The sequence below is a fragment of the Epinephelus fuscoguttatus genome, linkage group LG13 (genome assembly GCF_011397635.1).
Source record: "Epinephelus fuscoguttatus linkage group LG13, E.fuscoguttatus.final_Chr_v1".
NCBI lineage: Eukaryota > Metazoa > Chordata > Actinopteri > Perciformes > Serranidae > Epinephelus > Epinephelus fuscoguttatus.
The window spans coordinates 11,878,062-12,166,419 of record NC_064764.1 but is presented as its reverse complement, the minus strand read 5'-3'; the positions used below and the strand labels follow the sequence as shown (position 1 = coordinate 12,166,419).

At 40.6% G+C, this 288,358-nt stretch overlaps 6 protein-coding genes and 1 long non-coding RNA gene across 14 annotated transcripts in view; 3 read left to right on the top strand and 4 right to left on the bottom strand.

Annotated features, from left to right (window-relative positions):
- Window positions 1-23,549, top strand: part of LOC125899765 (neuropilin-2-like) — a 119,759-nt gene extending 96,210 nt beyond the window's left edge. The window contains exons 14-18 of one of the 3 annotated variants that reach the window (XM_049594282.1): window positions 1,439-1,707; window positions 2,684-2,780; window positions 5,767-5,799; window positions 16,713-16,775; window positions 19,301-23,549. In XM_049594282.1, coding sequence (XP_049450239.1) covers window positions 1,439-1,707; window positions 2,684-2,780; window positions 5,767-5,799; window positions 16,713-16,775; window positions 19,301-19,629 — 791 coding nt within the window. In that variant the 3' untranslated portion in view covers window positions 19,630-23,549. Of the gene's footprint in view, window positions 1-1,438; window positions 1,708-2,683; window positions 2,781-5,766; window positions 5,800-10,592; window positions 16,488-16,712; window positions 16,776-19,300 lie in introns of those variants that run through there. The other 2 variants (XM_049594284.1, XM_049594283.1) reach the window with 2 other exon arrangements.
- Window positions 23,550-82,837: 59,288 nt separating this feature from the next.
- On the bottom strand, window positions 82,838-127,325 carry epb41l5 (erythrocyte membrane protein band 4.1 like 5). 4 transcript variants are annotated; one of them, XM_049594286.1, is made up of 26 exons: window positions 127,132-127,325; window positions 123,913-124,124; window positions 116,566-116,670; window positions 115,465-115,507; window positions 115,089-115,167; window positions 114,868-114,912; window positions 113,223-113,275; window positions 109,968-110,088; window positions 109,602-109,689; window positions 109,364-109,452; window positions 109,162-109,231; window positions 105,989-106,158; window positions 104,593-104,699; window positions 104,328-104,346; window positions 103,356-103,395; window positions 102,906-103,024; window positions 93,211-93,404; window positions 92,952-93,049; window positions 92,624-92,758; window positions 91,869-91,936; window positions 90,828-90,941; window positions 89,298-89,379; window positions 88,751-88,831; window positions 87,815-87,877; window positions 87,400-87,539; window positions 82,838-86,811 (listed from the first exon to the last, which is right to left on the bottom strand). In XM_049594286.1, the coding sequence occupies exons 2-26, from the start codon at window positions 124,090-124,092 to the stop codon at window positions 86,742-86,744; spliced, it is 2,373 nt and encodes a 790-aa protein (XP_049450243.1). In that variant the 5' UTR covers window positions 124,093-124,124; window positions 127,132-127,325; the 3' UTR covers window positions 82,838-86,741. The 4 variants fall into 4 exon arrangements, with proteins under 4 accessions (XP_049450243.1, XP_049450245.1, XP_049450246.1 ...); XM_049594288.1 differs by having other exon boundaries at window positions 87,400-87,466; XM_049594287.1 differs by having other exon boundaries at window positions 82,839-86,811; window positions 93,253-93,404.
- A 4,864-nt stretch (window positions 127,326-132,189) lies between these two features.
- On the bottom strand, window positions 132,190-217,702 carry ptpn4a (protein tyrosine phosphatase non-receptor type 4a). 2 transcript variants are annotated; one of them, XM_049594281.1, is made up of 28 exons: window positions 217,165-217,702; window positions 208,819-208,900; window positions 184,446-184,600; window positions 172,107-172,214; window positions 170,127-170,169; window positions 169,339-169,417; window positions 167,042-167,086; window positions 165,559-165,611; window positions 161,974-162,094; window positions 161,412-161,499; window positions 159,872-159,960; window positions 150,048-150,111; window positions 149,190-149,362; window positions 148,213-148,281; window positions 147,956-148,090; window positions 147,029-147,193; window positions 141,117-141,276; window positions 140,388-140,471; window positions 140,037-140,093; window positions 139,674-139,830; window positions 137,862-138,028; window positions 137,619-137,709; window positions 137,334-137,395; window positions 135,936-136,082; window positions 135,151-135,279; window positions 133,594-133,742; window positions 133,316-133,451; window positions 132,190-133,228 (listed from the first exon to the last, which is right to left on the bottom strand). In XM_049594281.1, the coding sequence occupies exons 3-28, from the start codon at window positions 184,581-184,583 to the stop codon at window positions 132,761-132,763; spliced, it is 3,177 nt and encodes a 1,058-aa protein (XP_049450238.1). In that variant the 5' UTR covers window positions 184,584-184,600; window positions 208,819-208,900; window positions 217,165-217,702; the 3' UTR covers window positions 132,190-132,760. The 2 variants fall into 2 exon arrangements, with proteins under 2 accessions (XP_049450238.1, XP_049450237.1); XM_049594280.1 differs by lacking the exon at window positions 208,819-208,900.
- On the top strand, window positions 212,933-215,233 carry LOC125899768 (uncharacterized). Its single transcript, XR_007450770.1, has 3 exons — window positions 212,933-213,393; window positions 213,567-213,735; window positions 214,740-215,233. It is a non-coding gene; the product is annotated as an uncharacterized LOC125899768 (long non-coding RNA).
- Window positions 217,703-221,752: 4,050 nt separating the features above from the next.
- tmem177 (transmembrane protein 177) lies at window positions 221,753-225,508 on the bottom strand. The gene is made up of 3 exons (XM_049594796.1): window positions 225,397-225,508; window positions 223,133-223,390; window positions 221,753-222,890 (listed from the first exon to the last, which is right to left on the bottom strand). The coding sequence occupies exons 2-3, from the start codon at window positions 223,331-223,333 to the stop codon at window positions 222,159-222,161; spliced, it is 933 nt and encodes a 310-aa protein (XP_049450753.1). The 5' UTR covers window positions 223,334-223,390; window positions 225,397-225,508; the 3' UTR covers window positions 221,753-222,158.
- A 174-nt stretch (window positions 225,509-225,682) lies between these two features.
- Window positions 225,683-228,439, bottom strand: LOC125900148 (zinc-binding protein A33-like). The gene has a single exon (XM_049594951.1). It carries the CDS (start codon window positions 228,275-228,277, stop codon window positions 226,883-226,885), a length of 1,395 nt encoding a protein of 464 aa, XP_049450908.1. The 5' UTR covers window positions 228,278-228,439; the 3' UTR covers window positions 225,683-226,882.
- Window positions 228,440-251,358: 22,919 nt separating this feature from the next.
- On the top strand, window positions 251,359-275,225 carry mrasa (muscle RAS oncogene homolog a). Of its 2 annotated transcripts, none has more exons than XM_049593892.1 (6): window positions 251,359-251,522; window positions 263,462-263,714; window positions 265,130-265,283; window positions 266,672-266,771; window positions 268,649-268,728; window positions 271,249-275,225. In XM_049593892.1, exons 2-6 carry the CDS (start codon window positions 263,522-263,524, stop codon window positions 271,346-271,348), a joined length of 627 nt encoding a protein of 208 aa, XP_049449849.1. In that variant the 5' UTR covers window positions 251,359-251,522; window positions 263,462-263,521; the 3' UTR covers window positions 271,349-275,225. The 2 variants fall into 2 exon arrangements, with proteins under 2 accessions (XP_049449849.1, XP_049449848.1); XM_049593891.1 differs by having other exon boundaries at window positions 263,458-263,714.
- The last annotated feature ends 13,133 nt before the right edge of the window (window positions 275,226-288,358 follow it).

Here is a 288,358-nt window from a genome sequence, read left to right as displayed (position 1 = left end):
TACCCCCTCCCCACACACACACACACACTCACACACACTGACTGACAGATGAACTCACACACACATGCATGCAGATTCAAACATAAACAAAGTTACCCGCAAAGACTCATGCAAACAGACACCAGCAGCACACGCTCATACACACATCTCCCTCCCTCCCTCCCTCAGAGCCAATTCTACATCCCTGCCTTTCCCTCCCATGGAGAGTTGTTAATTAATTCCCTCCCTTTGTACATTCACCAAGATCAAACGAGGAGAAACAGAAAAACACTGCAACTTTCTCTAACTGTACTTAATGAGCAACGGTAATTGAGGTCCCCTTTTTCACTGCCTCCGAGTGAAGAAACAGAGTTACCTCAACCCAAATCCATTATTCATTAAGTGTGATGCGCTGCAAAATCTGCCGAATGTTTTTAGCTCAGGGAGGAAGAACAGAGGTGAGGATAGATAGATAGATAGATAGATAGATAGATAGATAGATAGATAGATAGATAGATAGATAGAAAGAATATTCTTTTGTCTCGTCTCTCCTCTTCCTTCTCTTTTCACTCCTCATGAGGTGTCACACACAGCGTCTGGCTGTCGATAAAAAGACTATTTGCAGCTTTAGCAAAGCTTTTACTCTCCGGCCATAATAGACAAACTAGACAAACAGCAAAACACAGCAGCAGGCTAATGATTATGGCCCTGTTTGGGGTGGGCAAAACATTGCGGCACTGCCTTTCTCTCCCTCACTCACGCGCCCCCTTCCTTCCTTTTACCATCTTTACCCATCAATTCTTTGAGCTGCGTGGAGAGAAGGGAAGTGAATTAGATTTAAAAAACTGATAGAGTGAGTGGGTGTAGGGGAAGCACACATGTACACACACACACAGATGCGCATAAGCATTGTGTCTGTATTGGTATGATGGCTGTGCTGACTAAGTAGCAAAAAACGGGGCGAGCAACAGAACGAGGTGTCAGCATTCAGAGTGATTAGGGCTGTTTAGCACGGTTGTGTGTGTGCGTGTGTTTGTGTATGCATGCATGTGTGTTCATTTGTATCCATAGCCATTAGCGACCATGATGAAATGGCAGCCTCATTTGCGGTTTAAGCCTCATACCACAGAATGATGGTGGTAATGCCTTAAATGCTAAGCAACCACATTCCATTGCATTACTACATCATGCTTGTGCGTCGGGCCTGTTTCACCACACTGTCACAAATCACAGAATTCATTAAAATGGAATCCATTAAGTGAATAATATGCAAATAGCACCCAGAAAACCACATATGTGGCTTATTTACACCCCTATGCTAAAAGGAGTGGTGATGAGTCAGTTTAAAGGCCACTAATTTATCATTTGCTACAAGTCATTAATCTGAAATACATCACTGGTCCCACAGTAATACAATAATGAAGCATCTGCCAACTCTCTGTCTGCTTCTTTTCTCCAGATTTCTCAGGGAACTACCTCCACCTGGATGCAGGCGCCCACACCCAGCGAAAGCGAGCCCGGCTGCTGAGCCCTGAGGTGGGGCCGGAGCGAGGCCCGCTCTGCCTCCTCTTTTACTACCAGCTCCAGGGGGAGGCACAGGGGAGTCTGAGGGTCCTGCTGAGGGATAGCGATCAGGAGGAGACGCTGTTATGGGCTCTAAAAGGAGACCAGGGCCCTCACTGGAGGGAGGGCCGCACCATCCTGCCCCAAAGCCCCAAGGAGTATCAGGTTAGTGATGTTATTTAACTAAAAAACAACCATTTGCTGCTTCTGTGCTCATAGCAGATGAATCATCTTAGCTGCACATTACCAGGCACAGAGGAGTTTGTAGTTAAGGCAATGTAAAGTATATGATCAAGGGACACTGTTAACGGCAAAGTGAAAGATGAACATTTCTACTACAGAAGGAGTATGTACGATTTAGGGGGATTTAGTGGCATCTAGTGGTGAGAATTGCAGATTACAACAAGATAAATCTTCTCCTGGTTAGAATTATGTCACTGTTAATTGTTCAGGAGATTTTTACCAGGAGCCGAATTATCAGTAGAGGTCTCCTCCTCCCTAAAACAAACTGGCCCTGTGATTTAAATGGGTTAAAACACTAAATAAAGCGGTTTCACGTTATAAATCAGTGATTTTCTACACTGTTTGGCACGTACCAGATGGGCCCCTAGTCCAGCACCTGCAAATGTGAACTCACCTTTTTCCTTCAATAGCTTAAGATCCAGACTTTCAGGAGGTTTTTAACCAGGAGCTGAAATATCTTCAGAGGTGTCTTTCTCTCCAAAACAAATGGACCAGGTGATTAAAACTTGTAAAAACACTGAATAAAGCAGTTTCACTTTTTAAAAAAAATGGTGTTTTTTGATGCTATTGTCCACTATGGGCTACTGTGACTACCAATATGGTGACCTCCCTATGTAGATATAAATGGCTCATTCTAACATAATGAAAAAACACATTGATTCTCATTTTATGGTGATTATAGACTAAAGAACATATATTTATTATATTGTACTCCATTTCCACCAATAGATGCCCCTAAATCTTTCACACTGGACCTTTAAAATCTTGCAGCTTTATGCCTATTGGTGGTTGTAACATCATCATCACCTCCTGGGGGTTTACCCACTTTTTATAATGGCTATTGTATTATAACTACTCATTAACCACCATTTAATATCTCTCTTCTTCTATCATCTAGGTGGTGTTTGAGGGCTTCTTTGATCACCCGACCAGAGGCCACATCAGGATAGATAACATCCACATGAGCAACAGCATCGAGCTGGAGCAGTGCACACGTAAGTCCCATAACCTGTCCCCCTAAGATGTCAGTGTAGGCTTCATTTAGTCAGTCAGTCTGTCTGTCTGATTCCTTCACTCCTTCACACCAGAGCGCTTACACTATGTTTTCACCAGAGACTGGTTGAGCAAGAGAGAAGGGAAAAAACTCATAATGTTTCTCGTTTACACACATAGACACACGTACACACACATACGCACACACACATAAAAATATATATATAAAAAAAAAAAAAGAAAGTAGGCCACAAACGGCCGTCGGGCATGGATTCTAATCTATCTTTCATATCTCCCTCTCTCTATCTCCTTCAGTCTTTTCCTATACAACCCCACCCCAACGCTTTATGATTCTTCTCATGCTTTCTCTCTGTCTCTCTCTCATTCTCTCTCCATCCCTAGCCTTGTCTTTAAGTCAGTCTGAGCCATCGCTGGGCCATAGAGGACCAAAAAAAAACAAACAAAAAAAAAAACACTGGCTTTCCCATATAGTTATTCTGTGTTAAATGCTTGAGAAACTGTCTGTCTGTCTGTCTGTCTGTCAGACACAACCTGGCCAGTGAGACTACCGTTAATGACTGACTTTAATTATGGAGACTTCGATATAACTGTAGCAAAAAAACGCAGACTTACCTGAAACACACCGACTAGACACTGGATTAGGTTTTAAATCCTTCACATTTCCTTGTTTGACAAACATCATTTCCACCAACACACACACACACACACACACACACACACACACACACACACACATACACACACACACACACACACACACAGTCTGTCCTTCCTGTCATGGTAAGTAATGGGAATATTGTTATCATTTAATGCAGTGAAGCGGCGCTTCACTCAGCACAGCACGACAGCAGCAGTTAGCCTGATGTAAGCACACATATTGGCACACACATACGCATATACACACTAATGTATAATGCGTGTATAAAGTCTGTCTCATCTCCATCCAATGTCCTTTTCATTTAAATTCTATATCCATACAATAAAATAACGGTGAGGTCTCCAGTTGCTATTTTGGTCACGTCAGGAGCTGATGGCATGTCTTAATGGGTAAATTTGTGCAGATTTCTGCCAACGGCAAACTAGCATATACGTTCTGCTCCTGTGTGAAAGGAAATAATTTTCCATACCATCAGGCGGTGGTAGTCTGCATTTGTCAATCAGAGAGGGAAACTGGAAGACCGACAGGACGGATTCAAGACACTGGTTAGCCATTTAGCACATAAGCAGCACAACCCGATGTTGAAAGAACAAGGGTATTGACCATGTGCTAGTGAACAACAACACAAACAATTACAAACTGTTTCTACTACAGAGCTCAATGGCTAAAAATATCCTATCTTGTATAACGAGTTTGCCTCGGTCACTCCCTCTTGACTTTAGCCTTTTGTTTACTTTCCTCACTACCATTTATCGTCTCGTGCACTGAACTGAATCACCAATCAGGGTAATTTCATTCACTGACAGGCTCTGCCGTCTCCAAAGCCAATTAATCATGATGAACAGGCCAAAAAGCAAGTAAGGACTGACTAGTACCAACAGTGTGAGACACACCACAAGAACTAAAGCAACAGAAGCTCACGGTCGGCCCAACACTGGCCATCAGTTGACCTTTAGCTTGGTGTGTCAGGGCCCTAATTGAAGATGCTATCGAGTAGCATTATGGGAATAGTAGGATTCAGCTTTTTCTAGCTGACTCAGTCTAGACACTAAAAGTCAGAATATGTGGACCTGTGCTGCTTTGATTTTAATTTTTACAAGTCTCCTGACTTTAAGGAAGTTCAGTACTAACTTGCTACAGTATCCCTTTAATAATCCTGTTTAGAAATTACACTGATCAGTATAGGACTCTTATTTAAAGAGTGGGAGAGGGCTTTTATTAGGGACAACATTTTTCCTCTGACCCCCTTCACTTTTCCCGCCAATTTGTTTCCACTATTCTCTTTTCAAGTTTTTTCATTATTCCATCAGCCACTCCCATGTGCCTGATCTATTTTTTTTGTCCATCTTCTCTCAACGCACTGCTGCAACTTCTTACTTGTGCTGCCATTTTCTCCTGTTCTTCCCTCTGTGTTCCTCCCCTTTTTTCATCTTCTCTCTCCCTCTCACTTTCATAATAGATGTCGTATCCTCCGGCAAATAATAAACAGCAGTAAATTTCACTCCCAGTTCCCATGACCCTTTAACTTACCTCCACCCTTCCTTCCCATTCGTCTGTTTCCCTTCTTTTCACCCTTGCCACACTCTTTTAACCTCCATCTTCCATCCACCCTTTCTTTCTCTTTCTCTACCCGACATGCCTGCTGCCATTAACACCTTGTGTGTCACCTCAGAAAAGAGAGTAAGAGAGAAACCACAGGAAGACGAGACGCAGAATGAGAAAGCAAGAAGTAGAAAGTGAGAGCAAGTCAGAAATAACAGACACACAGAGAGACAGAGACATTCAGGGTGGACACACTTCCCGTCTTCTAACCCTATCAGCCCATTCTTTTGTCTTCCTCTCTTTATTTTCTCTACATTTTGTAGAAATGACTGCCATCCAAGAAGATTTATGGGCCTTTAGACTCCTATATCATCTCAGATCCTCGACAAATCTTTACTGATTTCCTCAAAAAAGGAGTAACAAGCGCCTTTGCAAAATTGCAGTCTTACAGTTTTTTGCAGTAACCACAACATTAAGGATAAAAAAAATCTACCTTAAAGCCAGCAGTTGAAAAGTTAAAGAGTACCTATTGCACTCATTTTCATGTCCGTAACTGTATTAAAGGTTTTGACTAGAACAATAGCAGCTCCAGTACAGAGAGGAACAAATCTGTGAACTCACTGCGAGTATGAGTCATCTGAACCTTAATCATCAAATGAGACTTACATCACAGTGGTTCAGAGTGGTCCTTATCCCTTTATTGCTTTATCACTAAGATCAGCTACTAAACATCATCAGTAACATTTCTATTTTCCTCTCTTTTCCAGAGCCTTTCCCTGCCTTAACTCCAGGCATAACCAGTAAGTCCTACTTCCTGTTCCATTTTAATACTTCCTGTGCCAACTGTCTGTGCTTTCTGCTCGTTGCTAAGCTCAGCTTGCAGCACTGCACTGGCCCTGAGTAACCTTGTTAGTGCATAACATACTGTATGTTGCATACAGCTAAGTATATAAACCAAAGTTATGTTGTATAAGAAAAAATATACCTTTGAGCCTTTTGTTTCTTACATTAAAAGTTCCTTAAATGTGTAAGAGTTTGTCAGGATATATACTTAATCAATTGATTTTGGACACATGAAAGTAAATGATGGTGGCAACGTTGCAACTTGATGGAATGGATCCACTGCATTGTTCCAGCATGACTCCCTGCATGCTGGGCTGACACTCTTGGTTATGTAGTTTGGTATGTTCCTCGGTGAGAAAATGACTATTTGCCACTCCATAAACAAATAGTTACATATGATTATTTACTTCAGCAGCAACACTGGCAGACTGAGTACCATCAGGGTGTGTTTGCACATCCCACAGACTGATATGTTTTCAAGCCTTGAATGGTATGCACCATGTTGTGTGTGATCTGTCACTGGTATACATGTAGGCAACACAGCAAGCGTGCACAGACCCACAGCGAATTACAGAAAGTGTTCATTTTCTATTGCTTGTGTGGTAAGCGACTTAAAATGTGACTCAGACAGGTTTAAATCATGAGGTCATGGGTGAACCGCTCAGACAAATTGAAACCGTCTCCATCTGGTCTTTTTCTGTGGTTACCAGTGAAACTAAAAGAACTAAGCAGAACATGCTTCTCCTGTCCTTAACTCAGTCCACCTGTAACCACTTCCTAAATGCACAAAACAGCACACTTGCTCCTCATTTATTCCTCCTTCCTGATTTGCTTCTTCATTCAGTGCCATAAAAGGAGCCTCTTACCTTCCATCTCTTAACTTCGTATTCCCCTCTTCTGCCCTTTTTTATATTTTGCTCCTCCCTCCTCTTTGCTTCTCTACTTTCATCTCAGCTATTCCCTTTTTATTCCTTTCCTGGCCTTTGTTTTCAGTTTTTCTTCCATTTTTTCTCCTCTCCTCTGATCACTTTATAACTCTGCCTAGCAAGCTGTTGATCCCACCTGAATGAAATGCAGAGCGGTTCACTTCCTTTTTTTCCTTTCCTCTCCTTCATCCTTAAATAGGCCAGTCTGAGAGCAGATAAAGAAGGCTTAGGCAGATTATGCTACTGGATCGCTTGTTTTCAAAGTCTGGGTTGGGACCTAAAAAGCTACACTGCCTTTGTTTAGAGACCCATAAAGTATGAGCAGTGGTATTTTTTAAAGAGCCTCAGTGACACTGAACTTAAAGCTGGACCTTTACCACTCATTAGCAAGACCTTTATGCTTTGTCGATGTTTTTGCATTTGGTGATTAGTGTACACTTCGATTATGAATGGTAGAGACCACATGTATTTCTTTAATTAAGTTTTACCACTGTAGATGCAACGACTTGTGTTTTTTTAGCTATGGGCCAAAGCACAAAAATAACTGCCGACCATTCAGTTGGTTTGTGTCCATATTACCATTGCCCTGTGCTTAAATTAGTCAGTTCGGGTGTGTGTGTGTGTGTGTGTGTGTGTGTGTGTGTGTGTACCCGTGTTCCTACTGTGTGAATAGATCAAAAACATTCCTTAAATGCTGTCAGAAACTCGAGCAGCACTTGGTTTTGTTCAACAAAAACAAAAATACCATTCCCAAAAATAGTAAAAGCCATTAGCCGAACTGAGAATACTCTAGTCACCTGACTCATACGCTAAGTATTTGACCTAATGCTTATGGGTTTCTTTGACTATTAGATCCTGGGCAGGTATCATATGACTCAAAACAGTGTCAGTTCTAGCATACGTGTGTTTTCATGAGACTGAGGTCAGTTGAGAAGAATTTGATTTCTCCTTTGGGACGCCTGTTGAAAAGTGAGCTAAAAACTTAAGTGTTTCTCTTTGGGTGAGTGGATGTACTTAACTCTATTCAAGACTAAAGACTTTAAGGCAGCAGGTGTCAGTGGTGTCTGCCAACATCCTGCAGGTGAAAGGGAGGTTGAAACTGAATTTTGAGTGATAAAGACAGTTTGAATCGGAAAAGAATTTCAGTTGAATTAATTTGAATCAAAAAGTCAGATTGAGATCATCCTTAGCGAGGATGTGTGAGAGGAATACAGTGTGAAGAGAGATGTCCTTGGGGGATCAGGGACCAGGACAATTGATAGATTCTGATTGTATTGTTACAATCTTCTTCTATAGAATAAATAAATGAATAAATAAATAATCTGTTGACCCAAAATCACATTAAGGGAAAAACGTTGATTGAACTGGAGGTAAAATTAAAAAGTAAAGTGTAATTATAGCCTGATAACATGATCCTCAGTTCACAGTATAATGGCAGCTTCATTGTGGTGTGACATGAGCCAGTGTGCACACTGTTGGGTTTTTGTATCCATGGCAACCAAGGAGGCATTTGGCTTCTGGAAAGAGAGGGTTGGTGGCGTAATGACCGATCATGCTACACACACACACACACACACACACACACACACAGAAAAGAAGCTGGCTTCAGTTTGACTGTAGAGAGACTTAATAAATTCCACTTTCATTCAAATAAGGCTGTATTGTTAATGTGTCAAGTGTAAGACCTTGAAAGATAGATTCAGAATCTCTAGTAACCAAGGTTCCTTGAAAGCCACACTTTTCAGCTCACTTTATAAGTGGTGCTCTTGAGAATCTTTCCCCTTTGTTCCCCTTTGATGAAAAAAGCAAAAAAAAAAAAAAAAAAGCAAAGTAACGGTCAATTTTTGCAGCCCTACAAATCATCTGTGTCTTAATCCACTGGTGGGAAGGCTCTCTGTGCAGGCTACTTAAAGCGCAGCTTTACAATCAAAGCCAATTTTAAACCCTTAAAGAGTACGTCTGAACTTTAGAGAAAAAAAAAAAAAAAGACAAAATTAAGCTCGCTGGTTTCCTTAAGGTTCTGTTTTTCTCTGCACCTCTCCTTCCTCTGTCCTTTCATTATTTCTCTCTTCTCTTTCGTCTCCATCTAGTTCTTTCTTGCCCTGGCTCTATTTCCTCTTTTTTTTCATCCTTTCTTTTCTCTTTCACGTTCTTTCTTTCTTTCTTTCTTTCTTTCATTCTCTTTCTCTGTCTCTCTTTCTTCCACCACCTCTCTCTCAGCGGGTTTCTTTCACAGTGAGTTGACAGAGTATTGAAGTTTCAGACAAACCCTCTAATGCAGGATTAAAGATATCATGGCAGGATTAGCTCGCTCCCTTCGCTGCCCCTCCCTCCCAGCCTCTCCCCTCACTTTCTACAACCCCTCTCTTTTTCACTCCATTCTTTCCTCCAATAATGCCTCTCTCTCTCTTATCCTTTCTCTACCCCTGTAATTTCTCTCTGATTTCCCCCTTTCCCTCTCCACCTCTTTCTCCCTCCACTCGACTCCCTTCAATGTGATCTTGCCCTGATAAAAGCAGCTGCGTCCTACCAAATACAACCACTTAACACTCCCCACCCTTTGTTCAAATCAGCCAGTCACTGCATAATCAAGGCTTTGCATTCTCTGATCGAGTCGGAACGCATGGCATGAGCCTCTGCGTGTCAATGTTCAGCTAATGCTTGTGACATTTGCATCAACCAAAACTACTAAGAGTGAACGCAGCACAATGGAAACATATATGCATCGGCATTTTTTGAAGAATGATGACTGACTTAGAGTTTGCCATTGGATGTGAAAACATTGTAAAGAGAGCTTAATTTGGCAGTGGACAGTTTGTTTTTTGCCTGCTGTAGAGCATACCTTTCATGTTCAGTTAAATACCAGTGAGACAAAATAATTGCAGCTCATTGCTGCAAAAATTGACCATTCCCTAAGTCCCACCTTGCCCTTAGTTACTATTACTAAGCCTGTCAAGCTTTCCATTCTCGCATGGCATATAGTCCTATGCAATTTACACTGATAAGAAGGGCAGAAACAGTAGATTCTTTATTTTAGATAGCTGAAGACAAAAGCAGGTCTCTCATTTCCAGTGGGCTTTCATCACTTTTGCTGGCAGAAATGGTTAGGTTTTATCAGCAGTTGCTAGATAGCTAATTAAGCTAATGTTAGCTTCATGAGCTGATTGAAAACACCGTCCTCAGCTGACTTATTTCAACATGAGAACACTAGGGACTCTGACTGGTTCTTAGACATGCCCTTGATGGCTACATAGGCCTACATAATATTTTGCTAAAAAAAAAAAAAAAAATTAAAATAGCATGTTTTTTTAGCATCCAAAGCAAAAAGTCCTCGTATGATAGCCTAAGGATAAAAGTAAGGTTGCACATTCTAATATAGTCGTCTCTGGCTGCTAAGTTCCTGTACTTGTTTGTATTTTCAAACAGTTTGAAACCCCCCAAACTAAGCTAGCATTTTAGTTTAAGGTAGCTAGTTAATGACGAGGTTCTTGGCCTTGAAAGCAATGCTTGTTGCTACTGTGTTAGTAAGCTAGTTAGCCGGACATGCTAACAATTGCATCCTACGATAGAGCCGATAAATGCTTTGTTTAAATGCTGAGTTTTGCTGTTAGCCTACTACAGCCCCACGCACACAATTCAGCATGTGTAGAAATCCAAGCTTGACAGACCTGCCACACCTGTCACTAAGCTGTGATTTGACAATCACTGTTTGGGGGAGGGGTTTAGTGAATGGTCAATTAGACATTCAACAGCTTCAATGCGGCCTGCATGCCTGCCTTCATCGTCCATAGTGCCAAGCAGTAATGTGTCCTCCTGCCCTCCAGGGGATGCCATGTCTGGAATGGAGCCCACTGTAGACACAGTGGCGATGAAGCCTGTCCCTGCCTACTGGTACTATGTGTTGGCAGGAGGCGTTGCCCTCTTGCTGCTGGTCGCTGTAACCGTGGTGGTGACACTGTGCTGCCATCGGTACCACTGGGCGCCCAAGAAGACCAGCAGCAGTCATCATCATTCAGTGATGTACCACAACAACCAGTATCCAATTCAGCAAGATCACCAAAACTGCTACCAGAACCAAAACCTGAGCTATAATCTGATCCAGAGCCCCAACCAAAACTACCTGTACCCAGGTACTGGGCTGAGTTCTGACCCCATGCTCACTATCAGACTGGAGAAAGAGGACAGCTGTGATTCCCAGTGTTGAAAACAACTGGACTACACATGAATGATATAATATTACTAGAATGCTTTGTTAAATTAAAGCAATCAAAGGGTGTGAAAACTCCCTGATATTCAGCATAATCGCCACTCTTCACTGACGAGAATCTACATGGAAGAGACACTGCAGTTCCTGTTGCTGATCACTGATCTAATTAACGGATCAGCATGCACCTTTGCTAAACTACCTTGTGGGCTGGCACTGGCAGAACCAACTCCTGACGTTAAACTTAACCATCACTGGGGAGAGTAGCTGAAAGAACTTCAGCTGTTCTATCTGTCTGATGGCTGATGAGGGCCTGAGTGCCATTTTTTTTTATGTACCTAAGAGCATACTGGCTTCTACAGCTGCACCCCAACCTGAAAATGTAATGGATTGTGATCAGAATAACAAGAAAATGACAGAGTGACAGACTGTTGATGAAACACATGTACATGCAGCGTACACTGTCAGTGTTGTAACAGCACATTTTCCTCTTCTACAAATGTCAGAGTAGGATATGTCTGTCTGCCTCGCTCTGATCTGCAGCTTGGACACTGCCTGCCTCCAAATATCCTGTCGGACAGAGAAGGGATTTACACACAGGTACAGGGAGATTGAAGTCAGAATGTGTGCTGTATAAAGAAAGGAGGTTATTTCTCTGGGTCTGAATGAAGCTGCTGTTTATTTGTCGACTAGCCTTTGAGAGACCGAGAGTGACAGAGACAGATTAAGAACAGAGAAGGAAGAGGTATGGGGAGAATTAGTGCTGTCCGTCCAGCCGTGACAGATAGACGGCTACACATCCACCGTGGGTGGCTCCTTTGGTCTGTGAACGAGGAATCAGTGTTGTGCTGTTCTCTGTCTGGTTTACACAGAGGGGGAGAGATAGGATGAGACAGCTTACACCGCATCCTGCAGACCTAGAACGCTCTCTCAGCATCAAAACACACAAAGGCTCAAAGGTCCCAAACACATATGCACGGACACTTCAAAAGTTTGCAGCGGCTGATGATTGAGTATCGCGTGTTACCTTGAGTGCATTTTTCATTACATCGTGATATGCCTTTCTTAAAATGTGCTTTAAAACTATTACCTCTTCACCTCCGGAACGAGGTAGTGCCTCAGTGTCAAATCAGAGTACGAATGGACTGTATACAGTTTTGCCTTGATCTCATAGATAATCCAATGCCTGTGTCTGTTAATGTTCAAAGTAAACATGGTTGTATGTCCTGCACACATTAGACTGGGTGAATGAAATCCAAAATCATATGTATTGACTATCTCAAGATACTTTTCTTCGAAGTCTGTGCAAGTTGAACTCTTTACATCCGTTTTATTTGTGTGCCATCCAATAAGAAAAGAAATGAGTAATATGAGGAAATCAGAGTGTTTTGCTTATTAGCCCAGTGATCCACTTGGCAGTTTTGTTTCTATTCAACAGGTGAGACCAAACATATGCTGTGAGAAAGAGCTTCTTACTTATGAAGCCTTTTTAGATAAACCACTGATCCAGGATCACTCCTCAGTTCCTTTGCTTATTTCATTTACCATGATCTGTCAAATCAGATTCCAGTGCTGCACTACTGTCACAGCCCACACACAGATTTCTTGATGTTTTCTTAAAAATCTGTCTGACTTTACGTGTGTTAGCATTATTTTTTTTTTCATATTTCCTTATGTCGACACAGTTGAGTTTGCATAAAAATGTGTGCGCCATGATGCATTTTTAAAGTTGGGTTACACGTTACTTTTGCAATGTTTAGCACTTTTCTGCTTTTTGGTCACGATTTATTGAAGATTTTGATGATTTATGACAATGTATGACATTTACTGTGAATCTTAATATAAAAAAATAAGTTGATTAATGTATTGGTTGTGAATTAAATACAATTTCTTCCTTTGTAATCATGTTTTAGTACGCCTACATGTACTTCTGATGTATAATAGTTGTACAATGTTTATTTTTTATACTCACTGACTTGTTTTATGTTGATTGTATTCACTGAGATGATCTTAACGACTTTTCTTGACTTTCATTTGATGTCAGATCTTCAAGTTGAAGCCATTTGGCAACACAAATGTTTGTCCTTCATTTGAGGCATTTAGCTTCAAGTTGAAATCATATAGGGACATGAAACGAAAGCATTCAGTATGTTATGTGAACATTATTCAGATGATCTTTAAATATGTATTAATTTGCTTGGTTTTGGTTTGAGAAGCCCAGTATCAACTTCTAGTCAGATCCACATCTGTGAAATTGGGCACACCACTGTGGTACTTATTTTCTGGAATTCTCAGCAGCTCGCCATCTTATGTTGTGTGTGCTAAACCCCCCCCCCCATCATTTTGTTCATGCTCAAATCCCCCAGCCTTTTTATCAAAACCCGCTTGTTCCTATTCTACTCCTTACCTTCATCGCAAATCCTCCCAGTAAAAAACACAGGAGGGAAAATGAGAGGCAGAAATGGAGGAGAGCAAAATCTCTGAGGAGAAGGGCCCATTAAGTGAGCCCCCTCTCCCTCCAAAGAATGCGCCCAGAGATGGAGGAAGATGAAAGAAGTAAAAAAAAAAAAAAAAAAAAAACCTGCTCTCTCTATACTTTCTAAAGATAGATTTTTCTTTTACTCTGAGAAGAAGACTAACGGGGAGGCAGGTTGGGGTTTGGATTGAAGGAGGGAGAGAATTGAAGGAGGAGGGCAGGTTGTTTCAAACACAAAAGCAGATGAAAGAAGTCTTTTGGCAGAATAGACAGTGTGATGGAGACGCACATTATGCTTGCTGTGCGCACGCCGCCGCACACAATCGAACAAACACAAACCTGCGTTAGCAAAGAATCCCAACAAATACAGTCATTTAAATGCATTGTTGCATGCATGTTCAGACAGCGTATCCCCTCTGCGGCTCTCCATATTGACTTATTCCATCAGATTGTGTCTCATAAAATGTGGTTTTGTGCTTTAGTCAACAAGTATTTCCCTTATTTTATGCTTGCATATCCATCCCCTCTGCCTTCCATTTCAATCGACTTGTGTATGATTTACACATTATATGACTCACTCTAGCAGCCCTGTGCTGTAACCCAATCAATGTGGGTCCGAAATTCAAACAGAGGAATGATATATGACTGTATTTATGTTGTGCTACCCGTGCACTTTTCGCCTCCATTCTCCCTCTCTCTGTCAAACTTTTTGCAAGATTTGGAAAATGTGCTGGCGTCTTTTCATGCGGCGCTTTTAAATCAACGTTCCCTCACTCCCCTCTCCCTTCTCCATCACAGACTACTTTGAAGCCCTTTAATATTTCTAATTAGTTAATGGAGCTGATTGCATTCATAAAACCCTGCGGTAAGCATTTCTAGCCCTCAGGCCATTTCTTTTTTTTTTTCCTTTCTGCCTCCTCCTCCTCCTCCTCCTCTGTTTCCTGGAGAAATATTACGAGTGAAAGCACTCTAACAGGTCCGCAGGCCCCCACTGGAACAGTGTATAGTGCCAAAGAGCCATCCATGTCTTTTCCTAAGTTAAAAAAAAAGGCCCCCTTTTTTTTATTCTTCTCTTTGCTAATTGGAGAGTGGAGATAAAATGGGGCTACAGGGAGTTTTAATCTCCTTTCAGATCCGTGTGATGATTCTTCTCAGGATCCTAGCCTGAGGGCTTTAAGCCAGGATCATTAGAAAGTGTTCAACAGTCGTCCAAAGAGTGTCCAAGCATCCCTCTCTGTTTTTTTATCTTGCTTCTTTTGCTATCTCTGCGTAAGTGATTTAATGTTTTTATTCCTGTGGTGATTTCAGTTGACTGTGAGAAAGGAGAGACTGTACATTTACACTATCAGAAGACAAGAGAGAAGACTGATCGAATGCTTTTATGTGCATGTACTAAGAATAGTCTTACATGGAGAGTACATTTCAGTGAGACCTCCAGAACATTATAATTTACAGCTTGTCTCCTGGGATCAGCCATATTTAGCTTAGCAGGTATCCATAGTTTCAGGGCTAACTGCCTACTCGGCATAGTAACTGCATTTCTTTATCCATTGAATACCATGACAGTATTATTTTATTTAGTAGGATGGTTCTGCCAACATTACTTAAAGTCATGTTTTTAATCTGCAGACCACTCTGGAGTTTTCTGAGCTTGCATGCTTTGAGATATCTGTCTGGTTGGTCAGATATTTTTTCGCTCACTCACTTTTCGACCTCAATTTCAGTGATATGACATCATATTTTGGGGGGTAAAGTGAAACCACATGTTGAGTTTTTGGAAAATCCACCTTGATGATGTCATTTTTATCAAATGAATTAACAGCATTGTGATTATTCTTTCAATTCTTGATCTGTAATTGAGGGGTTTTTTTATTCTTGTTGATCAGAAAGACTTTTCTTGATGTTAACTTGTTGGAAGCAGCAAAGACTGATCATTTTGAACTAGTTTTAACTCAAACTGTGACTAGTTTAGACTCAAGCTGAATAAATTCAGCCTTGACTTGATAAACTGCTTCATCCCTGGCTGCAGCCACATCACTGTTATATTTACTCCTGTGCACTTTCTCAGCCTCTGTGAAGGAAAGACCTCAACTTTATGACTGTCTTGTTTGACTTGTGCTGGATTTCACTGTCTTGCACTTCAAGCAAATTAAATATTGAACTACAGAGAAACATACGAAGCCAAAAGGCACACACATACAGGCAATCAAATAATTAAATAATTAAATTCTCCAACATATCGGAGAATGAACACACTCCATTTAGCATAGGATTTCTTGGTTGCTGTAATATTTGAATTGAAATTAAATTGAGTCACTTTCTTTTGTTTATTCTCTAAATGGGTTTGGAAGTCAATTTTGGGTCAATTTTAAACAATTAAAGATGTGATTGAGTTGCATCTTTAATTTCAAGGAAATTACCTCATATTTAATACATGAGCAAATATCTTCATTTCACAGATAGCAAGTCTCATTTAAAATCATTCATCTCTTACTATTATTTACAGACTGAAGAGTATTAGAAGTTGTTAAAGGCTGTTTATAGAAGGTATAGTCTGGATGCCACGTTAAAATTGTCTCACAGGAAAAAATGACCTTATCTAACTGAGGAAATGAGGCCCCATATCTTTTTTTCATATCTACTAAATTAGTTTTTCACCTCTTGTCTTTTGAATATCTATTACAGGTTTCACTTCATAATAAGTTTTTGGTTCCTCTGCCCCAGCAATAAATGATTATCAGCTGCCCAGATATTGCTCCATTTTTTCTTCCTGGGGATTGTAATATCAATTTCCTTGAATAAAACTGAATTGAAGCAGAATTGAGCTTCCAAACCCTTCAAAGCCTTGCACTTCGGCCTGCCTCAGAAATATAATGTGGTATTTTAGCTTGTTGAATTTCATGGTCTTGGAATAAAAAGAAAATGTATTGTGGGGAATGTGAAGGTAATAAAAGTGATATTTTTGTATGAAACGGTTTTGTGTGTCTTTCTTTTAACGGTTCAGTCTCCCCTTCTCTCTCTTGCTCTCTAAATAAAGGGGGTTTATAGGAGATCTCTTGTGTGATATCTTTAGGAAGTTTAAATAAGATCACTCACTCTCTGAGCTGTTTGTGGAGTTCGATTTCTATCTACAAACGTAGCTTGTGTGCTGACAACAGAAGAAATGAAGTGATGTTATCACAACATGTTGTGGACTTCTGAATAGTTCTGGCTTGACTGGATGGTTGAGATTAATACTGTTATTCTGTCGTTCTTTTTTAACAGATCCCAGACCTATGGATTTCGGAAAAGATCCTGTTTTCAACCACAAGCCCCCCATCAACGGAGGTGAGGCTTGGAGTCATGCTCTCCTCTCCTCTCCTCTCCTCTCCTCTCCTCCTCCTCTCCTCTCCTCTCCTCTCTTCTCCTCTCCTCTCCTCTCCTCTCCTCTCCTCTCCGCCTGAGGCTATACTGGCTGTTTTACAAGTCTCACCCGAAGAAAAGTGAAATAGCTCTTTAAGCAGAGGCATGCCTGTGGCTCTTCGTTTTACTTATGATTCCACAAGAAAAAAGCCTGTGGCAACAGTGACAGACAATCTCCGAGGTGTGTGTGCGTGAGAGGGTATAGAGAGGGGAAGAGTGTGAGAGAGCATCCAAAAGTCTGTGTGTGTCTGCGTGTGCGCATGTGGGCACGCTAGCGTGTGTTTCCTCTCCTCCTCTTTCATGTTCCGCGGCAGACAAAGTGAGACAGACAGCTTCCTCCTGGGCACCTAGAAAACATCTGTCTGTAACAATCACGGTTTACTTCCTGTGTGTGTGTGAAATGTGTGTGTGTGTGTGTTATTATCCCGTGTTTCTTCCAGCCCCGTGACAGATACAAGAGGAGTACTCAGCCTTTACCTCGCTAAACAAGTCTGTTTACTGCTTTCCTCTGTGTGTGTCTCCCTCTCTCTGTGTGTATCACTGTGTTCTGCCATAAATCACTCTAAATGCAGTACTTAATTGCGGATTGGCTTGTTCATGTGTATACATTCATTAAGTGGATTAGCATGATTGCTTACGCCAACTAGATGTGCACACTTCGGCACACACAACACACACCGAAGAGCACCTTTACAGTAATTAATTTCATTATGTTTCCAAACTTATGAAGTCAGTAACAACTGGGTTAACAGAATTAGCTGTCCTTGAATGAATCAGCTATGAGGTGGGACATTTGCCTCTGTTACAGTTATGTTAATTTCTTTAAAGTGAGACTGTGTAACTCATTAAAGGAGAGATGCCACATTTCCTCCTTCACACATTAAAATATGTAATCACCAAGCAGTAAAATTTGCTCATTTCAATCCACTCTAGGGTTTTGCTGTTAAAGCTTTACTTGGTCTGGGATGACACCCTGTGTGAATGTTATCATGTAATTAAATGAGCGTTATTAGTGGTTATCAGCCTCATAAATATTGCTCCTGGTCCTGCTACACCAAGTGGTAGGTTCAGAATACTACTTATTTTAAGTTAAACCATGACATGTTTTTTCTAAAGCTAACCACATAGTATTGGTGCCTAAACCTAATGAAAGTGAAAGTGAAACCTAACCAAACTGTCAAAGGAGTAACATATTTTCAGTTGGGTTTCCTTTTTTCTTACACATAAATTTGTACACGATGCAACGTACTAGTCGATGTAGCAGGACCCTTCTAACCCATATCTTACACTGATAACCACTGATAACGGCCATTCAATTGATCGATAACATCCAGAATGGGAGGTTATGAACAGTAGCTTATTGTGGCTGATGTTAGTTAACTTTAGATGGATACTCTTTTGTAAATGACATTGCTTACTCAGTTTTGACTTGATGACACTTCTCAGTTTGCACTATGATTACAGATCTTGACATTTATTACTATCTTGTAATTGGCACTGATGGGCTACAGCAGCACTGTGTTACATAGTTTCACTTTTCACTCAACCAAACACACAAGTTTGAACACTAGAATATTTTGTGTTGACTCGCATCATACGTAAGAATAACTTGAGTCATACGTACATGATATTGATCTGCCAGTATGTCCTCTGTGTCATACGTCCCCAGAGGATCTCAATGCTGATTGGCTGTCACAGTGCAAATTGCACACTGAAGTTCAAGTTTTTCAACTATTTACTATTTACATGAATATGTGTAAATCGCCCATATGGCTTCCTTTGTGCCATTTAATTTGCATCATTTGTGTCACAATGTTCATTGGGTCCATTGTGCCGCCTGGTGGGAATTTGCATCTAATCGCGTCTTTACGTTGACTTTACATATAATTCACTCTCGTGAATTGGTTTATTTGTGCCAGATGCTAACACAACATAAAGGATTATTCCACCGTTTCAGCTCTTGAGTTTCAAGTCATTTATATGTTTGTTTTTTTTTATCATTTTTTAGTACATGCGGTATAGTTTTAGCGTTCTTGTTGCAGTTGTGTAGTCCATCGAGATGAACATCAAGTCTGTTTTTTTGTTACATTATGGTTGTAACTGTCAGTGAACTTTTCAAATCAATCTGTACCGTAACTGTAGTGTCAAACAAAAGAAATCCAACTGGCAAGACTTATGCAGATGTCTACTGTGATGGATTTCATGTCTCCAGCTACTTTCAAAAGCCTGCCATTTGATTCTCATACAGTGGTTGCCTGAAATAATAGGAAAAATACATCCACAAACCTCAATTACATCAGTGTAGTTTGTGTATTAAGTATAGGTGAGTTTGTAGTAAATAGGCTGACACATGCAGAAGCACTGGTATTGTACTTTTTTTTTTAACTTTTTTAAAAACATGTTTTCATTATATTTATAGTCTTTTCTAAAGTTTCCTGTTTTCTCTCCAGACTATGTCTTCCCAGGGTGGCCGTCCTCCTTCTCCACCCCCTCCTCCTCTGACGTGGACCCCTCCTCTGTCACCCTGGTATCAGAGAAGGACAAGGACAACGCCTGGCTGTACACGCTGGACCCCATTCTCCTCACCATCATCGTGATGAGCTCCCTAGGCGTGCTGCTGGGCGCGGTTTGCGCCGGACTGCTCCTCTACTGCACATGCTCCTACAGCGGGCTTTCCTCGCGCTCCTCCACAACACTGGAGAATTACAACTTTGAGCTGTATGATGGGATTAAGCATAAAGTAAAGATAAACCAGCAGAGGTGCTGCTCAGAGGCATGAAGAAGAGGAGGAGAACTCTGGAGAAAGATGGGGAAAGGCACGTCCCCTGCAGAAGTAATTTTGTTCTCGGTTTGGACAAAGAAAACACGAAAAGGAAGCACTATCTGTTATTTCAATCCCCAGTGTCCCCTACCTAATATCCTGCTCTGATGTCTAAAGGGGAAACATTCAGCCCAGAGTCTCCCAACCAGTGGGAACTTGTGACCTTGATCTCCCCTACATGCTATGAGGCCTAAACTGGGGGAACACCTGACCCAGTCTCCCCTACCCACAGTACCACATCTCCTCCGCCTGCAGGAGAGAGCCTGCTCGATTCTAAAAGCCTGTGAATGAATGAAGGAATGAATAAATGAATATGAATGACAGATCTACCATAGAATATAACCCACCAGCCACTGGAATGAAGCTAGGAAGGAAATGGACTTACAGCACCCATGACAATCTGGACATTTGGACCACAAATGACAGCGCAGTCTGGTGTGTTTGGTTAAAATGTCAGTAATGGGATTCTTAATGAAGACGAGAATTTCATTAACATGTACCCATGACTGGTACTTTGCAGAAGGGCAAAGTCTATTTGTCCTCATCGGCTTGAATGTGGCCAAAAGAGACGGCATGCAGAAATCAAAAAGCTCCAGCTTCTGACTGTTGGTGAAGAATTCAGCGCCAGTGGACCATTAATGTGGGTACTTTAGACTGAAATCAACACATATCAAGCGAATGCCTATCCCCCTAAAGAAGTTTAAAAGATATCAAACCACACTACTCAAATTAATCTAGATTTCTAAAGGCGAAGAAGGAAAAGAGGATGAAAAAGGAAATTTTCTTTTTGTTTGTTTCTGAAAGTTTTTAGATATGAGTTCTGGGAGTTTTCAAACGTCCATTAGCCTGCCGTATGGCGCTCGCTCGCTCCTTTGTCTGCCCTCGGTCTGCGCTTTGTGAAACCAGTGGCATAGAAGAGTAATGGTGACTGTTTTTGTTATGTTTTAGACTTGTGTCTGTTTGGAAAAAAAAGGTAAAGAAAAGCCAGCTTCAGTTCGTAGCCGCCCTGTAGAGCTCTTACGCCATTTTTAGACTTTCTTTAGCATTGTGTTGGACTCCATGGTCTTAACTGTTACTTCAGTCTTTTTCTATTTTCACACATTTCCCATTACAGATTTATCAGTCTTTACAAAGAGTAGAGGAAAGGTAAAGGAAGATGGAAGACAGAAAATCAGAGGTTTATCTAAATCTAACATGCTGTTATGGAGTCGTGCTTTAGATTCAGTATTCTAGGGTTTGTCTTTGGTATATATCTATATTTTTTTGCTTTTCAGACTGTATGATGCCCAAATGATGGACAGACACTGTGTGGACAAAATGTCAGTGATTGTTTTATTGCAACCTATGGATTGCCAAAGAGCTGTGTATGTGCACAGGGGGGTCTGAGCAAGTGTTAAAAGAGGCCGGGTGGAGAACGGACTGAGAGTGATAAATCATCCTGCCTTTTATCCACCGCTCTTAGCGTCACCCCCCCCCCCGAATGAAGGACACTCAAAAAAGATGAAAATAAAAAAAAAACAAAGGAGAAAGAATGACTAAAGGAGGAGAGGTGGAAATCGTACCGTCGACTTTCTTGGACACACAATCGAGCCTTAAGCTAACTACAGTATACGCTGTATCGGAGGACAGCCATCGAGGAGTGCCAGTGCTGCTGGAGAGACTGATGAACAGGAGGACACACACATACACGCACTCACATATACCCACAGAGAAAGATAGACAGACAGGAATAAAGAGAGAGAGAAAGGTTATGTTTACATGCAGGAGAATTCTCATTATCAATCAAAGTATTTTTATACTCAGATTATCAAAAACCTGGTGAGCCTGGACCTACAACAATATTCAGGTTGCTTGTGAACGTGTTTGGCTGGCATCATGCAGCTGTTTCTCCCCACAGTTACATCCGTATGCCATTATTGGCTTCAGTGAGATGCATTTTGGGCAAACTTAAAGGTACCCTGTGGAGTTTTTGACCACCAGTGGCACTGTGGAGCAATGTTTATATCTCATGCATGCACATAAGCATGCAGCAACATGGTTTCACATTTCCACTGACTGGTTGCAAGCTAGCAAGGATTTTAAATTATTTGGGAGAAAATAATCACTTTGCAAAAGGACAAAAACAAATTTATTAGGCCTCAAAAATACATACAATGTGTATATATATATAACTTTGTATGTTTACAAGAAAACTCCACAGGTTACCAGAATGCTTTTTTCTAATTAACGTATCAACAAAATGCCTATGTTTAACATATCTCCAACATTTACATGTTTTTTCTTCACATCTGACAACTAAAGCATTATTTGAGTTTTTCTATTTATTTGTAAACAACCAAATAATTTTTTTCAGTTTTCGGAAAAGTTGTAGTAATACATAGAAAAGTCAACACTGACTTGAAGTACAATCTTAAATTTGGTGTAATACTCAAGCACTTTGTACGTCCATCCTTACCTCCATGCCCTTACTATTGCCTGTGCTTTATGAATGCTACGCTACCTTAGTAGCATTGATGTTGTTAGTTATCACACAGCAGAGGACTATTGTAAACTAGCTGCAAATTAAGTTGAATAATGTGAGCTTGTTGCATTATGGCTACATTTTTAATAACAACACATGGCAGCAGACCTTGCATTTGCAGGAAACTGTCTGCAATTATGGATGTCATTTTTTTTGGCTTGCAGACTGTTCAAGCTTTGGTCGGTAACATTTGATTAACTTGTCAACATAGTCAATTTGAGTCTATGAAAAATTCATATTCATCAAAACAGTTGGCGTAGGGCTGGTGGGCAGGTGATTCTCTGCATGGAAACATATCCTGTGAGATGTTCGGCTGACAGATGGAGAGGACAGACAGCCAATAAGATAAACAAGGATAAAGTGAGACTGTCTGCAGGACAGGTGGAGGGTGAGAGAGACACACACAATCATGACACAGAGTGGACGACACACAAAGACACAACAAAAGGGAAAGTCAATGATCCAGACAGAAATCTTTAAAAATGTAACTGGAGGACCAGACGCTGTCCTCTCCCTGTCTTCATAGTGTTTTGCTTTCTTACCCTGCTCAGCCACAGCAGATGAAGGTCAAGACCAGAAAGTCATTTTTGTGTTTTCTGATCCTGTGAAGTTGCTCCCCTCTGGGGGGCAAAGTGAAAGAGCAAAAGAGAGGAAGGAAAGGGGAGGAAAAGAGTTAAATGTGTTACACTTGTTATTGCCCCCGGTCTCTCTTTTTGCCTTTCTCTCTCATCTCTCCCTGTTTGGGGGCATGCATGGATATAACCAGGACAGTTGAGAGGATATAAACAAAGAAAATAGGGGGGTTATTAAAAGGTGTTGAAAGATCATAGGAGAGATGAAGAGAGGGAACAATGGAGAGAGAGATGGAGGTTTCTGTCCATCTAACTGCATTTTCATTGGACTGTTTTCCAAGTGCCTTGGAGCTCTCTCATTATACTCTCTATCTCTCTCTTCCTCTCTCTTCTGCTATCTTACGCTCACTCCTTTCCTTTCTCTCGCGTGCAAACACACATTAAGCAGCGAGTACATTGTGAGACTTTGTGTGCCAGTGGCTACACGTGAACACACACCCGTACAGAAACACACACGACTCACCTGTCACCTGTCATCTGTCTCTCTCTTCTGCTCGACTTTAACTCTTTCCTTCTGGAAGTCCAGATAGTATTACCTCTTCTGTCTCGATGGATACACACGCACACGCTGACGTACACACACAGACAGATGCACTCTACATTATGACATACACACACCTACGGCACTGGCCAGATAACTCAAACTGTTGTTTGTAGACTTTGTACAGAAAAATTTCTTTTTTAATGTTATTATTATTATTTAATAAAGGCTAAATAACAAGTGATTTGGTTCTGGGTGTTTGTATTGCTTGTGTGTGTTTTAAGTGTGTGTTTATTTGCATAACTGCCTCAAGTGTTGGTGATAAATAAGTACGACTAACTAACCTCCAAACAGGCCCTCAGCACATCACAGTCCTCCAAAGCATTTGAGGAACTTAATTTAGGGGGTTTTAAACTAAATTTCATAAAAAGGGTCACAAAAAGGGTTAAAACCAACAGATCACATTTTGACATTCGGTCAAAATGTGTCTTTCCACGTCCAGACACAACGTGAAAGGTACCCTGGGTGCGTTGGTTGTTGACGTTCTGGGACACCATGTCAAGTTCTGCCTGTTACATGCATTGTCGTCTTTCAAGGTACACTTCTGTTTTCACAGGAAATTTACCGTTTACATACTGTCTCTTTCAAAATAAATCCTACTAATGTACTATGTTGGCGTTGACGTTTTTTCCTTCAACAGCTAACACATGTGGTTGGATTTAAGCAACAAAGACACAAGGTTAGGTTTAGGAAAAACAGAACAGGGTTTGGCTTTATAATCTCACAGGATGAAAGTTGGTGTTTGTTGAAACCATACTTCACCCCTCCCACCCGCCCTACTAGGACTTTTGGTGCCTTAACTTTCCTTCTTGTCCCACCGCGTTTCCCTGACGATGCCAAACGCTGTGAAACTATAACGACAACCAACCATGTATCATGCAGACGTTAAAGGATGACTTTTTCGTTATTGTATGATGCCGCAAGTCACTGTCCATTTCAACAACTTCGGAGTGAGACGGGTATTAAAACAGGTCTATACTTAGATTTTACACCCTCACACATACAACAGTTGTTTTGTTTCGTACTGACAGAAGACACTGATCACAATAGTTTACAAGAAACAAGATCTTCCTGTAACATTGACAGTTCATTGTGCCGTCAATTCATTATATATAAAGTTGAGTGTTGCATTTTAAACAACATTTTTCACATCTTTTTTAATGCCCATGTGCTGGCAACAGCCGTAGCTGGAGTCATTATGTTTTTGGGTTGTCCATTCGTCCATAAGTCTTTCCATCTCTTCGTTCTTGCATCTATCCCATTCTTGTGATTGCAATATTTCAAGAAGAAGAAATTTTCTTCAAATTCAGCACAAAAGCCAACTTGGATTCAACGATAAACTGATCAGAAGTTGGTAGTCAGAGGTCACTGTGAGCTCACAAAACATGTTTTTGGCCATAATTCAAAAAATGTATCTTTGACACAAATGTCTAGTAGGATAAAATGATGGAAATGATATTTTATATCAAAAAGGTCAAAGGTCATCCTGACTTTGACATCATGATGTTCTGCAAAAACACTGTTCTGGCCAATATATTACACCATGACTCAGGAACATTTGGTCTGATATTGAACTGGTGACACTAATCTTGGATGTCCACCTTAAAACTGTGCTGACTGGTGACCCTTGCTCTCATTTAACTTGCCTTGGCCTGTCCTTCATTCCTGCTATCTTTCCTACTGCCCTTCCTTGTAGCTCTCACCTTCTCTCTCACATTCACGCCATCTCTCTTTGTGTCTCTCCCTCTCTGCCTTTCTCTCTGTCTCGGGTGTTCTAGTGTTTGTACCCACGAAAGGCCAAAGCATGAAGGATCAAAGACTCTCTTCATTTAATCGAGCTGTGAAAGCTTGCTCCTAATTAACACGTACCCATGAAAACACACAAACCAAAGCACCCGGCCTGGTGCAGATTAGCTGCAAGATCACAATAGGAAATTTGTCGCCCACTCAACTCGTTTATTTTAAAAGTACAAAAGTGAGAGTAATGATGGAACAAAAATGATGACATTCTGGGATAACTGGCGCACAGTTGCTCATGACACAGATTGCGTGACATTATGAGTATTTGTGTTTGTGTGTACGCTATGGAATCAACACATTGAAGAAGTAGCCAGGAACGTGGTAGAATTCAAATCTAAAGACATGTTTTTTTTCTTTCTGTTTTTCTTTCTTTCTAAGGTCCAAATAACTTCACTGCAGACTGTCCCACATCCCTGACCATCTGGCCCACTTTACAATTCTCCCTAATTGGCTGTAACTGTATACAGTATAATGCTACTCCTGTTGTAGCCCTCTAATTAGCTTACAGAGCCCTTATCACTGATTTCTCTGCATCAGCGTTTCTTCACCTCTTTCTTCTTGTTTTTCTCATCGCTTCTGCCCTCATTTATACATTGCTTCTTCATCTCACCATTACTGTTCTCCTCAGGAGACCGACCCCGTTCTCACGCCTCTCCTGACATAAAACACACAGTTGTGCACACAGATGTGGATGCACACAAGAACAGAAGCATCAGCAATGTGGTTTAAAGGTGAAAACGATCCTCACATTAGCCAACCTAAAGCTCAAACCAGTGCCTCGACAGATAGATAGACAAAGATTAATTCCCTCAGTGTATAAATTCGGAAGTTTTCTCTGCCTAACAGTGTCCCCTCCCCTAGGGGATCAGAACATGTTTCAGTACCCAAGAATTTCAGGGTAGAGGCCGATCCATGATTTGCATTCTCATAATGACGTGCTCCAGATCTCATCTTTCCAAATCCTGATTGCAGTTCAACACAAGCTCACACACAGTCGCACGCGCCAGCAAGAATGTTCATCTGTAGATGCAAACACACACTTCAGACAGGTCTCTTGTGGTCGGCCTTTGCTGAGAGTGTAACCTACTAACACAGATATTAACTCTCTGCTTCGCAGCACGAATCACTGATCACACGCGCACACACACACACACACACACACACACACACACACACACACACACACACTTTTTTGTATCATGTTTATGTTAAGAAAAAGAGAAAATAAAGCATTCTAAAATATTACAAATGTACAATTTGTTACACAGATAAACCTTAGTTATGATTTAATACATAAATAAGTTAAAGTCTCACTTGTTTTTTGGGTTGATTTTTCTTTTCAGCTGCTAACTAAAAGACCAGTTCAACATTTTGAGAAACATTGATTTGCTTCATTTCTGAGACATAATGAGAGTATTGCAGTCATGTTGATACGTTTTCAGTGCACTTAGTCCCCTGGGGAATTAAGTAGGTCTCCAATAAAATTGTGTTGTTTAAAAAACTTTAGTGTTAAACTTGTGTTTGCTGTCATATATATAATTCATAGTTTGTCATGGTATTGATGCTAACTGTTAATCAGTTAACCACCAATTAAATTTTCGACAGGTTACACAGGTTAATTTTTCTGCTCTGCTCAGTTTACTGCACATCACGATGATCTGGTGGGAGACAGACAGATGGCTAGCTGCGTTAACATGCCACAACATTGTACCTACTGCCCACCCTCTGGTCTCCACTGGTTAACTAAAGCATGCTAAAGCTCACTTAGTCAATGGAGTACCAGAATAAAAGGAAGGGCCTCTTGTATTTCATCCATCTTCGTAACCGCTTATCCTCTTGAATGTCGTGTGGGGGCTGGAGCCTATCCCAGCTGACATCGGGCAAGAGGCAGGGTACACCCTGGACAGGTCGCCAGACTATTGCAGGGCTGACACATAGAGACAGACAACCATTCACGCTCACATTCACACCTACGGACAATTTAGAGTCACCAATTAACCTGTATGCCTTTGGACTGTGGGAGGAAGCCGGAGTACCTGGAGAAAACCCACGCTGACACAGGGAGAATATGCAAACTCCACACGGAAGGGCTCCCTCCTGGGGTCAACCCAGAAACCCTCTTGCTGTGAGGCGACAGTGCTTACCACCACACCACTGTGCTGGCCCTCTTGTATTTCACTTCATTTTATTTATTTTTTTTTTCAATGAACAGGTTAGTTGGTGGTTAATAGGTGTCAGGCTATTGATAGCAGAATTTACCAAAACTGATATCTCTAGTGCAAAATACTTTACAGTATGTTATAGAAAGAACAGACGCCCTCTTTTCCATGGACAGTACCTGTTTTTGGTGGCCTGTCCCCGGCAGGAGCTGTCCCAGGAAATGTCCCCGTTTTAACTGCAGGGCTGCCAACTCTCACACACCGACTGTGAGACTCATATAGGCCTAAGAGACACTCAACATGTGGCAGATTCCCATCATGCTGGGTTTAAAAACTTTTTGCATTAAATATACCAAGCCTGGTATGCACTGCCTTATACCAGTTTAGCAATGCCGCAATCTCTTGTTTGAATAGCTGTTGAATTTGCACTTGCCCATGTCGTCCTGGGTGCAATGACAGCTAGCTGGCAGACAGTGGATCCTCTGCTCTGAGCATCCTGGCTGATATAAAACATGGGTGTTGTTGCTTCTACTATAATCGAGACACATGCTGTAAATTACTTTTTAAAGACCTGTGAAAGATCAATTTCAGACATTTAAATACAAATTAGGGCCTTTTTTTTGTTACAGAAAAATGAATTTAGTGCCTTATTATGCTCATTTTCAGGTTCATACTTGTATTTTGGATTTCTACTAGAACACAGTTACATGTTTTAATGTTCAAAAAACACTTTATTTTAATTATACTGTCTGCATGAATGTACCTGTATTCACCTGTCTGAGTCACTCCTCTTTAAAAGCCCCCCTCATGCAAAATCTCAGTCGGTCCCTCTCTGATTGGTCAGTGTTTCCGGGTTTTTCACATTCTGCACTCTCCGTGTCTCTGCTCCATCATTGCAGCCGCAGGATGACTATAACAGCACTGTTTTGGCAGACTGTACCTTTATATACCTTTTCACTTAAATAGCATTGCTGGGCAACAGCTTGGGTCCATGTTTACTTTCTGTCAGCTGATGTAATTCACATACACCGCAAAATACTCCAACAGGAAATAGCAATGGACCCATTAAATATGTTTATGTTGAAGTATAGTTGTGACATCAGAGTTCGACATAAATCCTGATGACTCTTTTAAAGGCGTAGTTTCTGAACACAGACGTCTCTTTAGACTGATGGATTTGATATTTTCACATTATGTATATAGCACATTTACCTGCTTTATATTAAAAAAGACATGGAAATCAGACTTTTCACAATATGCGACCTTAGAAAATCTGCAGGAACCCTGTAATTATTTTGAACCAATTAATTGTAGATGAATTAGCAATTTAGACAAGATATTTTTAGAAATAACATTTTTTTAATTACAGTATAAAGCATAATTATAATGGCCATGTTTAGCTTTGATAAGGTGCAATTTATAACTTATAAGGGTGAATGCCCTGCAAACATTACTCAGCTGTTGTAATACTCCTCCTCTCTCAGCCCCCCCCCCCCCCCCCTTCACTTATACCTTTTCCATTCCTGCCTCTCTGTCTTTTATAATGCACACAACCAGATGCACACAGCTCTCACATAAACCAACAGGCAGTCCTTTATAAATGTGGTCAGCCTGGTACTTATTAGAACGCAGTTATACTCAGCAGCAGCACTGACAGCTAGGTGAACAAATTCAGTGCTGCACAAAGCTGCAGCTGTGAAAGGGACTTATATGTGTGTTTGTGCTCTATTATGAATCCATACCTGCCTAGGGTCAAAAATGCAAATGGGAGAGAGGCAGCTAGAGCTCAGAGGCCCCAGAAAGTCAATGGATACAGGGCCCTTCTCGCTGTCAGGCAATAACATTAACCAATGAACTACTCTATTATGAGCCATTACTTCTAATATAATGTCAATTACGAATACAAATTTGCATAACGGGTGTCACCACACCAACAACAGTACAACAATATGCAAAATCTAATGAGTTAAAACTCAAGATTTGCATGATATATTTCAACATTTGGCCTCACTGACACTCATTGGTGTGAGCAAAGCCACACTGTTAGTTTTTCAGAGCAACAGTTGATTTGATTATCTGCATTATCTCCATCTTGTTGGCAATGCAGATAAAATACACTGCCTTCAGCTGAGACAGAAACTAGTAACTGGAACCAAATTGATGCAACGGTGCAATTTCTTCTTTCTCTATTTCCTTCCTTCCTCCGCTGCCGTGCTTGTTTGCAACTTTTCCCCTCACACTTGCAGCCCTCCAGATTATTGTATCATTTACTGTAATCATTGTTTGTGTAACATTCAATATTTGTTTCATTCTTCCCCTTTTCTGCCTTCTCTCTCTCCATCATTGCACCTGTTCCACATTTGCTTTCTGTGCTCCCAGCTAATTCCCTCACATTGATAAACTTTAATTATTTGAATATCATCTGGAGCGAACAGAGCAGCACTGATATTGGCAAAGAGGCGACTGGACTGAAAAGCATTTCTAAAACAATGAGCTACAAATTTAATTTGCATGCCATGTGGCCTCTTATTGAATCTTATTTTTCAATTTGTAGAAAAATAAAGTAAGCTAAGTGCAAAATGTCTCCTTTATAGACTGTATAAAATCCATTACATGTTTTTTATTTATTTATTTATTTATTCTTTTTATCTTCCCCCACCTGGGTGGGCGTCTGGGTGAGAGCTGTTCATGGTCTTGGCAGCTTCCAGCACCCTGCTCTCCTAATGTCCCGAACTCACTGGCTGCATGCTGCTAAATCAAATTACATTTCATCAGACAAAAGCTTTTTTTTCTCACTACACCAGTACAAATATGATTGTTGTAAATCTAATCACAGTATAAGGCTTATTGCTTTCTCATTTCTGTGTTTTCATTTGTTTGGCTGTTTGCCAGGTGCTGGCAACTGTCCCTGAATTTTTGCCAAATTAAAAAGTTACTCTAAAGCTGCATGGCTCACCTGTAAAACTAGTTTGTTTTATATAATTAACTTTTTATTTGCATGTTTAAAACCCCTGTCTCTGTTTTTATTCATTCTGACTATACTTTTTTATTATGTATTGTCCTCCCTCCTGTTTTTATTCTCTCCTCTCTTCCTTTCCTCCATTAATCCCTAAATTTATACAATATTTCTTCTACTTCATGCTTCCCTCTTACTGTGAATAATCTAAAAAATCTCATTTTCCTTCCCTCAGTCCTTCATTGCTCGCTTCTCTTATGAAACATTTTATCATCAGTGTCTCCCTTGCCTGGTTCTTTCTTCTTTTTTTCATCAGTCACCATTACAGCGCGCACATTCTGTTATGATGATATCAGTCTTTCCGTTCGGTAGCCTTTGGCTTATCTGAAACGGCTGCTCAGCCACAAACACTTGTGCTTTTAAAGGTAGTTGTTGACATTAAGACTCTTAAACTATCCAAGGCTGCGGTTTCTCCCCCCTCACTGGATTGTGAGTGTGTGTGTGTGTGTGTGTGTGTGTGTGTGTGTGTGTGTGTGTGTGTGTGTGTGTGTGGGTTATGCATATCCAGGAACAGTGTGATTATAGCAAGTCTTATTGAAAATCTTCAAATAGGTGCAGCACTTGTACACACGTTCTCGTCAGATATCGAACATGAGTAAACACCTGCGAATATATGTGCGTGCATGTGTGTGTGTGTGTGTGTGTGTGTGTGTGTGTGGCAGAAACAGTAACAACATACTGTACAGTACACATTGGCATGCCTCCTGCTGACTCCTTATCCTGTAAATAGCAACAATAACCCTCAACAGGGCCTCTAAGGGAGCCACAGAGTGGCCTGCCACAGAGCCAACGCTTTCATCTGGGTAGGTGGCGTGCATGTGTGTGTGTGTGTGTGTGTGTGTGTGTTGCAACGGGTGCTACTGGCACCAGCAGCAGAATGCCTGTGTTTGTACTCCCTGTCCTCACCCACACAACCAACTTTACCTCACTGCAAAGGCTCATGCCCACACATACCTGTCGATATGTGTTGGATCAAACCCGACCTGCCCACTGAGAAACTTCTCACTCTGTATGCTGTTCAGTGTTAGGTGAAGTCATACCTTAATGTTAGGTTTTAAAAAAAGATTTACATCATCAACAGTATATCCAAGGCCAACATACAGTAGCTGCAGTGCCTGGCATCATTTGCACAAATCTGGCCACCGGACCATTTGTGCTGTCTGTGTTTATTTGACCCAAACTGCACAAACATTAGCTGTAAGCGAGTTAGAAAAAGATGCACGACCAGCATCTGACTGAACTCAGAACTCACCAGAAACTCCTGTTCTTTCTGTAATTTCCCTACGGTCTCTCTCCATTTTCCTCTCATATATGCACAAGTTTTGCTCAAGCAGAACATTTTGACCTTGTGTCTTTCCGTTGAATGCAATTCCCTGCCTCTTAGATTCACCTCAGGTTCTGACTGAGCACACAGTTCATTTCAAAACAGGAACATCAGCTTAGGATCAGGACAACATGTGGGGTCCATACATGCAAACAGTGCTGATTTCTTTTTGTCATTTATTAAACATATGAATAGAATTGTGCTTTTATGTTCTATAATCCGGATTGAAAATTCAACTTGACATCAGTTAATTTTAAGATCTGTGATAACCTTTTCTTAGTGAAAAGGTCAGAAACACTATTGGTTGCCTGATACATATTCAGAACCTAAAAATGAGAAGAGCAGCACATCTTATTTTTCACTGACAACTTCATCCAGATACTGAAGATCCTGGTGCAAAACTATCAAGTTAATGAAGCAAACATGATTGATGATATGAATGAATGAAAGTGGGAGATTGTGATGTGATGTGACCAGAGAGATCAATTCACTAAAGAGGACTTATTTCTCTCTCTCTACTCTTACAGATGATCTTTGGCCAGGTACAGACAGCAGCCAAGTTTCATTTTGGCAAGTTACCTTTAAAATTGTCATTAAGTTGCTTCAGCTAATATAACCTGTGACATATTTGTCATTTGAACTGGTAAAAGCAATAATCAGAAAATCAAAAGTGAAAAACCTGCTTACTCTGTTAGTGTTTTGTCCATTATTCTTCGATATAAAAAGTGCATGGACCGATAAAATTACTAATACCTAGAGCTGAAATGTAACTGCTATCGGGGCTGTACCCTATATATAACATAGTTTCAGTTTCTCTTACATTATTTTGGACTTTATTAGGCCTACATGCATGAACTAGAAAGAAACAACAGTAACTCCAGTTTAGGTGAGTTTAACATCCACATGATCTGAGAGCGTTCTACCGCATTTTGACTTGCAATCTTTCTTTTTTTCATTTTTAGGAAGGTTTTGTGGATTTCAAGCTAAACACTGTGTCTGGGTCATGTGTACTAAAGCAACACTCACCCTTCTGGAAATTTTACACTTTTCTTTGTTTAGGTTAAAATGCTATTAATAAGCCGATGGCACAAAATGTAAGTGAATTCCACCAGAAATAAAAACTCGTAAATGTACCATTCTCATATGGTTCTAAGAAAACTCTGGCCAATTATTGCATTGATTGGGTTAGCTCTTAGCTAAGAGCTAACCCAATCAAACCAGCTGTTCCAAGCGTCCTTCTGGCAAACGTCTGCTCGCTGGACACAAAAATGGATTACATCCGACTGTGGAGAGCCACTCACCAAGGAGTGAGGCACTGCTGTGTCCTTGTGTTCACTGAGACATGGGTGAATGGTAACATCAGACTCTGGTGTTGAGCTAACGGGGCTAACACTACACAGACGGGGAGACTGCATCATCTGGTAAGCTCCAGCAATATACACAAACAATTTATGGTGTTGTGATGTGAAGAGGATCTCAGGATGTTGAGTTTTTGACTGTGAATGTCGACCCTTTTCATCTTACTATTGCACTATATGTTCTTTCTTATATGTTGCACAAATTGTTTTTAAATGTTTTGTTTCTGTTTGCTTGGGGTATGCAAAATGTCATTTCGTTTTATGTGCTGCGCATAAAAATGACAAATAAAGAAGTTCAGTTCAGTTCATAACGTGATATATGGCAACACAGCATCCAGTTGCTAATGGCTAACGTTAGCCTACTGTAACGTAGCCTCTGAAATATTAGCATTATCTTCCTTGTGCGTTTCCACCTACTAGTAACATTAACGCTACTATCTAACGTTAGCACTGTAACCTTATTCTAAAACTCATCAGTCATCACTAACTTCGGTTGAGTTTTAAAACTCCGGGGTTGCGTTTGCTGTTTTAGTTGTAAGGTTACACTCGCTCTCCTCTTACGTGTATCTAACGTCACCATGCCAACGCCTACGTCTATCATAGACGTAGTGAGGACGTAATGGAGGAGGAGGGAGAAGGCCTTTGGAGGGAGGTGGAGTTGCAGGAGGAGCGGGGCGGGATTTTGGAGGGAGGCGAGAGTTGTGGATATTCAAATCTTTAAAACTGTTGTGTGAAATGCAAGAAAGGTAAGAGCTGATTTAATGATACTCCTTACCTGGACATGTTGGAAGGAGATAAATGTTTCTTTCAAAACATCCCAAAAACAAAAACAAAAAAACCTGAAAAATGTAGCTAGGTAGGTAGCTACTGAAGGCTTAGCCCTCTGAATGTTTTATGACTGTAACAGCACATGAAGACCTGCCCTGCTCTACAGGAACCAGTGAAGGGAAACAAGGAAACTCTGCGATGTTCAACCATCTGTGTGCCATCACAGTGTGAGCAGATGAACGGAGTTTGGCTTCCCGTGGAGCTCCCCGCACATCCACTAGCGGATGCCCAGGCTCTGGTTGCATGGGGTAAAGTCAGACACATCTGCACACAATGTGATGACACATAGCTGGTTCAAAATTGATGAAGTTTCCCTTTATATTCATTGTCCTCTGTCTCAACTCCAGTGATGTGGTGGTTCACTTTTACACTGTATCTATAGTCTATAGTTAAGCTTTAGCTTCCTACTATCTTCATCTTCTTTCACCTGTTGGTGTTGCTGCTGAGTGAGTTTTGACATCTTGGATATCCTTTAAACACAGACTGTAGACACCCCTGTCTGCTTCTCTCTGATATGGCTTTTTCTTTTTTAAAAAATGTGAAATATTTCTTCAGGGAGTGCAGTTAGTTACAATGTGGGTTCCATGTCAGCTCGGACAACTTGATGGACCATTGCAAAGGGGCAGGGCTTCGCAAAGGGTCAGTTGAGAAACTCTAAATATACTATCAGAAGAATTCAGAGCAGAGGACTTGAGTCGGGCTGGACATTTTTTTGATAACCAACTGCATGAACCCATCATGATTGTGCATCATGATCAATCTGCACTTTTCCGACTGAAAAAGAGGCTTCTGATGGTCTGTGGTATTTTGTTTTAAAGGTGTCACATAATGAATATAATAAAACCAAAGAAAAAGTAAGTAATGATGCAAGCCAAGTCTTTCATCATGAGTTTTCTAATAATGACTCTCTTTTCCTCTGTGTGTGTGTGTGTGTGTGTGTGTGTGTCTTTCTGTTTGTCAGTTTGTGTGTTTGTGAGTATGTGTGTGTGTGTGTGTGTGTGTGTGTGTGTGTTGCACTCTTTTACCTCTCTAAGGGATGAAAGTCCTCTATCATTAATTTTCTAATAATGCGCCCATGGCTTCACATGTGAACAGAGCTCCAACACATCAATCACAGCACAGTGTGTGTGTGTGTGTGTGTGTGTGTGTTGTTATTTGTGGTTATTTGTGTGGTTTCCCGACTGTGCCTGGGAGTGTGTTTCTGTGTTTCACCATGTCGTGCATTTACCGGCGGCTCGGGGCAATGTGTGCTTATTGGCTCGGTGACAGACTGGTGTATTATTTATCACCTGATGGAGAGTGACAGATGACTCCCTTTATGAGTCCATGCATGTGAATCGACATGCTCATTTTAACAAGTGATAAAGAGAGGGTGGTGCGGATGTGTTTTGATGGTCTTACATCTAAGTGTCTCTTTGTGTCATTGTTTACTTTGTGTGTATAAGAAACAGGTAGGAAGAGGTGTAGAAAGTCTCTATCAATCAAAACAGAGTAAAAGAAGCCAAGAAGAGGAGGAGGAGGGTACGGTTATGTTTCTTGTCTGTGCATATGTATCAGTGGTAAACAAAGGCATTTACTCAAATACTGAACTGAACTGAAAGTTTGTGGTACTTGTACTTATTTCTATGTTATGCTGCTTTATACTTATACTCCATTATGATTCAGAGGCAAACACTGTTCCTTTTACTTCACCAGGTTTATGCCACATAATATGCTCAATATAACATTAATATATTAATGTTTTCAGAGTTGAGAAACCTCTGAGAAACCTATGAGCACAGCAAAAGTACACGTGTTGATTTATTATTTTTCACCTTATTTCTCCTAAGGTGATACATTTTAGTAATCTTCAAATAAGAAGCTAGTTTATTTCTGGTAAGACTACTGTAAGCAGTTAAGTTTTCCTGTGGGAGCTCCTAAAAAATCACATTCTACTAATTTCCAACAGCAAACATGTTTCCTATGAAACATCATGTTCTTGCCTGTTTTCACAAAATGCTGATAGTGAATATATTAGCAAAATGTTCACAGACAAAATACTTCATCGATTTTCCCTCTTAAGTCTGCTCATCTTGACTTATACATAATTAACATTCTTGCGGTTATATTAAGACACTCGTCTGGCTTAAATACCCCAGTGTCACTTTATTAACATTTGATCAAAACCATGATCTTTCCCTAAAATTAACCAAAGTGCTTTTGTTGATTAAACCTAACCACAGGACTCAAGATGTGAACCCCCTGAAGTTCTGCACTAAAAAGTACTTTTACTACCGATACTAAAGTATAATTTGAATGCAGACCATTAACTTTTAATATTTTTTGTTTGTTTGTTTTTTTAAAAAAAGACTAAAGGATCTAAATAGTTTGTTTAAGCAGCTCGTGGTCGGTGGTAAGCAGTATGCAAGAACTGCAAGACAGAAGGAAGCGAGAAACACGTGAACACTAGTATATCACCAAGTGAAATACATGCAACTGCAAATCGACACAGTACAGACCTATCTGACAATATCCATTAAAAATCTTCAAAGTTCCTACCAAATTTATAGCACTGAACCCAATACAGCTTGTAGTGAGCACAAGACTGAAAAAAGAGAGTCGCAAAGGTTCTTCCATTTCCCGCTGAGTTAAGAGAAGGTTGCTGGACCCCGAACACCTCCAGCACAGCATGGTGCGTGCGTGTGTGTGTGTGTGTGTGTGTGTGTGTGTGTGTGTGTCCGTCCTTCTCTGGTCTCCTCTCAGCATGTAGTAGTGAGTGACAGCTGGTGATTTTGAGCAACAACTGTTCAGACCTGAGGAACCCCAGTGTGCAGCTTTAAATAAAGACTCATTCTGATTTAAACATCGGCTTTCAATCAATCTGGCCCCTGTGCCTTATGTCCCGCCCACTACACATAGACCAAACATTAAAGAGACAACGTTAGGGACTAGCTGGTGAACATAAATAAAGCATTTAGCAGCCAAAACGCCACTTTATTAGGTGCACCTGTTCAACTGCTTGCCAACCCAAATAGCTAATTAGCCAATCATTTGACAGCAACTCAATGCATTTAGGCATGTAGACATGGTCAAGACAATCTGCTGATGTTCAATCCAAGCATCAGAATACAGAAGAAAGGTGATTTAAGTGACTTTGAACATGGCATGGTTGTTGGTCGCAGACGGGCTGGATGGTCAGAGGATGGTCCGAAAATGAGAAAATATCCAATGAGCAGCAGTTCTCTGAGCAAAAAGTAGATGGGCTACAGCACCACACCAGGTGCCACTCCTGTCAGCTAAGAACAGGAAACTGAGGCTAAATTCACACAGGCTCACCGAAATTGAACGATAGAAGATTAGAAAAACATTGCATCATTTAAACACCACAGCCTGCCTGAGTATTGTTGCTGACCATGTCTATTCCTTTATGACCACAGTGTACCCATCTTCGGATTGGGCTATTTCCAGCACAAGGTATCATGTCACGAAGCACCAGTCATCTCAAACTGGTCTCTTGAACATGACAATGAGTTCACTGTACTCCAGTGGCCTCCACAGTCACCAGATCTCAGTCCTGTAGAGCACCTTGGGTATGTGGTGGAACGGGAGATTCGCATAATGGATGTGCAGCCGACAAATCTGCAGCAACTGTGTGATGCTATCATGTCAATATGGACCAAAATCTCTAAGGAATGTCTCCACCACCTTGTTGAATCTATGCCACGAAGAATTAATGCAGTTCTGAAGGCAAAAAGGGGTCCAACCTCGTACTGGCAAGGTGTGCCTAATAAAGTGGCTGGGGAGTGTAGTTCCCTCAGGTATTGGTGGAGACCAAAAAGAGAGCTAAAAGAGAGTAAATACTGGAGTTACAGTCATCAGTTGGACAGAAACATGACTCCAAATGAATGCTAATGTCGCTCCATGTCTGCTGGATGTGCATAAAAAAATTGCAACCAGCTGGTAACTGTGACAGTGTGTGTTTTACTGTAAATTAATTCAGCTTTAAAGTGTTCTGTAAACTCTTACCTTCTTTCAGTGATATTGGTGTTGATAGTTTATTTACATACACACACATACACAGTATAATTACAACAGGGAAGCCAGTCCAAAACTGCAGCAGTGTACCTGGAGAGTTGTTGGCTCATTATGCCGCACCTGACTACAATTAGACTGGATACATCCAGCAGACACACCACCTGAGGCTGAGACACACTCACACACGCATTACTGCATGTACACCTAACTACCAACAGGTCAAAAATGCAAACACAAGCACAGAACCTTCACACTGTGCTACAAAAACAGAAAGGAAAATGGTGACTAAACAAATCATTCAAGGTGGAATAAAGAAGGTGAAGTCTGGACATGGTGCCAGAGACGGGGAGTTGGTGTAAAGAACACAGAGAAACTCTTTATTTGCCTTCATTATGTGTTTGTGGCCAGCACCAATACTTGATAAGTTGCTCAATGATTTTAAGTACAAATAACTGTTTCCACTGAAAGACTCAGAAACAGCAGCAGGAAGTATTGAGCTTACATGCCGCTGTGCTTTCTGACAACTGTACCTGGTGTCCTGCTATTACTATTCAGCTGCACTGCACTGTGATGTGTGATGCTTAGTTTATTAAGCTTGTTGTATAAAGGCTTTGCCTTGGAGGGCTCTGTCTGTGTTCACTGAACTTGAATTATAGGACATAATTAGCAATTTCTGGCCCCTTTTCAGTGGTGTGATGTAGCACTCTTCAGCAGGAAGTAATAATGACTGAGTCTGTCCTAAGCCATTCTGTGATATTGCCTTTAATTGATTGGCTAACACTGACAACAGTTATCTTTTTAGAAATTTCATCCTACAGTTTTTGTAGTTTGGATTTTTGGTCTACTACTACAGTTCTGTTCTTAAAGTTATCTAGGAGATGACAGTCTCAAAGTTTTCTCTCTCTTGCTGCTAAAGCTGTAAACCCAAAGACGCCCAACCATGTATTTTTCCTTAACCAAACCTATGTAACTTTACTTTCCATGAACTTGAATTGCCTAAACCTAACCTACGTAACTTACCTTGCCTCAGTCTGATTTATGTTAATTTACTTGCCTAAATCCAAAGATGTCAAACCATGGGTTTTTTCTTAACCTAACTTACGTAAATTTAGTTGCTTAAACCTAACCTACATGACATTACTTTCCATGTAATTTTAATTGCCTAAACCTAACCTACGTAACTTACCTTGCCTCAGTCTGACCTATGTAAATTTACCTGCCTAAAACCAAAGACGCCCAACCATGTTTTTTTAACTAACCCAACCTACATAACCACTTTCCACGTAACTTAAATTGCCTATAATATGTAACTTAACTTGTCTGAACGCTAAATATTTACCTTTGTTACTATGATTGATTTTTTGTTTGTTGTTTTTTGTTTTTCTTGTATGACTGATTACCTTATTGATCACCTACATTTTGTTCTATTTTATCTATGTTCGAAATAAAGATAAAAAAAAAGCCTAATATGTGTAGATTTATTTGCCTAAATCCAAAGACCCTGAAACATTTTTTTGCTTAACCTAACCTACGTAACTTTACTTGCCTAAACCCATAGACGCCCAACCATGTTTTTTTCCTTAACCTAACCTATGAAACTTAAATTGTCTAAACCTAACCTACGCAACTTCACTTTCCACATAACTTTAATTGCCTACACCTAACCTACGTAAGACAACTTGCCTCAGTCTAACCTATGTAAATTTACTTTCCTAAATCCAAAGATGCCGAAACATGTTTCTTTTTCTAAACCCAACCTACGTAACTTTGCTTGCTTATCCTTAACTCTGGCCCTAACCGCCTTAGTTGCCTAACCCTAACCTATGTAACTTTACTTGCCTAATCTTAACTTGTGTAACTTAAATTGTCTAAACTAAAGAAACCCAACCATTTTCTTTTCCTAAACCAAAGTAAATTTACGATAAGGTCTTCGCACCATTTGTGGGGTGCTAATTGACCTATGGCTAAGCCGCGCCCCCCTCCACTCACTCGGACAAACTATCAACATTCAGTGACCGTCGTTATGGCAGGTGTCACAGTACACGGCATTTTGCAGGAGGCAATTGATGTTTTTGGGGACATAATGATCAGATGTCATTGAGGAGTAACCAAAAGGGCTAAAACTACGCATTGGAGGGATATATTCATCATTTTATTGTTGAGAAGGTCAATGAAAAGCTTAAATTACAAGCCAAAAGTTACAGGTCACAGTGTAAGCATGACAAACTGCATCTCGTTGCTGTCGCCATCAAAGACAATAAGATAAAGTATGGGGTGCCGTTTGTAAAGTGTCTCACGCTGAAAATAACATCAACATTTTGCCACATTTAGCTTCAAACAATGTTTAAAAAAGTATTGTGATTTTTTTAATGTCACCTTTTACCACATTTACAGCAATATTTGTTAACTTAGAAATATATTAAATAGTTAAATCTAAATATTAAATGTGGCACCTAAATGTTAAATGTTAAATCTAAATATTAAATCTAAATCTAAATCTAAATGTTAAATCTAAATGTTTTGGGTGAAACTAAATATTTAGCTAATATGCAAATTCACACTGCCGGTCACCGGAAGTACCAAAATAAAAGCTTGAGATGGTCAGACTGTTTATAGAATCAAATAACGAATTAAAACCAACTTATCGGGGGAAATGGACACTTGAACATCCATTAGCGTGATAATAACTACCTAAAATAACAAGAAACGTGTTTGGAGAAATTTTATTTGATGTGTGAAGCTAAATGTGGCAAAATGTTGATGTTATTTTCGGCGTGAGACACTTTACAAATGGCACCCCATAATAAAGTGCCACTGAAGTTAAGGTTTTTGGCTCAGAATATGAGAAAAGGATAACAGCCTTTTTACCATCTTTACCAAGAGTGTCTCTCCATTAGTTTGGTGTTACAGTATTTACACTGAATCAATAACAACGTCTCAACCTCAAGACATCACCTCTCAGAAAAACATAAACATGAGTCATATTAAATATTTGAACATTGCTGTCATTTTTATGGTGAGGACAGCCTGTTTTGCTTACACGTTTGTGAGTGTGTGTACATTCTTGGTAGTCCAAATGCTCTCACATGAGTGTGGATGCTTGTGTGTGTGTGTGTGTGTGTGTGCAGTGTCATTATCCCTAATAGAGAACCACAGGTGGCTCTATTAATCAGTCTAAACACTGCAGCAAACAGTGTGACACAGACTGGCAGCACTTGCGCCTCCCCTCCCCCTGTATGCAGTACAGTATATCCTCCTCCAAACTTCTATTCTCGTCCTCAGAGATTTAACAGAAGACACTGTTCTGTGCACTTCCAGTTGGGTGATGAATTCTGCCTCAGATCAGACCTTACGGGCCGTAACTCTCCTTTTAGTTTGCCTCCTTTTCTCTTTGCTCACCAGAGGAATAAGATTCTTAGGGTCTTTGTAGAATAGTGTCTTGATGGAAACATTTGTTTTTTTTATGTTATTTACATAGATATGACCATTTTTATATTGGGTATCATAATGTTTTGCTGACCTATGGCAATGCAGGGAGTTTACAGAGCGTTTTGAATGTACTGTTGTCTCACGTTTCTTTCACTGTATAACGATATGCTGCTAATCCACCACTAAATATATATATATATATATATATATATATATATATATATATATATATATATATATTTATATATATATATATTTATATATATACGGTCATGACTGTCTCATTTAGGTCAAGACAAAGAGGTCCACACAGTCGTGATCATAAATTAAGGACAACTCAAATAAGATGGAATTATTGGGTGTATTAGTATTAATAAAGGAGAAACCACCCAAAGTTATTGGTTATTACACATACATTGTAAACCCTGATTAAGTGTCCTGACTCATAATCTGTATTTCTTTTATTTTGAAGTATTCAGGTGGGTAGTCTTGCACAAATGAATAGACACATTGTCAGAATTTAAAAGTGAATTTGTCAGCCTAATCAAAATCACAAGGATTCCTCGTCATCTGTTTGTTGCACGCTGGTTTTAAGCATGTGAAATATCAGGTTCACATATGAATGGCTTTTGGATCCAAGCCTTTATATTTTAATTTTGGAAAATGTTTGTTAATAATGGTTAAAAAAAGGTTGTTAATGTTTTCATATTGCTTTTTAATTCAAGATGTAATATTTTTGCTATTCCTATATGTATGTATTATCATTTTACATTGTAGTAAAAATAAATTGGCAGACCATTTCTTATTTGCCTAAACGCCTTAATTATTAATGGTTTCAAACCTACCACTATGCCTTATTTTTTTCCACTCACCCTTACTTTACCCCTTTCCCTGGCTCTGTATAAATTCTCTATTTCTGCTTGTCTTTGCCGTCCCTTTTTCTTCTTCACACACACTTCTGTCCTCTCTCTCCTCTCTGTCTTTCCCTCCCTACAGGCAATGGAGGCCCTTTTCTTATGAGAACCCTAGATCTCAGTTGCAGCTTTACAATGGCTCAATATTGTATCATCTATCACTCTGCATAGAGCTGCGGGCCGCATCAGCCTCCACGGACAGGAAACAAGATTTATTACAGAGGACGACGCCCTGCATGTGTGGTGGAAGGAGAGACAGAGGGAGATGGAGATGCAGTTGGAAAGAAATGAAGACTGAAATGTGGCAGAGAGACAGAAAAACAGACAGAGAGGGAGCAAAGATGGAGACCTGTCAACAGAAAGAATCAAAAAGATAGAAAAAGGTGTTTTTTGGCAGGAGGAAAAGATGGATGTGGAGAAATGAATGTAAGAGGAAGAGAAATAAGCAGAGAGGAAGATAGATGAAGTGAAAGAGAAGGCTAATGAGCTTGAGTGATTGAGAGTATAATGTGCATGTGTGTGTGTGTGTGTGTGTGTGTGTGTGTGTGTGTGTGTGTGTGTGTGAGTGTACATGATAGACGTAGTGCTTAAAGGCCAAAGCCTGGCTGTGTGTCCATTAGGTGTTTAGTAATGACAGGTTGTGTGTGTGTGTGTGTGTGTGTGTGTGTGTGTGTGTGTGTGTGCGCACGGAGGTCTTCAGTAATCATCTGTGTCAGTGTTATTGATGACCGACTACAGTCGCTGTTTAAACATTTAAAATCTTTCAGGACAGGGGAGCAGGGAGGAGAGGAAGAGAGTGATGGTGAGAAGAAGTGAAAAGAAAGATGGAGAGTGCAGAGGGTCTTAATGATCAAATTTACGCCTACGTAAGCAGAAATCCACATCAACACCATCGCTGTCGAGCCTCTCTTTTCAACCGCAGTTCACACTCCTTACCAGTGAAGAAATGTAAGTCCCACATGTAACAATACAACCTGACTTTGCTTTTAAAGTGCTATATTTTGCTTATGACTCACCACATTACGAAGTAGGAAAGTCTCTGATCAAAGCCAATTTAAGCCATTTAGAATGCGTGGAAATTAAACCTGCTCCTGCTGCCACAGATTTATGAGTCATTTAGTGCAACTGGGAAGTCAGAGAGAAATATAACATTGTTCTTTATAGTACTGTCAAGATTTCAGTCCTGTTGTAATCAAATGGTCTAGGATATAACTGGGTAAATTTAGCATGGAATCCAGTCCATGAAAGCAGCCCTGTCTTAGAAGGGTAGATGGTTTTCTGAAGGCAAGGAAGCAGCTTTAAAAAAGAATTGTTCAGCATTTGAGGAATTATGCAAGTACATATATTTCCTTTCTTTCTCGAGAGTGAGAGGAGAAGATTGATAATCTCTTGTATGTGCATGAAACTAATCAACTGTGCTTATTCTAAAAGTAATCTATTATTAGAATGACTTTGTTTCTGGCTTTGGAACATACATCTGTCTATACCCTAACTGCAGCCCATTCTCATTTCTAGGGCTTTACATACTGATGCTTTATCCAGCCCAGTCTCACTCCAAAGTTGTCAAATACTGGAGCTTGCACAGTGCATCGGGGGAAATGCAGCGGGGCAACAACGTAAGTTAAGTGGGCGAAAGTCCAAGTAGGGTTGGCGGGAGGGATGTTGAATGGGTCCAACAACCGACGACACCACTTCACCTGGGAGGCAATATTTTTTATTTTTTATATATCCAGCAATATTTGACGCTCAGAGCAACTGATGTAGACTGAAGAGTGACAAATTCAGCACAGGATGGACGAAAGGAGAGGTGGATGTGTCAAATGAAACTGGACTTTCATCCAGGTGACTGCTGTTTGTGTCCCTCAACTCAACTTTATTTATAAAGCGCTTTATAAATACATCTCAAGTGAAACCAAAAGTCATTGTTGTTTTAATGTTATGTTACGCAGTTTACATACAGTAGTCACAAATTGATGTCACTTACATGATGCATTTATGTCACGTTATGTAACAAACATACTTATTCTCACCAAAAACATTATCTTTTTTTCTAAACCTAACGAGATAGTTTTGTTGCCTAAACCTAACCGCAACTGCTTCACAACATTAACAATGTGTTACAATGTGTTTCAGCTGTGGGTCACATAGATGCACTAAAGGCTGCCTTCTGTATCACTATCAAATACCAAGGGGTGTGACAAAGCCTCAGTATATGATCATTTTGGATCATTTGACACTGTTGCATGTTAACCTGTGATGTGTAAATCATCCCAGGCAGAAAGGTCACATGAAATGAATGAGTGGATTTACTTTAAGTGTTGAAAACACAGGCTCATTGCTCAGAATTTGATAAATAGCCTCCCACATCAGATCGAGTCAATTATATTTAAAAATCTCAAAATCACAAATTTGCTTCAGTGGGCTTCACATTATGACCCACTCTGTCCATGACTCACTCTGTGACCCACTCAAACATCAGGATGGCATTGTGGATGGCTGCCTCAGTGTGTTGGTGCTACACATATTTATTACTTATCTTCACACACCCTGGACAATAATTCAGTCAAATCAAATTACAATATAGAGAAGGAGAATGAAAATATTAGGTTGATAAGTATATGCATCCGGTAAGACATTGAGCAGGCAGGACTTGAGACACAACCTCCCCTCTACCATGGCCTTGCAGATAAATTAGCTGTTAGAGCTTAAAGAGTCAGTTTGCCTATAAAAAAATCACTCCTAATAGTATTGCCATGTTGACAGTTTCAGTCTACTCTGTCCAGTTATTGAGATTTATGCATTTGATATTTTTGCTGCCAACACAGTACAATGTAGGTTATTGGCCTTCTGAAAGTGTCACAGTGACATGTTTTTCCAGGAACAACATTTCAGTGACACTCAATAATCGTAAAACTCTACTTTCTCCAGTTTTTCTTGGAAAAACTTGTTTTGTAGAAAGTAAGAAGACAAATGTATATTGTTTTGTTTTTATGATTTGGGTGAACTGCACTGAAAAACAAACTGCTGGCAGCCCTGTGAGACATTTGTAACAGTAAACATCATTTATTTTAAATAGTGGAGTTTTGGGTTACTTGGCTGACACAAAACTGTTTTTATGCACTGCGAGGGAGGTGAAACGGTTTTGGCGAGAGAAATGTGATCATTCAGTGTTTCAGCCGATGCTGGTGTAAAATGTTGGACGTTACACAGAAAGCTAACAGGTGTGGGACATGGAGGTGGAAACAGTGGGAGGATTGGAGAGAGAGAAGAGAAGTCACAAATAAAGAAAGAATAAAGGAAGTAAAAGTTGGCGTGGATGACAGATGGGTTCGAAAAAAATAAGTGTTTCAGAAAGAAAAGGCATGAAGGACAGAGGCGTGGAGAGGGGGAAATGGAAAGAGGAAAAGGAGACAGACACGCAGATTGTGTGTGTCCGTGTGTGTGTGTGTGTGTGTGTGTGTTCGTACCAGCCTCAGACAGACAGTCACTCCACTCCAACAGTCTGGATGCTCGAATGTTCTCGGGCTTTCCAATATAATTCACCCGTTCCGCTATGTCAAGTTCCCCAACGCGGCCCTGTAGGGCCCGCCACGCCTCCCTTTCTCCTCGCTTCCATATATGGGCGTCCTGTCCCCCCGTGGTGCTCAAAGGGATTATTATGTTTATGTCCGCGCTGCTCCAGTGACCCTGTGACAGAAAAGAAGAGAGATTGTTCATGCTATTTCCACCCTGCTTTCTGTGATGGCAAACCGTCTCCGGGACTTCAGTGTCGGACAGATATGTGTGTTTGTGTGTGTGTGTGGACACAGAGATGATGGAAAGATTAAAACATCAAATACAGATAAGCACGGATACTTAAATGAATATTTCAGCGGTGAAACATACAACCACTCAAGTACTGTACTTAAATACAATTTTGAGGCACATGTACTTTTTTTGAATGTTTAATTTTATGCTAATTTTTACTTCTACTCCATTAAATGTCGGAGCGAAATATTGTACTACATTATATTTATTTGACAGCTTTAGTTACAAGTTACTCTAAAGATTCAGATTAATAATACAGAATATAAATCAAGTAATAAATCATGATTTAATATTACTGTATAGGTTAAGCTACTCAGCATTATATGAAGTAATTAAAATGAACTCCACCTTTACCAGCTACAACATTAATGTAATGTACACATGACTGCATCAATAATCCAATAATATAATGTAGAATACTCTGAATAATAATTTTACTTTACTTTACTTTACTCTAATAATTTTACTTTGAAGCATATTTGATGCTTGTATTGTTGAGTAAGACTTTGCAGTACTTTTACTTGTAACACAGAATTTAAAACTTCAGTATTGAAAGTCTTACTTAGTAAGAAATCTGCGTACTTTTTCCATCACTGTCACTGGTCAACATTTTGGGAAATATGCTAATATGCTAATTTGCTAATTTGCAGAGATTTAGCTAACCTATAAAGTTACTGCGCCTAACCAAGAAATACCAAATGGTAAAAGCAGCTGCTCTTGTATCGCACCTTTCTAGTCCTCCAACCACTCAAAGCACTTTTACACTACTTGTCACATTCACCCATTCACAGACATTCATAAGTGCTATACAGTAGGCAGCTGGACTTGCTTGCGTTCCTTGAAGACGTTTCGCCTCTCATCCAAGAAGCTTCCTCAGTTCAGTCTTCAAGAAACGCAAGCATGTCCAGTTGCCTACGATACAGCACTTATGATTACCATGACCTGGATGACTGAGAATCTTCACCAACAACATTCACAGACATTCTTACACTGGTGGTCAAGGCTACCAAACAAGGTGCCACCTGCCACTGGGAGTAATATAGGGCTCAATATCTTACCCAAGGATATTTGGACATGTGGACTGGAGCAGCCGGGGATCAAACTGCTGATCTTCTGATAATTACCTCCTGAGCCATGGCAAGTCAGGTGTGCATAAACCTCTGTAAAAAAGCCAGTATCCCGAATCAAACAAACATGTATAACTTGTTAAGTAGTGAGCTTTAGAGGTGCTGGTAGGTGGATTTTGCTACCATTAAACAAATCCAGGCTAGCTGCCCCCCCATTTTTAAGTGAGGCTAAGCTAAGCTAACCACCTGCTGGCTGCAGCCTTTTTCACTAGACATGTACAAGACGGTGTCAATCTTATCATCTTACTGTGCAAGAAAGTTAATAATTATTTGCCAAAATGTCAGACTATTGCTTTATATGTCCTTAGGCTTTCAAGCAGCTTGTTTAATGTGAGATGTGAACACATATCCAAGTGTTTAAACAAAGCTGTTAGCGGCTGATACAAATGTTGGTGACCATGTACTATTCTGTGTTTTCCAACCACATTATACGCTGTGTTGATGTGGTTTAATTGTGTAAAAGTTCAGTTTTGCAAAACAGTTTAGAGTGTTTTTTTGTGATGTACAGTCATGCCAGTACGTTGAATTGAATCTGCAAGAAAAAGAGCAAGAAATTGAGACAAAGAGCAAAGAAAGAGGACACTTATAAAGAGAAAGAGGAGAAGACTGAGGGAGGAAAAAAACAGGGTCTTTAAATGAGTGTGTAGAAAAGCGGCCTGGCATCGGAGCAGACACGCCCCATCACACAACAGTCGAGACATTAACTTCTCGACTCTCTCTGTTTTCCCCCTTGCCATCATTCTTTCTCTCCCTCCCTCTTTCCTTCCCTCCATCTGCTCTGCCACTGCACCTGGCCTCTTCACGTTCTCTCACTCCATTTCCTCTCTTTTACTCCTTTCTTCCCCTTCTCTCATCATTTCTCTTTCTTCTCTGTTCATGCCATCCTACCCTCCTCCTCTTCCTCTCTTCCTCTTTTGCAACTGAATGGTTCTTTCTCCTCTGTATGTCTTCCTCAATCTGTCTCTTCTCTCCATCTGACAGTGTCTCCATCTCCACCACTGGTGCTTTTTGACATCCGTGTCTCCTCCCTCTCTTTCCGTCTGACTTTTCCTTTTATGGCATCAAACATAATTTCTAAATCTTTCGTCTCTAACCCATATTCTTCATTTCCCATCTCTCCAAATGTTCAAATTTCTTTCTTTCCTTTACAGACCACTCTTTTTTTTCTATATCACCCCCCTTCTCCCTCTAGCATCCGGGGGGCTCACTGTCTCTCTGTCTTGGCCCAGCATGAGTGGGCCACGTCTGGGCACAGAGAGTAAGGACCACAGGGTGACTCTCCACAAAACCCTGGAGGGGTCTGACACAGTGGCCATATGGCACAGCATTGAGCGAACGGCTCCACACACTCAGACAGGGAGACACAACACAGTCTCCGACAGACGCCTTGTGTGAAGGAATGGATTGTGTCCCCTGTGGCCGGTGGGCATGTCCACCACTCATTAGTTTCCCATGGAGAATTGATATTATTCACAAAGCTGCTTGGCTCGCCTCGGATCACAACCCCGACTGCATGAATAGGTGGAAGGCATGTGTGTGGTATGGGAGTGCACAAGTTAAGATGAGTTAAGAGGGGGATTTAGTGAACCATTTCAAATTTGATGTCAGTCTCTTAAAAACACATTAGTATACAACCAGGCTAAAACTGCATTATTACACCTCTAATAAAGCAAGCTGGGAATAAAATTAGAGTTTATTTTGTACAATTGCGAAACATGTTAAAATCATATAAGAAAATGAGAGAAAGAGTCTACAGCCACACTAGTTGCTCTGTGAGATTGAATTTAGACACAGCAGTGCTTTCAGCCAAATAATGATAATCGTAACATGCTGATGTTTAGCAAGTTTAGGATTTACCATGATAACCATCTTAGTTAGTGTGTTGGCATGCGAACATGTTATATTCATTCCTTTAACAGGTATTTGGTCAGGCCAGAGTCATCACATTACAGACCCCTGGGCACAAATGTTTAATGGGCCTCAAGCCAACTTGGTATGGTGGACAGGCTTTTTTTCTTTTTTTAATATATCAGACATAGCTCACAGGGCATGTACGGCATGGTTCTAATTCATTACGGAAAATTAAAAGTAAGCAGTGGTGATGTTAAAGGTAATTCAAACTCTTACACGTAAAAAGTATTAGCATCAAAATATATTCAAAGTACCAAAAGTAAAAGTGGGCTACTTGCATAATGGTCGATTTTAATCATTCCTTTAATAATATATATATATATATATATATATATATGTATATATTATATTATTGGATTATAATAATTGATGCATTAATGTGTTCATTATTTATTGCTGCAGCTGGTAAAGGTGGAGCTCATGTTAATTACTTCATACAGCCTACTGCTGGGTAACTCATAACCTAGAATTTTAAATCATAATTTATTTGCTAATTTATATTTTGTACTTATGATCTGAATCTGTAAAAGAATTAAAGTTATCAGATAAATATAGTGGAGCAAAAAGAACAATATTTGCCCGAGATGTAGTGGAGTAGAAGTATGAAGAAGCATAAAATAGAAGTACCTCAAAATTGTACTTAAGTACAGTACTGTAAATAAAGTACTTTGTTTCATTCCACCACTGAAACTAGGCCTAACCATTACAATACAACTTGACTCCATTAAATGGAAAATAAAGCAGCCACAGGTATTTTGTTTAATGTAAGTTGTCCCCTCTCTTTCTCTCTCTCTCTCTCTCACACACACACACACACACACACATACTTGTTGCTGTCTCTTTTCTGTCTGTCTCCTGTTCTCTTCACCTGCTCTCTAGGGGCTGTCTCTGTGTCTGTCTGTCTGTCTGTCTGTCTGTCTGTCTGATATTGGTGATATGTGTTTTTGTTTTTTTTTTTTTGTTTTTGTTTGTTTTGTTTATTTTTGTATTGCTTACATGGGCGGAACAAGTGGCATGGCCTTTGCCCAGAGTGCCCATTGGATAATCTGATCCAGTATTTGGTCATAAATTAAAGTATGGAACAAATTGAATTTTTTTTTTTTTTTAAATTTTGACCTGATTATGGAGCTAGAGGATAAATCACCAAAATAATTAGGATTCATCCACAGAGGACCACAAATTTCCATCTAATAGTTGTTGAGACATTTCAGCTATCACAATGACATTCCTATCTGTGCAGTCTTGCCACCAGGCAGTCGGCTTTGCAGCGAGGGAAGAGAAACCCAAAATACCTTATTCTTGGCCTCAATCTAAATACAGCTGTAAACAACAACATTCAACATGCAACAAACACAACATTCTGATGGACTTTTTTTGGTATCACTTTGGGCGAGGTTAAAACACTGCAGACAACCGACTGGTAGTATTGGGTCTTCACTTGCGCAACATGGTGTATCTTCTTCAAACCCACCATTTTAAACAGCAAAGCTACTGTCACTAGTTACTATCTGCACTGGAAACCGAAATTGAGAAAAAATACCTGATACAGAAAGTGAGCCGAGCTGAGCCAAACCATGCAGTGGAAATTCAGCATTACATATCAACCAAGTTGTAAAGTTCAGTTTAAATTTACTCATGATTGAAATGTCTCGAGTTACATCTTATCAGGCTTTGCCAAACTACAACAGTTGATCCATACTGTCTTACGAGATTCTGTTGTGAGTTCTGTTGGGTTTTGACAGATACAGAGTTTCACTGTGTTATTGCAAGAGAGAAAAAGTGTTGTCTTTGCATATGGAAAGATGAAACAGGAATACTGCCAGGGTAAATGGGGACAGACTTCCCTTTCCAAACAATTTTATGACTACTTAATGATAACGCTGGTGTACAGTCGAGTGTACAAAAGCATATTGTCCTTAGTTCATTTGAATTGTATTGGATTTATGTGTTCTTGTATCAGTGAACAGAGTTTTTAGTCACCTATTTTGTCCTCTTGCACGTTACTAATCAGATTCTTTGTGTTTTCTTTTCATGTTATGTTTTTGTTTCATGTAGTCTGATAACAGGTTTGAACAAAGCTGGCATTTTTTGTCATAGAGAAACATCATATGTGCACACATGTGTATGTGTATGCAAAAGTAATAAGCTTTGAATGTCACTGAAATATCATGCATTACTATATCACAGTAGGGCGTTGGTGGAAATGCAGTGATTGGCCTTACATTGGCTTTTATTCTAATAAGACAATCATTTTTATTCATGCCACCGGTTCTGCCCTATTCAGTGTGTTCCTCGTCATTACACACACACTGACTAAATTAAAAAGATTATTCACTTTTGACAATTTCAGTGCTCCTTTTTACGGCTGGCCCATCACAGTCAGAGTTCATGTGGGAAGATAATGCCTGCATCCAACAAAAAAGCTTGTTTATCTTGGTGTATTTGGCTATTATTGGATTATCTTTGTTTTACTGTGATTGACAGTCAGCCCAGTCTCCCTCATTACACATAAAACATAAATCTGTGATGAAACGAAGGGTCAACTGACTTTAAAACACTTACAGTATAGTCTTGTTACCTTTCATATGAAAGTGTACTTTTAAACCAGATGAAATGAAAATTGTGTTTAAAATGTATCAGAAGTCTGGTTGGTTGGCTGGTTGTGACACCCAGAGTTAGTTGCAAGTGATGGTGGGGTCGGGGCACCTTGTGACACAGGTTACCGTACATCAATGTAATTGAATTGCGTTCTACGGTTTCTATGTACTATGATGCCATTTGATTTTTTGGTGATAAAATTACAGTTAGGCTACATGCCAATCTAATCTTTTTTTGTTAAATATTTTTTCTGTAGCATTGTATGCTTTTCAATAAGAGTTGAGAGTACAGATGAAACAAAATGAAGGCCCCAGCTGGACACAAACTGGGAATGCTGGGATTCACAGTTAACACTTTAAAGCACCATACATCACCAGGGCATGGTGGCCATGTGAAAACTGAATTTATTTTTCTTTATAATATTCCAATTTATTGAGCCTCCATGTATGTAGGATTGGCAGGGCTCAGATGCTTGAAAAGTGTTGACATTTGTTATGAATGTATGCCATGCAGAGGAAAAAAATACTATAAAATGTAAGCTGTTTCCAGGTCAGAGTCATCTGACTGGCAACAATACTGACAAGCAGTCGTCTTGTGAAGCATACAGAAAACATGTGTTCCGTAAAATGGTGAAAATGCCTAAATCACTGCTAAAGAGCACAGACAAATTACCAACCAGCACTGTGCAGCAGTCAAACAGTTACAAATGACGACAGGTCAGGTTGTGCAGTGGAGGAAATGCTGCTCGTATCTACTGAAGAATCACAGTTAAGTCGATGGTAGGAAGTAGTGCAACAGTGACTGTCAGCTGTAACTACATGCAGCATCTCTCCAAACTCCTCTACATGTATTGCCCTTGGTGATTAAACTAACTCTGAAATCCCTGACTAACGCTGTGTATGCAATTTGCATATGTAAAATCTGTGTGTATGAGTGTTGTTTTGAGACTTGTGCAAGCTCATATTAGTTTGAGGAACAAAGCGTTGAGTTTTAACTGGGGCATCGAAACACAAAAACAAACACATGACAAGGACAACAACGCTGTCTTTACAAAAACAAACTCCACACATCCACTTCCTCTTTGTGCTGAACCATCAAAGCACAAAACTTCTATTTCCTCAGTACAAACTCACACACACACACACACACACACACACACACACACAGTGAAATAAGTATAAACCAGAGTTCACGCTGAGTCATCCTCCATCAGTCTGTATTTCTCTTTGTGGATCTAATGATTAATATCCTCTGCTGCTCTGAAGAGTTTCAATGAAATGCAACATAAATGTTTAGCAATAATGTGAATGTGTGTGTATAGAGTGTGTATGTGTGTGTGTGTGTGTGTGTGTGTGTGTGTGTGTGTGTGTGTGTGTGTGTGTGTGTGTGAGTAAGGGTGAGTGGACAATTACCTTTTGGAAGACCTTCTATTTCCTGTTTGACTACACGCTTGTCAGTCTCTCTTAAAGTCAGTGTCTCACAAAAGTACATTTTCATGCACTCATACTTGGTTTGCTTTTCCATTGCAAATGATGTTCTGGAGCCATTTTGCACACCCACACAGGTGTCACTTATTGGGATTGATGAGACCTCTGCTCAAATTGGGTGGAGCTGTGATGGAAATTACATGAGGTCACCAAAATCCATTCACGAACGGTAAAGATGCAAGGTGTAAGACAACCCCATGTGCGTCAAGAGGAGAGGAGGTGTCAGTCAAGCAACAGCTATACACACCCACACTGTCATGAGCAGAGGTTTAACCAGGCACAACAAGTGAAAACACCTGTGTGAGTGGACCTAACTCTAGGTGTGTACGTTCTTTAGACATGCTGCGATGTTGGTGGTAAGTGTAAAACTATTTCATTGCCTGTAATAATTGGCTAAAGTACTGACCTTTTTTAAAACTGCAATTACTCAACAGCTGTGATTATGCTACCACAGAGCCAGTATTGCCGGCCACATTGGTAGTTTCTGAATGATGATACAAGCAGCTTGTAACAACATAATATAAGGAGCTGGAAGTCCCTATGGGCGGGAAGGGAGGTGGATAGGTCCAACAAACCCTGGACTTCCATCTGGGAGTCTGCAGTTCACTTTCCGTGCAATGTTGATCCAAACCATGATGTTTTTTTTTTCTAAACCAACCATGTGCTTTGTTGCCCAAGGGGCTGTACACATGCTGTGCATTTAACCACCTGGAAAATGTGAGGTCAGGTGCTGGGTGAACTCTTGTGCCTATTCTGTGCTAACTTTCAGAAGTGCAGAGTCAGGTTCCATCTAAAGTTGCTAAGTAACTACAACAAGCACTGTATGAGGGCTAGGGGGGAGTGATATGGCCTTAAAATAATATCACAATATTTTAGAGTATTTTTGCGATAATTATATTTTTGACAATATGACAAATTAGTAAAAACAAATATTTTATCATTAATTTAAGAAAACGGTAACAAAATAAGTAGTATAGTTTTACAGTTTGCTGTCAAATATTCAGTAAAAACAAAACAAAAATTATCTCCTATTCCTTTAGTTTGTAAACAACAACAGTAACTCACAATGACTGTTCAATAAAATAAAAACTGCCATATTCTAACAGCTCTCAAATGCAAACCATGTATCCTGGGTACTCTGTTTATCTAGAGACATAGCCAACATGTCCTGAAAAATAGGTGCTCATGCATAGTGACAGCATTGTTCTGGCATTTGAGCTCACCTAGTGTGCATCTTCATTAACAACAATGGATTTGAGGGCACATAAAACGCTACGGCCCCTTAAACCAACCATTGGCTTTTGTTGCACACAGAAATTAACATAAATTATACCATGGTCATACTCTTTTCTTATTGGTCGGTAGGTATGCGTTAAAACCCTTTAATGCACACGTAGTTCGGCTAAACTTTATAACTGTCTAAATTCATCCGCTAACCAGCCTGTAACCATAGCAACATTAACGAGCGCAGCTGTCAAACTGTCAACTGCCAAGGGAAGAAAAACCCACTGCAGCTGTCAAATAACTTCCGAGGGAAAAAACAAACAGAAATGGCTGATTTTAACATTTCTTTTAACTTATTTGGAGAGTACAAGGATTTTGAGGAATGGGATGCCGCAGAAGAAAAAGAAATGGAGAAGGAAAGAAAAAAAATCAAGCGAAAAAGGGCACAAGGAACTGACACCTGAAGAGCTTCAAATGATAGAGGAGGAGAAAGATGAGATAAATACAAAAAAGACAACAAAATGGGCAGTTAAGATACTGACGGACTTTCTCTGCCAAAAACAAAAGAACATGGATTTGAGTACATACTCGGCAGTCATGCTTAATGACATTTTATGCAAGTTTTATGCCTCGGTTCAGTCCACTAAGCCTGGCGGTGAGTACAGTGTGGCTAGCTTAACGAGTATCAGAGCTGGTATTAACCGCCACGTATCACATTTCAACATAATAAGTGATAAGTTCAAATCCAGCAATGCTGTTTTTAAAGCAATGCTGAAACGGTATAAAGAGTGTTGGGAATAGAATGATTTTATGTGTTTTACTATCAGTTGTGTTTCACTATATAAGTTTTAGATATGTGAACAATGAGAATACTGAGATGATTTCAGCTGATCTGAATGTGTTTGCTTTGCAGAAGTGGAGAAGTACAGGAGAGGAAGAGACATGAAGTCTGAGGAGCACATATCACAATGCTTAGATAATTAGTTTCATATATGGTAAAAAGAATAGAAAGTGATGTACAGATAGTAAGGTACAGCACGTGTAGGGAGTTGTGTTGTTCTCTTGTCTTTCAAAACAGGAACCACGCCCCCACCGCCAGCGGGAAGGAGTCAGATTAACACGAGGCAGGGGCGTGGTGTGGTGAAGGAGGAAGTGGAACTGCCAATGAGAAGAGGACAACGCCTTGCGTGCACAATGACACTCTGTTACGCTCAAATATACTGGGTCAGGGAAAGGACAGGAGGTCAGACTTCGTGAACTGACACACCTTTGTTGTTCGTCAGGGACGTGAAGTTGAGACCCAGAGCTCTGTAATTTTATTCCTTTACTGCTTAATAAACTACATTAACTCAGACCGAATATCTTCTCCTATTGCTTCATTAAAGAACACGCAGGACTGAGCTCACACATAGCACATTAGAGAGTAGGATGAGACTCTTAGTCCAACAAGAGCGGCAAAGACTCAAGTGTCCATCATCCTCGGATAACCGAGTCTGACCTGCAGATAATCCGAAATTCAGAAATTTTTTGTCTGATTATTCTAAATTGTTACTAATAGCCTACTGTAGTTTATTTTGTGTGTGCTGGTTTAAGGCACGAATTGTTTCAAATTGTTAGCCTATTAAGCCTATTTATTTATATCTTTATTTATTTATTTATTTATTTATTCATTTATTCATTTATTTATTTATTGGTGGCTGAAGGCTAAACCTGTTCCAAATTGTTCATAGACTACTTATTTATTGCCTGTCGAAGGGTTAAATTACACTTACATTTTGTTATCTTTTATAGCCTACTTTATTTGAAATAGAAATGAACCAATTAAATTGATATTTATTGCTTGTTACATTTTCTTATCTGCTTTATTTGAAATAGAAATGAACCAATTAAATTGATGAATTAACAAACCAATAAATGATCACCTATTTAATAGCTGTGTCTCTTATTTAACCTAATCAATTTAGCAAATGTCTATCATTGCCTGGTAATCTGATGGCCTATCTGCACACTGGGTCACGACTCACTACTTGGTCCAATCATTTTATAAACAAAAACCACACTGTGGAATAATTTTGACCTAAATCAAGCTTAATTTTAATTTTTAATAGGCTACTTTTGGCTTTGTTAAAGCGACTGAGCCTCATCCCGTCCTACTATGACTACTGTAACTGGCGTGGTTGTAAAAGGGACTAGTTTATTCCTTGTCATGACCATGGTAAGCTCTTGCTTCAAAAACTTTAGATTTTGAGTACAAAACTTTAACCAAAAGTTGTCAAATCCTTTTATTCCTATATTCTTGGCAAATGACCATGGTATAAGTGGGTTAATCCACTAGAAGGTGTGTTCCAAACGGTTTTAATGCACTTCACGGAGGCAACTACGCTGCGCATCGGGTAGTTCTTCGCCCCCACGTCGTGCATTAAAACCATTTGGAACACACCTACTAGTGGATTAACCCTTACATATTAGGTGCTTTATCAGCATTCTAAGTTTATTTTGAAAAACACTGAATGCATCTAATGAGCCAAAACCAGACCAAATGAAGCCAACATGGAGGTGCCCAAAACTGCAGTTCTTTGAATGACCACTTGAGGCTGGCTCCAGACGCCAGTCAGTCCCCATAGACCTAACACATGTTAAAACGTCCAACTTTACAGCAGAAATATGAAATGTTTACAGCCTACCAGAAACAATTTTGGAGGGAATTACAAATACTTCCGGGTAGAAAACCAGCAGAGTTTAGCTATATGTATATCTATCTATCTATCTCTCTATATATATATATATATATATATATATATATATATATATATATATATATCACATTTTTCACGTCACTATATCACCGTTTAGACTAATCTGATGTTTGTAGTCTATAAACACAATGATTTAACAAACATTACTATTTCTGTGTGCATGCTTTGTCATTAATAACATGGTTATCGTAGATTAGCTGGGCTAACCGTTAGATGTTAGCTGTTAGCTGTTAGTGGTGTCTGTAATAACTCAGTAACTCAGTAACTCCGTGAAAAAATTATTTTTTTCCAGTGGATGTCTTAGTTACAACATTTATTATTATTTGTAAACAACAAGGCGATTCCCTGTATAGCTAATTCCAACATTCATGACAACTGAATTTTTTTATAACTCACCTGTTTATATTTTATGAAGGCTTAAAGTTACACATAATTGAGGGCGGGCCACTTTAAGTGACAGGCTGTCTACCAATAGTGTCTGCAGCTTCTCAGTCAGATCCTACCAGGGATGGACTGGCCATCGGGCGTACCGGGCAATGCCCGGTGGGCCGACGCCATGGCCGACGCACGTCTGTGGGCCGGCCCAGGTCTGTCATAATATATTTTTAAAAAGTATATAGTTTTTATTGACCGCGATGGTAACGAAGACACAAATTGGCCCATTGGTTGATTTTCTTGAAGGACATTGGACTAGTCCAATGAAATCTCTCAGCTCTCGTTGGCCCGCCCCTCCCCTCCTTCCTGACTAAAGTTTGACTGACTTTGCCATTTGCAGGACCGGAGGAGTTAGAGGGAGTGTGATGACTGTGGACCCCAAAAAATGGACAAAAAAACACACAAACGAAAGGGAGGAGCAGAAAAGCTCAGAGACAAAAGGCAAAGAAATTTAAAAGTGGACGCTGCAAAATGCGCAAAAATCACCGATATGTTTGCAACCGCCAGCTGGGGGGGGGCGGGGGGGGGAGGCGTGTGTAGCAGTCCCGGGGCCGTCGAGTGCACAGGTGGTTGTTGGAGGAGAAGAAGCGGAGGAGGAGGGGGAGAAGGAGGAGGAGGAAGACGTGACCCAGCAGCAGGGACAGATTGAGGTCAGAATAGCTACTGCCACTGTGGCCATCTCCCCCAAGAAGGTCTTTGTGAGTAGTGAAAGAGTGTATCAATTTTTTTTTAACATGGTTACTCTCTTCCATGTAGGCCACTGCACTTTATTTTAATTTTTGAAACTTCACAATGTGCACATACATCCTTTGGTATGGCATGTGCTTCCGCATATCGCATAAATAACCATGGTGGGCCGCCGGGGATCAAAAATGCCAGGGCCATTTTTTGGTCCCAGTCCAGCCCTGGATCCTACCCTTGCACTTCCACAGCCTCAGCCTCTCTCTTCTGGCTCCAAATAACCACTATGGCGATTGCCAAGATACAGGAGTCCACAAACCAATGGGTGACATCACAGTAGCTATGTCCATTATTTTTACAGTCTATATTGAAAACGGTCAAAGTGTCAACAACAGATGCAGGAGGATACCTAGCATGTCCTATGTAGACGTGAAAGTCCACTAACAAAACTGCGATATTTGACAAGTTGGGATACGTACAGTTGAATGAGTTCTATACAGTGTGTATTGCGCATCATCAAATTCAGATTTGAACCTAATGATGGTGATAAAACTTATCTTGTGGGGAACCTGAATATCTGCACCTAATTTAATTGCATAACTTAGCCATAAAAATAGAAAAAAACCCACACTGAAACTTCTTGGTAAATACATGCTTAAAATTAGCAGAACTTGGAGAGAGCCATTAATGTCTTATGAAGCTTACACACCTGCAAGAGTCACCTCCTCTTTTTTTTTCTCATGGTCATTCACATTCATTTTCACACTTCATAATTACGCTTTTATCTGAACCACTGCTCTCTGAACAAATGCTTGAATGTCTTAATGAGCTGTTGCTGCACGATAAACCCTCATGCCCTGTTTCCGTATTATTGTTATTTTTAAAGATAAAACCGAGTCAAAAAATATAAATATATTTTGCTGTTGTCTCGGCAGATGGTGTCTCTATGACACATTCAGAGAGAGACCCTTCTGTATTTAGGCCTGCAGACTGACAGAATTACACTTCGCTAATTAACTTGAATAAGGCAGCTTGACACTCAGAAAGCAATGCACTGCTATCAGTGTGTGTGTGTGTGTGTGTGTGTGTGTGCGCGCGCGCACACGATGGAGATGAAACAACATGGTAATGAGTAACTAATCATTACTTTCAGTTTGAATCAGTGGAATAATAACATCTCCAGTTAAGCAAATGTGACCCATTCTGTCATTGAGATATCTATGTGTGTGTGTCTCTGCAACATTTGCATGGACAGTATGTGTGTCCATAGGCTTGTGCTTCTTTCCCTTTTGAGTTAATTGACACTCTGCACAGACTGCAGTTGCCTGTCTCAATAATGGTTGTTATGGAAACGATGTTTGGTGTGACAGATGCGTTTGTGGCAGATCAGGATGCGGCAAACCCCGAGAGACACACATGGATTTGGATGAAGCGGCAGGCAAATAGATGGCTGTACAATACAAAGAATAAGAACACAATACAAAATCGTCACAATGGACACAGCGGATGAACACATTCATGAAATAAAAAGGGATTACTAAATGCCAACAAACTGGTATGAATATTTCAATCTGCATTATTATTCCACCTGATTAAAGACAGACTTAAATAAGGGTAAATATTGTGAATTACACTATTCCCAAGCATGATTTTAAAAAGTTTGCTTGAGATGTGTAAATATAAACAGCTCTAAACTATGCCTTTATTAGTAAATGTGGCTAAATGGAAGTCTAATGGCATTTTTACTCATTGATATCAATTGTTCTCTTAGAAATTCAACGGCCCTTTCTTGGGCCCTCATAATGTTTTAATTGATGATTATGATATGTAAACAAGTGCTGTGCTTGCTGTTGTTTAAATGGTTTACTTATATAACCTATCGTTAGAAAGAGATGTTGCTTTCGGTTTGATTGATGCAGACCGTTTCAAGATACAACCAGCACAGCAGGTTCTGTTGAGGCTTCCGTCAGAAAAACAAGCAAACAAACAGTAACGTTACTCACCTATTACACCTTATCATAATCCACAGATCCATCTAATGCCAACAAAAACACTGGTGACACAGCATGCACTCCAAAATGATTGAAATCCAGTCAAATATTTAGTCCAAACACATTATGACATCCATAGATATCCATTAACTTCTTTTGAATTGTTTCAGACGTCAAACATCAGAAGAGGTGCTGGTGTCAATGCCGCTGTTCTGACAAATGGAGCTACCCGCTCAGAATGACCTACTAGTAGTGAAATAATCTATCAGAATGGACTACAAGTTCTATAAATGTAGGTAAAAGTAGAGCAGCTCATTCTGTCAGGTAGAAATAGCTATCACAATGTGGTTAAAAGTAGAGTAGGCCATTATATAGGGTAGGAATTATCCATCAGAATATGCTCGTACTCGTACTCATCGTCCTCCGGGTCCGGGTCGCGGGGGCAGCAGCCTCAGCAAAGAAGCCCAGACAGTCCTCTCCCCCGCCACTTCCGTCAGCTCCTCCGCGGGAACCCCGAGGCGTTCCCAGGCCAGCCGGGTGATGTAATCCCTCCAGCATGTTCTGGGGCAGCCCCGAGGTCTCCTCCCGGTTGGACATGCCCGAAACACCTCCCAAGGGAGGCGTCTGGAAGGCATCCTTACCAGATGCCCGAACCACCTCAACTGGCTCCTCTCGATGTGGAGGAGCAGCGGCTCTACTCCGAGTCCCTCCCGGATATCTGAGCTCCTCACCCTATCCCTAAGGCTGAGCCCAGCCACCCTGCGGAGGAAACTCATTTCGGCCGCTTGTATTTGCGATCTCATTCTTTCGGTCACTACCCAGAGCTTGTGACCATAGGTGAGGGTTGGAACGTAGATTGACCGGTAAATCGAGAGCTTCGCTTTCTGGCTAAGCTCCCTCTTCACCACAACGGACCGGTTAAGCGCCTGCATCACTGCTGACGCTGCCCCAATCCGCCCGTCAGTCTCCCGCTCCATCCTACCCTCACTCGTGAACAAGACCCCGAGATACTTAAACTCCTCCACCTGAGGAAGGACCTCCCCTCAGGTCAAATGATACGACTACAAAGTCGATCATTGACCTGTGACCTAGGCTGTCCTGGTGCCACGTGCACCGATGGACATCCTTATGTTTGAACATGGTGTTAGTTATGGCCAAACTGCGACCCGCACAGAAGTCCAATAACTGAACACCACTCGGGTTCAGATCGGGCAGGCCGTTCCTCCCAATCACGCCCCTCCAGGTCCCGCTGTCATTGCCCACGTGAGCGTTGAAGTCCCCCAGCAGAACAATGGAGTCCCCGGTTGGGGCACTGTCCAGCACCCGTCCCAGGGACTCCAAAAAGGGTGGGTACTCTGAACTGTTGTTCGGTGCATAAGCACAGACAACAGTCAGGACCCGTTCCCCGACCCGAAGGCGCAGGGAAGCAACCCTTTCGTCCACCGGGGTAAACCCCAACGTACAGGCAGAGAGTCTGGGGGCTATCAGAAAGCCCACCCCGGCCCTCCGCCTCTCACCCAGAATATGCTACTACCTCTATAAATGTGGTTAAAAGTATGGTTTTGTCATCTGGTATGGTTGTGGTGAGTTTTTTTTTCATCACTTAAACGCATCATGAATGAGCAGTTTGTGTCAGTAGGTCATTCTGAGTGGTAGCTCTATTTGTCAGAACACCGGCCCTAGTGCGTTTATAGTGTAAAGCGACTGAGTTGTATCTCTTGGACTGTAGAAAAGGAGGAGAAAGTAGAGTTGTGGAGTGAACAGGAGTGCCTCTTTGACATGTCCTCCCATTTGTGCCATAACAGAGTGGAGAAGGAAAAATGTGGACAAAATTTGCTGCAGGCCTCAAAAAACCCCCAGTAAATATGCTATAGCTAGTACGCTAACCACCATAGAAGCCATTTCCAAGCTAACGTTAGACACTGGAATGTTTGCTACAAGCCCACGACCTATGTTGCAATTAAAGATAGCTAGCTTCAAAAATCACATCATGTAACCACTTTGTGAGTGAAGATAGAAATCTTAAGATGAAATGGGTCGTTCTATGAAAATGGTGGCTTTCCTGTCCCCTCCTTATTCCCCAGGAAAAACACCCAAAAGTCTCAGAAAATTACACAAAATATACATGCTTTGTTTTAATGTAAGTGTTTCATTGTTAATAAATGACAAATAAGACAGATGTATTGCAAATCTTTTTTTATTATATTGTTGAATATTGTCAGTGCCATTAAATTTGCTTGTCCCTAGGGTAAGGAGTCATGATTTAATGACATTTTTAGAATTAAAATACATGATTTTCTCCCATTTAAATGTCATAATACAAAAGAAATATGTTATAGTTAGTCAGCAGACTACTTTAAAAATCTAAAAAAAAGTATTAATATTATAAATAATTTACAATAAATAGCCGTCCCTTGATTTCATGTCACTGGTGTTACCGTATTTAAAAACCACCACCTTGGAAAAACTACAACTTCCTTTCCAACTTCTTCCTGGTTCAAAGATTCATTGGAGGAGTGGCCATCTTTCAGGTGCAAGGTGAGTCTTCAGTTCCTCTTCACATTTTAACAATTTTGTGCTTTAGGCAGTTATTTTATGTGAGGACTTAAGATCCGTCACTGGTGTTATACAGTTACAGGGGAAAGGAAATTTGATTACAATAACTGATGAAATTGCATGATTATGTGATTTATTTACAATTTAAGAAATGTGATTTGACCTTGAGTGGCCACCATGTTAGATACGCCATCTTGTCTGCAGATTTGTCACTGGTGTTACTGTCACTGGTGTTACTGTTTCAGTTAGTAACACCAGTGACATGAGGGTAACACCAGTGACAATACAGAACACTGTACTCACTTTTTTCCTTCCAAAAGTAAGGTTCAAAGCATTTTATTGTTGTTTCAATATTGTAACCACATGGCTTTCCTTTTTATAGATATGACAAAAAAACTGCCAGTGACGAAAAGATCTTTTGGAATTTGCCACGGTATCTGGAAGTACTTGGAGGAGCACCTGACTGTGTGGCACAAGCACACACACATCACACATACTCATACCACTATGAAGTCCTATCCATGTCAAAATAAGCAGACTCATGCACAGCAAGGTGTGTGTGCATGCATGATTAACATAGTAAATTTTGGTACACGTGCGTGTGCACATGCGTTATTATGTGCGGATTGTATTTCACGCCTAACAAGAAAATGCGTATTGTACTTAAAGCGTGTGCACGTCACTGTTGGAGAAATTGTGTTCACACACAAGCATGTTCACATTTTTTGATACTACGCAACCGGTAGTTTATCTGCATCGCGCACACCAGTCCACGTGCATGAACGCCTCACGTAGTTTCCTTTCCATTTCATTCTATTTCTGTGTTCCATTTTCATCCAGTAGATGGTGCCATTGAGCCAATAATACACTCTATATAGACATATATAATTATAGTTTTTTAAAAAAAAAAGTATTATTAGATGTAATTGGAAAAACACGGACACAAAGTTAGTAGCCTAAATACAGTTTTTTTTAGTATTGTGGAAGAAAGTATTTGCATGAAATATTTGTTGTACCATTACCACAGAGAGCAGAGTTAGCTCACTGGGTAGGGTGCTAGGATTACAGTCTAAACATTATGCAGTCTGATAGCTGGTCTCCCCACAATGCAATGATCCCCTGGTCAACTATAGTTTGATGATTTTTCAATCACCTTTCCCGGTCAACTATAATTAAATGACTATATAATAAAATGAAAAAGGAAACTACGTGAGGCGTTCATGCATGTGGACTGGTGTGCGCGATGCAGATAAACTGCGGTTGCATTGAATCAACAAGTGCGAACGCGTGTGTGTGCGGAGACTTAACAACATTTCTCCAATGGTGACAGACGGACGTGCACACACTGTAAATACAGTACACATCTTACGCGTGATGTAGTTTGCGCACGTCATAGATGTGTGCTACCCCTGTGGGTATACTTGCTGCAGCATGGACATTCGTCGATGCAGCCAAAACGTCTGAAATTGGTGGTCTCCGCTAGGGGCAGACCGTAGAACTCAGACACAGAGGTCGCGAAAAGTGTAGAAGGCGGTGACAGTGTATTTCCGGATAAACACAAACATGGACACTCTCGATGAAGAGGAGATCATAATTTTATTGCTGTTAAGATCTCAGCAGAGGAAAAGGCATTGTCTCCACCGCCATCGGAGATGGTATGTAAATTATTCACCACCATTGTGATGACCTCTGACCTCACGTTCACAGTCTCTAGGTATACTTCACACGAGCGCCTCTAGTGTTCATGTCAATATTGCAACTCGCATAAGCGTAACGCTACCTCGCAGTGTGCGGTCTACACGCCAAACGACTGCAAAATACGCGTGGCAGCCAAACGTGCACAAAAACTGCACGCATTTAGTGCAGCAAGTATACTTTAGCCATTATAATGCTTGTGTTATGAAGCACATTTTTAGCTGTCAACTTCTGGTCGAAATCTTTGACCAGTAACCATCATTTTATTGTTCACCTTGAATTAACATGAACTCATCATATCAAATGAACTTGTGTTGTAATATGTAAAGTGCAAATATTCTGAATAAATTGATCATATTTGTTTTAAACAATCTTTTGTTTTATCATTCCTTAAAATTCTGTCACTGGTGTTACTGGTGTTTTTGGTATCTACCTAACTGTTATTACATTCATTAGTAAACATTTTAAGTGCATGATATTTCAAGTTCGAGGACTGAGTGTCCAGTATTGTAATGTTACGTTAAAAAAAGAATGGTAGTAATGGAAAAATGTCATAAAATAGAACTTTACACGTAAGTGTTAAAAGTATATTAATACTTATCAAAACAATTTCTTAATTATATTATTCACCTTTTCTGTCTTTGATTATATGTGCAAATTAAATAGTCAAATTACATTCTTTAAAGCCTGAAATATCATCTAAAACATAGGTAACACCAGTGACAAAAAAAGAGAACAAGCATTTCTTAATGTAATGTAGTAAAAATATAAAAATACATTAAGCTGTCATTTGTGTTGATTTATAATGTTAAGGGGTTAACTATTACTATTATTAACTTTTAGACTGAAAAAAATAATAAAAATGAAAGTCAAAATTGCTGTTCAAAAAGCCACCATTATGTTTGATTTGCTTGTGGGCTAATAGCAAACATTCAGGAAGCTAACGTTAGCTTAGAATTAGGCTAACGTTGTTTGGGATGGGGACGGTGGTTAGCTAGCTAGCTATAGCATATAGCATACTCCCTGGGGATTTTGAGGGCTGCAACAATTTCTGTCCATTTTTTTTCCCTTTTGGAAGCAAATAGTGACTGTACAAGATCCCCAGTCTTTGCAAAATCTTATTCTGTAACTTAAAAGTCTCTGACTCATGAGACATTGTCTTCAGAAGGGAGAGGGTGTCTTTTATAAGTATTTTCAGAGTATTCTAGTGTATGATAGATACGTGATGATGCCTTACTGATGCTGTTGCAGGGGTGATACAGTTATTTTTATTGTATGAAATCATATCTGCAGTAGAAAGTTGCACTTTGGAAATTTGGTTTGGTACAGTGATACATGGTCTGAAAGGTTTAGGAACCTCTGATGTAGCACATTTCAAACAGAGGCAATTACACAGAGCAGATAAAAAAGAGCACAATGACTAAATTATATAAGTATATTATCAAAACTGATGTTATTTCTTTAAGAAACTATTCACTTACTATTGGCTCTGTTCTTGCAGTTTTTCTCATGTTCTCCTCTGCTCTTATTCTACCCAGGCTCCTGAGGCGGAGGCTACAGAGGTGGATGAAAGAGGGGGTCACGGTGACGTCACCTATTTTTTTGATTGCCACCTTTTGTGTCAGTTCAGTATTTAGTTATGAGTTGAAACCTTTGACCAAAAAAATCCATCCTTAAGCTAACAAGATTAAGATATTTTTGCCTTCCTCAGTGGATGGATGGTTGGTGATGTCACTCATTTGTTTGATTGCAACCTTTTGTGTAATAAAAGCTGGTCAAAATACATGAAAAAGTACTTGTCCCCGTTTTTTTATTTCATAATGATAATATTTAATGATTTTTCACCGCCGCACTGAAAATGTCCCCAAATTTCATCTCAGAAATCTGGTCACCTTAATGATAGACAATAATCACTTGTGAAGCGTCATAGATTCTTTTAAATAGCCTACATGAAAATGCAACACTCTTTACTCAGCACCAACAATGAAACCCTGTGATGAAGCATACATTACAATAGGTGCATCAATAAGTAGTTCACTTTACTGAACACATAGGCTACAGTGATAAATTATGATACTGCATACTATGAGTCCTCACTACAGCTGACTGTTGAGGTGAGTATCTATTCATAATGCATTATAAACTCAGTTATTATAAACAATCAGTCAACCTCTAGTTATAGCTAGTCAAGAACATCCATTAGACACTTCTATAATGTTTTATGACTATTGATATAGTGCATTAGTAAGCCTTGTGTGTTTTTATGAGTGCAGTCATAGAGCATTAAAATGCATTATAATTCACTTTAAATGCCCTCATAATGCATTACAGATGTGGTCTTCATAGAAAGTGTTACCACAGTAAGCTCTTTAATAGACATTTCTGTCTGTATTGACTTGTTTTACACTCACATTCACACATTCAGTAACACCTCGGACAAGGTGAGGCTTCATGCTATGGTCCCCAGTGTTTCCCAGCTGATACCTCCCAGATCTAGTCATCTGCTGCATCTGCTTTCAAAATATTCAGGCGAAGATAAGAGAAACCTTTTTTTCAGTGAGTTTAAACTTGTATAACTCAGTAATTTAAGTAGTTACATTGATTCTGATTGTTGAGGAATTAACTTCATTGTGTTACCTTTCAAATGAGACCATGCACATACATACATGTACTAAAGATGGAACAAGAACAGCATACATTTACTTTGGCTTTTGCCTTGGATAGGTGTTTGTGGTGAATTTAGGTGAATTTTACAGGATGCTTAAGAGGTACCTTCCTACAGAGCTGAGTGGGCAGGAGGATCAGGATGGTCGACAAACATTTTGGCCAGAGCTCGTTTTGGAAAATTGGCTGCAGCTGCATTTTTTGGGGGGTGGGGGGGCTTGTTGTCTATTTCTGTGCGTCCTTGTATCCTTTGATTCTCAGCCCAAATGTGATTGGGCCAGACTGGTTTGGTCCAGGTTTGCCTGGCCTGATTTCTCCTAATTGCTTTGGGCTTGATTTGGTCAGGTTTCATTTTATTCGTCAGTTTTGATTTTTTTTTTTTTCTTCCTTTCGTTAACAGTATAAAAGTGACCCCCTTGTACCCTGCCAGAACACTCAGTGACATTCTAGGAGCTTGTTAGTCTGCTCTGGGTTTACACAGTTGACACAAAATCAAAATGTTTTGGCTTAATAATCACTGCAGTGACTCAGGCTTTGATCAGGTTTAAACAGGATCCAGGCCCATATGAAGCCAGATATTTGGGGCCCAAAGAAACTCCTACTACCCATGAGATTCCCTTCATTTAGTTATCTTCTGTTGAGCAACAACTGGACAAGAATATTGATTACAGTCTTTCAGTCACTTTTACCAATATTGCTGGAAGGTTTTTGCTGTTGTTGTTGTTGTTTTGTTTTTTTTGACATTTTTCACTTTTATTTAATAAAAAAAACAATCAACAGATTTATTCAAGAATTATTCAACTTGTTTACAATACTTAAAGGAGATGGTCTAATGAGGGGAAAATGGAGTAATGTGGCCGTCATAATTTGGTACAGTGTGACATCAGTCCAATACTTTCACCAGGTGTGCTGCAACTAATGAGAGCTGAGAGGGCGGCAGACAGTGAAAGCTTATTGGTTGGTGCCTGAGGTAAAGCCAGTGAGTATTAGATAGGGAGGAGAGTTATTCATGTGCTGTGTGTGTGTGTGTGTGTGTGTGCAGAGGGAGGATGGAGGGGGTCTTTCCATGTAAGAAACACCTGCTCCCAGTGTGTGTGTTTGTGTGTGTGTGTGTGTGTGTGTGTGTGTGTGTGTGTGTGTGATGGGAACGAGCATGCAACATCACCAACTGGATGTGTGTGTATTCCTGTGTGTTCACATATACACTCCTGTGCACTTGGTGCCAGGTGTTTGTGCAAGCATCCATGCTTGTGCGTGTGTGTGTGTCTGGTTTGGTGGTCCCGTCGGTATGTGGGATGATTGGCAGCGCCCGTTTGGGCGTCGCTGATAACACACAGGAGGGCGACAGCCACAGATGAGCTCTGTCAAGCTGTCTGCCCATCAGACACCCACACACTCTCCCTTTCTCTTCCTCTCACACACAAACAGCAAGATACACAAACCTCGAATAACATCTGTGTGAGTGTGGACATGTGTAATACCTGCATGCAGATGTTCATACACCTGAAGACATCAGCCATCAGTGGAGTGCACAAGCCTGTAGGTGGGTACAAATGGTACTTTTTTTGCAAAACACAAAGTTTAACACTTGTGTTCAACAGTAGATTAAAGATACATTGGTGATATAATAATTTTTTAATTTCTATATAATTTTCCATCATTTTTTGTATTTTTTTTTTACTGTTTTTCACAAAGTACTAATTCTGTTTGTCTTTCAGAAATGTTATGTATGGATTCATTATGTATCTACCCATACATTAGGAGAAAAGACAGGCATTTCAATGTAAATATACTCTGATATTGATTTTTTAAAACTTATATATATTTGGTATGTAACAAAAGGTTAAAAGTCCCATGTGGAGGATTAGGGGGCATCTATTGGCAGAAATGGTATATAATATCTATATTTATGTTTTCGTAATGACCTGAAAATAAGAATTGTTGTGTTTTTATTACCTTAGCAGAAGTAGTTTATATCTACATACAATCTAAGTCCTCTTCCACTGAGCCATTTTGTTCTACAGAAGCCTACAATGGACAAACACTGGTTTTAGATAGAGCCTTTGCATTTTTGCATATTCACGTCAGCTACAGTAGTCCTCCTTCACACTTCAAGTTTCAGTTGCAATCTGCAATGTCACTACAAGATACGACGAAATCCTCCACACTAGACGTGTAACTCAGGGACACAGGATTAAAGCTGGGAAATCTATTTTTCATTTTATTAGGGACTTTAAGACTTTCTCTAGGATAGTTTCTTAAAGTATGGGTGTAGGAATGAAACAAGACGGAATCTGACTTCATACTTGCTGGAGTGTTACTGCACTCATGGAAAGCCACAGCATAGATCACCAGAATTGGCATGACTTTGCTGCACCTGTCTACCAGGTGTGCATTACACAACATTCACTTCAAGCCTTCCCACCTGCCAGCTAAATTTGCCTTTAAAGGTTGCATGAAGTTTGGGGCTTGAACTTGGCTTTACAGATGTGATTTTTTTCATGTGGGCAGTCTCTAGAGGCTGATATTTATCAGAATAATAGATTCTCTCATACCTCTTTTTTATGTATCCAGGATTGTGTGTTTCACTGAGCCAGCTTTGTTGCTGTTTGAAGCAGCAGAGTAGTTTCTTTTAGGTCTTTTACAGCTCCTAAACCTTTTCATTTATTTAACTTAACAAGTCGTAGTTTTATCTACATTCAACTATTAATTGCTATGTCATGACTTAATAAGTCTATCTGTTTAAAGTTTTTAAGAGTAAGCTATTACAGAGTGTCTTTGGTTGTACGTACTGTGGTAGAAATTAATTGCTATGTCATGACTGTTACCTGTTTAATTTGTGCAAATTTTAACAGAAGCCTATAATGGCAAAACACATCCAAACACAGTGAATGAAGTGAAATGCGTCCTGTGGCAGATATACATACTCAAGGAGGATCATGAAAAAGGAAGGGAGCCCTTGAAGCAGGTCATTGAGTCTCAAACCAAGAAAACAGACTCTCTGAAGAACAAAAACCAGACTCTCAAGGCCAAGGTGAAAACTTACAAAATAAGGGAGAAGGAATGGGATGAACGCAGTTTAGGAGACTTCTATGAACTTTGCAGAGACGCAAAATTAAATACCCAGGAACTCTCAATGAAACAAGAAGAAAGAGCAACTACATGCTCCCCAGGCAGAAGTGCTGTTATGTGAGATGGAGAACAATAGGTACTGAAGAACTTATGTGTCAAGCTACTTCAAAAAGAAAAGGCCATTGCTGAGACAGAAAAAAAAGATGGCTCGAAAGATATGAAATTGCCATGAAGCACAAATACCTTGAGATAAAGGCTGAAAAGCTGAGGAATCTCACCAATAAGGTGTCGAAATTTGAGAAGACATCAAAGGTAGAAAACCACAATTACAGTATATGCAGGCTAGAATTTGTTACATCAAAATAATCAATGACCAGAAGATTGAGAAGCACATGTTGAAAGAAATACCTCAAAGAGGCTAATCTGCTTCTTGAAAGGGCAACAAAGCCAGTACATCAGAGGCTAAACTCTTGGTTCAATAAAAAATTACTGTGATTTGCCAATGCTGTCCCAGAGGTTGCAGAGGAAACACTATCCCTTTACCCAGAGGACTGGCAGCCACTAGGCCTCACAGATGACAATGTAATGTCATCTGTACATCCCTGTACCAATGACATATCATCCTGGCAGCAACATCTATGTTTGGATGATGACATCACGTATGTTGGGCGTGTGAAGATAATAGTTCCCCAACAGCTGACATTTAGGGTGCTTTCACACCTGTAGTTCGGTTCATTTGGTCCTTGTCTAGACTGACTTTTTGCAAACAAACCAAGAGGAGTAAACACAAAGTTTTGACAGGTAACTCGTTGATTGGACAGTTTTGGCGTTTGTCATCCTGCATCATTGGTGCATCATCACGACCCACGTGGGAAAATCAGATTCTGGGTCAAACTCCCTGCAAGTAAAAATCACCTCCATTCTTGCATGACCCATGATACCATGACAATAGAAACCTCCTCCTCAGGACAGCAGCTTCATATCTTGGCTCAATGCGTCGAACATCTCAGCACTGAGGACACAAAAGACATTGTCAAAACATTACACCTGTCCCGTCAGATCTTGTTTTGGTGCTGTTACTACCATCAAGGCAAGGCAGTCCCCCCATTCCATGACTATACCTTTGGTTAAGAGTGACGTGATGGAATAGCACAACATTCCCGTCTTGAACAGGACATGTAAAAGGGGCTTATGGGGGTCTAGGACCGGCCCAGACACATTTCAGTGGCATTGTCAGTGCTGGCTGTGAATCACATTTAGGACAACATTTCCAATAAAGCTCATGTCCGCTTGCTGTGTTTCAGCTGCAACAACATCACCTTTCCTGTTTTGCGTGTTGAAGTTTATTCCCTGTGAAATCAAGAGGCACACTGTAAAGAATTTAAGAGTAAATGTTAGTGGTTGTGTTGTTTTTGACAACTTTTCTACTGTATCATACATGGCTGTCTGGTGGCATGTTAGGATCACTGTCTGCCACTCTGACCACACCTTGCATGGTGAGGAAAGCTACACACACACACACACACACACACACACACACACACACACACACACATAAACCTACAACCCAATTTATTTCCCAGTGACTCTTGCTCTAACTCTTGTTTGTGTTTAACACACAGAATATCTCTGCTTTCAGACACACTTCTCACAGGCCTAGAATCCCCACTGAATCCTCTACACACACACACACACACACACACACACACACACCTACACACCTACACACACACACACACACACTCACACATGCACGCACACAACCTGTCAGCCCTGCCTGTGGCCAGCCATTGAACCTGGTATACAGATAACAGCAACAACAGCCCTCTCCTCTGCAGGGAGAGCCAGTCTCATTCATATGTATCTTTTGATGTGCCAGGGAATCTCTGTCACTTGTTTGTCACTTTGAATGTCTCCAAAAGACCAGGCTGACATTTGGAGGGGTATATTTCAATACACCAACTGAGAATGGCAAAGGGAAGTGCTTTTTCGATACTTTGGCAGCCATGTTCACATTGTCTGTAGTATGCAGCTAAGTTTTAGCTTCAAGTGGAAGCAGGAGGTTGGAAATGGAGTTCGGCATACAAAGCTTCTGACTTTGACTGTCATTCATCTGCCGTTTCCCCCCAATAGCTAGAGATTTGTTTCATTTAGCCCTTACCTTCCATAAACTAAGTAATCATTACAGGTCTCTTTAAACTAACACAGTAAAACAGTAATTGATGTTCTTGCTCATTTGGTGCAGCAGAACAAGTTATAAACATATTTAATGATCACCTAATAAACAGTTCTCTATTTGAACAACTGGTCATCAGCTGCCTCATCAAAAAAAGCACAGCAGAGGATGTACTTCCTTTGGCTGCTGAAGAAGCTCAACCTGCCAATGACATTGATGGTGCATTTCTACACTGTCATGCTGAGTCCATCCTCACGTCCTACATCACTATCTGGTATGCTGCTGCCACTGCCAAGGACAAGGGCAGACTGCAACTTACCATTGGGGATTGACAGCAGTCTGCTGTGCTTCCAGGACCCTAAAGACAGTTTTACAGTTGTGCATCAGCTCTAAGCAGAGCATTTGCTGTAGCCTATGCCCCTGTGAGCATTTATACTTGTGCATGGTGTGTGTCTGTGTCACTTTGTAGTTACATTTGAAAACGCTAGTTGGCAGTGGTGTTTCTGTGAAGTGTTGTTAGGTTTTTCAGACATTAAACATGGCTTAATAGCAATGATTTAAACACACAATCAGCTCCATTATAACTTGCAAGATTCACAGGCAGATCACTTCTGCTGGACACAATTTCCCCACAAATACAACATGCTAACATTATTAGCACAAGCCTATAGCATTTTACATGTACTGTATAAATAAGCCTAGTTGCTGTTGGAGTTTTCCTCTACTCATATGAAGCCAGGAACATCAGCAACATTTACCACAGGTACCATGAGAAAATGTGGCTCCATTACACCTGTTACAACTCTCAAGGTTCACCAACAAAATAAGTGTCTTGTACTACAGACATTTTCCCCATAAATACCACATGCTATTATTATTTGCAAAAGTCAATGACATTTTACATTGCATATATTAGCCTAGTGGCTAGCAGAGTTTTTCTCTACTTATATGAAGCCAGGATAAATTACACACAGAACATAAAATGCCATTGTGTGGGGGCTTTAGGTTCGGTGTTGATTCCATGCAGAAGTATAAATCCTGCTTAACACCCAAGCCAAACTGCCTGCATGGGTAGCACATGAGGGCTACCTCGCAGAACTGCTGTGGCTCACGTGCATGCAGTGTTCACATTGCAGAGTTGCCTGCTGCTATAACTACTGTAATCCACAATTAAAAGCTAGTACTCCACAAATTCATGGAGCCGTGCGAGCCACTGCATTGTCAACAACACGTTCCTGCAATTAATTTATACTTAAAAGGCTTGTGTTAACAAATGAAGGGATTCTGTCCAAAGAAACATTATCAGGGGCCTTGTATTTTAAAACGGAAACTGGAAGGGTTGAGTTAAAAAGAACTATCTATATTTTTTTCATGTCTGTGACAGATATAGACATTAAAGTTGTAGCAAAAGGTGGTATGATGTCAAAATTATTATCAAAAGACCATTTTCTTTGTCTTTTTCTAAAAACTGCATGCACCACACAGAACAAATAAAGCAAGACTCAGAATCTCGAGATGTTCCGCAGCTGAGCAGTGACCAAGCAGCACCTAAGGAGCACTGCTCACACAAGCAGTGTGGCTGCTACAACCTGTTAACATAGGCGCTAAAAAAAAGACAAGAGGTTCCACAATGCACATGCGCTGTGTGACCCGGGCATGAGGCATGCAGGAAACATATATTGTATACATTTTTATAGTATTTTTTATGTATATACAGTACAGGCCAAAAGTTTGGACACACCTTCTCATTCAATGCGTTTTCTTTATTTTCATGACTATTTACATTGTAGATTCTCACTGAAGGCATCAAAACTATGAATGAACACATGTGGAGTTATGTACTTAACAAAAAAGGTGAAATAACTGAAAACATGTTTTATATTCTAGTTTCTTCAAAATAGCCACCCTTTGCTCTGATTACTGCTTTGCACACTCTTGGCATTCTCTCCATGAGCTTCAAGAGGTAGTCACCTGAAATGGTTTTCCAACAGTCTTGAAGGAGTTCCCAGAGGTGTTTAGCACTTGTTGGCCCCTTTGCCTTCACTCTGCGGTCCAGCTCACCCCAAACCATCTCGATTGGGTTCAGGTCCGGTGACTGTAGGTGTGTTTGGGGTCATTGTCCTGTTGAAAAATAAATGATCGTCCAACTAAACGCAAACCGGATGGGATGGCATGTCGCTGCAGGATGCTGTGGTAGCCATGCTGGTTCAGTGTGCCTTCAATTTTGAATAAATCCCCAACAGTGTCACCAGCAAAACACCCCCACACCATCACACCTCCTCCTCCATGCTTCACAGTGGGAACCAGGCATGTGGAATCCATCCATTCACCTTTTCTGTGTCTCACAAAGACACGGCGGTTGGAACCAAAGATCTCAAATTTGGACTCATCAGACCAAAGCACAGATTTCCACTGGTCTAATGTCCATTCCTTGTGTTTCTTGGCCCAAACAAATCTCTTCTGCTTGTTGCCTCTCCTTAGCAGTGGTTTCCTAGCAGCTATTTGACCATGAAGGCCTGATTCGCAGTCTCCTCTTAACAGTTGTTCTAGAGATGGGTCTGCTGCTAGAACTCTGTGTGGCATTCATCTGGTCTCTGATCTGAGCTGCTGTTAACTTGCGATTTCTGAGGCTGGTGACTCGGATGAACTTATCCTCAGAAGCAGAGGTGACTCTTGGTCTTCCTTTCCTGGGTCGGTCCTCATGTGTGCCAGTTTCATTGTAGCGCTTGATGGTTTTTGCGACTCCACTTGGGGACACATTTAAAGTTTTTGCAATTTTCCGGACTGACTGACCTTCATTTCTTAAAGTAATGATGGCCACTCGTTTTTCTTTAGTTAGCTGATTGGTTCTTGCCATAATATGAATTTTAACAGTTGTCCAATAGGGCTGTCGGCTGTGTATTAACCTGACTTCTGCACAACACAACTGATGGTCCCAACCCCATTGATAAAGCAAGAAATTCCACTAATTAACCCTGATAAGGCACACCTGTGAAGTGGAAACCATTTCAGGTGACTACCTCTTGAAGCTCATGGAGAGAATGCCAAGAGTGTGCAAAGCAGTAATCAGAGCAAAGGGTGGCTATTTTGAAGAAACTAGAATATAAAACATGTTTTCAGTTATTTCACCTTTTTTTGTTAAGTACATAACTCCACATGTGTTCATTCATAGTTTTGATGCCTTCAGTGAGAATCTACAATGTAAATAGTCATGAAAATAAAGAAAACGCATTGAATGAGAAGGTGTGTCCAAACTTTTGGCCTGTACTGTATTTTTACTGTAACTTTATTCTATCCTAGACTTATGTCTCCTGATTTTTGCAATAGCAAATCCCTTGTGTGTGATAACCTACTTGACAATAAACATTCTTTTTTGATTCTGATTGACATTTACATATCAAGCAGATATAGAGCAATATTAACATTCATTTGGGGTTGTGTTTTTATCCACCTGATGAATGTACATTCAATATTCACTCTCCTTTTAGTTGTATTTTGGTCTCAACCAACTCCTCAGAGGACATTTAGCGCTAGGAGGGTAGCATACAAAGGGTTTATCAGGGCCTTGGCTTTCCCAAACTGGACCCTCACCTCTCCCAAACCATGACGGAGTGTAACTCTGTTTAAAATCACCTTCACAGCTGAATGAAACACAACTTCCAACAATCAATGTACTCCTGCCAGATGACAACCACCAAGTAATAGTAGAGAAATACATTGACCAGTGCAAAGTGAAAATAGACATTAATACAGTAAAGTAGTGAAAATCATGATAAATTCATATGATTTCCTGGGTCAAACTTGCCACATATTATGTGGCTATAGTTCACACAGATGTTTGCCATTCATCTTTTTAAATATGCTGGAAAGGAGGACGCATCCGATGAAGTGGCAGAAATCAAGGTTCTACTTACTCTAAACTCCTGAATGATCCAAATACTCACACAAAATAAAGAGTACAAGATTTCAGCTAGTTTCATGATGAAGCAACAGTATATAATAACTGTAAGTTATGTTTGTGTGTGTACAACCACACCTGGCACACACACACATACAGACAAATGCATACAGCACACACTTACCGACACAATGCAGCCCTTTAGGGATCAATTACCGCTCACTCACGTCTTTATCATCTCAAAGCTTTGACTATGAATACTTCCCCACACCGACCAGACGCACACACTCACTCTCACACACATGCATACACCAAGGCTATAAACCCATTCTGATAGTTGAGATGTATAAGCTTCTTTTCAAAATGCCCTGTCAGAGAATGCTATCTCCTGCAACAGCTCGCCAAACAACACAATAGCCTTTATTGTAATGACTGACAGAGAGAATCTCATTTGTGTGTGTGTGTGTGTGTGTGTGTTAGAGAAATAGACAAAGAAAGAGTCTTTCCTCATGAAAGAGTTTACCTGTTGAATTTTCAGGGACTTCAATACACCTGAGACCAGCTCTCTTGAGGAACCATCAAACCTTACACACACACACACACACACACACACAAAGTCATCTTTCCATCACTTCAGAGGACATTACGCTGACCTACATTCATTTCCTGGAGACTTACCCTAACCTTAGCCTTAGCCTTCACCCTGAAATTTAGTGATTTACATTATGGGAACTTGTGTTTTGTCTCTTAAAGGAATGTAAGACCCCACAGTGTGACTGTGTAAACAGATTCATGTCTTCACGACATGAGCAACACAGACACACAGACACACACACACACACACACACACACACACACACACACACACACACAAAGCAGTATCTTTAGCTCTCACTTTCTCTTCCCATCCAGATGCTCTACCATTTGTTCATCTCTTGCTGGATAAACTTTTCATCAAGGTCAGTTTATTCTGCAGAAACGGGAAACTTGATCAGGATCTGACAGTCAGAACAGAGAAAGCAATGGAGACAGATGTGAGGGCAGGTGTAGAGCACTTTTCATCAGCATCTGGAATTCACCCAGAATGTGAAAACGTGTTTTAATTGGGAATGCAAAAAACCTGCTTGGTCTTCTCTTACATCTGAGATTTAATGGGCAATACTCCCTTAACGGTAATGACTACAAAATGTTCCTCCTTAAGGTGTGTTTAGACAGAGAGCAGAGTGAATCTGATCACTTGCAGTCCATGCTTATTAACCCCAAACAGCCAATAAAGAAATAAGGAGGGAATAAAGTTCACCATGGTTTGGTTCTGTTGGAGTAAAGAAGAAACAGGTCCCAAGCTGTCTAGCTAGGAGGCAGGCTGGTTCGGTGGATGGGTCAAAATGCAAAGGACTTTCTCCAGAATACCGGTGTTCAGGACCGTGTGAACTTTGAGTGAGCTTTGAGTCATTTTAAGGTAAGCCCTTACCATGTGTCTTTTTCCTAAACCCAATCTTGGTAACTTTTCTTGCCTAAACGTAACCACTGTAACTTTCCGATAATGACATAACTTTACGTTAAGGACGTAACGTCATCCTCGGGGCGCTAATTTGTAGGATATTATATGAACCATTGTATAAGAATATATTGTTTTATTATAAAAGGGCAGGTTTAAAGGGGTTTTGCCAAGATCATTTTTGTCATCAGTTAAAAAACAGGTGAAAAAAATTTTTGTCAGTAAAATAGTTATCATTTTTTTTTGGTGAGGATCATTAGCTGTTAGTCGGCTAGCTAACGTCAGTCTAGCTAACACTAATGACAGATTTGTGCTGATTAAAATGCATCTTGAGCTAACAGAAAGACATGGCAGTAATGTTACTTACTAACATGAGATATGTACCTTGGGTCTCATTCATGAAAAGTTAGTGAATCTGTGTGTAGATTTGCACATAAAAGCCTACTCTACTAAAAACCTACTCCGGATTCAGGAATGCTGCGGGAAACTCAGATTTGATCGTAAACACGTGTGTATGATCATGAATGCCAATCCATCGTAAAGTGACAGCGCGCTCCCAGTAATCAGCAATTAGCATAAATCCCACCCATAAATAGCCAATGACCACCACATAAGGAGGTGTAGGTGCATCCAGTCGACCTGTCAGTCATGGCGCAAAGAAAGAAAGAAAGAAAGAAAGAAAAAATAATTTTTCCGTAGCGGAGATTGAAATAATTTTGGGTGAAGTGGATTTAAGAAAAAAACATTTTATTGTCTTCAGTTAGTAGTGGTGTGACAGGGACAGGCAAAGCGAAGGCCTGGAGGGAGGTAACAGATGCTGTTAATGTTGTCTCTGTGGTACAAAGAACCATGTCAGAGGTGAAGCGTAAATGGTTTGATATGAAACTGGAGGCAAAGAAATGCAAGCACACACACAAAAAATATAGCAGTCACCAAACAAACAGAAGATTCATTTGTGGGGTTTTGAATGAAGTGGGAACGGAAAACCAGAGATGTTTTGTGCGTAATGGATAAACTCTAAATCAGTGATGGCTGTCGGAATGTAGAGCTATTTAACATTTATTTTAACAAATGATAAGGATAACATATAGCCTACAGCAGTTTTGTATGCATCGTCTTCAAATTATTTGAATCTTAATAGCCTAAAGCTCTGTTCTATAAACCGTAAATTAAACATTTTTCAAATCAGATTTATTCATTCAAATGATCAAAAAGCCACACACAAAAAAAACAAACAAAAAACGTGTTGTCTCAAATAATTCTTTTAACTGGCACGTGCTCCTTCGTGGCTCCACCACCTGCTGCTCCTGCTGCTCCTGCTGAACCCAGGCACCGAAGCTGAAGAGGCTGTGATCCGGCTGTCCTTACGGATATTTTTATTATCATCATTCAACATGTAGAAAGAACGTGTAATCTATTGAGTCGATTTACATAGATAGGCTAATTCACAATCATGAACCTCATCTGGATCTTAAACCTGCTAATTGCCAACTAATGTAACTAAACGTGTTATATTTTTAATATTTTGTCATGTTTAGATTACGTGTTTCAAAGGCATCTGTGTATTGTGTACATAACAGAGCGCAATACGAATTAAAATTGTAATTTCCAATAGTGATAAGCAATATTTATGTGCTTTACTAAATTTAGGCTACACAAGTGGTCAGGAGCAGGAGTAGATTTTGTCAGTAGCCACGAAAAGATCAGAGCTACTAAAATATTGATGAATGCGGACACGCACGTAAATGTCCGTCTGCGAACAGTTTACACACAAATTCCTTCTGCTCACGTTTCATGAATGAGACCCACTGTGTTTAGTGTGCATGTAGAAATTAACTCACCTGGAAGAAAGCATGAGTGCTGTACAAGTCCTTTTGAGAACATGGTTTAGTGGCATGCTTCAGCCCCTTGTGGCCAAAATGAGTATCACCACAACAAATACTTAAAAAAAAAATGATCCTGACATATAAAATAATAATAAAATAAAATAAATTTCAATAAATTAAATTTTTTTTTGTTTTCACTGTTTTCACAGATAAAAATGAGTAACTTAGAGAAGTGATCCTTTGATTCGCCTGTTCCGAAGTCATAAACACAGGAGAGAAAACAACTTAGGTCAGACTTCACCTGAAAGTTTTTTTTTCTCACTTGCCTGTCGGGGCTTCCATAAAATATGTATTATCTTTTGTGTATAAGCTGAGAGAACAAAAGTACTGCCTTTTCAAAAATGGTAAACAGTTTTAAGGAATTACAAATGAAAAAAACAAAACCGATATAAATATGAACTCCAAAAGTCACAATTTGGAAACTTTGGGAGAAAACTTTTTTTTTTTTACAAACTCCTGAATAACATCAGTGAGTTTTTCTACTGTCTAATTAACACCCTAAAATGGCTGCACTGACAGCTCCAAATACCTTGTGTAAATAAAAGTGTTATTATTAAGTTAACAGATGGTCTTAATTTGGTGCTACACTAACATTTCACCTTTTCTTTTGATTTAAGTATTTCATGAACACTGTTGGGTTAAAACCTTGACATCCACTATGTTGATGTATTCCTGTTATATCCTCTGCTGTTCTTCAAACCTCGATGTAGTGAATCCCTCTTCAAAATGAAAACCAACATTGGACAGCCTGTCGTCAAGCTATAAACAAGGCTGATAGTTTAAAAAAAAACTACTGCTATCCATCTTTCAAACAATATTAACATTTACGAGAAGCTGTGTTATATTTGCTGTAGCGGGATCTGAACTGGTGACATCAGGGCACGGGCTCCGCGCCAAATCTCTATGAATCCACCCAGAGCTTTGAGCATGCTTAAGCAATCATGACCTGGCATAAGGTCCATGTACGTAATCAATTATTCATTTGGAAGGTGGGGGAGAGTCGGCCCATCTGCTGAGGGGAGCAGTCCTGGCTGAGTTATTGAGCTGTATGCTGTCTGCTGTTTAATAATGGTCCAACTATGTATTGCTCTGTCGCGCGGACCCGTCGCAGTCAATCAATTTCAAATCACTGCATTTTGAAATGTAAACCAATATGGCAATCGACAAATAACAGCAGAGTCTTTGCTTTTATTCTGGTACTGATTGAAGATTTTCTAACATGATGCAATCCCATAGGTATGATTGTTTCTGTCTTTTCTTTAAGGCAACAGCCACCGAACTGTGGTCCATAATGAGCATTTAGAAATTCTTTTTATCTTTCCTCAAAGACATGATGTGTTTTGTTCTTTTTAATGAAGCAGCTGAAGAGATGATGGACAGTTAATGTGGAAAAAGTGGCTAAAACCACTCGTTATTTGTTCACCCGACTAATACCATCCACTCTCAGATGACTGCTGTGACCTACTGCAGACATCGCTCATGTGATCCAGTCTGATTAACAGGCTTCCCTGAGCAAATGAGACACTAATCCTGAACCTAGAGATATTGGACTGTGACTTACAGAAACGGTCAAAGTATACAAGTTGGGCTTGTGTGAGTTTTTAATAATATATCAGATATGAAAATGATAATTCCATATATTGATTAAAAAAAGATCCACCTCTACTAAGCCGGCACACTCTGGAGCTACACTACACTCTAGAGGTTAAGACTAGCACAATGCAGTCACCAGGTTCTGCTGCTGACACTGTATGTACTTTATCTCACTAGACGATAAACTGTAGGCTGATTTAACTCCTGAACTGTTTCAAGGAGCTTTTAAAGAGATCAGACTTTTAAGTTCAATTGTCTGTAGCTAAACAAATGAGCACACACTACCTTTAACAGTTAAAAATCAAACATTTGTGTGTAAAGGATGTGACTGTTTACAATATCTGACTGTCTGATAAAATGTGAAGTTGCACCTTGATTGTTAATGTAAAACACAATCAACACTTCCTAGTATGTGTTCAATTATTCACATTCAAAAGCAATAACAGCTTCTTGGAAGAGTCTCATTTCATAAAGTCAGAGCATTTTTAACGCCTTACACATTAACAGTATCACATGACGCACATATATCTCACACTATATGGTGGAGATCGGAAATCGGAGTGTTAATGATGCAGGAGGAGGAAAATCATCGGCTCAGCTCAGCTCTACCCAAAGGTTAAAAATGGTACTGTGCTGCCATCCAGTGGTGAACTGGCTAACATACACTGAAGACTGTTACCAGCTGTGTAAAACTCACAGTGCTGACATGTTAACAAAACAGTTCATCCATTACTGAGACACTTGAATAGAACAGAGCAACCGGTTAATGTTATCACCTGTTGATTATACTGTACCCAGCCAAAGTGTCTAATGTGAGAAAAACTATATACAAGTCTGCACCAACTGCCGACTGTCTCCACTGTGTTCTTTTCTTTGTTGATGGGGTCATAGGTTTGATCATTTACATTACTGTGTTGGGTGATTTTTATATTTACATTTTGCCGTAGCTGAAGAGTTGTGCTTCCTGACTCTTACACTGTGCAAAATGTCTACCTGAAATATATTCCACATCACTGATAATGAAGAAAAAACAGAGTGCTGCACCGAGTCACCAAACCACCAACCTGATGGTAATAAATCAGGTGCTCTTCAGGGAGGGGCAAGTAGTTGAATAAGAATTAAAACCAATGACTGTCCAGCTTATTTAAAGGTCCAGTGTGTAGGATTTAGGGGCATCTCTTGGCAGAAATAGAATATAATATTCATAACTATGTTTTCATTAAGTTTACTATCACCTGAAACTAAAAATTGTCATGTTTTCTGTTACCTTAGAATGAGCTGTTCATACCCATAAATGCAGCAGGTCCTCTTCCACGAAGTCCGTCATGTTGTTTTACAGTAGCCCAGAACAGACAAAACCAACACCGGCTCTAGATAGGACCATTTGCGTTTTGCCTCAGCCACCGTAGTTCTCTTACACGCTCAGCACACACAAGAAGTTTCAGTCATGCAACCTCCCTGCTAATGTCGAGGTCCATGGTATAGGTTTGTAACTAAAAAGCATCCAAGGCACTCTGACTGAAAGTAAAAGTCGTTTTTAATATGAACAACATGTTTGCCAAAGCACACCAACATATACCGTTCTACATTAAGTAAGCTGGACAGTCACTGTTTTCATACCTCTGTGCCAGAGTCGTGGCCAGAGGCATAATGTATTAAAGCTGTCCATCCATCTGTCTGTTCCATTCTCAGGATAGTAATATCTCAAGAATGCCTTGAGGGATTTTTTTTTTTTTTTTTTTTTACAAATTTGGCACAAACGTCCACTTGGACTAAAGGATGAACTGGTCACTGTGACCTCAAAAAACATGTTTTTGGCCATAACTTAAGAATTCACATCCTAATTATGCAGAAAATTTCACAGATTTCCAATAGAATAAAATAGTGAAGTGAGGACGTTTTATATGCAAAAGGTCAAAGGTCAACTTCACTGTGGCATCATAATGTTCTACAAAAAAAAAAACAAAAAAAAAAAAACACTTTTCTGGCCATTACTCTGATACTGAACTGTGGACACTAATCTTGACTTTATAGATCTTCTGTGCTACTGGGTTGAAGAAGTGTGTAAAGCATCCATGTTTAGAATTTGTAGCTTCCTTGCAGCAACATCCATACTTGAAGCATTAGCCCCTTTTACACTGCCTCTTCAAGATGGGAATTTTCTGCGTTTATTCCACCTAATCATTTCTGTATAAAAGGTCCAATGGCTGCGCGCTTCCCACAGCAGGAAAAAAGTAGCTGATAGCAGTTGGCAGCTAACTTGGCCAAAAATGTGAAATTGGGAAAACAATGAGGTCAGGGAGCTCTTTACCCATCAACAGAGGATAAGATCAGCAGCCATTAACAGAGATGGTAAAACTCGCTATTGTCTAGTGTCATCACCACATACGAATCTGGACATAGAGGTAAACTGCAACTTGACTGGTTCATGGAGGCATACAACTGCAAAGCAGTAATTCTAGTTCACATTATATACACTGTTTAGACAGTACGTGAAGAACAGAACAATTTATATTGTCCCAACTGCCTTGAGTTGATCCAGTGAATATTTATACGGTTCAAAGCAAAAGCCAAAAGATCTCATACTGTGATCTACGATGCTGTCAAATTTCCTTTTTGGAGTTGAACCAATTATCAATAAATGAGGGTTTTACATCAGCTTCTTATTCATTTTCTCAGTAGTTCTTAATTAGAAAATGTGACGAACCAGTCTGATTGGTTTGGAAATTACCTTTAATCTGCCTGATGACATTTGACAGATATGTTAACTAACAAGATCTAAAATCATGTGAATTGGTTTAAAAGGTGGGTTTTTTTCTTTATACTTTAGTGGATGATGTGTTTCAAAGAGCAGGGGAAAATAAAAATTGTACTTCATTAGATGACACATGGTGACACTAGTAAATACACTCAGGTCCAAGTTATCACTTTAAAAGAAACACATTTTAAATACTCAAATTTTTGCTGAGTCAGTTGTTATTGCTACATTTCTGCAGATACAAGACTTTAATTTCTCAAAGACAAGTTGAATTTAAACAGGACTGCAAAATCTGATTTTTTTTAACCTCAGAGTGATCTAGGTCAGTGTTTCATCGCTGGTTTAACAAGACAGAAAGCACATCTGGTCCACAGCACAGAAATAAATCAGATTGTCTAGTCTTGCATAAATCCAACTGCAATCACTGAGAACCTCCTGTGCAGGCAAACCCATTCAACAGAAGCTACATAAGAAAAATGAATGAAAAACAATTGACTCCTACTGTAACAAAGCTTTACTGAATCATGATCAGGTATTCCAGAAAAAAATAAAAGTTTATATAAAATAGCATTTGAGACTGTCACAATCTCTGCGTTTTTCCAGTCAGTTCGATCAGTAATACGTTTCCTACTTCGTTTGTAATTAGAAAACAGCTTAATGCAGAAATCTTCTCAGTGTGTAGTAACAATACTGCTGACATAATTTTCAAAAATATATATATAAATCTACTTCATATCTACAGCCAGCTGATGCCATTATACTGACAATACATTAGAAGTGTGCGCTACAACACTTTTGGACAACATGTAATATCTGATCAATTACACTGAGTAGTAGCATAAATAACTGTCACTGCTAAGAAGACATTGTAAAACAGTCAGGTTCCCTTGTTCAAGACAGATAATCGAATCATCATCATAATGAAAGAACTACAAACATAACTTGGATGAGGCTCCAGACTTAGTGAATACGACATATGGGGTAATGAGAGTTTAAAAGAAAATATGCAAGTCTATCTTTTAAGAGTCAATGCAATGTACTTCATTTATACCTCAGAAAGTGTGGAATTAGTCCTTAATTCACATGTACAAAATCAGATTTTAAGGGACAATTCAACACAAAATCAAAAAGACATTCTTTTTCTTTTACCTGTGGTGCTATTTTTAAATCTAGACTGAGAAGTAGCACTACAGGTAAGAGGACATATGTATTTTTGATTTGGGGGTGAACTGTCCCTTTAATTTCACAAGTTTTCCTCCAGTTATAAAATATATCAGCATTTGAGAATTTCAGAAACTGTAAAACTTTTCATACTGTGGCATCTCCAGCATTCTCAGATGAGACTATTTGAATACATTCATTCCTATAAGGCAGGGCAGTAACTACAGCATGTTAATACCATGAGCCATGTTCTACAACAGGGTCAGCGTACTGTCAAAATGAATTCAGATATCCAGTTAGGTACTTTAAAAAACTGGGATCACAGTTACCTTAAAGGGTTCAACAGCAAACTTGCTTTCACTTGTCACATTTACACTGCTAATTTAGAGGTTAAAATTGAAATGAATGAAGTGGAAACAGCGGTTTCAAGTGAAAGCAAAGTTTAGCATCACATTTTAAAATGTTAAAACTTCATGTCATTATGTCGTCACCTTTGACTCCAAGCCATGATAAGAGTATACAGAAGGAGGTGAACATAGAGAGCCCAAAAAGAGCCACAGAACTAACTTCCATTAGTGATGTTCAGTCCCTCGTGATGTGTGAATTCAAGAGTACTGTGACGGGCAAATTCAAACATCAAACAGACAAAAAAAAGTAAGAGCAGGATAATAAAAACATCAGCTGAAAAACCAAAATGATCATCTCTACTATCATCCGTTGCAAAGAAATCCTTCAAGGTCCAGTGTTGAAAAGATAATCCAGTGAGTGTTCATATCCAGTGGCTGCCAACAGACGAGTTTCACATGTAGTAGTGACTGGGTTTAAAAAAGGTTTGTAGTGTGCTACAAGGACAGTACAGTGTCATATTCACGTTTCATCGTGTTAGGAGTCCAGGTGTGTTTATCTCTCCAAATCAACACTTAAAGTCAGTCTTTCTGTCTTTTAGTCCTTCATCCAGTGTACATCAGCAGCTCTACGTGCTGTGTGATCTGTGAGTGTACAGAAAAGCTCAGAGAAGCAGAATCCAGTAGTGTGAATAACCAGTGATAAAACAGCATGAGCCAAAAATAGGGTGAGGAAAGCAGCGCTAAAAGAGGCAACCTACCCTTTGAGTCATGAACCAGTGGTGGATGCCTTCATGAAATGTACCTTACTGTGAGACTTTAGTGAGTCAGCCCCAACTTGACCTCGATTTGTTTGACAGGATGGATTATGTGAATGGCAGGTTGCTGACAGTGAGCTCAGGCAGGAGGTTCACACGGTAGGTGTTCTTAGGATGTTAACACTGGAGCTAAACATTAGCATAAAATACTGTCATCATATTCCTATTATTTTCTTATGTGCTTGGTTGAATTTGTTCATTCTGTTTGTCAGTGTGGCTACAATTGTGTTTGTGGTTTTCGTAAGCTGCCTCTTCCCTGGTTCCACTTTCCTCTTAGCCCTCAGTGTTCAGCACATCTGGCCCAGCTTGCTTGTGTGTGGTTGGGTGAAGGCGTGAGGGGGGCTTGGGGGAAGCAGTCTGGGAGACGAATGTTGTGATGACTGCTCCTCATTACTCCATCAGAGCTCAGTGGTCAGGAGACCTCTGGGTTTGGCTCCATCCTCTGAGGCTGGCTGCTGACCCGCAGTGCTGTGAAGGATGGCAGAATGGCTGCATCAGAGACGGACTACTTGTCTTGTAGAAGCATAAAACATACACTGAGCATGTGGGCCCTGAAAAATACTGCTCTACAAAGAATGAATTTCATTGCTACATTCATAGAACAAACAAAAATACAGCTATGATAGGGAACAAAGATAAAGTATCCATCACATGGTGAGATGGCAAGGTGCACAGCTGATATTTCAAACTCTACTTGCGCATGTTCTCACTTATAATTGTGTACTCTCAGTGATAGTATTTTGCTTTGTGCATGAGAAACTTTTAACCAGTTAACAATAAGGCAACTTTATGTTACAACAGTGGTAATTCATCATCCAGGATGAGCAACTTTTACAATGAAATGATGCTGAAGCCTCAATTTAAGCTCATGAATTCTCATAGCAGCGAGGCCGAGCAACAATTCCAAGTCATTCTTTTTTAAAGCCTTGCCTTCAACTCTTTTGATTTGAGGTTTCAGCTAAAAGCAGGCATTTTCCTGCTCGATCAGCAGGGGTCAGCATACTACCAAGCTTGCTCTAAAAACAAGCTTTAAGGTTCGGATCTCAAGAAGTTTACCTGGCGGAGATGGTGTTACGTGTGTGAGCGAGCTGGGGGAGGACTGGGGTGAGAGCGGCTCCCCCATCTGCAGGGAGAAGAGGGTTGACCTTAGCAGGGGGGTCAAGGTCGAGCAGGCCGTTAGTAAAGACGCCAGGAGGCTGCATTAGAAGGGGATGAGGGAGAAGGAGGGAAGTCATTCTCTACATAGCATCTACATCAGCCAAAGTGAATAGCAACTATGCAAGTGCACATGAAAAAGTAAACACTGAGCCTTGCATCACCAGTTTGAGGAAACTGGACACAAATTAAAATAATTAAATACTCATGAAAGCCTTCTAAAACATAAAACAAAACAACATAAAAGCCAGACAGACAGGTAGACAGTAGATCAGGAGAAAAGCCAGACAGGTAAATACAAAGGTTGATCACTCACAGCAGCTGTAGGGATGATCCAGCGAGGTGTGATGAGAGGTTTGGGCTGCTGCACTGGTGGTAGCTGGAAGACAATCAGAAAAATGTTGGCACACAATATTGACGATACATACTTTACAGGGGTGCATTCACCCACGTTTGACCCCAGATCACTGATACACATTTGCTTCAATAGATCACAGCAAGAGACTTGTGACTACAAGTCTAGTTCTAAACACAACACTGAAAAGTCACAAAGACATTACACAAAAGAACCAAATTACGTTTCTCCCATTGTGAGTGTCAGTCTATATATTCATAAATGTTGTGCACGTGTATCACCACTAACATTAAATTTAATTCCTATCTCAAACAGAAAAACCAGTATGCTACAGTGTGGTAGTATTGGGGCTGTGTTCAGTGGCGGCAGTGGCTCAGTCCATAGGGACTTGGGTTGGGAACCGGAGGGTCGCCTGTTCGAGTCCCCGTCTGGACCAAAATATGGAGCGTGGACTGGTGGCTGGAGAGGTGCCAGTTCACCTCCTGGGCACTGCCAAGGTGCCCTTGAGCAAGGCACCTAACTCCCCAACCACCAATCACTCTGACATCTCTCCACTTTGTGCATGTATAGGTGTATATATAGGCATGTGTGTGTCTTTCGGACCTGTGTGTAATTGACAAGCAAGAGTGAAAACATTGAATTTCCCCTCAGGGGGATTAATAAAGTAAATAAACTTAAACTTAAAACTTCACACTCAGCCGGGGCTGCAGACACGGGTTAAATGTTTCTGAGTGAGGGTGAATAAGGGATCAATTGTTTCATTCCAGTTGTGTGGTTAGACTGAGTGTGTCTTGTGTCGAGGGTTGGTGGTTTGCTCCCTGCAATGGCCAATATACGTAGTGTTCTTGAGCAAGTCCCTTGGCTGGAGTTCTCCACATACAGTAGAATAAGACTCACCACAGGAGTTGGATCGGTGAAATCGATCAGGTTGTCAGACAGTGGGGTGTTGTTTTGCAGGTCAACTTCCTCTGCTTTAACCTGCAAAAAGACACCAACACTCTTAATCAAAACACACAAACAAACCTCTACAAAGTCTGTATTAGATGATTTGTTTACATCAGATTCAACATGACACAGAGAGCAATGAGGAGCTACATAAGCAGTGTGCATACAGTGCACCGTCATGAAACAGATACCAGTGGCAGCACTTCAATCTGAGGTTAAACAGATGCCACTGTGAGACAGTGAAGCAGATTTCCATCATTTCTATCAGCACAGATAACAGGATGGATATGTAAAATGTACCTGTACCTTCATAACATGTAATAATATATAATATACTGTATGTGATGTTGAAAAATCCACTAGAACTCTATTTATTACCATGCCGTTAAATAGCAGTAAACTCCATGTTCATGTGTAGAAGCATTAATGGCTACTATTCCCATGGTAACAAATGAAAATGCACCACAATAAGTAATTCAACTATGAATAATCATGTTACCTTTGGTGCCATGACTTCGCTGGCAGACTCAGAGAGCATCTTGGTAACAGAGGGGTTTAAATCGTCAGCTATCCTCTCTGCACTGATGAATGGAAAAGAGAATTTCAGATTCCTGTTCCACTCAGAAACATTAACAGAGTCCAAGTTACTCATCCTTGAGATACAGTACTACAAAAAACAATTTTTTAAATTGGTACATTTTTCTCATTCATATGACTTAAAAAAAAAAACAAAAAAAAACAAAAAAACAAACACAACAACTTTATTATCAGAGCCAATCACACAGCCCAAGGTAATGCCTTCCAATTGCTTGCTTTGCACAACAAAGGGTCCAAAACCCCAAGGTATTTTTACAACCTAGAAAAGCTTGATTTGTGCTGGATAAATTAGTTTAACTGTTAGTTGATTATCAAAATTGCTCTTGATTAATGTTCTGTGAGTGACTAATTGATTCATCAGTTTACTGTTTTAGCACAGCGTGAGGTTACAGTCTCCAGACTCCTGTAGAAAGACAGCCTGAATGGTTGGAGCATTTACTGCATCAATGAGCCCGGGGCCTTACAGCCTTTGTGAATTGTCTGGTCAAGCGTCTATATTTTTGTGTCATCCCACTGTAAACACTTGAGCAGAGATGCCAGCAGTATCCAGGCAGAACTCAAGTCATGTGACTGAACACACCCAGACACACACACAAACAAACACATACACACACAGGCGTGTGCATTGCTCAAACAGGCCAACAGATGTCAGCAAAGACTACTAAGAAAAACCAACACCTCAGTTTCCAATGGATCATTGTGAAACGTTTATGTTCTGTTTGGGGGAAAAAAGCTGATACAAAATTATAGAGTAAAGATACAGGAACTATATCAGTCAGGTAAATGCCAATGAAGAAAAAGGAAGTGGGTACTGTAATGTGAGTGCATTTTGATTTTTACTCTCTAAGCCCTGTCTTCCTACCTTTAATTTCAACTACTTTCTATCCACTTTTATATATTTCTTATTTCAATCTGAATGTCAAAGCCTCATCTTTCTTCTGTCAAGGTCCTAAAAGCTGAAGTAGGTTAGGTGAAAATGACAATTACATAAGGTGTGATTAAAGCTATAGGCACAGTGAAATATATCAAATTACTGCACGTTAATTTAGAGAGTATAGTAATTAGTTAATGACAAAACTTCGTATGACTTGAATAATAATGTGTGGAGGATTTCACAAAGACGCACAGTGTTGTTTAAAATAAAATGCAGCTAATGATTTTCAGCAAATTTATCGTTTAACTTTAAGTTAGGTAAAAGAGAAGAAAAACAGATATATTGTGCATCTCTGTCTGCCCAGAAGGATTATGAATCTGAAGCTTCTGTCAAAATTCCCTCCTCCGCTAATCTATTCTCCCAGTTTCTCTCTTGTTTTCTTCAGACACAGTGGGAATAATACACAATTCACCTTGTAGACAAATAAAAGTGCAGTTTTCCTTAGACATACAAAGTAAAAAAACAAGTAGGGACAGCATAGCATGTTCAAAGACTAACCTGGTCCCTGCTGATGACGCTGGCTTGAGCAGGTCCCAGGAGTCTTGGATGTCAGGGCGACTGCTAACGGACAGAGACGAGTTACTACCCAGTCGGCCGGTGCGCACTTTCAACCTGGAAACAGACAATACATGTTCTTGTTTTGTGCCGGTAGTTTTGTGTGGATGGAATGACATCAATCCTTTTACACTGAGTAAAAGATCTTCACAATAATAAAAAAAAATCAACATGAATCAAGAATTAAATTAGGTATAGTAAAGGAAGACGATATTTAAAATTGATTTTAAAAATAAGAACAGGAAAGTATATATATTTTTACAAACAGCATTTGCTAAATCTACTTCGGCTCATTCTCTCCCACCAACATCCCGAGCTACTGACGGCCTCTGATACAAGACGGCGACAGGGATTTGCTTTACAATCTGTGGAGCCTTGCTTGTAAGAATGAGCTGCAGGTGATGTAATGTTGTGAGCTACGCTAATAATCCTCATGAATATTCAATTGGTTAATCAGCTCTAGCTGCAGGGAGTGCTAAGATTGGCTGAGACAATGTGTTGACAGTTGGCATGACTCAGGAAGATGGAGGAGGAGGGAACAAGGCCCAATTTCAAGACAATGGAGCGCGAGTGACAATAGATTTCTCCTGTCCATGTGTGTTCTGTGCTGCCTGTACAGTGCTGTACTGTACTGATGGTTTCAAAAGGAGAAAAGATTTTTTTTTAGAAACACAGTATGATGCTAAAAAACCCCTAAATAAACAAAACAAAATATTTTGCATGGTTCAATGAATGTTGGGAGCCTTGGCTAAAACACATTCATTGCATTCTTTATCATTTGTAACAGATGGAAGTTTCGTCAAAAGATAATCAATAATAATTAATTCAGTTATTATAATTCTGTATTATGGAAGCATAATTGATAATTATCCCAACAATTCAGAAAAACAGAGACAATTTATTTCCTCAAGTGAATGCACTGCAATCCTGTATTTTATCTACAGACTGTACATTCAAAAATGTGTTACTCTAGTGTTTTCATACCTGGCAGAGGCCTCCTGCAAGTTACAGTTTTTATCTCCAACAATTATGACATGGTCCTCCAAAGATCCCTGCGAAAAGGAACGGAGAGAGAGAGACAGGTGGAGGACTATTACGATGATGCATCTCCATCTTACTTGATAGCAGAATAACGTCACAACTATGATAGAACATCAATGCTGCAACATAAAGCCCAGAATGTTAAGGCTTGAAAGGGTTGGTTTAAAAGTCACAAATCCTAGTCCCTGGTAGAATGCCTTTATTTCATATACATTTCAATTTCCTGAACCAATTAGAAGCATCAATAGTGGGAGTACAGAGGCCAGCATTAGAGTGCACCTGTTACTTGTCTTTCACCCTTCCACCCAAACTGTTGAACCCTTTCAATGACCAGGATCAATTTGTTCACGTCAGTTTTAAGTTTCACTGTTCACACACAACATTTACACTACCTGGAAGGTCTAATGTTGCTGAAAACAGCAATGCTGCAGCCATTTTCCATAACCTGCTATTTAGTAAATAGAAATCATTAAATTTGAGTTATACACCAAGGGGTTAACAGCAGAGACTTTGTAGACAATGCCCTAGCTGGGTACCTTTGTTGCACATCATTCCCCATCACCCTTCTTGCTGCCATCTTTCTACTCACAACTCCCAAACAGCAATTTATTGAAAAACATCTGTTGGCCTTTTACACCTTTCAAAGTGTGATCACTAAACAACACAATGCATCCAGTTTGGTGGGGTCTGTTCCTAACCTTGAGGGCAGCAGCCTCAACTTGTGCCTTCAGGATGTTGCTCTTCAGATCCTCTGGGGTGCACAGTGGAGTGACAACTGGACTACTGCCCGTGCTGCTGAGACCACACTTCTCTGTGAGCTTCATCACATCCTCCTGTTGGAGCATGATTGGATAGAACAAACACATAACATACAACAAATGAGAGAAAATATGGTTATCATCTCTGAACAAAGCAGACAACATGCTGTGCTATCCCTGCTGCAATTTCTCTCGCGAAGGTTTTCATTGCATCACCTTCATTTTAGTTCCACAACAAAATTAACAGAATTACTTTATGAACACCCACCTGATTGTTCATGGCCATATTGACATTGATGTTATTTCTGGGAGTACCAAGAAGCGGACTGCTCTCCAACTCCAGCTGCTTCAGACGAGCTGCTGCATCTGAAGAGACACAATGTTTAAATTAAATACTACTCAATGAAACATACACATTACAAGTCTAATGTAGTTGCAAGCGATATTTATTGCAGCCCCCTTTTCAGTATGCTATCACTGACAATAAGTGCACTGTGTGTCGACTGCGTTGATAAATGAGTTGCCACCTGAATTCACTTTGTGGTATGCTTGGTTTGCTGTAGCCTCACCAGCCAGGCCAAGGCGATCCTCCCCGGTGACACTGGGGGTAGCATAGGCGCTGCTTGGTCCGGCCTCGTCTGCAGCCGTCACTGTGGGAACGACAGGAGCCCTGAGGACATCATCAATGCACGTCTCCATCAGGTCCGCAACCATGGGCATACTAAGGACAAAACAAAAGGATAACAGAAGGATATAAAAGAAGCACCAGAACAAAACAAGGGTTTAAAAATAATCCTGTTTAAATATAAATAATAAACAGAAACAATGAAGATAACGCAAGTGTTAAATCTAAAAGTACAACAAAATAATAAAGGATTATACAGCTGTATGACTTACCTGCGACATCCATAAGACATGAGTGGACTCTGCAAAGATGTCAAACTGGCCCATGATGATATGTCAGAAGATATTTTATAAAAACTTCCCATAAATACAAAGAAAACTACAATAGAACAAATTAAGACAAAAAATAGGGGTGACTCTGTTTTGAAAAATATTTGGAAGCCTCTGGCAAAAGCTGATCATGTAGGTTCACCAATGAGTTTGACAAGTACAGCCATGCATCCACCAGTTTGTTATCAGGAATACAAGAAAGTACAAAGACAGTTACTGTTGTTTCTACCAGAAAGATATGGGATCTGCTTGTCCAAAGAGAAAAGCTCTTTATAACATTGCTGTAAAAGGTCTTCTAGGGAGATGGAGAGGCATGATTGAGGTCATGGAAATAAGTCTTCAAAGCAAGCAATAACTTCTGTGGGAAAAAAAAAATGCAGTGTAATATTCTTAGAAACAAAAGCAACTTGAAGCAAAACATTTGATACATGGATTTTGATGAAAGCTCTTCCAGCAGCCTCATAATTACCTCATATTTCTGTAGCCTGCAGACACAGTGAAACATGAGAAGTATATATTACTATATAAATGACTTCGAGAGAACCGGAGCTACTGTAAAGCACCCCACACACACAAGATAAGTACAATCCTTCGCCTGAGGACACACAAACCAAATGTATATAAACACTCCCACATGTTAAGTAATCCGTGAAGGAAACACATCAGGGATGCATCCAACCCTCATGTGGGCCATAAACAAAGCGCACTGTATTGTATTTACACTAAAAATGTAACGCATGCACACTTGAGAGGTTCCACAGGGAGATGATAAATCTTTTCCAACTAGGTACAGAGGTTCAAAACACTGAAGTAGCAGCCAATGTCTTGTCATGATCAATCCTGAAGTAGTTGTAATAGTGTATATATAGATTGCCTTTGTGACATTGCCTTGTAGTCAGCAGCAACAGTTTACCAACCCACTACCTTATGGCTCTTTATTACAACCTACACCCTCACAATATAAATCCAAAGAATGGAAACACTTTGGGTTTCACGAAAAGCAGAGTTAGACATGGCTAAAGCTGCATGCAAACTGTCATGGACAGGTATAGTACTGTGGTAATACAATCAACACAAGTGCCCATTGTGCTCGACAGCATCCAGAGCTTAATGTGAAGTTAGCCAATCGACTTGCAACAGGCCAACAGGGCCTGAAGGGACAACTGATTAAATTACCCAGTGGTTCAGGGAAAGCTGCTGAAATAAAAGACAATGTACAGTCTCTAGAAGTGTATGATTCAACTTTTAACCATGGTCTAGTGTTAAAAAAGTCAACAAAATTGCAAAAAAATGTAATATTGAATCGCAGTACTTTTAAAGTATTTAGATAGTATTGAATCAGGAGATAAGCATATTGTCCCAGCCCTGAATATATTATGTGTTTGACAGGTGAGTTACAACTTGAGTGACCGCAGAAGATGATACAAAATCTCAACCGCCAAACAGCCGGGTAATCCTTCTTAAACAGTGTGTACACTACAGTATGTAGGTTGGTACAAGTAATCAAACACACATATGGTTACATACTCCTCTGTATCAAGAGTAATTCTGTCTTTATTCTCTGGAATGATTTTAAACATGCAGTTCATAAAGATACACATCCTTTGGTCAAAGTTACGTTGTAAACATTTAACTAAGCAATAATATTACGAAATCACCTTCATTGGTTGAGCTGTGCAAGAAACGGTTGTGCAGAGGTGTAGTTGAGGTGTAGGGAAGCATTCAGTGAATATAAACTTCAAAACAAATAAACAGAAATACAATTTCCATTCGATTTTGATTCACTTCTGAACATTTCTATGGAATCATATTTGTTTGATCTCTCGCCATATGTTGGATGAGAAGGTCAGTATCAATTTGATTTCTGAATATAGAGTCCAGGATATGTTTAGGCTAGCTCAACAACTTCCAAGAAAAAGCTTAAAAAAAAAAAAAAAATGCATCTTCAAGCATTTCTTAAAGGCGTTGAGCATACAAGAAACCATGTATAAATATAACAGATTCTGATGTTTTTGGATTGCATCTGTGACAGAGTGAAAGCAACTCTTTTCTCCTACTTCTGTTTTTTGTGCCAGGCTATAAACCTCTCAGTAAAATCTCTACAGACGAGACAAATACTGACCTTCTTATCCAACTACCTTTATAAAACAGCAGCAGATCCATGAAATGTGGAGAATAGATTAAATACAAAATAGAGAAAAATCACATCTTCTTATACATTAAAATCATTTTATGGAACTAACTAAAACAGCAACAGTGGTTGAAATATAAAGAAAGCACAAAACTAATTTTGAGAGAACGACAATGGAAGCAGAAGAGGATTTAGTTAAACCTTCCAGGAACTGTGACTTATTGTTTCCTTCAGTTGAGAGTGAGCTGAATTCCTAAGCCTCACATTGATACCATCTCACCCCAGCCAGCCAGTTTCACCATGAGGTTATGAGTGAAGGACAGAGGAAAGAAAGAGAGAAGGAATGAGAGAGACAAAGAAAGTGTAGAGGGTAATGAAATAGGGGAAAAGGAGGAAAAAGAAGACAACTTTTCAGAATTGTCACTGGAGTAAGGGTCAAGCACAGGTGAAGGGATGTGCAAAGACTGAAACACTGAAAAGGAAAGAATAGTATCAAGAGTGATGGCAGCATGATGGGAAGCTTGGAGAGATGTCCGTCTGTGAGGGGTGCCTCTAAATGGAATATGTGATACTTCGAGCAGTTTGTGTTGAGGAATGTTTTCAATAAGGCATATCTGCATTCACACCAAATGTGTCCTTCCATGTGGTGCAGCCACCACCACAAATACCAGAAGTGTTTCATGGGTGAGTCACTGCTGAGCCATCCCCATTTATTAAGTGTGCTGTCCAACTCATGTCAGTACAGAGGGTGACCGTTGTCAGTTCCTCGGATTGGTCCAACTCCTTGTGGGGGAGCATTGATGAGACATGAGCAGGAGGGGTGGAGGGAAGAGGAGACCTGAGGAGAACAGGGTGGAGGGAATAGACAAAGGGAAGGGGGGGCAAACACGAGCGTGATGTAAAGAGATAGATAGTGAGTGAGTGAGTGAGAGAGAGAGAGAGAGTGAGACTGGTGGGGGAGAGGAAGGGAAGCATTGAATAAAAACGGCAAAGAGGTGAGGGACATTGTATGCAAATGAATGGGGGAGAGGCAGCACAGGTAGAAAGAAAAATGGGAGCTGTGTGAAAGAGCGTCATCTGTTTTTGTTGTAAGAGATTATGCATTTCTCTTAACTACAGCTTGGCAAGAGAAGTCATGCTGATGATAATAAAAAAATGTTATGTTAGTGGACATGAAACAACATGAATAAATAAATGAGGTGTTCATGGCCCTGATAAGCCCAGCAGTGTCTGGAAACTCAATATGCCACGCAACTTATGGTACATTGCTTCTGCTACACTGTACACTAGCGTGCATTTAAGTGTGCTGTGACAAGTGTTGTGACATGTACACTTCAGTTAACTGAAGTGGACTGGATGTCTCTGGAGCGTCAGTGACCTGGCTTTGCACCTCTAGCGACTGAGGTCTGATGGCTTATGTCAAATCTGTGTTTATATATTCAGTGCTGGAGGCCCTGAGCCGGAAGCTGTTATTCATGATGACAGCTCCACTGGGAGCAGGAGAGGCAGGGGAACATACAGTTTCTCAATGCCACTGTAAAACAGTGACTAACTTGATGATCTTTGGCTCCATGTACGGCAGATGAACTTCTCCTGACCTTTTACTGTATATTTTCCATATACTCTCTTGCTGGCCATGGAGACTAAAATGTGATGAATTCATTCCAATGGCATTAATCTAATAATTATGTACTCTCACTTATGATAATGTAGTGGAGACGAAGAAGTGAAGAAGCTTAAAGGAAAGAGAGGAAAGGGTCAGAGGGTAGGCAACAGATACAGTCCTCAGAGTAAAAAGCTAAAAAAAAAAAAAAAAAAAAATCATAAACATTCCTAACTACAATTCTTTACTTCGCATTTGTTAACATTTTACTTTGGTTTGGAAATGTTTGATGTTGCATACATTTGACTAGAAAAACATTAACAGTAACTGTTTCCACTTACTTAACAAATGTAGTGCACACTTACAGAGCTATCTCCCATTACCGTCAATGACATATAAATATAAAATCTGGATTATATTATCTGCATCAGGGCATCAAATCACAAGCTTACATGTATTTATTTTCTTATGTGCTTAGTGAAGTTGGAGAGTGACAGACAGAGATAGAGAAGACTGATTGCTCATGGTATCAGGAGAGCAGCTGAAGGTTATACTGCTCCATGCAAAATCAACACTGACACTGCACTAAAAGCAAGGGAGAAATGAGTGGGATGAGAGAGGGAAGAACACCAGGGATTAGTCTGAAGTATGAGTGGTATAGTTTCTTTCAAAGCATCCTCCTCCTGTCCACTGAATCTGTTGTGAACTGTTGCCATGGGTTTACGGCATAAACAAGAACTCAGAGGTTTTCTCAGTGCAATGTCTTGTGCTGATATATTACGCAAGATCTTGTATGGCTTGTGTCATATATATATTTTTTTTAATCACTGGATAAGCTTCTGAAGGCTCTACAACATTCTAACGAAAGCACTGACTGTCACTGAGCAAGGTGTGCCTGTACCTGGTAGGTCTTCTCCAAACAAAACTGTTGTTCTGTTGGTATTAGAGCTGCACAATATCAGGACAATATGCAATATGCAAAAACACAGAATATCGTAATAATATTTTGGGGTGCACAGATTTTGAAATTCTGTTTAAAATAACGATTTAGCTGATAGCCATTAGCGATGTTTGTATGCTGTTTATTTTATTTTGTTGTTATTTATTCCCCCTTTTGTGCCAGGAAAACAAAGAGATCTACAAGCCTTCACATTCAATAATACAAATTTATGAAACAATTATTTAGTATAACCTTTCACTTGAAAGAACTAAAAAAACAAAAAAAAACTGCTTCAAAGTCGTTTTACTATAATCATAACTCCCTCTCCAATATCTATTTTATATTTCTGTGAAAACATCAACACATATCTATGTAAAAGAACTGTATTTACTAGAGTTTCTAGCCTAAAACTATGTCTTATAAGATTACACTGAACACATCATGAGACTCTACCATCGCCCAATACTCATTTTTACTGAACAGAGCTTGAACGCATCATAACATTAGTCAATGCAACCTCCGTAAGGTGTTAGTTGTGGCCACTGGCTGCTAACAGTTAAAGTTAACTACTGTAGTGCTCCTCGTGCTGATTTTAACACAGATCTATTGTTCACACTGTAGCATTATTGGGAAAAGAACAGGGTGCATCCTCTGATGCAACTAAAGTGAGTTTACTGCATCCTTTCATCCCGAACGGGAGGATCTCTGTTTATCACAAGCACGTTTTCTATTGTCCCAAGGATGGTAGGACACTGACAGCTACAAGCCATTTGTACCACATTAGTGAGCAGCCTTTTAATTTTAAAAATCAATTGCACTAATTAATGAATCAATTCATATGAAAGCGTCCTGCCTGTATAACCATAACAAAATAAGGGGGAGGCGGTGTGCTCCGCTGTGCTGTTTTAACTCCCTCAGCAGTGGAGAACAGATTCTCTGCTGCACCTTCAGCTCCAGGAAAAGCCAAGTCACTGAGCAGGCTGGGCAAAGGCATTTTTGAGGTGAAACGGACTGAGCAGAGAGTTATTTCCTCTTCACAGAGATGTTTTAAATTTGTTGATGGTGAAAAGTTTTGTATCTTCAGGGTCTCGTGATGTGGTGTAAAAAAAAAAAAAAAAAAAGTCCCAGTAGCGGCCCCTACAAAACTTCAACAAAGTTGCCCCCATGATATGTTACATATTCATGTACGAAATTCGGTGTGAACATGTATTAGGTCCAGACATACAAAAAAGTCTCTTGGAGCCACACCCTAAATCCAACAGGAAGTCAGCCATTTTGAAATTACTGTGCAATTTTTGTACCGTTTTGGCCATTTACAAGGCTCACGCTTTAATGAACGTCTCCTAGATATTTAATCGAACAACAGTGAACAGAGAGTGGACACAACAATTTGTCCATTTTTTCTTGTCTAGCGCCACCATTCAATCCAGAAAATAACATGTATGATGTAAATATGATTTCAAAAGAAAACACAAGCTGCATCCACTGGCATACTGCCAGTACCCCCAAATTGCGCAGAGGTGTCTGGGTGATAGCATAAAAGGTATTTACAAAATACCTAACGTTCATCCCACAGATGTAATTATTTAGATATTATATCAAAACAAGCTTGCAACTGTTGCCTTTTGTGAAGATAAATTACAAGTTAACTCTAGCATATGCCCCACTGTAAACTGTCCAGGCGCTGCACTGCCCTTGTGGTTGAGTTCTGCCTCTCCCATTCCGTCAACACCACGTTGTTCCATAAACATTTAGATAATCCATTGCTGACCTTTGTGAATCAATGGGGCATTGTCCATGTCTGCATTGCAATGCATCTAAGAATTGTTTCACCCACCCCTAGTATATACTGTATGTATTTATATTTGCTTTGAGTGTTAAGGAGCTGCAGTGTGTATTCATGGACATACTTAAAACCTACACTGTACCCAACTACCACTTGACAACTTTGTTTTAGGATTGACGACCATTTCATCGATGAAATAACCAAGCCTGCCTGTGTCTTTCTTTAAACGCTCTACTAATTCGACGACAGACACGGGTATAGCAGAGTGAAATCACAGAAAGTAGAACAGTAGTAGTACTGGCATAATCGGGCAACTGACTGATTGTATTTCTTGGCTCAGCATAACTTTTTATTGGACCCAGGCCATCAGGCAAACCTTGCTGTTGGACCCTAATGGCAAGAGCACTATCTGACTGGGCAGAGATTTAACAGCATGGCATGTATTAGTCAAAGTAGTGCCTACAGACACATTGTAAAGCAACATTTTTTTTTACTATAGTATATTCCAAGAGCAATATTGCAGTCTTTCACTATGTGTTTATTGTGCAAGTTGATATCGCAATGATAATTAAAAACAAACAAAAAAAACTTTGTGCAGCTCTAGTTGGTATACTTTATTGTTGTTTAAACACACATAAAACTAATACTAACTAGGAAGTAACATATTGGAAGCCCTTGCTTCCCAGCACAAATGAATTGACTGTGTTTTAAAGGACATTGTGGAAGGAAATTTGAATAATAAGCATTTGAAGCCTCTGAGATTTACTGTTTACCCTTGAACGATAAAGTCTCAAAGAGGAGAATACAGCAGCATAATTAGTGGGATAGGTCATCACTCTGTCTGTGCACCGGCCCTATCCAAGGTCATGTCTGTGCATCCTGTTTTTCAGGGTAATAAATGACGCAAAAAAGGGTCCCTGCCCCAGTGACAGGCAATCCTCTTAGTACAACTGACCAGAAATTTACTTGACTAGAAACAGGATCAGCCTGAGCTTTGTTCCCCAGCAGCCACAGTAGTCTGATCGGGAAGTAAAAGTACCTACTTTACACTGGGAAAAAAGCATGTAGGCAAGTAATGTTTTCTTACTGTCTCACCTCTAAAAACCTGAAATGTATTTTGGTAAGCTTTTAGCATCTCTAATCATATTGTCCATAAGCTGATTGGCAAACAAATTTCCATCCATCCTAATGTATTATTATATATCTTGTGGGCTATTTGACAGTTTAGAAAATACATAGGGTTTGTGGAGGAGCACCTGTTTCAAAGGATGCTTCAAAGGTTGAGAAGACTGAAAGTAAAGACATCTACACACTGAAATGCACCCAAGTCTTCAACAGAACAGATCCAAAGCTGAAGCCACATCACATCAATGATTCATGAAGCCAAAAACTAGATCCCAGCATAGCACCCCAAAATCATTACACCATTTCCTCCACCGATTAGGTTGGCATTTCATGCTGATCAAAAGTGAACAGACGGCAAATCACCAAAGATGATTTAATCGTAAGAAAACCCTTCTCCAAAGCCAAGATCAGAAAGCCCGTCAATGCACAGCGATTGATTGGTTAAAGCCGGAGCAATGGCGAGGTTCAGCGTTCAATTGTACCTACCTGGCCTGCCTCCACACAAGACCCATATGTCCTCAGTACATTTTAATACTGGAACACAAAGTGAACGATGCAGGTTTATAAGAGAGGAGGGTGCATGCATGTTTGTTTATATATTTCCTTGTTCAAGCTTCACACAACACATGAAAGTACATCCACAAATATCAGATATATCATGGACAAGAAAAAGACCTACAATATATTCATACATACTGTTCAGAGGCAGCAACTCTGACTCAGGTATGGGAGCCAAAAATACAACATAACGGGAAAACAATTGGCTATAACAAAGAGAGCTACAACCAAAAAATATAAATAAATAAATACATACATAGGTAATACAGGCAGTAATGAGAATAAGTCAGTGGAATACTTGGACAGGTTCTGTCTATCAAAATAAGGCAAGTGAAATCCTTAGAGTATGTCCTTCTCTTTATCTATTCACTGCCTACTTCCTGTCCCTGTTGGCTATCCCCCATCAGCCCGCTAGTTGTCTAACGGCAGTCCATTTTTCTTAAGCTTGAGTCTGCCAACTGCCTGAATGCTGAACTGCTGCATTACAGTCTTCTGGTATGTGCTGCACACTACTAAGACACACTCACACATGCATGCAGACACACAAGTAACTCCCTCCTTTAGGCCATAGAGTTTCTAACATAACATAACCTGTATTTCATGCACACTTGCAAAACAGAGCAGGAACTTGAAAATATGGAAATAGAACAACCAAGCATGGAAGGGACATGCAAGCACAAATAGAAAAATGCACACAAAAATACTCTCTCCACCTTCCTCCCTCCTTCTTTCCTGCATTCCCTGGTCACAGTAAGACAGGGTCAGTGGATAAGCCATGTTAAGCCACTCACATGGCATTAGACCATGAAAAACACACCTAGCTATCCACCCACTTCTTTCAGCGCCCAACAGGGATCAGTCAGCCCGCCCAAGCCCTTCCTAACCTGGTCTTGTTTCCCTCATCATCAGTGAGCACAGTTGTAAGCTGCCATTGGCTTATAAACATTTAACTAGCATTTAACTTAAAGTACCATCCATCCAAAGATATAAAACCATCCATTCTCTTAAATACTTATCCTCATCAGGATTGCAGGAAGCGTATTTTCGCAAATATTGTGTACATAAACAGGCATTCCAAAAAAAAAAAAAAAAAAAAAAAAAAAGACTCTGAACTTAGGTACCAACCTCCTCTTTTCTCCTCCAGGACTCCTGGGTAGAGCCTCAATTTCCATGGGTGCACAGGCAGAAGCAGCTACCGGGCTGACCACAGGCACAGCTGACCAGGCCCCTCTACTGGGAGAAGCCTGAAGGCAGAAAGACAGACAGAAAATACATGTTAGAGAGCAGGGATGGTAGAGGTACAGAGATGGGCACAAAGAAGGATGAGATTGGAAGGTATAACAGTAATGTATATACGGAAGGAAGGAAATATACACAGTTATCTATCTGTCACACAAATAAACTTTTTGTTTTCTATGTAAAAACCTCTAAAATTGCTAGTCTTGTGTCCTCCCTTGTATTATTTGATTCTTACTTGAGTTGTAAACCTGTCTCACTCAGTTGCCCTGCTCTGTTTTGTTTCTTTGTATAATTGAACAGGGATTAAAACACACACACAGAAGCCTTTCTCCTCACCTTGTTGACTTTGCTGACTCCATTGCCTGAGGACAGAAACCTGAGCAAAGAATGAAATTAAGATTTTATTCACAGAATTCACAAATAACAAACACCTCTAAAGAATGTATAATAGTGTACAAAGATTAATACAATAAATAACTGAAGTGATGTTCAATGTTGTCTGCATGCTTAAAAATAAACCAGGGACTCCCACAATGCTTTTCACAGAGCACACTGCCCATGTTAATTTGGCTGAGCAGCCACCATGGAATGAAGAGCTCATAGTTTGTGTCTAGCCTTCAGGCCATGGTGGCTCAGGCCATGACACATGAACCACATTTTGGGGCAAATTTGGACACATTTATGACAATACATTATGCTCTTTTTATTTTGAGCCTACCAGGTTGTCCACGAGCCAATTTGAAAAACCCCCATCCTCATTAAAGACAGCAATGCTACATCCTTTAGACATAGCTTTAAATACTGTAAATGTGTTGCCACAAAATTACTGGAGCTGTCACAGTGTGGGTCTCAGGGACATTTATCATCACGTTCCTATGCTTTGAGTCAACTTGTCCCATGACAGCTTAAAATTTCACTGACATCATGTCTTTAGGCCACACACATCTCCCTGTAACAAAAGGCTTCCTCAATAACAAGATTACAGTGGAGGCTTATGGTGTAACTGAATGAACTAAGAGAAAGTGTGCGTGTGAGTCACAGCATTGAGCAACAGTGCTAGATAACTGTGGATACATTTGTATAACACGTAACTGAGCAATTTCTAGTGCAAGCCTTTCCATTGTTGTTATTTTTATCACAAACGAGACAGTGTAAACAGGATTAAACAGCAGCAGTGCTACAACAACTGATGAGAATGAAAAATGAAATATAATTTCCACGCAAATCAACTGATGTGGATGTGATCACATTAAAATTAAAGCTAAGTCATTCAATCAGGCAAGTTCAATAACAGTGCAGTGTACTTACTCCTGGTGATGGATCGGTCCTGTAAAAACACAAAGAACAGACAGTAAGTGTTCAGTTCAGATAGATCCAAAAATATAAACAAATATACATGCTTTAAAGATGCAAGTATCTGTGCATATTTAAGGTACTGTGTCATATCAAACATATCATGTATACATGTGCTTGCATTCGTATTTTTTTGTAATGTATTTTATGTCTGATATTGATTGTTGATGTAGGCAGTATGTTCACATGTGCTGTGCAGGTGTGTGATTGTTCTCCTCACCTCTGTTCTGCATGGTTCTTCTGGAGTAACGTCGACTGGGCCTTCTCTCAAAGGAGGCTGACCGTCTTGCTTTATTGGCCTTGGTTGTTTGATACTCTGTCTTTCCACTGGTCACATAAACAGAAACAGGAAGTTATTTTACACCTGCAATAACTTCTCTTTGTACCCAGACTATACATTAATGGTAACCCTGAAATATGCAGGCAAAAATCATTAAATATAAAACAGACCTTTTAGATTACTGGATACGTTTAATTGTCCGACAAACAAAAGGCACAGTGCTGACCCCTGCTGAACTCTGGACCCATCCAAGCGATAACCTTCTATTAACAACAAACCCTGTAACCTCTGTGTAAAACCAACATTACTGTCAATGCTTATCCAACTGGGTAATGTTTAAACACACAGAGAAGGGAACTAGCTGGCTACTGCAGCATGTCGATACTGAGCGCCTGTCTTGTACCACTGCAAGTATCTGTGTGTACACATGTGGGTCTTTTTTTTTTTTTTTTTTATGTACAGAGAATGATACTGTGTGTTAAACGATGGATATCTCTGTTGTATGTTCAAACACACTGTACAGAAACAAACACATGACTCTTTGAATGATCTATCTCAGCATAACCCCAAGTCCTCTTTTTAAGATAGTCCAGACGCATTTGTTCCCCAAGCTAATCTCAACTGCAATGTTCTTTCAATTTGAAGCCACTAGTGCTCAGGATGTGCAGCCCCAAACACACTGGACACCAGATGGTTTGATCAACAGAAGGGGACTTGTTAATGTGAAAGTCAAACAACAAACAGTTGGAGCGTTCAGATACACATGTAATAGAATTGCTTGTAAAAAGTCTGTACAAAGTTGTTCTTGATTCAATTTATGATGTGATTTGGGGAAGTAGTTTGCACCACTAATGATGATTTCAGTGTGCTGTATTTAAAGGGCTTATAGTCATAGAAACATTTATGTGGTGTTCTATATTTGTACTTAATTTAGATAAAAATTAGACATTTGTTTTTACTTTCACATCAGTTTGTTTAAGTTGATGAGTGGGAAAAAATTCTGATTTCATTCACTATAGTTCCACAATAAAACATTCAAAATGTATGCAGGAGTGAATATTTTAGGCATTGCGAACACTTGAAATGCTGCTCCGCAAGGCTAAACATTAGTAGGTTAAACTCATTCCCAGCAAACGTCTGTGCTGGTACTGTTGCCATGGGCTTCGCATGCAGAGTTTATTTGGTGAATCTAACATTGCCGGAGAGCTTTAAGCTCTGAGTACTTGACACAGAAATTGCAACCCTTGTGTACCAATTATCCAGCCAAAAAAAAAAAAAAAGTGCCTGATTCAGAAGCATCCAGTATATCTGGTCAGCGAGCACATCTCTTTGTTACCTGTATCTGAAGCGTGATCCCATGCGTATGAATCCAGAGCGTGCAGAGTTCTTTTGTACCGGCCCTCTCAGCCTAAAGAAAGCATGGTGTTCCACAGCACACTTCCAGAGGTGCTTACAGGCCTTGGGATGGTCCATCCTGAACACAAAGGTGTGCTCCTGTTCCTTGCCCTGGGGAGGATTGGTGGAAGGTTAAATTTGGTTGAGACAGAGAAGATACTTTACAAAGTGAACATCTCCAGGTAGAGTGAAACCTGAAACCACAGTGTCTGTCACCTACTGGTTATATGAGATCAAATTCAACACACAAGAGTCATTTGAAGCTCATAGCCAACAGATTTTCAGTAAAAGCTAATGTGCTAGCTCTTGCTTGTAGAAAGAGATTAATATGTGAGGAGTGAGTGGCTGTATAACAGTGTACAGGTGCTTCCTCTGTAAGTCTGACTTCTCGCTGAGGTATTAAATTTACATCCTTCCCGAAAAAGACGCCTGACTATCTCACCCAAACAGACAAAAAAAACTTAACCATGTGTTGCTCATACTATATCACCACTATGGTGAGCTAGAAAACAAAACTTGGAGCCAGTTAGGTCCTCTGGTTTTTAGGAGGTTGGGTCTTTCCAAAGACCTCTGATAGTAACAACGGCAGACTTATTTAATACCTGAACAGAGATCGTGAAGCATGAGCTCGCAGATAAACTACATTCTTAGAAACATTCCAACCAGCCACTTGTTCTTAGGAATTTGGTTTGACAGCGGGATGTTACTGTTTCACTTTCTCAATCCACTTACAGAGGACAGACACGATTTACTCTCAAAATTAGGACTGGTAATCACCACTAACTTCCAGAATCAATTTAATTTTGATTCTCATGGTCCTGCTTTGATTGAATGCAGTATCAATTCGATAAGTTGATTATGATTGCTGGCTCTATTTATTACTAGAGCAGCAACAGTATGTGTATGTTTACAACAGCAAAGTCATTAAACGCAATAATATCTGACTGGAAACAAATCTAAAATGTCAATAAAACAAAAAATAATGTTCCTGACGTCACAATAGGCTACTCTGTAAAGTTTAAAAATAATGAAAACACAGACATTATTTAGTATCAGTCATTGATCCTGTCATCTGTGCTCCTCCCTCTGCTGCTGATGGAATCACTGTCTGCAGGTAAGCTAAGCTAAACAGCTGTTGTTGTTTTAGCTTAAATGTAACAATCTTTATTAGCTGAGCTAGCTTGTGGTGCTTGTGTAAAGCATAACAACAGTGGTAGTGAATGAAAGACTGTGGACAGAGCCAACTGAAATACTGCTTCTCTAAATGTTTATGTGTTCATGCTTGTTGAACGGGTGTATTAATAAAGTTACTGGCATTTTTACTCCCAATGGGTTTATTGCACTTATAGTAATGAGCAGAGATGTTGTAAACCCGAGTAATCTGCAGGCTGTCCGCTCTGCGTTTGTATGAGTATGTGTATGTGGGGGAGCAGCTGCAGCCTCGACACAGAGTGCAGGGAAGAGGCTGCAGGTTTTTTAACAAGTTACGACTAAACATTAAACATTGAGGCGGATAAATGCTACAATCTTTAATAATTTAGTTCAAGGGCCCATTTAAAACTGGCGAGATTAACAAGTTGAAGGCTACACACATCCACGGGAAAAGGCAAATTTCAGAATCTCAGATTTTACGAATCCGTATCGGATCATACAAAGAAAATCGATTTGAATCGGATGCATCGATTATTTTAACCCAGACCTATTCAAAATATGTGCAGCCATTTTAATGCAATGACTCCTGACAAAGCCAGCCTTCTCTCTTTTGGTTACATCTCTGATCTCTGGTTCAGGTCTGTGTGTGACAAACAAGCACGCTGATGGAGAGAATCAAAGTATATACAGTAAATGCCTGTGGTAAAAAGACCAGCATACAGTATATAACTCTTTAGAACAGAAGTTGGGAGCCAAAAACTGTGTGTGTGTGTGTGTGTGTGTGCAATTTTGTGTGTGTGCAGGAGAATGGTGCATACCAGAAATACCAGAGGGGGCAGGCTTCTTTATTAACCTCACCCACAGACCTCCAGGATGGACATAAACAGACTCTCCTTCTCTCTCATATACACTGGCCTCTGGGTAATACAATACTAAGCCTTGTTTCATTTTGATTTGGAAGCAGCCTCTTTCAGGGCTCAGGCACTGCTTCAAACAAAGGTTTTAAGAGGAATATTAGTTGTTTGTACAGTTCTTTTAAGTGATTTCTTTTTTAATAGCCTGTTGGGATACTTTGTCTTTGTCCTGTCAGGATTATTATCTGTTTATGAAATGTGGTAAAATGTTGGGATCTTTAAGGGACGGTTTGTTTGTTTATTTAGTTGTTTCCTTTTTTTTGTAAGAGGAAAGATGTGATGGGACCATGGGTTAATTTTACAAGCTGTTTGTACAATTTATAGCCTTAAGTATTACATATTTTTGCACTTCAAAGAGGACTGCAGTTGAAGTCTACTTGTATTCACTGTGGTACTGTGGTTAGATATTTATTCTTGTCCCAAATGCTTGTGTTGGTTGTGAATGACAGATATGAACAGCTTGCCACACAATCAACAAACAAAAGCTGTGTATTTAGACACAATTTGTCATATTTACACAAAGGTCTGCCATGTAATTGGAACCTACTGTGTGTACAGATGGACAGCAGAGAAGGTGACAATGCGGTGGGATTGACTTGAGAAGTTTCTGTGCCGACTTTAATCCTTTTTTTTTTTAAACCATGAAACCATGTCACTATTGTTCCTGCCATCCTCTGCAAAGCTACAAACTTAGTTGAGGCTAGCTGGTGTTTGATACCCATATATGATGGTTGGATGCTCCTTAAAAATCATTCACAAGCCCACTCCTGCATAAAGTGCTTATGATGCCATCTATAATTAACTGCAAAGAATTGCTAATATGCACTTAGGTGTGGCCTTCATTTTAATGCCCCTACTGGGAATAGGAGCAAAGTGAGGCAAGTGCAGTACATTCATTACATTATAAGCACCATATGTAGGGAGCATTGAGTTGGAGTCATTAATACACTGTTATCAAGAGGGATTACTTCGTTGACTGAATGCATGCTCTGCATTTTTTAACACTGTACCGCATGGCAAGTATCTGAGTGTGAGAGTTCATGCTCACCTGGTCATCGTCCTCCACGACCACAAGCGTCAATTTGCTCTTCTTGAAATCCAGACGAGTGATCTTGGGCCTACAATACAAACACACACACACATTCAAAACAAACAACCACACACAGATGAAGGAATACTGAAGACTCAAATGTGTTTCTATAAAGCATTTATGTAAATATTTCAATAAATGAGGACATAACCAAACATACCAGAAGAAGAGTCCTATCTTGGTTTCTCCTTCAAACACCAGAACTCCAGTAGGAGTCAAACCAAGACTGTACTCATTACCATCTCTTGCCTACAAAGTAGATATGAAAGAAGACACCAAAAAAACATTTTTTAGATTTATGTTCATGCACATTCCTTCCACTTCCCGTCTTTCATGAAGGAAACTTCAGATTCAGGGTATACAGTGCATGCTAGTGAGAAAGAGTGCGCCTCAATTACCTTGACCATATGCATGTCAACCCCATACATCTCTAGCCACTTGGCTTTGTTCAGGTAGTTAATTTCAGCTTGTGCTGGCATCTGACCTCTGAAGGAGAGGAGGAGAAAAAACAGAAAGAAATGTTTGCATGATCAAAAACATCACGGCAGCTCCAAGCTGAAGAGATGAGGAAGTGGTATTTTTGCAGTGTTGCCAGATGAAGGCCGAGGTCGGACAACACACAGACTACAGAATGAAGCACATCCATTTATTATAATAAGATATCTGCTAGTTGTGGCCATTTTATAAATGCATTCGTCCTTGTTAATATTCAGCTTAACTGACCAGCCATACAGGCAGTAGTTAAGATATAGCGAAATGCTTACCTGCACTCCTTCCATGCGTTGTATATCGCTAGCTCCACGTCCTCTGTCTGGTTGGGGACGAATCGAAATTCTGACACCAGATCCAGATTATGTTCTAATGGGTCACAATCACCTAGTTCAGCTGAAAATACACACAAATGCATACTTGTCAGTTTACACTCTGAGCAACAGATTCACAAGATAGATTTGTTGAGGGGCATTGTTACAATAATACTTTTGTGTTCACTAAGACCCCGTCCCTCAACCCCTGGAAGAGAACCCCAGGATGAGTGGCTGATACTGTGGTAGTGGGTAATCCTAATGGACAAAATAATAAACAAATCCTCCCTCCATGTCACCGCACACGTAATGTTGTGTAGCATCAGGTCAGGGACTGATGGTCATCTGATCTCTCTCTTTAGACAAAAGGTCATGAATTTTAAGAGGTGAAAAAAGGAAACAAAATGAAGATTGAGGCATGAACAACAATGTCTAAATTTTCATATTTGGTCTCTAATATCACTTCCCTTTTTTCATAGGGTAGGGGCACTTGATTCTTCATCAACTGACAGCTTTAGACTGCCTCATTATTATTCCCCAGACAACCATAATATATATATTTTTTTCATTTTTCGAATTATTATTATTTCATTAGTTTTGTCCTCGTTTGAGTCACTTAAATTTTGTTAGTGGAGATTTTTTCTTGTTTTGTTTACACAGGCCTTTATTCCTTTCTTTGAGATGGGTTAAGCCCCTTCTTATCAAATTTACAGATATTAAACGACAGAATCCCTATTTTTATACTGTACATGTTATTTGAATTTTTTTGGTATTTTACTTGTATATTGTACAGTATGAGTGCCATTGTGATCATCAGCTGTGTCTGCTTGTTTGTCTTCATCTTTTTGACCACACCTATGGGTGGATCCTCAAAGTGTATATGATGAACACCTGCACACACCTGTCTAATCACTGACCTGACAAAGAGCCCTTTTGGGCTTGAAATGTTGTCTTTATCTATTAAGTAATCTTTAATTATCATGTAGTCACTTAATAAAAGAATTCTTCTACCGGGAGCTGCAGTGTTGCGAGTCTTCTACCTGCCTACTTCTATTTTAGGGACTCAGCACCTATGAATGAGATGTGCGTGTGCTTTTCTTCTTTTCTGGCATGAAAAACAACACATAAATCTTCACTAGATAAGAATAGTGTGAAAAGAAGACATTGGGGAAAAAGAAAACTCTTATCTCTGGTACTGTGGTGTAAAGAAACAGAACAAAGACTGAAAAGCCTTTGCCCTGATTACACTTTACAGTGTTTTGGTAGACGAGAGAAACTAGGACCTCACTGTTTAGCTAGTCCAGCTGTGAGCATAGCCTCAGGATAAAGAGGAGTGAAAAGATAATTTTATCCTATCCCTATCCCAGCAATTGTCAGTGGACCAAAACATAATTCTGAATAAAGGAAAATGAAGGGAGGAAGCTCAACTGAAGGAAAAAGAGAAGATAGAAAGGGTGCTGGATTAGGGGGCCTCCAAAGAGGACAGAGCACTAATGAGCTGGCATTTACCCCACAGTGACTGTGTGTCTCTGTGTGTGTGCTCAAGAGTTTGGGCACGCAATCCCATTCCATAAATGTCTAATGATTAAAACTTTGTTTCTCTGAAGCAGCACTCTTTATATTGCTCTTGTAGTTAAATGTTACATTTCTAACCTTAATAAAAAATAAATATGTGTAGTTTAAAAGCTATAGGCTCTTCACTATTCAGCAGTTGAGAGAAGAGAAAGCCCAAGCTCTGCTCCACTAGTCTGTTTTTAAATGTACTGTATGTAGCTATGGAAGCATTAATTGTCCTGCAATGGACACCAGGCTGTCCTACTCTCAATTTCCCAACTGTAACTTTGATAAGCAAATTTTGGGAGGCAACAGGAGATAATATTCCTGTGGCTACACAGACATTTGACTGACAATACTACTGAATTAACAGAGCTCCAGTGGTCAGAGAAAGAATTAAAATGTCCTACTTCTTTTAAGTTTTTTTTTTTAGCCTGAGGGGTAATATAAAAAAGTTCTTGCACTTGGATTCAGGATAATTAAAATACATGTGCACTTAAATCGGCGGAAAGATTAACCAAAAATTAGCTGTGACAAAATATGTGTTCTCCTGACCAAGTGCATTAGCACTGAAAAAAACATTATTATCATTAAAGTCTCCACTTAGGTGTTCTAATAAACATTTTTTCTAATTAGTCATATAATTAATTTATACAAATACCTGCTCATTCTCTAGTTTAGGTTGTAGTGGGAATGGGCAGGAAGAGAACCTCAAATATATCTTTACCCAACAACATCCTTCAGCTTCTCTTGTTGCAATGTGTTGTTCACACCACCTCAGCTGGTGCATCTTAATGCAGAGGCTGAAGTCGAACCTGGGCCGCTGCGGCAACAGCCTTGTACATGAGGCGCCTGCTCTACCACTAAGCCACGGACGCCCCGCAACAGCTCAATTCTAACATTTTTCTTAAAGTCTGAGTTTTCCCCCTTAATGTAGTATGGGAAAATCACGCCTCAGGCACATGTGTCTGCAATCTCATTCTTTCTTCTGTTACCCAAAGCGACAAAGCGACACTACTTCATGCTTTGCCGTCTTATTGTAGTGGAGAGGTTTATGTGCCTTGGTGCCAGCAGCATCAGTCAAAGAAGATGGTGATTTACAAAGACAGCCATGACTGGTTTGAAAAGATCAAGGAAAACTCTTGTGGAACAGAGACACAAGGGTCCACTCCTGCAGCTGGGCTTGGGAGTACATTTATTAAATGGATCTGTCAGATGAGTACTTTGTTGAGACACAGCTCAACTGAGATGTGTAGACACTGTATTTTGGGTTCATCAGTTACAAAGTAAATGTAGGGGTAGCAAACAATGTCTTTTAGGCATATGACATGGTTCTAACAGATTTATGCTACGTAGACAAACAGAATGTAGCTCTTCGGATAAGGACCTAGTCACTGCAGATTGAAAATCACAGAGCCTTTTGGTATGTGAGTGTACCATGCTCCAACCTATGACTGACTCACACCACAGTAACTGGTCCAAACACATGCTGTATTTCTGCTACACAGGCCTTCTGAGGCTCTGTGCAGTGGGCACAGTACATATCTCAACTCTGCGAGGGAGTGTGCACCGCAACAAACAAAATAATGGCAGCTATTACGGAGGTGAGCCCAATTACCAAACACAGAGTTGGAGAGAATCCTGAATACCTGCTGTGCTTACCCTGTAACGAGAAGGCAGCCAACTCCACCGCTGTGTCAAATGGACATTCTAGCCTGAAAATAAAGAGATGGTAACATTAATGAAGCTAAAACGCTGCCACAGGCCTCTAAAACCCTCCTGTGATCTTCACTGAGGCCTGCTGGTCTCTACCACTCCCTATTATTCTTCAGCCAAACAATGCAAAAATGTTCCTCTGTAGTAAAAACTTGCACTGATATTCCCAGTCCACTTACTGACTACTGTTAATAATTCTTCTCTGTTCCCCATCATGTAATCCTGTAAGCCTCTTATGGCTGTGACTACAAACACAACAACTCATGTTTAAAGGGATAATAACTCGTGAAGAAATGCAATACAGTGTATTGTCTTGGTCAAGTGATTTAGAAGTTAGTTAGTGAAATAATTATTTAAATGACAGACTAACTAAACTACTATATTCCATTATAAAAAAAAAAAAAAAAAAAATCAAACGTAACGACTGAGAAGGGGCCGATAAAATGTTGACCTGGGCCATCAATGAGTGGCAAGTTGTGTTTCTTCACTGTGATAAAATCTGAAAAAAAGACTGGATAACTAATGTGTTAAACAACCATGGAGGCAAGTACCCTAAACTAGAGAGTCACGCATTTAAAGGGTGGGCCACTTTTGTATTCATCTTTTTTGGTTTTTATGTTTTTCTGTAGCTTGCCAGTAGTTTTCCTTATTCAAATCCAAAAGTACATATGTTTTAGTGTCTAAATGCTATTATCCCAAGCGCTTCTCATGTGACCTGACATTCTGCATGATGATACATAAACTCCCCAGCTTGCATTATGTGCATCTTTGAGAATCGTGTGTTATCAATCTCCCAAATTACCTATATTACTCCAACCCCCAAATCAGCAGGAAAGCTTAGCAATGTACTGCTCTGGATGCCATGTCAGTTCAGATCTGAGAGTCATGCAGTGGAATGACTAGCTGATCGAGGCAGTGATATACCACCAACTTCAGTGTTCTGTGAGGTAAAATAACTTTTTGTTAAAGAAGTCTGGTGGCTCTGAAGACAGTGTATCAAGGCTTCAGTTCATTGTCAGGAGGGGCTGTCTGACAGCAAGGTAAAGTGGTGAAAATATTACATCGACTATGGATAAGAATATCATGCAATCCCACTTCAAAAAAAATCCACACTTGCTCTTTCAGTTATTACTTATCTTATTATTACTACAAGCAGTCGCCACTGAAACCTGTCACTGCTTTTTGCCAATGGCTGAGTGGCCACTTGAAAAACATGGAAAAGAACGCAGATGGACTTCCTTTAAGGTTGTTAAATAGTTTCATTATGTGAGTAATTGTTTCTTTGCTTTAACTATAAGGAAAACATTTCCCAGGGATTTTCCTAATAGCGTCGATTAAGCTTGTTTGTTTTAAAAGACTTCTACAATGATCTACTAGCAGCACCTAAAGTGTTAACTTCTTAAAATATGTAACTGACAAACCACCGCCAAGTCTCTTTAATGTTATAGCTAGTTAACCATCTATCTGTCTTTCAGTCTTTCTCACTGATCATTTATTTGAAGTTCCATAACATCATGATAATAAAAAATTCTGCAGAGTACTTCATAAAGGTGAATGGCAGTTAAAGGTTAAAATGCAGGGCATCACTTACTTGCCACTGAGGATGTCTTGCTTTAACTGTAACACAAACAGGTATCTGAAAGAAAACAAAACAATACAGTTAAACATGGTGATGAAGACAAACAATCTGATTTCATTTAAGTTATACAAGATGAACAAATAAACAAAATAAACAACCTCAAAAGACCCATTGTCACTTTTACAGTGTGAGTTCAAGAGAAAGTGAGTTCAAATGTTTGTGGCTTCACTCACCTGGTGAGCTCCTCGTGCAGGTTGTTCGGTTCTGAGGAGTAAAACTTTACTCTCATGTGAAGGCAGTATGGTGGGCCAACTAAATACAGATAAAAATGACAGCTGAGTAAATGCTATAAAGCTTAACAATCATATTTTATGTACCTTTTTTAGTAAACTGAAGTCTTTTAAAAACCAGAAGCACCACTTTCATTTAAACACACTCAAAGACTTACAATAAATTGTTATACACAAGAAACACTTCTGCTTAATAATAAAGAGATTTCAAAGGAGCTGTTGTTTTCATGATATGTTTTGATATATAGCGAGTAAATATGCATGTTCGGATAGAGGAAAATAAGTGGGTAGAGGAAGGGGCTCTGTACTGTATACTTACTTTTTACTTGCTTTTTGATACTTTTTGTGACATCAAGCCAGTGCTGAAAAAACATAAGAATAATAGCCATTTTAAAACACAGCATCTTCAACAATGTAGATATATTACATAACACAAACATTAAATATTCATATGTGCAACTGGATGACTGAAAAAAGATAAGAACTGGGGAGAGAAAGTGGACAGTTACATTAATGAAAGGTTGAATTCTGGGAGGTCCTTTGTGAATATACACACAGACACACACAAACACACACTAAAGTCAGTGTTCTGTGATGTAATTCTTCTTGGAAGTTTAGGCTCTATGAGGCATGAAAAATGCCAAGGAGAGGCAGTGGTGTGTGTGCATATGTAAGTTTGAGAGCGAGACAGAGAGAGATAACAGAGGAACTCGCGGTCTCCTCTCCCCCACATTCCTCATCACAGCCCTCCCTCTCTCCCTCTCTCTCGACTTCAGTTCTCCCTCCCACCCCTTTAACTCTCTACCTCCACCCCTCTCCTTGATGTCCCTCTCTTCTCTTACATCCTCCCACCAGCCTTCCCATCCTCCATGGCCTTCACAGAGCATCAAGGTGAAGGAACAGGGTCACTGGCAGACCAATGACTTAAAACAGTTTGTCTCGGAGCACAGCCTGACTCCCGGAGCTGACAACAGTCCCATAACCAATCCCTTTAGCCCATTCAGGGAAAGTCCCAGCCTAAAGCCTTCCTTCAGATGGGGGAGTAGTGATTTGAACTGAAATCTGAAGTCTGGCTGTGAACAGAGAGGACTGCCTGAAGTGGTGAAATGTACTGAACACATACATAGAATTCTGCAATAATTCTTTGCAATTAATTGCAATAACTAGTGTCAACAATCACAAAACAACATTACCTTTGTTCCATTGCAAGGTATTTTTGATCGTATTTATTTGTCCAAATGTTTTAACCTTGTTGACAAGCCAATTTTATCATTAGATTAGTTGCGGAAACAAGAAAATCATAAAACATAATTATATGAAATAAACTGTGCAACCCAATCGATTAACCAACCTACAGTATGGAGATAAAACAGTTCAAAATAATACGAGATCATTGTAATAAGTGTATTTCCATTCTTACCGGCACTTGTGCCGAGTCCATGAAGCGTAGTCCAAAGTAGTCTTTCTCTACGATGTCCAGATGGTACATAATCTGGTCAAACAGCTCCTCACCTTTGGCTTTTTTCTGATTAGGGAACACACAGACAAAAAGAGGACTGAACTGAGTTACACATTTCTTCACCCAGGGTCATGATGTTAGGGTTTTACACACATTGCTGGTAGGTTAAATCAAGTAGTGCTGCAACAAATTATCATTTTCGTCAACAATTAACCTCCTTATTTCTTTCTTAATGAAGTGATTTGTCTATGAAATATAAGAAAATAAGCAAAAAAGGCCCTTGATAACCTCCCACAGTAAAAGGTGAGTCAACAGTTGAAAACCCAAAAATATTCAGTTTACTATCATGTATGTCATTCATTAAATCAGAGTTAAAAGTTACACTATGCAGGATTTCCCTCATACAAAAAAAAAAAAAAGTACAGACTCATGCAAAAGTAATCCCTCTCAATCATCACTTAGGACCCACTTGAAGTGTGTGGGGGGTGTATTTATTTGCAGAAACCCCTTTCCTCTGCCTGTATTAGCTTCTTTTCTTATTTTGCTGTGGTCAGGGTGTTCCTGGGCCCAGCGCACAGGTGAGGTCAGGATTTTATAAAAATGTAATGACCAGGTGCCAGACTGGTAGCTAGCACGGATCCAAGAGGAAGCTACGAACATAGCGAGATGAACAACAAAAAGATCGGCTTTTACTTTTACTGACAATAGGCTACTATTTAAAAACAGTAGCTGTGAATTCCTATGTAGTTTAAGTTTAAAAAAAATTGAAACTACCACATATTTTGCACAACCCCCCCCCCAAAAAAAAACAATCTGTAACAAACAAATTGTCTTATATCATAATAGTTGCAGATTCATTTGCCATGTATGACCTGAACCATTAATAATTTCCGGTCTTAAGTTACTTGCTTTAGAAGAAGTTAATCAAAACATTTTTAAGTCTACATCTATTAAGTCTGATAGAGTTCACAAGACCAAAAAAAAAAGGTTGAGCCTCTATTTTGTACCTCTCCAAAGTATTGTTTTGAGCACACCCTGGTTTAAGTGTACATGCTCTGATTCATGTTTCACAGATTTGAACAGTGAGATATGAGAACCTACTGACACGAGGTACTCTGAATTTAAATAGGTGTTGCCCTTCCTGACAAGGCCGTACCAGTTACTGCCTGTGTTGTGCCTGGGACTGGGAGATCTCTCCCTCACATGTGCACTCACTTACACACACACACAGGCATCCAACTTCCAAACCCCACCATGAGGCACAGCGACAGGGTTGCCATGGCAATGGGGGCTGAAGTGCCCCAGACGCCGAGGAGCTGAGGGAAGTGGGGTGGCTGGATACATCATGTGATCATCTGGCTCTGTGGGCCCTCACTATGTTGGGAAAATTCGCCATCCAAAATCAGCCTGCAGCTGCACTTTTTTCTTTTCTTTTTTTTTTTTTTGCTCCTTTCTCCAACTGGAGATTTTCCCTTTCTTCATCCATATTTGCTCTCACACTGAAATGATCTGTAACACTTTCACTTGTCTGGGTTTTCTCTCATGCTTTCATAAACATCAGAAGCATGTTAGAGCCACCAGGACCACAACATTTATAATTCACTGCCACTTTGAGCCATCATGTAACACATCAACATCAAGTCCCCACAAAGAACGCAGGCTAACTGATGATGACATTCATGTGACTGGCCTGTTATTAGTCAAGACTAAAAGGTATCCCTTCAGTAAATTACTAGGGTGTAAGGAAGTTTTCTTTTGTGTGTGCTTACTTGATAGAGTAGCAACATCCCAGTGAAAAACCATGGGACCTTATTATGGAAAAAATATTCACAATACTGATCAATGAGAGAAAAATATTTTTTGATCCCTTTCTATTGTTAAATGAATTACACTTAAAGTACTGTAAAAATACATAATTAGAAAGACTACACAAGTCACGTGCATGATGCCATAGCTTTCTCTCTTGCTGAAGCTACGATGCCTGTGTGTTCTGTACCTAAATGTACACACACGAGTAGGAGGTCTTGCTCACTACGCTTCTCAGCTGATAGAAAGAGCAGCACTCACTAGATAAAACACAGGCAAGGTTACATTTATGTGTGGAACACCGTTAAGCTACCTAGCTAGCTAGCTGGTGACTTCTACTGCAGAAGGCAAGGGAGGTAGCTTCACACAAACTAAATGGTAGTATGAAACACCAACAAACTGTTTCAAATTGACAAAAATCACATGTAATCCATAGCACAATTCAAACAGGATAAAAAAATTATCTGTCTCTCACAGTTGACTACCATACATATTTCTTCCAAAATAAGGTCACATGGGGGACACTAGAAGGGGAGGGACTTTGCCTCTCTATGAAGCACTAACCACTGCAACTCTTGACTGCAAGAGTTATAGTGCCACTGGGTCGACAATAACTCACATTTTTCTGTTTTATTTTTCTACTACCAAAGTTTTAATATGGTTCTTTTCCCAAATGAACAAAAATGGTTTCCAACATTATTCAGCTCAGTTCATTGAGCTTTCAGGCACTGTAATGGTGATGTTCTCAGCATTAAAACGTTGGCATTGGCAGCACCAGTTTCATCAGTTCATAGTCCTGTCTTTAACTTTTCAGGTAAACTTTACACACTATGTACAAAATGTCACCCACAGAAATCACAGTGATGAAAAATGAAACACAGCAAAATTGCAAGAGGAAAAGGAGAGGAGCATGGGTCCTCTAAAAGTCTCCCTGTTTGTCCTACACACACACACTCTCCCCCTCTTTCTCTCTCACACACACAAACACACACACACCCCAAGAGAGCTCCTGGGCAGCTCAGGGGGGCTGGCCCCATGCTAGCTGGCATAGTTGACAAGGCATACCGCACCCCTACAGTACCCGGGGAGAGAGAGTACAAAGGACTCATTGTGTGTGTGTGTGTGTGTGTGTGTGTGTGTGTGTGTGCGCGTGCAATGTGTGCTTCACCCAAGGCCTTGTTATACTGCCTGCAGTATTGTTCAGGTGTTTGCAGTCTTTCTGCCTGCCTGTGAGCATACAGCTCTGTCTCTCAGACACTGTGTGTCAAATGTTTAAGTTACATTTGAGGTATTTAGCTGATGTTCTCATATATCTTACAGCAATTCATGGGGCCATTTAACCAACCAGCGTACAATGCATCCATTTTAAATGTTTAGGATAGGTGGAAGACTATGGGATTTACGAGAGAAAATCATGTGGTTTATGTTACACACTTCACAATTGTAGTTTGACTGACATTTATAGTTTGGCTGAAATGACAATAGTTCTCCATAACCTACTCACTTATTACACTGCAGGAGATACGTTCAAGCAAGCTTCTCTCAATTCAAACGCCCATAAAAGTAATAAAAACACTGTATGACCCTGCAAATACCACTCATCCAGTACAAAGCAATGACTTTTCTTTAGTGAGTCCTGATGCCAACATGGCTGCACTGTACACATATAAAATTTGCCAATAAAAAAATACTTTTGATTTGAATTGCTTTTTGGTAAACATACAAAAAATGAATATGAAAGTATACTAAAAGATTTCAGCTGGGGATGACTAGAATACAGTTCACTTAAGTGTTGTATCTTTCAGTCAATTATTCTATCATTGTAAATGATTTCTTGCCGATGATGAGCTGTACTGACATTAACAGAATGACTGATTTTATTTTATGTAAAAATAAATCAAGCTAGGATGTGCTTAACTTCTTCTATGGGCTTCAAATCTACACGAGAGAAAAGGAGGCTGCAGGAGGTGACAGTGTGGGTGGAGAATGGGAGGAGAAAGATAAAGAGAAAAGACAGAAGTAAAGAAATTTAAAGGAAGGAATGTGAATCATAAGGCTGTGTGGAATAACGTTTGGACATGGATGCTGCCAAACAAAGGTAACCCTAGGAGTCAACTCTGGGTGGCCTTACATACTGGTGACACAGCTGGAAAGCCAGTAAAGCATCTGAATGAGACCTATTCAGTTTTAGATTGTGGCCAACGTCTATTTACAACCACTTGAACATCTAAAAGAAAAAAGAAAAAAAAAACGCAACTGTTTAGCAGGGGTCCCCACAAATTTATGCCAGCTGGAGTTGAAGTGACAGGATGCTTGACTGTGTAACTCCAAAACAAACAACACTGGGAAGGTTTTTATGTATTTTGCTGAACAATACAACATGAATCCAGAAAGTCTATTTAACTGACAACCAAACTGTGTTGAACTTGTTTTATAGATTTCATCACTCCTGCCTCAAAATCCCTGAAGTGTTTAACACCATATGCTTTACTCAAAGTAAAGACCGACTGCCTGCAAAAGGCAAAAATGTGCTAAATTTAACTTTTTCTCAGAGTCTGGTTAACTAAATGATAAGCACGGCTGAAACACAGATAGTGGGCAGCTGCTTCTCTCTCTACTGTCAGGAGGATTTGTCTGTGTCTATATTCACACTGTTCCTCCAATAAATGTTCAGCTCCCCATGTTACCCATTGCATTCAGGAACAGTTCAGACAGAGTAGCACAACAACAACAACAACAACAACAAAACATTAAAAATATCAACGTCTCCAATGGTGGATATACACAAATTACCTTGATTCAGTTCTCTTAACTAATTAGGCACAATGCCACTGGTCTAGCTGACATTTCCCCAAAAGGCTTCTGCTGCAAGAATAAAAATGTATTTTATCTAGATCTTCTAAATTAGGGCTGGAATTAAAACTCCTAAATTAGTAACTCCACATTATCATACACACGCATAAACAAGCTACAAAAAAACAACAACAAGGGATTGATGACAAAATTCTCCTAAATTTTTTTTATCACATGCTTCTGCTGTATTTTTTTTGTCCGGCTTCTAGCAGCTATGAAAGACCGTTTAATACAACCTCAGGAAAGCTAAAGTGGGGCCACCGATTTCAGTATCCACTACAGTATCCATCTACACATGCAGACTAGCGCAACGATACTTAATTTACACACCGTGGGCCAAATCTGGCCCCCTATAGGGAGCTGGATGGCCCCCCCAAACATTTCCTATTTCACGATGAAAATCAACTGATTCACACTGGGAGTTTCTTTTTTTACTTTTAAAATAGATACAATGCCAGAGTGCACAAAAAAAGGATCCTCCGGACCCCCTGATAGAGCTTCAGTCTATACCCCAAATGTCCTCAATTCCTAGAAACACCTCTGCGCACACCTGACCTGTGTGGGACTGCTGCATCTGGCCCCTGGCTTCCTGTCATTTTGCAAAAGTGGCCCCCGGGCACTTTTGTTGAGTATCCCTTCTCTAATGTAATGAAGGGCAAGAACACAGTCACAACAGAGAGGAGAAACTTTATATATTTTTCTGATTAATGTTAAAGAAGAAGCAACTGGACTGACAACAAGTTAGACTGCCTACTTTTAAGATGTTAGAGAAAGACAGACCTACACCATAATAATGCAACTTGAATCTTGTGTTGTCCACCTTCACTGTCTTTATCATCTTTAATTTAAAATAGTCAATCAATATTATGATGGCTTCTCTTCTACAGTTCTTCCCTGGTTGTGTTGAACTGCTTTCGGTGCTGCTGTCACTGGTGCAATGGATATCTAGAAGGAAAACAGAGCAATGCTCCTAACTAAGTTTTTGTTAGCGTCACTTATCACTTAGAGATAGATGGATGATAAGACAGAAAGGTTTGCAGAGGCAACCTAAATCTGGGGGATGGGAGGCACAAAAATGCTTATTTTGAAACCAAACACAAGCAGAGGGCTCTGCTGGAATGCATTCAGAAATCCAAATGAATTTTAAAACTTCCTTCAGGCACACACAGCAAATGACTGAAAGTTTTTAAGGCATGACAGCATTAGTGCCAAGTCAATTAACTCCATCAATAAAATAGGAAATAAAAAACCCCAATGAACAATGGTGAGACAGTCTTGTAAAAATTCCAGTGACCATTTCTGTCCAAAAACAAGAGGGACAGCAAAAGAGAGACAGAGAGAGAGATACAGTCAAAGCAGATAACATTCCACTAGAAGAAACACTGAATATGTCTCACCACTCTGCACACAATATTGAACTGATAGGAAAAGCTACATGTTAATGATTTAGCAGCTCTTACACTTAGTCTCAAAAATGTGTGACATCACTTGTGAGACGCGTGGAATAAAAAATGTTCATGCATTCTTGCTCAATAAGCTTGTAAGGAATTCTCTTATGCTGTTGATTGGTATCATTTGTCATGCCTAAGTATCACTGCTTGGTCTACGGCATATAGAATGACCTAAATGAGAGAGTAATCTCCTTTGAATTAAAAAATTAAAAGTGTTTTGTGAACATCTGAGGTTCAGACTAATAAGACAGATATAGTAACACTGAGAAAAGATATTCTCTTGACACATCCTCCTTATAATTCATACCAGACGGCTAGATTTCAAAATAAGATTGAGTCATACGGGACAGTAAGACACCAGACTGGTCCCACTGCATGGCTGCAGATTTGACACATGGAACGCTAGTGGAAACACAAAGTAGCAAAATCTGCAAGCCCAGCAAAAATAAAGATCACATGAGGGAAAAACATCCAGATATTCACGCCCTCAGTTCTAAACTTATACAACTATACACAAAAATACACATGACATTTTCTCCCAGCAGAAGCTTGGTGTTTGCCTGAGAAAAGGCAGCACAGAGAAACAACTAACATGAGAAAAAAGGAGGGGAGAAAAGAAGAAGAAAGACAGAAGAGCGAGGAGAGTGAAGTTCTGCTTTGTGTCCACTTGGTGATGAGCCCTGCATGTCACATGATGCTGTCATGTGATTAAGTGTCTTCTCTAGAGAGGATCATGGAATTACAGGTGATCAGCAGCAGTACCACACACCCACTACACAGGCTCAAAAGGACTACTGCTCTACTGACACAGGCACACAATGGTCACTAGTACAGTGCTTGGACTTTCACTTTGCAGCTTTCACTGCTGGTTATGGTTAACGCCCATTTGACAGAGAAAGTTAGAAAGTTTAATCAACTTGCAGAGCAGTGACTGTCCTCTTAAAAAACTCCAAAACAGCATGCACACTTTAAGGAAAGTAGAGACACAGGGACATCCCTTGTAAGACACAGGCACTATGGCTTTAGATGCCTACTCAAAAACTATGCACAGTGTATTATAAGCCTTCCTAGCCAGTTACAAGGGATAGCAAAAGAAACAGAGTGGGTGGGCTTAGAAAAAAGAAAAAAGAAAAAAGAATAATGAATGTGAATAATAAACACACACAGCTTAGGCTCACACTGTGGCAGCACTATTTACCGGCAGGTCAACGCTGACGTCTGTCCCGTCCAGTAAGGATACACGACAGGTGATGATAGATTTTGCATCCCCTGCAGCAGGGATGTGTGTCGTGGCACGCTGGGCCTCCCGTAACCGCGTTTTCTCTGCATGTTTCCGGATGGAGCGTCGCCCCAGCGTCCTGCGCAGGAAACTCAGCATGATGGGGAAGAGGGAGGGTTACACTGCCACACCTGTAAGAGAAGAGAGGAGATGTTAACGCATATGATAAGTTAATCTCATATTTGTGGACTGTACAGGCCTTCAAAATTGTTACATATTTAAAATTAGTGTCTACCTGTAAAACACGTGAGTAGGGAACGAAATGAGCACCAACCACAAGCTAAATGCTGGTACAATATGCAAGTGGCTGGTAGATTGGCTCACCAGCCTTGAACAAATAACCAAAAAACAATGGTAATCTATTGAGTGGCTGGTAAAATTTGAACATTCACTCACCATTGGCAGGTGGAAACAGTTAGTTTTGCACCCTGCATATTAGTGGATGACAGCTAGGAGCATAGAAACATGAGATGTAGTTGTGTTACATTGTTTTTGCATAGACTGTTGTAATGTCAGCTGACAGGTAGCTAGATATCCAACATGAATACCTGACATACCTGAAACAAACAGGTGCACATTTTTGTTAGCATTAGGGACTGTTCCTTATGTGACAGGAGAAGGGGTGGTGCAAAACGGGGAAGGCATGTCAAATAATTTTTTAAATATTGAGGAGAGACTTGTGTTTATTAGTGCTGCACAGTATACCGGTACTAAAATAGTACCGCGGTACTAGAGTATTCCAAACGGTACTATACTGCATTTGGAAAATACCGGTACTTTGAAATTGATTCAATTCATTAATTTAGTTAATTTATTTTACTCATTTATGCACACAAACGCCTTTCTTGTTCCTATTGGAGCACAGATTGCACAAGTGGTGTGTATGACAACACCTGTATCAATATTGGCAGCTGGCGCATGTGAAAAAAGACAAGAGAAAGTCTGCCTCGCAAAGGGAGACAACACGAGACAACACAAACTTGGTGGGACATTTGAGTTACCAAACCGTGACGTTCGTACCGAGGTACTTACCGAACCATGATTTTTTTTTTGGTACCGTTACACCCCTACTATTTATTGTTCTAAAGGTTTGTATCCAAAAGGACTTTTCCTTAGGAAAAGTACCGAAGAGTATCGAAAAGTATTGAAATTCATATTGGTATTGGTACAAAGATTTTGGTATTGTGACAACACTAGTGTTTATGATTTTGGCTTAGGGGAGGGACAAACAACTTTAAATGATTGCGTTTTTTTTTATATTATCTGAACCTAAATCTGGCAAGCTGGTTTGAAAGGCACATTTTCTTTAAAAATTGCCAAAAGTACGTATTCCATTTATCATAGCCATAAACCGTAAAAACATTATTGTTGAATGTTTAAATTGCAGATGGTTCTTGAATACATTACAAGCTTCCTACAGGAAAAATAATTTGGATTAAAATATACATATTCTAATTAATTCTACACGTCTCATAATTTCTCCAAAAATATACTGTTTGCAATGAAGTACCAAGACATTTTTCAACTTCAAGACTTTGTTTTCAACTTTTAACTTTCAAACATCAAAGGGCAAGTTTATAAAATCTAATCACCGCTGACGTGTCAAGCTACTGATATTCAAAGTTTCCACACATTTTCATGGACAAAATTTCAAAACCTTTTCATGATTTTTCGAGGAACAACAATATTTTTTCTTCTTGCCCCAATTGCCTGATGTTATTCAAACATATTGGATTCAAATTTTGATCATACACAGAGGGCGAGATGGAGCGCAGGGAGAAAATAAATAAACGTACATAATAGCAAACAAATGTCACACATCTACGCATATTGGAGCAATGTTACATCCACAGCTTCAGAAAATAAGACTAATGTAACAATTTCAATACACACAACAGAATTCCATGTCTTTTCCAAAACTTTCAATAATTTTTTACAAATTTCATGACTTTCCCAAGCCTGGAAAATGTGACTTTTCCAGGTTTTCCATGACCGTAGGACCAGGACAGGTGGCTGTTGTGCATCCATATCCTGCAGGATTGGCATTTTGTTTAAGAAATTAGTGGCTCGTTTTGGTGATAACTCTCACTCCCTCTGTGCTGTCTGCTCGTAGCATTGGCTCCCATACCTACATTTGGTGTGAATATTAAAACACATACATTTATGGTAGAGGGACGGTCACACAATTTCCCCAGTCACTCAGGAAGGCTTGAGGAAAAATATTTCTAGCTTTGGGAAAGGTGAAGATTAAAGAAGAAAAAATGCAGTCGCCACACCCCTCCTCTGATAGATAGAGAACAGTCCTTTACATCCTCTTATATTGCTTAATTTATTATTATATGTGTCCAGACGGGGCAACAGGCTTATGTTAGTATTATTTAGTCTTAACATTTGGTTATAATTAACTTAATGGTTCACCTGGCTACGACCTGCATCTGTAAACTGACTGTTACAGGTGACAGACATCAAGATGACGTTAGCTTTTATCGGCCAACGACTCAAAAATCGTACATTTATTATGGACTGGGTTTACGTTACGTTATAACGTTCGTTAAATTTCTACTTTTAATGTTACTTTGTAGGCAGCTCTATTCGACGAATACAGAAAGCAAAGTAAGGAAAAAGGACATTTTTAATGGACTTCACACACTACAATGAAACTGAAACAGTTACCTAATATTAGCCGACTTAGAAGATGTGTAGCCTATACTTGCTCGCTATTTGTGGTTTCAGGTCAGCCAGAAAAAGAAACCCTGAGATGGGCTGTGCTGCCCGTGCTGCCACAAACCCTCACCAAGTCTGAAATGTAAAGACAAGCTAGAAAACTTCAACTAAATTCAGCTGAAATAATAATTATAAAGCAAACAAACAAACAATGCGACCCTTAGCTTCACATTTGTGTCCAGTTGAGGCCTCAGGTACCTGGTGTGTAAGCAAAAGCAACAGGTGTGCGCTTGTTTTTAAAGCACGAGCTAACCATTAGCAACAACGGCATCTAATATACAAGACTCCGACCACAGCAGCGTGTCCCGTACAACAAAACAAACGCCGTCTTTCTGCTCAGGACGATGTATTCGACATACACTTGCTCCGCAGCCACTTGTGGCTCCGTGGAGGTCTGGATAAAGGCATACTTACAAAAACCTCCTCGTATGAATTCACAGCGGAAGGACGTCCTCTTGCATTGTAGACGACTAAACAGCAACCTGGTACATTTCCATGTTTTGTTGCTTATTTGTCTTGCTTCTTTTTCCCCCCACACCGTTACCTCTACGGGATAATTTTCTCTCCCAAGTCCCAACAAAAAGTAGGAGGCAAAGCTCTCCTCAGGATGTGACGTCACGACAAATCCCTAACAAAAACTTAATTAGCATGTTTAAAGCGACAAACCACTTTGTTCGAGCCCGCATGGTAAAATTATCATTTTTATAGTGCTATTACCAAATAAAAAACACACTTTATTTTATTACCTCGCGGTTTATATTTACTTTTTTCCAGTTTTGATGTAATTTGGTAATAAAAGTCAAGATAAAACAAAGCTGCTAATCAATTAAACATACATTGACGTTATATATAAACATATAAATAATCATACAGTCATAAAATAGTTGCCGTGGCATTTTTAACTCCCAGTGTTAGGAGGATTGGCCTCATTCATTTTCTAAAGTTGACCCACACTGTTGTCTCTATTACACAGCAGCACCCCCTTCTGGTTAGTTTGGAATAATGGTTTAAAATGTGTTTAGAGAGACCTGTTTGACCTGTGGTTCATTCAGGGTTTGTCATTCAGCATATAGGGCAGCAGATTAGGACACTGTGCACTGAGGTGGTTTTTAAGAGAAATTATTTATGTTTAAGTGTGCTTTTGATGGCACTGTATCAGGGACAATGCTTTAAGTTTATCCAAAATATGAAATTATGTGGTTAAGTATTGAGATGTTTCACTCTGAAGCACATCAAAGCTCCTAAATGTGCAGGTGCAGGTACATCTCCCGATATGATTCTTTATGTATGGTCCTGTATATGAGAACAAGTGATATTTTTGTGTGTGTGGATTGCGAAGAACTGCCTGCAACATTATGGCATGATCATAAAAACGTATGTGGATAGTGTAAATGCTGTACAGATACAATATGTTTGGCCTTTTTCCCTGCAAATACCTCAAAAAATCCCTATGCTCTGCCATACAACACTAGTAATCTCCTACTAATACAGTTACATGTTGGTATATAACCCAGCTGTGGTCTACACATTTAAGTAGTCCTTCTCAAATTATTGTAGGCCTGTATCGACTTCAAAAAGGAGCACTGGTGTCCCTCAGAAAGTACGACAACTGTCTTACTGTGTGTGTTGCATTTACACCAGCGTTAAAGTGGTTCGCGTTTGCTTATCGTTACAGAAAGTACAGTAGATGCATCTTTTTTGTCTGCTTTGGTGCTTTAATGCTCTGTAATAGCTCCTATTGTGGCCTCTGGCTCAATAATACCATTATAAAAGGAAATGGTTGGATCCAAAGTACCTTATGCTATCAAATCATCTTACATTATCATAAATCTTTACGGTTGGCTTATTTCAAGACAGTGTGGAGGCTGTTTGTTTCCGTAGAAAATATACTTTCAGTGTGTCTTCGCAACTCTAAAAGCTCTTCTTTCCTTCTCAGTGTCAGTGTGTTAGTTTTTTCTCTGCATTACAAGGATTTAGCATTTTGGCTGCCTCATGTGGTCGATGGCTTCACTTCATGGCTAAATCTCAATCACTGAAAATATAAAATAAGCCGTCCTTTTCATCTGGTGAATCTATCATTACCCAGCCTCACTTTTACAGTGCGGAAAAGCAAGGTGATCCGAAGCCACGTCTCCATGCTTTGACAGACAAGCTTTAATTGTTCACAATCAAGCTTATAGACATGTCCAAAGCACCGTAAAACCATCATACCAGAAAGAAACAAGCAACTGAGGACAAAGGTTTTTATGACACAGGTAGGAGTTAACCAAGGATATAATACGGTAAAACATTTCTCATTATTTTGTGATTCATTATATATACACTCGCTGTTATAGATTACGTCTCAAATAAAACAGAACTTTTTGAAATAGCAGTCTTGAAATACACACCATTTGTGTCACATTTGAATCGTCCAAAAAAAAAAAAGGGAAGGGAGAAAAAAAATCAAAAATAAAATCAAAACAAAATCTTTCTGCTCACAAATGATTTTCCCTTTTATTTTAAAGATTTTTTTTTCATATACAACATTGTATTTACATGTTCTAGTATTATTTACACAAAATTAACAAGTGGCACTGTGTAGTTAGGAGTTCTTTTCTTTTTTTTTTCCTTGTTCCCTACAGGTCTTACTTTAAACAAAAATAAAAATGACAAATTAAAAAAAAAAAAGAACAACTCATTTTAACAATGCTTTATGTCTCCAACTTTTTTTTTTTTTCTCAGTAGCACTACCTGCCACTCAGCCTTCTACAAAGTGCTGTCCTTTCACCTACCCAACTAGAGCTGTTTTCATCTTTACAAAAATACAACTAACCCGAGCCCTCCCTGCGTCTGGTCCCCTCCAAACTACCTTTGATCAGTACCCTAAACGCACAGACAGTACCAATTATGTGTCAACAACAAAACACTTTGAACACAGACAGCTCATTGCTGGACATTTTGTGCAGATGGAAACTCTGGCAGCCCTGATTTATCAATTATTAACTTTGCACTGCGGGGTTTTATTTTCTTGTTAGAAATTGTCATTTTATTGAACTTGTTATTGATGCCACTTTATCACGAGGCCTTCAGCATTAATTAAATGTGATTCAGTGGTAATTTGATTTGCTTGGCCCGGCTGCTGAATACAAAATCTAATGATAAAAAGCCAGTGGGTGCTGAATGCTTGTTCTTTTGATTAAAAGCTCATACCGTAGGGTCTGCCAATAATAAAAAAGGAAAGTTTAAACCAGTTACTGAGTCAGTCATTCACTGGCTACCCTCAGTTTATCTTGTGGAAAACAAGCTTGCACTACTGTACCCATGGTATTCTGCTCAGATGTGTCATTTGCCTCGAGGCTTTGCAGAGAGAGTGGGATCCGTGTATAATGATCCAAAAGAGAGAGGCATCTGGGGAAGAACAATGAGAAGAATGGACTGTGGATGTTGCGTGGGCTCTGCTGAAATGACTGATGTTGCCTGAGAGAAGGAGTTAGGCAGATTTTGGGAGACGGCCGCAAATATAGAAGAGATTAAAAAAAGAAGAAGAAGAAGAAGAGGGAGAGAGAGAAGAGGAAAGCTCAGCTCTTCTTGATCCCACCTCTCCGTGTGACAAAAGTATGATTCAGCTGTTTGGAAGGGAGGAACATTGGAGCATTGGTTTGAAATGTTTCACAGGCCAAGATTCAGCCCGGTTCTTAGGACAGGCTATAAAAAAAAATCACTCTCCAAGAAGGCTCTATCTGAGTTTCTTCAGGAAAAAAAAAATCTTGAGATCGGGTTAGATTAGGTTTGTGGCTTTATGGCACAACCCTTCATTCCAGTTAACGGACAAGCAGGCTTAGACCAGACAGCTAACAAACTATATGTTAGAAATGGAGAAGGGAGAGATACAGAGAAAGAGATAGATAAAGACAGAAATCGGAGTACACACACACACACTCTCACACACTCACAGCAGTAGGTTTTTTCCAGCAGAATCCGATGACAGCAGGTACTGAAGCAGCCAATAAGAAAAATATCTCAAATCATGAAGAGGCTACACTTCATTCCATACCGCTATGTAAAGTACAACGGCAGCAAACCTGTACTTTTACAAAAAAAAAAAAAAAAAAAGACTCAACAGGCAATTTGATGCTGGGTTTTGTGAATTAAAAATACAAGTCATCACTTTAGTCTCTTTTCACTCATTAACACATCATCTTGGCTTAAAAACAACATGTGCCTTAAAATGAAGTACCATTGAGAAAGATCAAAAAAAAAAAAAAAAAAGGAAAAGCATTGGTTGAAATTTCTGTTTGTGCTGCTTCTTTGAATTGTCAACTGTTCTCTGGCAGACAATCAGAGTTGAGAAAACAAAATGAAACAGCAAAGGTTGGTTTAAAGCCCCGCTCCAGTGACCTCTGAGCCTCACTGAACCTTAAAAAAAAAAGCATTCAATGAGCAACTAGAGTCATACAAGGCGATGATCCGCCAGTCTCAACTGCAAATGTGTCACGAGAGATCCAAATGTCTTGACCCTCTGTATGTATAAAATGGTGGGAGGTCAGTGGAGGGAGCCTCTGAAGTCATGTTTTTAACCATTCGCACTAAGGTTGAGATCAGTTCACCGTCAATTCAGCAAGCAGATTCGAAAAAGCAAATACTGATTGCATAAAAATTCTAGCAGCTTTCAACCTCTTGAGAACTTATTAATGATACTGGTGTCTGATTTTCTGGAGTAGTATTACCAGTATTCGCCTCTCAGGTTCTAACATAGGGACGTGTGCAAAGGTACACAAGGTTGATTTGCTAAAAGGAGTCCTGCCGAGCTTCACGTACAGTGGTGATTTGTTGTCAGTGTCTGGCTCAAGGACACTTCAGCAGGGACTCGGGGTTTGATTTCAATATGAAATTGGCTGCATGTGAATCGTGAAGAAAGTAGTGAACTGAGCTCAGCCTTGTTTCTTAGCTTCATCAGCCACGAGGGCCGGGAAATAGCTTAGACTGTAACTCAGTGAGGCCGGGTGTCTACTGGGGCCTCTCTTAATGACGCTGTCTTCATTGAGCGTTACGCGACGTGAATTAGTTTTGAGTGATCCATCAATGCTGAACGTTTCTATCATTCTGTTTTTCAGTGGGAGGTCTGTGGTCGCAGAGGAGCAGTAGCTGCTGCGACAGAAGTGAAAGAGAGGTGCCCAGTAAACACTGGCCCTGAGGACTGTAAACCAGTTATGTTCTTCACCACGCCAAACGACAGCCGCTTTGGAGCGCGCGTGTCTGTAAGCTCAAAAACACAGCACAAAGCAGGATCAAGAATACAACTTGCCACAGCATTGAACAAGAGGTGAGACACAGAGTGCTTTCAGCTGTCCATCTGTCAGTCTGTGCTGTCAGAAATGTAGACGAGAAAGCCGAGAAAGATAAAAACCAAGTACAATAAATTAAATCAGTTTTTTTCCCCCACGAAAAGCAAAAGAAATAAAGAAGTACTTAGAAGAAGAGGAATCGCACTACTTTACTACCTAAGATTTAATCAGGAAAGCATGAAGCTCTAGATTCATACAAACAAACATACAAGTTTTTTTTTTGTTCAGTGGACAGGGTTTGACACAAACTAAAACACAATAAATACTCTTTCTGAGGAACAAAAGATAAGGTATATCTCTTTATCAGCTAAAAGGACACTAAAAAAAGGCAGGTCCGTCTGGCAGACTCGCTCAGAAGAGGACAGGGTGACCCATTACGGAAAAAAAAAAAACTTTCCATCCGTGGGGACAGCCCTTCCCCTTCGTACTTATGGCACTACAGCAATTCCCCATCCACATTTTATTCTCTCGTACTTTTATCTTTTCATTCTTTGTAGACTTTTTTCTTTACCCTGAACGTACAATATCCCCTAATGGTACCTATTCAACACAGCTGGGTTTCTTTTTTTATTCTAGCTTGTCCATGACTTTCACGTTTGTTCGTTTGTGTCTTTTTTTCCATTTTTTTCAGCATAAAGTGCAACAGTGCTTTTGTTCTCTCCTCCGGCCGCCTGGCCTCCTCCTGGTAACCCCCGCTGACTGCCAAAGGTCAAAAGTCACGGGTTAGCAGGATCGGGATCAGGGTCAGGGTCCACGCTGGTCTCACTGGTCACGCTGGTGGCGCTTGCAGCACTTGCAGCAGTCGCGGCACTGGCAGCGCTGGTGGCGCTCGCGGCGCTAGCGACACTCGCAACACTCGCGACGCTCAGCTCCTCCACTTCCTCCTCCTCTTCGTCCTCCTCGTCTCCCTCTTCTGTCACTTCCCCCACATCCAGCACCTCCACCTCTTCGTCGTCGTCGTCCTCTTCATCCAGACCTCCTTCCAGCAACTCCACCACAGCCGCCTCCCCGTCTTCCATTGCTGCCGTCTTTGCTCCTTCCCCTGCTTTCTGCTGCTCTTTCTTCTCCTCGTCCCTCCCCTCATCCACCTTTTCTCTCAGCCGGTAGATAGCGGTCTTGAATGGTTTGACCAGGCCCTCCTCGTAGACTTTGAGGATGGCCTCGCACACAAAGCGGTACTGGCTCTGATGGAGAGATAGAAAGAGATGTTTTAGCTGATGGTTTAAAGCAGCTGAGAGCAGCTGTGCAGATAAATGGATGTGTCTATGTACAGGTGTTTGTATCATCATGGCTCTCTGGTCTCTCATGGTCCTGACGATATCTAGAGGATACACTGGCTGACCGCACTCCATTAGACACAATGCTGTCTCCATGGTGATAAGAACCCCTGTCCGACCAATCCCCGCGCTGGAAAAAAGCCACACGACAGAGAATCAGAGGTGAGATGAGTTGACTATGTTACCATGTCATGCCAAGAGCCTTCACACAACACAAAACAGCTGACACTGGGTTCACCACCTTAAATAATTGACAGGGAGAACAACTGTACCTGCAGTGCACCACCATCGGCTGGTCCTGTCCTGCCCGTTTGGTCCGTACCAGAGCCACAAAGTCCAGGAAGTCAGTGGAGTCATCTGGAACGCCGTGATCTGGCCAGGCCAGGTACTGAATCTGGGTGAGCTCTCTCTGCTGCTCACTCTGAACACACACAGAGAAAAAAAAGAAGAAAAATAACTTTATATTTTCATGTACTGCCTTTCAGAAATGCTTCTTTATTATTGGCAACAAACTGACTGCATTCACTCTCACCTCAGTCAAGACCCGAGCTTACTATGTAATGAATTATTCTCATCCTCAGATCCCAAAACAGGTTATTGTATTTCATGTGGGCGACCTCCTAGCATGTTTCATTGAGCTCTGTGTCCCGGGGGGGGGGTAACAGCACCCTGTTTGTGTAATTATGGCCTTTAAATGTGTTATGAAACGGGTAGTATGCATAACAAACAGTGGTTTTATTCCTTCCACTCCGCTGGTGATGCACGTCCTTCTGCCCCATTCTATCAAATACCAGATATTCAAGACAATATTTCCGTAGCGCCAATACAAAATGTACATTTTATGTTGCAATGAAAGTATAAATAAATATATGTCACACTTTCTCTTTTGTTTATTCAAAAGGAAAAGAAAAACGTGTGTACTCAGCGATCAGAAAATAAGAGACAGTGAGATTTAAACCCAAAAAAGACAGAGTGATGACCACACACACACACACACAACCTACAGCAGATATCCTGACCACTGTCTGATGTCGACTGACAGCCCCCCGTTCCTCTTTAATATTGCCTCGCTTCGTTGCCATGGTAACACTTCTATCTCCATAGCAACAATCACAGGCAGAGGAGAATGCTAATTGCCTCCTCCTACCGCCGTATATTTCAAAGGTCATGATACACGGGCGACACACAGCGAAGCAATCAGGGAAACACAGACAGCAGGAAGTGACGATGAAACACCAGGAACATCCGGAATCTCCATTAAAAGTTCATTTTCAATTGTGTCCTCAATGCTTGCAAGGTTTATACCATGTTACATGTAACATGACACCCTTTTGCATCCAAAGGCAAATAACAGCCTTCACTTTTAGATGCAGCGCACAAGGCTGTGAGCATCAAACAGCTTCCACATCAAAATAAGACAAACTTACATTTATGTTTTTCAAACTCTCATCGTCCCACTCTCTCTTCCTCTCTCCCTCCGTTTGGTTTCTCTTCCTCGCTCTCTATTTCGGCAATGTGACTGACTCGGGTGGTTGGGTTGTCATGGCAACCAGATCCCAATACGTGGCCCGCATGCAGCAGCGGGAGCCAGAAAAAGAACAGCCCACACTGGTCACTATGGCAACACACCTCCTCGGGGTCCTCAGCGGCTCATCCTTCCTGAGACACTGGTCCCTCGCTTTGATTGGGCCCAGCGTCCTTCTCGGTGATGCCTTCGCCCTCCTCTCTACCCTGCTCTGCCTTCCGCTCTCTTGTTCCTCTGATCTGGTCCTAATTTTCCTTCTTTGTTCATCCCCCTTTTGTTCCTCGTTTTAAATGTGTGTGATTACCTGCGTGTGCACGAGAGTCATCTCCCGGACCAGGAAGGCAGAGTTGCCCTCTTCATTGTGGCACGTTACTGTGAAGTCTCCGTAGGTGGCGCTGCTGTCTGGATTGGGCCAGTACTGGTGACACTTCACCTATAAACACAGACAAGGTATTCTGTTTACAACTGGACGTTTAATTTACTTAACAGGTCGCAGCAGTTATTCTAAGCTCTAGGGTCAGAGGTCAAGCTCTGCTATGCAACAGCATCTCTCTAAAGTTAGCCATCTGTTCTTTGCTATTATATTTAATGCATAACATATACAAAACATTCAGTCCATCTGGAACCATTAAAGCCTCCAGTGATATGTATAGATGATGATTTTCAAGATGTCCTGTCCCCAGCCTTTTGTTTTGCAATAAAACACTTCTTTCTAATGTCAAGAAGAATTAGCAAACTTTGCATGTTTTGTTTTAAATTCACACCTTGTTCGATGAGTAAGTGATCTTTGGTCTATTGTTTTCACAGTAACCCAACTTTTACTCACTCTGTGCATTTAAATGAACAATGCTCAAATGAACAAAAGACACAAGCTGCAGAAAACTTGTAAATGATGAAACATTTCAACACAAGTATCTCACCTAGGGTTTGGGATTTCTACAAATGGCAAACCTGCCTACTTTAGAGCAATGCAGCTCTCTCTTTATGTACAGCAGTGCTACATGTACAGTAAAGGTTTTGGAAACGTTGAACATGCTGCAGTCAATATGTGTTTTCCAGTCCATGTATTTGAGAAATTCTTCCACGTACCCGCCCCCTCTCGACCTGCGTAGTCAGCATGACCACCATAGACGAGCCCTGCTCCCATGTCATTTGCCAGAAGTCGGGGCAGGTGTTGGGCAGGGGGCCCTGGCATGCTATGTAACGGTTTATCAGACTCGAAGCTGGAATCTCCATCTACAGAGAGAGAGAGAGACACAGTTTGTGATACAGAGAAATTAGGTTACAGGGATCTCACTTTACAGCTTCTCTTCTTAAATCATTTTCAATTGAAAGGATGCGCTGTGTGTGTTTATATCAGTGCAGAGAGCTAAATGTTCTCAAGTTACTGTAGAAAGGTACAACCACTTCAAACTTGGCTTAAACATGCTCTTAAATGCTTAAATGTGCTGTTTGGTCTCCAGTTTCAATCTCTGAGTCACTTACAAAGTCAGACCTAGTAATATCAGTGTGACATTGAAGCTTTAATTGAATGCCATCCAGTAACACTGACATAATAGCAGCAAAAAAAAAAAAAAAAAAATTAATAGTGTACCAACTTCCTAAGAGCACAAACATACATTTTCCATTTGACTGTAATACCTTGTTGACATAAAAAAGAAAATCAGGTTGTCGAGAAGATGCCTCTCATATCAGATTGGTCTAATAAATGTGTTTCATGAATACTTTCACCACACAATAGGGCACAGAGGAGGAAAACACTTCAGGAAACTACTTCAACAATCAGAATAATTCTCTCTACATTTTCAACTTCCATCTGTGCCAGCTTTCAAATAACAGGATGAATACCCAAACACTTCACATACAGTGAAAATAAAAATTGTCAGACTGACAGTAGGCAGCAGCAGGCTGTATTCAGTCTAATAAATGCGATAAGAAAATGGATGTATAGGGTTGAATAAATGAGTGAGAAGCTGAGGTGAGTGTCCTCCAAGCTCACAATGATCATTAATTAAGCCAAAGGGATAAACAAATCAACTGCAAAACATGAATATGTGAGAAAACTGTGAATACATTTCTTCCATCACATCCTTCCTTTCCAACTGACTGCTGTTTCAACGTGCTACTCCATACGTAATGGTCCCACCGTGTCTAGCACAGCCATTACAGGGCATTAATGTGACAAAGAAAGTTTGACTTCCAAAAAAGGCACGACTTAAACAGATGTCTGAAAGGGGCTCAAATTAATAACATCCATAAGCTGCTGATAGCTTCACTGGCTGCCTGAGAAACATGTAAAACATGAACTCACAGTGTTATCTGCTTGTAAAGCCCATGTGGTTAATTCATTCACCATTATGGCCACCGTAGTGTTTCCAACATGTGTTTTGATGGTTAGCGAAAACAGACCACCCACCATGGCTCAAACGAGCCAAACGCATATTGATGGAGAGATGAAAGAGGAAAGACGAGGAGGACCAAACTCACATTGATGTAATTTGCATTGATGTAGTCATCTGTGCTTTTCAGAATGACCCGTGTGGCATCGTCTGCGGAGGGACAGAAAAGACAAGAAAAAGGGGGTAAGATTACAGATTGAGACAGACAAACAAACAATTGACAAAGAGAGAAGAAAGGATTTCAGGAAGAAAGAAAGAGCACAGAGAGGAGAGAGAGAGAGAGAGTATGATGGAAGGAACAAAAGGTTAATGTCGGTACATATTTAAACACACGAGCCAACAGAAATAGACAGAATCGAGTGCAGTCACGTACAAGGAGAGATGTCTCTGTAGCGATTTTTGGAAACGTTCTGAGGTAATTTGGCACACAGCATGGTCATCCCCGGCCTCTTTCTGTACAGTTGCTGCAAGAAAAGGAGCACAAATTTGTGTTTAAGTTGTGGCAATGTAAAGGAGGAAAGAAAGGTTTGACAGAAGGTTTGTGTGTATCTCTGTGTGAGCATAAATGTGCAGTATCTTTTCACATGTGTGTTTATTTCTATGTCTTTCTCCTCACATCAAACTGTGCCAGTATGGCTCCACCGATCAGGCCTTCCTTCAGTGTGACCATGGAGTCCCTCAAAGCATGCTGGTCTAGCTGGGCGGGGTCCTGAGGGGACTTCTCGGGGATGTACTGAAAATCCGGCTCCGAGTCCACCTTCTCCTCCACCACGTCATAGATGGCTGAATGGGACAGAGAAGAAGTGTGTCACAGTTTATACACACATAGCTGTTTATGTAGGCTGAAGCCCGAGGGAGCTGATTCATCTTTAAGTACATAATGAGGAAAGTAAACATCCAAGAGAAAGACACGCTACAAGTCACAACCAAAGCACTGCACCAGAGGAATATATAGTTCATCTATGTGGAAAACAGCAGAATCAAATAATGTGACCTGACAGGCATTCAATACATTGATGCAATCTTATATCTACTCTGATGTAAGAGAGGATAGAATCCATAAATCCCTCTTTGACCCAGTTAAAATACCAAGAATCTCAATGTTTCATCATCTTTAAAAGCTCCACTCCCACTTCACTGCTGCCGATTAAAGGATATGATCTGCCATCTTTCTACAAGCTGAATACATATAGCTGAGATGTACAACTTTAGACATCTCCTTTAAAATTACAAAAGTAAGACTGAGCAGTCCAGAAAAGACCAGAAGAAGAGTCGAGACTGGTGACCAGATGTGCAGTTGTTAATCTTCAGGAGTGGGCTGCACCAGCTGTTCCAATGTTACACTGGAAAGTCATGCATCACTGTTCTAAAATGTGTTGCACCAAACAAAGTAGTGCTTATGCAGAGATTGGCTGCTACTGAACATTTACACCCAACAACTGCCAGATGTAACTCTGATGAATCTGCCTGAACCAACTGAAAGAAATAGCTTAATATGACGAACTTTCATAATCAGGTCACGAGATGACAACAGAACCATCTCCATGGCAACGGAGCAAACTTTATGATACCGTCACTTATGGAAGTTATGTTAAAGCCTGTGTGACTCCCTGTTCACACCAATAATTGCTCTCAAGATGTTTCATAGCAGCAATTTACACACGGTCTTAGTATGTAACAGTCCATTTATGTGGTGTTGGATTTACAGGAAAGATTAGTTCCTGACTGGGAAAACTTCGTTAAGTCAGAACAACTTGGAATGTCTGCAAAAATTTTTGTCCAAGGCTTTCCGATTTTGACGTCACATACATAGAAATATGGCGGACCAAAGTAAATGTTTGGTTTATGGTGAGAAAGTTTTAATAATTCATGTTACCAAATACTGGAAATAGTTATCAACTTGTTGTTTGGATGCTCTGCCTGATGAAATACAATGCATTTTCTTCGTGGCGTCCATACTGTTTCCACATTATGACTTAAAAGCCTATGAAAACACTAGAGTCAAAAGGACGACTCCCAAACTTGGGATATGGGACCATCCAGGCACATGAATGCACCATGAGACATTCCTGAGCAACCTGAATTAGTACATTAGTTACAAAATTAGTTACAAAATTAGGAAGAACTTAGTAAAGGATTTAGTAATAGCTAGTTGACTCGATAATGGGGTAACACTTGTGCTTAGTTCTGCAATTCCTATCTCAGTTGGTGGCATCCAAGCTAAAAAACACAGGAAGTAGACAAAAGAACAGGAATATCTTGAAATTTAAGTCCAAGAACACATCTTTTTTAGAACGTGTCAGCACACTGTGAGTCAGCTTTGTATTGTTTAGCTGAATTACACTCAACGTTTTTTTTGGTACCATCCAGTGAATTTGACAAAGGTAAAAGTGACACAGCGGATCCAACCACTCAGGGAACAACTCACCATTCGGTCTGACCAATAGTATGAGCTCTCCAGAATGGCTCTCACAGCTGGCTTTGATGAACATGACCACCTGGTCATGGGTGTGGTCAGAGATGTCCCGCCCATTAATTAAGACCACCTGGTCGCCCTCGTTAAGGCGAGGCACACACAGGTCAGCCTGAAGAGGGAGAAGGAAAAGAGGGCAAAGGACAAAAGATGGCAACATGATGAGTATGGTGAGATAATAGTAACATGTCTCTGATAGGGGAGAAAAAGTCTTTAGAAGTGAAAATGCTAAAACACTGGTGGTTAAACTCAGCAGTGCTACTAAAGAAAATACAGCAGCAGTCATCTAGTGACTATATGTTGTGGTTGTGAACTTACCGATGTTCCCGGAGCCACTCGAGACACAATGATGGGCATCTTCTGGTCAGCCCCACCCTGGACACACACAGACACACATGTAGACATGGTCAGTATACAGCACAGACCCTCACACATTTCCTGTCTTTCTAGGGAATACTTAACAGTTCAGGCAAAGAGTATAGAATTGGTCATGATGCATACAGATAATATGTGCCAAGGGTTTTGACTACTTGGCATAAGAAAAGAAGGACAGCGAGGAGTATATGGATGAAGAGATGAGCCAAGGATAGAAAACAACAAAAAAAGATAGAAAAACCATGAACAAAATAGACTTTTTCCTTTCATGTCCCAACTATACTCAGCTCTCACCTTGACATTGAAGCCAAATCGTCCGTGTTCGTCAGGTCTCATCTTGATCAGGACCAGATTATCATGAGGGACAACTCCATTTAGCTGCAAGAGCAAAGTTGGACATAGGTACATCAAATTCACCTGCTGCTTTCCTCCATATCATCATCCTCTGCATTTGGTGCAAATTGGTGCTAGAATGGAATGCCAACATCACATCTTCATTTTAGATTACAATTTAAGGTGTCAAAAATGTATTTTTGGCCACTAGGGGGCAGAAAAAATAGCAAAACAAACTAAACTGATTTGCAAAGCAACAGAAGCACTTGAATTATTAATAGAATTCACAGGGTGCATCTTAAGTTGTCATTTATTTTTATTGCTAATGAGGTCTGTGAATGAAAAATATACTCAGAACCTCAAAATGCTCATAACTGTAAAACAATCTAATGAAATCTTCTGACATCATGCATTTAATTTTCACTTTTTTATAGGATACTTGATAGGACTGGTTGGGTAATCATGTTGTGAAGACACTTTATGCAACTGACCTGAGCGATAACTTTTTTTTTTTCTTTTATTGTTAGGACAGCAGTAGAATGATAAGAAGGTGGGAAAGAGAGTGGGAAGACACTGCAAAGGACTCAACCTATGCGGGGCACACCCTCTACCAGGTGAGCTAAAAGACGCCCCAGCACTAACGTGTTTTCATACGTAATGAGTGTTACCATCTTGTGTTGCCATACTGACCGTGGTTTTATCAGCATTGACAGGAACATCGTACATCTCGTTAAGGTGGTTGTCCAGGAGGCTCTGCTGGGAGTGGGCCTGGATGATCTGGCTCAAGGTCTTCCTGCTCAGCTGCTTGGGGGGCAGAGCTGGAGGCTGGCCGTCTAGACCCTCCGGAGACCTGAGGGAGGCAAAGACAGAGGGGGGGGGACAGAGGGAAGGAGACACAAATGAAGAAAAGGAAGTAGTTCAGATGAAATGTTTAAAGTTTAGAAATATTTTTCCAAAGACATTTTCCAGCTGTGGTGATAATTCCGTTTTGCATCACTACTACGATCACACAGTAAAGAACCAAACCTTACTTCATTACTATTGTAAATAAATATAAAATGTATCCCACAATTTGCTGATTAGCAGAATAACTGCTGATGCATCAAGGGTAAGAGATGGTGGGGAACACAAAGGCACAAACACATAGGTACAGAACACAAGTAATGGCTTCACTGAGGATTGTCCTGTTTGTTAAAGAGGTGGGCTCTTTAAGAAAAAGAGGCAAATGGAGAAACAGATAAAAGGAGAGGGAGAGAGAACAAGACTGCAAGAGACAGAGAGGCTTAATAGCACTGTGTTAGTCACAATGCATTAACCTCAATAAAAGGGCTGCAAGAGGAAGGAAAACACCCCCCCTCCATCATGCAGACAATAAAAGGCAGTCAGTGTGTACGATGAAACAACACGGTCGGTCAGGTGAGGCTTTCAGCAGCATCATGGCTCTCTCTCTGGGGGGTAACAGCGAGTCATTTCACTCTGAGGTTGTGTGCAGGCACTCCTCAGGGGCGAGAGCACCAGTCAAAGAGCATTGCCTTTGTTTTGGCTGCTGCCACTGGTGCCACTTTGTGGCTTAAACACACACACGGAAACTAACATTTATTATGGGTCAAAACCAGGTCAGGCTTTCAGAAGGAGTGCAGCGCACAGCAGGCCTGAGCCAAGGCAGAACATCCTCCTACATTACTGTATTTCCTCAACACGACACAGATGAGTGAAATGGATATAAAGAGTCTTCGTATCATACCACAACACAGACAAGACACTTTGATAGGAGATTTCATCTTCGTCTACACCGGATATGTCTAAGCCCTGCTTTTTAGTTTTCCTTCTGTTAAATGCTTTTATTATAACCAAATTCTAAATGGAATATTTTGTAATCCCAACAGAGGTCAGAACTAAATGAGTATGCACAGTGACAGAGGAATCATACGCAAGTACGTGAGAAGACAGAAAACAAGCTGCTATAAAGCATCGTGCTGCATTCAAATCCACCAAAAGACAAATATAAAAAGACACTTTCAGTGCACACCCAAGTGTTTTTTGAACAAAATTATCTTGTGAAGCAAGCCTTTGCTTTGCAACTGTGAAGTAACAGGTCTGATTATAGCATGCAAAGTAATTTATCATGTCATACAGTTGCATGCAATGTTGTGTTACAGTGTAGGATATAATTGTACCTTTCTGTTCCCCGACACTGTCAAGGAAATATAGACGCTGCATTTTGAAACCCGTCACTGTAATGAGCCGTGGTTAGCTAAACGGACAATTTTCACTCTACACGACTAAAAACAGAACATTATAGAGAGAGTGTCTGAGGGTTATGGCTTTGTTGTATTGCTTATGTGTGGAACTGACATTGCGTAGAACTGTGGCCTGTGGGAGGGAAAGCAGATTCTAATTTGGTTTTTTATTGGAGGAAAGTCTTGGGAGGAACATTGGGAAAATTTGGATTACGGGCCTGAGCAAAGTGAAGGACCTGGAAATATTGGAATAAGTTTGAGTCATGTCTGCTAAGACTGCAAACACACAGTCACTGAAAATGAATCTTGAGGATAAGGAATGATTCTCACTAAAGAATCTAATCTATTTGGGGCAAAGAGGTGGTTATTAGATTTAGGACTGATAGCTCCCCAAAACCAAAGTGTAATCTGGGCAGAAACCAAATCTTTTAAGTAGACAACACAATGGGGTTGATGGAGGGGGAAATTTGAAGCCACCAAAGCTAAGCAATGTGTTTCTTTTGATGATAATCTACTTGGAAAATTGTAACCAGTAAACTGTTTTCTGAATATTTGCAGCCCAATAGTCATATCTGAGATTAGGAGGGTTCAACCCACCCTCAGATCTGAGTCTCTAAAGGATTCCTTCCTCATCTTTGGGTTTTTCATGGCCCAAATAGCAGATAAATTAATCCTCTCAATAGAGGGGGGAAATGTTTTAGGCAAGAAAAATTGGGAGATTGGGAACTTAGGATGCTGAAACTGCTCACCAAGTTCACTCCTTCTGACAAAAAGTGCCTGTCCAAATGAAGTCTATTTACAAGGCATCATGTAGTCTTTGCCAGAACTATCTCCACAGCGCTTTTCAGTGCTAGAGAAAGGTCTGGAAGCGCCAAAAACACTCTGGGTTGTTTGGATTTCTCGTAACCAATCACAATCATCTTGGTTGCGCTAAGCTCAGGATAGAGCAACGGTGCCCTTGCAAAATGCTGGCACCCAGACAGCTGAAGGGGCGGAGAATTATGGATGAAACTGCCGACCAGACTCAGCATCATGTAAACAGCTCAGTTTAATCTTACTCATGCTAATATTTTGGTGAATAGTTCCATGTAGCTTTGAAAAAATAATTACTGTGTGTAGAAAGAGAGAGTCGGATGAAAGTTCTGAAAAATTGTGTTAACAGAGAAAAGATGTTAAAAAGACTGAAGACCAGCAAAATATTAATTTTAGTAGCTTTGCTTAAAAGTCCATTCTCATTGAGGGCGAATATCCGCGCGGATTATTCTCGCGGAAAAATATAAAAGTTGATTTCATGGGTTCTTATGGAAGTTTGCACACCGGGGCAGAACTTTCGTTCGGTAAAAAAAGTTTCCGCCCAGACTTTGACCCCCTGCGGAATTTGCCAGCGGAACTACACAGCTGGGCCAATGAAATTGTTTGTTTATAGTTGCGCAGACCCAGGAGAGTCCAAAATCCAGTCAGGCAGAACAGTTTGGGAGAAAGGTTGATAAACCTTGTTTCACAACACCCCATCCCTTTTGATAAAAGACGGGATGATGTAATGAACAATGAATTAAAGGACAACGTCTGGCAGTCCACTGTCCAGCTTGGTGGCTAAGTGCTAAAGAAAGTTGATGCTGATGCTTGTTAAACGTTAGCTTGCTGCTGCTGCTGCTGCTGCTGCTCTCGTCCATGTACACCCACACCCGTTCACACTGCATGGAATTGGAACACAACAACACAAAATTCCGCACTGCGTCCATACCACACCTGTGTGTATGGTTTAAATGCGGAAAAACGCTGCGCGAATATTCCACAAATCCGTCCCGCATTTCCGCATCGCGGCAGTAAGAATGAACCTTAAAGGTGAAAGCTCATTATTTAACACAAATTTTAAACAGTTTTCAAAAAGTAAACACGAGGCAGGTACTGATAATAGTAATAGCCATCATGATGAACAAATCCCATAATACCAATAAAATAATATTATGGATTTTCAATATTTATCAGGGTGATAGATTATTGGCCAATAATGGGAATTTTTTAATCATTATTTATCAATTCGATAAAAAAAAACGTATGGCCAATAAACAGAGCTGATAAAGCCAAATTGCTTTCATTGACTTCACAGGCGCAGCATCTACACTGCTAATACACACAGAGGGCCAAACATGTTGTCACCATTGTGGGCGTTTTTCACAGTTTGAAAGGAAGAAAACACGATAGTGGTGGGTGTCTGATCCCTTTCTGTTGTTGCCATTACACTGGTTTGATGCAGTGCTGAAGGACCGACCCCAGAGCCTCTGCCCTCCTAGCGTACGATCAGTTCAATGTCTGCCCGGTTAGTTTGAGCTAACACAGCAGCAGGGGCTAACATCCAACACTGAGCTGTTAAATGGTTTCAACGAACCACACCGACACAAACGACTCAACTCTGACGTTAAACCCATCAATAACCGTTAGTTAGCGTGAGCTGTATGATGCTAATAGTTAGCCCTGTGACTCTGTGTGTGTGTGTGTGCATTTATTTTAAAATATTACGCAAAAAATTGCCAAATTATATTTGTGAATTTTACACGTGTTACATGTGGTTAGGTCAAAGTTATGGAATATTAAAATATCCACGTTTGCTCAATACATCTCAGCCTTGCTCACCATCAGGTAAACTACAGGTTATGAACTTCTTTGTAAAATACAAAAATGTGAAATTATTGGTTATCTTAGCGGTATAAGCCATGAGAAGTAGGTAATTATCAGTCATCAGTATTAGCTGAAAAAATCCATATCATGCATCCCAAAATAATTTGCATGGATGTGTATGTTGTCTAAAGAGGAGAGAGCAGGTGATTATGTCATCCTTTGGCTCTGTAACAGTGATGAGCGAACAACTTGGTGCACGTGCACATGTGCGTGTGTGTGTGCAGCTTTGTAGGCAGCTGAACTATCACTGTAATGTTACTTAACCACTCTGATTTCCAACTGAGAGGTGTTCCATCTTTCCATCTCCATTCTCTCTCTCTTTCACACACACAAACACACACACACACACACACACACACACACACGTACAGTGACAACAGATAAAGCATGCCATATCTACAGTCCATCTTTTGCCTCATTCAGATTACAGAGCCTCAAACACAAACCGTTCCAAGCCAACAGTGCATATGTGCATCTTACATCCGCGGCTCATCTCCAGCTTGATATATCTAACCGATCCAGCTGGACGATCAAACACGATAACATAATATGTATTAAGTATATTTAAGGTTTTTTCTATTCAGAATAATTTGGACTTGCCAGCCATTGATAAATACTGTAGATTTGCAAAGACAAGTTAAAACATTGTCACTTAACATTAGCGTCTGCTGAGCACTGCTGAGCAACTGAGCACCTGAGCAAGAGAGCACAATGACTGGTGGCAATTTGCTAAGTATTTCCCCCCTTACATCCTAGCATAAATCCACGGTTGTGATCAATTAGATAACAAACTCCTGAAGGCCATGCTACAACATTTTTGAGTCAACTTTTGCAATGAAGAGGATTAGATGTTGAGGTATGTGTGTGTACTGGCGTTTACTTAAAGACAGATTCCAAATACCTGTGTTTTCCATTTTCAGAGTCAGAATGAATGGTTGTACAATAGTAGGAACTTTCAAATGTACAACAATGATTTTTTTTCTTTTCTAAGCCCGAGCTAATAGTTCTTTTAATAGACAAACCCATTTTTTGATTCTGACATAGTTTTAAATCTAACCAACGACTCACTTTAACTCAGAGGCTTTCAGGCTTTCAAACAGAAATGTGGAACTTTATTAGTTCATGAAATTCACCAGATATTTTATAGTGTGTGAGCACAATAAGGACATGCCAAAAACACACAAACACACGCGCGCACACACACACTAATTCCTAGTTCAGCTCTGTTGTATAACCTCTCCGCCCTGCTCCCCACTATAAACACATTTTTACAGGCTGTTTTTCAAAGGGTTCATCTTTCAATGGGGCCGGCTAAGTGACAGTGGGAGAGGGTGTGAACTGTTGAGAGAAGCCACAGGCACAGACAGACATTTAAAAAACCAGTCAACTCAGCAGTGCAGTCAGACAGAGTGGCACTAACACTGATGAGTAAAATTAAACTTCAGAATTAAAGGGCGGCTGTTTTATTTATGAGGCAGTTCATTTATAGTGAAATCCATTCCCTGCCACCGAGTCAGAGGTTGGTGTTTTTTTCCCCCAAAGACAAACAGCTTTAAAGGAAGTGTGCGTGCATCAAAAACAAGAAGACGGATGAAAGGAAGGAAAGAACCAAAATCGTTCTTGGAAAAAAAGAACGATATTGACGACGTTCTCGTGACAGTGTCTGACAGGAACGAGACTTACGGTGTGGAGTCCAAGCTGATGCTGTTGGCCTGCGTTGACGATGCTGATTTGTGATTGGAGGAGGAGAAGACAGGCAGGCTGGGTGAAGCATGGATCACATGATCGACCAGGTGGCCAACTGACGATGGGCGTAGTCGCGTGCCCTCTTGTACAAACAGTGAGTTCCTGACGGACAAAGACACGTAATGTTAAAAATGTGTCCATTGCTTCAGGTATCAAACACTGAAGTACCGGAAAGCTAGCATACTTTGTGTGCTGAGAACTGTACTCAGGCAGTGTATGAATTAAATCATTTTAGAGTGCATTTTATCTCAGCAAAGTTCTTGTGAAGCTAAATATTATCATGGTATTGATGCACAAACTCTGACACCAAACTGGCACTAAATTTCAAATGATACCTGATTAACGCAAACCGCAGGAACTGACTGAGAAAAAACTTGAAATTATGCAATGTTCTATTGATTTTTTCACAGGTCACAGGTCAGAGGTCATGGTTGGGCTTCAGAGACTTGCTCAAGGACACTTCTACAGCATAAATCCAAGGTCAATACAGTCCTGAAATTACTCCTTATCTCAAAAATGGTCTCTTTTACACCAGGCAGACCTTATTGTCCACTAAAATAAGCGAGGTAACCATTTCCTAATAACAGTAGCTACAGACTACAGTGAATTACCACTCACAATATTTGCATTTTCTCTAGAAACTATAATTAAAAAAAATCACTGTAGTTGTGCTAAAAACTATAATTGCCTTCCCTTTTAACTGAATTAACTTAATTTGTGTAATTTGTTTGCTGACAAAGCAGTTGTTTTAAACATTCCTCACCATGTGGAACGTGATTATATTTTAATTTCCACTGCAACAATCGTCTGCCATGAAGCTGAACTGCAATTCAGGCTGGTATAAACCCTGAAACTTGGACTCACTGATTGGGCGTCCCAGGCGGCGAGCGAGTAGGCAAGCTCTGGGTCTCCAGTCTCTCATCTGATAGGCTGTTCCTGCTGACCGACTCCCAGTCAGTTCCGCCAACCAACTTCCTGGCCAATGGCTTGCTGGGAGATCTGCGCAGAACAAGGCATTCATTTGGCAACAAAAGCAATAACTCTAGTTCCTGTCGTGTTAATCTGGCATTAGCAGCTTGTGATGGCTGGATTGAACCAACCGAGTAAGACATGTTGATTACCTGGCAAACACTCTGTCCTTGATGCCTTTCTCCTTTCCATACTGCACAGACTGCACCTCTGTCCGCCCGCTAGAAACAACAACAGTAAGAGTCAGTGCACTGTCTTGGAAAATCAAACTTTAACTGGAGTGAGACTGAAAATCTTTAGCTCTTGGGTTTAGCAAGGTTAGAAAAAGTTTTCTGAAGCTACAGCTTGCTTTTTTGCCCTTTTTCCTTCATGAAAATTCTGCCTTAAAATGCAGTCTGCTAGCCAGTAACAAATGCAACATATTTAATACAGCTATTTTACTGTATGATACACTGTTAATGACATGTTAACAACCCAAATTCGCAATTTAAAAATGTAACCTGACTGGAAAATCGGTAAATATCTTAAGAGAGAAAGCACACACACAGTCAAGCCAAACATCAGAGCAAGGCTTGCTGGGGTTGCATCACTGCTGCTCAATAATGCATCACAAGGCCTCCATCTCTCAGTTCATCTCTCACTCACATTTCATAGAAAAGGAAATAAAAAAGCTACAGATGAAGTGAAACAAGTTGTGACAAGGCCTAATACAGTGCTGAGTAAAATGTTTGTATGAGTGATTTTATTTTGATGTTTCAGTCCCTTTTTCCAATTTTTCCATGAATAAAAATAATGAATAATTAAGCTGTGGTTTTCTGGGTGAAAATAGCACGAGAAGCACCCACTAGCCTTCCAGTGTTTCAGCCTCTCAACCCAAAGTGAATCAGCTGCATCAGCTTCCAAACAAACATGTACTTTGGTTGAGGTTTCCCTAAGGTGGGAGTAAGACAGAACAAAATACGGGCAGAGCATCCTGGTCCATGTCTGTGTGTCTGAGTTAGTGTGTGTATGTGTCAATCTGTCAACGTCTGGCTGAGTAGGGAAGGCTTTTCAGAAGTTATCTGTGCTGCCCAGTGGAGTGTTCCTTCCAAGTTCCTACGGGAGTGTGTGTAAGTCAACTTGTTCTCACCAGTATCTGAACTTTGAGCCCAGAGTGAAGTAGTGAGCGAAAAAGTTCTTCTGTGGTGGGATGGGCCGATCCAGTCTGAAGAAGGTGTGGTGCTCCACGCAGGCCTTCCACAGGTTTTTACAGGCCCGATAGTTCACCATGTTGAAACCCAGCAGCGTTTCCCGCGTCTCAGTCTGTGTGCAGAGAGGGAGAGACAACAGTCAGTGGGCCGTTAAATAACACTTTAGCCTTCAATGTAACAGTCAAAAGCAAGTAGTGTGCAGATTCAAATATATATGCAGCTCTCTAGACACATTCAGGGAGAAGTACAAGACAAGAAATGCAAGAGAAAAAAAGGAAAATTAAAGAAGTGTATCATTTAAATCTCAGCAGTAATTCACCTTTTTACATAAAAAATAAGGGCTTTAAATTTAAGAGTATTGTAAGATGGATGAATGAGCACTATGCAACTATTTGTAGTGGAAATATTCATCAAGTCACTGTGACAGTGGCAGATCATCTGTCTCAACAATTGTTTGTTACATTGAGAATAAAAAAAGAGATCCACGTGTCAAACAAGGGATGCGGGACACAGTGGGGGATTAGAGCAGAGTCAACTAGGACACAGGCAGCAGGGGGTTAATCTGACATTGATTACACATACATATGCAGACACAGCTTAGCTAGCATCTACGGTATATATACACACACTAATACAGGTCAGTATGTACGGAAAAAAAAACATGCAAACACACATGGTAAACTTCATCTCCTTCATTTGTGCAAAGGACACAATTGCAGAGGGGAGGTGGTGGTGAAGAAGTGTGCGTGCGTGTGTTTTGTGTGTGTGTGTGTGTGTGTGTGTGTGTGTACACGTACCACCTCTCTTCTTAGCTGGATGAAGAACTGTTTGCACTTGAAGGAGATTTTCACTATTTTCAACCTGCAAAAAAAAGATAAAACAATACAAAAGAGGAGTTAATGTTGCCATGGCTAATGAGCCTATCACCTGTATTGAGACACTGATATTACATTTACACACTTCAGGTCAGTCATCGTGCTTTGAAAAATATCAGTAGTAGGTATGAACTAATACAAAACAGTGTAACAATCTTAAACAAAATAACCATAGTATAAAATGTAATTTTGATAATGCTAAAAAAATGATGAAATTAAACAGCATTTTGATGTTTTTTTAACTTTAAAGTACAGGCAATTTCAATAACCATTTAAAAAAAATACAGTAACAAAAAAAAAAGTGCAGAAGAAGAAGTGTCATGTGATGGAGTCAAGCAGTGTCATACCTGATGTTTTACATAATGATCACTGCTGTTTAATTTCATTGTGTTAGCTGACAGATGCTTCTCCTAATTGCCATGGCCAGCTATTGTGATAATATCCAATGGTAACAGTACTAATATAACAATTAAAACTGATTTTTAGATATATAGTCTTATTGTGTGAGCAGAACACCACACATATTTGAATCGCTTCAAGACATTGACAGATTTCTGGGCTGCTATTCAAAGGTCTGACACCACGCTAGGCGTATTTGGTATGTTTGGAAACCTTGGGATGAAAACTGGAATTTAAAATAAATTTCTAAGAGTCTCAAAAACTGACCCTCTGGCATATCAGTGGTATCTGAAAGGGTAAAATACACTATAAAATAATAGTATCTTTTCGTTTTTCCATGCAAAAGTTGAAGCTTAGCCATACTCGCACACACTTGCTCCAGTCCACCATATTCTAGGCACTATACAGAGTTAACACAATCATAACTGGCAGTGTAGATAGAAGCACGGTATGTCCAAACTTCACTTTCAAGTGAAATTGAAATGCACGTGCTTCAATTCCCCATGTGTTGCATCCCATTTAACTCCACCCATTCCTCCTTCCAAAGCTGGATGCTAAGAGCATGACCACACTTGAGTCTCCCAATAGTTCCATGATGTCCACCTTTTCCCATCTACCTGTGTGTCGTCATGCATTTAAAGAGGCAGAAATGGTATAAAATAATAATCGAATCAAAAGACCACACACGCGCTGCCACAGTAAGAGGTCTGCTGATGAGCAGCAGCAGAGTAACATAATCCCTTCCTAGAGCTCTATTGCTGCTGTGACTCATCGCTCCCTGCTAAATATATTTTACATACTTACTCACACACTCTTGCATGGACAAACACACACACACACACATGCTTGGGCAGAGTGTGAGTCATGCCCCAGCTAAGTGTGGCTCATTTGTCAGGCTGCTGTGAACAGAAATAGGAAGGAGGCAAAAATCTAAATGTCTTTTTCTCTTGACCCTTCCCTACTGTATCCTACTGTTTAATTTATGACAAGAGAGGAACAATGACGAGAGCAGAGGAGAGGAGAGACACTGTGAGAAGTGACAGGGATCAAGCATGTGTAGAGACAGTGAGCCTTTGTTTAAGAGAGGATAAGGAAAGAAAACACGAAGGAGAGAGAGAAGAGAATCAGAGAGCAGAGGGCTGAGAGACTCTTGTGTCCCTCTCTCCTTCTCACAAATGGTAGTGGACAGCTGTTGGGGACACCACTGTTGGTCTAAATTTAGCCCAACTGGCTGGATATGCAGACACACACGCACGCAAAACTGTTTTTTTTTCCTCCACAAAGGAGGACTTTGCATTGATTTACATTCATTCCACGGAGACTCATCCTAACCCTAACCAGAAACCAAGTCTGTACCGAAAAATTTCATGGTTTGGATTTTGTCCCCAAATGGGAGGCGAGTCCTCAGATTTATTATTCAATCAATCAATCAATCAATTTTATTTATAAAGCCCAATATCACAAATCACAATTTGCCTCACAGGGCTTTACAGCATACGACATCCCTCTGTCCTTAAGACCCTCACAGCGGATAAGGAAAAACTCCCCAAAAAAACCCCTTTAACGGGGGAAAAAAAACGGTAGAAACCTCAGGAAGAGCAACTGAGGAGGGATCCCTCTTCCAGGACGGACAGACGTGCAATAGATGTCGTACAGAACAGATCAACATGATAAATTAACAGTAATCCATATGACACAGGGCGAGAGAGAGAGAGAGAGAGAGAGAGAGAGAGAGAGCGAGAGAGAGATATGCAGGTAATGACAGTATCTTACAACAACATTAATGGAAGTAATAATATTATAGTTATAGTTCTGGTTACTGCGGTACAATATGTTGAAAGTATGTATTAATACCTGGCAGTATACATGTGTGACAATAATCATATGTGTATAATAACAGAAGAAGTATGACTAATGACTAATGATGGCAGCAGCAGCAGGAGGCATCTGGCGGGACCACGGCAGCAGCACAACCACACACGTCACGCTGTCCAGGCACCGCTGTGATATGAGTTAATCTGAGAGACAGTGGAGCACAAAGGCTCCGGAGAAGAAGCCGAGTTAGTGACATCCAGAATGGCCGGGTTAGCTAGATGCAGTAATAGGATACGAGAGAGAGAGAGAGAAGGAGAGAAGGGGCCCGGTGTATTATAGAGGGGTCCTCCGGCAGACTAGGCCTAAGTCAGCCTAACTAAGGGCTGGTATAGGACAAGCCTGAGCCAGCCCTAACTATAAGCTTTATCAAAGAGGAAAGTCTTAAGTCTAGTCTTAAATGTGGAGACGGTGTCTGCCTCCCGGACTGTAACAGGAAGATGATTCCACAGGAGAGGAGCCTGATAGCTAAAGGCTCTGGCTCCTGATCTACTTTTGGAGACTTTAGGGACCACGAGTAACCCTGCGTTCTCAGAGCGCAGTGTTCTGGTGGGATAATATGGCACTATGAGCTCTCTAAGATATGATGGAGCTTGACCATTTAGAGCTTTATAAGTTAACAGTAGGATTTTAAATTCAATTCTGTATTTTTACAGGGAGCCAGTGCAGAGAAGCTAAAACAGGAGAGATATGATCGCGTTTCTTAGTTCCTGTTAGTACACGTGCTGCTGCATTCTGAATTAGCTGGAGAGTTTTTAAGGACTTACTAGAGCTACCTGATAATAGAGAGTTACAATAATCCAGCCTTGAGGTAACAAAAGCGTGGACCAATTTTTCTGCATCTTTTCGGGTCAGGATAGGCCTAATTTTCGCAATATTACGCAGATGAAAAAATGCAGTCCGTGAGGTTTGCTTTAAATGAGAATTAAAAGACAAATCTTGATCAAATGTTACTCCGAGGTTTCTTACGGTAGTGGCAGGGGCCAGAGCAATGCCATCTAGAGAAACTATGTCATCAGATAAAGAGTCTCTGAGTTGTTTGGGGCCAAGAACAATAACTTCAGTTTTGTCTGAATTTAACATCAGGAAATTGGTGCTCATCCAAGTTTTTATGTCTTTAAGGCAATTATGGAGTTTAGTTAATTGATTGCTTTCTTCTGGCTTCATTGATAAATACAACTGAGTATCATCCGCATAACAATGGAAATTTATAGAGTGATTTCTAATGATGTTACCTAAAGGAAGCATATATAGAGTAAACAGGATTGGTCCGAGCACAGAACCTTGCGGAGTCAACAAATTGAAAACGATCAGATAAATAAGATTTAAACCAGCTTAGTGCTGAACCTTTTAAGCCAATTAAGTGATCCAGTCTCTGCAGCAGAATTTGATGGTCAATTGTGTCAAACGCCGCACTAAGATCTAATAAAACAAGTACAGAGACGAGTCCTTTGTCTGAAGCAATCAGAAGGTCATTTGTAATTTTAACTAGAGCTGTCTCAGTGCTATGATGCACTCTAAATCCTGACTGAAATTCCTCAAATAAATTATTATCCTGGAGAAAATCACACAGCTGGTCTGCGACTACTTTCTCAAGGATCTTTGACATAAAGGGAAGATTAGATATTGGTCTATAGTTGGCTAACACCTCTGGATCCAGGGTGGGCTTTTTAGTAGAGGTTTAATTACAGCTACCTTAAAAGACTGTGGTACATAGCCTGTTAATAAGGATATATTGATCATATCTAATATATGAGTGTTAACTATAGGTAAGACCTCCTTAAGTAGCCTAGTTGGGATGGGGTCTAAGAGACACGTTGATGATTTGGATGAAGAAATCACTGCAGTCAATTCTTGAAGAGAAATTGGGGAGAAGCAATCTAAATATATATTAGATTTTACAGCTGTGTTTGAGGTTAGATAGGTACTATCTGAGGGCAGGAGGTCATGAATTTTGCCTCTAATAGTTAGAATTTTGTCATTAAAAAAGCTCATAAAATCATTACTGCTAAGGGCTAAGGGAATACAAGGCTCAATAGAGCTCTGACTCTCAGTCAGCCTGGCTACAGTGCTGAAAAGAAACCTGGGGTTGTTCTTATTGTCTTCTATTAGAGCTGAGTAATAGTTTGCTCTGGCATTGCGGAGGCCCCTCTTATAAGTTTTGAGACTGTCTGTCCAGATTAAACGAGATTCTTCCAGTTTGGTTAATCGCCAATTCCTTTCAAATTTTAGCGATATTTGTTTTAACTTACGGGTTTGAGAGTTATACCAAGCGAACTTTCTTTGCTTTAACTTCTTTTTAAGAGGAGCTACAGAGTCGAGCGTTGTTACGTAGCGAGCCTACGGTGCTATCAACAAAATGATCAATTCGGGAGAGGTTAAAGTCGGCACGGAAACCTCTGTTACTGAAGGTATTGGTATTGAATTTAACGACGTAATCTTTTCCTTAAGTTTTGCGACAGCACTATCTGATAAACATCTAGTATAGTAACTGTTGCTGAGTGGCGTGTAATCGAGTAAAAGAAATCAAAAGTAATCAGATAATGATCCGATAGCGAGGATTCTGTGGAAAGACTTTTAGGTTATCAATTTCAATTCCATACGTCAGAACTAGATCAAGGGTATGGTTAAAACAATGAGTAGGTTCATGTACACCCTGACTGAAGCCAATGGAGTCTAATAATGAGATAAACGCGGTAGCCAGGGAGTCATTATCAACGTCGACATGAATGTTAAAATCGCCTACAATAATAACTTTATCTGATTTAAGAACTAAACTGGATAAAAACTCTGAGAATTCAGATACAAATTCAGAATACGGGCCAGGAGCACGGTACACTATAACAAATAAAAGTGGCTGCGAGGTTTTCCAGGTCGGATGTAAAAGACTAAGAACGAGGCTTTCAAATGAATTATAATCTAGTTTAGGTTTAGGACTGATTAACAGACTAGAGTTAAAAATGGCTGCAACTCCCCCTCCTCGGCCGCTGCCTCGAGGAATGTGGGTATTATTATGACTGGGAGGAGTGGACTCATTTAGACTAACATATTCATCTTGACACAGCCAGGTTTCAGTGAGACTGAGTAAATCAATATGATTATCTGATATTAATTCGTTTACTAACACTGCTTTAGACGATAGAGACCTGATATTTAACAGTCCGCATTTAATTCTCCTGTTTTGTCTTTCTGTCACAGAAGAGGTTTTAATTTTTATGAGGTTGTTATGCACAACTCCTCTTTGTTTAATTTTAGATTTAGATAATTTAGGCGGTCGGGGGACAGACACCGTTTGTATAAAACTATTAAAACTATGGCTGGGTAACTGAACTAGAAGCTCAGAGAGCGTTTAGGACTGCGACTCTGAGTCCTGATCTCAACTCTGGGTTGTCAGGGATTTAAATTACTAATAAAGTTTGCCAGGTTCCTAGAAATGAGAGCAGCTCCATCCAAAGTGGGATGAATGCCGTCTCTCCTAATAAGACCAGGTTTTCCCAGAAAGTTTGCCAATTATTAACAAAACCCACATCGTTTGCTGGACACCACCTGGACAGCCAGCGGTTATATGATGACATGCGGCTAAACATGTCATCACTGGTCAGGATTTGGGAGGGGTCCAGAGAAAACTACGGAGTCCGACATCGTTTGTGCGTAGTCACACACGGACGCAATATTAATTTTAGTGACCTCCGATTGGCGTAACCGGGTGTCATTGACGCCGACGTGAATAACAATCTTACTGAATCTACGTTTAGCTTTAGCCAGCAGTTTTAAATTAGATTCAATGTCGCCCGCTCTGGCCCCAGGAATACATTTGACTATGGCCGCTGGTGTTGCTAACTTCACGTTTCTCAGAATAGAGCTGCCAATAACCAGAGTTTTATCCTCAGCGGGTGTGTCGCTGAGTGGGGAAAAGCGGTTGGAAACGTGAACAGGCTGGTGGTGAGCCGTGGGCTTCGGCTTGGAGCTGTGCTTCTGGCGAACCGTAACCCAACCTCCCGGCTGAACGGGAGTTACCGGAGGACAGTTAGCAGAGGCTAAGGCTAGGCTATGTGGCTCCGCACCGGCTACAGGGGACTGGCTAACTACCGCAGCTGCTGAATGGTTTTCCATGGTGCGGAGCCGCGCTTCTAATTCACTAAGCCTCGCCTCCAACGCAGCAAATAAGCTACACTTATTCCGGTCCCCACAATGTCAGTAATACAAAACCGTTCCTTCTACAAACCTTGCATGAGCGAACACTCATCTCATCACAAACATCTTACTGCTGTCAGACATTCACACACATGCATACACACCAGCTGCTATGTGCATTTGGTCAGGGTGTGTGTTCGTGTGTGTGTGTTAAGCCTACACACGAGTGAATTATCTTCCGGAGTTACAGGGATTTGAGTAGTTACTATCCCACCCCCGGCACCCATTAACATTTAGCCTCCCACAGTGCAGCAGCAGAGGATGGGAGATTTCCAAGAATCAATGCTTTGGAGAGAGAACAAGAGCAAGAGACATAAAGACTGATGCGAGTAAGTGAATTAGACAGAGAGAGGTGAAAAGAGGACAAAGAGAAAAGGAGAGCGAGCCGATTTGATGCCTGTAATATTTCCAGGAAACCTAGTTTAACACGAAGCTCTCCCCATTAGACAAGTCTGTTGGAATCATCTGCATAATTCTAAAAAAGATCAACTAAGGCTTACACGTTAATATGTTGTGTCAATAATCACTATGTGAGAGGTTTCCAAAATATTGCGAAGCCCATTTCTCAGCAAAAAGGCTTCCTGGATGTGGTTCAAGTGGAGCTGGCAGCTAGTTGATGGACAGAGAGGTGTGTTTGTGTCAAGAACATCCACAGTTTGATTCCCCAGATCGGGACGCACTCTCGAGTCTTGTCAATGATTACTGCTCGGACCACAGAAAGCAAAGTGGCAGAGATTCGACTGTTCCAATGGAGCTGCTGACAGTGAATGTGTTTTCACGATGAAAATATCAATGGGGAGAGCTTGTTCCTTTTTTTCTAGCAGTTCTCTGTTTTTCAGCCACAGCTCCACTCATTCACACCTGAGAGCTGCCAGGTTTTCTGCTGTTGGCCACAGAGTCACTTCACTGTTGGTTTTCCGCTACCTTGCTTTTGGCTTCCAGCAGGTGTAACTCAAACTTCTGATCACCAGCTTCTTTCAGGTCTCCCACTGATTTACAGCATGTATGTTATGTTTTATCTCTCTTTCTTTTTATATTTTGCCCTACAACCAACACACAGAGGAATCTGCCCACTTGCATACTAATTTAAACTACAGTCCATTAAGTCCATTAAAAGTGCATGCTTTTGCCACTGACAGGTTTAGATTATTATAGTAAGTGTCTGACAACATTACAGAAAAGACCCTGCAGAGAAATGAAATGTTTTCCCTTACCTTTCCTTGAACTGGTCTGTGTATAACCAAGTCTTGCTCAAGGACAAGTCTTGTTATGCTCTTTAGCTCACACTAAGCTAGGCTTTCTGTACTTCAACACAACAAACACTCCCTGGTCCAGCACTCATCCTTCTCACAATTCCAGTTGTTTTTCCTGTAACAAGTCACCTCTCGCAAGATTTCAAAATGAGGCTTCTCCTTGAGGGATACTTGGTCACAATAACAGATCAGCAAAAGGTAAGGAACAATGTTTCATTTCTTTGGAGGATGCTTTACGTAGTGTTGTCAAAAGCTTACAATAACAATCTGAGCCTGTCGGTGGCAAAACAAGCACTTTTAAGCCACATTTCCACCAAACATTTTCAATATGGTACCTCTGGAACCAAAAGTAACCCTTCAGACATGGTACCTAGACCCTATGTCTGCTTAGCATTTCTACCACAAAAAGTACTCTAAAATGTCGTCGGGGTTGTTGTCACTCACTGCTCCATCCAGCACTAACTGTATTTCTTCATCACCGGTGACACAGGGAAGTCTGCACCTCGTTTATCGTCCACAGAACGAGGCTGCTTGCCGACATTTTCAGAACAAAATAAAAGAGGCTGCAGTGAGAGTCTTTCTCAATGAGACACTTAAAGATAGCAGGTTTGTGCATTTAGCCCTTCTCAGGCAAGCTCAGGGGTTTAGTGTTGCTGGAGCCCACAGGAACAACATTCAGTGGCGCTTTTTTCTTTGCAGAGTGAGGATTAGCATATATGCCATCCCGGTCAAAATGAATATAAACAAATACCTGACGATTAACTTAGGTAATGGTCAAAGTTGTTGCAGTGAAATTTAAGGCGTGTTGATTGATTCACGTCATCAACTCATGCACTGAGTAACATTACAAGGTAGCGTTCCACCTTAAAAGTCTCCAGCAGTTGGCCCAGTGAATTTAAGTTAATTTCTCTGACTACAGCTGCTGCAAGGGGCAGCAAAACGTCCTTTCATTGTATAGTTAGTTTACTAATAAAACTCTCCACAGTATGAACAGTGGTTACATGAGCTTCAAAACCAGCCACAACTCAGCACTGAGCAGAGTGACCATTCGCTATTGACCAATTAATGGACTGCAGTATTCACAGCTCCACCTTTTAGTACCATATCTGTGTGCTAGGTACCCCAACAGAGGGGTGACCAAAAATGGGGACGGTACAGAACGGTTCCATTGGTACCATCCACAACTTTTCACAGTGGAAACGGAAAAACAAGCGTCCCAAACTGAACTAAACCGTACTGTACTGCTTGGTGGAAACGGGGCTTTAGTGAATGTAAATTGATGGTGCACCATTGCCCGAAGGGATTACACTGCAACCTGTTTTGCTGCTGCAGTTGTAGCTGTCTCTCTCAATACTCGACTAATTTAAAAAATTGTTGTCTCCATTAGTGACTTAGTAACAAAAACATGGGAAAGTAGAATCCAAGTTTTTCTTAAACTACTCTCCAACTGCCCTTTAGTTCCAAGGCATCCCACAGGGCTCAGTATTTGGTCCTCTCCTGTTCATCCTGCTCCCTCTCTATGAATTTATTTGTTTTCAAGGCCTCCACTTCCACTGTTGTGCTGATGATTACACATCCACTGAATCCATTTCCACTGCAACTCACTCCACCCTGACCAACTGCCTCACTGAAATTAAACCATGGATGCAAGCCAACTATCTAAAAGTGGACTGTGACAAATCTGATATGATCATCACTGGTCCCAGATTTCTCACTAAAACCACCCACAACTTCTGCCTCACCATCAACAACCTCACTGTCTTCCTCCCCACATACTTAAAACCTTGAAGTAATCTTTGACAGCAACCTCTCATCAAAACACTATGCACATCCCATCACAAAACTGCCTTTTCCCACTTGCTTAGATCTATTTTCGATTTTTCATTAGTCTTGTTTTATCACAGTAACTCACTAGTTTAGAAATGCGGCTGTGGTTAATTCTTGCAGCAACACTCTGGTAATGGATCTGAACACTTAACGACACATATAATCTTATGCTTTGTGTGTGTGTCTGTGTGTGTCACTCACCATGGGAAATAGTTGATCCGTACTCTGTTCTTGTAAATCACAATGCCGGCAGACATCACCCCGATAAGAATCTCTGTGTTGCTCTGGTCCTGAAGAGAGGAGAACGGAGTGTGTGAAGGAGTGTGTGTGTGTGTGTGTGTGTGTGTAGTGAAGCGCAGCCAAACAAAGACACAACAGGAGCACAACAGGAAAAAAAAGACAGGCTTGCTCACTGTTACAAAACAAGTAGCAGTTGCTGAAAAGAGACCAGCCGCTGGGTCCACCTGCCTCAAACTAAGAGTAGAGGTTAATGAGAGAAACCCACACACATGGAAGAATCTGTGTGGGACAAGAACAGCATATGTGAGGATGGGGTCAGGCCAGAGTCCAATGAACATCTACAGTAAATTAGAGAAGACCTTCCAACATGTTTTGACATTGGTCCTAATTGATTATCTAATTTAGCAATGTAATTTTATACAACGCTGCACTGAACATCCTGCATGCGCAATGTGATACTGATGATGACAGAGTGCTGAAACATGTTTGTCTTGTGCTGCTGTATGAGGACAGTAAAATTGATTTTCTTCAAGTTTTGATCAATAATCATAAATAGCCCAAAATGAACCAGCCTGGTGATTGTTAATGCCTCAGAATGGCATATTTTGTTCATGACAATGGTTTCTAGCTGGTGACCCCAGGAATGGCTGACAGTTTCTCTTTTCATTATTCCATTGCTACATAAAAACCAAGGTTATTCCCCAACCAAATGATGCACGCAATGCTTATCTGATTTTAAATAATCACTTTCTGACCTCAAAATAAATCACCTCATGGCATGTGAGCAGGTTTACTGTCAGTAAGTTTGACAACAACTCTCTTTAACGCCTGTCTACATCTGAAACCAAGTTTAAGTCTCAATCCATAAAAGGGTTCAAATACAATTTCCACTCCACGGTGACACAATAGTCGGTGCGACCTAGTTCTGATGCCTTCAGCAGCTGAGGTGAAAGTTCAGCTTTTGCTGTAGCACATTAGCCAGAGTAGATTAGATAGGTAATAGCGGAGATCTGTGCAATGTTTTCTACACATCAACCCAACAGAAATACTGTATATGAAAGAAATCAATCTAAATGCCGACTTGGCTACTCTGCTACTATCTGTTGCCGTCACAGTGAGAGCTGAATGCCAATGTGTGGCATTTCTACAGGATGTGGGCATCGACATTGACTGTACACACTGCAGCTCCTCCAACCTGTTCTCATTCCTCCTCAGCTGCTGATGGAATGAAAACAGCTTTGAATCAACCATGTGGGGCACAGATTGGGACTTTATATATACCTTCTCAGACCACTGGTTAAATGTGGAAATGGACTAAGCCATCTTGTATCACTCAGGGAAAGAAAGGAGAGAGAGGGCCAGAGAGGGATCACAGATACACTGACATGTCTAAATGTGGCACTGGACAAACAGCAACACAGAAACAAACAAACCGTATCTACAGCAGTCTTTAACGCATGCAACAAAACACACAACAGTCACAGAGTAAAACCTTACTTACCCTTGCATAGTGCAGCTCTACCCCGTAGAGCTCCAGCGTGCGTGCTGTGTTCAGATAATTAAACTCTGACTGGGCAGGAGATAGACCACTGCGAGACAGAGAGAAAGGGATGGGTACAAAGACAGATGGGGATGGGAGGTTGTGTGTCGGAGCAAAGAGAGTGGTGATGACGGGGGGGGGGGGGGACAAAAGAAGTGGGTGATCAGAGGTATGAATGAAGTAACAGCAGATAAACTGTGGCAACACACCTGACAGTATGTGAAGTAGTGAGTTTTCTTACATATTTCTCAATTAAAAAAAAAAAAGATTTCGCTCTTTTCTTGGTGCTCAATATGAGGACTGATGGCAAAGATTAATTACTTTCATAGCAACAAAAGGCTCTCAGAGAGCGACTTTTTAATCTGAAGATACAGTCATCTGTTCAAGGCCGGGTATTCAATTCATTTTTTAGTGATTTCACTGCCACATGCACAGTTGAATGTGTCACCTTCTTTGTGTTTTCACAAGCATTTGAATGTGTGTGGGATGCGCACTGTGCTTGGTTTTATGTATCTCGGCGTACCTGTGCTGCTGGTGATGTTTGGCGACCTCTTTGTGGAAGTCTTGAGGGGGGTTGGGCAAGAAGCAGTATTCCGACAGATAACCTGCTGTATGCTCCGTTTCACTGTAGTCCCCCAGCTCGGCTGCACAGAGAGAGAGATTGATATAATGTCAGCGCACTGATGCTTGCAGAAAGGAGGAAAGACACAGATAATGAGACAACAAGGATGACTGAGAGGTCCACGCTGAATGTGCACAGGTACGCTTTGTAACAATCCTTTTAGAAAAATTATTGTGACACAGGATTCACTGGAGAAGCTGAAAATGTTACCCACAATAAAAAAAAAATCATATCATACAATCCTGACATTTAATAACAACATGTGGCATTTCTGTCAGATCTTATTTTCCACAAATAAAGAGACCAGTCCTGGAACATGTGAAAAACAAACTAGTGGTGTCAAATAGTTAAATATTAAAAACAAATGTGCCATCTTCTGTCCTTGATCTGGAAGCGTACTTGTTGTAGATCCTCAAAAATATTTTTTTACTGCCTAAATGGCCTATTAAAGAAACCGGTTTAGCCACTGCTGGTCGTGACCATCTCCATGCCAGACACATTCAGGATATGAGCATTTATACGCTGTGGCTCATTATTAAAAGAATAGCAGCAAACCAGTGGCATACAGAAATATTTCTGTCATGATCATAGGTTAAATTTGTACTTATTAATTGACCTTCTCACTCACTCATCTCTCACTTTTCAATCATTCTGCCCTCTTATTTACTTTGTGGTCTGTGTTTGTTTACACAGGAAGACATCACAACAATAATAATGGTGAAAAATCTTTACACCTTAACTGCAAATTTCTCAGTCTCTGACAATCCCCTTTTATTGAAAAAGTATGTATGAAAATCATGTTAGTTTTTAAATGTGCTGTTGTACGCACGTGTGTATCATTTGATTGTTTGTGTAACTATGTCCTTACAGATTATCAACAGAGCTAAAAGAAGTGCAACCCTTTTATTATCATATGAACAGACCAGCCTAGAACCCTTAAGGTGTCAACTTATACCAAGCTGGTCTTCCCTGATAAAGTACATGTCAAAAACTAAAAGGCAAGTACAGATCAACTGTGTCTTGGCTCTTTTCACATCAATGTCTTCATACTGATGTTACAAAATTCAATTCTAGGACTTTAAAGTACTTATTAGAGTATATTTTTTAATTCAAGGACTACACTCAAAGCAAATAATTCATTTTCAAATACATATTAAATATAAATTATGTGATCAACACCTCCCTTTTCATTGAAGGGTTACTTATCTAACTCTTTTTAAACATAACTGTATTAAACCCTCAAAAAAACAAAAAAAAACAAGCTTTAAATGTCATGAGAGCCAAGGTGCTCATAATACTATAATGCACCACTTTTCCACACTTTGAGAATGCAACGCCATTGAGAGGTGACGAGTCAGAATTCAATACAGAAAAAGCTGAGCAATTCCCAATTCTTAGCAATTTAATTATAATGACTTGATGAACAAAACTTTGGTTAAAATATAAGACAATGTTATACGGTTCACTTGAATTCCAAGGACTTTTTGAGCACTTGTTTAAAAAAGAGGCCATTTTCAAGGTACTTCAAGGTAGTAATTCCTATTTTTCCCCTTAAGATTCAAGCACTTTGAGGCACTCAGTGGCTTAGTGGGTAGAACAGGCTCCCTATATACATAGGCAATGTCCTGGCTGCAGTGGCTGCAGGTTCAATTCCTGTGGCCCTTTGCTGCATGTCATCCCTTCTCCCTCTCTCCCCCCTACACACTCAGACTGTTCTATCTAATGAAGGCAAAAAGCCCAAAAATAATAATAAAAAAAAAAACACCTTGTGCAAACCCTGATTTAAATGTGGCTCAAAATAAAAATAAAGCTGTTTTTACTCAATGATGAAGACAGGAGTGATTTTAGGTATCAGACGGAAAGATAAAGAGTGAAATGATTTCCACACCTATTAGCTTTCAGAGTCCTCTGAGAGACGGAGCTCAAAGTGAATCCCCAAAGCCATTAGCTCACCAGCTAGCAGTTGAAGCTCAAAAGCATCAATACACTCAAGTGGTCCCTGGACCAACCTAGTAGCCGGTAGCCTAAGCATATTGACCAACCAATCAATTCAAGCTCACCTGCTTATTGATGTGCGCATGGCTCCAGGGAGGAATATATGTACAGTCAATAGCTTAGGTTTTAGAACAGTAGGCTAATGTTGGTTTGACTTTATGCTGCAGTTATTACTTTAACAAGCCTCAATGCTAAGGCCAATGAAGCTCAAAGACCAGCTGACGACCTGATCTCTCTTTATATATTCATCTATTGATGTGAAATCCATACTGGCTCCAGCTCAGGCTCCTTGTAATGATGCTATTGACCGGACGAAGCACAAACAAGACATTCAACTCTCCATTTGTGATGATGGATTTACATGCATTGTGGGTAATTTAGGCCAAATGTGTAAGCATGCATGTGTGCCTTCGCTTTATTAACATTTGACAGAAGAGCTGACCGTATGTTTCCTCCCCTGATACACACCACTGTCAATATGAATACATTAGCAATGGAAACTCTGAATGCAACAGCCTTAACTACTGCTTTGAAATGAACAAACAAAATTGTGTTATTCCAAAACTTTTTTTTTTTTACCAGAATGCCTTTTTTCCGAGGAAGGAGTTGCTATGGTTTTCCAACAGAATTTGAATTCTAAACAAGAATTAAGGTCTACTGGGAGGGATTTTGAGAGAGCATGCTTAAGTGTGGAATTCAGGGTGATCAGCGCCGGCCAAGCTAACTGAATTAGCAGCATAGCAGCTGCTTCAAGCCGTTTTTACCCAAAGCAAAACATTTATCTTCGTAATCTGGGCTGCCACCGAGTGAAGTGACAACATGGAGTGTGTGTGTGTGTGTGCGTGGGTAAAAGCAGTAGTGTCATGATGTTGGTAGTCTAGGGCCAAATCTCTTCTCTGACCTATATACTGTAGCAGTGCAAATTCCCCACAAAATATGCCAGAGAGGTGGAGAGCGGAGGGGGAGGGGGTGCGTAAGAGAGTGGGGTTTGTGAGTGTGAAAAAAAAAGGGATAAGCAGAGAGGGATGAGACAGACTAAACAGAGATAAAAGAAAGAAACAGACAGAGGGCAAAACAGGCTGCGTGAAAACAATGAGCAGCAGTAAAAGAGAAAGAGACAGACCAGTGTGTCACCAGTCATTATTCAAATGACCGAGGGGCCCAGCCAGCCTTTAACCCCAATGCTAAATCACAACAGCCCATTTCCATTTGCCACTGTACCGTTTTTGTACAATAATGAGTCCTTTTTTTTACCAGTCCCGAATGTAAATAAAACAAACCACAATCGCATTGAATATTCATAACCCTGCAAATAATATCAGATATCACCACACGGCTTAATTGAATCATAATGGCTTCAGAGCACCAGCTATAAATGCACTGGAGCAACCACAGTCATTACATTTAACAGTGTGTGTAGCTAAAGAGAGGCCTAATGAATTGCCTTTCCGTTGTTATATAGAGTGGATGTATCCAGGGAGCACTACTTACATTGAACAGAATAGGACGCCAGCAGTGCAGCTGTGTTGTGTGGACAGGGCAATCTGGAAGCCACAGGGACACACACACACACACACACACGCACACACAAACACAAACAAAAAAAAAAAGAAATACAGATATTTAGCATTGGATTGATACAAATTGAAATAGCAGATATTACTCATCTTTGGTAATAACGGTAATACAGAAATGTAAAGCATCAACATTATTTATTTTATTTTAAAAACGAGGGACAAAAACATCAAAGAACATGTTGGGTGTATTTCACCCTCTCTGACAAATGTGTTATGGATTTTATTCATCTGTTTTGTTTTGGGGTTTTTTTCAATAATAAATACTAATATAAATATTAAGAAATAAACCCATCATGAGTTTATGAATATTGTGGTGTTATTTCTGCATAAGAATGTTGTCTCTCTTTTCATAGTTGTTGATCTTTCAAAGACTGCCCATTATTCGCTTTAGTTGTAGCATGCCAAGCTATAGCAAGACACAGTTAATTTAAGTGCTTTGATAGAGACCGAACACCATCAACCTGACGGTCGAGGTGATGCAGAGATATTAGATGCTGCCTCTGGACCACCCAAGAAGCACCAGAGCAAGATGGACGAGTAAAAGACTGCAATCAAGCCGTCACTTACACCTCCTTGGACAAACTTTGTGGTAAGTGCATTGAAACGGCCCAGTATACACATGTAACTAAATGTGAATTACATGCTAGGACAGAGTATACAAATACATATATGGAAATAAGATTTACAGACTTACGTTCAAGCATAAAATATGCTAACTTTGTTCATTGTAAATTAAAAACAAGCAATCAAATTAATTTTTAAGGCAAAGTATTTTATTCTTTGATTCTGAGTTGCTGGGGGAAAAAAATGCTGACGATAACGAATAAATTTGGATCGTATTGCCAATTTTTGTGAACACAGCAGTTTGTAGCGTTTGAGTCGCACGGTGGATAATTGATTAGTCGATACGATCAGAGTTAATCCAGTCAGATTGATGGATGACAGGAGCAGCTGCCACAGTGGCAAGTGAAAGCAAACTTTTAGACCCAGCACAATGAACAGTTGATTTTCACTTTCACTGTGCCTGGCATTCTGCTGCTCCGTCTGTGCCCAGAGTACGCTCAGTGCTCTGAGAGTGTGGTGCAATGAACATCCCAATAGTATATATATATTCCAAAAGCACTTGTATTGCTGACCTTTGTAAGTTCAGCTATGTACCCAGCAAACATCAGCAAACTTCAGGCAACAGTCTTAAAGCTACATAGCTAAGACTTAACTTTAGTCAAAGAACATTGCATTAGCTATTACCTCTTGGCAGAATTTAAATCCACTGATGATCTCTACTACAAACAATGCTAATGCAATGATAATAAATATATTACAGCACCTCTTTATGAGGCAAAACTGAAGTACAGTGATTAAAGTAACATAAAATATTCAAAGAACGACGTACTCACCTTCCAGTTACTATATCCTGCTTGATTTGAAGATAATATTGGTACCTGGGGGGGGGAACAACACACAGCATTAGAACAACAGACCAGTTCACCATGACCTCTGGTTAAACTGATTACAATATGATGTAAAGACAGCAGGGAGCTGATGTCTGCTGGTCAGATTATGATGTAAACAATATATACTGTATACATGAACTGATGCAAGTGCCTTTGAGAAGGGAAAGTTAGTTATACTGAACTATGGAGGACTGAAAATATCATCCTGCTACTGGCAATATTTTTAGGAGCCTTTCCTCATCCAAGCTCTTGGTATCAGTGTTTAGCCCAGTGTTGCCATGTACCACACACCGCTGTCATAAACATAGTCCGACAGAGCTGTCAGGAGTGTGTTTTGGTCATGACGTGAGTGTACGCTGCACCAGAGCCGGCTCAGTGTTACGAGCTGTATAAAGAAAGTGTTGATATTTAGGCTCAGGGAGCGAAGCCACGGCTGAGAGGCTGAAATAAACACTGGGCGGCAAAAAGGCGTCATGGCGCTGTGACGCCTCCTCTGCATGTTGTTTATGTAGAACGCACTGTTGCAGACCTTATGTTTGCAGAACTGTGGGTTGAGTCCAAATTACGGCCTCGATACAAAACATTCTGGTTTCTTGTTTTCTTTAATGAGCCTGCATCAGCGAGAGAGTGCTGGGAAACCATTTGCAATTATTGGATCCCAAAAGCTCTTTTCATAAAACCAGTTTTTTTTATATCATTACCCTGTTTACTTAAGATCCACAGGAGGGGAATACCTTTACTTTTTATACAATATAATACAATATGTTCCTTCTTGCATGATAAGATCTGGGACATTACGTACCCCGTTGGCAGCTGTGTGTCTACTCTTGGTAAATGAACCAATTTTTCCCCATAAGTAACAGGTAGCCAGCAGTTTAATCTGATGATACATCTGCTGTAAAATAATTCTACATGCACATGTTACTGGCTGTTAAGTATATATGTATCTACGTGGATACTAGGGTTAGAAGCTACGCTGATGGCTGCACTGTAGTTGCCATGTGCCTCCTACATGTTTCTGATGCTGGCGGAGATCTTTGAGAGTGAATACGACAAAAAATAAATTGGAAAAAGACACCACGGCCAACCTCCTGCTCACTGAGATTAGTCTTGTGCCAACTGGCGATCTGATCTGTATATTGACGACTGGAGGGATAATTGCTGATATATTTTTGCTATGCTCATTTTAAATCAGAACTTAGACGCTAAAACAACGATCTAGAATCTGCGCCTTACTGTGATTTTTATGTCATTTAGAGACGGTTGTGGTGGAGTGGTGTGTCCGCCCGCTGAACCCCGTTAATCAGCTAGACTGATGAGTGAATTACAAACCCCTTTACCGTCTCCTTTCCATGAATCTGACACCCCTCATCTCCACTCTCCATATGCCTGCTCACCAGAACTGTGCTCTGTACTCCATTAGAGCAATTAACATTACGGATATGATTTGGATTGTTGTATTAAAGACAAGCTAATGATGTTAAAGGGAACATGATGCTGTGATATTGTTACACCAAGCAAAGACACTATTGCTTGAAAAAAGGAATCAAATTTTAACACTCTTTTAGTCCGTAAATGCTTTGTCAAGTAACTTTAGCTGCATCACTTGCAGATAGCTTAAAGGTTTGATCATTTCATGCTCAAAACAGTTATTCAAAATATTTGAAAGTAAAGTCTAACATCAATAATTACTTAAAAATGCTAAACAGAGAATATATTATTTAATGAAAATGGATAAATATTCTAGTACTACTGGTTCCTACTGCTACTGAGATAGATTTTTGAGGTAATTTTTTTTTTTTTAATTATAGAAATGTGTTTATTTACTCATAGGCAGTTCATTATTATCATAATTAGGTTTTATGACTTACTCAAAATGGATATCTACACATTTAAATCAACAGGTCAGTACATAATAATCCCAAATACAAGACGTTATGATTGTCCTTTGCACTTCCTGGTTTCACTGGCCAGCAGTGACATAACCAAGATCACTGCTCTCTATTTCTGAATGAAACAACATAAATATGACTGAGCAGCATTAGTGTCATATTTGGACCTTCCTACCATTGCTTGTATTTCAAACCGAATGAAACGATGTCAGCAGTCACTGAGGGGGATAAAATCAATGCACAAAAAGGCTCCATCATGTACGATACACCAGTCTAGTGTTACGTGGTCATATCAACAGCCGACAAGAGGCATACCTTTCCAAAATCACACCCTTCCAACATTCTTACCGTGTGTATTCTTCCTGAAGTTTGCTGGGGTCTGTCACAAAAAATTTGACTCTGAAGCTCAAGTTATGGGGAGACCCTCCTGGAAAAATAATGATGAAGAGTTAGAGGGGAGCAACACAACATGGCAAATCTGTGTGATGACACAAAATGTAAGTGCAACAAAAGGTTTTATACTTTAAAACTGGGTTTGTATATTCACAGCTATGCAGATTGTTTTACAAAAGCCGCCTGAAAAGGTTCCACACTGATTTCTTTTTTCCCCCAACTGTTACAGGCTATAAACAAGCAGAATAAATGATTCAAAGCGTAAAATAAGCAAGCCTGCATTCCTACAAACACATCAGTCTAACTCAATGTTCTGTGTAAGTCCTGTGGTTATTCCTCAGTGAACCAATCACTCAGCGTAAAAGCAGAGTTGAAACACAGTTCAATCATTGCTCGAGGAGAACCGCATTTCTCACCAGGGCTACTTCTTAATTGTTCTACAAGTTACAAATTCTATTACTCATTATCAAAAAAAGAGCAGAGTTGAAGTGAAGTTTAATCGTTGCTCACGGCAAATTCTGAATTTTAAATCACAGTGTGGACAGGAGCCTTTTGCTGGAGGTGGAGTGTGGATTTTTAACCTTCACTGGGGCTGGACTGCCGACTACTGCTTCAAACAGCTGGGAAATTCAAAGTGATTCCAGTTGGACTTGAATGAACTGTCTCTGCTTTACAGTTTTGTGTTGATTCCTGGAATGACCTGGACTTGTTGGTAAAGGTGGTGTGTTGTGGGTTTCACCTACTTTTTAACTGTTTCCTGATGGGCTTGTTGGGATCGAGCCAGCGCTGTAAAATATTGATTGAGAGACACTTAGACACCCTCCATGGCATGGTTACACAGCCTACATTATTCACCACTGGCCACACACACACATACACACACACCTGACAGAAAGACTCTGTTCACATGGATACAAACACATATCAATATACTAAACACAGTGACATGCAGTAAGATACATTCTAAATAGTTATTTACACACTGTCATGATGAACTTGATTGATACGGAGAAAATCAAATATACTATGTGCAGATATTGGAGGGTTGACTGTTGGTGTTTTCACAAGATATTTACACAATTAGATATCTGATAAATAATCACTGGTAATGTGGATACAGCATTTGGAATGAAAATCAGCATGATAGCACACTATATTCAACACAAAAATGATCAGGGGCCGCGTCTACCACAGCTGTTTTTTGAGGCCAGCGTATTTCTTTAACGCTTTGTATTTAAAGCACCGCATATTTACGCTGCTCTACAAATGCCAGTAGCACACCAAGGTGCTGGGCATGAATTCTGCACTGAGTGCTGCCCGTTGGGCTTTTTTTTTTCTGAGTGCCAAGAGCTGAACAATGTTCAAATTTGGTTAAAGCACCACGGTCTTCACTGTCACTTCAGCTGTGCAATCACAGAGTGGAGGAAGGACAAATACCACAAAGACAACCCATCACATATTACATGTACAGGCGCTGGAACACGAAAACAATGGAGGAAAAATCAGTTAATATACTGCATATTATGTTTCCTCTGATGAACCCACAAAAACTAGTGGATGCGTCCTCTTTTCCTTCAAGCGTCAGCCTTCCCCTTATCCAAAGCAAGTACTCTACGTTGTGTCGTTGTGTGGATATTCCATATCATAGCAACCAGACGCAACCTAAGTGCATCAGCTAAAAAAGGCTGCGCCTCCAAAGCACTCTCAAACGCTCTCAGCTGTGCGTTTCCCAAGAAGTGTCTGACGTTTTAAAACTTCATCTATCTTCAACTATCATCACATGCCCCCCTTGTGTGAAAAAAGTCAGAGAGCAAAGTTTTGAAAGGCTAAACACCAACAAATATGGGCCGCAGCAAAGCACTTAGTGTTGTTTATTTTGCAAATAATTACATCTATCTCTTTCTTATAAAATTTGACTGTTGGACTTTTCAATGCTCTGGTGTAAACATTTTTTGGAAAAGCTCAGATCACACCAGCTGTGCCGATGAGTCAGTGACACAGCAGTATCTTACAAATAGCCTACTTGTGAAATTTGCTGACAAAATATCTAAATCTTTCCTGATTTCCTGCAGATATCTTATCTAAATAAAATGTTGCTACTGACATGACTGATGGTTTTCCAGTTATCAGTCTGACCTAATGTATTTCCATGAAAACAAAGGTAACAGGAACAAAACCTGATTTATTTTGAGAGCTAACTGCCACACAATCTTAATATGTTTCATTTATATCTGTTATTTTGTTGGTAAGTGTTGTATAACCTTCAGTGACCTCGGCGTAAGCGCCTCAGTCCTGGCCGCATCACTGTCATGCCAATAGTGACGTTAAAGTACTTCCTCTTGTGTAACATTACTTAAATAAGTAATACTGACTGTGTGGAATTTTACCACAGTTTATCGTGAAACCAGTAACCATTTCATCCCTACTGGTGTCCTATCATCATAGCGATTTATTGCCCACCCCTAATTTGATTTTATGAGACTGGTACCCATTCAGAGCATCTCTAGAGTCCTTCTGTAAGCAAACATATGTATCCCCATGTACTGTACATACAACACAGTCTGAAGTCATTGCACCCACACATTGGGTTGAGACAACTTCCAGCTGCTGTGTTTTATGGCTGGAACATCCCATAACTTGTCACGTTCATTCATTTACACACACACACACACACACACACACACCACACACGCTCTCCTATAGATCGAAAACATCATACTGACCGGTGCATCTAAGGAGTCATCAGCCAAGTGCAGGCCAAAGTAGTCTCTTTCAGTCAGCTCCAGGTGCTTAAAGACAGCATCCAGCAACACCTGGCCATGATCCGACTTCTACAGAGAGGAACAGAAAACACACCATGATTTAGAATTTGTCACCCAATGTTTAAAAAAAAAAAAAAAAAAAAAAAAAAAAAGGCAGAAGGAAGAGACAGTCTGACACAAAGACCTCTGAATCACGCCCTCGCCCCACTGCTGCTCTTTGACTCCTTGGTGAAAGGTCACAGGGGAAACAGAGAGGACACATGAATAAGAGAGGAACTGATTACCCTGTGCTATTCTGTAGAAGACTGAAGCTTTGCGCTGGAACTCTTCACACACAAAAAGTCCCTTTTCTTCTCTAAAGACACCTACATAATTTAAATCCTCACACTGCTACAGAGACATTTCACCAAGTTAAGATTCATGTGTGATTCATCCATGTTCAGCCTTATTTCATATGTTTCTAACCACATGGGGAGGAACATGTATAAGGAATTAAGCTGCTGCATGCCTTTGGGCATTTGTCATATATTTATCTATTTAGCTACACCCTTTGTTCAGTAAGCGTGTAACGCTGCCTGACATCTTTTGAGCAATTCAGCCAAGGAACATGGCCCAAAAAAACACATATGAAACATCGTTAGCATGAAAATTTTAACATGAAAAAGTGCACACATGGGTGTGGAGAGCAGAATGAATTTTAAAACCATTAACAAATACATGTACACATAGGCGCAGATTTCAGGACGGGGTGACACGTCCCTCTTAATATTTAGAATATATGTAGTAGTTCCCCCTGAGTAAGATTTTGACAAAAGAAAATGCATACACTGGTTTATAAATTCACCAGAATGCAGAGAAATCAAGAGTTTGATGCTCAAAATTTTCTAATGAAGGACCTCAAAATAGGGATGCATTGATCCGATATCTGGATCAAATATCAGTCCCAATATCGTCAAAATAGATGGATCGGGTATCAGAAAATGCAACCTATACCTGAGGCGATCCTCTCCCTTTAAATCTATTACGATGCGAGCTACGTCATACGTCATGGAGCGAAGGAGAGAATCTGCTGTGTGGAGGTATTTCACACTATTTTAACTGCTGTTGCACAATTGTTTATTTTTGTTAAAAATAAATAGTTCATCATTGCATTAATCTGTTTCATCTTGTTTCATTTTATCTTAGGAAAGAACTGTGTAGTCATCAATGCCTGATGCCTCTCGTCTTTTCTGTTCTACATGTAAAAGTATATAGCTTTTTAGGTCAACCGTGGTATCAGATCATAATCGGGTATCAGCTGATACTGAAAGCCACAGCATCAGGATCGAAACTGAAAAAGCTGGATCGGTGCATCTCTACCTCAAAACCCCCTGGACATTTTGTTCAGACAAAATGCACGCCCTTGGATTTACACATTGGTTAGTATAAACGTGATTTCAGTTCCCACATTTGCCAACTGTCTTAAGGAAAACAGAAACATTTAGTGCCATGGCTTGTTGGGTATGTATCTGATCTTAAATACGGCAATTCACAGATAGAGGCATAAGAGATTCAGTGATTTCTCTTTGAACTAAGATTTTATGTTTTCCCATCATGCAAAATCATCTGAATGTGGGATTTGCATGAAAAAAGCAAAGCCTGTTTGCTTCCTTTAACTTACTGGAAACTGATCAATAAGAGCAGACATGATCGGTTGGCAACTGTCTGATAAAAACTGCAGTGAGATTAAAAAGCATCAAATACGGAACAGTCAGAAGTGCGCTACTGAGGAACACTTGGCTCTGAGAAAAAAAAAACTCATTGTGGTAAAAAGAAAAAGAGAGAAGAGTGAAACCACCGTCTGTCTGTGGTCAGGCTTGCATAATACAAGAGATGTGGAAAGAGGAACATTCAGAACAACAGAGTTCTGAGAAGGTAATTAAATTCAAGTAAATCAGTGGCCATGGGCTTTAACATGGTTAAGTAACTTCAAATCTATAAGTTCTGCTTTCAGAGGTTTTGGACATGAAGTGCTCAGTGCTGCTTTGTGCTGAATGTTATTTACTTGTTACGAGACAAGGACTGTTTATGTAATAATAATCCTTTGCTATCATCACACAGGAAGCCAAAGGAATGTCTGCATGCTTTAAAAGCAAAATATTTTCCTCTTAATAGTCTGGCTTAACAACATTTCGGTGTGCAAGCAGCTGAACACTGTACTGTAACTGACTAAAATGTAGAAATATAAAACTTTCAAACACATGGATTGTTGTTGTATCACTGCAGTGGAACCAGTGAGTAAACTGTCATAATAACGGCAGGAACAGTGGCTGAGCAAAAACCGAGGTTGTAAAAAAAGGAATTTCCCGGAGCCACTGAGAAAAACAGGACAGAGGGGAAAGGAGAGAGGGATGAAAGGCTAAAAAAAAAGGGGACGACGAATCATTTATGAAACAGATCATTAATATGACATCGTTTCATGAGAGAGTAGGCGAGAGGATAAACTGTGGGACCACAAGTGGAGCAGAAATTCACACCTGATCCTGCCGCGACTTTGAGAGAGGGAGGGAGAGAGAGTGTGTGACTGCATCAGAGTACCCATGGGAGTGCGCACGCACACACACACACACACACACACACACACACAAAGTTACAGCTCTCGTCCACCTCTCCCCTTTACCCTGGTGACACACTTTTGCAGCCCAGCATGTGTAAGTCTAGAGAGCGTGTGTGGTGCGTGTTTGGAACGAACGGAATGATACTTGACAGTTGACATGTTGACATGGCAGCCCTCTGGGATCACCGGCAGTGTTTTGGCGATCTGTGTGTGTGTGTGTGTGTGTGTGTGTGTGTGTGTGTGTGTGTGTGTGCTAGCAATCTACTGCTGTCAAAGCCTTGTTAAGAGTGAGTCAACCCTGATGCCCTCTGTGCTCCTTCCTCACTGTCTTGCTCAACTTTCCTACAGCTTTACCATCATGCTGGAATGATTAAAAACCATGAATTCAATTGTTAAAACGATCTCATGGTACTGTCTGTTGGGAGTGTCTGATTAAATCTGAAAATATCAGAGTCACACTGTGCTTTGGTCGAAAAAAACAGACCTTCTCAAAAAAAAAAAAAAGAAAAAAAAAGAAAAAAAAAAGCTCACATTTGACAGTAATGAGATCTTGGTCATCTGATTGTCCGATGATCTAGTTTTTAGAATCTTTACTTGTAAGACGTTCTTTTAATTGGTCCTGATAACTTTGCCACTGCAGATGATCAATTTCTGGTCACAAATATCAAACCTATCGCAAAGAATCTTGGTATCATCTTTGACCTGTATATGACTTTTGACCATCATGATACCAACGTCTTCCTGTCCTGTTTTCCTCAGCTGAGAAATACTGCAAAAAACAGATGTGTCTTGTCTTCTATGGATCTTGAACTATTTATTAGCAGTTTAATTTTCTCTCACTTAGATGACTGCAATCCCCTCAATATGCGCCTCAGTCAAGCTGCTCTAAATCATCTACAGTTGATTCAAAATGCAGCTGCCAGGCTATTAATTAGAAGAAGCTGTTGGTCCAACATTATACCTGTTCTTGCATCCCTCCATTGGTTTCCTGTAATGCAGATTTAACTACAAAATCTTGTTGATTACATTACATTGACTAGCCGAAACTTTAGAACCACTGGTGGGTGAAGTGAATAACATTGATCATCTTGCAACAATACAATGTTATGCTGGGAATCCTTTGATCCTGGGATCCATGTGGATGCCCACTGACGTGGTCCACCCACTCAAACGGTGTTGCAGGCCAAGTACACCCCTTCATGGCAACAGCACTACAGGATGGCAGTGGGCCATCGAGCAGGACAATACACCACACCACAAAAACTGTTAAGGAATGGCCTGAGGAACATGACAAAGAGCTTCAGGCATCAACCTGGCCTCAAAATGTCCTAGTTCCAAATCTAATCAAGCATCTCTGGGACATGGCGGTACACAAGTTGTTTTTTTTTTTGTGGTGTGGCATGGTGTGGCATGGGGATTGCTGTTGCTGCCGTCATATGACACCGGCGGCGTCATATGACGGCGGCGTCATTGACGCGAGTCAAGTGCCGCCTCCAACACACACAAAAAGCGTCATGCTGCGGGGCGTCAACCGGATTTCTACTGCACACTCCACATCGACGCGCATCGAGCCGCCGCTGGTGTGGGTTTGTAAATAGAAAATAATGGGGGCGGCTGTTTTGACGCGCGTCGTACGCCACCGGTGTGTTTTGGCCTCACGGAATCATCTTCCCCTATCTATCAGATTTGCCGAATCTCTGGACTGTTTTATGCAGCTTCTAAAAAGCAACTTCTATAGGTACTCTTTTTAAGAACTCCATCCCTGTCTGATGTTTTTATTTGTTTTACTTTTGTTTGACTTTCAGTGTGTGTGTGTGTGTGTGTGTGTGTGTGTGTGTGTGTGTGTGTGAGAGTGTAAGCATTTTATGACTGTTTAAAAAGTGCTATATTAATAAAGCTTTACTTACTTACTTGGTGCACTCGCATTACAGAGATATTGTAAATTCAACCAACCAAGCTTTTTAATGGAGACTGGCTTTTAGAAAACAGAAGTGTGCATCACACTTTACTCAGAGACAAACTGGCTACATCATTTAGAGGCTGTCTGATTAACAAAGTAACTGAAAAGTGTATCGACTCAACCACCTCAACAATTCTGCAGACTATGGTCAAACCAAACTCTTGGGAACAGCACGAGGAAAAGAAGACTTTTTTCCCATCCATTCAGTCCAATAACATTTCTAAAGTCTAGAAGAGCCGCACGATTAAATCATTTTAACCCCATTCAAATTAGCGCAGGGCTAAACCAGAGGTAACCACTCGACTGGTGAAAGCCACTTGGTCCTGCTCAGCCACTGTCAAGTCTCTTAAGCGCATGCTCCATGGGCCTCACAATACAGAAGATCCGGATTATTTCATACTGTAGATATCAAGCTTTTTAGCTTCATGTGACACTGAGCAGCTTTCATAAGAATGAACAGGGCCCCGCCTCCAATGCTGTATCCTGTTTTCTTTACACATCCATGGGTTGAACAGAAGAAAATGAGGAAGTCAAAAAAACATGCAAGCCTCTAATATGATGTTTATCCATGTAAGGCTATTCATAGACATGTATGAGAGACTGTGTGTGAGAGAGAGAGGGAGTGTGTGTATGTGTGTGTGTGTGTGTGTGTGTGTGTGTGTGTCCACTGCCTCCCCTTTGTATGAAGCAGCTTTTCAAACTGGATGTGGGAGCCCTCTGTGCACTTTTTATACTGTGCTCCCAGGAAACCCATCGCCACTCTGCGTGTGTGTTTGTTAGCCTCTTCTCGTATTCTAAAAGCATGCGAGCAAATTGTGCGATCGCCGCCAGTGCAGGACCAAACAGCATTACATTGTTAAAACTGGACATGCACAGAGGCGAGCATGTCCACATACAGTTTTGCACATTCTCTGTACTTTTACACAACAAATGACAGCAGCCATACTGTGGATAGTTCACTGGCTGCATGCTCTGTGAGAGAAAAAGTCACAGAGAGCAAAGACAGAAACAGAACACATACTAAAGGAGGGACCAACAAAGAAAAACAGAGAGAGTTAGGGAGAACAACAGACAACTGAGAGATGGTAAGAGTAAAACAGAGAGTCATAGAGACAGAGGGAGAGAAGAAGAGAGAGCAAGTGATTGACGATGCGGTAGTGCGAGACAAACGCTCTTTGTGTTGATCTTCATCAGTCCAGCAGCACCACTGACTGAAATAGTGTCTGTGTGCGTGAGAGCGAGGAGAGAAGAGGGAGCTGTGGTGATAGAGCGCAATCAGAGCACAAGAGACTGGCTGAGAGAGAGAGAGAGGGAGAGTGAAGGACAGATGCTCTGATAAGTTTTCTCACCCCGAGGGTTTATCTGAAGTGTTAGAGGGGAAAAGAACCCCAAACATCAATCACACTGAACCTGAAATCCAAAGTAGCACTTGAAAGAAAATCCCTGTGTGTTTTTATGGCAAGTTAACACAGGATACAAAATGTGACACATTTATTTCCCCGTCCTTACGTCTTTCCTTTGACAGGAAACAGCTGAATGTGCTGCATGTACGTGTTTGTGTTTAAACAATGATGGAAATTCAGGAATGTGTGAGGCAGCTTGTCCAGACAGGAAGAGAACTACGTGAAGGAGGAGTCATTTACAACTACCTCTGTAAAAAAAACAAAAAAAAAACCACACACACACAGAAATCTGTACTAAACTCAGACAAACAAGGATAGTGACTTCTTTGTCTCTTATGAGTAAAGAAAACATGCCAGGTTACATGTTACAGCTCTGAAAGAGCTGAATTCTATTTTTCTGACAATTATTGCCCAAAAAACAGATATCAGGCTGCTAAATATTAGTATCATCAATCTACACTTACATAGTGGTCTCACAGAAATTTGTAAGCACAGACTTGATCAGTTTGTCAGTAGTCTCGCTCACCAGACCTTTCTCGAGAAAAGAAAGGTCTGGCTGGGCCGACTCTCACTTTAAGATTGGAGGAAAAAACGCCCCAGCTGCTTGTATTTCTTTCAACCAATCAGTCGTTCTGGGCGGTGCCACAGCAACCGTGCGCTTGCAAAAATATTGGCGGGGGGAAACAGGTTTTGGTGTAACACGCTCACAAAAATATTGCCTATAGGACGCGAATCATGGCAGAAAAATGGCTACATCCCCGCAAGATCAAACACCGCAAAAGTTAGTAAAGGACATGTTGAAAACGGTTGAAAACTGCTACACAACCGGAGGTGGTAGGGCGGGACTTCAGTGGGTGGCTCGTTCCGCCCAATGAGAGGCTGATCTATGCAGCAAACTTCCGCCCACTCAGACTAGTTTGTCAGTAAAAAGTTCCAGTAGTTGTTTAATCATATCACAAGGTTAAATGACTGATTGATAATCCATAACAACTGGAAAAACTCCATCTGCTGATGAAGATCATACAATATAATTGGCAGAGATTGTTTTCTCAAAAGCCTGTCTTAAGTACACGGGCACAAATGCACAAAATTAACATTGGCAAATACTTGCTTTCTATTCACTTCCATTCAATGCGAGCGACAGAGCAAGTAAAACATTGCAGTGGCCAAGCAAAGTCACATCTTCGCAACATTTGGAGTTCAACTTTAGTGACTCAACCACTAGCAAAGCAGTATGTGTGGAGGAGACATCGACTGTTACCAAGTTTAACCAGCTGGTGTTGTATGATACTAGCCATGAAAAATACAAACTGAACCACATGAGAGATGCTGTCAGGTTAGCAGTGAGTCAGGAGACAACCACAGAACCGTGCCCCAGCACCTCTTCCTAACTGGACGCAATGTGAACAAGCAACCAAGCTAAGAGCAGATTGTTTCATTGTTTCCCAACAGAGACATCCTAACCTGCTCCATGCATCAGCGAACATGCTTTATTTTGGCAAAACTTTGCACACCTCCAACCGGCTCGCTCAAGGCTCAATAGGCTCCCGAAATGTTGTTGTCCCTGGTAGTATTTCTGGACACTTTATCAAGTTTCATCCACCTGAGTTTGCTCATGGCTGTATGTTGTATGTCATGTAGCTCCACTATGCATGACCAATTTGCGTCCTCCCTGCCCTGCTGGTTGCTTGTGGCTGCACCTGCAGCTTGATTGGCTGTCTTGATGTGAGTATCGATTGAATTTTTTGAAATGTCACACCCTCTCGTCACACCACCAGCCTGATCTGCATGGCAGGTATCAGAGCATGCTTTCAGCAAATCAGTCGCTTACAGTAGACAGTGAATGGGAGCATGTTTCTTGTCGCATATAGTGGGGCTGCATCTCCTCCCTTCAGACTGTATTTGAAAAATCATCATCACCTTAATGTACACATATTTATGGACACAAAAACGTACAAACTAAATAACAAGTCGCACATAGTGTATTCCACCCGCACTAATATCCATTTCTGCAATTAGAAACGAAAGCGAGCCAAATGCTCCCACAGACACACCCATCCCACAACACAAACACAAATTTGCTGAGCCATTCTCCACAGTTTTTACACAAAGTCTCTAACACATAATTAAAATGAAATAATTTTATCAAAACACACAAGAGCAGCTGTTATCTATCGTTTAAGCTCACCCAGTCACAGAGACAACACGTAACTGTTGGAGCTTTTCATATTAGGATTGTACTAAAGGAAAAAGTGTCTGGGATGACTAAAGGGAAAGTAATACATGAAGTGGAAACATGTCCAGCTAGCTTCTGTAGAGTGTGCTGAAGAATACTAGGCAATAAGTAGGAATAAGTAGGTATCTAAAAACACGAAAGGCCTTCAAAGCCATCAGTTAAACTTAGGAGAAGGAGTTACTAACAAAATGGTTTAGAAAAAGCCCCCTGCTAATGGTTTTTAAATCACATAACTTGCATTTGTATTCATTCAGAGGTTTCATTCAGCGGTAAATTACAGCTGTTCTGCAGGATTATTCGCCTCTCGCTGCTCTTACTTGCTCATTATTAAGGGGTGCTTCATTACCAAATAGCTCTTGCAGGCAGCCGAATGTTTATGTGGTGTGTAGTGGTTACTATGGTTACTGCTGCATGTCACTTTACTCTGAATAAATCTTGCTTCTGACCCGGCTTTTGTATTTGTAGAGAGGTGGGTCAGTAGAGAGCTGGGCTTTTTAATTTCTTGTAATCTATCACGTCTTGGAGCTACACCAGATTCTGCTTTATACTGGTCAGCCAAAGACTTCCCATCTAAAAGATCATCAGTACAAGCCCTCATGTGCACCCAACCCCAACCCCCCCCCGCACCACGAGCACTCTGGTTCCCATGACAATAAGTGACTGCTTCTGGATTTTCACTCTCTGCTAGAATCAAGGCCAGTTGGCCAGGGAGAGGATCAATAGAAGTATTGTTGCTCTCAGGATGGCTTGTCTTTCCAGGAAGTTACTGCTGCTGCAGGGGTCTGATCAATGACACTGACAGAGAGACTGACAGAGACCGAGTCATTCATTCAGCAAGATTCAGGGAGGGGGGAATGGGTCTGGAGCAGGAAGCTGAGGGAGAGAAATGTGCAGTGAGAGATGTAAAGACAGAAAACGGAGAGGGGAGATTTAAGAAAAGAAGCTGTGTAAGATAGAAATTCACAATAATGACTAAAATTAGGGATGTCAACCGTTAACCATTAATCAGTAAACCGCCAAGAATTTTTTGACAAGTTACACATGTCTGTCTACAGGTTGATTTAGCTACATTTCAATTTAGTAGAAGTACTAGCACTTTGCTGTACCACAACAGAGCTAAATAAGTATTCATGCTACTCTGGTTAACTAGCTGCTGCCGCTCTGTATTGCTCACCACCTGGGTCGGGTGGGAGCTTGCTGGTGTTGTTGCTCATTCTAAGACTACCACTGGTACCACCATCCCAACCCATGGTGGTGTGGCAGCAGAAACACTATGCCCACTCTCCTGTCTCTCCCAAGGTCCCCTCTGTGAGTGAGTGACTTTATTTTGAGCCACACAACCCTTTATAGTCTTGTCAACAATCACTGTTAGCGCTGTTAGCACTGTTAGCAGCGTAAGCACGGCTAGCTAGAGGGTGGGCAGTGGGCACCCTGTTTCTGCACATTAAAGCAGCTAGCTAGCTGTCTGTCGGTAAAGCAAACAGGAAATGAAATAAAACGCTAGACATGTACAACACAAAACTGTTAAATGTCACCATCACTAAATGGATCGCGCTTCGAAATGTGGCACCAAAGCTCATTGAGTCAATAGCTCTTTTTACACAAATATGCTCCACAGGGCCACTACAAAGTCTCGTCTTTATGCTGCCTTTGCATTTTTACACAGAACCAAACAACAACAGCCTCATGCCACTCTAGTGTGTGATTTTAGACTCTAGTATGACATTTAACACAAGTTGGCAGCGCTTTGTAAACAATAACAACGGCAAAACATGGCAGTAACAATCATTTACTGTCCCGTTTGATCTCGGCCTCTGATCGAAGTGCAAGGACCTCCTGCACCTCATTGTTTTCTTAATTTGAGGGCATTTTCGGCCACTGTTCTTCCTCTTTGAGTTAGCTGCTAACTGCTATCAGCTACTTTTTAAATCTCCCTGTGATCGGTGGTATGCATAACATGTCGTCAAAATGTCACACCTGTGCTGCCCATGATCCCGTCCTGGAGGCTGTCCTGCTTATACAGAGATTGTTTCGGCACTCTTACTACCTCAGATGCTGGCTTAAATGTGAGACAAATCTGCCCCGCCCATTCTGCAACTGTACCTATTACACAGCACAGTTAGGTGGAATAATGGCGTGAAATTCCTGCCTTGAAGAAGCAGTGTGAAAGGAGCTTATTAAGCACTGGACCAAAAGAAAATGGCTCTTTAATTTCACATCATTTTGTGTTTTTAGTTAGTTATAGGTTATTATCGAAAACAAAATTAATCAAAAATGACATCCCTAGCTAAAATGATAATCCTGATTATCCATCCATGAAGAGAACACATGATGTATGATGCAGATCATTAGCCTTCTGGCTCAACCACTGATGTCCTCAAAACTTGTTTTATGTACAAAGTTCATGCGCAGAATTTGTGTCTCAGTTCTTTTGGTAGGGGCCCGCAGAAAGAGCAGAAGAGCAAAGACAGTCAGGAAAAGACAGACCAACCAGCTACAAGCTAGCTTTTGACAAAAACATACAAAACCCAACATGGTTGCCCTCCATTTCTCTCTCACATCAAAATAAAGAATTATGTAACCACTCTTAAGTCATAAAGTCATAATGTGCTTTTTTGTGTATTTCTCTAGCTATACATGCATGCATATACATGCTCACATGCACTCTCACTCACACACACACACACACACACACACACACACACACACTTCACCACCAACAGGATGTGATCTGTCAGAGGGGATGTTATTAGAGGAATTGTATTTTCTGACTCACAAAGGGAATTTCCCTACTCGTACTGTCAGAAGTCTGATCACACACACGGTGACAGAGAGACATAAAGACAGACACAAAGAGCGAGGGAGAGAAAAGGAAATGTGTTATCACATTAAGTGACAGACGACTCTAATGTCAGTCACAAGGCAACGTGTCACCTGGCTTTGGGCAAAACATACAACACACACACTTTATGTCTCTTCCCCTCAAGGTGTGACTTGAGTAAAACAGGATAAAACCCAACTGTGTCTGAGCACAGTATTGACAGACAGTATTGTCACAATATGGCAGGAAAGAAATACAGTGTGGGATGCTTTTTAAATGTCTGCAGACATGCAGAGACACACAGAGGCCTTTTCCCCACCAACTCTCAAGTTAATGTGAGGTGGGCTTGAGGGGAAATTTACAGTAGTGGAAGAAGTGAAGGGAGGGAGGGATGTGAGAGGGAGGAGGGGGCACAACATCGGCGCTCTCATTTCTAGTTTTTCCTTTTGGGGGTTTTGCTTGGGTTAATGTAGGATTATTTGAGGGCTTGCTCATTTTCTCCTCACTTCATGGCTTAATAAACATTAAGTCACTTCATGGCTCATTGAGCACACCTATTATGTTCTCTTTGAACTTCTTTTTTTTTTATGTATAACCAAAAATTCAACCATGTGATTTTGATGGGTTTTCATTAGTCCGTTTGAGGTTATTCAATGGGTTTCCTAACTTTAAAAAAGAAAAACTATCCCTACATGAGAAGTTGATTATTAAAGTTTTATTAATTATTGGGCGAATCACATTTTGTCTGACAGAGGTTTTCCAAGTCTGACACACTGAGCTCTACCTCAGTAAAACTTTTGACAACTGCTCTACTCCGAAAGAGACCCCCCCCCCATCTCCCCTTCACACTCCTATTATCATTATGACCAGGATCTGGGGTATATAATGCTCTACAGCACATAATTTGGGGTAGGTCTGGGCAAGGTGGAAAAAGTCAAATATCTCAATTTTCTCTCACAATATCTCTCACATTTACACTGAAAATAAAAAAATGTGTGTATCATGTCTGTATGTTCAGATATGACTGAGTTAAAACTCCAAGACGAATTTTGATTCAAAATATGGCTCACGCCTCTCGTCTCTCCCTCCGCTCCCCCCTGGGGAGGTGTGCTTCACAGTTTGAAAACATCTGTTCTTTCAGAATGCAGTATTTATCCTGTAATTTGTGTCAAACCTTCAGTATGTAGGTCACAAATGTATGCTCTCATTTGCCACATATTTCGAAATTCAGAAATATTAAAATCTAGATTAAGATATTTATAGACCAGGGAGAGCGGTACTTACGCTGACTTTGAAGGCCTGGACAGTGTTGTCCAGCAGCAGTACGTTGCACACAACCTGTGTGTGCTGCCTGTCTCGCTCCAGCTCCGTCGCCCGGACATTGTAGGATCTGCCAGCAGGCAAGTGGAAGCGCGCGCTCATCACGCTCCTACCAGGGTCTGCAACAACCAAACACACAGTAGAGAGGAGAAAATGATGAGTGAGAGAAACAAGAGGAGAAACAGCAAAAGAAAAGAAATACACCATCATTGCATCTATTCTTGTAATGTGCACATATTTTATGACAACCTAGGTGTGCTTAAGTAAGAAAAGCCCCTTTGGAAAAGGCTCAATCCATCCACAAAGAACACAATAAGCCAATGTACAGTACGACATAATGTATTTTTCTCCCTCCTGCCTCAGTGAAGGCAGCCACACAGCAAGACAAGCCTGTACAAGTACAGCAGAGCAGCAAAGACTGACTGCTTCATGAGAAAAGAATGTCAATGAGTAGGCAAGCAGCAGATTCAATACCAGGGGATGTGGAAACTACACAGCAGCACAGCACTAAATCACTCACACACTGCTATAAAATGAAATGAAATGAGAAAAAAAAGATCTTAAAATGCAATCGTCCATGTTTCATTGTGTCAAAATGTAACTGCGCTCAATCTTTAATAGAAGAGAATATCATATATTTCTACTGCTTACTTAGAATATTTCACAATAATCAGGATATCTAGTCCTTTCATCTGCCTCATTTAATAGAAGCAGTTATGAAATCTGAACTATTTTCATTTTCACTAAATTCTAATAACTTCACACGTGACCATCCATTTAGAAGGAATTTGAATAATACTTTAATTTTATCATTTCATCATCAGTGGAAATAATAACAATAATTCCATCTGAAGCTGCTCCATTTACAACAAACCAAACTTCCTTATTACTGAGGCAGCATCTGACTACTTTCCTCATCTCCGTGGAATTGCAAACTGGTCGCATGTGGCTTAAATCCAAGTAATCAAAGATAAAAAAATAAATTAAAAAAGGCCTCTTACATGTTGCAGTATAGCTTCACGCTGTGGGATAAGTATGAATAATGTATCCTTTTTCACCAAAAAGCGTATTACTTTTGATTCCAGCCTGACATCTACAGCCTGATATCATACATCTATTCCTCAACGAAAGAAATTTGGGGGAAATATACGCTTCACTTTTGTACAGGTAAAACTAACAGATACGACTTGTGAATGAGTGAGCTGTAGAAGTGCTCATGGGTGGATTTTGTTACCTCTGAACAGGGCCAGGCTAGCTTTTTCTCCCTGTTTCCATAATTTGTGCTAAGCTAACTGGCTGCTGGTGGTAGCTTCATATTCAGTGTACAGACATGAGAGTGGCGTTAATTTTCTCGTGAAATTTTGCGCAAGAAAGCGAATATGCATGCTTCCAAAAATGTGAGATTAATGCTGCAGGGATGACGTTTTTGTGGGCCGACGCAGAAGTCTGCGTCACACTGGTTGCCTCATCAATAAGCCTATGGGATTTTTCCATTGGATTTTGGATTACTGCAGAACATAAGCTCTGTGGCAAACAAACGTTGATGATACATGTTTTGTTCAGCAAGATAATCTTCACAAATAAACACCACTTTTATGAATATTTTAAGCATAAATGCAATGGCCAGAAGTAAAAGCTAACATTAGGCTATATACTAACTACACTTTGGTCACATGACTTTTGTGCCGACACCAAACAAGGCTGTACAGCTGTGTTCAGCAAGATGACATTCTGTAGTTTCTTTTAGCCACTTGTTAGCAACTTCCTTTTTTAAGACACCTGAAAGCTTCAAAATTCACAAGCTGGGTATTTCCTGATGTATTTTATGTTGTACGTGTGTTAACCACAGACCTTATTTCAGGCATCTAACCAAAAACTCGCTCAAAAAACCCACTGACTTCAAGACGAGGGAACCAGGGGTGCTAAAACGCTAACTGGTTTTCATGTTTTAGGACTCCTAAATTCCTGGGGCACTGTAGATTATTAGAGAATTAATACATATTCTATTTATATTGTCTTATAATTACTATGACTTCATCATCTTTACTATGTTACTTAATAACTTAATATTGGTAAGATGTTATCATTATAGCTGTAACTAAGATGGACTGTCCACCTTCTCTCAGTAAAACAATCTGCGATGAAAACTCTTCGTGGAAAAAAAAAACCTCCATCTGAGAGTCCCACGTGCCAGCTCTTTCTGTTTTTGTGTAGTTTTCATTTTTCTCTATTTTGTTGGGTAACATATGCCGTTGCAGTGGCATTTCTGCCCTTCCTGTCTGCCTCCTGCTTTTTTTTTTATTCTTTGGCGATCTGTCTTGACAGGAGACATAATAACCCCATAAGGGTCACGGCACCATCATCAAGAGCTGCTGTATTTGTAACGATGGCTCTGTGTGAGCATATTTGTGTGTGTATAGTATATATGGAGGGCTCTCCACGTGTCTGAGCTGCTTGTCACTACACATCAGCACAAACCCCCATGACCACTGGCACATGGTGTGCATAGTGTATATACACATGCACATACCAATGTACAGTTGAGGCCCCTACTAACAGTAGTGACAGTGTGCCTTGTCACCTTCGGACTCTCAAGCTCTTCTTTAACATCTTATCTTTCTGTGGTTTTAACATGCACAGGATATCATTAATAACCCCTGATGATGTCACCAGTGTTACCTCTGTTTGGGCATGGAGATCACAAATTCTTACTGGAAAGTTTGCCGTGTTTCTTACAGTGTATTATAGCAGTGGCTGAAAATAAGACCTCCCCCACTAACATCAGAAGAAAGACATTCTTACACCGTTATAAAATACATCATTAGTCTACACAAGGAAAGTGCAGAGGTGTACATAACACAACATAGATAATGAGTGAGGTAATAGTAGATGTTCTCATTAGGTAACTGAACTCATCACAATACGTGATGCATCTGTCTGATTCAGCTCAGCAGGGTGACAGCGCTTAACACCTCCGCTAACAATTTCCTGGGCGAAACCGAGGTCGGCGTAACAAACTGGGGACATGGAGTTTCAAGATGTAAGCATTTATCAGGCAGGGAGGGGCTAACAAGACAAAGAGATGCTACTAAGCTTTGTTACAGGAGGAGTAGGATATAGGGCTGCACGATATATCATTTCAGCATCTAACAAGTAAGGCATATTAACTCAAACAGGTCATGTTACAACTTTTTGGTGCTTGACACAAAAGGAAAAGTTGCATGGTTCTTATCGGCCAAGCCTTCCACTATAAGACAGGTGGCCTTGTGGGTGATGTGTGTATATGACGGAGTCTGGTGGGGTTTGTTATGTGAAGAGATACTCTCCTGTTTGTGTGTGTAGAAAAGTATCAGGCACCCCAGACACAGTGAAGCGCATGCTTTTCATTGATGGTAGGACTGTCACAATAAGCATGTTATCAACTAATTGTGCGATATATGGACATGACCTTGATCCTTTTGCTGACCTTGGTATTACCAGTTTTGTTCACGTGCCTGTTTGTTTACCTAAGAATGTGACCAGCAATTTAGCCAACATGATGCCAGAATAAACTGCAGGATGTCCCCGGTCCATTACACTGTAAGACTTGGGCACAGCAATTCTCCCTGTTTTTCTCTCCACCCTCACCTACTTGTCAGGGTGCAAAGACAAATAACACTTCAAAGACAACACAGTGTAGCTCACTGGTAGCCTGCAGCTGCACTTTTTGAGCAGAAGAGGCACAGTTTCAATAGCCATTAGCTTGCCAACCACTGTCAATGAGCAAAAAAGTCTGTGGTTTATAGTTTTACACTCTACTCTGTAAACCCACCAGCAAACCACTCAGCTTCCAGGCCATCCATTCCACAGGAACACACTTGCTAGAATATGGAGGTAACCCGGAGCTTTGCAAAGCTTGTCTATTAGTCACAAGGGACATCACTTGATTTTGTTTTTATTGGCCAAATTTCATATTAGATCTCAAAATCAGTTGTTTTGGGCTACTACTATAAAGTGTACTATAATTTTCTTGTATATTAACCAGTGTTTACTACTATTTTAAAAACATGTTGAATTTTTTTCATATTGCAATTCCAATGTCTGAATATTCTTATGAATTAAAAGTTTGTGGCTTTTGAAAGGATGTACCTGCATCATTATGCTATTATATTATAATTATATTAGTGAAATAAAATGGTCTCAACATGACAATAATACCGCTTATCCCATTTGTTTCCCTGAGAATATACTGTCCAACAAAAGTAGTTATCGTGACAGGCCTAATGGATAGTCAAGCCACAACAGTCAGCACAACATGTCTAGATAAACTCAGATTCCAGTGTATTAACTATAAAAAAAAAGGTTAAAAATGCAACGTTGTCACCTGCAAAAGCTACCAGCTACGAGCTAGGCTAAAGCTAACCAAGTTAGAAACCGAAGATCCCCAACTATAGTCTGGAGTCAAACGGGTAACTCTACTCTACAGCAGAAGTCTGTCTGATATAACATAACTGACTTTGATTTAAGGGTTCTTGGATACACAGAGTTCATTTGCTAATAAGGGACATGCAGGCACTGCATGCTTAAATCTTTCCAAGTACAGCTATTCCAAGTCATCTGGTGAAAAGTCATGTAGTTTTTCATTAGCAATATATATCCTGGAAAAGTAAATACTGCAATGTCAGTTTTTTCCAATATTGTGCAGCCCCGGTAGAACCAAGTGTTTGACAGCTAGCAGGTAATATTTAACTAGCCCCGATGATGATCACGCTGTAGGTCATCCTGGTGAGATACACTTTTCTGACTGCCAACAGGACAACCACGCACACAATCAAGCACACATGCACAAGTATAGCCACATGCACAGCCACAAATGCATGCAAGCACACAGGCAGAACATGCATGCTGCTGCTGTGACGCAGCCCACACTGACGCCAGCCGCAGCAATGTCAGCTTGGGAAACAGAGCGAATGAACCAGCGAGATGAGCGGAGAGGAGAGCAGGGATCAAGCCATGCAGAAGGAAGGAAGGAAGGAAGGAAGGGAGGGAGGAAGGAAGGAAGGAAGGAAGGACAGAGGGACACTCTCCTATCACTGGCTCACACTGTGCTACAGCTACAGGGTACATAGATGATGAGGCCTGACACACAGACTCTCTCCACAGGCTGCCTCGCCTTCCCCGCTCTCTTCCTGTCCTAACATTTCTCTGGCATCCAGCTGAAGACAATTTAAAGACCACGAACCGCAGGACTGGATCATCTCTGTAGTGTGCAACCATTTAATCACATTTCCTTCCCAATAACACCTCTGCCTGTGACTTTTAATTATCTCAATTATAAAAATGTATAAACATCTTTTCAAAGCACCGACATTGTCACAATGTTAGCAAGGTTTTCTCTAAAATATATTGTGATGTTTGATTTTGTCAAAAAAGCCCAGGCTTGTTGTTAAGCCTGCGACAAAAGCTGAATTATTTTTACTTTATCTTGGCGCAAACAATTGTGTGAGCATTTTTTTCTCACTTGCTTTGTTCTGATGATTTTGACACCAACTATTGCTACATAGTCTGTTTTAGTGTAATGTAGTGTTTGCTCTGTTTTTCTACATCCTAATGTCATTCTCATTTATACTTTTCATTCTATTATTTCTGTCCTGTTCGACTGTATTCTTCATGATCCTGGTCTATGGTATCGTTTTCTTTTTTACTCGGTTCTATTCTCGACGTTCTATAATTTTCTGCTCTGCTGTGTTTCTTTTCAGTTTTGCTCTGCTGAGCTGGACAGGGCAGCCACACTCCCCTGAGAGAAGCCTCCGGAACTCCGGAAGCACGCTACCATTATTGCTTCCTGTAGTCAGCAGAGCTTACAAACAGGCAGGAGCGTGCATGTGTATGCATGCACGCGTGTGTGTGTGTGTGTGTGTGTGTGTGTGTGTGTGTGTGTGTGCGTCTTGACCCTAAGGCTTCCCTCAGTGGTGGGCTCCTCTGGCCCTCTCAGCTTATTGCAATCACAGACGGTCCTGGAGCCTTTCCGTCTGTACACAGCAATACCCGCCCTTCATATACACACACGTATGAACACTTCCGCTGTAACACGTTGACCCGCACATACATACAGAAACACACACGTTATCTAAGATCAAAATCAGGTTGTGGATCACAGCTCCACCGAATCAGGACATATAGTTGCTCACACAAACACAGCAGCACAACAGTAAAAGTTATCCAAACACTACCTACTGAACTACGATTCTCCCCACATTTCTTATTTATACCAACAGAACAAAAGTCTTCAAAGGAAAAGTTGCATACTTTCCCAGTTCAAATATGGGACAACTAATGAACTTCATTTGCCCCATACATTTCTATTTATACCCCCCAATTTCTTCAAAAGAAACTAAAACGGCACGCTATGCATGGCTTCTCTGTCCCTTTGTGTTGCTTTAAAACAATTGAAATAAGAGGATAGCAGTTAGGAATCCCAGAGGAATTATACATCGCTGCTCCACAGTGTTTCATAAAGCAGAAACTAGGCCACAGACAAACAGGTGGTCAATTACAGATGTGTGCCAGTGTGTGTGTGTGTGTTTGCAGACGGCTTGTGACTGCTGCGAGTTTTTATAATAAATGATTGAAAAAAACAACTTTAAAGTCCTCATAGATCTAGATAACATTTAAATAAGAACATTATGAAACATGCACCATATACAGAGTGGAGGTCTGCATCGGCATGACACCACCTGATCTAACCTGATGTTACATTGCAGGTATTCTGTCTTCAAACACCAAGAGGTATGCTTGGTATTAAGCCAGGGAGGCTGTTCTTCTATATTAAAAAAAAACACCAACTTCCTGTTCGTGGTCGTTCTGTCCTTTGCACCCAAACAGCACAATCACCCATCCTCTTAACGTCTTTACCTGTCCCTGTTTAGACCCCTAAACCTGCCCTTGTTTGAACTTGCCAACCCCTTTTCCTCCCAATGTTTGGCTTCGCACCCTTTTTCCCTGCACTTAACATCCTCCTCCCCCTCTCACATCCGACCCCACCCCACCCCCCAATGATCCCTTTAATTCTACTTATTTTATGTAGGGCAGCAACAACAGTCGACAGAGTGCTGTTTCATGTGTGTGTGTGTGTGTGTGTGTGTGTGTGTGTGTGTGTGTCTAACTGACAGATTCAAACAAAGCACTGAAAATGTGTCTGCACAGGGGGGAGGTGGAGTACCAGGGAAGTTGCAGCTTAAGGAATGTGGGCAGCAAATGACCTCTGACCTCCTTTAGGGATAGCCATGTGCAGCCCTGGCTGATGGTAAAGTCATACAGTGCACCTTGTAATGTGATTGCTGAAGTTGAAGAGAAGAGAAGAGAAGAGAAGAGAAGAGAAGAGAAGAGAAGAGAAGAGACAAGTTTTTCTCAAAATTATAAAGAAAGTTCTGATTTGATGTTGATGTTGCAGTCAAAGTGTTTCTCTTGGTCTGCTGCCAAACTAGTACCTGCATAAAATACGACAATAGCAGGAAAATACAATAAAAAGGGTTGGGGGTGAGAAAATTGCAGAACAAACATGCAATACATTTAAAAAAAAATGGCATTACAGTTATTACTCAAAACTTGCATTGTAATCATCCATTAGAGCTACTTTCGACCTACTTTTTTGGTTCAAGTTTAAAGTCCCACACATGACCTCATTACAATGACATGGTTTAGAAAGCAGGGATGTTCCCATATTTTTTTCATTTCCCACACCTATTCCCATGTCTGAACTTGCATTTTGGCCGATATTAAATTCTGATCCTAACCCTGTATGGATGTGAAATAACTGCTATCATTGCTGTATGGCATGGCTTCAAGCTTTTGTAAAACATTAACAGAGAATGGACGCCATAGGACTGCAAAATTGCTGCCATTTTGCTAACACCCAGCATTACACTATTTACTACAAATCGATTCTTGATAACACCTAACATCACACTATTTTCCACAAATCAATTCTTCGTCTCTGCTCTGGAACAGTTGCCAGTGGCTGCACAGCGCAACTTGCTGTGTAGGCTATGGTTTTAAAGGGGAAGAAGAAGAAGAACTGATTTCCGGGAAAACACCTGTTTTATCTGGGTGTGAAACCACTTTTAAGGTTATTAATAAATCACATGGTATCGGATCAGTGCATAGACTCACGCTCACCAATAGTTGATCCAGCATTTTAGGCAGTATCAAATGCATTTACGATAATGGTATTAGAACAAATCTATTACATGTGGGGTTCAAGTTTTAAAAAGAGCTAGTGTAAATAAGTCACTCAAATTATGTTTATAGGAGAATGTCAAGTCAGGTTTCTCATCTCTCGTCTCCAGTTCATCGCAACTCAGAGTTGCAGATGTCTGCAAACCTCTGCTTGAACTTTACTGAACCCTCATGGAATAACTGCTTCTTCAAGTGCATGAATGAAAAGCCTGAGTCAGCTGGCCCGACTGCATTGATTAGAAAAACTAGACAGTCCAGTTCTCAGCTGCTTGCCGCCCTTAGTAATAAGTAATAAAAACATGCTACGACAGTAAATGTTCTTCTTCATTCAAGTCACTTTGACACAAATATTTGACTGCAAAGAGCAGCAACTTTTCATTCTGGTTGGACTCGGAGATGAATTGTAAAAAAGAAATTCATGTATGCTTATAATGAGCACTCCATATGGTACATTTAAGATGGTATGCTCCATTTGTACTGTTGTGTATTTGTTCTGTAAATAAAAATAAAAATCCATTATTGGTCAACCTCTAATACAGAGACGATAAAATCCTTGGTAACAGTCACTAACGAGGGTGTCGTGTTTAGGTGTAGCACATCTTTTCCAGCAGAGCCCCTTCTTAATCACTCACTCTATCATACAAACTCAAATTAAACCATCAACATGTGTGACAGTTTATTTATTTGCTGGTAAGAGTGGTAACTGGTTGACAACTAAAAGCTTTAGATTGTCATTTTCATTAGATCTTAAGACCTGCAGTTTGGAAAACTCCCATTACACACAACAGGGCTGATTCACCAGGTTTTCTGTGGTATTTTCAGAGGCTCGATGCCACTGCAAGTAAAATATACCCACAGTAAATGTTATCCAACTGAATGCCACAAGGGTCAAACTAGGTGAGTCAATCAGTGAGCTTAAAAGTTGAAGGATTTAGAGGTGGGCAATATGAATGACATCTATTACAGCTTTTTATTTCAGTCGTTCCCAAACTCTTTCTAGCATGTTTGTTACATCATGTATTTTACATATTAAGATATGAAGTTTAGGATATTTTCCCCTTTAAGGGTCAGTGTAGGATTTAGGGGTATACATTTTTGCTACCTTAGAATGAGCCATTTGTATCTACATAGGGAGCGGGTCCTAGTCCACAGTTGCCCAGGATGGACAAACCAAACACTGGCTCTAGATGGGGTCATTTGCATTTTTGCATCAGCCACTGTAGTTGAAAGCCCCTCCACGACAAGCAGTGGTGGAAAAACACAGTTTTTTTTTTTTTTTTAAGGTAAACCTGTTTTATTCAGTGTTTTTGTTGGTTTTAATCACTGGGGCCATTTAAGACCTCTGCGGATATTTCGTCTCCTGCCAAAAACCTCCTGAACATCTGGATCTTAAGTTATATGAAGAAAAAACTGAGCATACATTAGCACGTGCTGGGCTAGCAGCCCATCTCTGACTGGCCAAACAAGCAACGGAGGAACATAAATTTGTAACGTGAAACTTTTTTATTTAGTATTTTGACCACTTTAAATTCCCCTGGTCTGTTTGTTTTGGAGAAGAAGAGACCTCTGTGGGAAACTTCCTGAACAATGACTACTGAAGGAAATCTAACTGGGAGAAGTTTCAGCTAGTTGCAATCTGTAATTCTCACCACTAGATGGCACTAGATTATGTTAGGACAGCAGTGACAAAAGAAACATTTTATTGGTATACAATGAACATTATATTTATTTTTACCCATGTTGATACCTTTATTCCCATCAGAGCACTCTTGTTTCTTTATACAACGGTACAATGGTCCGTAAGATATCTCACTAGTTAGCACTCCTACCGGTTTGGTTACCTTAGGTTTAGAAAAAGATTTGTCATTGGGCATCATCACGTTAGGTACACTTGAAGTAACAAGAAACATGCTCCTCTTTTGCTCCTATCCAATGGAGGACAGCCTGCAGCACATGGGTCACGTGATCACAGCATCCTGGTTACTATTATGTGGGCTATATGCAAATTACAGTGCATTATTTGTCTTAGGTATAAGTTCGAACAGTAAATGAGAACAGTCTGCTTTATATCAGCCACCTTAGCTTATAGCAGTTAAGGCATAGGTGGAACTAATATCATTAATAAAGGCTTTGGCCCGGCAATTACTGCGGTTCAATGCAGTGATTAATCATGTTATTAGTTACACCTGTTGGACAAGGCAACAAGTCTCTTGTGAAAATTCGACACAGGCAGATGTAAAAGGAGAGCTGCCTTAAACAGTCCAGCACAATGACACATTTTTAACTCAACCCTAGCATCCTAATTTTCTCAAATTCTAGGATTTGAAAAACAAGTGTCAGATCTCATTTTGACTGGACCACAACATGAGAGAAGCCCTACCTCTCTTTCCCTGATCACAGCCTTGCTTTTTTTCTCCTTCCTTGTCTTTTCCCTCTCCTCTCTTCCCGTCTTTAACTGTCAGTATGGCCCGTGAGTCCATTATGCAAATTATAGTCATCAGTGCCAGGGAGAAGCCATTTACTTACACACAAACACACACACACAGAGCCATTCATAAAACCCAACACCTGTCGCAGAGATTCCTACTGAATCAAAGATACGGATAATGGAGCCTGACAGTCATTTTCTGCAGGAGCTCTTTTCAGCTCATTCTGGTCAATGTCACCGCCGCACTCATCTCCTCTAGATGCATCACACCGTCACAATATCCACATCCTCCTTTTCTCCCCTCTCGCCCTTATTAGCTTCTGTGTTCTTCTCGCCACTCCAATCTGATCTCCTTGCACCTTTTTCTCCTTTACGCCTGCTTATTAGCAAGTTATTTCCTATCACCTTGCTTCCCCCAACCTCCAATATAAACATCTCTTCTCCATTTTCTACCTTTCTTTTCATGAGTTGTCCCCGCTCCACCACTCTCTCTTTCCCTCTTGACCTTGCCAACATGCATTTCCTGTAGCCGAGGAGGCGGATTAATGCACATGGAGATTTCTTCAGCCCCCAAACAGCGTCATAACATTTCTTTAGACTCATTCTACAGCTTTTAAGATCAGAACGCACTTGAATTAATATGTTTTTTCTTCATGTTGGAAGAGAGAAAAGTTGCAAAACAATGGTTGCTATGTTTTAGTATAGGAGAAATACACACAAGTAAAACACAGGAAGTGAAAGGAGTTAAATGAGGCCTTACTGACTGGTTTACCACTGCACAGAATGTGGTTACAAACGGCTACAGGTGGACGAACCCGGGGAGAGGCAACTACATTCACCCTATATATAACGTCTTCTGTTGAAGCACCCTCTGGCTAGAAGCACATTCCTCTAATCAATGTGACCTCCACAAAATCGTTATCCCCTGGCAACTACTATTGCTCAAACTGCTGAGGGTATTTAATTACATGCTTTACAAGGACAGGATTTACAATTGTGGTTCTCAATCTACAAGCATGGGCAGATTATAAGACAATGGGCCCCTGGGTACAGATATGCAGCGGCTCCACCACCTCTCTTACACAGGGGCAAGACACACAGTCTCTGTGGTGGTTTTACCTCTTATTTTGTTGTCTTGTGCCTCTTTGAGCTAAGTTCATCTTCTTATTTGGTAGTTTTTCCCTTTTGATAGGTGATTTTTGTCTCTTTGCAGTTCTTTTGCGTCTCTTTGTGGCCTTTTCGAGCTCCTCCCTGTATTAGTACGTGTTACTCTGAGTTACATTTCGCAGGTGAAGGCCAGGCAGCCCCCAACACTTCAGGCCCCTGGGTCTGTGCTTGGTAGCCCTGTTCAGTAAATCATCCATGTCTACAAGACAACATTCAGCTCACATTACAATAATGTAGAAACTAGAGATTTTAAAGCTTCCAGTAATTCATTCAAATGACCCAAAACAGAGTAAGAAACAAACCTGCTGGGTGCTTATAAAAACACCCAGGAACGTGATATGTACACTACTGTACTCAGAGACTGTCCCTCACTTAAATCTTAACATTGACCAGTAATCCAAGAAAGAAAACCGTAGCGTAAAAACCTTTGCCTTATTATCTCACCAGCATTTTGATCATAACCATTGTGAAAAAAAACACAGAGAACCCACACCCAGGTTTGTCCGCAGGATATGTAAACGCACATGTTGACTTCGCTTGATGGTGTGAATTTACATATAGCACAAATGTCACCGTGGCGGCTGGCTAGCAGCGGTGGAGAAAACCCACATTTGTAAGGGTTTCCTGCTTTCAGCTAACACTGCAAGAAACAACTTGCTGCTCTGTAAGTTTGGTGAGCACCTCACAGAACAAATATGATAAATATAAATTCAACTGATGTTTATATTCTGGTGCTGTTTACACGTTTATCTGGCACTGCCACACATCCGTCTTGACAGAAACCACCAGATTATAAAGTGTTTCCTGTTTTGCTGTCCAGCGGCAGTTTTGTGTAACATCCAACTTTTACATGTAAAGGTATTCAGGCTGTATTGTGCAACACGAGTCCTGGTAAAAAAATCAACCGACAGTCTGACTATTGAGACAAACATTACACAAACAAAACACAGCTGGTTAAATTATTGATTTGATTCACAGCTCAAAGCTTTTGCACTTCTCTAAATCATCTCACAAAGCTTATTCTAACAGGTAAGAAACCTGTAACCACCTCTGCAGCAGTGAACTGCTCTTTACAGGTGACAGCTATTATAAAGACATTTTCTAGATTTATTTGCTTCAGGGCTTTTATAGTACCTTAATTAATTTAAGCTGCACAAGGGTCCTCAACAAGAAAAAGCAAGGTAACAGTAGAAGTCAACTTTTCCTGGATTAATGGACTATCTGAGCAGAATAAAATAATATCTAGGCTTCACACACAGTTTTTTTAAACATATTATTTACCATTATTGCAATGTAGTCGGACAGAAACTACAGTAATTTCAAATGAGAAAGCTTAACTGCACACACAGATTGAAAATGTGAGAGATGTGGGCCAGTGTTATTTCATTTATATAACAAGAGAGGCCCTCTTCTCTCGAGCACACACACATAGCTACACACACAGAAAAACAGAAAGCAGAGAAACAGAGATGCAGGTTTGATTAAAGCAGCACATTCCCCTGATTTTTTCCCTTTCCTGCTGACGCTGGCACCTTTAAATGTTAGCAGGGGTCGTGTTCTGAGCACGCTGCAAATTTCCACCCGCATCCACCTCAACCCTGCACATTCCTGCCCCACCAGCAGGGAGGCCAGGTGTTCTGCACCAAGCACACCCCCCCTGCTGCGAGGCCGTCATGCTGCTATGGGTTAGGGTAGTGGCATAACATAACTCAGGACTACAGCCACATTTGCTCGCACCTGACAGAAAAAAATAATGTTTGTATTTCAATATTATCAAGTGAATTATTGCCAGTATTTCTAGTAACAGGTATTTAGACCTTGGACCATTTCTGGGGAAGTAGTTGAGGTGAGGTAAGAATAATCAATAAGTATCAAACACTGACATTTGTCCTCTTTCACCACTCAGAAACACAGCTGTGATTCAGTCAGTGCTTCTGCTTTAACCCTCTCTTTGTACCTGTAGTACATGGAGTTTTTCTTCTGATAAAGGATAAAGATGTTTGCCATTAGTTGACTAGTTGATTAAGCATTTTAGCCAAGCGGCAACCTCCAGAGCTGGAAAATTAAGCCAACACAAAAGAGCCAATAACTGTAGTTCCTCTAATGGCCACTTGAGGCTGGCTCCAGAGGCCAGTCAATCCCCATAGACCCTCATGTTAAAATACCCAACTTTACAGCAGAAATAAACACGTTTACAGCCTGGTACAAAAATGGTTTTGGTCTGTATAGCAAATTTTAACATTCATGGCAACTGTATGGGGGGTGAATTTAAATATTGCCAAGCCGTTTGCATTTTATTAAGGCTTAAAGTTACGCATAATTAAAGGCGGACTGCTTTAAATGTCAGGCTGTCTGCCGATAGTGTCCTCGGCTTCTCAGTCACATCCATCCCTCGCTCCTCCACAGCTCCATCCTCTCGCCCAAATATGGTTTTGTGAAGATTTATTTTCCTAAAGAATATTGTTTTCAATAAATGTTAATCGTTAACTTCTATTTAGTGAGTTGTTGTCAGTTATTTTTTTGTATAATGCTTAACCTTTTATTTTAAACGGAGGGAAATAAGATTAGACTTTACTTTGAACGTGAAAATAAGTTGTAATCTGCAAATTCTTTAACCACCGCTCTCAGGAAGCGGTTGACTGTGTGTTTAACAGTGTGTAGGATCAATAAGCACTAAGTTAATCAGCCTCTCATCATCGCTGCAGTGTAAATGCTCCCTTGTGACCACACACCGTAAAGAACAATGCACACTTACGCACAAGCATACACATACATATTCATGTGTGTGGGAGCACTGATCTCGGCTCTTTTACATCTTAATTGTTTGAGCTTATTAAAAGTGTGTGTGTGCATGTGTGAAAACAGTAACCAAGGTGATCCGGCAACCACACATACACTTATTAATACATAGATTCTTCCATATTAATGAAAAGGATTAGAATTCTGCACAAAAAAATTCCATGTTTGGTTTAAAATTGTGACATTTTAACACATTTTTGTAGGTGTAGTTTTGTAGGTTGATGTGCTTTAACTTCAGGGATTTTCATCTGACAAGACTTGTTCGCTGGTCTTTTTAAAAACAGGTCAAAGTGTAAAGGGCTTTGTGATTTTCTTGAGCAGTTGCTGGTTCGAGGGTCAACACTCCGACCATTAAAAATAAGACTGGAATTACGCAGCTTTAAGAACTTTGATGCTGATCATGTGAAAGCAGCTAAAGTGGAGAGAATTGTTCTAGATTCTCTGGAAAATAGCAAATAACTGTTAATATGGTCAAACAACTCAAAGTGTTACTCTATACAGTGGTTTTTCAGTGTGGAGGAATATACACAAGAAGAAAGTCTGTCCGTCTCTTAGAAAAAGACGAAGACAGGGCAGCATGTGACACAGTCATGATGACTACATGATTTCCTTAATCCCCTGCACCCTCAGGATAACCCTGTATTCCTATTCTTAGAAGCTATAGCTGTTCAGGCTGCGATACTCAAACACTAAACCAATCAGTAGTCATCTCATCAAATTTCAACCCATCACGTTTATTACCTGTCTCCCCTCACACGCTGCTCCAGCCTTTTTTCTAAGAAGCCTCGGATATTCTATTCTTGCTCTTTGCTGAGAAACAGAATTAAACCAAGGTTGACATTTAAAATGAGAGATCGGCAGCAGTTGTTGAGGAAAGTGTACTGGGAAAAGGCTTTTATCATCGGCCTAATCTTTTAGAGGCAATACAACAAGGATTTTCCTGGAAACTCTGCACCTCCTGCCACTGATCGAAGTTTTGCTAAAATATGTGCATATATCAATGCCGCATCGCCTCTGAAAGGTCACCAGCTCAGGCACTGTAAAGACATTTCCTGATTTGCCTGATTCATTTTTCACATTTTAACAATGAGTTTTCAAGGTCTCTGCGGGAAAAATCACAATACAGCGTAATCTGTAGGCCTATTGGTGTTATAGACAATTAACAAACATGATGAAGTCATTGAATCACACAATATGATGCACAGAAGAAACTAAAATATAAGCAAACCAGTGGGAAACTAGAGATAGCAGTTTAATTCCCCGCCTGGATACATCTAGAGGGTTCCTACCTCTGGACAGAAATGTATAGTGGGTTATGGTAATGCAATATACACACATTTGCAATGACTTAACCCTACCCTTCACACAGATGTCAACTGAACACTGAGTCCTAACCCTACAATATCTAACAACACTGTGAGGACGGACAAATCGCTTCTCATATACGATCAAAAATACAAACGTGTATACATTAGATCTATACACAGTACAGCATCATATCACACACTCTGTTTCATTCACACTTGCACCCACATGCTTACAGAGCCGCACACACAAACTCATGCACAACATTTGCTGCTTCAAAACATCTAAAAATTAACTGTCTCAATGCCGTCAGCGCAAATGTTCACTTCAGAGAGAAACAGTTTTTGCCTTCAGCGTGTTTTACAGAGCCGCACCTGCTGTGGCCAGTGTGTGTTTGAGTGTGTGTGCCCATGGATGGGACATACTGTAGGCTTACAGAGTCTGCTCTATTTTGCTGATGAAAGGGATTCTGCTTGATGCATAATTCAGGAAACCTGAAGCAAGTTTTACACCACGCCACACCTCTCTCTCTCTCCATGTCGGTTTGTGTCGATCGCCATCTTTTTAAGTCAGAATCATATCAACGGTGATCTCTTCGAAACAAACGATAGTCTGCTTGTGACTTCTATCAGAAAACCCACAGTTTGATGTACGGCTGCCAGGGTTCAACATGTGTTTGGTCTACCGCATTGCTTTTTATGTCACATTTTACTTGTCAGATGGCAGCGTGGTTTTGACCTGCTGCGGTTCAAGCCTACAAGTGACAGCTTTTAGGTTGTGAGAAACAGCGTGTGGCTAGCAGTACTGTGAATGCTCAAGATAGAAGACCTGTAAACTATCTGAATAAAAAATCTATAAACTTAATAGGCGATTCAAGAGTGGAGTTGAGGATTAAACAGTTTGATCTAATGTATCTATAGCTCATGTAACAAGAAGCATGTGTGTGGGAGAGGTGTTAGGGGATGTCTCTGCACCACTGGTTGTATGAAGAGGTGAAGATGAAGAGATGGAAGTGGGTGGAACACACTGTGGTTGGTAAACAGGGCCAAAACAGGAAAGCGTGGGCCCACCTGACAATCACCTCACACAGCCTGTACAATGTTTCCACGCTGTAGAAAATAAAGTTAGCTCCTGGTGAAAAAATACAGAGACAGCACTTAGTCGCCTTTTTTTTTTTTTTTTTTTTTTTTTGCATTGTCCTGAGGAATGAGGGCAGAAATGTGTGTCTAGATTAATCCCTTTCAAGGCCTCAGTTGGCTTCAAAATACCAAGGTGCGTGTGTTAAACTCAAACAGCTGATACACATCTCCCAGCATCATGCCTTTTAAGTTCATTTCTGCTAGCATCACTCGGCACAGTGCACTGTTAGAGTCCTGACACAGTTCCCACTGCCTTTTTCTCACAGAAGTGGTGCATTTATGATACATTATACAGTGTGACAATAATATGCTGCAGCATATCCGAATGATGACTCCAACCTGCCTGACTTCGGCCAGAGCATTGTGCTGCACGCCTCATCCTAATAAGCATGAGCTTAAATATTGCCGTAAGTACAGACGATAATGTTGTGGTTTATATAACTTATACTAACAGTAACAATGGCTTTGCTGTACACATGATCAAAACATTCCAAAATTCAACACCCTGCCTCTCCAAATGAGAATATTTTCCTGTACAAAAATACTATCAAAACTAGAAATTAGAAAACTTTAAGCAACTGCTGTTGGGTTGATTCCATATTCTGCAGCATTACATCTGTAATAAGCATAAACTCCATGTTCTTTGTGGCTTTATATGCTTACATATGTAGGTCAGTAAAGGTTATGTATTCGTGATAGTGTTACAAAGCAGTTGGCATTTCCTCTGCAGCACTGACCTGATACAGCCTCAAACCGGGTTTCACAAACAAGGGTTAAACGGTGCTTGATTTAGCCTGTTCTGTATTAATCTGATCTTACAAAAGTAGATTAGTGCAACCCCAGACCTAAATGAGGGCTTAAATGAACCAATGAAACAGATTCAGCTTCAGAATAATGCTGTTACATCGCAGTACGCAGTATATCGGTAATGTTGTAGAGTATAGAAATCTGAATATGACACTGAGAGCCACAGAGCACAAGACAGAAACAGATGCACACTTACTGTGTATGGGCCCATACAGTTTTTATGTTGTAATTTTTGGCTGTAGAGCAACATTTATTAGTGCAGTATGTTTATATGTACTGTCCAATAGCTATGCTATGTTCACCTTTTTCACTTTCAACTAGTTCCATGAAACATCTAAACTGTACACATCTTTAAGGCTATTTAAGGTTCTGACCTGCACTGAAAAATATTAGGAAAATATGCCATATGCAATATGGGATAGCATTGCTGAATATCGCAATAACAATATTGCCTGCAATAATGAACTCAGGGCATTGCTGTAAATGAAGTTAATGCTCAGTCAATTTTCCCTGAATAAACAATGGTTGATGGTGATGATGATAAAATAAACAGATATATAGGCCTGTCACCATAACTACTTTTGTTGGGTGATATATTGACCAAAATTAGTTGCGATAAGCGATATTATTATCATTTTGAGACCATTTTATGAAACTGATAGAATGATAATGTCGTAACATAATGATGCAAAGAGCCACAAACTTTTAAGTCTTAGGAATATTTAGCCATTGGAATTTTAATATGGAAAAAATATTTCAAATATTTTGAAAAAAGTATATATACAATAATGTATATATATAAATGATATTACATTTATAGAAGTAGCCCAAAATTAATTGCTTTGAGACTTAATAGAAAATTCAGCCAACCAAAACTACATCAAGTGATGCCTCTTGTGACTAAAGCCCCGTTTCCACAGGGCAGTATGGTACGGTACGGTTCAGTTCGATACACTTTTTTCTGTTTCCACTGCAAAAAGTTGTGGATGGTACCGATGGAAGCGTTCCTAACCGTTACCATTACTACGAACGATGGACTTTTTAGCTCATTGCTGGTGGTTAGCAAGCTAACAACTATCCTAAAGTGCAGCTGCTGGCTACAGGTAAGCTACACTGTGCCGTCTTTTAAGTGTTATTTTATTTTTATTTTCAGACTTGTGCAAGTGGGCAGGGGTGGAGCGAAAAAAAAAAAAAAAAAAGGTAGCATTGCTGGGCCCAAGTCTTACAATGGTCAGGAAAACCCTGCTGTTTATTCTGCCATCATGTTGGCTAAAATGCTGGCGACATTCTTATGTAAACAAATATGCACGTAAATACAACAGGCAATATCGAGGTTAGCAAAAATAATTAAGGTCATGTCCATAAATCTTACGATAAGCTGATAACATAATTATTGTGACAGGCCTGGTACTCAGTTCTGCAGCTTTCAATATACCGCTAAAATACAACAAATTGCTAGCTGATGTAGAAAATAAATGGCAAATCACTTCCAACATTGTTTTATGTAACAGAAGTAACACTGATCTCAACCTAGAAACCACCAAAAACAAAGTTACAATCTATTCTACTGACACTCTCTTTCAACTGACTCAAAAAGCCCCCGAGTCCAAAATTGAACTCGTCTTTCAAGATGTGTTTATCACTCAAGTTGACATGACGATGACAACAACAGAAACAATACATTATGCAGCCCTAGTTCTGACCATATCAAATACACCCTGATGTTTCCACGTCATGATTATCTAGACTCCAGTGTCCAGAAGTCAGTGAACCAGTTTAGCGCTTTACATACTTAATCAGATGAACACGTGCTCTCGTCATAATCCAAACTCTTTCTGTGAAATCACTCTAAATGCTTTGGTTTAGTCACCTTGCTCCTATTAAACATCAGCACAAAGGCATGCCATTCACTTCCAACCAGCATACACAGCTAAGTTTTTATAGAATTTTATTGCTGTTTTATTGTTGTTGTTGGCAATTTATCAACCCCTTTAAAAATTCAATACACTGTGATTGCACTGAAACACAACCAGGTTATTTAATATCTAAATAAGGGCCAGTCTTAAACTGCAGCATGTGAAATTGGCCCTTACATGGCCTGGGGAACAAACCTAACAAACTATAAAGTAAAATGATTGCCACTGCTCACAGTCGTAGCTTAGCCAGTGTTAATCAGTTGCTAGGTTAATGCTTGAGCAGGAGGCACTAAAACATGCACAGATTCATAGTCCTGTAATTAATGTGTCATACATTAAAGTGTCCAAGAAATGTCACGCATTGTCTTCTTGCTGGTAGCTTCCATGCTGGCATAGAGGCTGAGGCAGGGAGAGGGAACAGAGCGGCCGTGAGTCAGCCAGAGCCAGCCCCCTGCCTCACGCTGAAATCAGAGAAACCACAAGAATGTAACAGCTTCTGTTATTATCCCTCCCTGCTGCCTCGCTGCCTGATAGCCTGCCCCAGAAAATAGCAGCAAGGCTGTCTGTTTTTCCCTCCCTCTCTCCCTCTCTCTCTCTCTCTCTCTCTCTCTCTCTCTCTCTCTCTCTCTCTCACACATACACACTCACACAATCTTGTTCTCATGTTCTCATCTCTGACACACGCACACACACACATACACACAAACACAGATTCTCTCAGGGTATGGTTGTCCATTTTGCGCGCTTTTCTTCCTGCACACACAGTATATAAGCTCTCTCTCACACACACACACACAGAGGACCTGACAGTGCAAAATCACATAGACTGCAATTTGTTTTTCCAACTGAGAACTGCTGCAAACCTGGGGCTGTCAGACACGTAGAAACATCTAGACCAATGCCCACAGAAAAACCACGCTGATGCAGTACATAATTAGCCGGCAGACTGGCACGTTGATTGACAGTCTAACATATTGAGATTCAGCAACTTGTTGTGTTTATTGATCAATGCTTTGAACATTCATTCATCTTCTAACCGCTTCATCCTCTTGAGGGTCGCGGGGGGGCTGGAGCCTATCCCAGCTGACATCGGGCGAGAGGCAGGGTACACCCTGGACAGGTCGCCAGGCTATCGCAGGGCTGACACATAGAGACAAACAACCATTCACGCTCACATTCACACCTACGGACAATTTAGAGTTATCAATTAACCTAGTCCCCAATCTGCATGTCTTTGGACTGTGGGAGGAAGCCAGAGTGCCCGGAGAGAACCCACGCTGACACGGGGAGAACATGCAAACTCCGCACAGAAGGGCCCCCATGCCCGGGATCGAACCAGCAACCCTCTTGCTGTGAGGCGAGAGTGCTAACCACCACACCACCGTGCCGCCCCAATGCTTTGAACAGACACTTAAAAATAAAAATTAAAAAGTAATAACAGAATAAAATAACGAGAAATAAATCATATACTGACATGGGCAAAACAAACAGCTATAATAAATATATAACTTGAGATTTTAACCGAAGAAAATAAATCCACAGTAAAAGAGGTATGGTACCGTACATTCATTATACTCTGTCCAAAAGCAACGTACAATAAATGCATTATTCGCAGCTTGTTGCAGAAAGTCACATGTGTGGTGTTCACTGTTGTACATGTGTGTGTTACAGGGGGCTGACTCAGCAGCTCCTCAGAAAACTTTTTGGCGACAGCTGTCCCGTGGCCTTGTTCTTCCTTTTTTGTGCATTTCCGTCTTCGCCACTGTGAACAGGCAGGCATCCGCTGGTCTGATTGTCACGGCAAGGACAGACAGGGACAGACTGATGTAGAAATAACTACAATGATTACATTTCAACAAGCTAACATGTTACCTAGTAAGCCAACCACTTTTTAATCTAAATAATGTTACATTTAGGCTGTCAATATACCTTTCTATAGCTACAAGATCAATCTGTCTTAAACAATTAATACCAATATACAGTAAACTCACATGGGTCCCTTTTTAAAGGGGAACTACGCCTATTTTCTGAGTATGGGCCCAACCACAGTGACGTCATGCTTACAACAGCTATAACTTGTGAGGCTAAGTCTACAACTAGCAATAGATTTCAATTGCAGACATATGTGAAATTGGCAAATTTGTTTATATCCGTTGTCATTTTCAGTTGTAACGTTTAAAGATAAAGCGTGAAACACGTTGGTACAACCTATCTGACATTTCTGCTGTGCCTGTTTCACGTACTGTGTTGCTCAGCTGTCGTCTTTGATAAGCAACATCAACCTGCACGGAAGCTAACCAATGTACTGCTGTGGACGGGGTGCAGCATAACATATTTTAACTTCACTTAAACTGATATTGATCTTTGTGGTTGGCCTTTTTCAGGTGGCTAAAAACGAACTAACTGAGGCAGCGTTTGCTCAACACTGTTTGATTTTTCTACCCAGCAGTTATTGTAAATGAACATTATGACTTGGTTTATATGGTTACATTTTCTTTTTCAGAACTGAGAACACTGGGTATAAAAAAAGAAAACATTATGTGGGTCCACAAGTTCAAGAAGTTTAAGCCTTACTTCTCTGGTTTCTGGCTTTGAGAGAGAGTAGCAAATGTTCATAAATATTGATTAAACTTTCCTAGGCCATAGAAATAATATATTGAAATTCTTAATTGATGTGGTGTGCCTCTTTAACTCCCCACACAACTTAGCTACAGCTGTGTTAAGCAGCTATACAGCAAAGATGGATGACTAACGTAGCTTGCTAAGGTCGACTTTTCATGCTTTCATGTTTATTGCAGCAGGGCCAGTTTTAACACAGCCTTATAGCGGTGGTTGTCTTGCTTCTTGCAGTCAAACCTCCACTGAAGACCTTTCATTCTACCTGTGTGCCAGACACACTAACAAATGAATCCCTTTTTGAAAAAGTAATCTGTAACAATGCTGGCTTCATCTATTTGTTAAAGTGATAGCACTGTGGCATTCAAAGACAGGTCTCCGTCACATGAATGTCCTGTAATGGTTCTGTTCAAACATAATTTGCCATATGAGGTGTTAATCAAAATTTGGAAACATCCTTTTAAATGTTAATTAAGAAACATAATAATTTAAATAATTGCCAAGCCCGCACACACAGCTAACACAAACACACTGTCTCTATATGTGGTTGCTATATGCAAATCAAGTGTCTTTGTAAAAAAAAGTTAGCTTGAGGATAGGCTCAGGATCATCCCTGCCCTCAGGCCCTGAGTTAAAGTTCAGAAAGGTTAGGCCCACGTGTCAAAAAAAGAGCATGGGGGGTACATGCGATTTGTGCGTATGTGTGTGTGTTGTTCAGATCCAAGCTCACATGGGTGGACACACCCTCTGAATAAGCATGCCCATCGGCCTGTGTAACCAGATATCTCTACGCATGTTGTTGATCCTTTCGCTCTTACTTTCTTCACTGCATCATCTCACATGCACAGTGACGACACTCACAGGCCCCATCTACATTCGGCACACGTCTGTTGACTAAAATATAGGAAGTTATGGAAAGACAGAAACTACAAACACCTATATCTTGAACAAACTAGTCATGTAGACTAGGATTCAAGACCGGAGAGGCTAAAAGGAAAGGAGAGAAGGAGGAAGGGACAGAGAACAAGCCGGACTATGAAGAAATTAGTTGCAGCATGAAATAAAAACAGCAGCACTAATGTCCTGTATTTCTTGACTGCCCTTTATGTTCTTGTTTCAGTTGGCGATGGAATCCCTTCGTGCTTCCTCCACTACATCTCCAAGCAAAACAAGCAGCGGATAAAACAAGGTTTTACCATGTAAACTGTTGATGTTCCAGAAATAACCCTGTCAAGTGTCACACAAAAACACACTGCAGGTCTGAAAAAGAGGGCAGGAAACTCAAGGTTTAGAAACACGGTAACCCGTGTAAGAGTCTCTCACTAGTGCTGCTCGTTTGCCACTGCCTGACTGGAAGAGTTGAATTATTACAGGTTCTGTAACTCCTAATGTTGCCACTTTCTAGCTGCACAATTGGAAGTAATTTAATCTATGGAAACTCTGAGAAAAAAATACTAAACCTGGGTCTTTCTTTAACCTCTGCTGGTCACACCTCAACCTGCGATCAAAGACAATGAACGCTTGCTAACTCTCATGAGGGGGGCACAGCAGAATAAGAAGTGAAATCCATTTTTGGCTCTGACCCACTGTTCTTAAGCAACTGTGTCCTTTGACCTCCTGAGGTATTCAAGGCTCTTTAAGCAGCTGTTTCAAAGGCAGACCTGAGACACACTCACACACACGCACTAAGCTCAGGTTGCACAAGCGGCAGGTTATAAAGAGCGCATGGCAATGGATCTACAACTCTTTGCTGGGCAAACTGTAATACACCTTTAAGGAAATGGTGGTTATACGTGTAAATGTGCCTAGAAAGGTATATGTTGCTGTGTGTGTGCATTTTTGGGGATAGTGGGAAGGGTGATAGTGAAGGAAAGGACAAGCCAAAACACGCACTGGAGCGTAATTCTTGAGTAAAGAGTGAGGAGCCAGCTGTACTCACATACCTGAGGAGTGTAAAGGTGGGGGTGGGGCTGCAGTGGAGAGGAGTCCTCTCTATAGGTATAATCATAACATCCAGGGGGTATTCTGTAATAATACGACAAGGAGCAGTGGTGGTCAGGAAGGACTGATCTCATCATCTTAGCCCCATTTTGACTCCAGCGTCAGTCTATGAGCAGTTTGCGTCTGAAAGACGTCTGACCAAGATTGATGCAATAATTCCCAACACTCGTACTTTTGTCATCACATCTGAGCTAAGTCCTAGTTACCTTTCTAGTATGTATGCAGACTTCAATAAGGGAGTAAAACCCTGTGTCAAAATTCAACGGATGACTTCCATGAAAAGTCAAATATGATTATATCACTATCCCTCCAACGTAACTGAGCCAGGGGAAGTGGTCACATAACGCCGACAGTGGAGCAGCAGCCATTTTGCTGCACAATGTATGGCATATTGTCTAATTTGATTGCAAGGGCCGTGACTGTGACAACAAACAAGCACACTTAGAAGTGTAATATGAAAGAGTTTCTTAAAAAACAATGTGTAACTCATACAAAAGCAATCCCCTCTCATTCATCACTGATGAGTCATTAGAAGTGTGTGGCAGTGTATTCATCTGCAGAAACCCGTCCAACTGCTTGCATTTTATAATTTTCTTCTTACTCAGGTGTGTTTTGGACATCTCCAGCCAATAACAGTGCACAGGTGAGGTCTGGACTATAGCGAACAGGCAGAAGGGACACATATCCAAGAGGGAGCTATGAAAATCATGGACACAGCTCCAAATAGAATGCAAATATATCAAGGCGAAACACCAAGTGGACAAAGCTCATTCTGAAACAGGAGTAAAAGTGGGGTTGGCCTTCACTTTCGCTTGCGAGCACTGATGGAGAGAATGGACAATAACAAACGTAATGTTCCTACATTACTACAGTAGCTTGCAGTGTTCATATAAGCAATGTAGGGAGGAGAGGCCAAGTCTGAACCTTGTGTTTACAAATGGTAACTGACAGTTCCTGTATGATCCACCTTTAACATCAGTTGCATTTATATTTGCTTTGCTTAAGTGTGCACACAAGCCAATATTAAAGTCAATATTAACTTATAGCTAAAGCAAGAAATGTATACAACTGCAAGCAAACAACATGTATCTACAGTTCAATGAATGAATGATGTCTGATGAGTAGCACCTATCGCCCAGGAGCACATCATTAGTTTGGTTCTGACTGATTAGTTAGCAGCAATAATTTAAAATTGGTTCTTGGTACCAATCCCAAAAGACAACAGAGCTCTGGATGGATAAGCTGAGTAGAGAGTCAGACAGAAGGAACTCCACATGTTATGGAAAAGAAAGGAGCGGCAGGGATTATGTTCTATTTGCTTTGTAAGCACAGCTAGAGTAGAGCAGAGCTACACATGTGCCTTTATGATAAAAATATTTCATATTTGAACTTTTGAATGTACTATGAGAATTGGATTAAGTGTTCCAAAATGGTGCTCCATTATACAGAAAATGCCTTTTCCTTTTAAACTTGGATTAAGTACATCTATTATTTCAGGCCAAACATCCACTGTTTCACATATTCAATCCACCCTTTGATGCCGATCAGTTGCACCCCATCCCCTGCTGTTTGCCCACCTGTCCAGCAGCCCTCGTCTCCCATTCCCCCATTTATCTGAAGCCCATCTCTGTGTCTATCTGTGTCATATCCAGTGATCATCAATGATCATGTTAATCCTTTAATGTCTTTATGTTGCGCTGTCTTAATCCAACCTCTGCAAGGCTAGCTAAGTCTCTCTCACATCACCCTAAATATAATCTAGCTAGCTTTATCTCCTGGCTCTGTCTGCAAAATCAAGCCCTGCATTTTTCAGAAACTGGGTTAGAACACACAAGTGACTCATAATGGGGCAAATACCGATGATGAATTACAACAGATATCTGGAGCCACTACTTATGTTGCCAAGGCCTAAAGGCTTGTGGGCCAGTGGAGTAAAAGAAGTCAAACTCTCTTGCTAAATCATAAAGTTTTGAGTCAATTTGTAGATGTAGGTACGAGAGAAAAAATGATCCAGTGGTCTTCAGAAAGTCAAACTACCACACTGGGGTATAAGCAGATCAAAAGATGGAGGATCTCCAAGAGTCTGTGGAATAAATTTGAATGTGATATGCTCTACAAATTTTACACCTGCATCAAATTTTAAGAGACAATAAGTAAGTATAATTAGTTTAAATATCATTGATAAAAATGTGTGCTTAATAAAAACTGTCATTATAGGATCACAAGCGCTGATTTCTAGTACTTTATAATTATGGTGTCAACAATATTTACACATAAGAATCAGATATTGCGCACACATGCGGAGTGACAGTTCTCGCTGGTGTAGTCTGATTTCTGTATACCTCAACATAAGTGGTGGTTTCATAGCATTTACTCAGTCTGTGTGTGTGTGTGTGAGAGAGAGAGAGAGAGTAAGAAGGTAGGGGGTTGGTCTCGAGCTCCTCTCTCTGGCTGGATAACATGCTGTTTCAGCTAATCAAACCATTATGACTGCCCACTAACTGAGAACACCATTACCATAATATGCAGTTTCATCTGATTAGTTATGCATGATCCAGATACACCAACGCCGGGCACAGGGAGAGATAGAGACGGAGAGAGAAAGAGAGACAGAGTGTGCGTGAGGAGGATGGGGATGGGATGGAGGAGGTGACCCTGATCTGACAAAAATATGTCTAAAAAAAAATCTTAAAATGGAACAGAAGGAGAGCTACAACCACTACGAACTCACGTTCCATGAAAAAGGTCCTACTGAGTGATATAATGACTCATAGGACTCATTAGAATAATCTTATATAAGCATGAAGAATCACTGGGATCTATATGACAATACCGCCACTGTCCAACTATGGATGCATTCTGTTCATCCCTAGACAAAATGAAGCCGTTATTTTTCATATGAACTCCGGACAATGTCTAGAGAATCAGGTCCAGAGTTGCCCTTTCACACATATGGCACGACAGGAGATCGTCCATGTCGGATACGTTCTCACCTACTGGAGACACTTGGTTTGATTTAGGTGAGGAGCACAAGAGGCAGGACATGACTTAAGAAATACGCTGCAGAAATTGCAGTGTTTTGTTTGTTTAATCTGGCCATGAACAGCCGAGTCTCATGCCATTCCTTGAATTTATCTGACGCTTTTGGCGATGGCCCTTACTGACAGAAGTTCCTTAGTCTTGTCATCCCTCCAATTAGACATATTTGTTGGTGTCTTTGTTTAAACGACCCTTCTTCTTCTTCACCCTGCGATGTCTATCTTCTTGCATGACAGAAATGTCATCAGCAGGCCCCCTCGCTCGCTGTGAATTCTCTGGACAATGACCTGCTCTATTCACATGTGGGCTTAATCGGACATTACACGGACTTTGTACTATAGGGAGCTGGCACAGTTAAGTCCGTTTATTGCCCTGTCCAACTAATTCCGACATTTGCATCCTCACACACAGTTCCTCTGGGTAATATCTAGACAAGTTCAGGGTCGCTGTGCATGTGTGAAAGGAACTTAAGTCTTCACCCCTACTAGAACTGAACCCATCTACACCCAATTCACAAGGCCACTGTTATTTTTGTCCCTGTGTTCACAGGCAGGAAATAATTATTTTTAGTCTGGGCTTAAAAATTTAAAATGTATGCACACGTGTCTTTTCCTCTATTTTCTGAATGACAGTGTGACTAAAATGCTAAAAGCCTGTCAGATGCATCCACATGATACTATTATTCTTTTCTACCGATCCAAACTCACATGTCACCATTAATATGGCACTCCTCGCTTCTCATTTTGGGGAGTCTAGATCTGTCAAGGCACCTTCGTCCTGGCATTCTGTAGCTGTGGTATCTTGCACAGAATAAACACAGCTGTGTTTGGGGCTTCGGAGATGATATTCGCCAAAGACTTGTGCCATATCCGCCCCAGCAACAGACCACTAACTAGCTGCCTTTCTGAGAGCTATCTGGCTGGATATTTATGTGAAGGCATGGCTGTTTGGCTGGTTCACTTAAGGACTGCCAGTCAGACTGAAAGGACTATAGCTCACGACAACGATGGAGATCTGAGAGGGCTATCAGCGCATGCCACGTTAGGCAAAATTGTTTTCATGCCCTCCTGTGGGCATATTTGTAAATCTATGGTGACTATTTTGCCTCCCGTTTCAGAGTGACTTATTGGCAGTAATTTCCCCTCATGTGATTACAGATGCAAGATGCACAACATTCAAGAAATAAGCTGGCACAAAATCGCTAGTAACTTGGCAACGGTCGGGTCGGTGTGCAGTCACTGTTAACTGAAATGGCCGAACTCTTGTCTATCAATGTGCTCTGCTCACTGCGCTTCCCAACTGCAAATAGGACTGTGAGCTTTCCAAAGGGTTATAATAGAATGAGCAGGCAGCTGGTCCTCTTGGTTAAACATGAACAGGCTGCTCTTTGACAGGACTGTCACCAACAGTCAGCGTAAGTCCCAGTGAGCCTGGTCTCACTCAAACAAACAAGAGGATCATATCAGGGATCTTTAAAGGTAAGTACTACTCAATTTGAAACATGCACAAGTGTGAATCTTATTAACCAAGTTGTTAATTTGTGTAAGGTGTGAAAAAATGCAACTTGGTAGCATGGAATTGACAAAGAATAAAAAAATTACATTATGGTGACACAAGTGAAAGTGAACTGATACTAACATTTTTTTCACAGCTCTTCTGGCAACGAATCCAAGCTTACTGATGTAAGATACGCAGATGCTAGCATCTCTGAAGTCTGATAATGTATCTTGCCTGCAGCACCCAGCCAGCAGTCTTCTTACCAACGCTGTCAGTTAGCACCAATACCGAGCTGTCAGCACAACTGAGCACCACGCTGCAAGGTAGGGTGTGTCTTTTTCCAACGTTGAGACTAACCAGACATAAGGTGTCAGGCAAAGATAGAGAGAAAAAGGAAGAGCAGAAAACTCAAAGCAAAGAGGAAACGCTATTTCCCTACTAAACACTGACTTCTTGTGTGAAACAGTGGACATTTAGGCACTTAATGTCCTGCACATTCTCTAGCGTTCTGTGCTCCTAGCCCATCCCACTGTGTATACACATGTCAGCCTTTCAAACCGGCAAGAACAATGGCTGACCTTTGACTACTTTGCTATGTGGGCTGGTTTATGATGTTTAACCAGGAGGCTGTCATCTTTATGCATCTTCTCTGCAGGGCATCAGCCAAACCTGTGGAGACACATCTGTAAAAGTGGCATGATGATAAAGTGGTGGTGAGAAGGATGTCCAAGTGGTCATGAATTTGCTGTACCTTACTGCTTACCACATTTACACTAATAAAACAGCCTAATGCTTGCACCAATAAACTCAAGTATTGAATATAAGTGATGGATGAAGTAAGAGAAGAAATTCCTCCAAAAATTCTGAAGCTAATTTTGCCCCTGTTGTAAAGCTGCAGGCAATGTTGACCAACAGTTTCTCAAACTGTTGTGCATATAGTACAGGACTGCAGGCTACGCCCCAAGACTGAGAATAATTTCAACTAAAGTGAGGCCTTTGGCAGAAATGATTAGTCATCGTCTGACTTTTATTGTGTTGGTTAAATATCGCCAAAAATAACTACTAATTGTTGGAAATAAAGGTAAGAGTACATTACAGCTTGCCCCGCACCATGCCCACAGTTGAATTTAAGCCAGCCGCTTTGGGATCTGATGATACTCCCTAACTCCCAATTTGCTCCCATGGGATCCCCCTGCCCTTTACAAGCAGGTGCAGATTATCCCCATTACCCCGGCCACACCTGTGCCTCCTCTGTCTCCCACGATCCATATCCTCACCTCACATCTTCCCCTCACTTTTTGCTATCTGTTCTCTCTCTATCTCACAGACGTTTCTGCTGTATGCCATGGGGATGGCAGGTTCAGGTGCGCTGCTCAAGTAAACCAGGGCCATTGCCACAGGCAATTTAATCCTCACCAGCTGAGTCCATCCACTCCTAAAACTCAAGACTTCTTCTTCGTTCGGAAGGCGCAAAAGCAAAGAAATGTTCAGTTCAATGAAGCATTCTCCTCAGCACATCATTTATGAAGGCTGCAACTAACAATTTTTGTTGTCAGTTGATCTGTTGATTACTTTCTCAATTAATCATTTAGTTGTTTTGTCTATAAAATGTAAGTAAATGGTGAACAATGTTGACTGGTGTTTCCCAAAGCCCTAGATGATGTCTTCAGATGTCTTGTTTGGTCCAAAACCCAAAGATATTCAGTTTATGGTCGTAAAAGACTAAAGAAACCAGAAAATATTCACATTTAAGAAGCTGGTATCAGACAATTTTTACCTTTTTCCCTAAAAAAGTACTCAGATTAACAGGTTATCAAATTAATTGCCAATTATTTTTTATGGTTAACAACAAATACATCAATTGTTGCGACTCTACCATTTATGAATTTGCAATATATAAATAAAAATGGCTGCATGTAACAAAACCAATGAACACACACTTTGCTCAGCATTATTTAGTCATGTTTATGTGACAACGGCACCACAGCACAGCCTCCAATCCTACGGTATGTTTCAGCGATCAGAGATTGTGCCATTAAAGAATCCTGGATGCCTGACTCTCCTATCTTTACCCTGAGCTGAGCTAAAAATCCAGTGTTGCAAAATAATCCGTACTACCACCGCTTTAATATATAATATGGTGTCCCAAATAAAAATGTGCAACACGGCAGGCCTAATTCCCAAGATAAGTAGTTCAGCTTCTGCAGCCATCAGCCTCTGACAAGTATTCCCAAACGCATTCAGGTCAATATCAACATTAGGTCAAAAACACCAATTTTTAAGGGGGAAGGCATCTGCTTAGGTTGCTTATGTGGATTCCTTCGATGATACTGTAGAGAAGCTATTGTCACTGTCTAATCTTACATATTAAAATATAAATATGAACAATACACACAGTGTGATGAGGGTTGGGGGCCCCCTTCACAAATCCCTGGGAACCCCCATCCATGTTTTTGGGGCTGCTGACACTTGGAAACCCGAACCCAGCAACTGGACTCCATTCACAATCCCTTCCTTTGCTGCCCCTGACTGAGATCCCATTCAGAACCATTTGTGACTCTAAGCTCCGGGGCCCTTAAGTCATTTTGCAGTTCAGATAAAGAAAAAAGACAAGAAAAGAAAGCCAGGAGGGAGAGGTAGAGGCTAGACAAACAGGACAGAGCAGGGTCCATATGATCTCAGCAGCGGCAGCAGACTGGCAAGCAGCAGGCAGCAGAGGAACCGACTGCGACCCAAAAGATGTGGCACGGATGGTGGAGGATTACGTCATCGAAAAAAAAGGAGGACGCCTCATCACAGCAAACCCTCGCATCTATTACTTAACAACACATAGTTAACAGCTTCTCGGTCAGCAGACATAGCTGCTTTCCTATCAATTACTTTGCAGAAAAAATGAATTATTGATGCACGGGCGACTGAAGCAGGGTCGCAATAAGCAGCTTATCCATATATAGGCCCTCTCGTGTGACATTTCTGGGATGTGACACGTACATGAGAGCAGTTGTAAGCAAACGGTGCCTCTGCAATCATTACCAATGAATGACAAAACCCTACATCGATTTCACTTGAAGGGTCTGTATTCGCTATGGGCTATCTATTTACCACGGATGCTATATGGTGAGACACACAGTAACACGGCAAAGCGACTCCCTCAGTTACCACTGATTAATGCCTGTTAAATATGATAAAGGAATGTCATTTTTGAAGCCACATCCGTCACATCACTGACGCCGCACTGGCTCCATTGAACGCCAACTGGACGCTGTCATTAAAGGGCTTATTGTGCACTGTATAATGAATGAGCTATTAACGGCCTTTTAAACTCAATTATAAACGTCGACTCGAGGTAAGGCCGAGCAAAGTTTAAATAATTCAGTAAAGCTTTAAATGCAAAAGCAATACTGCGCACACTGGGTTAGCGAGTGTTTCGCAGCTACGGTAAGTAAGCTGCAAAATATTGAATGGGCTGAGAGGCAGCTAGCTAACAAGCGAGCTACACAACCACTGGCTATTAAGGTTATGGTTTAAAATGTGTCTTCTGTTTCTTTTTATGGTACCAAACTCAAGCAGGCACAGTTGTATTGATAATATGGAGCATTTAAAAAGGCGCTATCACAGTGTTATGTCGCAATGTTAGTCTTTTTAGCTGCGCGAGGAGCAACTTGTATAAAAGTGACAGCGCTAAGCTAGCTAGCTAGCTAACGTCAGCTGGCTGTAAAAACTGGTGGCCTGTGAATGAGCGTCTTTCTTACCGTCATAAACTGCTCCAGCGGCGTCCAGTTTTTAAGGAATATATTTTTTGCCGTGTGAGGAAATGTTTTGTGTAGGGGCGATATAGCCCGAACATCCAAGATCAGTTCACCCGCTGCCGATGAAACCCGAGCATCATCATTATCACCGTCTTCATCAGTACTGGGAGTCCGGCGCTGCCTCACACACATCCATCCAGCAGAGCGGGGCCTCCTCCGGGCTCGACCATGCGACTGGCTCGGCGACGACGGATAATCCACAAGACAGGAGCCCCCGCAGTAACCATTGGCTAGACGAGGCGACTAGCAGTCATTTCAGGTCGAGAGAATGAAAAATATATTCCCACGCATGCGTCAAAATGAAGAAAATGTTATCGGGGAGAAGGTTACGAGTGATAATCTATGGGTATCTGATCACAAAACAGGCAAATGTTGCGTTTCTGACTTTCCTAACATGAGCCTCTCAGTTGTTGTCAGCGTTCCCTGGTCTCTCTGCAGCTGCTTTGCCTGCCTGCCTGCCTTGCAGCACAGCAGCGATCAGCATAGCGACGTAATGGCGCAAAACGAGCGCACAGGGGCGGGGCCACGGAGCGGGAGGCGCGCGGTTTGGTTTTTGAGCTCACACAGGTACAGCTACTCCAAAATATAATCTTAATATTTCCACCATTAGCTGCATTGTAGCTCATGTGAAGAACATAATGGCAGTTTTGTGTGTTTGTCTGGGTCAATCAAATGATGCTGTCAAAGCATGTGCATCATGTCACCACTGATATATAACCTGAGGTGAATTCAGGTAACATGTGACTTGAGGTCAAAATGGACCATTGAATGAATCATTTTGATTAGTATGAGATACTTAGGTGGGGCAGAACAGAGAGTCTAAAACTCACTGGACCCAGATTTTGCCAGGAAAGCCATGAGGCATGTTGATTTTCTTATTTTTGGTGATAAAAGAACTGCAGCTAAAATAACGAGGGTATAACAGATATGGTTGTAGGATGCTGCATTTTATTAAATGATTGTCTTATAATCAAAATATTTTCACAATACTTTTACTTTTTTTGAGTGTGTACTAAATGCATTCAGGTAAAATGGGACAAAAACAAACAAACATAGGAACCATTTAAATCATGACTTATGCTAGTGTGTGTCACCCTGTAAAGATGAAGCAGTGAATCGATGTCAGCCACAACTGTCCAGGGTTAGTCATCATCATTACACACACACACGTCCATTGTAGAGAATACACCACCAAGAAAACAGGGAGCAAAAGAACAGAATAGATGGATTTTTTTTATTGAATTGTTGGGTTACAATAATGTTTCAGTGAATTAATGGCTGAACTGATAAACTGATTGAACCATTTAAAAACAAACATGACAGTTGCATTTTATCTAAACATGTCACTGGAGTGAGGCAGGGGCTCTTTGTGTGTTTGGCAACATTAATCTTCATAGAAATATAGCAGGGATCCATAACAAGACTTTTAGATGGTTTTCTTGGCAGTTTACTAAAAAGTGTTCAAATGTACCTGACTTCACCCCATATATTTTACATGATCTTAATCTGTACTGGATAATGTAACACATGGAAAATGTGCATACTGCAGGTTGTACAAATTATTTTATTTTTTGCATACTGTTAAAAAATATTTAGTTTAGTTATTTTGCTAGTGCACACACAGTAGTCTACCTACTGTCTGATTCAGATAGAAAACGAGATGCTGTGTCAACAATACAATTTGCACATATTTCTTATGTGCTGAGAAATCCTTCTGTATACCTTGAATGTATTTGAATGCACTGTTTTGTGAGTAGTTGTGAATAGGTAGGTGATATAATGCACTCGTGCAAATAAATTAACTTAACATTTAACTAGATTTTATTTTATGTTTAAAAATGCCACCAGAATTAAATAGAAATAGAAATAAACCATGCCATAAACTCAACACACATACACACTTGGATTTGATGTTAATAGAAGATATTTTTTTACTTGAATTTCATTTTAAAAAGAGCCACGTCCCTGCAAGAGTCTTAACTCCAGAGTGAATATCATTGTGTGGCTTTCAAAATAAATGCCATTATGAAAATTATTTTTTTCTAGTTTGTTCTCATTCACTTCAAGTCCAAGCCTGTCCATTCACACCAAATGAACCTGTAGCCCTGTCATTCACAAGGCACCATGAAAGAATAGTAGCAAGCTATGAGAGCGGTGATGTGGGCTGTACTGACCTCAAGTGGCTTGACAAAGAAACAACCTACAATGCCACTAACAATGGCCCATTGTACAGTAACTCTGCTTGGCATACAATGGAGTAAGCAGATGAAGCAGAGTGGTGAGAACAAGACAATAAGCCTAGTGTTGTTGATATGCATATCCCAAAAGACACTTTGTAGTCGGCAAAATGATGAAGTAGACCTAAATATCCACCCAAAGATTTTTTTTCTTCTTCTTCTTTTTCACAGGAACATTCCTAATCAGATATGTATTTATTGATTTTTTTTTTCCAACTGTGTTTTCAATATAATATGACCTGAAGATATGAGGATTATTACAGTACAACAAAAAATATTTGGTTCATATATTGGTGAAAGCATGTCCTGAGTGCAGGGTGCAGCGCGTCGAAGCCTACAATCTGCCGTATAATCATGAATCTGGAACATATTCCGCATCTTGCTCAAGGGCGCTAATGCAGAGAGGACACTTGCTGTCAGAGAACACTGAACCCAAGCTGTTCTGGTTAAAAACACTGCCTTTATTCTACCAAATCTGCCGTCTACTTTTATGTCCAAATTTTATTACACCATGTGCTTTCCATTTTCAGCTCTATTGACCCATTAAAGAAGAACACAGTGGGATGTAGCTGCCACTTCACTCTATGGACAATGATATAAAAAGTCAGTGTATGTCTATCTACAACACTATTAATTATGTGCTTCTATATTTAGTTCAGTCCACAGGGTACAAGATTGTAATTGTAATTAAAACACCATATCTGAACCTTGTTAATATGCAGACGGACGACCTGGGGGAACTTGGGTCCTATATGATGAGTTCTGAGCCACAATAAGCTGCATATTAAGATTATTATCGCTAAACAAATTAGATAGGGTCATGCAAATGACGCGTGGGAACATCGTGTTACTCTTCCTGAAAGGTTATTCAAGATCTGACCTGAGATGAATGGAAGAATGCTGCTGTTCATTATAGTGAACACAGCTTGATGTCATATTTATAAGGACAAATACATGGTTAAAGAGCTTTTTTAAATAGATGCACTGGGAAAATACTGCATTAACTAGTTCTATTTCATCTTCTCAAAGTATGCACATATGGATGATGCATACAGCTGCATTGTGGGGGGTTCATTGCTTCCATATTTACACATTAAGACACAAATAGTTCGGATATTATGATGGATTGACCTGGCTTTCATTGAGTGGTAACACATCTGAAGATACTGTGCATGAGGGTGCTTCAGATTCTCTAACACAGCTAACAATGAACTGCTATTTCTCTATAAAGAAGCATTCAGCTGAGCAGCTAAAAGCTCAAACATCAAGGGCAAACTCTTGAGTTTGTTTAAATATTTGTACCCATGGTGAACATCTGTGATATGAAACTACTGAATCTTGTGTTGCGTTGTCATTAGCCTGTATTTTGGTGCTTCACTTTCCATTTCTGAGAACGGATCAACTGATTCTACATGGAGAAGAAATTAGAAGTTTCAGCTTCTGGGATGTGAAAAAATTCCACTGGCTGTAAACAATGAGCTTGCCACTCAGGATAATCCACCGAGGTCAAAGGTTTATGGATAATCCAGTTTCTAGAACACTGTTTATTGGATGACGTGTTGCTGTTTACTTGTTTTGTATTTTGGTTTTCAGTTAAATGATCAAAAACAAACTAAATTCCATTCACCTTGATTGTAATGGGATTGCAGCAGCTATTGGGTAGATGGATATCTCAAAACCTGGGCAAATAAACAGAACTATACATGACTAGATACCAATATATGTATGTAAGGATATATGTTTTGTTTGTTTGTTTGTTTTTGTAATATGGACAAACTGGCCTGGTAAACAGCAGGGGTGGGGGAATTAATTGATACAGCATAGTATCGCGAGTATCGTGTGGTAATATCGTATCGTCCCACAGTGCCAAGTATCAAATTTTTATTAAATAAATTATTAATACCACAAATTCAAATTACACTTTAGTTAGCCTACTAAAATAATATAATCAATGGCTTTTTCAGTCCACTAGATACACTTTGCTGCTGCTGCAAAAAATGGCTTACGTGAGATGAACACACTGAAATCTAGATAAAACGTCTGATGAGTTTTTCTTTGGAAACATAAGTTACAGTTGAAAAAAGGTAATAAATCGCAATATATTTTATCGCAACATTATTGCATCGTGGCTTAAGTATCGTGATAATATCGTATTGTGGATCCTCTGGTGATTCCCAGCCTGTAGTAAACAGAGTGTTTTGCAACACTGATCATTTCTAATAGCTTCTAATTCTAAAATCTAGAGAGAAAGAACAACACCGTATTCTGCATGACAAAGGCTGTTCACCCAGGTCTACTCAGCAACATTTATTTTATTTTATGCTCTGAACAGGCTTCAGAAATATCTATTTGAACATTGGGTAACCACTGGAATCTTGTCTTCTGTTGGATAAATAACCCACCAGTCAAACTGTCCATTAAATACTGGACACCAAAGCACTTTACAAGGCTGTCCTGTCATTTGTGTTGTTCCGCACTTCGGAATTCACAAGATGTTGAACAAAATAACATTCATCTTTCGTGGGATGACATACTTCTATGGAAAAAAATGTTACAAATGATTTTGGCTTGGGTTTTTTTGCTTCAAAAACAAACTCAGGAACCATCTTATCCTGCTTTTATTCAACAGTCTATTCATGATTAGCACAAGGTATAGATCGACAGGTTCAGCTTACATCCCCCCTGCCACCTCACAGTCTCTCAAGATTTTTCCTCTCTCAGCAGAGTGAGGATCCCGTCCCTTCTGGATGTGTACGGTGTGTGTTTCAGCTGAAGCAGGTGAGCAGGAAACAAGTTCCCACTCGGGGCGTACATCTCCTCTCCCTTTCTCCCCATCAGGGAGCGCAGTGTTTTGTTTCTGGCAAGAATCTTATCGTAAAACTCTACCCCTCCTTTGGCGTAATCACGAGAAATTCCTGCAGCCTGCCGGTCAGAGCTATAGTCAATCCACTGGCCAACAGCATCCGAAGTGAGGAAGTAGGACACGGCACCGAGCCCCAGTGCCAGAATGTTCACGCCCCCGCGGAGTAGCACAGGCCTGGTGTGGAGCCCAAACACCTGCTTTATGAGCACGCTGTAAACCCAAACCCCACCCAGGCAGAGCGGGGCAACAGCAGCACTCACAACGGGTCCTCCGGACTGCAGGCGGGCCACTTCTCGTGCTAAGGCGAACTTCTGTGCCTCAGGGGAAAAGACCAGTGCCTCTTGTAGAGCGGCGCCAGTTTCGCTGCTCCAGTCCACCGTTTTGCCGTTGATAAAGATTGTGCGATTGGTGATGCCACTAGAGTCATCGCCAGTGCTGTTAAAGTTTGCTGGGATGCCGATTTGAGCCCCTGCAAAAAGCCAAGGGACACCAGCACCAACCGGATGGAAGCCAAAGGAGGCGAAGGCAGAGAAGTTCTTGGTTGATGTGATACCGTAGTCCTTCAACACCTAAAATGACAACATTGGAATTTGGATTTTGTCACTTTCTTTTTACCGCACTTTATTAAAAACTGATGTTACTGCACCTCCATAAACTATAAAGCAACACTTTGTGAGTGCTGTTGTTTAATTGAAAGGTTAATATCTTCCTTTAACTGTTCTTATTTCAACTACTGTAAAAATGATGTGCAATAATGCAGATAGCCCTGCCACAACTGTGTATTAAATATAACCTGATTGGACAGCACTACCTGCTGGAAAACGTCCTCGAGCTTTTTAGACAGTGTGGCTGGTTCTCCATTGGACCAGGCCTGATAGAGCTGACGGTAGGTGTGGTCAGGGAACACATGGTAGAATATTTTGGCGGCAAACACCCCACCACAGCTCGCAATAAGCAGTGGAGTCCTGTACTTCTGGAGAAGCACCATGTACTTGAGGAAGCGGGACGCCATGTCACGTCTCGACTGCTTTTGTGTCAGTTAGCTGCTGCGGACTTCAGTAGGTGGCATCTGTGAAGGAGGCAGACAAAACATTTATGAGTATACCAACGGGCCTGCAAGTCACAGATATGCAGAAGGTGGATTCAATTCAACAGAAGCATGACACTGTCGGAAAAATTCCCTCCCTTTCGAAGAGGTAATGTAGAGTTTAAGTGTCTCTCAAGGACACTTCAGGCAGGGATGTGAACCTTTGTTGTCCTGTTGATGGAATACTTTCTTTAACCAAGAGGCCTCCGTAACATCACCTTCATCACTATGAGTTAGCTTCAGTTAAAAGCTCTATATCACAATCCCTGGCCATTATGTTTTCAAGGTTAACCAGGGAGCCATTAACACCAGATGGGAACATAATAGCTGACACAACTAATGCATTGTGTTACTTTATGTTCCAGTCCACACATAAAGCCTCCTCCAGGAAGTCTGCCTCATATCGACACTGAAAATGTGGGAACATAACATCATGTCCTTGCCTGGTCTTGAAAGGCACAGTAAAGGGACTGTTCTTAACATATCAGAAGAAGGGGAGGCTGAGGTGTCAATTTTTTATCTTTTAATTTTTTTTTTAATCCTCACCCTCCCAAGTGAGGGGAAGGGCGAGGAGTATTTTTCCTTGAGCTTCCCTGAGTGACTGGGGGAAAATACATGACCCTTCCTCCACCATGAATAGGCCCTAATTCTTTTTTTTTTTTTTTTTTTAAACATTTACGCCAAACGTTGATATTTGAGCCAATGTAATCACCAAATCAAACAGCTGATTCCTGAAGCAAAATGCAAACCCTTCTTACAAATTGCATCATCCTCACACAAGCTGTTTGTGCAATTCTGCAGAATATGGGTGCATGACAGCCAACCTTACCACACAAAACCAACAAAATTTTATAAAGCCTTCACATGACACACTCCCCACGCACGCAGCCAGTATCAGCAGCTAGAAGCTAGAAAGCTAGAAAGCTGGAGCTAGAAAAAGCATTGTTTTTTTTGTTTGTTTTTTTTACTATTATCATGCATGCAGGAGTGCAGCATTTAATGTTTTTTACAGGATCTGGCTAATGGAAATATTTTGTTAATGTCAAATTTTAGGTGAGAAAGGACGGCAGAGGAGATACTAGCACACCAATGAAACTGGGCTGGACAGCAACAAAAAGGTCCACAGGCTGAAATCATGAGTGTACTTTGCACATTCTTCTTTTAGTGCACAAATGTCCTTAATAAACTGACTATTTTTGCACTGATCTCAGCCTGTGACCTTTTGTGCCTGTCCTGCCCAGTTGTATTGGTGTGCAGGTACGTCCTCTACCGTCCTTTCTTGTCTATTGTACAAACACACCCAGGACAAACTTTTTTGTTGCCCTAAGTAGTTTCACAGTTCACAGCGGCCCTAAAATTTTAAGTGAGACATGTAAAACAAAGTGATTTTTGTGAAATATCACTATCTTAAGCTTAGATTTCGGTATGTTTCCTGAGGGAACATAAGTCCCTCTTCAATGTTTAAAAATTTGACATGGCTCCCCTATTTTGTACCCCCCAATAAATAACGAACAGTCTCTAACGACAGTTTTCTGAACTTATTTGACACTCCAGGCTGAGTGAAATTACCAATGAATGTCCTGCTCACGCTTGAACTACATGGAGGGCCATGCAAATAGTCATACACAAAATGTTAGCAACCTTATTAGTATCAGGGTTTGGGTAGCTTTATTTCATTTTCTAGACAGTGCCGAATTGAAGTTAGCATAGCAGTGCATGCTAATAATTATAGTCTAGTAATATCTAGTTATTTAACGTCGCTAAAACAGTACACAACAGCACTAAAATGCAACAACTACCGTTAACCGCCTCCACTGCTGCAAACTAACACAATGTAACGTTAGTTTTTTTGTTTGCGGCACATTGTCCACAATGTAACGTTACAGCAACATTAGCTAAACAACCGCTTTCCGTTTTAGCTCATAACGTGACTAAAAACAACGGCAATTTACTGTCTAAATATCAAACACACATCTTGTTTCACTCACATGCTCTCCACATCTTTACAAGGACAGCCGACATAGTTATGTGACAGAACTGTTCCGTCCGTAAAGCGATTTAGCTGTCGTCATGGTGTTGCGCGACAGTTTTACGACAGTGGATGTAACAGTCTGCCTGAATGTTAGTACCTTATACAGTGATGTATTTTCCCATTTGTAGAGTAGGAAATCGTTTATTCTAAACCACATGTCAGGTAGTATGATTGATAAACAAAGCTAATAAATTGTTGTTCAACGATTTATTAAAATAACAATAATAAAAATGCACACACTCTTATTCAGACACAAAGTGTTTTATTATTCTTGTTAATTAACTGTTTAACTGTTTTACACACTTAGATAAGTGTAACCATTTAAAGTGAACATTTAACAGTAGTCTTAACACACTCCAACAGTGAGGCAGAGAAATGTAAATAAAAGATACAATCAAGTTAGCTGTTCAATGCAACAGTATATGACCACAGAGGTACCACCACCCTGATGGTACCTTAACAAAGTAATAATAAAGTATCTTATTGCTTTGGTCTATACATTTTTTTTCCATTTACACACTCAAAGTTGTTTAAAGGCAATTTAATAACAAATAAGGAACCCCACACTGTGGTAGAAAAATGCAAAATAATAAAAATAAAAATACAGTCAAGCTTAACTTTCAACTATTCAATGTAATGGTATCAACACCACCCTAACAGTACTTCAAAAAAGTGTAAAAGAAAGAAAATTACAAACACAAATGAAGTAACAAAGTGACCATCTACATGAAAAATCCCTGAGACTCCCTGCTACCATTTGGTTTGTGGGTAAAGGTCCCTGTTGTAGATTCAGAAAAACGCAAAAGTTAGCAAAGTAATAATAAATTATAATAATAATAAAGTATATTTTTGTTTACATCTTTAAATTATGTATATTTTTTCATTTATACACTTCCAAAAGTGGATCCATTCAAAGTTAAGGAACCCCAAAACTGCAGAAGAGAAATGCAGACATATACATAAGCATACATAGACACTCAATCAAAATATTTTAACTATTTAATGCAATTGCACTAATCCCACCCTGATTGTACCCCAAAAGGAAGAAAAATACAAACAAAAGAATTAACAAAGTGACCATCTATGTGAAAAATTCACTTTTCTGTAATTGTGCATATATTCAGTTACTACGGCTGCATATTGGTAGTTTTTACTATATTTTACATTGCACACATCTCTAAATACACAACTTTAATTATTCCCAACTCTGCTCCAATCTGAGTCTAAATTTATTTACAGTTTCCATGTGTACATTCTGTTGCGTTCTCTCAGCATGTACAGTACTTGCCTATACTGTACCATCATTTATTTTATTTTCATCCAATGCAGCGATTGCCCATTACTTTTGTTGCCACAATGATGACCCCCAGAGATAAAACAGGTTCTCTGGCTTGATAAAAAAAAAATATGGCAAATAATAATGGCGCATCACCAAATCAGTTTCACACAATAGCGTTGCTGTTAAAGAGGTTCCTTGGCATTATCTTCAGTGGGTGGTCACTCCAGGTGTTGAAGTATGGAAACAGTCGGCTGGTGAATGCGTGTGTGAAGGTATGTATGGCTTTGTTAGTGTCTAGATCAATGAAGGACAGCCTCCCTTTGTCACAGTCCAGATGCACTCTGACCCTCCAGAGCCTGTGCCTCAGAGGGAGGACAGAGCCTGAGCATGATGGGGAGAATGCTGTGAATTTATCATTACAACACCTCAGCATCCATAACCCAGACAGTATGTTTCCCGTCCTCTGGGCATCCTGTGCTATCACACCCAGTGCCCACACATGATTGTCTCTCACCTGCACGTCCCAGCTGTGACACCCTGATGTGAAGCCCTTAGCGCCCAGGACACTGCGGTGCTGCTTCATCCTCTCTGGGGTTGCGGCAAAAGTCTGTTTTGGCCCACATCTTACATTTGTCAGATCGTTGGACATGTGGAGCTCTGGATGGGCAGTGTTGGGGTTCAGGATCACAGGGGTGTATGACACCACGTTCTTCATCTTCCACCACACACTCACCCTCATATTTCCCAAGTGTTTGGCAACATCGACCCGGGCATCTGTGAGCTGCTCTGGGTCATCCGGCAGGGGGCGCTCAGTTACACTCTTTAAAGCTTTGACTTTAAAGAGCAATGCCGTGTCATCATCTCTCAGGCCTTCCTCGATGGTGTTTATGGTACTTTCCATGGCCTTTATCTGTGCTGTCAAACCTGCAATCTTGTCCTTCATCATCCCTCTTTTTTGCTCCTCTTCATCTTTCAGTCCTGCGAGCCTGATTGCTTCCTCCAATTCCAAAAACTCACGAATTTCACTGAACTCCTGTTTTATCTTGGTCTCTGTCTCCCGAGCTTGAGTCTTAATTTCTTCATCTATTTTGTCCCAATTTAGTTTCACTTCGTTGAAGAGTTTCACTTTCTCTTGCAGAGGACTCAGGTAATCCCCCAGGTCCTTTCGGAGACGCTCTGCTGCCTCGTTAACGGGAGAAAACCTGTGATTTGTATGCAGTCTTGAGTCTCTACAGACGAGGCAGACAGGTGTCTGGTCATCCTGGCAGAAGAGTCTGAGCCTCTCGCTGTGGAGGCGACAGAAAACCCCTGGGTCCATCTCCAGCAGATAAGTCTCGCACAGGGTTTTCAACACCAGGTTGCGAGGTGGTAATTTACGTATCGACACTGCCTTGCAAAGAGGACACTCACGCGATTTTTTCGTTTTCCACCATGTCTTCACACAGTCATTACAGAAAGTGTGGCTACAAGGGAGAAGCACGGGGTCCTTGAAGATGTCCTGGCACACCGGACAGGATAGCGCCTCACTTTGAGCTGACCAGGTGGAGGTGGAGGCCATGTCTTCCGCTGCTTCTTCTTATCTGTCCGGGTTTACAACTTCTGCCGACTGTCACAACTTTCTCTTTACGCATAAAGTCTCTGTCCCATCGAGCTTGTCCACCGTCTCACATCTGCGCAGTTGGTTTCGAAGTTGAGGGGAAAAAAAACATGCTATCTCTCTTCCAATTGGCTGTCGTGAAATTAGCTAATGACGCATGGTGTTGCTCGTGCTGAGCCATATAATAACCTTGGGAAATGTAGTGGTTTCCACAAGTCAGTGAAGTAGGCCTACTATAGGAGAATGCTAGGGGCGCCATCATCCATAGGGGGCGCCACTACTATTACTTTGAAATATCACATAAGGCCACAACTACATAACTACATAGCAAAGCCTACTAAATAACCCTGTCTGGGTTCCCGCTGCCTCATGGATATTGTATTGATTTACATTGTAACGCGTTCAAGTTCTGTTCAGTGAACATGAGTATCATGACATGTTCAGTGTAATCTCATAAAATATAGCTTTTGGCGAGAAACTTGAATAAATACAGTTTGAAGTAAAAATGTGTTGATGTTTTCACAATAATCTAAAAAAAGATATTAGAGAGGGAATCATGACGTATCAAATATAATAAAAAGGCTTTTTGCTTACTTTTTATATATATTTTCCATGTGAAAGATTGTTATGTTAAAAGCTGTTTCATATGTGTATGATTGAATTTGTGTTCATTTTAAGGTAGTGTAATATAGGACTGAATGACTTTATAACTGTTCTTTTTTTTTTGTAGTGTATATTTCTGTGTTTCCCTGGAACATAAGAAGAATAAATAACAACAAACAAAAGAAACACCAATATTAAAACATCAGTATCGGCTATTAGCGAAATTGTTATTTTGAACATTGGTATCAGTGTCGGCCCAGAATGTCAAAATTGGTGATTCCCTTGTTAAATTACAAAGTTAATTTAAGTTAAGTTAATTTTACAATGCTGTGTATTATTTTATTGTTTATTCTTCTGAACAAGTTAATTTGTGATTGTTTTTTTTTTTATTGATGTCTGATTATTATGACACGTTCCTGTTTTTAGTTTATTTTTTTCCTATTAGCTGATGTTTTTATCTGCATAAATAAATAACCTAGCTTTTCTGGGGTCCCAGGTATGGGTGGACTATGAAACAACATGCTCATACATAACAGCAAGACAAACAGATGTTTTGGTGGGGTTTTTCACCTCGTTTTTGTTGTTGTTTTTGCATCTTTTTGTAGTCATTAAGCATATTTTTGTGGATTTATAGCTCTTGTTTGAGACTCCATGTGGTTGTTTTGTGTCTCTTTGATTTATTTTGTTTCTTTCTTGGTCATTTTCATTTCTGTAGTTATTTTGTACAGTTTCTTTTGCTCAGACCAGGATATCTTTACAGGCCATTTATTCTGACAAAAAAGGTGAATAACAAAATCCTCCGTCAGTTGTCAATTCTGTAACTTACCCCTCTCCTATGGAGTTCAACAGCAAAAAGCACCAAGTATGTTGCATTCAGTACTTTTAAACACAGACAACATACCTGATAAAAGAGGTCAGTAACAATGTCTTCCATCAAACGTCATTTGTGTAACTTGAAATTACGTGACACAGGTTTATGTTAACATACTACACAGTAAGTTTAAGATAACAAGATAACTTGCACATGATGTTTATGTGGCAGGGTTTCAACAGTATGAACATTTTACAATACGATACCGTAGATAAGTAAATGTACACAATATGATAACCAATCATTTTTATGCCACAGAATACCCTGTATACTCAGGCCAAACACTGTGGTTAGATGAGAGGATAAAAAACAGTTTCACAAATCAGCACATGACCTCAATACCATGAAAAGTGGCCTCTAAACAGGCCTTCAATAAAAACACAAGATGGAGCTGTGACAACAACCTTTAACTGTGACGAACCAACATGAACGCATGATCGGTACTATGCTGGTGCACAGTGCTAAGGCTGGTTGATTTGTCATCTCTAAACTGTTTAGCCAAATCTGTAATCATGTCTCCAAAAGCTTCAACAGAAATGACTTGTGAAGGCTTCAGGTCTGACTGGGTAATGGGAGTGGAACTAGCGGTGGGGGCTAAAGCCATCAGCTGGCACTTCTCCACCCCAAGAGTAGTATCATGCCCACAACCATTCATAGTATGAATCCACAAAGTAGAGACAGTAAAACCTTGCACTACCCATAGGGCATATCAGGGCTGTGATTATAGTCTATATTCTGGCTCAAGTATGGTCGTAATTTTTAGTTTTGGTTCAATTTCTTGTTAGTATTATTATTTTTTTCAGTTGTTTTTCTGTTTTTTCTGTTACTTGTGACACGGCTGCTGTTACACTGCAGTTTCCTTCTGTTTCCTCCCATATGTTACTTGGAAAATGTAATTTAAGTAAAAAAAAACCCAATGTGCCCTTATATTGTCTCCAGCCTCCCTCCACCCTGCAAAGGATAAAGAGGTATGAAAAATAGAAGGATAGATGGATTATCTTCATGTATTGATGTTAAACTGATGATTCCTTTTTTAGTGCACTGGATGAAAACCTGCCCAGTCGGCAGAAGAAAATGTTGGTATTGTATGTTTCTGCAAACCGCTGACATGTTACCTTTGTACCTTTGTTCTATTTATGTTTCTAAATTGATGCAGCTCTGATAACATGTATAAGAGCTGACTTTGATGTGGCTCAAAAACTTCAGTACTGGAGGCTGGCTCTGAGGTAAGTTTCACTTTCAGTTCAGGTTTGAATAACAAGGTTTCAGCGAAAGAGCATAGGACTGGATAAGTAATGTATGCTGTTTTCAGTGGAGGCATGTGAGAAAAACAACGATTCTTGACGAATTTTAGGTAGCACGGTATGACTAATTCATATACAAAGGGTCATTTTATGGATGAGGTATTTCCTTTAAGTCGATTCCCCCCACATCTCTCTTTTTTTCCAAGCCAGTGCACTGTGGGTGTGAGATGGGAACGGCTCATTAAGGCCCTATTGGTATTTTCCATCCTTCCAAGAGACCTTGGCAACTGCAATCAGTGTGTTGCATTTGTTCTATGGTCACATTTGTCTAAATGAATGAGTAAATAAATGAAAAATATATATTGCAAGGCTTCTGTCAGCGTTTGTTTTAATGTTAATATTATTATATTATTCATTTTTTACGTTACTTTATTCCTTATCTTGTTGACATTTTTGATCTGCTGTTATTTTCTCTATCTTTGCCTGTAAGGTGACCTTGAGTGTCCTGAAAGGTGCCTATAAATAAAATGAATTGTAATTATTAGTGTAGTTTAAATAGAACAAATAAATAGAAGCAGTAATATCAATATAAAAAGACTTGCAGGTAGAACTTTTAGAAAAGGAACAAGCCAAATTTAAGTTACATATTTACAAATTTACAGATGAATGTCATAGACCTTATTAGTATATGTTTAGAATTTGTGTCTATGGTAGCAGACTCTGAAGGTGTGTGTGTGTGTGTGTGTGTGTGTGTGTGTGTGTGTGTGTGTGTGTGTGTGTGTTTCTCCGTTCAGGAATCTTGGAACCACCTGTTTTGCACAGAACCATTGCCGTCAAGGATGTGTCATCAACGTCAAAAATCACGGATTACATGGATTACCTCCAAATTTTCATTCTGTTTTTAAAGATACTTTTTTTACCCAAAAAACAAGCATGCACCAAATAATAATGACAAAATGCAATGCTCTTTTTTGTCAGTTTCGTACCCTCTCTTTCCAATCTGCAGAATATGACACGCTGACTGATGTCCTCAGGGTTCACATTTCAGGTCAAGGAAAACCCATTATTTTTTGTTCTACTGTTCCCAGCTCTGTTATAGCATGAAGCCAAAAAAACGTAACTGCAACGCACTGTGTGGCCCATAGCTCAGACGCATTAGAGACTGGCCAAGCTGGTTACTTCCAATTCAGCATTCAGCAAACTTGAATGGGGATAAAATGATTTAATCATGTAGCTCTTCCAGACTTTTGAAATGTTACTGGACAAAAACTGGATTAAACTCTGATAGTGAATCAAGTCATTTCGCGGGGAATGTGACCCCAAAAAAAGGAATTCATTGATTTACAGACATCTCTTTTGCCTTAAATCTACGAGGAAAAGTCTTTTTGGACCACATAGCTTCACATCACTAATGTAATGACACTGTTTGGCCACACTGATACCAATGCACGTCAGGCTATGGCATTAGGCTAGGCGTCTATGCAGAGTCCACGCCATAGACATCAATTCATTTCTGAAGTATAAACCTTGCTTAAGTCAAGATGCTCTCAGTGGTACTCTTGTTGAAATTTTGGAGTAGTTTCTGTGAGAGTTGGGCCTGTTACATACTATTATTGGGCCTTTTTAACCAGGTTTGAGGTGTTAGACATCCATGTCAGCTGTTATGACACATTGACACAAGGAGCTTTAAGGTTTCCATACTTTCCACTGCCTCTCCATGTATATGGAGGGAAAGTTGGACTTTACTGTTGGTTCTCCTGAAGTCAGTAACCATCTTATTCGTCCCAGAGCAGGGGTGTCCAATCCTTTTAGAATAGGGGGCCAGATAAAATAATTTGGCAAGATTAGATAGTGGCCATGTCTGCGACCTAACAGGAAATGTCTGTTACTAGGTAGCCATTTGTTTGCCTGTTACTGTCTGTTAATGAAAACACATTAGTTCACATTGGTGCATGCCTACAAACTGCACGATAGTCATGCCATTGCGGCGTGTACAGAAAACAGCAAAATGAACTTGCTTGATTAACCAATATTGGGGTACATGTAGTACATTTTGAAAGACAAGCCGCAATTGGCCCCTAGGCCAGACTTTGGACATTCCTGAGGTCGTCATTACATCATTCAGCAGATGTTCAACCTTGATCCTGTGGGCATCATAGATGGTGTCGTTTGCAAATTTACCTATTATGTTAGAGGTATGAATGAGGGTGCAGTTATGGGTGAAGAGTGCGAAGAGCATAAGGCTCAGCACACAGCCCTGTGGGGTCCCTGTGTGAAGGATCAGAGTGGAGGATGTGTGATTACTAACCCTGACTTGCTGTGGTCAGTCTGTGACAAAGTCAATGTCCCATGAGCACAGTGAAGAATCAAGGCCCAGGTTGTCCAGTTCGCTGACCAGTTAAGATTACGGCGTTAAATGTGGAGATTAAGTCCACAAATAGTATCCTCATATAACTGTTTGGTTCCTCTAAGTGTGTCAGAGCGTGTGGAGAGCTGCTGATGTCATCCTCTGTAGAGCTGTTTCCTCACATTGCTGTTTATTCATGGCTTTTGGTTAGGAAACACCTTTATTGTCCTTTGTGTTAACACATTTTCTGTGCAAAGGGTTGGCCTCTGCAGATCTGTTACCTGTCACCTGTGGTCAGAGTTAGGGAAATATGGTCTTAGATTTTGCTTGTGGGTAAATGTATGCTGCCTTGTTTGATGTTTGAGGTGTCATTTCAACAGTTTTATAGACATCCTTTTACAAGGGTGGGTAAAACATTTTCAGGGGGTCGCAGGGGATGTTTTATGCAGCAGTATTGCAAGTAGCCACTGGGAAAGTAAAGCCCACTGGTGTTCCTGGGGGCCTGGTCTGCACACACCACCATCTTGGAAGCTGTTGATTGAGTCAAAAATGTATGCAGTCCCATGCAGATTAAAAAAGGGGAAGGGGGAGAAACACATGTGTTGTTACTGCTGATCTGTAATGATGGGTGTTTCCTTTGAGGAGCTGTGGGACGTGGCTACATGCCCGTGAGCTGTTATAAAATTTTAATGGTATTGCTGAGCTTATGCGCAGGATGCAAATGAAAGCTGGAAGCAGGTACACAACAGCTGATTTTCATGCAATCACTGGCTGCACATGGCAGTGGTGGTGTCGCGGTAGAGGAAGTGAAAGTTGTGCAGTTGCTTAAAACATTTAGTATTTTAGTCTGCATGATCTTGAGATGACGTCTAATTAGAATATTTAAGATCACAATGTCCAACTGCCAAAACAGTAAAATCTTTTATATTCAGAGGGTTTACCTCAAAATGGGACCTTGGATGAAAATTGGTTTTCTGAAGCCAAGTGCGTATTGTGATAGTGTTGAGGTGGAAGTGCACTAGGGTGGGGCAGCCTAACACCCTGTTAGAAGAATGTGTGCACTTGTAAATAACAGCCCAGCAACACATTGAGTAGGTAGCGTTTGTAGACCAAAAGACTAAAGCAGGCCAGAATAGGCATACTTTTTATTCAATCACCACAGTGATCTAGTGAGCACTCAGACCCAACCAGTGTTTTTGCCCAGGTTAACCAATTCTTTTTCATTATTCCATATTTTACCTTCTCAAACCTCATTATCCTCTGTTCATTGAGCTCATTTACTCCTATCCTTGCAGTATATCTTTTCATTAAAATACAAATATGGTAACTGATACTTTCCTAACATTAAAAAAAAGAAAACAAAAAAAAAAAACAATCTGCACTATCTGGAAACTATGCAAATTAGAGACTTACGCAGAGTGGAACAGATTAATATAGTCATCAACATAAGACCTGTAGAGTCATGATGCTGATGTTGATAAGCCCTATGTAGGACACACACAGTCATTGTAGAACACAGTAATCAGGCAGAACTGAAAAATTCATCACTTTGAGGTGTGTGTGTGTGTGTGTGTGTGTGTGTGCACCCATGTGTGTGTGCATATGTATTGTGATCAAGTCAGACGGTCTGATTCTAGTGAGGAAACAGCTCACTACTGTCTCCATGGAAACAGGCAAGAGGCGATGAAAGCGTGTGTCTGTGTGTGTGCGTGTGTGTGTGTGTAATATGTGTGTCTGAAGGGAAAGAAAGAGAGAATCCCCTATTCTATTCTATTCTGAGCCATAAACCTCAAATAAATAACTGCACAAATATAAGGGATTATTGATGCTGATATTGGTATCAGTGACCTCTTGCACTGGCACTCTTTGGTCCTTGGCATTTTAAACCAGACTGAAGGGACTATAATAAACTCAGGTTGGAGTTGTCAGCATGACCACCATGAACCATGATTTTTGTAGGATCAAAAATGTCGTAATGTGTTGAGACAAGTAGTGAAGCAGTTGAATGTTTCCAAGGGCAGCGTCCTGTAGAGGTCAAGGAGGCTATTTGCTGGACATTGATGTGCATTGGGTTGTGTGTGTATTTCTACACATATACACGTTCTGTGTGTCAGTGCATCAATACTGACACGCACACAGACGTCACTGGTGCTTAATGATCCATGACACTGAATGCTGATTTATGGGCATGCCAGACACTGTGGCCTTTTGATGTCCCTTAAGAGAAAATCAACACTTTACACTTAGAAATGCAACAAATATTCCTGTGCCAATAAACATTTTGAACCCATTGTTTGGTCTGGTGAACTTGTGTCCATGGACTTTGGTCCTCCTGTGACTGAAGCCCATCCAACGCTTGTATGTGGGGCCCATGTGAGTAGTAAATGAGCTGAACAATGGGCCCTGTATGGAATTGTCCAAGGGTTCCATAATAGCACCATGCCAATTGCCCACATGGGTGGTTTTACTCAAGTGGGCCCAAGACAAGATGTCCATTTTGGGCTAATACCAACTTGGTGCCCAGGGAGCCATAGCATAACTTATGTGGGGCCCACTTCAGTAAACCCACCCATGAGGGCAATTGGCATGGGACCATTATGAAACCCTTAGATAATCCCATAAAGGGCCTATTTTAAGCTCATTTACGAACCACATGGGGCCCATATACAAATGTTGACTGAGAGGTGCAGGTCTGCCATCAGAAAGGTTCTCTCTACCTGACCCCGCCCTCCAAACACCAGCAGCTTCAGAAGAAAAATGAGGATTACGCAGGAGACACAAAGCAATCAATTCTCAAATTAAGATACCATCAACTTGTCGTCCAATCCAGTGGAGTGACCTCTCAGTGAATGAATAAATCAGTAACCCAGTCAATCAATTCACCACCTCTTGATTGCTTCCTACAAGTCTTCCAAAGCCTAAATCAATATGTCCTTACGTCAAACAGAGCAAGCTGTTGACCCCCCAATTGGCATGCTGGAATAACCAACACGTGTCATTGCTGAACAGTTACTGTACACATCCTGTTTACCTTTGAGTCATTACAAAATTTCTTAAAAAAAAGTCTAATTAAGTTAATTTAGTATAATGCAGTGCCGTATCACCAAATAGATCATTTTTCCAATTGTAGAAGACAAACTTTTCTTGACATGTGGATATACAGTGAAAACTCTGTTTCTATGACAGCCCCACCATTTTGTACCTCACTTTCATTATTAATATTATTAGCTGCTATTTACCTCCAGAGAATAGCTGAACCCAGAGCACATAAGTCATGTGCATACTCACACTTCCAGATCCCTGATACATCCACACAGTGACCCTGGCACCCTGACCAACCATACCATACCAACCATATGAATGATGAAGGATTTTATTTGGGTGGCAATTGAAATTCGGATTTAATGGTACAACCGCAGTGGCACACATTATAGCATGTTGGCAGAGTACAATAAAAAGTGTGACCTATAACTCTTTACATGGTAGGTTTTTAGCCATTCCAGTAGAATGGCTCTAGGAATGGTAATGTCAGTAATTCAGGCAACTGCATTGGTCTAGACTGAATTATCTCGACACCTCTCAGCAAAGGCGCCACCAGGAACTTTGGGCCCCATGAAAAAAAATCACATTGGGCCCCCCTGCACAGTTTCTGTCACCACATCTCCAGGACCTAACCGATCCTAGTAGATCTTAGTACTAGGTAGCATGATGACTGTAGTGTTAGCGCAACTGCTGACTGCTACTCGGCACTGTCACGTCAGTGCCCTAAGGCAGGACCAAACCATTTCATGCAGATACAGGGGGGTGGTCTGTCAATATGGATGGTTACTTTTTGGTCAGTGGGGATATTTAACTTTTACTGCCAAAACAAGTAAAAACAAAGAAGTTTTATTACTATATTTGAAAAAATAAATATTCCTAATGATGATGGTTTAATAATTTTATATTAATTTTTACCTATTTCGAGGCCCCTGTCAGTCAGGGGCCCTTGGAATTGTCCTAATCCCCCCCCCCCCCCCCCCCCCATGACGCCACTGTTCATGCACTTGAGGAAGACTACAGTCTCCTCATCACAACACATATACTTTAGTTTGCCTTTTTTTTTTTTTTTTTTAAAATCTCTTCAGAGGAATGGAAGCTTCAGTGGACATTAAAGTTTAAGTCACATGCTTTATGCATGTCATGGCTTTCTCACATTTTACACCGACTTTGGGCTCAAGACAAAAGTACACTGTACTTTAGAGGTTATCACTAAACCTGAACTTTGGAGCTCTCAGGCCATCAAAAACAAAATCAATTTCTGATTAACTTTATAACATTTACAATGCATGACATATGACATACTAATATTCTAAACTGTAGACAGCAGACACTGATGACACGTAAGAAAGTGAGAGACAAACAAGCATTTTCAAACCAATTCAGGCCAAATTTACTGATATAGAGCCAAATCAAAAAAAAAAAAGTAATCTCAGTACACTTTCATACAGAGCAGGGCGGATGTCTCTGCACGGGGAAGTGTGCTGAAATAAGTTTCTCTGTTAGAAAATGTTAGGGGATGGAATTGTCCTCCTAGCCCTTCAGCTCCTGGAAGTCTGTTAAGTCCAACAGGGCCTGCAGAAAAGCACAAAGAGTTTGTACGTTACACATTATTTTTAGATATTCAATTACACAGATATAGCATCCCTGTTTCCACTTGAAAACTTCTAAAAGTTTAATAACTTCTAACATGCATTCAAAAATCAGGTTAACTGGGAATTCGTGGTTTAGACACTAAGACAGTACCAAATATCCGACAGTGTTATGCACCAGCCTGATCCACAGGACCATGAGCTCAAACCAGTGGGCAGAAGAAAAGCTCTTTCTGGTGGATGAAGTTCAGCATCTTGGCACGTCAGATTTCTGTTGAAGGCTGGGTGCTCTTTCACACAACATTTGGAAATATCTGTTAGAGGAAGAAGATGATGTAAACTGAATGTAACATAAAGGTGGCTTTAATGTATCAGCCCAGGTATGCTATTATTACACAGCTACGATTGTCTATCTTACCTGAAAGGTTATATTTATGAGTGTATCTGTGCTCTTTGGTCCCTGGTGCATCTCTGGTCCCTGGTCAGCTGAGGTCTTCACATGGCAAAAACGCAGGATTCAGCGGCGTAGATTTCTGGATGATCTTGTAAATGAATAATTGGCCAAACCTGCAACAACAGCAGCCTGCCGACAATGGCTGTAGTTGGAGGTTGGGCCAAGCTGTTGGTCAGAATCTGCAGGTGGAGGCAGGGACTGCAGGTTGCTGACAGAGACTATTGTTCCAGGTCTGGAGATGGAGGAGCTGAGCTGTCTGCCAGGATCTGCCAGTGTGGAAAGGAAGAAGATGATGTAAACTGAATGTAACATAACACCTTTCAGGTAAGATAGACAATCATAACTGTGTAATAATAGCATACCTGGGCTGATAAATTAAACCCACCTGTCTTTTACATCATCTTCTTCCTCTAACAGGTACTTCCACACTGGCAGATTCTGGCAGACAGCTCAGCTCCTCCATCTACAGCCACCGTCAAGAACCTGCAGCCGCCACCTCCACCTGCAGATTCTGACAGACAGCTTGGCAAAACCTCAAACTAAGCCTCTGCCAGCAACATGCCGCCACAGCCTCCACCTGCAGATTCTTGAAGACAGCTCACTTCCTCCATCGACAGCCTCTGCAGCCTCCATCTACAGCCACTGCCAGCAACCTGCAGCTGCCTCCACTTGAAAAGTCTGGCAGACAGCTCAGCTCCTCCATCTACAGCCTCTGTCAGGAACCTGCAGCCACCACCTCCACCTACAGATTCTGACAGACAGCTTTGCCAAACCTCCAATTTGAGCCCCTGCCATCAACCTGCAGATTCTGCCAGTGTGGAAATACCTGTTAGAAGAAGAAGAAGATGATGTAAACTGAATGTAGCATGAAGGTGGCTTTAATTTATCAGCCCAGGTATGCTATTATTACACAGTTACGATTGTCTATCTTACCTGAAAGGTTATATTTATGAGAGTATCTTTGATCTTTGGTCCCTGGTGCATCTCTGGTCCCTGGTCAGCTGAGGTCTTCACATGGCATAAACATAGGATGAGGCAGTGTAGATATCCGGTATATCCGGTAGATCCAGACATCATACAGGACAGGATTCAGCGGCGTAGATTTCTGGATGATGCTGTAAGTGAATAATTGGCCAAACCTGCAACAACAGCAGACTGCAGACAGAGGCTCTAGTTGGAGGTTTGTCAAGCCGTCCATCAGAATCTGCAGGTGGAGGCAGCGGCTGCAGGTTGATGGCAGAGACTCTAGTAGGAGGTTTGGCAAAGCTGTCTGTCAGAATCTTTAGGTGGAGGTGGCAGCTGCAGGTTCCTGACAGGCAGGCTTTAAATGGAGGAGCTAAGCTGCCAGAACATGCAGGTGGAGGCGGCAGCTGAATGTTGCTAGCAGAGGCTTAGTTTGAGGTTTGGCAACAGCTATCTGCCAGAAACTGCAGGTGGAGGCGGCAGCTGAATGTTGCTAGCAGAGGCTTAGTTTGAGGTTTGGCAACAGCTATCTGCCAGAAACTGCAGGTGGAGGCGGCAGCTGCAGGGTTCAGGCAGAGGTTTAGATGGAGGTTGACAGAAGTGGTGGACCTGATGGAAATTGCTGGTGGAGGTTGTAGTGTGAACATTTAAGACAGCTGCTGTAGCTTGAATGCAGTGTAAAATGTAAAATTCTTGTGAGAAGTTATTGGTGTACGGTGGAGCAGGACACCTTAGAGGTGATAGATGGAGGCATGGCCGCAGCTGTCTACCAGAATCTGCAGGTGGAGGCGACACTTGCAGGTTGCTGACAGAGGCTGTAGATGGAGGTTTGACCATGCTTTCTGCCAAAACATGCAGGTGGAGGCGACAGCTACATGTTACTGGCAGAAGCTGAAGGTGGAGGTTGATTGAGGTGCAGATGGAACATTGGTCTTCAGGACTTTGAGATGGTGGAGCTGATGGAATTTGCCAGTGGAGGTCATAGTTTGAGCATTTCTCTATAGCTGTTTGCTGCCTGCAGGTGGAGGGTCAGGCAGCAGACGGCTGCTGCAGTTGGAACGCAGAGTTTAAAACTGAAAGTGGATCTAAGTAGCTAGTGGTGTATGGTGGAGCAGGACACTTTTGAGGCAGTAGATGGAGGTTGCTGGTAGACGGTGTTGATGGAGGTTTCAATAAAAAGCATGCAATTCAAATAAATCTAACTAAATCTAAATACATGTGATTAACAAAAATAATCTCAGTTCACTTGAATGAGGAAAAACCTGAAATCAAAATCAAATTGTTGGACGGAAGCGCTTACCTGAAGACTCACCTTCAGGTTGGGGTTTCCTCTTCTGCCAGAGGCTGCCAGTCTGTTTCCTCATTCTGAAAAGATTTTGTACCCACCTTGGTTTGGGGCCCTTCAGCAATGACTTAGGCTTACCTGGTGCTGGAGGTGGGTCAGAGGGACTCACCTCAGGGTCACGGCCACGTGGTCGGACTGGTTCCTGCAGCGGGCTGATGGGCCTCAGTAATGGAGCAAGGAGGCTGGCCCACGGGATGTCCTCAATCTGAAGGTAACAACAAATACAGTCGTCAGACTACAGCTTTACATCATGTTAACAACTTCAATTAAGCTCCATTGTTTCAGTTTCTAACACTATGTGTTATGACTGTGCACTGACTACACAATTTCTTTTTATCTGCATGTTAGACAATAGACTAGATTAGGTCAGAATAAAGTGTCTTACAGTGTCTCCCAGCAGACTGGACGTGTCTGAGTCACCGGTCGGGGAGCCAGATGTTGAGCCACTGGGGGAGGTTGGTGCCGGGACCCTCCAGAGGATGAGCCGCGGGCTGCCAGGCTGGTCCGAGTTTGGGACGAGGAGGCTGGTCCACGTGTAGCCCTTGTCCATCTAAGGGTAACAACAAATACAGCCGTCAGACTACAGCTTTACATCATGTTAACAACTTCAATTAAGCTCCATTGTTTCAGTTTCTAACACTATGTGTTATGACTGTGCACTGACTACACATTTTCTTTTTATCTGCATGTTAGACAATAGACTAGATTAGGTCAGAATACAGTGTCTTACAGTGTCTCCAAGGAGACTGGACGTATCCGAGCCAGATGATGAGTCACTGGAGGAGCTCTAAGGGATTGGAATGACGCTGTCCCAATTGTAGCCCTGGGCCATCTGACGGAAAAACAAGAATCCAACCGTGAGACCACAAATTTATCTCATCACATATTGAATTGGCCAATCAGGACATAGTCAACACTGCTAAAAATTGAGTGTACAGAGTACAATTAAGTGTAACATTTCTGACTGCATGTTAAAGCCAGACTCAGAAAATTCAGTCACAATCTACTTTTGAAAACTAATTCAAACTGAAGCCTTTCTTTTAATCACAATAACTGTGTTATTTCTAAACCCAGTTTGTCCTTCTAGGAGTCTGGAAGCTTTCTGACAGCATACTTATAGTCATGGATTACTAAATGGACCCACGGGGCACAGGCCCAGGGACCCAGAGTGTCAGGGGCCCCTCTGGCCTTCACCTGCAAAATGTCACTCAAATTAACACGTACTGACCACGAAGAGACTCAAAATGAACACAAAAAGATGCAAAAGACGAAAAACACTACAAAATACACAACTACAAACAGACACAAAAAAAGAAAGAAGACACAAATTGACCTCATAGAGACACAAAATGACCTCAGAAAGACAAATATTACCTGAAAGAGACATAAAATGGCTAAAACAACATCAAATAACTCTTCAAAAACACAAGATTACTTTAAAGCTACACAAAATTACGTCAGAGAGACAAAAATGATCTTAAAGAGACAAAAATGACCTAACAGAGTGATGACATCAAAGAGACACAAAATCACGTAAACTGACTCCACGGAGCCACAAAATGGCTTCAAAAAAGACAAAACAGCAAAAATATCACATCATGACCTCAGAGAGACACAAACTGTCCTTTAAGGGACATACAACACAGGCACACAATTATTAAAATGGCACAAATGTACCTCAGAGACACACAACATGACTTTAAAGAGACACAAAACCACTGCTGACTCAAAATTGCCTCAAAGAGACAAAAATAACTACAATGACACAAACTGACCTCAAAGAGACACAAAATGGCCTAAAAAAAAAGACAAAATGGCAACAACAAAACAATCACAAAATGATCCTAAAGAGAAAAGTACCTCAGCCACACACAACATGACTTAAAAAGACACAACATGACCTCAAAGAGACACAGATGTCCTCAAGGGAGACACAATGGCCAAAAAAGATGCAAAACGACACAAAACGACCTCAAAGAGACACAAGATGACCTCAGAGAGACATAAATAACCTTAGGGGACACACAACGGCCAACAGAGACATAAAACAACCAAAAACAACACAAAACTACCTCAAAGACACACTAGATGACCTCAAAGAGACACAAACAACAAACAGAGGCAAAACCAGCACAAACTTTGTGTGTCCTGACCCTGTGTAGGAGAGCTGGTGGGGCCTTTTGCATATCTGTGCCCAGGGGCCCATTGTCTTATAATCTGCCCATGCATACAGTAGACATAGCTGTGTTTAACAGAGGGACACTTTTGCCACATATTCAACAACATGCCAATTTTACACTCTCTTGCTGAAAAGCCAGCACCATATCAGCATTTTTTTTCTAGAATCTATCTCCATGATACACACCTCTGTAAAATACTCATAGATGAAAAATATCCTAAATATTGAGTTAAAGGCTGAATTATGAGCATATGCAAATAATAAGGCTTCAATGCTTGTGTCACTGCTTGCAGCACTGATGGCCTATATCACCAAGAAGTTAGAAAATATATAAGCTATATTTTTATTAGCATGTTTATGCTGGGCTGTTTGTTAGACAGATAAAACAGACAGTTGGTAAACCAAAGACAGTAGCTTTAGGTTTGGTACTTGGAGATGATTAAATGTGTGAAAAGATGCACCTAAAGACAACGTAGCAACCATGGAACCATCAGGTCCGTAACAACACGTCTGACCTCTGAGTTGTCATTACGTCCACAGCGGCCTGTCCTCTACTGCAGGAACAATAGCATCTGTTAGTGTGTGGCGAGTTATTAATTTGGCCTACATGATGTGGCTGCATTGCGATATAAATTGTGTTTGCTTTTAATTTTTATATATCTATTTTGTGTGTGCTTTGTTTTCCTCTCTTCTCTGCATTCACGTGGACAGTTTTTTTTTTCAATCAGCAGCCTCACTGAGACTCGGTTAACTCAGCTGACTTTTGTGTTCTTCTTGATGTGGATATCACCATGTGAATTAATTAAGGTGTATTCATTAAACGCTTTCTAGTCAGCTCGAGGCTGTCATCGTCTGAAGCTCATATCACACTGGTTATGTGGTGTATAGACACTGTTAGAAAACATGGTACCAATGGAATAAATACAACTGAGTGAAAAAATGCAATTTTTCAAAAATCATTATAATATAAAATGATTAGTTTTGGGTTTCTCTGGGCGCTCCCTCCCTCTCTCAGCACTGTTCAATAAAGGCGCACTGCGCTTTTACGCACGACTAGTGACACTGTGGAGGAGATCAGAGAGCCATGAGGACCGTCAGTGTGTGAGCGTTTTGCTGCCACCACCGCAACAAGATGATCCTGGTGCCTGGTCTGTTGTTGTCTCTCCCTGAGGAGAAGCGGGCCGGTGCCTGGAGGAGGGTGGTGGCTTTACTTTTAATGGAGACCTCTGCCACTTCGTCGTGGCCATCAACATGGTTGACATCGCAACAGAGGAGAAGCTGTACCAGCTGAGCCACCACCTGACTCTGGTCCTGAGTCTGACCCAGAGAGGAATCTTGATGGGTGGGCATCAGAGGTCTTAACCTGTTCCTGAGATAACTGAGTAAAACCATCTTTCAGCGCCAGCATATTATTGCCGACCAGCCGCGCTGTGATGCAGGGCCGTAATCACATATTTAACATTGGGGGGACCATTGTAAATCACCACTTTTTATGATTTGTTTTTAATGACATACCAACACTTGACAACAACCACAACTCACAGTGATATACCATACGAAACACTTATATTACATCTTTTCCATTTTTTAAAAACATTTTAAAGTATTGAAATGCATAGCATAATAGCAAACACGTGACCTCTGTTGGAGCCATTTCAATCAGCAGCCACTGAGTGGTGCTGTAACAATTTACCTGTTGTTATTTAAAGGCCACACTAATTGACACGTGTGGCACATTTTGGAGGTCTATTGTTTTTGACTGTGGCGTGGTGTGGTGTGGCGTGCGTGGACTGTGCGAGGAGGACAGTGCTCTTTTTGTTGATTTATGGTGAACTCCAGACGGTAAATAAATAGATTGGCATATCTGCTCAAAAGTTGTGAGCGTGGACAATTGTTTGTGAATTCTGTCCTGAGTGTAACCCTGTCTAACTTTGTCCAGGATACACGGGACCATGTTGGCTCTGGTGACCTGAACGAGCAAATTAGACAGAGCAACAAAGACATGGTCCACAGCGGCTTTTGGGACTCCAACAGCCGTTTTGCTGAGCTGCTGGGAGGCCATGTTGAAGGAGGTGTATTTAGGAAGCAAACAAAAGCCCTGCAGGACATTTGGAACCACCTCCTGTGGGCCAAGCAGTTTAAGGCTGGGCACCTCCTGGTGCTGCTCTGTCAGGCTCCTGGCGTACTTCTGAGCCTGGCTGATGATCTTGGGATGTCTGTAGGCAGGGGTGCCGGCAGGAATTTTGGGCCCCTGCACAGCTGTTGTCACCACATCTCTAGGACCTAACTGAACTATTAAATGTAACTTTGAAGGCTTGCAACTGTCTTGCCAGTACAATATTTACTGCTAATGAGTTGTACATGCAACACTCTGCATACAGTATGCAATTCATTATTTGATGCAAGATTATAAGCCGCCATAAAAATGTGCCTAAGGCCATCTTTTACAGTCTAAATGTCATTTTTATTGTAAAATCCCAAAATGGAAAATTCTCTTAACATTAATGAAAGACTTAAAATAATTTTTCAATCAGAATAAATTAAGATCATCATCTCAAAATAATGAAAACAGCAGATTTTTGAATTTAGCTGCACATATATGCCAACAAGAAAATAAAATTGAAATGGAAATTCAATCTAAATGAAAGCATCTAACTGGATTATTTTAATACTGCCTGTAACTTTAATACAGGCTGAGTTAGGCTACTTAATGTTTCCAGCTGTCCAGCATCCAGTACAGACAGGTGTAGGCTGGTTTTGTTTCATAATAATCATTATGTGGAAAAATAATTTGTTTGAATTTCTGTTATTAAAAAATATTTTGTTTTCTTTTTTGTAATGGTAAAAAAAGAGCAAGAGAGAGACTCCCTGCTGTGATGCTAACATGCATGTCATTCAACACACTGTTGCTCACCTTCTTCACTGGGACGGGGAGGGGTAAAGTTATGGGGAGACAGGGCTGCTGCTTCTGACTCATCTGTTGTTGAGTCTGGTAAAAGGGCCAGGGACAACTGGTTTAATATGAATATCTTGCTAAACATTTACCTGCACTGATTTAATGTAGGTTAAAAAGGAGTGAAATGTAGGCTAACGCTAGTCTATAGCTAGCTTATTTTACTATGGACATTAAGCTAACAGGTTCATCTCTACCACTCACAGACTAAAGGCTACCCACCTTTCTTGGAGAAAAACTGGCTCACATATTGACACCCTTTCTTTTGCCTCTCCTCTCTCTCCTTTCTCTCTTTCCTTTCTTGAAAACCAGATTTTCTTTTAGTACTAGGTAGCATGATGATGACCGTAGCGTAATTTTGTATTATTTTTTTTGAGGCCCCTGTCAGTCAGGGGCCCTTGGAATTGTCCTATTTTTTCCCCACTATATGGCGCCACTGTCTCTCAGATGGATTTTCATTACAATTTTACCAGTCACAACAGTAAGGCTGTTCTATGTCCCACCTTGTTTGTGCGTGTGTCTGTGTGATTATGGCGAAACGTAGTCCTGGAGACACCTATTGTAGAGGGGACTACCAGAGAGGTGGTTTTGAGTACCGTAAAACTTCAAGTAGCGGCCTAGTCCCAATTAAACACAGTCCCTTTTACCAGCCTAATGTGGCTACATATTTTGACAAATAAATGCCTGTCTCAATTAGACACCTTGTCTGGTTGCCAAGCGGTTCATTTTTTTTATACAGGTACTTTGGATGTATAAAATTGGGTTGTTGGCTACCCACTTAAACTAACATTAGTTAGTTTAGATCGCACTTACATACATAAATGCTTAAACTTTTGTCAGTATGGATATGCTAGGCTACACATTGTTAGCCCAGGTAGATTCTCCACAATTCAATCATTCAGTTAATTTTATGTAAACCATGATCACCAAAAAATAATTCATTCAGATTTAGCAGCATGGTAAACCAGAGAGACAGACTCACTAGGCGACTCACTACCTGTGACGTGGTCATAAAGTTAGAATATGTGTGGGTTCCTTGATTACCTGATAAGTCATTCATATCCTCATAGTCTGTAAGGTTTCACGGATCAAAAGAATCAAAACGGTTTTTCATAAAAATGAATCCAATTTGCAAATATTTAACAGGATAAAGTGGTGTTGTGTTAGAATGCTGGGTTCTGTAATCCCCAGATGCCTTAAATCCAGTGTCGTAACTCTCTCTGATGAACTGTCTGTCTGAGCTAAAACAAATGATTCATAATTGATATGTTATTTGAAGTCTAACTTTTGTACAAGTAATATTCACACTGGTTAAAATAAACAATTTGTATTTCCCATCTTTGTTGAGCAACAATTTTGTGTGAAAAGGAATAAAAGGCCTGTCCCATATAGACACCTGTCCCAGATATAAGCCTATTGAGTTCAGTGGTTTAAGCAAATAATAGCCCGGGCTACTGATTGAAGTCTCACAGTCCTTTGCTAGGTGTATATAGCCTTTGTCTGTCTGTCTGGGGATAGATTTTGTTGGTGTCACAACCATGCAAGATGTAGTCACAAAACTTTAAAGGTTTCTAGTCAAGATCACAGTTAAGGCTGAGTTCGAAGATGGGTGAGGTTCAAAGGCAGGCACTGGAAGTGGTGGGGTGGGGTGGGAAGGAAGTAGCTGTTACCACTCTAAGATGATCTTTATTTTTCAGATATGTATGACTCCCAGACAATGTATTCTGCTACTCTGACTTAAATGTCTTGATAACTATTGGACGTATTGCCAAATATTCAGTTCTCACTTTAGTTCCCTTCAGGGTAAATTGTGACAACTTTGGTGATCTTACCTAAGATAGTGTGTACATATCAGGCCAACCATGTTATCATCTTATTATTGACATTGTGGGTGTTAGCATCTTGACATTAGCATTTAGCTAAAAGCAAAGCAGCACCTGTACAATCTCACTCGCCAGCAAGGTAGTTTTGTTAGTTTTACAAACACCTGCGAACCTCCAATAATGCTGTTGAACTTTGGGAAAACAATTATTAACTTTTCAGATCACCAAAAGAGTTAAATTGTCATAATAGTGAGACTACTACATGGGCTGCATGCTAGAGGCATGCTACTGTACTTTTAGGTCAACCTGAATTAGTACTAATGTGCACCTTTAACTCTTAAAAAGCCCACTAACCTTTATCATTACTGTGGATCAAACCGTCCATCTATTATACCTCTATTTTGAAAATACAGTATATTTGTATTCTTTGACTTTTTCTGTCTTTCTTATCTGTGTATGCAAAGAATTACAGAGTATGGATATGTCTGTGTCTGCAACTGCTTTTAAATAGCCTACAGAAGATTTTCCAGTAAATATTGGACAATCATGCAGAAAGAGAGAGAGAGAAAGAGTGAGACCACTCCACTTCCTATCACTTAGTCACTGTAACATGAGTCAACTACAGCGCCTAATGTCTGGATTATTTACAGAGGTAAAACTCATAGCAAGCTCCCTCTTCCTCATTTCAATTGAATTATTCACATCTTTCTCTCCCTCTCTCTTACATGCACTCACACTGGTAATGGACTGATACATCTTGCCAGTAATGTGGAAAATGTGTGTGTGTGTGTGTGTGTGTGTGTGTGTGTGTGTGTGTGTGTGTACTGTTTCCCTGAGCATGTGTGCACTTATCAGCCACACTATGTCATATAAATAATACATCAGTAAAGACACATCTCATGAGATATCAGCATTCCTTAGTGTTTGCGTCCTGTCCTCTATGGCTTTGAGCTGATATCCAGAATATATTAATCACACTTTCAAACAGCCTCATAATTACCAAGGTTTATAGGAAGCATTTCTGTTTAAATTGCCTATCTACTAGCCAGTGTGACAAATGGTCAGAAAGCAGCCTTGGTAACGACAGACCTTGCTTTTCAGAGTTGCACCGCATGACCCCTGATATTTGTATTCAAATTATTTATCGACCTGTTACTGAGTGAGTTATGAAATAAGGAATGTGATTGCTCAGAAGTGATTTATAATTAGTTTTTAATCTGTAAAACAAACAATACTGACTTTTATTCCTTCTGCACAGATCTGTTGCAGTCTGGTACATGCAGATTTACTGCTCACCAAAATTAAATTGTAGCCTACAGCATCTGCTCTAATGTATTCTTAATATTGCTGAGGCTCTCAATCATTTTGTATCACACACACACACACACACACACACACACACACACACACACACACACACACACACACACACACACACACACACACACACCTCCCTTTTTCTCTTGATTTATCAGATCCTTATCTGTCTCTTTGACCTCTAGCTAAAATGGACCAAGGGTGCAGCATCATATGCTTTCTTTCTTGTACAAGAAATGGTTGATGAATATAATTTTATTAGACAAAAAACATATACAGTAATGTTTTACATGTGAAATGTCAGAAAAACACATGTGCCTGTGTCATGTTTTTTTTCTAATCTAAGGGTGCAGTGCATTCAGCAGAAAAGAAAAAATAGAGCTGTTCTCCTGCAAGACTTTTCATGATTACGACTCAGCATCTCAGTTACAAGCTGTATCTCACACTTAAGAGAAAAAAAATCCCATAATCACAAGGAAACTACCTAACAGTTATGAGATCTTGTAATTATGATATCTTGTCTCATAATAATAAGTCACAATTAACAGATACACATTTTGCAATTATGAGATATGTACGAGATGATTGCATGAAAAAGTCTCCCTAGTTCTTTTCTTACTGGTGAATGAATGCTTCTCTGTAAAAACCACATGTGCCTTTTTTTGTGTACACACCCTAGAATACGTTTGTCTATTCTGTGCGTGCATTTCATAAACCACCTGTTAAATTATCACATGTAAAATCATGTTTCACTTGTGAGCTTGTATGTGGGGTTTTTGTTTTCACATACAGTGCCTTACATTTCATAAATAAACTTGTAATGTGCTTATATTATATGAATTTCATCATGTGAACGAGAAGAGAGAATAACAGCAGACCTATATATGTAATAAACATGTTACATTTTATTCACTGTGATAAATTCACACTATGTAGGCCTTTTTCTTAAATGGCACAGCAGGAACATTATAGGTGTAAAATACAGAAATTAAATTATTAAATTTAGCTGATATAGTTTTAGGGTCTCTGTATTGTGCATGATGGCTCATGACACCTGTGGTCTGATATCAAGTCGAACAAAGCCTGTTGTGTTTTCATGTACATGAGTTTTCACAGCATGGCTCTACTTAACCTATCAATTCCTGTTCTTTATTTCTGTGCAACGGGCTGTGTCAGGGAAAGAAAATGGTTACATTTTATCTGTAGAGAGGATCACTAAAGAACCATCTGAATAAAATAAGTGTGAACCAGTTGCGGATTTTCCTACAGGCGACATCAGTGGCTGCCCACTGTGCCCTCCAGAGGGTGGGCACCACAATTACCGCCCTCCCCCCATTTTTTCTTTTTTTTTTGACAGATCTAAAGATCTAATGCTAATGGCTGGCCTGTAGCGGGGGTACCATACCACCTCTAGTCCATCTAGTTTTACAGTGACTGATTATTACAGTAAGCACATGCTTGAGCATTGATGGATATGGTGGAGTGGAGTGTGTTTGGAGTGCATTAGAGTAAAAGAAAATGACAAGGCAAAAGCCATCTGGGGCACAGTAGGCAACAATAATAATAAAATAGAAAAATAGAATAGAATAATAAAATAAAATTAAAAAAAAGAAAGAAGACGAAGATGAAATTTGCAGATGTTATTGTTTTTGTTTGTCATGAATAAAATAATTATTAAAGATAATAAATGTGGCATATAATTTATCAGCCTCATCCTCATGTCTTTTCATTTTATTACCTTTTATTACCTGTTTCACAGTTTGCCATAATATTAAAAATGCAAAAGGGGTAATGGGTCTCTGTGTCACAAGCCTTTGTAGCCTTCTAATGACACAGTTTTTAAGAGGTTTTATCCGATTTGCTCATAATAAGCTGTAGCAAACAGGACACAAAAAACATCTGAAAAGTTTGTTAAATCATAACCTGATTTAAGCTATTACTGACAATTAATTTGAACGATTAGTTGTAGTGATTCAACTAACACAACCCCACACATTTTCTTTAATGAACCCGTTTTACTCCTCTTAAATTAAGTGCGACTAATTTGACAGGACTATCCCTTTAAAGAAGTCCTATATATAAAGGAACAGTCCATTTCACCAAAAAGGGGAACTCTGTCACAGCGCCGTGAGATTTCAACATTTTAACACAAAAAATACATTATGAAGGAAAACGGACACATTACTCTCAAACTGCTCTTAAATATGAATATCACATTACACTGAAAACCAACATTTAATGGTTTAATGTATTCCCCCAAAACGGCGCTCACCCCTTTGGGGCTTTTCTATTTATAGCATCAGCTGTTGCAATACAAAGATTAGCTATTCAACGTATTGTTTCGCAGATGTGGGGCGCACACTCCCGTCTGTGGCGTAAGGGCGGCGGTGGTTTGAAGCCGAGAAGGAGCGAGATGAGGAGGAATATGTCGGTGTGAGGACGTTTCTTTGTGTTCACGGCAGCGAAACTCACAACGGTAAGTAGCTTTCCTGCTGACAGAGAAGAGGTCGTGAATGCGGGCGTCTGTATTCACGGACAGTGCAGGCAACACCTACCGTCAGTGTAAAACCAACTACTCTCAGTGTATCAACAGATTTACTGTAGCCTAGCTAACTGTCACCAGCTTATTTTGACTAATGACAGCGCCGTCAACAGTCCGGGGAAGTTAGCTCGTTTTAATTAACAACGTGAACGACTGTGTTCAGTTTGCGGAAATTCCTTTTCGCTGCAAACTTCAAGAGAAAGATGAAGCAACCGAAATCCGTTATTCAGGGGCGGCTGCTGTCGGTTTTCCATACGGCGGCTCATAGACACACAGAGACAGAGAGAGAGCGAGAGAGACGGGCCTTGCCTCTGTGTCAAAAATGTTCCCGAGGGGACGAAACAAAAACACAGTGCCTGTCTTTTATCATATGCCAAGAACGATCACGAAATCCACTGTGCACACAGTATTTTAGCACGGTGTTTTTGAAACAGCTGTACTGTGTATCCTACACACAGTGGTGTCCAGCTCTGAAGCAGAAATGGTGTGCAGATTTAACCGCTGGACAGAGAGAACAGAGAGATTCTTCATGTATCAAATCATAGGATGAGATCATTCAGAAGCACCTCAGTCTGCACACACACACACACACACACACACACACACACACACACACACACACACACACCACTATTAATAGCAAAGTGAAATCACCAGATAATTTGGCTGTCTGGGGACAGAGCCCCCTTTATCCTTCCATCATAACTTCATGGAAATGTCAAACCCTGCTGCTGCTGCTGCTGCTGATGATGATGATGATGACGACGTTGCTTGTGAGGTTGCTGGTAAGCTGACTTTTGCATGTTGCTGTTTCCCAATTTCCCTGAAGCTTTATTGTGACCTTTGACCAGGGGAAATTACTTTCTGTATGACTGGTAGATGCTGGGTTTCCCACCCAGATGTGTTGGTGTGTCATCTAGGCTATTACATGTGCTTGAGGCCTGGTATTGCTTGTTATTAAGTAATAATTCCTAGGAACAGTTCTGGGCAATCTATCGGTATTATGTCAATATCATGATATGAGACTAGATATTGTCTCATAATCATTGTCTCTTCCTGGTTTTAGAGGCTGCATTTCCTGAACTTACCAGGCTGTCCTAGCTGCTTTGTTACTTGCCTTTGCCCACTTAGTCATTATATCCACGTCACTGATGCAAAAATCTCATTACAGTTTGCATACCATATCGTTGCATTATTGATATTGAGGTATTTGGTCAAAAATATTGTGACTTTTGATTTTCTCCATGTCGCCCAGTCCTGCCTGTGAGATTCAAATTGTCACTTGCATGTATATGGAGTCTCACATAGGAGAGACCTCTTTTATTTCAAAGTGTGGCAAAAACTTGGCCTATAGTGTAGAAATAGAGGCTTGTGAGTGACTGTAAGGTATGCAATACATGAGTGTTAACAAGAGCGTGATCCTTACCTGGATGAATAAAAATAAAGGATGCATTATTCCGAATTAATCCAATCCTAATTGGGCCTAATCCTAATCCTTATTGATATCCTACCCATTGAGATAGAGACTAGAGCAGCTAATCTGCAACTAAAATAGAATGTTTTGCATTTCAGTTCGATTACACGATAGCATCTTACTCTACTTCAGTCTTAAATGTCAAATTTTGGAACTCCTTTAATACAAAACACTGGTTGGGTATTTCTTTGATTAGCAGTTGGTTAGGAAATGCAGTCCAAAGCTTTCCATCCAAAGAAATTCAGATGAATTACTATAATTTCATTCATTTTGTCATTCAGACAGTTAGGTTAGAGGTCAGAGTTTCTACCACCAGGTGGAAGACTGAAGTCTTTGCCCCTTAAATTTAGACTCAGGTGTCCCTCCGCTGTAAATTAGCATACTAGCCAAATGATGTAATATGGCTAATTTGGAACATCCCTAAAATCAAGTAGTCTCAGTATCATGCTGATGATATTGTCACTTTTTTTCGACTTTTGAAGGGGCACATGACAGGACAAATTTGAGAACCACTGGTCTTAAAGGCATGCTCTGCAGGATTTGTCATATACTGTTGGTACAATATTCAAACTTGGCCCCTCCTCCTTGGCTCAAGGAGACTGAGAGAGTAGTGGTGGTCAAGCGAGTCAGAGAGTAAATGAAGAGAAGGAGCAGTGTTACTGTGAGCAGTTACGTTCTATGGCACAAATAAACACAACCACACCTCTGCATGACACTGCAGGAAGGTGCTGTATGGCCGGATTTTGTGTGAATTCAGATGAAGTGCACGCTTCATCCTGTCCGCTTGGCTTCTCTGCTCTGTGTGTGTTTTTTCATTTTATTTTTTTATTTAAAAGGGACAATGTACAGCTCAAACATAAATGTCACTATTTGATGCACCATACCAGATCATAGCTACAAGCTAATTCACTGTTTGTGTCAACCTCAAACAGACAGACAGACCTGCAGTTTGCATCCACAGAGTAGAGGAGAGAGGCGAGGACAGCGATGTAACCTGGTCGCTGTGTTTTATAGAGACCTCGCACTGCTATTGGCTGGGGATTCATATGAGAAACCTGCTTAAGAAAATATAAGCAGAGGGCAGATTCTCTGCAGATACAGACACCGCAACACACCGCTAGTGGGTCATAGTGATGATTGAGAGAGCATTTTTGTGTGAGTCTATAAATTGTTTTTTTAGTTTTTATTTTTTTTTTTAAAAGAAAATCCTGCATAGTATGCATTTTAAGCAATGAACTACATGTTATAGTACAGCCCTGTCTCCTAGATATTATGTTCATATACAGCTCATTTGAAAGAGCAAATGCGTTTTTGAGGCAAGCGTAATGCCAAGCCAAGTACATTTTCTATTAACATAATGAGGAAATGTTGCAAGTTTAAGTACCTGGCTGGCAAATCAAAAAAATGTTGATACTGAACGTATCGGCAAAATGTTCCCTGACAATGTATTTAATTATTTTTTTGCCCCAAAATGCAATCTTACGTTACATTATCCACTTGTTGTGCCCACAGTATGTTTTTTTATTTTCACCTTTTTAATAAACATTTCACTGAAATCACAATCTTCCCCTAACCTTAAACTTACGGATTTGGCAAAATTGTAGGAGTGAGCACTGAGAGTAACACAGTAAGAGAAGTAATGTCACTGCAGCAAATATCATGGGACAATTTAGCAGCAAAATCAAAAACTATGGGTATAAACTTGACAGAGGAAACAGAATTTAGCTTTTCTAATGTGTTATTTTCACCCACCCTTTGTGTGTACCAAGCAGAGTGCGTTGTGAACCAGCCTATGTAGATGTATCTTACTGTCTGAATAAAGCAGCCTTAGGTCAGTTGTTTTCTGCTGCCTCAGAATAGTAATATGCCAACAGTGTGCCTAATCACACCTAATTTGAAGACCTACATACCCACAGGCACATAGATAGGTGCAGGTTACTGACACAACATGGACACTGGCTGGGAAAATGACAACTGCATCAGTCTGAAACAAGCGATGACGGTTGCGCTGTGCTGTGCACCATTTTGCCCCAGGTGTAAGATAGAGCCCAAAGTAACCTTGTCTCAGAACATAATCCAGGCAGCAATTACATTGTCACCACAATGTAATTATAAATGCAATTTAGTAATATACAAATGCAATTTCTCGGAGACAGGGTGGCGTAGTTATGCATTAGGCCTACATAAGACTATTCTCTTCTTCTGAGTAAAAAATGGTGAATATACAGTAACAAGTAGGGTACTTGATCATACAGTCAGTGTCACTGATGCCTCGTAGTGGTTCACTCATGATGCTCTGTCTCCTGGTTAAAATTCCCAAATAGCCAGAACAAAAAAGTAAATTATTAGAATGAATGAATGGAAAGGTCAGAGAAGAAGGTCCCCCCAGCAAGTCACAGAACATTAGTGAGATATTTTGGTGGTGTGTGTGAATGGCAGCCTTATCCACAGAGAATTTTTCAAAAAGGCGCACTGTTATGAAAAAAGACACCAGTGTAATTTATGGCTAAATGGGTTCTCAAACAATGCTGTGAGACTGGGGACTGTGGCAAGTTAGTCATTGGCGATGACCCATAATCATGTGATCAGCTATACAACCCTCTGTTAGGCTATTTGCACTTTGTTCTCTCAGCCAAATGTTCCAAAGAGTTGTAAAGATTTGGATTTGTCTGTTGTTTTTGGAGAAAATGTGATGAAGAGGCAGCTGACTTTGCTTACCTCATTATTTGAAATAGATGAACAAAACTATTACATTAATTCAGTACACAACAAATAACTTGATAAAATAAGTTTAAGACATCTGAAGTAAGACATCTGAATTCAATACACATCATCATTAGCATAGCCTACTGCTGCTCAAATAACCATCAGCATGAAACATAGTCTGGATAATGAACGTAGCCACTGTCATGCCGCCACCCCTTGGTTTGTGGACTCCCCTTTTGCTTTTAGTTTGGCAATTTGCCATTGCCATCTTGTTTTTTTTCAGTCAGAAGTGACCATATTTAGGTGAGGGGTGGGGAAAATTCGCCATAGAGCCGGCTCATAGATATCTATGGGCCGGCTGGCATCTAATTTAAAGGCTGCCACCTAGCGGACTGGACGTGAAACAGTAGATTATCAGGGAGGAAAAAAAAAAAACGGTGATGACTGCGTAGCGGCCGCTGGCCGTCCTGGAGTACCGGCTGTTCTGTGATTATCCAGAACCTCCAGATGGCCAGTCTGCCCCTGGGTGGGGTGTGGATAATTCTGCTCCAGGTGAAAACCTCCTGAATGTCGGGATCTTAAGTTATCAGAGATAACACCTTAACAGGTGGTGGGCAAGCCGCTCTGCCAAACAGTGTTGGAGAAACAGTGATTCGTAATGTAACTAAAGCTTCATGCAGTGTTTTTACCTTTAATCACCTGGTCCACTTGTTTTGGAGAGGATGAAAACCTCCTGAACTATGAACAGTGAATTATTTTTTCTTTAAGATTATTTTTTGGGCATTTTTGCCTTGAACAATAGTATGGCTAAAGACTAACAAGAAAGGAGGGAGAGAGAGGGGAATGACATTTAGCAAAGACTGCAGGTCAGAACCAATCCCTGGACACTGCAAAGTACTTTGCCCAGATGGGGCGCACACTCTACCAGGTGAGCCAAAGGGCACCCAACAATGAGGGAATTATAGCCGGGAGAATTTTCAGGTGGTTGCAGTCTGCAGTCCTCACTGCTAGATACTGCTAAATTACCCTAAATCTTACACACTGAACCTTGTTAAGTAAATAAATAGAGATGTTTAGATGTTTTAGAGATGTTACCATTTTTTTCTTCCTGAGATCGATTCAGATACCTAAACTTGCATATTGGGTCATATGAGTTTCGATCCAATGCCCTTGCTTAGGGAAAAAAAAAAAAATAGCTGTATACTACTAACCCATTTTCATGTCAAGAAGCTAAATAAACTTAAATGTTCAGCACAGATCTACTGAAACTAGGGTAGGGTGAATAATATTAATAATAAATTACGTGGTATCGGATAGGTGCATAGGCTTGCATACTTGCCAATACCTGATCAGCATTTTGGGCAGAATTGCAGGCATTTGGTACTGGTATGGGAACATCTCTGTAAACAATGCCATACTGGCAATTATGGTGGAAGAATTAAGGGCTTTGACAACATTAATAACTGAAAAATACTGCCAATACTGACACTGGTAAAGAAATGTTAGGGTCCTTTTTTTCTTCTCCCAGTCAGCTCACAGACAAAGATAGCCCTTAAGCACATTATTGCTTTCATTTCAGCTGTCTTGGTGACAAGAACCAGCAACCTGCTTCGTCTAGGTAGAAAACCCACTTCCTCCAAAAAGTCAGGATTTCAGTGTTTACAGAGAAATATATATTCTGGTCAACCATGGCACAATTCATAAAATGCTATCCATTTCTTAAATAGTTGTCATAATTCAAATGTAAAATAAAGATCAGCTCGGACACCAAGAAAAAAAAAATAGTGTGGAGTTGGCCCAGAGTTTGTCACTTGACAGCAAAGCTTTCATACAATTTGAACCTGGTGAACTGTCTTAACACCTCCTTTGAATGATCGATGAGTGTTGATATCAACGCCACAGTACAGGCCAGGGTGTGCACCACTGTGTTCCTCCTTATTCCTGTTCTGTGAGATGTGGTGCTGCTTTGTTCCCATGTGAAGAGGGAAGTCCCTTTATCCTTTCCCAAGGCAGCAGCTAACCACTTCTCAAAGAGCCTAGAAAGGCTTGCTGGTGAAGACAATATATGAAGTCCAAAACACAGCAGCTGCTTCTGTTATTTTATATGTAAAACCACACATCTGTAGAGTAATGACTGTGAAGGGGAGGCAGTTTGGATTGCCAGAATATGTCACTGGTCCACAAGCTGTCATACTGAATGAGGAGAAACTTATTATATTTCCTTTTTAGCCACAGCTGTAGAGATTGGCTCTTCAGTTGACGTGAATGAACATACAAAAAAGCTTTTAATAACATTTATACATGCTCCATGGTCCTGTCATTATGCCAGGACCATGCATAATGCACATCCAGTATGTGCAACAAGGCATACAGTAACCTAACATATCTGCTGTGCTGCATTGATGTGATGTAAAGCATTTTTGCTGACACGAAAATGATGAAGGTTTCTCTGATTAATGAGCACTGGATTTGCAACAGGAAGATATAAAAAAAAAATATATGAATATGTCCTAATGTAGATATTTGCATTGTGTCAAAGTTGGTTCTCGCATTTTCAGATGGGTTTCCAAAAGTCTCTTTTGTGGAAAGGCCAGAACATTAGGACAAAAGTTAAGATGAATCAGGCTGAATCTCGGTTTGTTGCTCCCTACTCTGTCATTTCTTATTCCAACCCTGTCACCTAGAAATAATGTATTACTAAATTAGTTACCATTGATGTTGATGTGCAAAACATAATCAGCATGTTTATGGATATTAAGTGCAGGACTTTGACACCAGAGTATGAGGTTCACATCCTGACTCTCATCTGTGGTTAGTTGTCGGCAACAAAAGCAAAGTTATGGTAAGGGAAAGATCAGGATTTCAGTTAAGCGCTAATAAACACATCGTAGCTCATTGTAGCTTCAAGTCTCTCTTGTCTTTCACTCAGTTTAAACCAATACATTGGGCTTCCCTTAACCTTAACCAGGTGCTGTTCATTCGAAACCCAGCCTATTTGTTGTGCAAATTAGTAGTTCATACATGTTATTTTTCTGAGACAGGGTTGCTTTATTGTTTCAGCACACAAAATACACAAATCATGTTTTCTGCTTCATTCTCATCGTATCTTTTATTAGATGAGTACACTAATAAAATAATTGAAATGTGTATTTAAATACTGCGTAATTTCTGTACTGCTGCATTTAGGCCTTTAATCAAAGCACTACTTTATGCCTGAAGTCAAGTCATTGACAACACTTGTGTTAAATCATGGCATTACATAATAAGTAATGGAAACATCCAATTACGTCTTACTAATGTTGCTATTTCATAGAGGTACTTGATCACGCCAGTGAGGGTTGAGGACTATACATAACTGTGTTGGCTGAGCTCCATTTCTCCTGTAATACACAAGACAGTTGTTTTTAGATTTATTCAGAGATATATGTCCTCTAAAGGGTTTTTTTAAAGCTCATTTTTAGGGCTGGAAAATGCCAGGTTAGTGTGGATGAAAGGCTAAATCTGAGAGGAAAGGATTCAGAGTCACTGACATTAGTGTGAACACTGCAAGTGTTGTGCACAATACTTTAAGTATGTCCCCATGCAGCCTCGGTTGGCCCTCTGAAACATCCTGGTTTGTAAATCTACATATAGCCAGCCACATTGGTCAGATGACTAACTTTGGTTGGGCTCATAATAAAATTTCCTCTGCCACGCTTCCATTCCCAAAGGAATTTGGTTTAAACTGGTGTCTGTGGATTATTTTAGTCTCACAGAACAGTGAGTGGTGGTTCAGAGAGCTGTACACTCCACCAAGTAGACTCACAGAGGGAAATGCTGACACACCATTCGAGGTTGTGACCTGACCTGGCTTTAGTTAGGCTACACCATGCATGGTGTGGAAACCACAACTGGTGGCAGGTGTGTTTCACGGTGCTTCTCAAGCTGTTGTGTTCTTGTTTTTCTGCACAGTACTGAAAATCTGTGTAATGTGATGTCTTGTGAGTAGTGGCATTTGTGGCTTTATGACAGCCAGCCAACCAACTGACTGATGAGACATTTAACATCAGGAATTTGGCTCGGAAATTCCTTGCCCAACCTGGCTGGTTGACTGTTGCAGACTGGCTGGCTATGGAAAGGAAGGAAACATCTTCCTTCCCTCCATTGTGCTGGGCAGGAAAGGATGGACTGAAGCCAGCTGACAGCTGTTTCCTGGTGGATGAAGGAGGAATGGGTGCGTGGGTGGGTGGGTGGTGGTGTTGGTGTTGTACTAGTAGTGAGTGAATGTTCTTTTTTGTCAGCTTTAGCTGCTGCTGCAGTTAAATAAGTACTAAAAATCTGAGGGTTTCACAGTAAGATGGAGTAGATGGGTTTAATTTCAAATTTATGTGAACACTGTGGATGGCTTGACTTAAATGGTTGTATGTTTTAACCCATTCACTACAAAGTGCATATATTCCCAAAATGTATTTAAAGCAAACCATACATTTATACTGCCCTACAAAGTCAAAAGACACTAACTCACAGTAGTGTAGAACTGAGATAAACAACCTTAAAAGAAGTTGTTTTTTTTATCTCTCTCAGAATGCAAAATGTACTCTGGGTACAGATGGAACAGCAGAAAGCCAGGTGCAGTAAAAGTGAAACTTAAATGTTCATTAGTTATAGAAATGCTCTGTTATTTAGAGCGGCGCTGTCATTTTAGTGTTGTCCATCGTCTTTCTAACCTACTTTTGATGAAACCGGCTGTGGTCTCACAGAAACCACGCAACCCACGGTCCAGAGCTGGGTCTAAAAATCTGCTTTCATGTGCCTCTGCAGCAGCTGCTCCTCTAATCCACTGAGGTGATCCGATCAGCTCTGATCGATCCGATCACAAACTGACCGACTAGTCCATACCGTGACTCAAACAAACAAAAAACAAAACAACTGGAAAAGAGTTCTGCTAGTGCTGCGTTCACTGATCCCGGGAAACCTCCAAAATCAGAGAAGGAACACAGTGTTCACAAAGGGACAGAAATATAAAAACACACAAAAAAGCTGATCTGTCCTCCCCTCTGTCGTCACCTACCACCATACATGTATTCTAATTCTTTGATTAGTGAAAAAGATGTTGTTGAGTACAGTAAGCAATGCACTGTATGATAATAATTACTGTATGACCTAGATAGAATCTAGTGAAATTCATGAATCTATTCACTTGATATATTATGAATAAGACAGCAACATCAACTTTATTGTGGGTAAACAAAGAATTCTAAGCACAAAGAAACAAAGCCAGAGAATCGTACATGTAGTTACGGGATTTTGCCTTGGTTTTGCCACAACTTTTCGTAGTTAAAACAAACACAACCCACTATTTTCAATAGAAACAACAGAGGAGACACAGGATATTTGTTAACATGATAGAGCTGTAAAAAGTGACCAAAATGAAGTTAAGGTCTTTTGCCTTTGCACAGAAGTATTTCCCACCTTTCAGGCAGCAGCCCTTTTAATATTAAATCAGTGTCATTTAGAGATGCATTTGCAGAGACTTGTAAAAACTTTTTCAGTCTTTTCTTTATATTTGAATATCTAAAGGTATCTGTATTTTAAAGGTTCCTTTCTTGGTTTCTTGTAAGTCACATGTACATTCAGTGTTTTCCACCAAAACACACGATGCTTCCTCGAGGTCTTACAAAAATACATCAAACTAATCAGTTCTTTTGATATCATGAATACATCCGTGTTTGCTAGATTAGCTTCTTAACCTTTGTTGCTGCATTGGTTACTTCTATGTGTGTTATCAACTGACGATCAGCAGAATAGTGTGAAACCGCCAGCATGAATGTGTATTGTGTTGTCTGCATGCTCTCGTACATGCATGTCCTCATGCATTAGTACACACATGCACAAAATGGGGACCCAGGATACCTCTAAGTTAGCTTAATTTGACTGACAATCTGACTTCAACCTAGATTTTGCATTGCAATTGCGAATTGAGCGATGCGACTTGTTTGAGCAAGAAAGTAAATAAACAAAATCATAAAAAGTGCTTGGTGTTGAATGATTCTGATCATTTGACTACACTTGAAATTATTATTTTAAACATTTGAATGTATAAGGAGAGATGACAATTAAAAAAACTGTCCAAAAATGGGGCGCACATGGTAAAATACTGGTGTCTATTGTGTAGACTCAACGCCATATTGTAACATTTCTATCAAATCTGTCCTCGTTTACCCTTGCTTCCTCTCCCTCACGCTTCTGTGTCTCTCACCCTCCTCTTCGCTCTGTTCTCTTGAGTCCCTCCCATGTCTCGTCTCCTCTTTGTGGTAAGCTTTGTGTGAGCTTTTGCTATAAGAGCATGAGATTGCATCCATACACACATATTAAAGCTCCAATATCATTGCCCATAGTAATTTGAACCATAGACCATTACTGTACGAATGTAAGACTCTCAAAAGGGCAGTCTGATTTAAAAAAATAAAAAATAACAGGTTTGTTGAGTACTGTACAAGCTGTTCCCCTGAGGTGTAAGCACAGAATGCATGTGAATCATTTGCAAATGTTAAAATAGCTTTTCTTATATTGAGCCTCTACTGTACTGGTGTGGAAAAATGCTTTACTATTCTGTTAAATGTTTCATATTCTAGCAAGATGGATGTTTATTTTTGTTTTCAAAAAAACCATAATTACAAACTACCATACTTCTCTGCTGGTTCTGTGGTTATACTGAGCTACAGAGAGTAGACATCATTAGCCTGGTCTCTGCTGCTAAGCTAAGCCGGGCTCACCAAGGCCTTGTTTACCCGCTTGTCAACACAGTTTTGATTCAATGCTGTGAGTGGGTTTGATTAGACTCAGTGGTTTTATATAAAGCTTGTTGCCTACTATCAGTCATCCAACCTGTTTTATTGTGGCTGCTGCTTCATTTACAACTCTTCCTTATATTTGAAACACGTGAGCTTACAAAAAGCTGTCGATGCTGTCCACAATAGCAGTAAGGTGTTAATCTTGATAACAAATGTGGCTGCAGCAGCTTCACAATTAAAATCATTTGTGGCTTCTTATGAAGCGGCAGCTGCAGGACATGATGGCTTTGCATTAACAGTATCTGAAAGGAACCCTGTGGTCTGTCCCTGGAGCTGCTGCTCACCCTGTCCCTGGCGAAGCAATCTACAGTGGTGGGGAGAAAAGTGGTGGGACCGCTGGGTGTCGTAGCTACCTAATTCTTGTCTCTTTTTTGGTCTGATAAACAGAGAGAGAGAGAGAGAGAGAGAGAGAGAGAAAGCTCTACAATGAAATAAAAAAAATGAATCAATGTATGGGAAACAGTGGGTTACTGCATGAGACGTGCATATTCCTGTGGTTGTCTGGTGGAATAGGCTCAGGACAGAGAAGGGAATGATGCAGGATGGTCTATGTTTCCGTTTTATGCCCTTTTCAGAAAACTGCATACCATGGCTTTAATTATAAAGTCAGGTACAGTCAGGCTTTGTGTTGCAACATGTTGTGTCACAGAACTCCACATCGCTCTCTGGTTTGATTTCTGCCCATCTTGCATAAATGCTCAAGTTTCTCTGTTTTTATACTATTTTTCCATGGTGATGGAAAAGCAGCTGCAACAAAAAACCTTTACACCTCTCCCCCTTGTTCTCTCTCTCTCTCTGTCTGTTGTTCCCTCCTCGCTCTTTTTCTGTCTCTGTCTCTCACGGCCCTCCGTTTCAGCCAGGTGTGTCTCCTCAGCTTACTTCTCACCTTTGCCACCTTTACCACCACTGTCGAGGTAGCCATGGCGACCAGCGCCTTGCCAAGTGACAACCTGCCAACGTACAAGCTGGTGGTGGTGGGGGATGGTGGTGTTGGGAAGAGTGCCCTCACCATCCAATTCTTCCAGAAGATCTTTGTGCCAGATTATGATCCAACGATAGAAGACTCATATCTCAAACACACAGAGATAGATGGACAGTGGGCAATACTGGATGGTGAGTAGAAATGCATGTGAACTTAACCTAGACAGCAGTTGAGAATGATCCTCTCTCTCCATGCTTTCTTCTGTCTTATGCATTTGTTTAATTTTCTTTTGGTTTCAAGTAAGCTTGTCCACCTCCAACTGATGAGTGGATGTTTGATCTTAAAAAACTGTGTTAGCTTTTAACTACATTCCAGTGGTAGCTGTTTCCTGCACTGAACGAATGAGCAATTCCCTGAAAGAATTAATGGCATTTAAAAAAGGTACTGCTGTGGTTTCTCTGTGTGAGAGAAATAATTTATCATTCCATGATTTAATCCCTTCCTCTAGAAAGTATTCAATTGTAGGTGCCAGTTGACACATATGTTTTGTAAGGGAGGGGTCATCAGAGTTTTTCAGATCAAGGACGCCCTAGCCAAAAGAGAGACAGAGCAGGGTCTATTGTAATAAATTGAGTTGCATATTGAATTGGGTGAATGGGGGTTGTTGGGCAGAGAGTCCAATGATTTTTTGTCTTGACTTGTGCCACGTTCAGCCCCAACAAAATGTAGCAAAACGTGTTCATTGGATGAAAATGATTGTAGTACAGTGAGGTTTCAAGGAATTGGATTCGAAGGGGCTTTAGTGGCCAGGGAAACATATTTACATCGCCAAAGTAATTGTGAAATTAAAACAGTGTGAAAACAGTTAGTAAAGATCTACTAGACATTTATTTATATACATGTCACTGCTAATGGGCTAACACCTCTGACACACCCGCCAACCTTTCAACCTTAAAACCACAGCAATACGCTGCACAAAGTTTTGAGATTGGATATGACTCTGTGTATGCTTTCCAGGCAGGTTAGAGAGGAAACTTCAGTTTCACAAGGATAAGTTGTTTCAAAAGGCAAACCACGTTGGATCATGTTAATGTGTATTTTTAGGCATATTTAAATTTTTGAAAAGGAAAAAAAAAAACTACAAGGGGTCACGGGTCCCCTGTTGAAGAACCAGGATGTAAGGGGTAGCCAAACCTGAAGGTTGGGGGATATATGATTGTGTCACAGGGTCAGCAAAATCTACAAGTGTCTTTCTCTTAGAATTCTTAAAGTGCATGGGTGGAGGTGATCATACATTGTGGAGAAAACAAACTCTTATTCTGACCATGTACTTGCAATTCTGCTACTGTGCCCTGTTTCAGTTTTCTGTATCTTTAATTACATCCATTAATAGATAAATGTAACAATGATTTTTGTAAGAAGGGATTCAATAATTAATATTTGTAACAACAGCTTAGTTAGTTGATAAGTATTCAGTTAACTGAGTTAAATCACACATGTAGGTAATACAATAAGAAATCATCTGTGTGCATTTTGAATTAAAACATCAGTAAAACAGAGACCATTCAATGTAATGTAATACATTGGTGTCCCTCCATCTTGGCAGTGCTGGACACAGCTGGCCAGGAGGAGTTCAGTGCGATGAGGGAGCAGTACATGAGGACGGGAGATGGCTTCCTGATCGTCTTCTCCGTGACAGACAAGGCCAGCTTTGAACACGTTGACCGGTTCCATCAACTCATACTACGGGTCAAAGACAGGTAGGTTACAACCGCTTAGCTGACCAATGCATAATAAAAAAAAAAACTTATTTCTATGCACAAGGACAACAAAGGAAAAATGACATATGAAGGGCATTCTTACTGTGTACTGTTTATTGACTCTTTAATAGTATTATGATTTAATGTGAGCCACCCATTTACACTGTTGCTGAGAATCAAATGACAGAAGGTTGTGTGTGGGATGGCACGCACAATAAACCCACAGCTGGTTATTTTTCTGTATGTGAGAAATATGACAATCAGCCTGACATTTTAATGTCTTTAAACAGTAAACAGACAAAGTGCTTATTTGATTACTACATTGTCAAATATGCAATGACATCTGCTTAGCATCCTCTATCTGTTTAAGGAACATGTTTTGTTTTGTTTTTTTCACTGGAGTAAGTCTGTCTGTGCAAGTAAATCATCAGACTGGTTCTAGCTCTCTCAGTTATGTTATTCAGATTATTTTGTGGTAAAAACAAAAGAGAATGCACCCAAAATGTCCAACACAATCAACCCCTACACTGTAAATGTGTGTGTGGGTCAAAGCTAACGTACCCGGAAGCCAGAGTTACCAAAAGAGGAAGTAGCTGTCAGATGAAATAGACATTTACAATATGGTAAACTGGGGATTTGTTTTCTTCTGACCACTAATGTTGTTTGTCCTTTTGAATTCCATTTTTTTTAGTGTCATCTTCTGATGTGGTCTGATTTGACTGTCCACATAATACCCTAACATTCAAAATATTGAATATGTTTGGTATTCTCACAAGTATTTATCCTCATAAGGCCAAATTTTATCTGCTTTCAGTCAGGTCATTTTCAGAATTTTGCTGACTCAGCAGACATGGTTCAGTCTGTGCTAACAGGGAGTGTTGTCAAGATTATCTTATTATCTAGGATCAGAATCTTGTCCTTGCTTTACTTTCCTCAAGCTGCAGACCAGTAAGGCTCCTAAGATTTGTTTCCAAAATTCTAATCAGTTTTGTTGTGGATGTCTGTTGTTAGAGAGGAGATGCATCTGTTGCCTGACAGTGACTGACAGTAGCCAATAAAACTGAGCTTGAGATGGAACAAAAATAGAAACTGGAACTGAGTAAGTTGCTCTGTGTCCATATTTAGTGGTGCTCTACTGTTGCTCATTTTTCTACAAGAAGGAAAAAAAAGTGTTGCAGAAATCTGACACCTAGCAGACAGTTTGTGAAGCATGTGATCTTTCTGATCTGATTATAAACTGGGTAAATCAGGTGTTTAAAGTAGTCTTCAGATCGTGAGACACTTTTAAACACTCTTCAAAAACACTGTAAGTGGTTTGAAAATTAATTACACAGGGATACCTGAGATTGTGTGTGTGTGTGTGTGTGTGTGTGTCCTTTTCCTCTTAGGGAGGCCTTCCCCATGGTGTTGGTGGCAAACAAAGTGGACTTAGTCCATCTGAGAAAGGTCACCACTGACCAGGGCCAAGAGATGGCTGCAAAACATAACGTAAGTTGTCAGACTCATTGTAGGCTTTTTGCACTAAACTGATTTAATATATTTAGGCGAGAGTCTAAGGATGATAAAAGCATTTCTGAAGCAACAGTGAGAGGAAAGATAATTTCCTCACAGAAGTGTGTCCTTGTATCTGAAATAATTTAGTGCAATCCTCAGAATAAAACTCAAACTGAAATGAACATCAGAATGTTCATTTGTAGGCTATTCTCACCCCTGTAGCCAAAGAAAAAATATCTAGGTACTGGTAAGATGGAGGGAAGTATACCAAAGTTCATTTCCACACACTACCTGTATTGTTTTGATACAAAGCTGGTTGAAAATCAGCAACGTATCCCTTTAACTAGCAAAGGTGGAGTTGGACACATCCTTTGCCAAAGCTCTGTAAATCCCATACACACCAAAACACCAAGCTTTTTTGTATTCCTCACTGTTTTAATATTAACACCCTCTGGGGGCCATTTGGGGAAAAACTGGTAGAAAAAATTGAGCATAGTGTCAGTTCAGGCAGGACACGATGTCAAACTCAGCTCACATCCCAGCTACATCAGCTGATCTCAAACAGCCCGACTGATGGAGCAACTGACTGATGAATGGGAGTCAGCCGATAGATCACATGATTCCTTTCTATGCAACCAATTGGCAAATCTCATTCAGGGCGCCCTATTTAAACTGCTCTGGCCTGCCTACTGTTGCTGCTTCCTCAGCAAGTGGCTTAGCAACCCGCCTCTACCCCAGCCCCTCCATTTTATGCTGACTGCTGGGGACTCTGACTTATTATGTCATTTTTGTTTGTCATTGATGCTGGCTCTGTTCTGTTTCTAGGGGATCTTTGTTGCTGCTCTCCCTGCCTTAGGCTTTCCATGTAGGCGCATGGAAGGGCAGACAGGTGTGCGCTCTCTGCCTTATACTATAGCTTTCCATGCAGGCCCATAGAAGAGGCTTTCTGCGTAGGCCCGAGGACAGGCAGAGAGGCCCCAGAACAGAGCCATACTGCCAAATATAATACTGCAAATGGAAATTAAGTTTTCTTTGACTGAAGTGGTCCTGACTGAACTGTGTTTGAGTCTGTTTGAAGGGCTGAAACAGAGAGAAAAATTTAAATTAAATTAAATTGCATTTACAGCTGGCTTAATGTGGACATGCTGTTAGTGAACACAGCATAACCATTAAAACAGGCAGAAACAGGCAAACATGACTGTCAGATAAAGCCAGAAAGCTGTGCTCTCTGTAATCTGCAAAAAGGTTCAATTCCACATTGAATGCACCAATGTTCCTGATCAAAGAGATCTTTGAGTTTCTCCCTGTGGTGCTGAATGAGTTTGGCCCAGAGGGACTTGGGGAAAGTGACAGCTCCAAGGATGTGACGTTTTGGGACTAATTTGTCTTGCTTTTTTTGTATTTTGGATTCAAGGATCCACTGTTTTAATTTTCAGCGTTTTAAGAGACGATATGCACCCTGGCGAATAAGCGCAGCCACTGTGTCTGACTAATATCAGTCACAGCTGATTCATCACTGTCATTTGCATGGACAGTAGGCATGTGTGAGGAAACATCTGTCTCTATTTTTGTCTGTGCTGAGATTGAATTAATGATAGTCGGCAACTGTGGGTTTAATTGATACAGATTTTGCATTGTGTCACTTGGCACCAGCTCAACAGGCTCAGAGTCAACAGGCAGCTTAATTGTAACCCCTGTTGATTCTTAACCACATAACATTGGATTGTTTTATTCCCCTTATATTCCTGTATATTCCTATGTTTATACAGTATATTTATGGTTTTATTCAACCTATTTGGTTATTTCATATTTCAATGAACAACTATTACAACTTTTGCTTAGGTTTGTAATATTTGTGCTTGTTTCTTCAGATAACGTATATTGAAACCAGTGCCAAGGATCCTCCAATGAATGTGGACAAAGCCTTCCACGAGCTGGTTCGTGTTATAAGGTAACTCCAGGTTCACTTCTGTTCATTGTCTTACTTCCATAAGATGACAACCTTGACATCTCTGCATAAAAAATAATGTAAGACAGATTTCCTTGCAGTGACAGCAATTAAACTGCCCTAGGACCATAGTGATTGGCCTGAAGACAAACTGAAATACAGTCATTCCATCTAATAAAATTATCTCAACTCATAGCATGTCACCCTTTTCCCTATTTCCAGTTGGTATTTTACTTTTTAAGAGGTTAGTGACACACAGACAGTGTTATGCTGGTATGTGAAGGCAGTTAAAGTGGTTTTAGGAAGAGTGGAAAGCAAAGAAAAAAATCCCAGAGGTATTTCCTGTCTTGACACAAGTGTAATTTCAGAAGAATTTGGTTTGTGTCCATGTTTTGAATGTGGTCATGCTCCGTTTTAAGGCCCTCTCTTTCTGCATGGACCAATAAGAAACAAGTAGGCGTGTCACCATGTTTTACTTACACACCCAAATACACAGCTGTATTCATCTTTGTATTTGGATTACAGATTAAAGAGAGATCTCATTGTCCACATGTAAGACACTTGTGCTTTGGTACAAGATGATAAAAAGAGGAGCGTTGATTGATGAATCAACATTGCCCTCTTGTGGTCAGACTGTAGATCACCAGTCGTACAGGGGGTGGATAAAGACATAATGGTTGAGCTTCTTTTTTTCTGACTGATGCATCAACAGCTCAGGTAGAAAATGTCCATCATCTTTGTACTTGTATAAATTGCCGTAGCCTATCTTGAAAACTCACCTATAAAATGTTTAATGTAAAATCTCAAAGAGGTGACACATAATACTGAATGTACAGAAGTGCTCACAAAATCAAGGTGAAATGCTTTAAAAAAAAGTTGGATGAGAAAATCATTACTACTGTCATGTTTGGGTGGTAAATATAAATAACAAATATAATATATAATATAAATTAAGACTTCAGGAAGTCACTGCGCCCGGTCAAGAAATAATCCAGCACATAACCCACTGTAATTGTTTTTACACTTTAGTTTTTATGCAGATTAAACAAATTACCTCAGCGTGTCTTCAGGTCCTTTAAAAAAAATTAAAAAATAAGATAAGAAAAAAAAATTGTATTTGTCTACATATATATATACCTTTTAAAAATACAAGTCTTTAAAAGTCATAGGATAGTCTTAAATTTGAATTTGCGAGGCCACAATTATTTTACTTAATTTCATTTAATCCTCTTTTCTTTTTGTCAAAATGAGTCAAGCTCCGCTGTGTGAAAGTCCATATTTCTAATGTTACAAATCTTTCAACCTACCACTGGAACTAATACTGTCTTTTACTCTTTACTTGCTCCTTCCTGTTGGAAAAATATGACTCACTGTAATAACCACATTCCAAACTAAAACTTATTTCTGCATGGGATTACACATATACTAGTTATCTGCAATGCTTGAATAAGAAAAAAAAAAGGTTTTGTCCACAAATCAGTCTTGAATTTGGTTTAAAATAATCTTGAAAAAGTCTTAAAAAGCACTAAATATAAGTGTCTGATGCCTGTAGACACCTAAACATGTTAGATAGCCTAAGTTTATCTTTAGTTAATCTTATTGAAAGCAAATAAGTGCATTTTTCAGAATGCTAAATCACTCTTTTTAGAGAATAACTGCAGAGTTGAATGAACTCCTGTGGGGCCTTGTCTACACATAGTGCATAGGCTAACGTTACCTTTTATATATGACAACCGGAGATCTCATCACCACTGATTCCACTTTGATATAAGGACAGAGGAGCTTACTCAACGATACGAGTGATGCTCTGGAACGCAAAAACCTTTCTTTCTACTTTTCAGCAGTCCCACTCATAGAAGCGTCTCACTGTATGTTGGTTTGATGAATCCTGGCCTGATCTAAAACCGTCTTCTATGACAGACTTTTAATGACAGAAGTTGTGGTAGTACAAATAATACTGGGTGCAGCAGACAGCTCTGTTTGTCCGTGAAGTAGTGCAGCAATACTAAGTTTCAGAGTAAAGTAGTCATTAGACCAAGTAGTGATAACAAAAACCAGTAGTCTGCCGTTGTTGTTGTTGTTGTTGTTGTTGTTGTTTCTGGAGCATAGTCATTATACACAGCAACAGTTGATATGAATAAAGGAGATACTGTCATTATTTACCAAATTCTGTTTTCCATGTTCACATGGAAAACAGTTACCAAACCTTAGACGGCCTTTTTTAAAAAAAAAAAAAAAAACAAAAACTTTGTTTCAGACACCCAAAAGTTAGCTTACTTGTGGACAAGACCTCCAAACATAGAGAAAAATATACATTTTCAAAACTGTAGATTTGTGTATTTTTGTATACTTGTTAAAAGGGCTACATGATAAATAACACATTGTGGGCCATGGTGCTAACTATGATGCTAACTATGGCAGGACCACTGTATTGTCAGGTGTTGGAAAAGGGTGGTTAGTCAAGTGAAGATTATTTTGTAAAACTGTCTTTCTTATATTTTTTTCTTTTCTCCACACCCACAGACAACAGGTGCCAGAGAGAAACCAGAAGAAGAAAAAGAAGATGAAATGGAGGGCAGAACGTTCAGCGGGTTCCCACAGGTTCCACTGCGCTATATTGTGACCTCCCTCGTCCTGTTTTATCATTCAAAACATGCACACACCTACACGCGCACCCACATACCTTTGGATGTCAGGGAACTCCCCAGCAGTGGTTAACTACTGGAGCACAAAAGGCAAGGGGGGGTTGATGAATGGCTGGATGAATCCAGGAAATGTTGGACTGATGTCCCCTCACCCTTCACAATGCGTTGGAATGAGTGCTGTGCTCTCTCTCCTCAATTTATGGTCCCTTTCAAAGGTCTATAGATCCCTCCAATCTCTATTCAACACAGAACTCCAGTGAACTGTTTCTCAATCAAGTGTAATTTTTGAATTTAATTTCAAACGTAGCACTCGACGATTCTGGGGGGAAGAAGCCAGAATCACCTTGATGTGGAACTTTTTTCTTCTTGGGAAAGGGAGGAAAAGAGAGGACCCTGCTCAAAATGGCGCCTCGTTTTTCATGGAGTTACTCCTAAAAACCTGCTGGGCATCACCTTTCTATCCTCACACTCCTACAACTTTCTGGAAGAAAAGCACCTGTGTGACCTTTAGATATGTGTATCTGCGTTCTCTCTTTGTAGAGTGGACATCATAAGGGCATGATGGATGAATACCAGAGCGGTGACAGTGATGTTGGTAGTGAAAATAGAAGTTGTGTGGCAGTGTTGACGAGTGGACTGCGAGTTCTGTGAATGAAGCGTGGACTCTAGGCTTTGAAATGTCAGTTCAGAGAGGATGGAAGGATGTGTCGTAGCGAGCGAGAGGAACGTGATGCTGAGAAAATGCGTCGTATCGGTTGACAGGTGAGAGGGATGGTCATATCAGCTTGTTGAATAAGTGTTTAAATATTGTAATTGTAAAGGAGAGTTAAGAGTGGTCGTTGGTGTGTGTGGTTACACTTTAATGTAAACATAACAGGGTTTATACCAACACTGATGTGTCAGCGGCCATGTTTACAGACATTCTTAGAAAATGATTATTTTCCCATCATAAAGACACACAGTATATCAGAGCCTCTTTACATCAAGTGTTAAAATAATTATGGTTTATTTAGGTCGCCTCCGCAGTCATTGTCAATGGCATGATGAGAGCAGGCTTCATCAGTACTGTATGGACAATAGCCCTCGTATTTTTTTTTGTCTTTGTAGTCTTAACAGATTGTCTTCAAAACAAGTTACTTTCCATGTTTTTGTATCAAAAAACTATAGAAAATTACAATTATATTTGTGATTAACAAAATATCTTATTATAGGTGGCAATGTAAACAAATACAATGCTGTTTTACAAAAGATCTGTAGGAAGTTCTTCATGAAATAGAATAGATAAGGGATAATGAGCGCTACGTGTTTCAGATCTGAAGCAGGCTGGAGAAGCTGATTTGCACTGGCCACTAACCAAAATAATGTGATGTCACTTTATTTCAATCTAGGGGCTTTTCAGACCGCACCGCTGAATTCAGGACAATGAATCATGCTCAGTAAAGGAGAACACTCCTTCAGTTTGGGGATACATTGTAGCCCTGGGACTACATCAGAGTTAGACAACCTGTCTGAACCGGGCAGTGTGATGCTCCTGGGGCTTAAAGCCATGTTAACCTAGCTACAGGCGACGTTTAGTTGTAGGAGAACCCACACATTCGGAGCAACAAGACATTCAGTATATTCATGTCTGTCGTGAGGTGGATAGGAATGTACAGTTTAATAACCTATGAAATGGCTTGTACTGTTAACGCACTAAAGTTTCGGTGGACAACTTTTTCTTGTCTAGATGAATACCGTCTCTTGAAGGAATACATTTTTGCACTTTTAATACAATTTCTGACTTTCCTATTGGCATGTTGTTTTCTGTTCAAACCTGTAAGTGAAGTGAAAGGCACGGTTAAAAATGATTTGAATGTAAAAATCGAATAACAAAAAGCGCAAATAGGCAATTAGTGTTGTAGCCCTGTGTGCCTGTGTGTGCCTGTTGCCTTGGTGATGGTTGTGACAGAGATTGGAATTTAATCATTGGAAAGGAAAAGTTTTGTGCAACGAAGTTTTGAATTACGAAGGTTGAGTATGAAAAAAAGAGTTATTGAATGGCATACAAATTCACCTCAGCATGAAAGTGGAATATCAACCTCAGCAAAAGAAGGAAAACGGTATTAACCTTCATCTACTGTTAAAGGGACTTCACAAAGAGGACAGAAAACATTGAAGTACTGATCACGGAGCAATGAAGCAACAGACTCTGGATTGTTGGGGAGGATGAAAAAAGAAAAAAAAATTGAATGTGTTTGATGAAAATGTTGCATCATGTATGTTTGATACCATTTTGTATTATTGAAATGAATTATTGATATGATTCTTGCAAAGTGTTTTTTAAACAACTGAATAATTTATTACTGTCTATGTTACCTCAGCGTGTCCCAGACCTGGACAAAAAGCAAAACTCCTCCCCCCTTTTTTTCCTTTTTCTTTTCTTTGGGATTCTCAATGGGTCAGAGGCCTTTTTGCCTCTGAGCCCCCATATGAAAAGACTTGTAATGTGTTGTGGACCAAGATGAAGAAACCAAGCTTGGTCCTGAGCTGAAACAGCATAAGGTTCTCTTCTTTACTGGAGCTCATGTGGATGGCCTCACAGGTGGAAATGGAATCACACAAGGGTCAAAACAAGAAAAGTTTGTTGTCAAATTTTTGAGTTTAAATATGTTTGTTTAATGTGAAATTTCTTTAAGGAAATGTTTGACATTTTGTAAAACAGACCTATTGACATTTTTGCCAAGCATTACATTGGGTACATTAAATATTAAGATACAGGCTGCAGTGTTATTTTGGCTCAGTGTAAAGACTGGAAACAGGGAAACAGCAAGCCTGGCTCATTCTGAAGGCACCAAAATCAGCCAACCGGCACCGCTAAAGCTCATTGAGTATGTTATAGTTAAGTTTGTTTAATCTATACAGATTGTGGTTTTATCATAGGCTGTCAAAATAATGGGTGCAGCTACTATAATGCCACCCATTGGTTTGTGGACTCCTGATTTGAAGCCTTGTGTTCAGCATTTCAGCCATCGCCATCTTGGTTGTTTGGGGCCAGAAGTGACCATATCTGGGCGAGAGTCTGGAGCTGTGGAGAAGCGAGGGCTAGATCTGAGAAGAGGCTAAGGACACTATCAGCAGGCAGCCTGTCACTCAGAGTTTCTGCTGTAAAGTTGGGCATCTTAACATGGGATTCTATGGGGATTGGCGATCTTCTCATATGACTCTTGGCAAGAAATTCAATAGGGGTATTTCAAAAAATGTCAAACTTTTTTTTTTCAAGCAGGCTGAGCTCATGTACCTGGCGGGTGTCTTCAAGTTGACTACTTTACTTTCTGGTTTGAGGTCCAAAATTCAGTTTGAAATTCGAAAGTTACCTTTCTTGAATGAATCATTACGGCTGGTACAGAGAAACCTGCTGATCTATTGCACCGTCTTCACATTTCAGGCAGACCAAATACAAATGCTGAAAGTGAAAATAATGAATCTGTTATCTGACCCTGGATCATATGTGAGCTAAATGAAGCACTTTTATTTCATTAATTGGAGAGGTAACATTATTTTTCAAATAGACACCAAGTAATTGTTGAAGTTATGCAATTGATTTGAGTCACGTATGTCCTGAAACTGTCAGTATGTAAAGGGCCATGTAAACTTTAGGTTTGGATAACAAAAAAACAACAAAAACAACAAAACAAAAACAAACATTTGGAGTTGTCACACCAGTTGTGTAATGTGTGTTTTTGGACGGGTCTGTTGTGTTCTAACTGGCTGTGTCAGACTGAGGAGCTAGACGAGGCACAAACAAACTGTGGCCTTTTTATCTAGCCTCAGGGGTCGATTATATTTCAATAAAGAAGTACAAGTATTGTGACTTTCCATGTTTGACTGCTCCTTTTTCTGTCGGACAGTAGGTGGGTATCCCCTATGTTAAAATGCAGTGCGGCACACTAACTCACTGCTGAACGATCCGTGATCAGAGCCATGTACAACAGCCATGGTGAATATGGCTACACGTGTTTTGAGAGTCGTCTTGCTTGTTCAGCAGAAGCTCCCTTCATTAATCTTCAGAGCCGTCAAGGTCCATTGATTTCAACACTGTGAGAATGCTGAAAGCTCCATTTTGCCTCATTGATTTCAGCCCCTCGGGGATCTTGAGGCAGGCCGGCACGCCGAACAGGTACTGCATCACTGCTAGTCATTTACATTCATGTTCTTTTCAGAGTGAAATTGGTATGGAGAGGTGCTCAACATTAGACGAGGGGCAAGAGAGGTGCAAGATGGATGTAATTTCTACCCTCCAGTGGTGAGTCATTCTGTACATTTTATTTGTCACATGAAATCATATAGGGGACGATTCCAGTAAAGTGTAATCCCACCAATTCCTATAATTTGTGCATTAAAAAGACTGTAATGATAAATATATGTGTGATCAGGAGGGTGACATGATCCTTGTGGCCTAAAGGGTAGAAGCTTTTTCTGAGCTTCTCAGGGCTGGCCTGGTGTGTTTGGTAGCATCTTCCCAACCTCAACAGGGAGAAAAGGTGGTTATCTAGGTGGTTTGGAGCCCTAATGATTTTTCTGGTCTTATATGCCTCTCTGAAGCGGCTGAGTCAATCCAGACTCCCTAAAAAAATGCAGATTTTCCTTCAAAAGAAAAACCAGGGTGCACTTCAACATTTCTGTGCCGTTTCTGAGTGCTATTTGGTGGTCTTACCACTGGGGGTCAGCACTTTGCCAATTACCTATCCTCTCTGATGGACACAAATGTTTGCACGTTAGATCAAACCATAATAGAAGAAAGACAAAAGCGATGTGCCAAAGATTACTTCCAAGGACTAATTCCCCCACTCAATACAATCGGTTTTCTGAAAAACAATTTCACTGATTTCAAGCAGTTTGCATGTTAAACGAAACAAAAATTGCAATATGTTCAGTAGATCTGCAACAGCTTGTTTTCATATAAACAGCTCATTTAAATGGAAATAAGAAGAATAATGAATATAGTTTGACGGGACTGCTTTAGGCCGCATGAGGTTCAGAGCTACAAGGTGTTCAGCAAATGAATGCTGGTGTTCCTCAGCTGTCACTTGCCACGCAGAGCCACTTTGCTGCCACCACACATCATCTCACATCACCGTATGTGATGTGAAATCATTGGGTTTTGACTGGAAAAGCTCATGTCACCTGAGATCATGTCGCTGCTCTTGCAATCTCTTACGTCGCTTTCAATTTCATGGTTCTCAGAGTATTCATGTACAGCATAGATCTCACACATGACACAACACTCTCTCTGCTGCTACAATGCAGACACCTCCTGTTCTCATTTCTTATTATGTAGCGACACAGATCAGGGTTCTTAGTCATATTTACTTCATATGTCACACATACCATTGCACCGACACATCCATCTGACAATGTAGCTGCTGGGCTCTGGTTAGGTTACCTTTTCATTACACTCCTGCACAATCCCTTAGAGGATGCCCTGATTAATCCTGGCAGCAGTTTCAGGAGCAGAACCTTGCCGCTGAGTGCAGCTGTATGCTCATTTATTGCTATGGCCGGTCTGCCTTTCTTTTTAAAAGCATTTCGGTGGAACTGTGTCTTAATTTCGTAGAATGTTAGGGTCATACGGTACAATGTTAATGTATCTCAAGAGTGGACTCATCAGCCTCTGAGCTAACATGTGCATCCATGTACATTTATGTGAAAATGTACTGATGATTTGGGGGTGAACTGCTCCTTTAAGTAACTGCCAGATTGAAGGGATTTTCTGAAGATGTAGGAAAGAGAGGTAGAGAGATGAGAAAGAGAGACAGGATTAATAAGGGGGAAAGACAGTATGAATCAAAGGGTGGAAACAAGAAAAGGAGTAAAGCCTTGGGGAGACCATGGTGCTGGTGACAATGTGGGCCTATGGACAAAAGAAGAAAGGTAGATAAATACAGGGTCTGTATGAGAGAAAGACGAGCAGGAGTAATCATAGACATCAGAAACGAGACAGAACAGGCAGCCACGCAGCATGGAGGTGTAAAGGCGTAACTGTTTAAAAATCCTTGCGAGAAATGAGGTTTCATCTCATTTTCCCTTGAGATTACAGGGAAGCAGTGACATGACAGGTAGGTGTTAAAAAGGGGGGAGAGAAGACAGGAAAGTGATAACAAGCGAGAGGGCACGTAGGTAGAAGTCCTTTTGGAGCTGAATTGATCTGAAATCAAACCTCAGTCAGAGCTTAACCAAAGCATTGCTGTATTTCCAAACACGTATCCTGTGCGCATTAGAAAACACAGCATGCACACACACTGATTGATCGGTCGTGGCCCTGACCATCTGCCATCTGTGCAGCAGCACAGAGTGACAACAAAAAGCATTGACTGATGTGGACTAAAACAATTTCTTTCTGATGAATAACCTTTCAGTTGCAAATGCATAAATGCAAACATCTTTATGTTAAGTTATGTCATGTTTTTTGGCTTATCATACCCTCAGATTTCCAAATCTATGCACACAGCTGGCCTGGATGCACCAAAACCCCTGCCAAAGCCCCCGTAGCAGAGACCAAGAGTGAGAGTCTGTTTGTCTGATGGAGAGGTCTCCTTCATTCAGACTCACAGGCTCATCTGACTCCAAATTCCAACAGGAAGGTTCCCCGGGGGGCATGCAAGTATTCTAAAAAATCCCCCTCCATCACCTTGAATTAGCCCCGGTGTTCTCGGTAACTCCCAAATTTAATCGGCAATCAATCCTTAAGCTGTTGTGTTTGTGATTGGACACACTGCCTCTCAGGTTCTCTTACCTGTCTGCCAGATGTTTTGGTAATCCCTTTCCTCTACCTTTCGTTTATAAGTCTTTCAGATAGTTCAGCCTTTCTTGTGCGTTTTCTTTATATTTGGTGTGTGTAGTAGTTGTAGCAGTGGTTATTAAAATAACTGCAGCATTAAATGAATTTGTTTTATGTGTTTGTACTCACAAATCAATTCTATACAGTCATGTTAGCAGTTCTGAGACTGTTGGTGCAGCGGTGCTTTAGAGCTAAATGCTAAGGTCAGCATACAAACGTGTTCGGAATGATAATTCTAACATGCTGATGCTAAGTAGGTGCTAGGCAGGTTCACCATCTTAGTTTAGTGTGTTAGTGTTGCTGGCATTTGTTAGCACTGAACACAAATACAGCTGGCTCTGATAGGAATGCCATAAGTATTTGGTCATAAACTAAAGGTGATTCCTTTTATTTTGCCCCAATAGTGGTGTGGCTCTGGGGATGGCAAAAGGAGGCAGAATGGGTCATCCACTTTTTGGAAGATCAGTGGTTTGATCTCTAAGTATCCTTGGGCCAGATACTGAATCCCAAGTTGCTTGATATCTGTGCCATGAGTGTTTAAACCGAGTAGGAAGTGGCGCCTTTCATGGTAGCTTTGTAGTAGAGCTCTTTCTTTAACAGACCGGTGCAACTTTGCTGTCACAAGGACCGATACAGGAAATCTTTTCTGCCCAGAGCAGTAACTCTGTACAAAACCTCACCTCTGTCTCTTTAGGTTTTACAAAGGGTAATTTTCACTTTTACTCGAGTCATTTTTTTTATGGGAGTAATTGGACTTTTACTTCAGTGCAGATTTCCAGTACTGCCTTCAAACGACCACCGAGGGACATGGAGCAGCTGTAGTGCCTGTATAGTTTTACTCCACTAGCTTTTCACTTAACTGCAGCAGTATGGATGGAATAAGGCCTGTTTTGTCAGTCTTGTAGAGCCTTAATTTAAGTATTCTGGTGACATTTTTGTGGATAAGAGCTGCTGCCTTTCCAGCAAGAGTCACAACAAACCAGTTATCTAATCTTCCATCGTGTCAAGATGCCCTTTCCTGAGCGGTAATAAGTGACAGTTCAATTTGACTCAGCTTCTGTTTATAATAGAGTCTATGGACTTAACTGTCAAATTAAATAGAAAACAAAAACAAAAAAACTTTGCCTCTACAAAAAAACTTTCCCTCTACACCTGTTGCCCAATTAATGGATCAGCCTAAGGATGACGTCGACGTTGCGTCGCACTGTCGCAACGACCAAATTGACCGTGGGGATCAGAGATAATCAATAATATGATTCTATTAAACTCTCTAAATTAGATAAAATGTAGGCTGTAAAGCCACCAGTATACCTCTATGTATATGTAGAATGAGAAGGTGTGTGGACACTACTAAATAAATGAGGAAAGAGACTGAGCAACAATTATCAGATTTATCTGGGGTGTATCACTGTCCGAGGATGTCAGCCGACCAGCACTCACTAACCGGTCCCTGGTTGCGGTGATTTGCGATGCTGGCCAGCTAGGAATGAACTAGCAGCCAGTACAGTACAGTCCTCTCTCAGCTAGCTAACATTTAGCCGTGTTACTTACTGATCCATTAGAAAGAAAGCTAGCTGGACATCGGTTTTGAAGCCTCTTTGGTCATGGAGCTCCCTCCATCTCTTGAACGCCTGGCTGAGGTTTACTCTCGTTTTTCCTCTTCTTTTATCACTCTCCTTTTTGCTCTTCTTTGCCTCCTCAGACAGAGGAGCTCGTTTTCTTTTGCTAGGCCGTTTTTCACTTGTCTCCAAACTTTGTCCGTCTGCCATTCTGCTTGTGACTCAACTATCTCATGCCCAGTTCCTCATAAGGACCAGCTCCAGTCCCTGATTGGCTGACCGACCAGTTTCGCAATACATGACACATTTCCTGCCTTAAAGCAGATTTTTTCCGAAAAATTTCGTCCCCGGTGGCAGAAGCTTATTGCAAAGATTGCAAAGCCATTAAGTAACCTATGTAAACGCTGATAGTCTGATTTTACTGTGTATACTACCCTGTGCAACCCACATTATTTTCATAATGATATATTTAGGAAAAAATGCTGTCTGTTGCCTCTTTATGTGCCGTTGATATTATGATTTAATTTGATTATATTTTGTACTGTTAATCTGAATCTACAAAGTAACCACTAACTAGAGCTATCAGATTAATGTTGTGGATGAAAAAGTAAAGTATATTTCTCTGAAGTGTAGTGGAGTTGAAGTCTAAAGAAACAGAAAATATAGATACTCAAGTACAAGTGCCTCAAATTTGTATGGGGTAATAAACATATAAATTTGCACCACTGCCCTTGGTCAGGGCTGATAACCTTTGTACACCTTTGTAAGAATGCAGAGCAAAAATCAATTATTAAGGAAAATGAATGAATTATTTTGGTTTGATGAAAATGATAAGTTGAACTGAGTGTCAAAGTATGGGCTAGTTTTATTTTTAAAGCTTGGAAAATTAGGTTAACTAGACTGAATAATACACAAGTATGAGAGCATACTGATTATACTATTCATGTTTTCCTGTAATTTGTATATTAGGTCTTACACGTGTATGGAAACTGATAATCTGCCATGTAAGCCTGTTTGTGCTGGGCATTACGCCAGATACTACACTGATATCAGAATACAGACCTCTCCATCTGAGTAGATTGTAGTTGTTGGACGTGATTAGTTCTAACTAAATGTCAATATATTTTAGCATTATCTAATTATACTTATTTTCCAGTGTATCATTACAATGGAATAGAACAGTCGAACAGTCTGTGGTTGTGTCCAGAATCATTCACTCATTCACTACCCCCCTACTCACTATATAGGGAGCTCTATGTAGAGGAACATGAGAGAACATGAAAAAAACTTTTAGACACTGCTCGGATCATTTTAATTGCTGTCGCACAGTTAAATTATGCCATATCAACAGCAGCTGGTGGTCCGTCCATAACAAATACCAGCATGCATATTTGTGATGAACACTAATACACTGAGCTTATCTTCCCCAAATTAATAAATAACATTTAAAGTAGTCAAAGTTGTGGCCATTTGTGTTGTGTTGTAAAGTGCTGCTCTCAGATTAAAAATGCAACGTTACACTGTCAGATGGACAAGACGAGAGACAGCAGTAATTGCATCCTGTCCTACAAATGTAAGTAATTTAACATTTAACATTTTAACATTTTAATATGCTGAAGCTTGTTTTTACCAGCTAGTCATCTCATAAATAGTGAGTTTAATGTGTATTGTTATTAGCCTTCTTCTGTACAGCGGAACAGAAAGTCACTTGCTGATTTAATCTCTTTGGGGACAGATGACTACACATTAAATTGGTGATTTATTACATGGATAAGAAACTGGTAAAACAAACGTGTCAACATGTCATCGAAAGTTAAACATGTACAACAGGTTGTGACTGAGCTGCTCCCTCTCCTCTCATTTGTCTCTGTGTCTATCCCATATGGTCCGTTTGTTCCTTCGGTGCAATGCGTGATAGGATTATAGTGCTTGGTCAGTGGTCATTGGTTGTACACTACCTCTTATGATGCATTGTAGGATACTTTGAGTACAATACAAGGTATAATAATTTCCACAATACATTCAGACAGCACTACAAACTGGTGAAGCCCCCATATAGTGGACTATAGATACAGTTATAGTTAGATAGATATAGTATTGTTTTTATCCATTCTGAGGAAGAGCAATACACATGTGTCAGAGTTGGACCTTGAGGAGCTGCGGGTGTCATTCAGGACACATACCCGCCCATTAGATTGCCAACTGGCAAATCCAAGGCCCTTTCATTGCCCCATGCCTTCAACTGGCTCTGCATTTGCAAGCAGGGGCAAGAAGACAGCATGGAATACCTGCACTACTGATGACATGTCAACAGAGGCCTTCATGGTTCTGCCAAAGGCTCCAAAAAGCATTCTAGAAGACGAAATTCCCATTGTGAAGTGCTTCACAATTTTTCTCTACAATCACACCAACAGCCAACTCAACATTGATCTAATTTGTCTTGAGTTTTGGTGTTGCACAGGTTCAGCGCCTCAAAAGAGCAGTGCACCAAGGAGGACACTGCTGGGGAAAAGCACTTGAGGTGGCATCAATTATGCATCTCCAGCAGACTGAGGCTGGATGGACCCAAGAGAATGGAGACCATTGTGTTCGACTCCTCCAAGGGCAAGCGTATCTAATCTTGGAATCTTTGATCTGGCTGCAAGAAAGACTGCCAGGGACATTGCAAATAAGTGCACAGCTCTGTGTCAGTGTGGAGGAGACTGTTAAGGAAACAGTGAATAGGTTCCACAGCAATTACAAAACAATCAAACACTGTGTTTTTTAGATTAGTTGTTCTGAAGTAAATCTTTTGGTATGATACAATCCGTTTCCAGACAAGTTTATAAGGTCATATTGATCACCATATCTTCATAGAACTGTTCGTATCATAGCCTATGAATTAGCATCCCACGAATGACATTATGTCCTTGACGTAAAGTTGCTTAACGTAAAGTTATGAAGGTTAGGATGAGGAAAAGGAAAACGATGTGGACATACCTTAAAATGACTCAAAGTTTAGCCAGAGTTCACACTGAACACTCATCTCCTAGGGAAAGTCCTGGGGCAAAGTCCTGAATTTCCTGACCCATCCACCAGCCCAATCTGCCACCTTACACCCCGATCGCAGTCCTCCAAAATATAGGAGTTATGCACCAATTTCTGGCTCATTATGTGGGATATATACAAATTTGGGTGCAATAATTTTTGCAGGAAAACATACAAACTGTTGGACTGAATATTGCTCTCCTCTTTATAGTCAATGTATTATAATGGTTAATGAACAAAAGGATGAAGCTTTTAAAATTCTACACAACATGCACGCAGCAGACATGATAACTATAAAGTCTAGCCTAGGTTCTCAGCTACTGTGATCTCTTTCTCACGTCACTGAATTCAGGGTGTCAGACTTTAGTCTATTTAAAGTCTCTTTGGGTATGGTAGACATTACATCCTTGTGTTTTTCCAAGCTCCTCAGTTTCTCTCCCTTCCAAAAGTTCCTGCTCTCCTTATTCAGCAGTCACTGATTGCTGATGAGACTCAGCTGGGTCCTCTTCAGGTTTGGGTGAGCCAACACTGCAGATATTGCTGATTAATATTTTTGCCCATCTGCTGGTGCCAGCTCCATCCTGTGCTCTGACCCCCTCCGCTGGAGGTCAGGTAACAGTGGTTGGGAGAAACACTTGAAAAGGGACTCATAAGTGAAACAGTTTTCCTAAGACCTTTCAGGGATATAGGTCTAAAACAATCCAACACATCCTATGAGGGGCATGAGAGGTCGACTGCAGACGTGGGAGGAGTGATATTTTCCCTTATACGATCAATGGTTTCTATGAAGAAGATATTAAGTCACAGTCAGTCAGCTGGAGAAGAAAAGAATGAATGATGCCTTTTTATCTAATTCTGAGAACTGATGCTGAGGTCTGAACAAATAAGACATTGTTGCTGACTGCACATCTGTGTAAGTGCCAGGTGTTGTTACAAGACAACCCAGGAAATGTCTGTCTGCTGATAAAAAACAGATGTACTGTGTGAGAGCTGCTTATTACATGAAACAGACAACTCAAAAACATATCCTCTTGCTGAAAATATTCCAGGATGCTACAGTTTGAGGAAAAATGAAAAGACACCAAGTCGAATGAAATTTTGCCTGTCACTTAACAGTCTCCAGACAAACGCCCCCTCCTTGGAATGGGAGTATTTTGAGCAAGCCATGTGCTCATCCTCCTCTCACGTCTGTCGTGTAAATTGTCTCATTACCTGCAAAGCCATGATTTTTGAAATGTTTCTTTAATAAAAATTCATATATTAACCATGGGTCCAATATTTGGCTTAACCTCAGTTTCCTCATTGTAAAACTAATTTTGTTTGGGAAAAATCATGATTACCCGGATGTTAATTTGGGTCTTTAATGAAATCTTTTGACGGCCTGATTATAATGATTTGGTATCCAGATATATATTTTTTCAATAATGTTTTACAACTGTAGCACGTCCTTCCTTCTGTCACTGGGTTTTCTGTAGCTTTTTTAAAAGTGAAGTAAATGCAGTCTGTATTATCAGGTTTTACCACACATGACGTGTGCAGAATATAAAGTGGCAGTTTCTGTCTTGAATATATGAGTTCTGGGTTCAAAAGCCAATGACCGATTAGAAACTGCAAACAGTTTTGGCAAAACTAAATTGAAATTGGCTTTCATGCGACTAATCAATTTTCAATTTTCCTCCCACATAATAACTGATGTAGCTTTCACTCATTATGCTGAAATAGCTGTCACACATAGTGTCCGGGAAAAAAGTCACTCCACATTCATGAACTTGTTCAGTCGTGGTTTGAGGTGTTTTCAAAGGGGTAGGTGAATTATGTCAGTCTAATCAGGTTCCAAAAGTTAATTAAAATATTTGACAATTCCTTTCTCAGTGTAATATAAAGATTTATAAAGTTTAAACAGGGTCAGCAGGACATTCAGTGTGACAGCAGCATTTATGTAATATAATAAACAAGTGTACAACAACATTTTTTGCAGACACTAGTTATCAGACAAAACCAAGACACCTTATCGTATCAAATATCTGTGAGCTGTAACTTCACCACCGCCAAGCAGAGAAGAGAAGATAATGTTATCTTTGAGGCTTTCAGTGGAAAGTTTCTTCCCCTCTGTGCCGCTGCACCACATCCACAGCTGTCTGTACCAAAGAGTAGCTCGGAAGTCTGGAAGTCACTCTGCAGCAAAATCTGGGGACCAAAATGTCCCCAGAAGTGCACCACACATCACATTGACTAGCACACTGTCTGACTGACAATTTGAATCTTTACTGACTTTCCAGGGCAGACCGATGTGTTAGTTCCCACACTGTCAGTGAGGTTTTACAGATGCATGTGTGCGATTTCAACAGAGTGTGAAAGAGTTCATTTCTGAGTCATGTCCACTGGAGCCCCAGTTTATTTATCGGAAGATATTCTGGTGCTGGAACACATTATATGATATGATGCTGTCTGAATCACATTGTTGTCATATGTGTGTGTCAGAGGTTGCGCTAGACTTTTTCGTCGCCGGTCATTTTGACCGACAGGGTCGTAAAAATCCGGTCATAATCTATTTTTACCGGTCATTTTAATTTTCATTTTTAAATGATAATAAAGATATTCAAAGCCATTTAGTTTTCATTCGTTTGTTTTTAATAAATCCAACAAGCAAGTTATAAAGTGTGTATTAATAAGGACATGAACGAAAAGATGAACAGACTATGGCAAGCCATTTTAACATTTAATTGCTAGACTGGATATTCATTACTGATATCTGCAACACTCCTCCGAGAACCGTCACCTTATCGTGGTGGAGGAGTTTGAGTGCCCTAATGACCCTAGGAGCTATGCTGTCGGGGGCATTTTGCCCCTGGTAGGGTTTCCCCTGGCAGATTGGTTCTGGGCGAAGGGTCAGACGAAGAACGGTTCAAAAGACCCTTCATGATGGTTATGATCAAGGATATGTGTACTCGGCCCGGAGGGTTACCGGGGCCCCGCCCTGGAGCCAGGCCTGGGGTTGGGGTCCATGGGCGAGCGCCTGGTGGTCGGGCCTTCGCCCATGGGGTCCGGCCGGGCCCAGCCCGAACCGGCTACATGGGTTCGTCCCCCTGCAGGCCCACCACCCGCAGAGGGATCCAGAAGGGTTCGGTGCAATGTGGATTGGGCAGCAGACCAAGGCAGGGGCCTTGGCGGTCTGATCCTTGGTTACAGAAGTTGGCTCTTGGGACATGGAATGTCACCTCTCTGGCGGGGAAGGAGCCGGAGCTTGTGGAAGAGGCTGAGCGTTACCGGCTAGATATAGTCGGCATCACCTCGACACATAGTTCCGGCTCTGGAACCCTAGTCCTTGAGAGGGGTGGGACTCTCCTTCGCTGGAGTTGCTCGGGTGAGAGGCAGAGGGCCGGGTGGGCTTTCTGATAGCCCCAGACTCTCTGCCTGTGCGTTGGGGTTTACCCCAGTAGGCGAAAGGTTGCTTCCCTGCGCCTTCGGGTTGGGGAACGGGTCCTGACTGTTGTCTGTGCTTATGCACCGAACAGCAGTTCAGAGTACCCACCCTTTTTGGAGTCCCTGGGACGGGTGCTGGACAGTGCCCCAACCGGGGACTCCATTGTTCTGCTGGGGGACTTCAACGCTCACGTGGGCAATGACAGCGGGACCTGGAGGGACGTGATTGGGAGGAACGGCCTGCCCGATCTGAACCCGAGTGGTGTTCAGTTATTGGACTTCTGTGCGGGTCGCAGTTTGGCCATAACTAACACCATGTTCAAACATAAGGATGTCCATCGGTGCACGTGGCACCAGGACAGCCTAGGTCGCAGGTCAGTGATCGACTTTGTAGTCGTATCATTTGACCTGCGGCCATATGTTCTGGACACTCGGGTGAAGAGAGGAGCAGAGCTGTCAACTGATCACCACCTGGTGGTGAGTTGGATCAGATGGTGGGGGAAGACACCGCGCAGACCTGGCAGGCCCAAACGAACAGTGAGGGTCTGCTGGGAACGCCTGGTGGAAGAACCTGTCCAGATGATCTTCAACTCCCACCTCCGGGAGAGCTTCGACCGCGTCCCGAGGGCGGAGGGGGACATTGAGTCCAAATGGGCCTTGTTCCGCTCTGCCATTGTTGAGGCGGCGGTCGCGAGCTGTGGCCGCAAGGCCGCTTGTGCCAGTCGCGGCGGTAATCCCCGAATCAGCCGTCAGGCTGAAGAAGGAGGCCTACAGGGCATGGTTGGTCTGTGGGTCTCCGGAAGCAGCTGACGGGTACCGGCGGGCCAAGCGGAGCGTGGCGGCGGCAGACGTGGAGGCAAAAACTCGGGCGTGGGAGGAGTTCGGTGAGGCCATGGAGGAAGACTATCAATCGGCTCCAAAGAGGTTCTGGCAAACCATCCGGCGCCTCAGGGGGGGAAGGCGGCAACTTGCTCACACTGTTTACAGTGGGGGCGGGGAGCTGCTGACGTCAACTGGGGACATTGTCGGGCGGTGGAAGGAATACTTTGAGGAGCTCCTCAATCCCACCAACATGTATTCCAGTGAGGAAACAGAGACGGGGTCTCGGGCGGGTCGTCCAATTTCTGGGGCAGAAGTCGCCGAGGTGGTGAAACAACTCCGAGGCGGCGGAGCCCCGGGGGTGGATGAGATTCGTCCTGGATATCTCAAGGCTCTGGATGTTGTAGGGCTGTGTTGGCTGACACGCCTCTGCAGCATTGCGTGGACATCGGGGGCAGTGCCTCTGGAGTGGCAGACCGGGGTGGTGGTCCCCATTTTCAAGAAAGGGGACCAGAGGGTGTGTTCCAACTACAGGGGCATCACACTCCTCAGCCTACCCAGTAAGGTCTACTCCAGGGTGCTGGAGAAGAGGGTCCGGTCGATAGTTGAACCTCGGATCGAGGAGGAGCAATGTGGTTTTCGTCCCGGACGCGGAACCGTGGACCAGCTCTTTACCCTCGCCAGGGTGCTGGAGGGGGCATGGGAGTTCGCCCAACCAGTCCACATGTGTTTTGTGGATTTGGAGAAGGCTTACGACCGTGTCCCCAGGGGCATCCTGTGGGGGGTGCTCCGGGAGTATGGGGTGGGTGGCCCTTGCTAAGGGCCATCCAGTCCCTGTACCGAAGGAGCATGAGTCTGGTTCGCGTGGCTGGCAGTAAGTCGGACCTGTTCCCGGTGAGGGTTGGACTCCGCCAGGGCTGCCCTTTGTCACCGGTTCTGTTCATAACTTTTATGGACAGAATTTCTAGGCGCGAGCCGAGTGGTGGAGGGTCAGGTTCGTGATGGGAGAATCTGCGTCCCTGCTTTTGCGGATGACGTGGTCCTCCTAGCTCCATCGAACAGTGACCTCCAGCTCTCACTGGGGCGGTTCGCAGCCGAGTGTGAAGAGGCTGGGATGAGAATCAGCACCTCCAAGTCCGAGGCCATGGTCCTCAGCCGGAAAAGGGTGGATTGCCCACTCCAGGTCAGGGGGGAGGTCCTTCCTCAGGTGGAGGAGTTTAAGTATCTCGGGCTCTTGTTTACGAGTGAGGGTAGGATGAAGCGGGAGATTGACAGGCGGATTGGGGCAGCGTCAGCAGTGATGCGGGCGCTTAACCGGTCCGTTGTGGTGAAAAGGGAGCTTA

Coding starts and splice junctions, on each gene's coding strand:
- LOC125900148 (XM_049594951.1), bottom strand. CDS start 228,277: ATGGCCTCCACCTCCACCTGGTCAGCTCAAAGTGAGGCGCTATCCTGT.
- tmem177 (XM_049594796.1), bottom strand. CDS start 223,333: ATGGCGTCCCGCTTCCTCAAGTACATGGTGCTTCTCCAGAAGTACAGG. Junction 222,891..223,132: donor TCGAGGACGTTTTCCAGCAG/GTAGTGCTGTCC, acceptor TTGTCATTTTAG/GTGTTGAAGGACTACGGTAT.
- epb41l5 (XM_049594286.1), bottom strand. CDS start 124,092: ATGCTGAGTTTCCTGCGCAGGACGCTGGGGCGACGCTCCATCCGGAAA. Junction 106,159..109,161: donor TCGTGGAGGACGATGACCAG/GTGAGCATGAAC, acceptor AATCCTCCCCAG/GGCAAGGAACAGGAGCACAC. Junction 87,540..87,814: donor GGATCATCCCTACAGCTGCT/GTGAGTGATCAA, acceptor CTTCTAATGCAG/CCTCCTGGCGTCTTTACTAA.
- ptpn4a (XM_049594281.1), bottom strand. CDS start 184,583: ATGAGCGCGCGCTTCCACTTGCCTGCTGGCAGATCCTACAATGTCCGG. Junction 149,363..150,047: donor TCCAGCTAAGAAGAGAGGTG/GTACGTGTACAC, acceptor CTCTGCACACAG/ACTGAGACGCGGGAAACGCT. Junction 133,452..133,593: donor CCGATGGTGGTGCACTGCAG/GTACAGTTGTTC, acceptor GCTTTTTTCCAG/CGCGGGGATTGGTCGGACAG.
- mrasa (XM_049593892.1), top strand. CDS start 263,522: ATGGCGACCAGCGCCTTGCCAAGTGACAACCTGCCAACGTACAAGCTG. Junction 263,715..265,129: donor ACAGTGGGCAATACTGGATG/GTGAGTAGAAAT, acceptor CCATCTTGGCAG/TGCTGGACACAGCTGGCCAG. Junction 265,284..266,671: donor ATACTACGGGTCAAAGACAG/GTAGGTTACAAC, acceptor TTTTCCTCTTAG/GGAGGCCTTCCCCATGGTGT.